The sequence below is a fragment of the Sphaeramia orbicularis genome, chromosome 5 (assembly GCF_902148855.1).
Source record: "Sphaeramia orbicularis chromosome 5, fSphaOr1.1, whole genome shotgun sequence".
NCBI classification, from domain to species: domain Eukaryota; kingdom Metazoa; phylum Chordata; class Actinopteri; order Kurtiformes; family Apogonidae; genus Sphaeramia; species Sphaeramia orbicularis.
The window spans coordinates 29,865,285-30,153,642 of NC_043961.1; the positions used below are offsets into that span (position 1 = coordinate 29,865,285).

The following is a 288,358-nucleotide window of genomic DNA, read 5'->3' on the forward strand; positions in this document are numbered from 1 at the left end:
ATGCAACAACACAAATGCATATAGGTAGATACTGTAGTTCAAATACAGTGGAGCCATGGATTCTTATTTCAACAACACAGACACTTAAAAACCCCCAACAGTACATCCAAGTAAGTACGTTGTTTTATCTACACAGGAGGAAAGTAATGATCACAGGGGCTTGCAGAGAAGCTCAGTCTAATGTTATTTCAGGTCAAGTTTGAAAAGACATCCATTATACTATCAATACATTGCTGATATTCATATAATCTACATTTAAGTGATTTTTTTGAGATGCCTTTAATTCACATCTATCAAATATTTGAATGTCTAACATGATTTTCTTGTATCTCCACAGGTTAATGGTTACAAGAAGTTGTGCTTATCAAATAAAAGTGCTATTGCTAACCATCAACATTTCACGATTGTTAAAGAAACCGTATTCCCTCGTGTAGCATTGTCATTAGGGATTAGGCTTGTGCTGGACACGATACATAAACACACCAAACTATTACTAACCACTTTGTGAAGTCGACCCTGTTTTATACATGTTTTGGTTATCTCTGATTACTTCCAGAAACAACACAACAGATCTTTCGGGGGAAAAATCATCTGTGCTCAATGACAAGGAACACTGAGCGGTAACTTCCTTCTTCTCATTTCCTTGATCATATCGACGTGTACAATACAACTGATGAGGTCTTCGGTACCATTTGTCACAGCTGTGTACATTTCATACAGTATGATTCCTTACATATATAGTGATCTGGACAGTCAAATCACATCTAGTAACACTGATCTGAAACCTGTCTCTCTGATATTCATGGCCTCATTAAGACCAATTTTTTCAGTCCATTCTGCATCTTCTGAGGTTTACGTCAAGTACAGATTACTAATAAAAATATACATCTAGCTCATATTATCTAGGAATGTTACGATAAATGTTTTCACAATACTGTAACCACATTCATTGTGTGGTTTTGCACCCTGCTCTGGAAGAGGTGAGAATGTTAACACCTCTGAGCCTTAAAATAAACGGCAGCAGCACAAGTTAGTGAAGTAGGAGATAAAGGCTTTGCACCTTTTAATGTATTTTTCTGTCTGTGCAATAGCGAAGATGTAGTTTTATTCAAATAACTTATATAGATAGATAATAACAGATCTAAAAGCATAAAAGAATCATTCAGTCGATTTCTGTCATCCAAACAGTTAAAAGGGAGTTGCTTCGGATTAAGTTTTATAATCTGAGTTTGCAGTTGGCAGATAAAACCTCATCTTAGGACAACACAGGGATAAGACAAGATGGCAGAAATCCACAACTATATAACTCATATCAGAGCAGGTGTATAAAAACAGTGGGTTCCTACATCTTTCCCCATTTTTTTTTACATCCACCTCACAAGGCACAGCCTCTAAATGTCAAAGTCGATATTCATGCACCTGACCTATTCTAGAAATTTACGATGAACTTTCCAAGAAAGACTACTGGCCTGTATGTTGTCACTATTTGGCAGGATGTACTGTACAACAAAACAACATCAGAGTGAGAGCATTTGTGAAGAAACAGAGCGCCTTACTGAACTCTGGACTCCTCCTCTGTGGCCAATATTCTCAACTGGAAAGGATGGGGCTTCTTCAACATCAAACACAATCCAAACTGAAGACGATAGCATCACAACACAGATCTAAATAACCAATAATAAAAAAAAACCTGAAGAAATAGATGTGGCCTAGTGACCACTGCTGGCTTTGCTTGTCCCCGATGTCCAGTCAATGATGATAAAGCTGAGACTCATGATCATGAACAGGAAGCCTATCCCAGCAAAACACACAGCCTTAAAAAGAGACAAAGTAGATGAGGATGTTAACTGGATGCAGTTGTTCATACATGTATTTATGTTGTCAAGTATTATGATGTCTAAACTGAGTTACTGCCACAGAAAACCATCAAATATTTCACTGAATGCATTTGTTAAATTTAGTTTAGTCCATAATATGCAATAAGATGATACAAAAATGTAAAAGTTAGCACACTGAGCAAAAGAGGTTAGAGGCCGAAAGTGTATGTATGTAGTACATAAATACTGCCTTAAAAATTAAATAATCACGTAAAAATCACAGAAACAAATCCAAATACTGGCATCAATATAACTAAAGATAGAAAAAATAGTGCAACTTACGCTGATAGGATTGTATATTTATATAAAAACTGAGATATGATGCGAAGACAATGTACATGACACTATACATGTTCAGTAATTTAAAGGGGTCATATTTTGCTAAACCCACTTTTATTAGTCTTTGGTACATTTATTTGTGTATTTGGGGACCCTAATAGTTCAAAAAGTTTGAATTTGAACCCTCCAGGTGCTGCAAAGTTATCTTTATATTCATTTTGGCAAAAATCAAGTGGATTTCTACAACCCGTTTTAATTCCTGCTTACTTTGTTACATTTATAACTAGTTATGTCATGACATTTGCACATATAAGGTCAAGACTTCCAACGAAATTTCTCCGAGTACAACATAATTGTTTGGCAGCAGCAGCGGTTGTAGTCCATACTGAAAATATGTCCAAACTTCGAGCCAATTACCTAAAATGTTCAGTTGTTGGTTGTATTAACAAACACAAGTGGCTGAACGGGACAGAGCAATACAGTCAACAACCTGGAGGGGGTGGGGCGTGAAGTGGCTCATTTGCATTTAAAGGGCCAGCACTAAAAACAACCTTTCTCCTGTCATTACTCTGAAATAGGGTTGAAGATGGACCTGTGGAGTTTAATCATTGAAGAATTCAGACCCAAGCATAGCATTTATAGTTTATGTAGACCACAGGGAAATGTTTTAAAATGCTGAATTCCATTTAAAAAAAAAAGCAAAATATCACTCCTTTAAGTCAACTTCATATGTTTTGTAAATAAGGCGAATCTATATGTTGATCACAGCGAGCGGCATATTTCAGTGAATATTGATTAACAGAAGTCTAGCCGTCACTATTAGTCAAATCTGTCAGCACTACCTTTAAGTAAAAAGCATAAATATATGAGAGATGTGAAATATGGTCTAATACATTAACATGGTGCCACCATCTTTCTAAGGACAAGTCAGAACATTAGTTTAACTTGTGAAGGATTTTTTTTTCCTGTTTATAATACTCTACTTCTTCTGCAGACAAAGCAGCTGTCATGCCTCTTAGTCCTGTAGTTATTAGATAACACTGCACAATAGCACACTAGCCTTACAGTCAGTATTGGCTTGGATTTCATTAGACTAGTAAAAATATCCTTCCATATTGATATTTTGATGACAGCATGAATATCCATCACACATGCACAAACCACTGGCAACAGAAGCTACATGCTACCTATTTTTACAAATGTTGACACAGGCATATTTTCCCCGTGTCATACCCTGTTATAGCATTTTATGAATAGATGGTTATGGACATATGGTTAATTCACTTTGACATTAATGTCAAAATACAGCTGTTAAGATTCTGTGACTGCGCAAGTTAATCCTTGCCTGATCTGGACCTACAGGCTATGATCCGTATATTGGCTGAATGTGTGGATTATGAAGTTAGATGTTAACATCTTTGCATGAATCTGAATTCAATTTGCAAAAAAAACAAAACAACTTCTGACAGTCTGAAAATCCTTACAATAATGACCACTCTGATACCTGCGATGTTTCTGTGTATTTTCCACCATTTTCTTTGCATCAACTATGTCTCAATATGATATCAGACTTTGTGTATGTACAGTTAAAACTTTTTCCCTATCACTTGTCAGATTGTTCCTGTTCTTCCACCTAGTCTGATTGTTGGTTTGATTTTCCAACAAGTTTCCCTTTTGCAAATAAATTATTTAACTCTAAGACTTTTACTTTACTTCCTCTGATGTCTGCTCTTAAGTCACTAACTTGAATTCTGGTTGTTACAGTTATTTCTATGGAATAATACAGACACACTACACGGCTGAAAAATGAACCTGTTAGTGCACTCTGGTGGACAAACATTGCAATTATGACAGTGTTTCTCAAAAACATTTACTGAACAAAATTTTCTGTTGTGATGTGATGCCTACCAGGATTTTAGGGAAAGAGCGCAGTGGCTCCTCTTCTTTGGGTACAATACGAATATAGAAGACAGCAGGGAAGATAAAGATGAGACAAGGGGCGGACGTGGCACCTGCAAAAACAGAAGTGTTCATGAAATTCTCTCTGAATTTTTAGCACCTTTGGCTCTCATTAATTGCCACTCATCTGACAACACCAAAATTAATATTTTTTTTCCACAACCAATAAGGACTTTTTATTATACGAAGACCACCCTAATAATTATTTCCTCATATACAGTATTTACTTTGGCTGCAGAGGCCTTAGCTTCACTTTGCAGCCCTACATGTTTGAGTACAACATTAGATCATATACTCCTGTTGGTTTTTAATATGACCAAATTTACATCTGAAATTAAGCACTCACTATGAAAATACAGTTAATATAGTCTGTAATGATGACATCACATGTAGAATTGCTTCTTTTTTACTTCTTGTAAACTAAGTGTGAGCACAATGTGATGAAATTACAACAGTAAAACTATAAAACAGTGATCCTGAATCAGTAATTTAAAAGTATACTAATATATACAGGGTATCTATATAATCTGTATAAGAGTCTATCTCAGTGTTGATGCTTTTACAAAATCTAACTTACCAATGACTCCAAAGATACCCAGGATGTTAGGGGCAAAGATGACCAGCAGGTTAATAAAAGTGAGCAGAATAAAGGCAATGGCAATATGGCGAGGCCAGTAAAAGGTCTTGTTGGGAAACATCATCTGCTGGATAGCTCTCCGCACCTGATGACGACAAAAAGTATTTTTAAAACATTACAGAATCACTAGACAATGATATCTTTTGTTATGTGGGTACATTTCCAGAGTGAGCTAATGTGTAATCTGTAGGTGCTAAAATGATACTCACAGGGAAGAGGACGATGGGTACAGTGAGCGTGACGGCAATGAGCACAGCCACCCGAACACACAAAATTAAAGTGTCATATGGGTCAATACGACTATAGGTGTGAAGGAGCTCTGCTTCCACTTCACCTGAAAGAAAAGGAACAGTAAAACAGAGAGTGGATTAAAGAAATAGGATTATCTAGGAAGAAAGACACACTCAGATTGAAATAACAGATTACTTATAATGATAATGTGATTAATACTAATATCAATATTAAAAATATAGTGAAACCAATAGAGAAATTTAAGTAAAAACACCTGCATGACAGTAGAACTTACTAAAACTAACAAAAGCTACATGAATCACCATCATCACATTAAAGTATACTTCAAATAGTAACTGTAGGTCTACAGTGTGACCACTAGAGGGGGTAAATGCATCATGATACTCTTCAGACATCAGGATTAAGACAGACAGACAGATTGATACATAGATGGATAGATAGAGACAGGTAAAGAGAGAGGAGCTGAGAGACAGAATATTCTGCCACAGGAGGAGGACCAGGCCTCACCATAGAAAGTTAGGTATCCAAAAAGAGCTGCCAGGAAGTACATGACGTACATGACTGTAATGGAGATGTTGGCCACATGCTGCATCTTTTTCTTGGTGGCACTGAAATCAGAAGATATTGCCATGTGATGTAACACACAAACACAAACAAGCACACATACACACATAACATCAGGGCATCGACTGTCAATTCGCTGCACAGGTCCATATCAACATAACGAAGCCCAGTTCCACTGAAATACCATCTTGAGCTGTGGGGCTGCTTTTGTTGCAGTTGGTGCATAAACAAATATGCCTCAAAGAATCAGAAACATAATATCAACATTAGTATTAGAGAAACAAGCAAAGTGGTTCAAAGCAGGATGATAAATTTAAACTAACAACATGCTACATCGTACAAGCAGTGGCAATGCATTTCAAAATAAAGCCAAAGCAGTGCATGTGCCTAGGTTATGATCAGCCAAGCACAAAGCAAAAATACCAGCTTTTCCTAATTTCTTGGCCAAAAGTTAGCAGGAGTTTTCCATCATAAGAACATACTTGCGCAGCTCTGTGTAGATGGGCAGGACCTCAGGGTGGCACACAAAGGCGAACGCCAGGATGGGGATGGTGTAGGCCGTCTGTAAATGAACCCCAACAAGTCACCATAGATACAGCAGCGCCGTCCCAGACGTCTTACCACCAACCTCGCGCTTTACTGCCCATTACTCCCTCAGACACATCACAGAGAGCTAATTGTTTCTCTGTGATTAACTTGGGCCTGGCCGCAGACCAGCTTTAGCCTATTTAAGAATGCCTTACTTGTCAGCTGCTAAGCAGCAGGCAGTGGTCTTGGTAGCCTGGGTTAGGAAAGTCTACTACAATTTGAACAATATGGAATGGATAGAATTTCTAAAAAAAAATGCAGGATCTGGTCAATATCTTTTTATTATTATTCTCTCGGAAATAAAGAAAACTGCTTATTTTAAAATTAAGTCATGTTAAAACATAACAGGTGAAGGCTTTGATTAGAAATGTCAGGACCTTCCCATTTTCCTATCATTATTCTTTAGGACCAAAAAGGAGATCTTGTTGAACTTACTGTATAAGTAAGAGAATGCCAAAGCAGACAGGAATAGATAGCTCCAGGGTCACTGTCCATCACTGAGCTTTCATGAGTCATGGCATATTGTTTATCATTAACAGCCTGATAAAAGCCCTAATCTCTTCTTGAGTGCATCTGAGTGCATCAAAAAAAGTGTGATTTCCATGCTAGGGTTGTGAACTGTCACTGGCAACATGCTGAAAATGATTATGACATACAGTAAGTGGGTGGGTGTCAGTGGCAATGGCAGAAGAGGTGGATTTGCATATTCAGGTTTTAAGTGACATGCGTAAACCTACTTGTGAGTTGAGGTTAGCCATTTTGGGAATACAGGCAGGGTCTTCCTCCCCACCAGGATCTGTAGCACTGACATTCAGCCCACTGGCAGTGCCATTTAATGCAAAGTCCACAAATGGACAAGGGACGTTGAATTTCTTATAGATGACCTGTACAGAGGAGAAAGGCAGATAAAGAGCTGTAGGACACTGTTTGCTTACAGACAGGAAGCAAATACAGTCCTCAGAGAGCCAAAAAAAGAGACCACAATATGTGGATTACAGCTCACAGAGGCAAAACTAGGTCAGAGAAAGACGGAAAACCAACACAACCTACATCTGCAGTGTACAAACATGGCAATGAGTAGCTAGAGTAGAGAATACTAAACAGGTGGTGGGAAGGTTACAAGCGGTTCCCAGTGCATCATGGTATGCTACCTATATGTTTCAATCAGCACATAAGAAAGATACTGTACACACCTACTGCAGCTGAACAATTCATCAAAACATTATTGAGCCACCAACATGGCTGAGTGCAAAAGCCAAATTGCAGAAGCTGCAATATCTTGATAGAAATGTCACAACATATTATAAATGACGCACTGTGGTGCAATAGAGTTGGCCTTCAGCACACAAGTCACATTCTCCACATGTAAGAGAACACACACAGCTCTGGAAAAAAATAAGAAACCACTGCAAAATTACCACTTTCTCTGATTTTACCATTTATGTATGTGTTTGAGTAAAATAAACATTTTTACTTTATTCTCTAAACTGCCAACATTCCTCCCAAATTCCAAATAAAAATAATTTTATTTGGAGCATGTATTTGCCGAACATGACACATGGTCAAAATAACAGAAAGATGCAGTGTTGTCAGACCTCAAATAATGCAAAGAAAACCAGTTCATACTCATTTCTAAACAACACAATACTAATGTTGTAACTTGGGAAAAGTTCAGACATCAGTATTTGGTGGAATAACCTTGATTTTCAATGACAGCTTTCACATGTCTTGGCTCTCCACCGTTGCTGCTGGATGACTTAATGAAGCTCCTGGCATAGAAATTCAAGAAGCTCAGCAATATTCCATGGCTTGTGACCATCCATCTTCCTCCAGAAGTTTTCAAAGTGGGTTCAGGTCTGGAGATTGGGCTGGCCATGACAGGGTCTTCATCTGGTGGTCTGTCATCCACACCTTTATTGACCTAGCTGAGGCCAGGAGCATTGTCCTGATAGAAGAACCAGTCCTCAGAGTTTGGGAACATTGTCAGAGCAGAAGTCCAGCAGTTTTCAATAGTTATGTTTTGATTCCAATTACTTTTGCAGTACGAATAGCACTGTTTTTGCCTCTTGTAAGAAGATAATGATGGCCCCAGTAGTGGTTTTTATACTTCTCCTTCTTAAATAAGACATGGATCAGGTGTTTATTCAGTAGAATAAGGTGTGTTTGTGTTGGAATTCAACAGACTCAGAATAGGAATGGATGTCATACATGCAGATATGCTGATTTCACAGGAAATTGCAGTGGTCTCTTAATTTTTTCCAGAGCTGTATGTTTGGCACAGAGCTTAGCTAAAATCACTTCATCATTTTTTTATGCTTGTATAGAATTTTCTTTTTCTTTTCTTTTCTTTTTTTTTTTTACATTTTTTATCATTCAGCTCTGATGCACAGTACGAATAAGTCAGAGAACTTACTGAAATGAGGAAGAAAACCATGCAGCTCAGGGAGAAGCCACTAGTGTATCCCAGGTACCCTGAAAGACAAACATTTCATTAGCCATGGGATCACATTCAGAACTTGCATTAATACGCATCCTGAGCGATCTGATCACAGCTGTAGGCACATCTGTTCAGATGCATTAAAATGAGTCTCCACATGTGTCCTGAGTGTTCACTTGTGATCAGATCTCACTTCCCCACTCTACATGCTAGTGAACAAACTCATCTATCGTAAAATATAGTACCCGTTATTCATTCTACATTGAGCAGACTGGGTTTGTGGTATTTATTTGCCAATTTAATTCATTGTTTGCCTCAAAAACAAACAGCAGCTTTTAAGGTGGATTGCTTTGTTGCTTGTTATTCAGTGCATGAGGTAAATTTGTGAATCTATCAGTACACCTTAAATGTGAATGTTGACTTTGACCATTCCATTAGTTTTATTAATTGTCTTGCATGATATAGGCTACATTTTAGTGATGATTGACTCTTTTAACACTTAAAATATGTCATCATAAAAATATTTAGATCATAAACAACTAAATATGGTCTGAATGATCAGATGTATGCTTAAGAATGTTTATATCTTGCATTAGGTCTGTTCACTTGTAATCAGATTACTCAAAGTAGAATATGCAAAGATACATGTAATATCTCCCCTTTTTGTCTTCTAAGTACGTAGAACCACGTGTTTTCTTTCATGCTTTTGTGTATTTTTTAAAATAAGAAAGTCACTAAACCCTACCTGGCTCTAGGTCTGCACTTGGGTCCTTTCCATTAAGACCGTGACAGTAGCAACATTAAGCAGCATTTTGATCTTAACTACATCTTGAGTAGTAGTTTCTTCAAGCTGTGTGGTGGATTAAATGGATTTGATGTATTTACTGAAAGTCAGAGCTCATTAGACTCTGATCACACTTATTGGCTCAGTTGTCCTTGATGCCGCAGCAGGATGCAGACTTTTAACAAGGTCAACCACTCCATGGCACTTTCTCAATTCCAAACTGCTTCCCTATGGTTTTCACTTCCCTCTGTCTGCTTTAGTGCTGTAGTGCAGAAATATTACTTGACACTATGCCTAACAAAGCTCCACAGCTTCAGTACTATACAATGATAAAATTTGTATCTATCAAGTAATATTGATTGTTGTGAGATATGACTACACAGATAGGAAGCAGAACATGCTGCAGATGCAAAATGTGTACTTTTAAATTCAATTCAATTTTTTCTCCCTGATTTTGGCTTCTGTAGCTTTAAGTAAGGAGTGTGGTAAAGTTTGGGTTTCTACAATTTTCTTCTCAATATCCTCAGGTGGAAAGTGAATCTGCTTTTCAAAGCTTTAGTATCGAGGCATGGAGTTCAATCTGACAGAATCTAATTAGTGATTGGTAATTGCAGCTGTCAATCTCACATTCAGCCTCTGATGTTAAAAAACACATGCTAAAAAGTATCAAGCATTACAACTTTGAACATTTTATTTTGATTTATGTAACAAAAGGTGCAAAAGTAACCCCAGATTATACGCGAATGGAACAGGTACACTTCTTCATAAACTCACCAAGCTGTTTCATGAGAGCCAGTGGTAATATTACTGCAATGGACACAATGACCACGAGGTAGTTCCCATTCAGGTACCATTCACTGCAAAGGGGCAGAAAGACAGAATTAAAAGTATTGATTTAGATATACTGGTCTTAAACACTGCCATCAATATCAATTCTGTTAAGCTTCTGCTCTGTGTCAAATATCGATCAGGAGGAGACAAGACAAAACACGGTATGTGAACTGTTAAAAATGCACCCGTGGTGCTTTCCTCTGCTGACCAAGACCGAGCATAAATGAAACTGCATCTACTAAGAAATTAAACATTTAAAAATGGGAGAAAAGCCTCTTAGTATAAGCCTCCGGTGCCACTAGAAACTAAGGACTGTAGCCCTAACCCTTAGGATGTGGAGGTTATGGCCTGGTTTATATTACACAAATTAAAATAGCTTTTTTTTAACTGACCAATAAATGTCAACAACTGGACAAGTAACCTTTAAATTTGGGAGGTTTAGGCCAAAAAAACATTCAAATTACAGAACTGTATGGTTTGTCCATAAATGTATAATCCTGGTAATGTGAAAACAGCTTTGAAACATCTGAGAAATTGGTAGAAATAATAAGTTATAAAGAAAACTTACTGGTTGACAAGCAGTACTGGGGAGCAATACATATCCCAAAATAGAAAATTTTATTATCTTTGATTATTAGATCAAGAGAAAAAAAATAACTATATATATTTTTTTTACCATCAAATAGCAAAATACAATTGCTTTTTCGGTATCTGCAGCAAAACCTGTCTGTATACCATTTTTATTGACTATAAAGAATATAAAAAGCTAAAAGTCTCTCACAACTTGTAATTTACAGATTGCACATTATAGAAATGATATAGATTTGATTCATTATCATTTTCATTATTTGAACTTAGTGAGTTTTATGTGTTGTATTTAGAGATGCAACACTCATTCAGTTGATAAAATATCAACTATTTTGATCAATGAATCTGTACGAGTAATGTTTTTTAAAGAAAAGCATCAGCATTTTTGATCCCAGCTACTGCACTTTGAATATTTTCTGGATATTTAATGAATGCAAACTGAATACATTTAGACTCTCAACCAAACAAGACATTTGAAGGCATAGTGTTGGACTGATGAACAATTTTCACCATTTTCTGATATTTTATACATTGAGCAACTAATTAATTAATCAAGTAAATAAAGACAGATTAACTGACAATGAAAATGATCATTGCCTGTTGTATCCACTTCTTCATGTAGACCAAAGTGGAAACTGACATTAAAAAGGTGAAGTGTTGTGAAAACATCCTGTGCATGCTGTATGGTTACATTCCACAACAACCTGAAAAATGTACCCTTTCGTCTGAATGGAAAAAATGAATAAGAGAAGTTTATCAAAACATTTGGCCACAGTGACACAACCAACCCCATGGTACTGCCTCATGCACAGCCATGCGCAGGAAACAGCCCTGTGTGAGTGCCACAGCATAGGGATGATTAATGTCATGTCTATCAGGAGGGAGACACTGCAAACATCTGTCGGTCACACACACACACACACACACACACATCTTGAAAAGTAAAAGGATACTGGACATGAACCACACAAACATACAAAGATACAGCATACAAACACAGAGATGCACAGTTACACATGTGCATAAACCTGATAAGCAAACGCAAACAAAGCAATATCCACATCAGTAACTCTCTGATAAGTTGACCAACATGTACACAAACGCAGACAGAGCCTCGGGTGTCCATTGATTGAGCATGTGAACCATCCAGGGTCAGATTTGTTTAGTTTAATAAACACAGACACAAATAGGTACACACTAGAACAACTATCTACATAATATGAGTTGTATGAGTGGTAAATTGTTACACTGTTTGTTTTTGCAAATGCAATTTTCTACTTTGAGATTACTTTCAGTCTCAGATTTTTTTAAAACTAGAAATTGAAATTATTTACAAATAGTCATGAAAACACATACTTTGTAGTTCAATGTCACAGACATATCTTCTATTATTGCAATATACTCTGTTTTTAGGATACTTAGGATTCTTGTAACTGAGCTATTGATATGAGGTGCCTGTTATTTTGTTCACCCCTGTACAGTTTATCTGCACAAACACACTCCCACGGACACGATGAAATGCCACTGGGACAATCTCATCTGTCATTTCAAATAAACAATGACTGTTGACCATGGCCTACAGCATCAACCGCTGCTACACACAGAAAACAGAACTGACACGAGAAAACAGCGTAGACATGTTGTCACAGTATATCACTTCTATAGCGCGAACATGTCAGTCTTAATATTTATGAGCAGTGGGGTGAAACTACTGCTTTTTGAATATACACATTTCTCCAGCTGCCTTTGTTGTAATATCTGGTAGAAGCTGTGAAATGGCATCAATTGTACAAACATTTTGCCTCCAAGCCAATGACTACTTCTGGGCAGGTGGGACAGCGATCTAAATGGGCTAAGGGTTAAGGAGTAAAGGGGTAACATCCCACTCGAATCCCATCCATGTAATTGTTGTTTGTTTCTGAGGCCACCTGCATTAGCCAGTGATAGCCCATGGTTTACATTTACAGCCGTGGAGTCTGGCTGTGTTTTGATGTGAGCGTTTCTCGGTGCTGCTCCCCTCCTTCGGGGTCACTATCACAGCTGTTCTCACACCAGCTGCTCGGCTCATCCACAGCAGCACTGAGTTAGCCAACTGGCACAGCCTGACAGGACTCTTCTGCAGAGGCTAAAAACTCAAAAATACCAAAGGGATGCTATGTTACATGAGTAGATTATGTTTTAATCTCTGAGGCACTGTGTGCAAATGCTACTCTGGATGTGCAAATGAGTTCAACTTTTCATAATCTGTTGCTTTTAGGAGGATTTTCTTCGGTATCGATAGAGAGAACAGTATTCCTGCATTTCACATGTGTCAGTGTTTGTTTCCTGGATTTGATGCAACTGTGCACCGTGCATCTGTAAATAGAGAAGTTCATGTGTGAATGTGAGAATTAGATTTTTAATTATTTTAACCAGATGTTTCAGGATATTACAGGGTTTTTTAATATGTTTTGAGCAAGACAAGTTAAATGAGAAATAATAAGTGATAATAATTATAAGTTATACGCATTCCACAACATAGATGGCAAACGTATGCAGTTAATTAACTCAGCTGCCAGTATGATGAATTTACAGGATCTTGCACATTTCTTCCACATGTATTAAATAACAATAATATTCAGATTTGGTTATAAAATTACACCATCATACTGAAAAACATGTCTGTTTAACCTTTAAAATACTGCATTGTCTAATTACATCATGATGTAGTATGTTTTTTATTTTGTAGGGTTTTTTCTTTTGTTTGTTTGGGTTTTTTTTTCTCTTTTTTTGTGCCTTTAACTATGCTGCTCTCTATGCTTGGCATCAATTACAAAATGACCTGAAACTTAAGAAGGTGGTAACCCTAACTGCTTTAATATTTAAAATATTCTGTTTGTACTTTATATTATTAAATTTTGCACTTTTTTTTTTTACTTGTCTTGTATTTCATATGATGTTTGTATATATATATATATGCTTGGTTTCTCCCGTCTGTAACCTGGTTAATTGTATAACGAGTCTTTCCTGATTAAATAATGGTCAAAGAAAGAAAGAATGAATGAAAAAAAGAAAGAAAGGGAGAGAGAGGGAACGATGGATTTTTCCACTTACCCAGCAGGCTTATCAACCCTCAGAAAGGCCTGGATGACCAGAGGAAACTCATACTTGACAATATACATGTAACTGGACATGGCTGTGGACAGAGATGAAATCAATAAGTTAGATCAGAAATAAATTGTTCAACTGTACAGTATAACCATAAAAACAGCTTCACACATAAAAACACACAGACACTTACACAGACACAGAGCACATGTTAATCCAGAGCAGCAAGTAACAGGATCACTACCCCAGAACCTCACAGGAAATTAAAACAAATTGTGTGCATGTGTAAGTGTGAGGACAGATGGCAGTGTGACCTTACCTCCAATATTCTGCAACGTAATAGCAATACCTGCCGCCATCTTCCCCGGGGTCCCAAAGGCTCTATACCCGAGCTGCTCGTACGCACGGATACCTGCGTAAGGAACCACATTAAAATTAAATTCAAGATTCAGAATCGAGGGACAGTTATGCAGATTACTGGAAACACAGACAGTAACTGCAGTAAGTGCAACAACAAGTTTGTACGCAAGACAACATGTTCTGTGGCGGGACATAGAGATGAAGGTACACATGTGGTCAGCTCATCATCTGTAGTCATGTATCACTGGAGACTAATATTCAGATGTGATAATCATGTAGAAAATATTCAGGTCACATACCTACAATCCCAGATGACTTGAGCAGTAAATGGATAGAATATGATGATAGGACTGCAACCACTGTCAGGAGTACCCTAAAAAATACAACAACAGCATACACATCTTTAAGCACTTCAACAACTTTAATTATTATATGAAGTCTTTATGTTGAGTGGGTGTACATGTTTTTTACCCTCTAAATTACCCTGAAGGTTATTGACACAGGTGCAGCACATATACAGTATGTGTTTCCTAGACGCTGGGACATATACAGAGACCCTGTGGATTACTCCAGCTGAGCCAAAGAGGCTGCCCTGCTGGCCTTTCATACACCAGATGGACTGCTTTAGAAGAATCATGTAGGACGCAATGCTGAGATTGACGTGAGGAAGAAAATCCTTAAACAATAATCTCGTTCCTCTTTGTTCCACAGTGGCGGAATAACCCACTCCTGTCACAATAACAGTCACCACCCCCATCATCAGTAATATACCCTCTCAAGAAGCGCTGCACTTCTATTTTCCAGTGACTCATGCTCACCATTGTTAAGTGTTTTTCCCTCTCTTGAATTTTCCCTCAGAAGTAACATTTTATTTTTGGTGATTCTGTTTAGTTCCTGAAATAACTGCAATCCCCACTAAAATAATTTTCCAGTGTCAGTCAAGATGAAAAGATGCGAGAGGTCCTATTGCCTAAGCTAAGAAACCTTAAAAAATCTGCAAACATATTTAGTATTCTTTCATTGATACAGTCTTGACTTGATACTGCTCTCCACTTTTGATCTTTTGGATTTCAACTATATTTTTATCTGTGCACTGCATGGATATTGCTAAACTACAGATACAGATCAACTTTATTTATCCAAAGGGGAAATTCATTTTCCATTATCTCATGAAAATGAAAGAAAACCTAATGCAAATAAAACTAAACAAGTAACCCTTAGTCTCAGTCAAACATCTAAGTATAGTCTGATTTATTTAATATCATTACTGTTGTTACTCCAAATGTAATAATAACTTCAAATCACTTCTGTTTTGATTTTTTTGGACAAAAGCTGTTGTCACTTAAGTATGCATATATGTTTCAGGGCACTAGTTTCATTTTCTTAACAGCTACAGTATATGCCATCTAGTTAGGTGTACAGGCTACCTAATGTTATCTTAGCATTGACAAATGCAGCAGTGTTACATCTGCGAGAGGCTGAGGAGGACCTGGTATGTGGTGACGAATTGTTGTCCCTAAGTTAGTGGTTCCCAACCTTTTTTGGCTTGTGACCCCATTTTAACATCACAAATTCTGGCAACCCCAGACATTCAAAACAGAGACATTTTTTTTGCTAAAATTAATTTGTTTTTGAGCGTGTAATAGTTCGCTATACTATGTTGTAAATAAACGTTAATTTTAGTCAACATTTAGGCTATATAATGTACATTATTATGGACAGAGGCAGAAAAGCCAGGTGTAGATTACTGCACAAAGTGAGAATTTTATTTTCCTTGGTCAGGATATGTACAGTCAGTCCAGCTTGGATTTACAAGGCTGACAATTAATACAGAACAATAATTCAAACTATGAAATATGAAAGAGCTGCAGCATCTTAAACCGGCCACAATGAACATTTGAAAGATAAACAGTACCACAGCGCTTCAGTTTCAGCTTCAGAGTTTGTCACGTCTTTTATGTATTGTGATTGTCTCTCTCAACTCACCATATATTTTTTATTAGTAAGTTTTGTTTTTTATTTATATCAGTTACTAGAAATTTCAGGCAACCCCAATTGAATTCCAGGCGACCCTACATGGGGTCCTGACCCCAAGGTTGAAAAACATTGCCCTAAGTTAATGATTGGGTCATGATAAACAATAACAGGACAAATAGACAGTACATACCTAATATTTCTCAAGTTATCATCATTAGCAAAAAGTCAGTCGTGTCTCACTCGCTTGAACGTTTCACAGTGTCTTAGATATATTAAAGAAAAATACACATCTATCCCCTTTGAATCACCTTGAAGATGAGTGTTATTTCAGTGCAATGGAGAGAAAATCAGCTAGTTTGGTCATTTTGTACCATATTGTATTCTTGTGTAACTGTGAGAAACATAATGAGAATGCCCTTCCTGTGTGTTTTGTTGTGTCTTGATGCACTCTGGTTTGTAGAGCCCTTGAACAAAAATGGATAACTTTATTGCAGGATGCCATTTTATGCGTGGATTTAGTACATCTGTGTGTGGAGCTTATAGAGGTCCTACACACTGTTGCAATGTAACATCATAAATACCATTAGAGTGGACAGACCCCTGATCTACTGACTTGTACTGAACTCATTCCAACAATTATTTATTCTCTGCCTCTTTTCTTGCTTTTGTGACATTAATTTACTGTCTCTCTCCTACACACACAGTCTCTTTATTCCGGTTTCCTTTTGAAAAAGCCAGGCACCATGTCTTTCACCTCAACTTCAACTCTTGGCCCGTTAACAGGGCTTTTTTTTGTTTGTATGGTGACTTGCGGTGGAGGATTTAGTTAGTCAAGTGGCAGCGGGAGGACAGATCTGCTGACAGACTGACAGAATGACACACTTGGGTCACTGTAGCTCCATTCGCAGCTTTCCACCCCGCTGCATTCCTAGCCAAGCCAAGGCCAGTGACCTGCTGAAGCCTCTGCATTCGCCAACAAAAATCTGTGTGATATGAAACTTGGGGCCACAGAAGAAAACAGACACAAAGGGCAGCCCCAAACATGACAAATTATAGCAGGAATTCAGTGATTTTTAGAATGAGTCACACTGTGGTTTTCACTGTAGTCTTTCAACTCTTACTGGATGCATATGTGTAATATGGTGTGAATATACCATTATTAAATACAAACCTCATGCAAGAATCAATTGTCCTAACAGATTTGTTCTCAAATACCACATATGAGTGATTTAGGTTAACTTCCACTTTCATTCACCATTTCCTTGTGTACTGGATTTTCTGTACACAATTTACAAGCGGTGAGAGTTGTAGGAATTGTGTAATTGTTCTGCTCTGCAATTTTTTTCATTAGATGACTGTATATTTTATTACTTGGAAGTGACATAATTATTGACGGTTCACACTTTATGATTTGTTACTCAAACACAACATAATTTGTTGACTTTCTGTTTGCACAGGCCACATTCATCACATTTAACCAGGTTATTAACACTAATTGCATTAAGAGTATGAGGACGTTCAGATAACAATATTGAAGTGTCCAATTACTTGTAAATCAGAACTGTCAATTCAAGACATTAAGACAACTATAACACAACTGACTTCTTCATCTGAGGATTATATTTTCACTAAATCATTTTTATAGCTATATAGGTCTTAGTAATACAGTTAAACAAATCTTAAACAAAACATTTAATATTTTCAACCTACAGACCCCATTAAGGATTTGTGAGCACTGTACATAATGTGTCATTTTTGGTGTGTTAATGCTAAAGTAGATGATAGTAAATCTTCATAATCCTTCATGGTTCAATAGTCTGAATAGGTCTGCAGTCCTTTTAGAGGACAAGAACAATCTATACATACCTTATTTGGGTTTATCTGCTTTCCTGGCTTTACCAGAGTTCTAATCTCTCTGACATGTCATTAATGTCCTTTTATTTAATTTCATACAGCAGTTTTGTTTTTTTTTGTTAATTTTATGACTTGTCTGACTCATGTGGCTTATGAGAAGCATTTTGTATAAAAATCATACACAGCAAAAACTTCAACTTTCCCCTTTTCCATTGCTTTATTTTCCCTTTGTTTTCCTCCCTGTGTTTGAGCAGATGTGGTCAGGTACATTTCTGGTCTGTGTCCCCTGAAGGCTTAGTACACTAGTAGGAAAATGAAAAAACAGGAGTAGATAAGTGGCCAGCAGCCTAAACAAAATCCAGTGGTATATTTGGTCAGAATTTTTACTGACCCAACCTGCATTTCTTTGTTCATATTCACATGCAAATAGCCTTTCATTTATAACAACATAAACAAATATACATTATCTAATACTGATGTGATTAATGCATAGAGTGAAATGTGGACTAAAGAGTTTATTTCAGTTCATGTCTGGATAAGTGTCAATGACTTTCGCATTTGGCTACACTGGGTTCAGTCGGTCCAGACAGCTTGAAAAACTATAGTCACACAATTCAGCTCAAAATAAGAAGATTTCCCAAACACAAGGGAAAATCCTCCAGACATGACTTGGGGTGGAAACTCAAATAACCTTCTTGTGTAATATTGTAATGTGGATTAAGGTGTCTTAACTTCCCATTTCTCCTAGAATAATGTGGATGTTAACTGCATTTAATTTATTTTTTAAAAAGAATTTTGCTGTAGAATTTGTTGTGAAATGACCAGTAAAGTAAACACACCACAAGAGTCATTTTACTGTAGGATTCTTAGTTAAACAAATGGTACAAGCTGAGTTTTCAGCTGTGCTATTTAATCTTCCACAGAAGCACCAGCCACCTTACCATCTAGCACATCAGGAAAATGTGCTAAAACACCATGAGGGAGAGGAAGAGGAGGAGGTGAAAAAGCGTTGATGTTTCCAGTGCTATGTGGTGAGATAACCCTCTGGAAAGTCAAGTCTGATTATTCTGAGAAACATCCCTTTACAAACAACACCTAAATGACAGTGTTAAACCCCAATAGCCCAGTCCAACACCATATCACAGTCCTGGTTTTTACACTACAACATTTAACTTTTTTTTTGTTTGTTTGTTTGTTTGTTTGTTTTAATCACACCCCATTGCATTGGAATACAAGGGCACATGACATAGATCCTGCAGATTTGAGTGGATGATCAACAAACCCATGAAAATACAGCCAGTCTACAACCTTTAACCCTCCGGTATCTGGGTGCGCTTTTTAGGCGCACTTTGCACTTCGTGTTAAAAAACTTCATATTATTTTTCACAATTTAAATATGGTTAGAATTCAAAAGTTGTTCATTTGTGCATGATCTTTAAAATTCTGGCCACCAACTAAAATTTGCACATTGTAAACAAAAGAAAATTACAAGACTAGCATCTGTCTCCCAAGTGTGCCTAAAACGCACTATTTCTTCCATTATAACCACTGTTTTTGATCCGTAAGCCATTAAGGCATAAATCACGCTTTTACTGATATCTGGGCTTCATTTGAGAGGTGAGGGTCTAAATTAATTTATTAACATTGTTAATGTTGCTGTTAATCATTGACATATGCCAGACTGCAAAAATCAAATAATATGTGATCCAATTTTTATGTAGTATTTTGAAAAAACAAAGCAAAACATATTTTGTGTTTTTTGCATCAAAAAATGTAGTGACATCATGATGAAAAGAGATCATTTAAAGGGTTAAAAAAAATCTAAAATGAATGATTATTTGATATGTATGATTAGGGCTGACCTTGATTTACAAAAATAAAATCAAATTACAGCAAAAAAATAAATCAATATATAATATTTAATACTTTGATTTATAGGTGTGCCTTTTTGGCACACTTGGTGACAGATGCTAGTATTTTTGAACATTTGACCTAGTGCCGAAAATAATAATGCAAATTAACTAATGTTGGAGTTAATCATTGACATATGCCAGGCTGCAAAAATCAGATAATATGTGATCCACTTTTTATGTAGTATATTGAAAAAAAAAATTTTTTTTGTGTTTTTTGCATCCAAAAAAATGGTTTGTTTACATTACAAACACGGCATTTAAAAGGTTAAAAAATGTGACAATTATTGAGTATTTGGTATTTTTATTTATGGCTCAAGTTAATGAAATGGAACAAAATGTAAAAGAATTAAAAACAAACTGTATGAAATTTTTTTTGGCATTATTCCACAAGTGTGCCAAAAAGGCACACTTGGTGCTAAGTAAGGGCTTTGCTGGACGGGATACCAGAGGGTTAAACAATTACAATGTAATATTCTGTATTTCTCTTAACTTCAACTGATTCAGTAAAATTTCTCTTGCAAACAATAAAAAAATGACATGTGCAGATCTTTTCTTTAATCCCTATTTTATCCTGACTGGGTTAACATTGACCAAACTCCTGGGGAAAGAGAAGACCTTAGAAAATCATGTCAGAGAAGGGCAGGGGCTGAATCTAAGCCAGTATCTTCCCATCCTCACTGAGTTATTCTAATTGAACAAAGAGCAAACTACTTTACTACTTTACTATTCTGTTACTCACAAATCTTAACATCAAATCTGCAGATGAAAGGTCATAAAACACCCAGTGCATATAAATCAGGTGGAAAACATCTGACTCAAAAATAAATAATATACATCATTATTAGGCCAACAATAGTACTGTGGAGGCCTTTAAAGGTTAAACCCTTCATGTATCCAGCACATGCACCCACTGGTTTTTAAGTGCAGAAAATCAATCACATAGAAACAGTGTGGTTATTTTCTGCATCTCTGCACCTTGGAATTACTCCCATTTACTGCACATGTAAATTACTTCCAGTATGCTATTAATACACGCCTTTATTTATCAAATGAATATGCCCCGTGTTATCAGTTTCTGAGCTATAAACAGCGTCTGTTGCCTGGTTAAAACAAGCAATACAATTAAGTGCCATTTATGTGTGACGTAGGTTGTCAGCCAAGACCCTAACAGGAAGAAATTGAGTGAGACAACATCTGTGAGCAATCACTCAGCCATCATGTTTTCAATCTGCAGGTCTGAATATACAGATTACAGTTGCTGTATTGGATGTATATGAATTACTTACAAAAACAGGACGACTCCTGTGTTGGCCATGGCATATGCAAGTCCAAGTATTCCGCTTCCCATGATCGCATTCCCCAAGTTGAAGACGGACATGCCAAAAGAAGTTTTTCCCTCAAACTGTAGCCAACAAAAGACAAAAGACAACAAATAACTAGACACATATGATTATGTACAGGTATATATACAGTGTATAAGGTGGCACTAGTTTGTTGGCTTTGTGTAAACTTACATCTGTAAAGCGTGTTGTCTTCTTGTCGTCAATGCCTGATAAGAACTCTTGACTCTCTGGAAGATTGGCCTCTGTATTTTCAGTCCTGTGTGGACTAATGTGAAAAACACAGAAGAACATGAGCTACAAATGACAACAGTTAACAATTAATTTATCATGATTTATCACCAACAATTTCTTTTGCATTGCACATGATTTACAATGATGTGCATTTCTGCACTAAATCTTACTCAAGATGTACAAATAGGACTCTAAATGTAAAACACATTGATCTTTCATCATTGCAACATACGTACCTAGCATTCTGAGCACTATTGGCCACAGTTTCCCTACAAGCATTGTAGAGACAGGCCATCCATCACCCAGTGAGAGCACAAAGTAGAAAAACAACACCCTCAGTCATATTGTAATGAGACATCACTGTGAAGGGATGGCCTACAGTTTATTATCACTCGTCTGGGGAAAAGACATTTTAATTGGACTATTTATTAAAAAGGCTCCAAAATTGATAGCAAAAAGATCATTTAGCTTTTCTTAGAAATACACAACACAACTTATTGTGTAAACTAATGACTGAATAGGAAGGAGGTACACTGCCTTGCTCAGAGGCAATTTGCTGCAAAAAAAACCTAGCATTTCTGTGCAGCATATTCACATAATATTGCCATACCAGAGACTGTGTCTCTAGCCCTGCAGTTATGGGGCAGTGACTCTAGTGACTTGGCTGCACTGTCACAGGCAGCTTGGTGACATAGTCAGTAAAAGTCTTAAACAAAACAAAAACTATCTGCTTTACTGGGTCTGTTTATACTGTATGTTATCTTTCATATCATTTCATCACTAGGCAAAGAATTTCAGCCAATTACAGTGTACCTCAGTTCCATCAGTGCCAGATGGCTCGAATCCTGAGTCTGCATGGCCACATTTCATTTCATGCAAAAATAGCACTATTCCACTAGAAACATTGTCTATTTTCCATACATGAATCAATGACATCTTCCCATTTAATCTGGTGGTGTAATGATACCAGTGACATGCTATGGCAAGACTTTCTTCTCAAAACACAAGACTGTGACAGGTGACTAATCACCTGAATGTGGCCTTGTAAAAACTCCAAAACTTATACTGCTTAACAAATAATTTACATTTATCTAAAGAGCAGTATGTCTTAAAAAGTTATTACATTTTCTCTTTCTTCTCTCAATTTTTCAGCAATAAGGAACGCAGTTCAGTCTGTTAACTTGATTTAACTTGTGGTACACATAAATCTTAAAGATTTATTTGCTGTAATACACCCAGTGTATCATCCCAATGCATTAAACAGTTATTTCTACAAGGCTGTCACACTCTCATTAGTAGGAATAAACTCACTTTTCACCATCGTCTGCGGATGGTGTTTTGGCCAGTGCTGTGATCTCCTCTCCAGGTTCATGGCCTTTCCCATTAGGGATGGCGTTCATCTCAGCAGGGGCCGGTTCCACAGTGTCTGCTGGTTTATCCTCACTCATATCTGCTGTGCTGCTTTAGTGCAAGTTGAACAAATTTTCTGTTGAAGTGTGTTGTCGATGTATGAAAATTACTCTGAGGGTGACTTCTTTATTTTCCTCTGAGGATCTGTGGAAGAAATTATACAGGTAATTAGAATGTAGAAATAAAAAACGCATGGTATTAATGAAACTTGGACAAACATCCATGGCTTACATGCAGGTAATGCAATTTACTGTCACTGATGGAACCCACAATATTATCAAATCACATACACTAATTATGAGCATATGTTTTATTTTTCCCGGTTAGTAACACTAGGTAATTTGTTTGTTTTGTTACCCAAAAAATTCCAGCCTCCATGCCATTTTATGGAACTTCTCCAAAATGTGTTAGCTCAAAACCTTTGTCTTTGGCCCTTGCCCTACCCTCCCACTATTTTTCATCAAAATGTGACAATAATTTGCAGAATCCTGCTGAGAGACATGAGAATGATCACATAACCTCCTGGATGGAGGTGATGACGCCATGTAGGGCAGAACAATGTGAGGAGTCCGTTATGTGTGATAACAGTATTTTAATATTGTGATGGCAATAAGAATTGTGATAAATAAATTCCCTACCAATGTTCTGTATTTCACATGTATGCCAAATAAATAAAAAAAAATTGTAAAAATCGAAATAAATGTCATGCTTTTTATATTTTTTGTAATCATCATGATTCACAAAATCTTTTGTGACATGTTCATCCAACAGTTTCATATCACAAGGACAATAAGAATGTAATTTATTGGTCGGTGCTAGAGCACTGTGGTCCTACAGAGACTCTCTGGCCTGCAAATCATATCTTCTGTTTGACTGGTACTGACCACAAAAAATCACATCACATTTTCAGTTTTTCAGTGAAACTGAAATGAAAAAATTACAATAATTGTGACTCATATTGCAATTGCACTATTTGTTAAAATAATCAAAAATGACGGTACTACCATCATACATGTTGACTCTCTTTTCTGTACTTCCTGTTCATTTGATTGTACCTTAAGGACTGGACATAGTGCTGATCTCCAATGCATTCACTTTCATTTTATTTTACACAGACACCTTTATCATCAGTAACTATTCCTGGAGCCCTGTAATTCCTATAAGTCTAAGGAAAAACAGCCACAGCATCAGCAGAGGTCAAGTCAGCATGAATGAAAATACCTGTCATGGCAGCCCAAATCATCATTCTGTATTAAATCTTGTCATGCAAAAACATAGTTACATTTCATTAGGATAGGACTAAACTCTAAACCTAAACTCCAAATTATATTCAGGCAATACTGAATAATAAAAAACACCAGAACAGTACAAAACATGTCCCAGTTGTCGCTACTTGTCATATAAGCTGGGGGAATTAAAAATAAATCCTTTTTTGTTTATTTTTTTTTTGTTTTTAAACCCTGATTGTGACACTACTTCTAATGAGCTCAAAGGAAACCCTTACATTTTCATGTAACATTGCTATAAAAGCAGTAGCACCAACTCCCACTAAATTAAAGAGTTGATAATGAATAGATGTTTTGGCAGATCCCATGAATAATTGACACATCAAGTGACAGGTCTACGCACAGAGGAAATGCAGCTTTCAGTTAACTGTGACACACTGGGCTTTGCGTCAGGCCTCTGTTTCCTGGGTATCCTGTTGTGGTGTCCTAGCTCACCAGCTGGCATGTGAGGACCAGAAAGGCCCCTGTGACATGTCTCCTGGATGCTGTTGACCAAAGCCCCTATCTGGCTGGCCCTGAATGATCTCCATTGCTCTGCTGCATAAACAGTAGAGGACCCCATAAAGGAAAGCAAGTTGGGGGCCTTAGAGGAGGAACACACACAAATGACTGAACCCCTAGGACTGAGATAAAAAGAGAAGAACCAGCTAAGACCAGCTACAAACCAGTTCTAGCCATCTTTGTACCTCCATTTTTTCTGCTTGTCACTTTCCTGTTGGTTTCCTCTTTTATTGAGGAGCATTCAACAATGCTCAGGGTTTTCTGTACTACCATCCTGGCAACCACTCAGCTCTCCTTATAGCCTCAGGCCTCTTCCGCTTCACAGCCTGCCCTTGTAAATGTGCCTTTTTGTAATATTATTTTAAACACATCAAACACAGCGTGAGGAGAATAAACCCTGGTCTTCATGTAGCAGTCCTCTGAACCTGTCTTCCCAACTATGTTGCTGTGAGCTTCACTGCACAGCCAAGCCTCTCGGTGTCTCTGGCTAAAGCCAGGCAACGTGGTTGGGCAGCAAAGCACAGTGCACAATGGCACATGTTGTGCGGTTTCCTGGGAACGAGTTGGAGAACAGTGGTACTATTGTGCCAGGCATCATTATACTGCCGGGGCCCCCTTGGCTGTACTTCGCCAGGCCACTCGAGAGGCTGAAAAGGTATTTCACTGAGCTCTAATTGAAAAGACGCCACCTTGAATTCAGCAAATGCCAGTATCCTGAATTCATGCACAGTTGTAGCAGAGATGCTGACGGTAGCAATGGCAGAAGCAGGGTCCCTCTTGTGGGACAAATCACTGCACAGAAACACACTGCCACTCAGAAAGTCTACAAATCATGGGGAGCTCCTGGAGAACAATACATGGTAGAATGTACGGCTAGAGGGGCGCCTCTTCGATGGCCTCAAGCAGTGAAGCTAGAAACAGCAGACCTGACTGGTTTGACTTGTGGATTCTACAGTCACCATCTTCAGTAACTAAAGCTTTCAGAATCGGTTATATTTAGAACATTCATACTCCACTTTATCTGCATGGGATATGAAGAGTCAACTGAGTTTTTATAAGTAAACAGTGGTGCACATGTCACATGTTTCTCACATGTTAGAAAGAAATTGCTGACCACAAATGCTAAGAGACATAGGCTTTTCAACAAGGTGACGTGACAGTTCACCTGAAAAATTCCCTGTTTAGTTCATAACCTTTACAACAATGATTTCCAAACTTTTACAACCCAACATCCAAAAGAGAAATTCAGTGTCTCCTTAGGACCAAAACTGACAAATATGACAACAAAACATGAATTTTCATAAATCTAGGGCCTATATTTTGAATGATTGTCCGCTGTCAGTTTGACGTCCGCATTCTTTGTCATTTTAATCTTTTTTGTTTTTTACAACTCAGGTCTACATTTATCAGCTCTTCCAAAGAACACTTGTCTTCTGGTTTAATTAGGAAAATTCATTCACATATGGCAAGTGGTGACTCAATAATAACAGCTCTGTGGCCCATTTTAGGTCCTGACCCTTTGAGAAAACAGCTTTACAGCCTAACAAACATTGACTGTTATTGATCGGTGTCCATATTGCTAGTGAGATTATTAAATCTCCCAATTGGTGACACCTCTAAGAAATTCAGACAAAATTTTTTTAATGAAATAATATGTGTTTAGTAGGCCTTTATTTAAACAGGTTGAATGATTTATTAATGTAGGAGCAGCGTTGAATTGCAGTAATACCATAATGTAGATTAGTATGAAATGTACCAAATGACTGTCAGTTGCACAAAGGAAAATGAAATAAAAGATACAGCCCAGACACAACTGAGTTTGTGTCTCTAAGGCTTCATCAAGAATGTCTGTGGCACTGTTGTGACATAAAACAGGGGAAGAGTTGTTTGTAAGGAAATGTTCATGCAAGAAAACTGACACACTATGTAATCTGCAGACACGATGTCATCCAAAAACACAAGTGCAACTGTCTTCAGGAGCAAATGCTGATTTGTTTGTTTGTTTTTTTCTAAATGCACTATGCATCACTGAACAACATTGTGACAGAGGAATCTTGATCTTGGTATGCAAATGAATCCTTATAGTAGTGCCTTATAATGAAAATAAAATGACGCAATTATACCACATCTGTGTCAAACAGAAACACTCCTATAACCTATAGGTAAACTTCTATTAAAAAAAATAACCTATACAAAAAATGAAACTACAGAGAAAAATTATCTATATTGTAGAATTCTCTAAAATGCCCACATTAAGAATGCAAAGCAAGTGGTAATGTCGTATTGTAATGTTCTTTGTGGGAGTAAATGAGTCTTTTCACAGCAATGGCAGAGGCTATGTTTATTCTAGCCCTCATCCAAACATCACCTCAGTTTGCCAACACACAGTGAGTGCATTCGATTGCTCTGACGTAAGAGAGACGTCAGGCTACAAGGAGGCAAATCTGCCAGGCAGCTTCACTGATTATTATTCCTAAACTGATACCTAACTAAATAGCACTGTGCATGCTGATTCATCCTCACTTTCATTGCTATGCATGTGTGCATTTGTGTTAGTAGTTCACTGTGGGAATAATTAAATGTATGCCTTTCTGTGCGTGTATCTTATGTAATGAGTAATCTCAAACTGTATTACTGCCTCTTCTGCTACTTGATGATGTTCTCATGGCCTATGTTCATATAAGCTTCCTCAACTGAGTCTCCAGTGCAATTCTCAAAGACTCTTAATCTGCTAAAGTGCATGTGGGCAATCATTAACTGCTTTTCACTCTTTTTTCTGAAGTCTACATCACGTCTATGGATCCCGTAACAGCTAAGCAGAAGTTAATTAAATGTCTTTTTAAAAATTATAATTAATCTTATTGTCAATTGGACTTTCAATATTATTATACACATTTGAAATATTTAAAATACAACAAAGGTATCTCATTAATGCAATTATGTTAATTCTATCTCCCTAAGCCTTTGGCAATTTCTGTTATAATGTTATTACATTATAGCTGATATAACCACCTCATATTTCACCTTATTGAAAAATGATAAACAACAGCAGGAGAAATTCACCATCCTTCCTCTCACAAACAGGAAGAGATTTCCTGCAGATTAAGAGATTACACATGCCCACAATTTCACTGATGAGCAGCTAATAGATCTATTGGAGAGCATTTTATTGTGAAACTGTGAGTTGAGATTTGCAACCTCTGGCAGTCACGATGATAGAGTGGATCAGATTAGGAACCATCTCGCTCAAAGCAGGAAATCAGGATCAAACCTCTCAGGTCATTCAATACATTCACTCTTGTATAAAAATAGCTTCAGAGGAGTGAATAGCCTCACTGTAACCCCATGTCACACACAAAGCTGTGTTTAAGTGCTGCTGCATGTGCCACTGAACACAGCAGCTGACGGAGAATAAGCAGTTAGCATTTGGTGGACATGTCAAACAACCATCTGTCTGTATTCTGATTCTTCACACCAGGGTCACATTTCACACTGAAATGCACATGATGACACACCAGCCCTCACACACAAAGACATATGTACTGTAATTGCAGGAAAACATTACAGGGCTTTGGAAAGGAATAAAGGTCTTAAACAGATGCAGGGAGAAAACAAAGATGTAAAAAAAATAAATAAATTAAAAAAAAACAATACTAATATTTCACTGAAACACCTTTATTTTGAGTCACTGTGACATAATAATGAGCTCAATAAGATTACTTTTTCTCTGAGACATTGTTTTGATGATGGAGGTGGACCGCTGCATTAAGTCTTCTTCATCACATCCCAAAGATTCTAAATGGGGGTCAGTTCTGGACTCCGTGGTGGCCAATCCATGTGTGAAAATGAGGTCTCCTTTAATTGTCAGCTTGGAATATGTCGGTGTCATCAGGGAGGAAACAGCATAATTTTGGGGGCACGTAACTTTGCTGAACCTAGATCAGACTAACTGACTCAAACAACTTGTTTCCATCTGAAATGTCACCGTTACTATTATTATCCAAACTCTTAATAAATGGTTTTCGATAAATCCAGGTGAGCACTTTTTTTGGTCAGGCAGTGTATAATAACGCAGACCTAAGTTTAGAGTCTGACATTTAAAAGCCATGTCTTTCTCTATAAAATAAGATGATCAAGTCATCTGTTAGTAAACTTTTACATTTTTTTGTGTGTGTCCTAAAACAAGATACAGAATTATCGTTTAAATCAATTCATGTAATATAATGAATTTTTTGTAAACATAACAATTTTTTAGTATTAAAAACAAATACTCTTTGTCAAAGTCCAATGAGTCACCCCTCCAATGATAGACTTCAAAGTGGAAGGTTTTATTTTGGGTCAGAATACTCTCTGCAATTACTATTTTAGGTTATTTTAAATTGACAAACACAAAGCCACTGGTGTTTGTCAAAAAAGTCAAAGGTACAGGAGGACCAGACAACTATGACTCACAGAAACATCTATTACCAAGTTTATTATGGTTAAATGTGTGTGTGTGTGTGTGTGTGGGGGGGGGTAAAGGGGAGAGAGCAAGAAAGAAGAAGGTGGCGAAGACCTTCACAAGTATCAACAGTACAAACAGTAAGAACCACGATGATAATTATAATGGTAACAATAACTACAGCCAGAACTGAGTAAACTGGGCAGAAGAGACAGAAGAAAAAAGAAAAAACAAACAAACAAGCAAACAGATAAACAAACTACAATATAATAAAATAAAATAAAATACATAAGACCTATTAAAGCTATACCTACCGATGTGCCATTTCTCACACCACTTAGTAAAAGTTTGAACATGAACAACCCGCCTCCCTCCAAAGCCCCGCCCACTTCCCCTTGCCTGAGCTCTGATGCTCAGGCTCAGGCTCTGATGCTCCTCTCACCTGATGCGCGCGGAGGGGCAGGTCCGGTCCACTTCGGTGTGTCCGCGGACCCCTCCCTCAGTAATCAGATGCATCATCCACCTGCCGCGGGCCCGCGGCCCCTGTTCCATCAGTAGACCCTGTATTTCAGGGTCTGGTCTGTGCAGAGCTGGGTCAGTGTCTTCACTGCACCATGGAGATGAGATGCCCAGGCGACGGGCGCGCGCACGGTGAACGCGAGGCCTCCGCGAATTTTTCCGTGGACATTTGAGGTTTCATAGTCCATACAATTATCATCCTACATAATCCTACATTGTGTGACACTATGTACATGTACCTGTCTGAGTCCCACGGTCATAAAAGCTGAGCTTTATGCAGACCTGTTCAGTCCAGTACAGCTGACTTCCGGACTTTATCTTCATCCTTCATTCATCGGACTCCTGTTTGTTCTCCTTAGTAGTTGTTTCTGTTAATAAATCCGTTTTTTCCCTTCCACATGAGCATTTGAGTTCTATCCATACACATCCTAGAAAGGCTGTGGTCTGTGACAGGAGAAGCAGCGTGAGTGATGCGTCAGATTCAGAGGTACCCGTATAGGATGTGGAGACGGCGATAATGGATCGGATGTTGGACGGCCGTAATGGATGATTGACAGGAGGCTCAGCCAGGTTCGGCCAATTATTTTATTCGGACCGAATAAAATGATTGGTCAGACTTTAATCAGAAATATACGAGAATTAAACATTTTTGAGTTTCAATACCTGGTGGATTTCTTTTACATTTTAACACACGCTTATTAGGAGCATTTTAAGATGACAAAAGAAAAGTGTAAAAATGCCACATCATACGGTATAGCTTTAAATGATGAATAGAAGAAAAGAAAGCTTGAACAGAATATCACACACCCAAATAATACCAGTAACAAATCCACACCACATCAGTTGTTCACATTAATCTGCTGTGACAGAGTAACTGCATCAGAGTAAAGAAAGAGAAGAAGGAAAAGAGACTGAGGTGAAGAACACAGACATGCAACCACACCCCCTCCAAGGACCAGGGTCCAACAAAGAGGGCCCCAAGGCCCAGCCAACCAGCAGACACCACAGAGCCCCCTCTCTGTGGTGTCTGCTGGTTGGCCAATCCAGCCTGCCCCCCCGAGAGGCAACAGTGCGCCCGCCCCAAAGATGGTCAAGGGAGGCCCCAGCCAGAAACCCCACAGCAGCCGAGCATAGACCCCAGGGGGCCATGGACACCAGCCGCCACACCCCCGCCAGGGGCCGGCCACCCAGGGGCAAGCAAGGCACCGGTCCCCGAGCCCCACGAGCCCAGGAGCCACCCGTCCCGCCGGGCATGGGCAGGGGTCCCACCCAGCACACCGGGCGGCCAGGTTGGCCCAGACAGCCACCAGCCGTGGGCCAGTGCACACCTCGATGCCACGGCCAAGCGCCCCAGGGGCCCGGAGGTGTACCCCACCATCCCTGCCCCCTGTCCCACCAAGCCCAACCCCCAAACCCCACACACCCTCCAGTCCCCCACTCATCCACACAAGCATATGCACACACATCCACTGACACCCAGACACACACACCACCCATCCCACATGTTCGGCCATTCACACGCACCCAATCGCACAAACACCTCCACCCATGCCCATACACCCACCTACTCACCTGCACGCCCACACGCACACACCTACATGTACCCACACCCATCCACAGCCCCTCACACCCACCTACACACACCTGCACGTACCAGGCATGCGTATCTGGAGCGCCGCCACTCCCCCCAGCAGCGAGCAGCACCACCGCGAGTACCCCCAAGGCACTGCACCCGAGCGCAGCCCCAGCACCAACCGGAGCCCAGAGAGGCAACACCAGCCGCCAGGAAACCCACCGCGGCCCACCACCCCACCAGCAACTGCTATATTTGCCAGTTTCTATTCCAAAGTGACTTAAATTAATTGGCTACAAATACATTTTGTAGAGTAATTGTGTGCAATAAAAAACTGAAGAAACATTTACTGACTGATTTTTTTTTTTAATTTAGAGTCACACCAATAACAATAAAGTCAAAAAAATAAAACTATGTCAGTAGGTGGATTTTCAGGATTTATTTCTACTAAGTGGAAGATTGGAGACATTGTTAGAGACCCAATATGCTCACAGGCATTTTCAATTACTCCTGTCGACTGAACGTCTGCTCAGGTTGACAAAGGGATGCTGGGAATATTGTGAGGCCACTAAAGCCAGAAAAGTTAATTTGTCCAAACCAAACATGACCAAACAGGTTATGAGAAAGTCAAAGAGATACCAATCAATTATTGAAAAAATCATCCAAAGGGAGAATGTCAGATCTGCTCTGAATCACAAATCTGAGTCCGTCCATGAAACACCATGTGAAGTCTCTCTTTAATTGCATGGTTGAAAGAAAAGAGAAAAGAAAAAGGAACAGAGAAAAGAAAACTAACTGCCTATGTATTGAAGGATATATCAAAGACAGCGTTGTACAAACAGGTCTGTTCCAAGTAAAACTTTCAAGTCAGTGAATACAAAAGTGTGACATGACACAAAAACACCCTCTGGTCCGCTGTTTGTGGGGCTGGTAATGAGAAGGTTGATGCATTAAATATTTCAGACATAAGCCTCAGATCAGTAGGACACTTGTTCCTAGAAAATCACCCTCAGTGCTGTCAACGTGTTTTTATCATCCATATCAAAAGGCATATTAGACAGGATTTATGACTCATTTGTGAAAAGCTTTGGGAAAGCCTTCTTCATGTGATACAAGAGAGAAAGATTACATTAACCTCCTGAGACCCACGAAATGTCAGCAAAGTACAAGCTTTTTTTGTTTTTTATTAAATAAGTCACTATTTTGGAAACATCATGATGCAACAGTTTTTTCAGATGCAGTTTTTAAAATTTTTATGGAATGTCTTTTGTGGCGGACAGTTTTCTTTTCTTTTTTTGTGGATAAAGTTGTGTAACTCTTGTCCACAAATATGGACAGAAAACCCATAGCTGGGTCTTAGGCGGTTAAACTGCACTGATGGCCATCTTGTTATTACAAGAGGCAACAAATCATCACTGTTCCCACATATATTCATGGAAAAAAACACTAGGATTGAATGACATGGAGAAATTGCCATTACAGTGGACAGTGTTGCGGTTTGCAATTTGAGTCTGTTTGCTCATTTTGCATGTTTAGTACAATACCAATCTCTACTCACTGTCATTGAAACCCAATATCACCACAGACACTGCAATCTTTTGTGATTATAGTGCACAGGCTGACATTGTAATTGTCACCAATTGTGAATACAGTTTAAATTAATTATGCAGCTCTAGTTAAAATACTGAGTGATGCCTATGTTAATACATATGAGGGGCCTTCCACTGATTCCATAAGTACAAATATTTTCTGACGATATGTGGGATATGCAAATATTAACCAAATTTTGGACAAGTATACAGAGCACTTGAAAGGAATATCTCATGTTTTGATGCAATAAATGTAATGAATATTGTCATTCTAGAAATAAGAACCAAACATCTACATGTACAGTATATGTAAACATCATACAGTCCAGCTATTCCTCTCTCTCTCTTAGCTGGAGGCTCTGAGTACCACTGTGATTAGCCAGCAGGCAGAAGAGGGGATTAACTTCTGACTAAGAGATTTGTATGTCAGCTTCTGAGATGCTCCTCATCACCATGGTTTCTAAACCCCTATGAGATACATACGTCTGAGACTAAAAATGATGCTGGATGTGACATCTGCCTGACAGTGCATTTAAATATCAGGTGGAAGGTATTATCTCCCACAGCAAAGTGTTTCAGGCAGAGTCTCTAATTATGACTAGTCCACGAATATAGAATACTGCACAGACTACACTGTAGTTCAACCAGTTTCTGTTTCCAGTGACCCTCCTTTCTTTTAAACAAAAATTATTGTATTTGTTTTGTGAAGTCTGTGACTTCATGTATTTGAGTGAGAATGAAAAAATATCTGACTGAAAGAAGTGAAGAAGTGAACACTTTTCCGGTCTGACTGTTGTGCTATAGCTGGAAATTGGCAGGTGTCTGTAATACAACACAGACATGAAGCAGTGGGAATTGTCTTTAGTGTCCTGTGACATTCGTGCGTGGATGAACCAGCCTGATGACTCACTGAAAATGTGTTTTATTTATAGAATCACAGAGTACTTTCTGTCACTGTGGCTCAACTTTAACACTGGGCACCCCACACACAGAAAGAGACAGAAAAGCAGCGACAAGATGTGCTTGAATGAGCTTTATAGAAATGTAGGCAGGAGAGTGGAGAGTTACTCACTGCTTCATAACTCTACTCAAGGACTTATAGGGACTGTCCAGTGAAATATAAGGCTAAGTAAATGGTAAAATAAAATGCTGACACAATCAAGACAATATTTAGGTCATGGAAAATGAACATGGCAGTGCTGAACTTTACTTAAAAATATACTCAAGTATAAATAGGATCTGATTGATGAAATAACTCTCTAAATTACTCAGGCAGGGCCAGGTTATTTTTATAGAGGGCTTCTTCATTCTCATGCAACAGGAGTCATTTAATTATGTTCCCAGCAAATAAAAATGACCTTCCAAAAAAATAGGACACAGTAACAAACTCAGCCAAATTCAGAAGTGGTCAAGTCACAACTCAAAGAAATCCATCACATTCTTTGTGTAATTGCTCAGTGAGATTTAGGTCTCTGTAGATAACAGCAAGTTAAAGATGGTGAAGTAGGCTATGTAACCTCCTTTTTTGTTTGTTACCCAACAAATAAGACAAATAAGACTTTTCATATGTCACCCACTTTCATATGAAGATAGTAAGGATAGCAGCTGTAACCTAATGTATGATAAAGCTATTCTCAGAAATATTTGGCCTGAACTCCTAAGAAAATATTTTCATCAAAACTGTGCTTATGTAAACCAAATAGCTCTGGCAATTATGTGATCAAATGATTCTGTTGACACACTTCAGGTGAGGGCATATTGATGGTGACACATCTGTGCAAACGTTTCATTAAGTTCATCTTGACAGCATGTCCTTTGAGCAAATCAAAGCCACATACCTCTTCTTGCTTGTAAATCACTGTCGTTATCCTGCATGCACACTTTAGGATAACATATAACTCCAGGCAACACAAGAGTGAGTATAATTTTACACAGTTAGTCTTATTAGATAAAGGTAGGTTAAGAAGTTGAACAAGTCTTTATATGGATGATTTTTTCAGTAACATAAAAGGCCTCTTAACTGGTTTTCTCCACAAAAGAAGTATATCACAGGGTTGACACGAGTCATCAACCACTCCACATATCCTACATACATGCAGCCATTTTATATTTGACATGTCCTGTCTTGGGCTATCAGCAAATATTCTAAATATGATGATATATTCAAATGTAAAGAAAAATTATCATCTGAATATGAAAATTAATATTTCATTGTACATTTGCACTCTTTGCATTTGGGGTTTGCACTCTGAGCAACCTAAAAAGCCCTGTTTAGAAATACTTCAAATGCAAATTACAAACTAGGGATGCACCGATTCCGATACCAGTATCAGGCATCGGTTCCGATACTCAGTGTGTGTACTTGTACTCGTACTCGTACTCGTAAAAGTAATACAACTGCACCGATACCACTTACGGCAGCATGACATTCACAGTTAAGTGTAGCAGGTACGAGGCGGTGGAATAAAGTGTGGGGAGTGTGAAGAGTGTGGAGATTTTTCAAAATAAATGAAGGTGATAAAAGTAACGCTGACTGCAAGTAATGTTAAAGACACCGACGGATACAGACGGAGCGTTCTGTCCGTCCTCTGCGTACATTCCATCCGTTTTCCAGGTGCTCGTAGATGCGTACCCAGACGGAAAATACCACCAGGAACCATGGAGGTAGAGGATCTGTTCAAAGAGCGACTGAGTGAGTTAGTGAAAAACTACTGACATATTTATGACAACTACCCAGGGCTGGGCCGGTTCCATTCTACTTATAATACTATGGGGGGTACGTTGCAGTGTGGACCACCGCCACAGTTGGCCCTTTCCTATACGGTCGTTATGTTCCAGATCTCATCTGTGCATGCGCATTGTAATCTGTCAGACTCTGTCTCATCTACACATGTGCACTGCATATCTGTCAAAATATGTCAGACTGGCGGCTATTACAAAGTGGAAGAAACGAACAGGTCAGTCAGAGTAAGCCAGAAATCCCATATATTCTACAGAGAGGGTAAGGTAATTTCTGGCTTACTCTGACTACATTTTAATGAACGTAAAGTAAAAGACCTGTTTCACCAATCCCGTGCTGCAGTTACAGGTCCTGATTGAATTGGGAGAGCCCAGGGAATTCCCTGACTGACAACTGCCCCACCCCCGACTTGCGCTGAATGCTTATATGACAGGCTGTATGGTTGCTTGCTTCAAAATATTTCAATTAATAAAAGTTATAATGTGAAAGAATACAATGAATGTGCACTTATCGTTACTGTTCGCATGAATATACTCCTGCCTGTTTGTTTCTTCCGCTTCGTACTAGCCGCCATTCTGACATATTCTGACAGATATGCAGTGCACATGCATTGATGAGACAAATTGTGACAGAATACAATGCGCATGCATAGATGAGATCTGGAACATAATGACCGTATACAAAAGGGCCAACCGCACCGCCGCCGGCGGAAGTGAAAATGAAACTTATCGCTCATTTATCTTTTCCCTATCTGCTAAAGCTAAGCTTTTAAACCTTACCTGTGAAAAAGCTGCAGCATTAGTATCCACATTAGTGTTACCTCTGTCATCTCCATGTTTGTTATTATTACTGACTTTCTTCTTCTCAAAAAACTTTACTTTTCTTTGTGGTATTTGTCCAGTATGGTTAATTCAGAGCGGTGCCCTCTGGAGGATTGATTGACAAATGTTCATTCCAGCACAATAAATGTCAGTAGCAGCAATTTGTTCCAGTCAGACTAATGACAACGACAATAAAGCACATTTACAAAAGGACCTAAGAACTGGAATGGGATTATTACGTACTCGTATTGGTACTCGGTATCAGCAAGTACTCAAATGTAAGAACTTGTGCTTGTACTCGTTCTGGAAAAAAGTGGTATCGGTGCACCCCTACAACAAACCATTGTTTCTAGCAGACTTTACACTGCAGATCCTCGGATAAACAATGGATTGCAATTGTATACGTATATACACTCACAGGTATGACAAGCAAGCTTTATTGGAGCATCCGCTCTATAATGTTGTAACGTGTAATGTAATGGTCTTTTAAAAGGCTATGTTTAAATATGCATATTTATGTCAGTATTTATGACTGGTATTATATTGATTTTCTCTCTTGTGGATAAAGTGAGCAAAAAATACTAAGTATGCATATAGTTCTCATTCATTTGTTTTGTTTTTATTGTTGTTTTTTACAAAGGAATCATTTCATGCCATGTCTGGCCAATTTGGTCAGAACTTGTCCTATCTTAAATTGTATTTCAAAGCTTGTATTATTTATGGGTTTTGCCCTAGTGACTAGTGATTGTTATCATGATAATTATCTGCATTAAATAACAGTTTGAGGCAGCTACTTGACAGGAGAGTGGTGATGTCACACATATTCACCCTCATGGAAATGGTAGAGGCACAGCATTAAGAGGAGTTTCCCAGTCCAAAAGAAGCTTCAGCTGTGGACTATGTTTATACCATAATTTTCTAAATATGGCAAATACAAGGCTTTGGATTGACATGTACACCTAGTTAAAAAAATTTACTGTTCATATCAGGTGGTCTGAAAGTGCGAGCATATGGCTTTTTGTGTCATTTAGCTGTGGTTCATTTGCACTGCGGCTCTAAAAGCAGTTTGTCAAGGGACAGAGCATAAAAGGCAGCAGTGACACAGCCAAGGACAAGGCCTGAGGAAACCATATGCATGTTGTGTATAAGTTAGAACAAAAGAAAAGGATCAATCAGCTAACAGGCGTCTCATCCCCTCAGTTTGTCCTCATCACCACCCATTGAATGCCAGCTCTGTCTGGTCTGTCATGTGGCTCAAAACAAAGTACCAGTCTCTCCTGGCATCTGCCACCCATCTCTCTCCTGTTTCCTCCTCATCACATGGGGGAAGAGAAAAAGAAAGAAAGAGCATGGTGGGGGCGAATGCATTCATTCAGCTGGAAGTACAACTCTCACAGTGTGTGACCACCATGGTGGATGTCGTACTGCTGACTCTGTCACATGCCACAGCACCATGGAAGTCCAAATCCCAATCCACTGACAGAGAACTCCTGAGCACAGCAGGCAGCCACTGTAAGCAGATCAATGTAAGGCTTAAGTATCAAATCCCTTACAGAACTAAGAACTGCGCTCAGTACAATAGCTGAACGATGGATAATGAGAAAACTTGCAGCTCTAGCTGAAGCTACGGAGTAATGTATTCAGACTTAGAAGTGTGTGAGGTGGCCGGATGGTAAGTCTCATCTATCTGTTCATTAAAGCTCCATGAGCACCAAGAGACACTTGGACCAACTCATCCCACATTCTGGCATCCTGATGAGGAGGTGAATAAAGAAAAAATATACCAACAAGAGATCTGCAATATGAAAAACCCTAAATCCTGCTACATAACTTTGGTCTACTGGGGCTTTCTAATAAATTGCAGTATTTCAAAAGCTATATAAGTTATGCAATAGCCATTCAGGCCTTTAAAACTTATGATTTGGGATGGTAAGGTGTGATATTACTGTACATGAAGTCCCTCCCAGATAAAAGGCATGTATTTCACTCAACATTAATTTAATTTAATTTAATTTAATTTAAAGCAGTAGTTGATCAAGTAAATTATGACTCTGACTTTCTTCAATCTACTGTCGATTAGAGTTTGTCAGACCAAGAGACTGACTCCTATCTTAATTGACTGACACTTTGAAAACTGCATTTCATCAAGGATGTCCCTCACTTTGCTCTCAGATACTACCAACCTTTATTAAATAGATTTATACTCATAAGAATTTGAAATTCTGTGCAGTGAAAAGCTGGCCCACCTTCAATCAGATAACCTCATGTCCAAAGTACCTGACTGAGGCCAGTAATAAACACAAACTGATGGTCTTCACTGTGGTGTGTATTCTTTTTTAATCAAGTCATCCTCACTGAGTTTGACAGTATTCACAGCAGCCAGACTGAGCAACAAACATAAAGCATGTACAAAAATGTTGAAATATATTTTTATTCAAGCAGCTTTGGCTTTTATGTTTCATAACCACAGAGGGGAAAGGGTTACACAGATACTTTAATGTACTTTTCTAAGAGCAAATTAAATCCCTGTAAAATCTCAAGATCAGATTGATGCCAGTGTTCTTTCACAATGTAATACCATCAACAAAGTCACAGTAGGGTGTTCCTTTGTTCTCACAGTGAACTCCATTGGACTGTAAGACTGAGCAATCTTTCTATTCCTTGCTGCGGAGGTAAACTAATACAGCTGCAGGATAATAATATATTTCACATGGAGACAGAGCTTTGATCAAATCAAAAGTTCAGTGCACAAAACCTTTTTGGCAACACTGGGCTAAATTTCCATAATTATTTTATCATTTAAGTGGTCTGAGTGGAAACAAGACTTCTGCAACTCCACCTGCCTCTGTTTACTGGCTGTAGATGGAAAATTTTGAGAGGATTTGGATAATCCCTAATGTTTCATGGAGGTAAGAGAGCTTCATTAACAGCAGCTTTAATTAGCAATCACTGTTTCAATTATCCACACGTCTTATATTTTTGACTCATTTATGGCTCTAGGTTATATACAGTATAAATACACCTTTATATTTAGTCATTTGATTTGGACAAAGAGGAGAACTGCAGAAAGACCATGTGTATTGTATGTATTTAGGTGTACTTTGGTGTTTTTTTCCCTCACTGTCCACCACCAGTGGCTGTCAAAAAAGAATTTAATGAATCTGTCCCTATGCATAACAAAATAATGAAGTAAAAGGTAAGACAACAAATCTTGATTTATCATTCTATAACCTGAGGTTAAAAGCAGAGACAAGATACTGTAAAGACCTACTAAGCTGTCACTTAGTTGCTTACTTTATGGCAGGCCATCAACTGGTGTAACTGTTAAAAATTAGTTTGAAAGCTTAACAGTTTCTGTTTTTACAAATGTTAGACTATTCCCATACAATGTTCTGGTCATTTTTCTACAGAATGGTTTTGTTTCTTCCAGGCACTTTCTGCTTCAGATTAAGCTAAAGTTCTTGAAAAAACAACCTATTAGCAATATGATGGACATTTTAAATTAATTTTCAAGTCAAATAATGAAGCAAATTTAAGTAGATCAGTCGTGACATCTCATCAACATGTGCCCTCCACTGACGTAAAAACCTGACCATCCAAGAGGATTGGTTAAAGCACAAGTATATCATTTAATTTCAACACCTTTTCAGACTTTCCTTAGCATGTGGGTAGAAAAACAGTAACATAAACACAAGTTCTGCATCACTATGAAATAAAATATAAATCTTCTCACATCCCCACCCCAAATAAAAAATTAGGCTAGATGTTTGAAGTAAAAGATTTTGGTATTTTGAATAATCAACTGATAAATTATTCAAGCACATCCATAGTAATAATCTTCTTAAAATGTTAACACTGAACACTATGCGCCACTTAAATCCTAAAGCATTGTCAGTAACTATTTGTTTGTTCCCAAATGTGCCTTTAAAATATTTTGCGCTAACATTTAATTAAAATACTTCAGCATCCCTAAAGTATACACAGTTAAGTAGAAGGACTTCAATCCTGGGATTCAAACCCAAAACACAAAAAACTGTATGCTAGTTTCATCCTCTTGGTATTGGTTTAGATCTGCAGTTGGTCCCTGGGTGCTTTCAGTGGCAGCCCACTCCGTCTAGTGTAGAGGGATGGGTGAAATGCAGAACTTGAATTTTTGGGAAATGTAAGAAAAAAAAAAAGAAAAATGTAATGGGGTTGTGCCTTGCCTTTATTTCCCACAAAACTCAGTGCAGCAGTTTTTGCACAATCTTGCTGACAGACAAATACACCAACAGATATGAATGTAGGCATAACTTCTATTTCGGAGATGAAGGGCCAAACTGCACCAAAAATAATTTTTAAGGATATAAAGAAACAACAAAGAATAAGGTTCTTATTTTTTATGGAGATAATGGTTAGTGGTCTTGATGTTTATTGTACAGAGATAAAATTGCAGTAAAATGCTGTAGTTCAAGGTCCATGCAGGGCTTTAAAATCAAACAATGTAAGTTTGAAAGAGATTTGAGAACAGGGAGAGTGAACAGAGACACAGGTGTAAAATGTTCGTTTTTTAGCTTTAGGCTCTACAGTAGTCTGGCCTTGGTGTTTTGTACTAGTTAAAAGTGATGAATGGGTGGGTGCCTGGCCGACTCCAAAATATGGGAGTTAAAATAATCAAGTGTTTCAGATAAAACAGTTAGACTTACTTTTTCTAAATCTTTACATTTTAGAAAGATCGTGATCTTGGATATATTTCTTGGGTGGTGAAAATCTACAAAACTGTATGTGGTGTTAAATATTGTTCCAAAGTTTTCTACTCAAGGCTTTAAAGCAGTGTTTCTCAATGGGGGCGGTACCACTCCCCAGGGGGCACTGGGACACCGTGGGGGGGTGTTTGGAATGAGAAAGTTTGAAACAAGAGAGGGGGGGGTGTTAGTCTGTATAAGTATCCATATCAAGCAGTACGTTATGTCAATGGCAAATTTCTGAATTTCCCAATGTTACAGAAAGAAAGCGTTCCTTTGTTAACATAGGAGCATTTCATGAAATGATTAAAAATTCTGAAAATGTTCTTTGACCATTATTATTCAGTCTTATAGTAAAGTTGCCCACTCCTTTAGAAATCTCCAAATTAGAGTACAGTTTCTACATCTGAAAGTGAGTTATTATCCTGACATTTGCAGCTTTTTGTCACATTTATTTTCAGTTCACTCATCGTGCAATAAACCTAGAAGGAAGTCACTTTCATATAACTCCTTCAGTCTTCACTCCAGTGTTCAATATTGTAGAAACATATTCCTGCATGACAAGGCAAATGTGCTCCTGCTTTTAGTGTTATAAAAGAATGCAATCTGTAAGCATTAATCACACACCAAATCAAAAGCTTAACTCACACAACGCCGCTGAAGCTGGACCAGTCTGTTCACACTCTGATTTCACTCTAGGACGGAGCAGGACAGACTGAGCACATGGGCTCCTGACACGCCAGAGAGAGGAGTCAGTCAGTTATAACAGCAGAGGCCAAGAGGGCCAGACAGAAACTCTTTCCTGCTCCAGCCTGTCAAGTCCAGCAGTCATAGTCTCACCTGCTGCACAAGCCCTTAAGGTGGCTCATCAGGGAGGACTGTCACACTGGGGACCTTGCTTTCTGCAGGTGTCCCCAAAAAACATCACGCTGCTGCCAGATTTTTATGTAATATAAGGATATGTTTTAATTTTCAGCTGACTAGATAAATACTTTCAAAGCATGTGCAGTGGATGCAGTAATAGGATACTGTTGAGCAGTTTTGTTTTTAAACTGTAGTACAAATACAGATTATTTAGGAGGTAGTGAAATGAATTTTGTTTAGATTCTCAATATTCCAAATAAAAAATCAATGTACATGAAACTCCCTGCCCTCAGTATACTTCCAAATACAATATAAGATACAGATATAGATGCTGTATAACATGTTGCTCATACACTGAGCATGTAGACATTACACTGTATTGTCTTAAACAAAGGCAAGATGTCAGACTGTCAGATAAACAACATCAATTTCTAATGTGCAATCTCTATATCATGTTAATATGTCTTAAAAGCTCATTGGCCCTCGTCCTAGTCACCATCAGCCATGGTGTGTCAGAATACGCAAGACCATAAACATGAGGTCTGGATGGGACCTGTAGCCATCTGTGCACGGTGACATCACAAATGAATTTCATCTAAAAATTCAATCTTGCCTGTGCAGGGATGTTTTCAGGAAGCATGCTTGGTAGTAGGTACTTACTACTTACCTACTGAATGACTTAAACAAGTGTAATCCTGACCCCGGGAGCTACACATGCAGTAGAATGTTTAAGTATTCATTGTGGAGTTTATGTGACCCTTTAAGCTGAATCAAAAAGCCTAAGAAATGCATGGAGGACAGTGGCTGGTCCCTTTAACGCTTGATTTTAACCTCACTGGTTTCATCTAGCAGTGAGAGGTTGACACTGGTAAGGACTGGTAATGAGAGGTTTCTGTGTCAGTAGTTATCTCCTGGGTTACACTGTAAATACTACACTTCCGTATCAAATCATTCCTACTGATGACATTTATAAGACAAAGTACTAAAGAGGTCTATGCAGTCCAAAGGAGGACAGTAAATCCGAATAGTTTGTGTTTCCAGCTATAAAGGCCAGGTGCCACATGTTAGTAATGTCACCTCTCCTGGCTGCTGGTTATCTGAGAGTTTTTCTTGGTATTTAACTCCAGTGTATGAGTCACTCGGTGTAATTGATGCTACATGGAAGAATGATGATGGTCGGTTTATTGCTTATTTCTATCATTCTAAATTTGAAAATACAGAGTAATTCTTCAGTTTAAATGGCTAAGAATGTACATGAAATGTCCAGCAGCCTTACCAGAGTAGTGCCAGTGTCCTCAAACTCCAAATATCTCCACAAAGCTCCGGTCTCCGCTGGCTGCTCGGCTCTGCCTCGACCCACGGTGCGTCGTCCTGCCTCTGTCCCACTACGTCCGTCCGCCTTCCCTTCAAATTGCGTTACTGTCATGTGTTTCCCAATGAATTGTTCTAGTAATCTTCTCAAAAGTGGGATGTGAAGAGCGTCCAGGGTCCGCCTACCGCGTGCGAAACGACTCCGATCAAATGATTTGTCGTGTGTGTGTTCCGAAGCCAGTGCGCGCGGGGACACAAGAGAGAGAGAGAGAGAGAGAGCCCCCTATTTGGCACGCGCCTTTTTAATCGTTTATCACTGGTGACCAGCGCGAGACTGTTATCGTCTGGGGGTGTAAAAAAGGTCGCGTCCCGAAACCGCAGATATGTAGCCTAGCTGTCTGTCAGTTCACGCGCTGGTGGTGTTTGGGTTAATTTTATACGTTTTTTTTTCCCGTCGTGCCTGAGCGCGCACAATGAGACAATAAGACAGTGAATGAGCGCGAGGGCACAACATACCATGCATTCATGTCATTCATGTAATTTATTCGATGATTTCTCCTTTAATTATTAGTTCTAAAAATAAAACTCACGTGGCTCTTTACGGAAAATCGATCCAATTGCAATGTGTGTTTTTTGACACGCAATCAGCAACGTAAACAGCTGCCTGGGCCATGTGCCACCAAAACCCACCGATGCTTACGCACGTAAGATGCGCAGGCTCCTTTTCTAGGTCATCAGCGGCAGCGCGTTTTGATGTCACACCGCTCCGGGGATCGTCTCTTTTCTCTCTCCTCCAGATCGTGTTCACTGAGGAGGACAACACACCTGCAGTAAAATTAGACCAGGTTACCTCTTCCTGTGAACACATCTGTATGCATGGAGCGTTAAACCACATTCTCCATGGCAAAAAAAAATTAGATCATTTATTTAGTAAATTACACAGCCTACATACAATCAGGCACTGACTTGTCTTTTACCCTAATATTTTGATGGAATGAGATGAGAAAAAAAGTAGTTTCCTTTGAAGCTGTCACAGAAAACGTGACCTTGTGGAAAACAGAGGACATTTAACCTCTGGGGTACAATAGCTCAGCATCTGCTCTAAGGGTGACCCAGTGGGGAATGGCTACCCATAGGGCAAAGGGACAGAGATGCTGAGAAAGTGGCCTGTATGGTCTAGAGGTCACCAAAGGCACTCTGCAGATGTATGTTATAGTTCAAAGAAACAAACTGATGCGGTTACTTCTGGTTTAATCTGGTGCACTGTCCTCTTCCTTTCTATTTCTACTCACAAATAACACACTGGTATGTTAATTTAGGAGCTGTCAGCTAATGAGGAGGACAGGGCGAACGCCAAGGACATCTGGCAACTGGTTCTGAGGGCACAGCATTTTCATTCAGCTTTGAACCGCTCCTGTTTTTTCCTCCTGTAATGGTCATAGGAGTCTCACCTTGCCTCACATCCCTGTCAGCTTAAAGGATATGCATATGTAGTACTCTCTGGCTGCCAAGTGCAGGCAAGTGTAACCATAGAAACTGGGTGTAGCTAAGATCTGCATCACAACTTGAGTATAACAACAACTGACCACCGAGTTTACTCAGTGACTAATAAAGTCACTGATTATGTCTCTCTTCACAAAATGCATTACTCTCTTGTTTTCCTTCACTTACCCAAAATGATCATTTCTGGCTGTGCACTGTAAAAAATAACTGTAGAATTAACATCAAAATGTTGTAAAATTGCAACATGAAAAAACTGTATGTGACAATACAGTGCAAAGTTGTTTATTTGAAAAGATTTTTGTGTTAACGATTAAATCAAATTTAGCTGTAGTTTTTACAGGAAGAGTGTGTGAACAAAACCAGATTTCTATGTAGAAATTATGCATTTCTATTGTTTTTAGAAAATAAAACTGTAAATTGAAATACAAGACCATAATGTTGAAATAACAGCATATTTGCTTTTTTTTTTATATTTATTTATTTATTTATTTATTTATTTATTTATTAAAAAGTAAACATTTAACAATTTAACATTTTAAATTTGTAAATTAATTGGGTTGGTAGAGTTGGTAGAGTGGCTCTTCCAGTAACCAAAGGGTTGGTGGTTCAAATCCTGGCTCCGACTGTCCATATGTCCAATTGTCTATGGAAGACACTGAACCCTGAATTGCTCCCAGTTGGACCTGATGCAAAGTTTGTAAAGCACTTTGGACACCATGAAGGTGTAGAAAATGTGCTAAATAAGAGCAATCCATTTACCATTTAAATCTACATGTTTAAAATGTTAAATCTACTTGTTACTCCGTAAATATGTTTACAGTTGGATGTGTTTTTTACAGTATTGTTCTGGAAACCACAGCTGCCAGTTTTTTTCCGTAAAAACAACAGGATTTTTTTTAACAGTGTACTCATTCTGTCTGGTCTTAAGACTTTTCAGAATACCTTTCCTGCAATTGTGCTTAACATTGCAGCACTGTGTCACTGGTGCCTGTTTGCTGGGGTCGGCGGCTGCCTCCTGGTGCGGATGGCTCCCTGAGATAGTGCCTCCTCTTTTACTTTTACTTTTTCCTTCTGGTCCTCCTGTGCTCAGTTAGTCTTTTTAAGTATGTGTGAGCTTGTGGGTTTGCATATGTGTGTGTGTGTGTGTGTGTGTGTGTGTGTGTGTGTGTGTGTGTGTGGGTGGGTGGGTGGGTGGGTGGGTGGGGGAGGGGGTGAGTGGGTGGGTGGGGGGTGGTACTGATTTTTGAACTTATATGTAAAGCACTTTGTGCTACAGCTTTAATGTATGAAAAGTGCTATATAAATAAAGATTGATTGACTGATTGATTGATTGATTGGTAGAGGAATATTTACCACAGAATGAAAACTTTGCATCAGTATACCATTCATCACATGTAAACATTCACCAATAATTAATCCATACTGCACTATAGTGCCACAGTTACTACACTGATTATCTGAATGTTTCAGAAGTTTCACATTATTTTAAAACATAATTAGATTTGAATAATTCTAACATTATTTACCCAGTGTTATGCACTGAATTGGACCAGAATATAACTCATTGCATGAAATGAAAGATTTTCAAATGAAAGGGTTTGTTTCCATAAGTCAGTCATGCATTATCTTTGTGCAAAGAGCTGCGTGGACACATGTTTATGATCAAAAATAATATGTTCTTGTGTGTTTTATTAGACATTATTTCAATGACAGCTTGAAAGACTTTAAAACAGTTCATTTAATCTATTAAATGAACTCTTAATTGGCAAATAATAAAACTAAACCAATATGGGTCCAGAGTAAACCTTTGCTGTATTTCACTCAAAATAATTGCTATTGAAAGAAAAGTAAGTAGATGTGTTTTAAGTCTTGCTTTGAGGAAACAAAACTTTTCAAAAACTCTATCTTTTTTTTTTATAATTCATTCATGAAAGGGTTATGCACAGTTTGTGAAATACTCTGTCATAATACCACAGCTGTTTCCGTCAAAAGCATTTTACTTTTGACTCACTATTACTAAGAGAACATGGTCATTACAGAAAAAGTGTCTTTGTAAAACTGTAACACAAACACTACTTAACATTCTGTCTTACATCAACAAAGCCTTTCTGAAGCTTTTCTAAAGAGCTTTGATGGGATTTCTACAAACAATGAGAGTCTGTGACTTCTGGGAGGTCAAGCAAACCTGCTGAAGGGTAGAAATGAATGCCTTGTGATTGTGCCAAATATATAAGTAGCTTTAGGCTTTTCACAGACATTAAATTACACTAACATGTTATTAGTTTGGGCTTTCTTTTGTTTGTTGCTTATGAAATTCAACAAAAAACACATCTTCACTGTTACCCCCTATGAGTTTGACTTATAAGTTGTTTATTTATTGTTTTTTTTATTTTCCAAGATGTCTTCCTCACAAGTTGATTCGTGGCCTCCTGTTCATCCTCCACAGACCCACAGCTCCAGCCACATATGTAATTAGGAGAAACAGGAAGAAAAGATCTCATCACAGACCACTAAACCTATTCAATTTCACTGAGCCCTGCTCAAAGTTTGGTGCAATCAAACTCAATTAAGGTCAATCTTGTAGTGCCTTCATCATTTGCAGAAAAGATGTCAGCCACTGTGATTATCCAAAGTAATATAGCCCACTCATGGATGAGCAAGAAACACTACATCATGTTGGAGAAATTATGTGGTTATGCAATTACCTGAAAAACAGTTTCAATGAGATGATTCTTCATGTACTGGCCATTTGGTGGAAGTTTATTAAGGTTTGTGAATTGACTGTGGTGGTGACTCACATTCATGCTGTGTGAACATCAGTTAACACTGACAACACTTGACATGGTGCCTTGGGGAAAACAGACATGAGTCAGTCTGTTGGTGTTGAAGAAATATACATGCCTGTTCTCCTGATTGGGTTTGTTTACTTGGATAAATGAGTAACACAATAAAGAGGTGAAGAACATGATCTATCAAATAATGCCTGAGTCAACACTGATACAGTCCAGTTTTATAACTGTTTTTTTTTTTTTAACTCTACAACCTCGTCACTAGTGACATCATAGAAAAAATTACTCAAAAAAATCCTCCCCCATCAGCACTATTTTGATTCCAAAATTAATTTCTTATTTGTATTTTGTTTAACTAAAGTGTTTTTGTTTTTCCCCTTTTTAAATTTTTTTTGTGTAGCTTTAACCTATGCATATATGGCTATATGACTATATGACTATATATAACTATATGACTATATATATATATATATATATATATATATATATATATATATATATATATATGTATGTATATATATATATATATATATATATATATATATATATATATATATATATATATATATATATATGTGTGTGTGTGTGTATGTATGTATGTATGTATATATATATATATATATATATATATATATATATATATATATATATATATATATATATATATGTGTGTGTGTGTGTGTGTGTGTGTGTGTGTGTGTGTGTGTATGTACAACTCTGGAAAAAAATAAAAGAGACCACTGCAAAATTGTCACTTTCTCTGATTTTACTATTTATAGGTATGTGTTTGATTAAAACAAAGATTTTAGTTTCATTATCGAAACTACTGACAACATTTCTCTCAAATTCCAAATAAAAATATAGTTATTTAGAGCGTGTATTTGCAGAACATGACACATGGTCAAAATAACAAAAAGATGCAGTGTTTTCAGACCTCAAATAATGCAAAGAAAACCAGTTCATATTCATTTCTAAACAACACAATACTAATGTTGTAACTTGGGAAAAGTTCAGACATCAGTATTTGGTGGAATAACCCTGATTTTCAATGACAGCTTTCACATGTCTTGGCTCTCCACCGTTGCCGTTGGATGATTTTATGCAGCTCCTGGCAGAGAAATTCAAGAAGCTCAGCGATGTCAACAATGGCTTGTGACCATCCATCTTCCTCCAGAAGTTTTCAAAGTGAGTTCAGGTCTGCAGATTGGACTGGCCATGACAGGGTCTTCATCTGGTGGTCCATCATCCACACCTTTATTGACCTAGCTGAGGCCAGGAGCATTGTCCTGATAGAAGAACCAGTCCTCAGTTTGGGAGCATTGTCAGAGCAGAAGTCCAGTAGTTTTCAATAGTTATGTTTTGATTCCACTTACTTTTGCAGTTCTAATAGCACTGTTTTTGCCTCTTGTAAGAAGATAATGATGGCCCCAGTAGTGGTTTTTATATTTCTCCTTCTTAAATAAGACATGGATCAGGTGTTTATTCAGTAGAATAAGGTGTGTTTGGGTTGGAATTCAACAGACACAGGAATGGAATGGCTGTCATACATGCAGACAGGCTGCTTTCAGAGGAAATTTTAGTGGTCTCTTAATTTTTTCCAGAGCTATATATATTACGAGACAGTGTAAGGAAAAAATCTATGTTGACTTTATGTTAGCACAAAACTCCACTCATTTCCTTGATAATACTATTTTGATGAAGCAATCTGAAATTATGCTAACTACTAAGGAAATTATTGAAATTAATGACATTTGAGTGTCAATATTATTATTACAGTTGTCAGCAACTGTAAATGATACATAATGCCATAGCCAGCTAAAGCAACCAGGGAATTTCTGAAGCATTTACCAAGAGGAGACATCTGTCACACCCGGGGAATGCTATTTGTTTTTCTTCCAGACTTCAATCATCTGAGAAAGTTTTTACAGAAAGTTCACAAAGTGTCCGCTCTCCTGCACATAAACACACATTCGGGGCCACCTGCCCATCCTCCTCTTCTGCCATCAAAGAGCTTGCACTGTAGTGTACATACAAACATGCACAAGAACACATCGCTCTGCAGGAGAGAGATAAGTCCTAAGCATTATTCTTCTCTGCGGGAGGAATTCCCTGAAGGAGCAGTCTTGGAGTTCTGGGAGAGAACAGGGGCCCAAAGAAGGTAGAAGATCAAGTATGAGGAACACCTCATCTCAACCAACGATCAGGTTAACTGGTGGTCAGAGAAGCTCAAAAGATCATGAGGGATCATTCACATATCTTACCATTAATACAAACTATTACCCTCAGGTAAATGTTTTAAAGCCAATAAATGCAAAAAAACCCCAAAAACTATCGGCTGAATTTTCCCTTTTTCCCCACTTCCATAACTCGACTCTTGTGTTCTGCATGTATATCTATGTGTATTTATGGTACATGACTGTTTATTCTATGCATACAACCAGTATTGCATATACGTTTGTGATTTTGTATATTCCTGTGATTTCATGATATCATCTGAGTTTACTGCCTGCTGACATTGTGATCAGATTAATGTTGTATTATAATTGTATTATTTGTATTAACCATTGCAGCTGTAACACGGCATGATTACCCAAGACATATGTCCCTGTTGGGATGATGAAGGATATCCTAATCTTAATCTTAAACTGCAGGTTTTAGTTTTTTAACTATGACCAGGCATCTATGTAATCAGATTATAATCACTTATTTATACCCAAATATCTGCTTTTTACTCAAATACATCCCAAATTGGATTCCACTCAATGAAAGACTAATTTAAAACAACTCAGATGGTGTTCCAAGTCAGCCAGTTACTCTTCAAGTTCATCAAGTTCTTACTTATCTATGGAACATCAGCTTTTGTGTTGCTCTATGCAGAGCAGCTAAAGGAACATTGGGTAGTACCACAGTCTTGTCCAACCAGGAAGAAAAATAAAGAAGCTCATTCAAAACAAAATTAAGTATAAAGTTTTAGTGTCATTTATTTATAAAATATAGTAAAACATAAGATGGAAAGTTGTGATTATTTTACTGTTATTCTCATTGCCTTTATCAGGGACTGATGAATGAATGAGTCTCTCCACATCTGATTTTAACACAACCTGTGTTCTTTTATTTTGCACCATGACAATGGACTGCGTGACTGAGAGTTTTTTGTTTTTTTGTTTTTTGTATTGTCATTGTTGATTGTGAATGATCATACAACAACATGTAGTACTATGGTCCAACACAAATTTCCTATGTGGGACAATAAAGGTTATTCATAATAAAGGTTATTTATTATTTTCTATTGTCATAAAGTTCAGGGTTTAAAAGAGGATACTTTATACAGTAATGAGCTGTAAATGAATGAAATGAAACATATAATTTCCAAAGTTTAAATGTGAGGACAGATACAGCAGCACTAAAAATAATTAAATGAGTCCGTATGTTTGCACATATTCTTTTTTGACTCTGAAGGGATCAAACTAAATGTGCAAACAAATATTATCACATTATTTCAAGGGTCTGAAAGAAACATTTAAACCATTTTTAGTATAAATAACAAAATAATAAGTACAAATGCCTCTATTTATGAACGCTAAGATGTAATAATACATCCAAATATGTTTGGAATGAATCTGGGGATCTTAAGTTCTTCACTTATTGAATTCCATTTTCTTCTGTTTGGACAGCTGGCCAAAGTTTTTAAAGACTTAACCGCACGAGACAAGTGTATTACCAGTGTGGGAGCCTCTGTTTGTTAAGCTTTTTTTTCTCAGTATAGTCTTAGATGTATGCCCTTTAAGATCTCTGAGGAAAGGAAGACAAACATCTCAGACGGGGTAAGACACAACAGTGTACAGAATGTCCTTTGGATGGTGGGGCTTTACCACAATCCATCTGACAACACACAATGATTCCCTTGTATGTGTACAAATATGAACTCCATTAATGGTAATTGTGTATGGAAACAGCTCATATACTGTCGTTTTTCCATTGAGTATGAGTAAATCTATTTACTTAACAACACAACAGAGTCATGCCACTGTTGTATCTGGTGAAGGCACCTTATTATAGACTGAGTGAGGCCAGTGGGTCGAAACAGCTCTACATCATGGCAAAATTAATAGCAAAGCTTGGATGGCGGTCTTAGTTAATAGGATGAAATGTGCACATGGAAGAACAACTGCATTATCTTTTTCATTATCTTTCTTTCCTTCCTTTTCCCACATCCTGTCTTCAGATGTAGCTCAGTTCTTGCTTTTTAATGTTGTTAAAAATACCGTTTATTTTGTTCATCTAAACCAACTGTACCGTGTGTTCCATCTTGGCTGCTGCTTATGAAAAACAAGGTGTTTTGGGACATAATCTGAGGATGCAGTTCAGCTTGGTTTTACAAGCATTAAAATGTTGTGTTCTAGTTTTAATGATACTTTTTCTGTGGCTGCACAAAAAAGTATTAATGTGAGGTATTGTGCTCCAATTATATGCATCATGCATTCATTTTAGATCTCTAAGCACAGGAAGGATCTGAAAATAGCCTCATGTCGTTTCAGGTAGTACAAAATATATGTATGTTCATATATAGCGTTTAATTTTATATATTGCATAAGTAGCTGAATGAATATGATGCATGGTGTCATGTTCTTTTCTTAATTTATTTTAATTGCAGTTTGTCACAGTCGCATTTTTATTTAAGCACCAGAATAAGTTGATTAGGTGTTCAGGCACCAAAGCTACTTGTGTAGGATTTTGTATGTGTGTTTTTTTTTTTTGTTTTTTTTTTTTTTTTTGAGGGACGACTTTATGCTGTGGGCAGTAAAGGGGCCAGCTGCTCTGGTTAGTACTAGTGTAATTTCAGCCTTCACATTTTCTGCATGATACAGGGGTGAATCTAAACACACAGCTGCATTTGATGAGGCAAAAAAATTGGTTTACAGGTCATGTAGCCTGCCTCAAACTGTCAAAAACAAACAACAAAAAAAAAAACAGTAGTTTCCTAATATCATCTCCATAATATATTTGAGTACCTTGTACATCTTCACCAATCCAAACTGAATTTAAGAAGTTTATAAGAGTCAGATATGTGAGTACGAAGCCCTTCTGCAATAAAACAAGACCACTTTTTGTCTTATTCTGTATGATGTATCTATGTCAACCTCATCTACTGTTGCATTCAGCACCAGTGTGGCTTCTGACTCCGTTATGTAAAACGGCTTAGTCAACTGACACAGATTCTGGTAAGCTGAGCTAGTGCCATGGTGAAAACTGAGTAGGCATTCTCAAGTGTCCCTGAGAGACTGCGAACACAGTTCATCTTGTGCTGTTGTATTAATCAACAGGGAGATCAAAGGTGTCACTCAGCTGCTATAGCATTAGTTAATGTACAGTACTCAGCTGGTCCACTACTGGAGACCTGGGTCAGATCTGGCATCATCTGTATCAAACCAATGATGGTGGTTGTACAGGAGGTTTCCATCAGAGACAATAACAAACTCAGATGCTCCAAATTAACAGCAGAGCTCATTGTTACGTATATAGCCTAACATTCAGCTGATGTTAATCCCCCCTTCCCTACCCCACTTGGTTGCCAGTGGTGGGGAGGACATCATCCATGTCAGTGTGGGATAGGCTGCTGATGTAAGCACTAGCACAGATATAAAGAAACAATCACAGCAGGACAGGACAAAGATTTAATCTGACAAGCAATTAAACATGAAAGATCTGCAAAAGAATGAAGATAAAATAACAGTGTAAGAATATTTACATTCATTTACTACATCCTGGCAGGACTTAATCTCATATTTTACAACTTTAATATCTGAAATATTCTTTACATTTTAAGAAAGTTGTACTTATTTGATCATGTAAACAGTGATTGGTTTAAACAGCTCCTACAACATATGATACTGCCCCCTGTTGATGAGAAAGGAAAGTGAAGTATTCCCTTAAAACATGGCATAAATCTACTTAAGTCTTTCACAAACCTGACATAGGAAACTAACAGTGGGGCATTTCATCTATTTATCTGCTCATAACCAGTGATTGGTCCAAAGGAAATGAATACTTATGTATTCAGTCCACTGTGGACACCAATCCAGTCAGAATTAAGGGTTTCATAACACACAGTAAGCTACTGTATTCAGGGTTCCCACACATTTTTAGAGACAGTACTAAAATGTAATTCCATTACCATTCACAGCCTTTAAATGCCATTACAGAAGCATACCTGAGTTAATGATTATAGAAACATTAACATCAACCATTTCATTCTCTAAGTGCCAGTTAGTTTCACATTCTCTCCAAAAGCACTTAATCAGGTATTTTACAATATTTGATTGGTGTGACAGTGTGTGTGTGTATGTGTGCATGCACAACTTTTCTCCTCTCAGGAAATAACATTAACTTTTACTAAAGGAACTCCTTGACAACTACAGAAAATAAGAAAGTGTCAGTTTCAACAAACTTCTAGCTTCACAACATGATACAATGCATATATCATGTGACAGTATGTTTCAGTTTTAGATGGTCTGAAATGATCATGAACGTAATAAAACATACTGCATTCACAGTATCATTGCATTATGATGCTTTCTACATTCAGCAATCACAGTTTGGACAACAGGCCTTGTCCCTCATGTTATTTTCATTTTCTTCAATTCGACACACTTGCTCTCTTGTTCTGCAGATTTCATTACAGGCAAAATTCGGGGAAGCAAACTCATCAGGGGTATTGAGGCTTAAACCAGTCTATCCTTCAGTTTTCCAAGAAATAGATGAGAGGGATTAAATAACCCCAAGCAAACACAGCGAAGAATCTGTGGGGCATCTTCGAAAACATTGGCATTCCCACTGAAGAGACAGCGGGTGAAACATGCCAGCCATTAAGCCCCAGGAAATAGGATATGAAAGCAGCCAAGGGGCCTCTGAACAAAAGGACAACATGTCTAGTGGTTACTGAAAATAGAGATTTAGCAGCAACATTTTCTATATGCATACTGATAGTGTAGATATCCCATAACTGTTTAACGGCCCAAAATATTGTAAACTAAAATTGTTACTGCTGTCAACTGTGAAATTTCCAAATGGAGAGATAAATAAAATTTAATCTTATCTGTATGATTGTCACTTGTGATGAATAAAATCAGCAAATTGTGGATCATGAGTCAACAGTGATAGAACTGTGTATAGACCAAGCAGAGATCAATTTGTACTTACTTACCATGATTATCTTACAGGAAACACAAATGAGTAGCACATGATTAAACAAAATGGTATATATATATATATATATATATATATATATATATATATATATATATATACACATACACACACACACGGAGTTGTTTGTTTTTTGTTTGTTTTTTTTTACATAATTGTGTTTTTTCTAGTATCTTTTATCTGACTCCCTGAAAGACCACACAAGAGTTCCTATTTGTTCCTATATGTATGCACTAATGTCAAATAAAATTTTGAATCTTGAAATTCAGTGATGCTGAGACATAATCATTCTCACAGCATGGACGTACACAGATTGAATAAACATGTAGTGTGAGACACTGACAAGAAAACTAGGTACTGTCAGATAACTTGAATGACAGAATGCCATCTACGTCTCACATTCACAGACCACTTGGACCTTCTCATATTAATCTAAGAGGTCATTAATGTCCATCATGGCTGTGTGCTGTCGGAGCACTTTACACTTCCACGTTCACCCCCTGCATAGAACTGTTGCTTGGTAGCACGGTAAGCTACTGCTTCCAACATAAGATCAGTATGCAGCTCTTCATGACTGGAAATTGTGTCAAGAAGGAGAACATATTTCACAGACATGTATTTATGTACGCAAGGACCAAATTTAATCATATTTTTTGGACTCACACAGAATTTCCATATTTGCAGGTCCACAGAATATAATGTATGAAGACTGTACAAGATGTACATTTTCATTAACTAAAAACATCCCTTATGAATGACAAAATACCTAGCTATATTGAAGAAACTATATTTTATATACATGAAAAAGGGAAAAAAACTATCATGGTTCTTCATCACAATAAAAATGTTTGGCCCCATTTTTTTTTTACTTTAGATTTCAGCATGAATTCTTTTCTTCATCTGTATTACTCAATCTCAGTGAAGCGTGCAAACATTGCCTTCCGAACAGCATCCTTGTATGTGTCAGATGCAGAGAGTTCGTAAGAGCTTCCTTTGATACCCAAGCCTGTGCCCTTTGTCCTTAATGAAGCCTATGGGGAGAAACAAAAGACACTTATTAGTTTAGACAGATTGGACACAGGTACCCCTCAGGTAATGGTGCTAATTGCTTTGCCAGTGAAGACGAGCACATTGGCACATATATTCCATCTGTTAGGAGCTGTTAGGCAAATAAGAGAGTTATTCTAATGTGTGTGAAATGCTGATTACCGAGATAGGGGTTGTGATGCCTTGTTGGTGGCGCCCTAGACCTTTGCCTTCCTGCCAGCCCATCGCTTGCAACATTTTGTTTCCAATGTTATCACTTGTCAGACCATCTTTCGTGGGTTGTTCGTAGCTTCTGTTGTGAAAGATCCCAGTTGAAATGTGGCATTACAAAAACACTGACAGAGGTTGCACTTGATTTGCACTGATTTGAAAATTCACACACTGCAGTGTAAGGTTCACACTCACACTGTCGGAGTTGGAGGCTGATAGAATTTCTTCTTAGGGGCAGGAGGTTCAGGAACACCATACTTTTCTCTCCTCTCTGCAGCTCTGTCTCTGTATTTTAGCTAAAAAATAATGTCAATCTTTATTCAGTATGGTTTCACCTCAAATGTATATACAGTGTGAAAATTTCTGCCCTGTGGTTGCATGCATTCATTAACCAGTCAAGTTTCAGTTTATGTCAGTGCATACTTGTTTATTATATGCAGATAAAAATTTCAAAGGAAGTTAATACATTTAAATCTGCAAATAATTTCCACTGTGAAATATAACATCTTTTCTTGGAGACTAATTTTACAGAGGAGTATGATGTTTAACAGTGGCTAGAAAAGTTTTTTTCACACATATTATTATCTCACTGTGAACTTTTCGATATAAAACAGTTTCATTTCATCATTTTAACCTATAGCACACTGGTGTGAAATCTTGTGTGACTGGTGTATAAATTGAGTTGTGGAGGAAAAGGTACTTTTAAAGGAGTGATATTTTGCTTTTTTTTAAAAATGGAATTATGCATTTTCAAACACTTCCCTGTAGTCTACATAAACTGTAAATGCTATGCTTGAGTCTGAATTCTTCATTAATTCAACTCCACAGGTCCATCTTCAACCCTATTTCTGAGTAATGACACCAGAAAGGTCGTTTTGAGCACTGGCCCTTTAAATGCACATGAGCCACTTCCCGCCCCACCCCCTCCAGGTTGTTGGCTGTGCTGCTCTGTCCCGTTCAACCAACAACTGAACATTTTAGGTAATCTGCTCAAAGTCTGGACATATTTTCAGTATGGACTACAATCGCTGCTGCTGACAAACAATTATGGCGTACACAGAGAAATGTTTGTCAGAAGTCTTGACCTTATATGTGCAAATGTCGTGATATAACTAGTTATAGATGTAACAAATGAATATAAAAAAAAAAAAAAATAATATAAAGATATCTTTGCAGCACCTGGAGGGTTCAAATTCAAATTTTTTGAACTATTAGGGTCCAAATACACAAATAAATGTACCAAAAACTAATAAAGTGGGTTTAGCAAAATATGACCCCTTTAAGCCATTATGACCTTGACCAGTCACCACCAAAATCTCATCACTTCATCCTTGAGTCACCCAACATTTGTATATCAGACAGACAGCCTAAAACCATAATGCATATATACATATATAACTTCTTGAACTACATACCTCAGTTTCTTTCCTCTCAAGCTCTTCCAGCTCAGCTTCTGAAAGCTTAGATCTTCTATGAATTTCCATGTTTTGCTGAAAAATGTGAGAGTCATAAATTACCATATAACAAGCAAACAAAATATCACATTCACATACACACTGAAGACCATATATGATCTATAATATCCTATCTATGTTCCACTGAAGCTTCATACATGGACCAGATGGCAGAGCTCAGAATATTCATAGGGGCAGATTAAACACATGCTGTTTTATCACATTCACCTTGTGCAGGTCAGAGAGCTGCTGGTGGCGCAGCAGAGCCTCTTTGGTGGGGAACTGCCGCCGACAGAGAAGACACACCATCCTAATCCAGTCTGTTATTTTTCCCTCGTCATCAGCTGCTCGTTCTGAACTGCCCTCCTCTGGGTCACTGTCTCCATTGTAAGCAGCAGCTAAACCACTCTGTGATATGACGGTTGATAAACATCATGTTATTATGGATCTTATTTGTTTTAATGATTGTGTAGAATATAAGAACAAAGTTAAAAACCTTAGCTGAAATTTCCTGCTCTGTGATCCTAAATTGTTCAGCCATGAGAGACGGCATCTCAAAACTTCCCATTTGCTGAAAGGAAGAAAAGAAATCAAGATCATCTGTAAAAACACCACTACTGCTCTGTATTAGCAGTTTCTTACACTCACTCCCATAAGTACATGAAAATGGTACAAATTTTAAGCCTAATAGTGAGCCGTACACTACCTTTTTCTCAAAAAGGGAAAATCCAGCATCAGCAGCAGCAGACTCTTTCCTTTCTTCCTCTCTGGATGGTCCTAAGGCTTGGAAACTACTCTTAAAGTTCTCTTTTTGCTTGTTTAAGCTTTTTGCCCAACGTTCCATATCCTTGGCAATCTGAAATTAGATTAATAATGATTGCAGATATACATTTCAAACATAAGAGAAAAGCTTTATACATTAAAAAAGGAGATATTTGAGTATGATTTACCTGTTGTGCGGACTTGCTCTTAGGTTTGTCTTTTTTCTCTTTCGGCTCTTTACTGCTTGTGGTGGCTGTAGCTGAGGAAGTTCCTGTGGAGGCCTGTTCTGTGTTGGTGTCAGACGCAGATGGTGCAGGGACATAGGTCTGCTTCTCACTGTCCCAGTAGAGATACTGTTGAGTCTCTGAGTTATAGTAGTACTGGTGATGAAATGTGAAAAAGAAAAAAAAAAAAAAGATTTAGAAATACATAATGTTTGACACCATACATGCATACATTTTTTTAACAGGATAAATCCATCTTGTTATTGTGAGTGTCCCACCACATATCACAAATGCAACATTACAAGAGAGGAGTGACAACATATACTGTGTAACATATAATTACGTAGTGGTAAAAAGACCTAAGATACATACTTGGCTGTTGGGATCATAGTACAGGCCAGTCTGAGGATCGTAATAGTAACCTGAAGACTCATCGTACTGGTATGTTGAGGTGTCGGGAACTGCTGCAGATAAAAAAAAAAAGAGGTATATTTTATAAAAGGTACTTCCTAGACAGCAGACCCAAACACACACACAGATGATTTCCTCTAACTATTCATCTCACCAGTTGTGGGAGCAGTGGGGGCAGCACACACTGTAGTTGCAATGCTTGAAGCTGCTGATGTTACCAGTGATGAAGTGCAAACACTGACAGCCTGTTGTGCTGCATCGACTGGCCTCGCTAACTGATGGGACTGAGAGAGGGAAAAAAATCATTCTGATTTAATGTTTGCATTCAATCTACAATATCCACATTCTAAATCATTATTCAGTAGAGGCTGTTACAGAACAGAGATGTCATGTTGCTACACTATACCTGTATGGCAGGTTGGCCGATAATAACAGGTTGGTAAACTTGTGCTGTCTGGGATATAACCACCCCTGTGGCTGCGGGGATCAGTGTCTTCATTCCAGGAGCAGCTACAAACAGTAACAAAGAAAGCTGAAACTGTAGCCTTAATATGGAAATGAGAGAAAATATCTGATGGACACATCTTATTACCTCCCAGTAATCCATCTCCAATGACAGGAGCCAGCCCTCCCAGCTGATAACTTTGTCCCTGGTAAAAAAGATAACCCTGTATGTCCATACTTGTTCTTTCTGGTTACACTCACTGTCATCAACGTAAACCTTATGGTCTTACTTGTGTTTGCTGTGCATAGGCCTCTGGAAGAGTGATGAAGTCAGAGGTGGCACCTGTACTTTGTTGTGCCTAAAGGACAAAAAAACAGGTGTGAGAACAATTAACCCAAAATTATCCAATTTAAACACCTTTTACATTGTTATTCACACAAACAAGAGGGAAACATTAGCTCTAAGGAGTATACTTTTAATACTGTTCTTATTTCAGGAGAAATTTTATTGGAAACAAAGGGAAAATTAGTGCAAATAACTCCCTGATACCTGGGTGGATGACCACTGAGCAGCAGCAATGGCTGTGCTGGCAACAGACAAAGCACTGGCTCTGATCCCATCAGGCTGCACTGAGTCCCTGTAATGAACATCAAATAGAGTTAATCTTGCATTTAGTTACAATGAAAATAAATGCCTTCTATGCTTGTCATGCTTGCATCTGACTACCACAAATGGTGAGACCCATTAAAATGTGGCATTAGTGAACAGATTTGATTTCATTCTTGATGGAAAACTGACATAGATTTACAAAAAAAAGAGAAAGAGAGAGAAAAGCATGTGGGAATATTGAATGTCACATGGGGTTGTTCATGCTATGTATATCTCTGCATTATATTCTCTACATAGAAAGGCTGAGATGGTACTGTTTGTAAATGTGTTTTGATGACTCACTTCCTGGCACTTTTGGCATAATCCACACCAATTGTTTTTCCATCCAGTTTTAGCGGCGGCTGAAGGCCCTGAAGGATGGTGAGCAACTGAGATGCCTCCTGAACAAGAAGCACAGATGAAAGATTGTAACATGTGCACACATACTGACCTATGTCATGAGTCCTTACTGGCTACAGAAATAACATACCAGTGGAGATGAGAGCTGAACGAAGGCAAAGCCTCTATTCTGTCCTGTTTGTTTGTCTTTGATGAGGCGGATGTTGCCCACAGACAGGTTGGCATACGGAGCCAAGATATTCAAAATACCATCAATGGTTGAAAGAGGGGCAATGTTCCTCAAAATGATTGCTGAGATTAAAATCCATAGTTATTAATTATGTAGAACACAACGTACACATCAATAGTGAGACAATAATACAAAATTTGACTATGATGTGGGGAAAGCACTTACTGTCTCCATTGTAATCTGTCTGCTGTGATTCCACATTTACACCATTTACTCCAGTAGGTTCCCCTTCTGGACTCAGCAATGAGAAAGTTGAGTGAAACAGAGATTATTATTCTGCAAAATCCATCAATATAGCTCTATCAAAATGGCCATACAAAGAGGGATTAAAATAACTTAAAAAAAACAAACTCTTTTATTCTGTTTAAGAGTATGTGCAAAAAGTAACTTACCAACTTTGGCTGCTCCGCACCTGAAACACTTCTGCCTTTTCCGGAAATTGTAAAGACCACACTGTAATACCCAGTGACATTGTTTTATTAATTATTTAATAACAACAACAATGCTGACCATAAAGTATGTAAGGAATTACACTCACAGCATTGCACAGCCAATTTTCAAACTTTTGTCGCCTGTTGCTGTAGTGGACGGCAATGCTTTTCCCCTGGATCACCAACTTGTTCTGTGAAATCAAAAGTAAAAAATTAGTTCCAAATCCCATCATGTGGGTGCCCCACCCCATAAGTGAGCACAGCTGGATCGGGAAAGAGTGGCTAGGTTCGCTTAGGGTAGAGTGTGTCAGAATGTAAAGGGAACAGAAGTAGAAAGAGAGATTCAGACAGAGAGCTGCAGTTCTGTGCTGAGGGAGTGAGTTTTCCAATAATGATACTAAGTGTTTGGGACCGGAGTGCTGCCAGCTCATCCCTGTCTCACTCCAGTCTTCGGATTTTAAATGGAGGTGAGATGTGAATATCCGAGTGACTGAGCTGGAGCAGAATGTGCTATGAAACCACAGAGCAGCCAGGACTAAACAGGACCAGAGGGGCCACTCTGTTAACAGGAAGTCTATTCTTCACAAGCAATGGGAAAAGGTGTATTTAGCTTAAGATATCGAATCACTTTCTGCACTTGTACTGAATGTAATAAAACCAAAAAAATGTTCCCTACATTTCAAAAAGCAGAAACCTAAATACAATGAATACACGACACAGACTAAAAGCTGCTGTATATTTCATTAAAATGTATCTATCCAAATGTGTGACATTTTAATATCTACCACTAATATTCCTCCTATATATTACCCTCCGACTAAATGCCAACACATTTTATCTCAATAAATTGCAGTTACTGCAAAACTTTCAATTACTCATTGTGTCAGTAAACTGGGGCTCTAATCGCCAAGAATAATTCTAAACTTGGTGATTGTTGAGGCAACCTGATTGGTCTCCATCCATCGGGTAGAATCTTGCAAGTGATAAAACTCCACGAAGGCGAAACCTCGGCTTATACCTAGAGACAGCATTCAAATATAGACGGGAGGTGTGTTAGTGAGAATGCTTTGGTGCAACATTAAAACTCACAATCGGCTTGTACAGTCCAGTTTTAAGTACAACGGAGGTGGGGAGGGTGCTTATAAAGGCATAAGGGGAAGTGGTGGCTTTTCTAAAGCTTGGAATGTTTGTACAAAAAACGAAGAAGAATAATAGATACAGTTACCTTCTTACCTGTCATCATCATCATCATCATCATCATCATGAAACTATAGAAACTACGCTGACAAAAGAATCCTCTGACAGTTCTATTACAGAATACCATGTTCAGGGATGGAGTTAAAGGAGGCAAAGAAGATTGTAAGACACAGCACGGATGTGAATACGATACACTCCTCTAACCAAGAATGCTCACCTGTTCTTTTCTTCATCAAACGGATATCCACAGGCTGAGGTCCCTGCAGCTGCTCAAGTGCTGTACGGATCTGGAAAATGGCGGGAGAGGAAGATGTAATGTCCATTCCAAAATGAATTAGCTACTTCAGTATTAAGCATGTCTTCAATGTAGCTAAACACTTCAAAGGCATGCATGAGATTTGGAAGCATACATCATCCTCTGTCACATGAAGAGAGAGACCCCTCAGCATAATGGTTTTGCTCTCCTCCTCCTGCTCCATTTTGTAATCTTGTTCTAGATAATCCCCATCGTATTCATCCTCAGATCGGTCACTGTTGCGTCGTTTCCTGCCCCTCTGTGGAAGAATGAACACCATTTAAAAAAAACAAACAAAAAAACACTTAATCAAACATGTTAAGTTTTTTGTGACAAATTACTTCCTTTTGCCTTACCTCTGGACTGTCTCGGCGGTCATCAAAGCGCTCCCTGTGTCTGTCATCAGCCCAACGTCGATCATAATCTCTCTCTGTATCTCTGTTTCTTCTTTCCAGCCACTCTGGATCATCTCTACGACCATCTGACCCATACCTTCCACTGCGTTCACCACGACTGAGCCTGAGATAGACAAAAACATATTAATATCAACAACATAAATATACCTTACCTTGTATGTGTATATATATATATATATATATATATATATATATATATATATGATATGAGTCTTCCACTACTGGAAAGGATAATATTAAACTTACCTTTTATCAGCTCCCATCTTTTAGAGTAAAAACTCTCAAGGAACTCTAAAGATAAATAAAACTGTTTTAGGAAGAGAATCATCACAAATGTGTATACCTTGACTTGTTTATTTATTTATGCAGTGGCACTTTTTATCATTATTTTTAATAACCAATATAACACAAACAATGACCTTCGTTTAAACACGGTGTCACTGAAAAGGACTCTACAGCGTTTTTTTTTTTTTTTTTCAAACGTAGGAATAATCACATATACAATTAGGTTTCACTGCATCTGAACAGTCCAATCAATCCAACACGCATTACACATTTCACCTACTTATTTTTATTTTTAGATTGGTGAAATAACGCTGATAATCTGGCGGTCGGGTGTGTCTATTTAATGGACGAGTACCCTGCTGAGACAAATCCACTGGTACTGCTAGCACAGAAGCAAAAAGGCCACTTTAAATTGACGATGATAACGTTTACACATATCTCTTGGCAATATGTAAAATACCTTCGCTTCCGTTGTTTCAAACACGATGTATAATCCCGTTTTTCGTCCCGTTTTAAAAAAAGCAGTTTACAAAAAAAGATTCTACGCTGCCTCTGATGTTTTCCAAGGTTTTGTCGCAGCTTTTTCTCCCCTCTCAACTTCCGGTCTGCCTGCGTATGAATCTTCTTCTTTTTAATTTGCTAGTACGTGAACAGAAGACATGCGCAGTACCGCCAACTAGTGGTGATAAAAATCCACACTCTGACAATAACGTTGAAAGAGAGATTACTGACTACTGTGAAATGAATGTAAAGTTGTACGTTCTGATCAGTTGTCAGTGTTATCAAAAATATGAGATGTTTAAAACCTTTAATTATATAATCTTATAGTAATTTACATTTGCCACTTTCAGTTTTATTAAGACTGTGGTTATCCTCCTGACAAATGATCCTTATTTAAAGGATGTGTCCCTTTGTTACATATTTTAAGGAATTTGGGTCAACTTTTACTTTTTTAAGTGAACTATTGCTATATCTCCGGTTATCTCTTAAAAGTCTGCATTTTATTTTAATAATCTAATTTTGGTTTAAATATTAACTTATATGCTAAAGGATAAATATTGGTTGTTAAATCCGTGCATTTAAATCATTTTCTACTCTGTCCATCCATCGGTAATTTTCTTTACTTCTTGTTGACATAATTAAAATGCAAGTGGCTCACACATCACTGGCAGAAGAACATCGTACCCAGGGGTGATGCCAGGGATTTGGGGCTCCATGAAAACAACATCATTTAAGGCCCCACCATGTCAATGCTGCAAATTCATGCAAACCCTAAAAATATACCACTGTGCAGGCATGGATCAATATTCTGCTCACAATAGATTTTATGATTTTATGCAAGACTGATTGGAAAGGTGCAATACATCTTTTACATTTTAATAATATTTTTTTTTATGATAACAGCATTCGATTTTTAATTTAAAAAAAAAAAAAAAATTATTATTGTTTTGTATTGATATACAAATTAAATATAGTTTTACTTTTTGGATGGAAGTATATTCACTTAAATCAGTCAGCAGGACTGACACCTGCACCAAACCATGTCATGAAATACATGGGGAGGCAGGGGCTCACAAAGGCTGAGTTTATTTTATTCTGACTAAAGAAAACTAATGCACAGAAAAAATATGTTTATTAGCTCAAACATTTTTTTTTGGCGATAGATGAATTCTAATCTACTATTTTCTAGGGCCCCTTCAGCAGCCCCCCCTTACCATGCACGGTCACGGCGCTTCCTCCATCACCACCAGGGGGCGCTGCAGCTCCGATGCGAATGAGATGCGACTGGGCTGCAGAAGCAGAAATCTGCGCTCATCCCGGGAGTCTATACCACACGGACTCAACAGCATCAGAGCGGCAGATGGAACTGGAAAATATCGTTAAATATATGTAACTGCCTCTGTTAGCACATGTTCTGTGTCTTTTCCGGCCGAGGAAAAGGTTGTTAGTGGAGGTCGCTGCGCCACAACGACTGTCCGGCTTCACCAACTGTGACCCGAGCATCAGGAAGAAGGTAGCCAACGGGCTAATGTTAACGCTAGCGTATTAACACTGGCGACGGCTTTGTTCAGCAGTAAATATGATCCTCACGCCTGGTCTCTGTTATAGTAAATGGTCATTTTGACTGTGAGACGAGAAAGTAGGATATGTTATTACTGTTTGTTTGCTTCGTACGGTTCGTTACCTAAATGGCTTGCTAGCTTAACGCCAGCCCATCCCAGTGTTGTGGAGTCAGGAAAAGCTCCACACACGAGTTCCATAAACCAAATGATCCAAGTCAGAGCTGATCAAGTTCTTCATCCAGCAGCTTCATATAACTGACCGCCTTTCTTAAACACATCGCAGACGCCTTATTTACCATTATGATAGTATCTTTTTAATCTCATGTTCGCTCCGTTTGTCTTTCAGGAATATCCTCCCAGGCTTCATGGCTGAACCGGAGCTGCTGCTGGACTCCAACATTCGGCTCTGGGTGGTGTTGCCCATTGTTTTCATCACCTTTCTTGTTGGAGTCATCAGGCATTATGTATCCATTCTGCTTCAAAGTGACAAAAAGTTGACATTAGAGCAGGTGTCTGACAGGTAAGTCCTCTGAAACCGTAAACTGGGTCATTCTGGGAATAACACCTTTTACATGTGTTTGTCTGTTTCCTAATCTAGTCAGGTCCTTATTCGAAGCAGAATTCTAAGAGAAAATGGAAAATACATTCCTAAACAGGTAGGTCTCTACAACTTTGAATTATTTATGTAGTTCATTTCTGGATAAGATATTGGCTACATATATGTAAATATATCATTGTAAGACATTTGGTGAAATGTGTAAAAAGGTATCTTCTTTATTGCAGTCTTTTTTAATGAGGAAGTTCTACTTCAATAATCAAGAAGATGGATTTTTTAAGAAGACCAAAAGAAAGGTGGTTCCACCTTCCCCGATGACAGGTATTTTTATTTTTTTTCAAATAAGGAAGACTAATAATAGTAATTTTATAATAATTTTATATTTGTATGTGATTATATCCTCTCGAGACCCAGTAAGTAAAAGCTTTGGCTTTTTTTCCGTTAAATAATTGCCTTGATTGGAAACAGCACAATGTCTTAAATATACATCCAGCTCTTTCATTATTTTGTGTAGTGAAACAGGAGTGTGTTAAAGGTGACATATTTATGTTTTTATTATGCAGTAGGTTTACTGTACAGATTTTACAGTGTAATAAAGATGCACTATAATATGCTCATACCTGCATTTACTCTCTCCACAGATCCCAGCATGCTGACAGATATGATGAAAGGCAACGTGACTAATGTTCTTCCCATGATCCTCATCGGAGGCTGGATCAACTGGACCTTTTCAGGATTCGTAACAAGTACATATTGCCCTTATATACACATAATGTGCACATACTCAAACTGACATTAAATTTGGCTTGCTTTTGATATGCCCTTGAGTTTAAGGGAACATCACATTAAATTCTTTGTGTATTATTCTTCTCACACAGCCAAAGTTCCTTTCCCTCTTACGCTGCGCTTCAAACCCATGTTGCAGCAAGGAATAGAACTGCTCTCCCTGGATGCTTCCTGGTAAACTGATAAACAATAGCATTTGATATACATTGTTACTATCTGTTTATCTGAATGCTTAGCATAGTTTGTGACATTCTTGTCATTTGTTCTTTTTGTTTGTGTTTGTTAGGGTGAGTTCAGCATCATGGTACTTCCTGAATGTCTTTGGACTTCGCAGCATGTACTCATTAATCCTTGGCCAGGATAATGGTAATTTTATCTGACCTTACTATTTGAATTTCACATTTTATATTTAAATGGGAAAACATGCAAATCTTTACATCTATACAACTTCAAAGAGTGGACATGTTTTATCTCTACATAGCAGAAAGATTCAAGGAGTTAAACAACATAACTTAAAGATATTTGAGTTCCCATGCCAAGTACTTGTGATCAACTGCATATGTAAAGTAGGAGCTTGGTGAGAGTTCTTTAAAATTAACCATAAAAAGTATTTGATTCATTGTTAATATTCCTCAGCTAATTAAAGTCCTCTTCATAGTTCACAGTAAATATTTTTTAGAGGACCAAGGTGGGACTTTTCCCTTTACATTTGTATTTGAAAGTTGGGAATCAGTCCTCAAATCATGTCTGTAAATTTACATTCAGATAAATCTTTGTCTCAGATACAAACTGTTTGGCTTTGCACTGCTTGTACAGGTGCAGATCAGTCGAGGATCATGCAGGAGCAGATGAGTGGTGCAGCTATGGCCATGCCGGCAGACACAAATAAAGCCTTCAAGGTATACAGTGTCTGCAGGATTACTGAATGAGGAGGGGCTTAGGTCATTTCTTCATCTAATGTTTGTCCTTGTTTCTAGGCCGAGTGGGAGGCATTGGAGCTGACTGACCATCAGTGGGCGCTAGAGAGCGTTGAGGAAGAACTGATGAGCAGGGAGCTGGACTTTGATGGCTTGTTCAGCAAGGAACTGCCAAGTGGTATCTTCTGAGAACTGAGAGACTTCAGCTTCAGTTTTTATTACTGCAGGGATTTGGTTTTGGTTAAAACTACAGAAACAGGACAAATCCCTTCATGTTATGCAAAGTTTACATTCCTTTATTTTGAGGTCCTTGTCCCTTCACATGTATAACTTTTCCATCCCTGTCTGTTTTACATGAGATATCTGAAATAACTTAATATACACTGGTTTGGTTCTTGCGTATAAGAAATCATTGCTTTGTTTTTTTCATCTTTTGACAAGATGTCTGAGAGAGATTCAGTGATTGTTTGCTAATTGAAATGCAGTGATATTAGTTTGCAGCTGTATGCCATAATGCCATTTGCTGAAGAATGTGAACTATCTAGTACTTATTTTTCCATGTCTTGCACAGCTGTGTTCTTTTCATCATCACTATTATCACAGTTGATAACATACACCATTTTACAAGTGTGAATGATTATTTAATTCCTTAATTCTTTATTAGATCGTAGTTCATGTCTGTTGGAAATAGACCCACAACAAATTAGGTGTTTGCTGAGAATGTGTGGTTGAAATATTATGTAGATGGTTTATTTTGTAATGTAACTCTCCTTTGTTTTGTACAGTATAAAGCCTGTTTTGACTAAATGCCTGGTGCTTTTTTCCATTTTGTCATGTGTCCTTTTTTAGTTTCATTTCTATTAACAGTAATTCATAAGGTATTTTATACGGTCCTGTCAGAGCTATTGATTAGATAGAATGAAATCAGATAATGCCAGTGGTGTTTGTCCGGACGCACACAGGTGAACTGTAGTAACTACCGTGGAGGAGGATCATTTCCCCTCAGCTGAGGTGAAGCTCGCACAAGTGCGTCTTTTTCATCTGCGCGTTCACGGTACCGGCACACTCACTGCATGATGGCCGAGGGAGGCGGACCCGAGTCGGGTGGCGCGGCAGACTCAGACTCGGAGCCGGTAGCCGCACAAATGCCAACCCCTTCAACCGAAAGTCAAAAACAGGCTATCGGGTCACTATTAAAAACAACTCTGAGGAAGGGTGACGAATGGTAAGAATCAGAAACGACCAGGGTTAGCTATGTGCTAGAGCTAGCGTTAGCCAACTAGCTAGTAGGAAACAGGAAATGCTAATATGCTAAGTTAGCATGCTAACGATATTCGCTGGAATCGGAGGGTGTTGTGCTACTGATATTTTGGCTGGCTAATGTGTAACAAGTTAGCTATCACGCTAATTGCTACCTAGCCCGCCCTTATATTTTTAGTATTAAAGAATAGTTTCTGAATTCACAGTCGTTATCGTGGTCCATAAGCGACAAAACTAACGTATCTGGCTGACTGTCTGCTTTTTGCAACATTTAAACGTTTGTTTCACGAGAAGTTAGCTGACACTGGCTGATGTAGTGGCAGTCGAGTGATAGATGAGGCCTTGGCATCACATAGAGTTCTCCTGCTAGTCAGACCGGTTATGTGTAAGAGAAATACTGATCCAGAAATGGGCCCATTGACAGGAATTTTACGGGATGTCATTAACCCCTTGTACTGACATGTCAGTTTTAACTTGTCTGACATGTTTGCCTGGTCATTCACTAGTTCGAGCTAACATTGTTTGAGACTATGAAGACCAGGCCCAGTCAAAATGAAACCAAATGTATTGAAGTGTAGTAACTCATTAGATGATCTAAGATAAATGTCAGTTGAACGAACAAGTCTTTTGGTTTATGTGCTGCTGGAAACCAAGGGAAGAAAGAACAGGCCACACTTAAGTTATCAGCTACTAGCTCTACAGCTAACCAGTTAAACATTGATTGTAGCTGTACGTCTCAAGCATTTGCTGAAATAAGTTATCCGATGTTTTCGGATAATGTTGCATGATACTGTACATTAACATGTTCATTCTGAAATGTGTGGATGATGTAGAGGCATATTATCACTTGTACAGCTTTCCGACATAACACTCTAGTTTGAGATCATAGATTTTACATTTGTCTTCCAAGTATTATGTGCCATTTTAGGGCAAACAGAAATTCCAACAGCAATCATAGAATTTTTCCAGTGACCCCAAAGTAACATGCGGAATTCTTTCTAACAAGCCTATTAACTAAAGCAGATTCTCAGTTGGGATGGGATTAAGTCAAATTAGTTTGCTGTTACTATATCTGCAAATGCTATGGGATTGTATTGTTACATAATGATCCAAGTTGGTAGAAGGTGCTGTCTCTCCTCTAACCATTTTCCTCATCGCTTGACCCCTGTGTGTTATTGTTTTGCAAAACATAACATGAATTTTTTATGAAGAGTAAGAGTTGCTGTCTAAGGAGACATTGTGTGTTTCTAGCTTGTCACGTGTGTCATTGACTGTTTGCACTGTTTTTGTTCAGGTATCTGATTGACAGCCGGTGGTTTAAACAGTGGAAGAAATATGTGGGCTTTGACAGCTGGGATATGTACAATGTTGGAGAACATAGCCTTTACCCAGGACCAATTGATAACTCTGGACTTTTCTCAGGTAAAACAAGAATCTTGAAAAACCAACTATGCAATGTGCTCATCTGATTTACACTGAAGAACAACATAGCTTTTACTTATAATTTAAGAGCTATTTATCTCTTCATGTAGTCATCATTTTATTTATTTCTTTGAAGACCAGGAGACTCAGACCCTGAAAGAGCACCTTATAGATGAGCTGGACTATGTCCTGGTACCCACTGAGGCATGGAATAAGCTTGTCAGCTGGTATGGCTGCCTTGAGGGCCAGAGACCCATTGTCAGGAAGGTAATACTGTTAAACACAATTTTTGGTCCGTAGAGTACTCACTTAGAAAATGGGGACCTGAATGTTTTTTCCTTTTTGGTAGGTTGTTGAACATGGCATGTTTGTCAAGCACTGCAAGGTTGAGGTCTATTTGCTGGAGCTAAATTTGTGTGAGAATGACAACATGGACAATGTGGTCACACGGCATTTCAGCAAAGCTGATACTATAGGTGGGTGTAGGCATGCTTGTTCTACAGATTTAACACAGTAACCTTCAGCTCAGTGGACAGAAAAAGAACAGATTTCTGTCTATTCTTATTCATCAGATGTTGTTTTCCTGTTTCTCTAGACACTATAGAGAAGGAGATGAGGACACTGTTTGACATCCCATCTGAGAAGGAGACGCGTCTCTGGAACAAATACATGAGCAACACTTATGAGCAGTTGAACAAGCCAGACAGCACTGTACAGGATGCTGGCCTCTTCCAGGGACAGGTAAGACAGGGCTATCTCTTTCAAATAACATCACTGATTTTCCTAATTTTTTGTCATGTGCAATACTGTTCCATAATATAGTGTACATTTAGCAGATCTACAACATCCAAAGTGACACTACATAACCTTCCTTAAATTGTACATTAAGATAATAATTATTAAATTTACACTGAGGAAGTCTGGTTGTGTTTCAGCTGTACAGGCATTGATGAGTCTAAAGGTTGTGGTGATGCTACAGCAAATTATTTGTACTAACACTGGTGTTCCCTCCTAAAAATTTGTACAACACTTGCTACATACTGATAGCAATCCAAAAACAGCTTAAAGTCACTTGTCAGAATAGTTTGTTAAAAAACAATAAATATGTCAAGACTTATGGAAAAGACTAGTTACACATCCAATTAAGAGTAGGTGATATATCTGTCTGAAGCTCGATGGCATTGGGCACACGAAGAGTATTAAATTTAAGCTTGGGACGTGATAGCTTTGACATGAAGGTCAGTTGTTTCAGCTAGTCTCTCATCCAGCTCATTTTCCCACAGGTACTTGTGATTGAACGCAAGAATGAGGATGGCACATGGCCCAGACAAGCCTCCCATCCCAAGTAAGCAACTGTCTCATGTTTTAAATCATTGAGGAAAAGAAATGTTCTGTCTAAAGCATAAAATTAAAAGAAGATTGGGATGGATGTATCTGTATAGGTACAACATATTCTACATTTCTCTGAAACATGGTTCTGCTTTTACCTGCTAGATCTAGTACAACCCCATCCAGGAACTTCACTACCTCCCCAAAACTTTCCTCCAACTCGTCAGCCAGCATCTCCTCAACAGTAACCAATGGAGACAGCAGCTGTAGTACTGGCTACGCACTCAACAACAGCACCTCCTCTGGCAACAGGCAAGAATTCTTTTTCTAACACTACATTCAGACAGCACAATTTGGATTTTTTTGTGAAATCTGATTTTTTTGTTCTCGTTCATATTACACATTAAGTGTGACTTCTATCAGTGTTGAGTATGAACTGAATGCGACCCTAAAGTGTCCGCCATGCTCATAAGAGGTGTGTGACCACACAGACATGCACTGAGTTTACTGAAGTAAACACAATGCCATAGCTGTTGTTGTTTTTCCCGCCGCCTCTCCTCCTGGGATGCAGAATTGTGATGTTTGTCGCATTTCAATGATGTAAAGGTCGGATAAATGCGACCTGGCCATTCAGACTGAAGTTGCATTGCAAAATAGCAGATATGTATTGGATTTAGGACCACATATGGAAGTGGCCTGGGTTGTATTTAAAAAAAATCTGATTTGTGCTGTTCAAACTGTCTTTAACAGATCAGATACAGGTCACATATGGGCAAAAAAATGGATTTGGGTCACATTTGCCTGCAGTCTGAACGTAGCCTAAGTCAAACCTCTCTTCGCAGTGGTGGTTTGGTGAAATATGGGTTACTATCCTTTGTTCCACTTTTTTCACTTCTGATCATTTAGGACCCCTGGATGTTGTTATTTACTGGTATTTCCCTTGTGAATGAAGTTTTCAACTATCTGTGTAGAGTGATACTTGAACAACACATTGCATATTTGTAATATGTAAAAAAAAAAAAAAGGATACTTCTGTATTTAGGATGTTTATTGAATAAGTACAGACAGACTATTCAAGATCAGTCCCTGAGTTAATTTCTTAAATTACTACAAAAAACAAATACTTCTTTGCACGTGTCACACTTGAGGGAGAAGAATATATGCACTACTACCTATAATGATATTAGTTTGTATCCCTCAGCTTTCTATCATTTTAGGGTTTTTACCCCCTTTTCTGTATTTTTTTTTCCCCCTCTGTTTTGTTTACTTCTAAATGAAGGGGAGGTGCCAGAAAAAACAGTGCAACACCCATTTAAGAGCTGGTCTGTCTAAGATAACACTGGTGACTACATCAGTAAAAGTGTAATTTTATCACATAGAGAAGTACATATGAGGAAAAAAAACGTAGCTGTTCTGCAACGGCTCATGTTCAGTACAGGTCTTATTGGAAGAAGCATTAAAACCATGAGGTGCATTTGATCCTGATAAAATCCACTGTTACTTGGGGCTTAGTCTGAGTACTGAGGTGATAAACTGTGAAATAAATATAAAGACGTACATCCTAGTTCTAATTTGCTTGGTTTGCAAAGCCTTAAAGTTTATTTATCTACACTGCTTCACAATACATTATTGCTAGGATCTCAATATCTATGTGCTCTTCCCTCAGATTGGGGGGCTACAATTCCTACAGCTCCTCCTACAACTACAGAGAGTCTCAGTCGCAGCCTGGCCTGTGTGGTCTCAGTAATCTGGGCAACACATGCTTCATGAACTCTGCCCTCCAGGTAAAAACTTGCTCTTTTCAATACATACTTATTTTAATACAATACTTATTTTAATACAGGAGTAGTTGTCATCATGAGGAAAATAATAAACTTTTTTTTCTTTCTTCTTTAGTGCCTGAGCAATGCATCTCCACTAACGGAGTACTTCCTTAATGACCAATACGAGGCAGAGATTAACAGAGAGAACCCCCTTGGAATGAGGGGTGAGATTGCAGAGGCCTATGCTGATTTAGTAAAGCAGATGTGGCTTAGCCGTAGCAGCTATGTGGCTCCACGTACTTTCAAAGTGAGTCGCATGAACATATGTTTTAAATTCACACATCCAGTTATAATCTTCAAGCAGTTATAATCTGAAGTTTTGTTTCCAGACCCAGGTTGGACGCTTCGCTCCCCAGTTTTCAGGCTACCAGCAGCAGGACTCTCAGGAGCTGCTGGCCTTTCTTCTGGATGGGCTCCACGAAGATCTGAACCGGGTCAAGAAGAAGCCTTATCTTGCTCTGAGGGATGCAGAGGGTCGTCCAGATGAGGTACTACAAACACACAGATATAATGTTAATACGGTTTGCAAAAATAGCATCTAATGTTTTTTTTGTTTGTTCATCTAATTGTAGATCGTCGCCAAGGAAGCTTGGACAAACCACCGCTTGCGCAATGACTCAATTATAGTTGATATTTTCCACGGTCTCTTCAAATCCACTTTGGTGTGCCCAGAGTGCTCCAAAGTGTCTGTAACCTTTGACCCATTCTGCTACCTCACGCTGCCTCTGCCCATGAAGAAAGACCGGACTATGGAGGTTTTCCTGGTCCGATCAGACCCGCAGTCCAGACCTACACAGGTGAGATGTAGCTCTGCTCCAGGGTTGTTCATCTACAATAAAACCTGCAAATAAACCGATAGTTTGCATGCTGACATTTCATCTCTTGGATTTCTGCACAGCTATGCATTTAGTAAAGCATATTGCCTCAGATTGGACACTTAATTTTTTGTCCTGTTTGTCTTGCAGTATCGGGTGGTGGTCCCCAAACTGGGTACAGTCACAGACCTGTGCAGCGCCTTGTCCAGACTCTGTGGAATCCTTCCAGAAAATGTTAGAATCTTTTTATATATGAAGAATAAAGTGCTGTATACTCTTAGTCCAATCTTTATATTTTTAAAGTGGAAATTAAAATCTGTATAATCACATTCACTTCTGTCTTCCTAGATGGTGGTTGCTGACGTTTATAATCACAGGTTCCATAAAATTTACAGGCGGGATGATGGTCTTAACCAAATCATGGAAAAAGATGACATCTTTGTGTAAGCCTCGTTGTAGATATATAGCATAGTGTATCTGTATCATTTAGTTTTATTGCATTTTTAATGTCTGATTTATGTTGACAACCTTTGCAGATATGAGGTACAGGAGGAGGACAGTGAAAAGATGAACCTACCAGTGTATTTCAGGGAGCGACACTCCAAACATGCCGGAAGCTCCACAAGCACCATGCTGTTTGGTCAGCCTTTACTCATCACCGTGCCCAGACACAACCTCATAGCTGATGTTCTCTATGATAAGATCCTGGAGAGGATTGGGTAAGAACTGTGTGAATACCAAGGAGGGCAAAGTGCAGTCTAGATAGAACAATGAAGGGAAAAATATAGAAGTAGATTTAAAAGGAAGTAATAATACAGGATTTCTACAGGTTCTGAAATCAAAGCAATTAAAGTAAATACAGTAATGTACATAAATGTGATTCTATGATGCCTAAATAATGCATTCTGTCAATACTTGGCTGTGGTCTATTGAAAATAAGAATGTTAAAACATTTGCGTCTTGTGCAATAAAACAGTTACATCAGGAACTTTCATTATAGAGTCATTAGAGTTGAATTGGAAGTCATCTATATCATAATACTGGACGGTCTCAGAGCATCTGTGTGTGTGGGTATCTACACAGTTCTGAGGAATTGGGATGTTTTTAACTGGCAAATTTGGTGCCTACAGTTGAGGAAAAGTCCCATCTCCACATGAAATATCTCGGCAAGTTGATAGGACCAATATTTTGGGAGATTTCAGTCATTTTGGAATACAGTAGCCTTACATTCATATTGCTCAGTTTACCAGAAGCGCAGTACAATGCTACATGACGTGAAATGAAGTTAAAAACAGGAACGATGCATTTACTGACTTCAGTCCCTAGATATGGGTATTAATATATGGGTAGGTAGCTAACATACAATAATATGTTAGCTACCTACGAGCCAGCACGTAGCCTTAGATCCTCGGGCAGAGGGCTCCTGGCTGTTCCAAAGTCGAGGCTTAAATCTAAGGGTGACCGGGCCTTTTCCATCAGGGCCCCTCGACTTTGGAACGGCCTGCCCGAGGAAATAAGGCTTGCGGAATCAGTGGCATCTTTTAAGTCACTTCTTAAAGCACATTTTTATAGACTTGCTTTTATGTGATGTTTGTCCCTTTTAATTTTTAAATTTTTTAATTTGAATCTTATCCTGTTTGATTGTTGGTTTATATTCTCATACATGATGTTGTTTTATCTCACGCCTCTACTTCTGCATTGATTTAACAGCATCATGTTACATTACCCCTGCCCTCTTTATTCTGATTCATTTAATCTATTTGAAGTGTTTTGTTTCTGCATTGTTGTACACATCTCTCCTATTATGTTGCTTCTATTTTAGTGTTTTTAGTGTTTTTATTTACATCTTGTATCCTGCTGTTGTGCCCTTTTATTTTATTTGTTTGTCAAAGCACTTTGTAAACTTTGTTTTAAAAGGTGCTATATAAATAAAGTTATTATTATTATTATTAATATGACCTGTGGTATCCCATGGGTCAGTGCACTAGTAAAAACATAAAGCTATTGTAAAAATCCAACAAATGGCTGCCATCACAAAATTTATTCACATCAGTATTATCATTGAAGTTCATCTGAAGTGAGATGGAACATGAAGTTTGATCTTAGATAACTTAAAGTCTTAAGTTTGACTCCTGCAGAAACCCTCTAGTGCAAGCTGTGCACTGTAACAATTGTGGGGTCGCACATGTGTTCCCTAAACAGGAGATGATGAGTCATTCTAAAGTGTGGTGAATTTGAGATACTTACTGAGTTTACTTATCACTGTTTTTGATTTATGTTGCTATGTATTCATTTATTATCTGTTTCCTGTTGCAGACGCTATGTGAAACCCTCCCCGAGCCCAAGTAGCGAAAACAGGGCATCAGCCTCAGCCACCTTTGCCAGCTGCAGCCAGGCTCCTGAATGTTCTACATCATCTACTCTCAACGCCAGCCTGGGTGGCTGCGGCAGCCCCCTGTCGGATGGGGCCTCATGCAGCGCCAGCTCCAGTAATGGCAGCAACCACTCAGGGACCTGCAATGAAACTAATGGGCTATATGACGGTAAGTGGCTAATGTGAAGTCAGCAGTGTAGCACATCAGAGCAAATGTGAAGGGAAGGTCGGTATCAAGATATCAGAGAGAATGCCTTTACCCTTCAGAATATGTATTTCTTCCAATGTTATCCAAGAAAACTTGAAGAGATTTAATGATTGTGTGTTCAGGAGAGGAGGAGGCAATGGACCACCAGGTGAGTCCAGAGCCAGAGAATGGTCAGTCTGAAGAGGAGGAGGAGGAGACATCTGACTTGGAAAATGGGCCTAAAGGAGAAGCGGGCAAGCTTTGCTCTTCACCAGCTAAGCTCTTCACTTTCAGCATAGTCAACTCTTATGGAACAGCCAACATTAGCCCGCTGCCTTGTGATGGAAATGTCCTTAAACTTAACCGTAAGTGTCTGTCTGTGAAGTGAAAAAAACACTGGTCCGTAACTTTTTCAAAGCCGCTTTGTGTTCACACAGCTCTTCCCATCTCCTCTCTTTACAGCACATTCCACAGTGGCGATCGACTGGGACACTGACTCTAAAAAACAGTGCTATGATGAACAGGAAGCAGAGGTCAGTGGAATGATATTTATCCATGTCTAACTTCTTAAATTCCTGGGAGTTCATCCTGTGGAAGGATATGTAAACAGTCTAAGTGTAATTAAATACTGTTTGTATGTAGGCCTATGAGAAGCACGAGAGCATGCTCCAGCCACAGAAGAAGAAGGCCACTGTGGCGCTGAGGGAATGCATTGAGCTCTTTACAACCATGGAGACACTTGGGGAACATGATCCATGGTAAGGGTTCACCACCTCAGCCTAATTCACTGTCAGACAGGCAGCGTTTTCCACTGCCATTCTCATAGAAACCTGATCATTTTTACGCAGGTACTGTCCCACATGCAAGAAACATCAACAGGCCACAAAGAAGTTTGACTTGTGGTCACTGCCGCGCATTCTGGTAGTTCATCTAAAGCGTTTCTCCTACAATCGATGTTGGAGGGACAAACTGGACACAGTCGTGGACTTTCCCATCAGGTAGGGGACACAATTTATCACTTGCACCATAGTCACAGAGTTTAAGGACAGATCTGGAGGAGAAAAAAAACTCAGTGTTGTGGTTAAACATCTCTGTAACTATCTTTCTTATTGATTTTAAAACGTAGTTATTTTAAAGTTTTATTTTTTTAAAAGGCTTAAAATTGTCCAAAGATTTTGGAGATCTGTAAATCTCAAAAGTCATTTTACTTAAATTAGTGTTTTAAATATTCCCAAACATATACTTGTACACCCCCAAATTATAGTTGAGACATTACAGTAGCAGGAGTCTTAAACAGAAAACATGAGTTATTTTGAAGAAAAACAGTCAATATTGCATAACATGTGACATCATCATACACTTGAATGATGTGTAAATACAATACAGTATTGTAACAAAACAAGCTGCTAAAGTACATTTTTTTCTAGCTCCTTGTCATCCAAGGTATGTGTGTCCAAAAAGCCTAGGAACGCCTCAGTACATATGAGACTCTAACACTAGAGGGAGCTGTGCTCTGAACCTCACAAACCTCACTTCGTGTCCCAATGAGGAAGTGCAAAGTTTATTGCAATTCTGAACAACTGAGGATTGTCTCTGGTGAACGTCATGTTTCAAAGAACAACTAACTTATGTTGTAACCCTCCTTATCTGTCTGATAAAATGTAAACTGACAAGGAGCCTTTTAATTCTGAATGAGTCATCCATGTTTTTTGACTCCCTGTAAACCTTTTCCTGCTGTTTAAAAAAGAGTTACCTGAAAGTATTATGTCCTAACAGTCTTTGTTTGGGCAGCGCGTGGTGACCTCTATTGAGGAACTGGATCTACTAGAAACCAGGAAGCAGAGAAAACATTACTGAAGTTCAGCTACAGGAAAAGCTGAGTCATGCTTACTAAGGCTGGCTTAAACATTGACTCAGCTGCAGAACGTCTTATTAGGAGTCTTGTTTTCATTTGTACCTTTTTTTTAGAAAAAAAGTGTATTTTAAATGTTGTAACTTAAACTGTACAACTCGCTGATTACTTTTCTTTCCTCAGGGATCTAAACATGTCTGAGTTTGTGTGTGACCCCAAGGCCGGCCCCTACACATACGACCTCATTGCAGTGTCAAACCACTATGGAGGAATGGGAGGAGGGCACTGTAAGTCATTATCATAGTCCTCTGTCATTTTCAATAGTTAAATTCTACCCTCTCTTGCAGAATGGAAGACAAGCCAGTGCTGATCCACAGTAGTGTACCATTAACAGCTTTAGTTTTATTCCACTCTAACCTTTGTGCAAACACCATTTTTCAGACATGTCTGCAACATGTGTCAGCAAATGGTTTGCTAAACAACAATTGTGTCTCCATGGACACTGTAATCGGTTGCAGTTGAATATGATGAAGTGCCTTGTTCACTATTGTTGAGGACTTGTGTTTGCATTGTGTATGCATAGTGGACCTGTCAGATAAGACCGACCTCTCTGCTTGGACAAACACAGTCTGTTCATTAACTCTGCCTTCTCTTGCTCAACAGATACTGCTTATGGCAAGAACAAAGTGGATGGAAAATGGTATTACTTTGATGACAGCAGTGTTTCATCTGCCTCGGAGGACCAGATTGTGGTGAGCCTCACTTTTTAATATATTTATATATAAATAGACCCTGTGACTGAACAAGTTTACACAGTGAACCTTGGATTTGATGATGAAGAGTCCTCAGCCTCGTTGGCCTTCTGTTCTTGGTGTCAGGTGTTTTTGTTGTTTTTGTGGTGTAACCTTATCCTTGTCCTTCCTGTGCAGACTAAAGCAGCCTATGTGCTGTTCTATCAACGCAGAGATGGGGACGCTCCCTCCAAACCTCAACCTTCAGCCTCTCTGGGAGGAGCCCCCGAAGCATCAGATGACCACATGGACACAAACTGAGCAGCCCAGTGCAAAGCGACACACACTCAAGTGCATATGGCAAATAGAGACACTTGGACACACACACAAAGCTTCTTTAGTGACAGAGGACTCCACAGACTTAACATTATTAAAACACCTTCTCCGTATTTTATTTGGTTTTTGTCTCATTTGCTGTCAACTAGAGCCACAGCCTTGTCAGAAGAGTGACCTGAGAGACTTCCTTCCTGCAGCATCGGGCCCGCTCAATTCTCAAATTAGTTTTGTCTGAACTATGAGGAACATAAATGGATATAGATCCTCACACTGGATGAACAGAATGTCAAATACCCACTAAGCATAACTAAACAAATGAGTCAGAAATATTAAAATAAGCCAAATGCACATGTTGTTTCAACCAAAGCGTTCCAAGATATTTATACATACCAACTGTTAAGACAAAAGCAGGATACTGGCACTGTGCCTAGATTTCTCTCTGATATTAATGCCGTGCTGAAGTAAATGCAAATAACTAACAGTGTGATGTGCACACAGAACAACATGTCATGTGTGGGTCTGTTATTGTCAGGGATTTTTCAGTTGCAGACTAGCTGTGGCGCCCGTCCTGCTGCCTCTGTGTTGCATTGGAACACAGCAGGGATGTCTCATCATGACTTGTGACAGAAGCTGTTTCACAGCCTTGCTCCTGTTCTCCAACATTTTTATTTTTTACTTTTTTTTTTCGGTTTTCTGTCACTCAGCATGGACTCTGCTGTCTCTCGGACCCTAAACTATGAGAAGAGTCTTACCATGCTGCCCCCACCCCTTTTTTTTTTTTTTTTGTATAAATCCTGATGCGAAAGCGGCCTTTTGATTCCTGCAACCTGATAAAGAAAGGAGGCACTTTGAATTCTCCATGAATACATTATCTACCTGCTTCTGGTGTATTTAGACAATATAGAATTGTATGGTTTGGCCTAACCATTATGGATTATGGTCAGTCATACATTTCCAGATCATTTTAATGTGTCTTTTAAGCATATTTTGCTGCCTGATTGGACCCCTTAGCTCACCTGCAATGGCTTGCCCTTATTAGTCTTGTACATTAATGCAGCTCTGTATTGAAATGGCTATGTTATTTGATATCTTCAAAGCACACAGAGTGAAGCAAAATAAACTAGTATACAAGTGGTGCTTTATTCATGAAACTTGAACTTGCTCCTACTCATTCTGAACAGTCTTCATGTGATTGGATGGGGGCAGGACAGCAGTACCTTAACAGCATTATCACTGAATGCAGGCATTTGGATCACGTTCCTTTCATTGGCTTTAGCAACTACTCAGCATTCAAATCACACACGGATAAACTCTTAAAGCTCATAATATGTCCATAAACCGAACGTTGTCCCAGTACGCACAGCTGTAATACTTGTAGTACTGGCTGTGTATACAAGATATGATATATGAACTTCAGTCTCAAGGATCTTCTTGTGAAATCAGATGGTATTTATTACTTCATGAATCTGATTCTGTGGCATAATTTCTGCACTTTGTTGCATAAGAGCATGTTAATATGTAGGGCATCCATGTGCCCGTCTGCTAGTTTGTCCTGCCACCATTATGTTGGTGATAGAGAACTACCAAAATAGAATCATTTATGCCTATATAGAAAAGCTTTACATCATATCTGTAATCCTTGATTCTAAGTTGAAAACAAAATTCTGCTTTGAAATGCACTGAATCTTGTTTTCTTCCCCTGAAATCACGACGGCAGTTGGAACAGAACAGATGTAAATAATGGCTATTTTAAACAGGTGTATAAATTCTTGTCCTCGTATTTATCTTATTGCCGATATCTACAGGAATTGTTTCTAACTGAAAGATATTTGAATCAAAGTACAATAAAGACTGGACGCCAAAATGAGCTGGTTTGTTTGGACTAATTCCACACCCAAAAGTAGATGAATCAGTGTGTACCTGAAATGACTTCAAATCTAGAGCTGTCATCCTGACAATAGCTGGCTTTACTTCAGTGGTTATGAAATACAGTATTTCTTGATATAGTACAGATGTGGCGCAACCTTAATTATGTGGCTTTCAGACGCTGAAGGGTTACGAAATCCACTGATCTGTTATCAGGAGTCGGCATTGAAAAAGCACAGGTCAAAAGGACGCCTGCTCTGCAGACTATGAATGGATTATGGCTGTTATGACATTTTATCTTTCATTGACCATAAAGTTTTCATTTGCAAAGTACATGCAATAAATAAATTACAGGATTTTCAGATAAAGTTTAGATTTAGACTAGATTTAAGAGGATTCTTGACCTCTTCCGAGACCTTCTAAGGCCCAACAGTGCCTTTTTGTTTCACAGCTTTACTTAAAAAAATTAAAGAGCTGTCCATTGCAAAAAAAAAAAGTATCTGAAAAAACTCTGACGATGTTAGCAGTTATTTAATGCTTTTACTTTCCTGGGTCTCAGGAGGTTATGATTGAACAAATATATAAGACTTTATCAAAAATGTTTGATTATTTGTATTAAAAGGAAGAAAAAAAGAGGCAGTTGAAAAGTTAAAAAACCTTTATTGGTCCTCTTGACACATGAAACCACATCTGTGCTTCACATGCATCCAATGAAACTGCAAACTTCTGCCTTTTACATTTCATCTGTCACCCTCCTCCCAACTAGTTGGTTTGAGAGGATGTCGTCATTAAGTAAAACAGCAGAACAGTCATTGTATACAGGAGAGCACAGGCAGTTCCAGACAGTGTTCAACATCTGCAGAAGCTCAATGCCTGACCAGTGTTGGACGGAGTGCAGGCTGGTGCAGGTGGACGCAGCAGGACAGATACGTTTAGGAGGACGGGTCATTATTGAGCCTGGCTGAGGAGCTTCTTGATGTCTCCCTCGATGTCGCTGGTGAGGAACCTCCTGCTGTAACGCTTGAACGGCATTCCGTCCGGTCCGACCAGGAACTTCTCGAAGTTCCAGGCCACGTCGTTCCTGGACACCGGGCTCCAGATGATTAACTTGGGATCGGTCATGAAGGCGGACGGCTCGTCGCTGGGGAACGGAAGCTTTTCCCTCAGGAAGGAAAACAGAGGATGGGCATCTTTTCCATTCACATCCACTTTCTCTAGCAACTGAAACTTTGGCTCAAAGCCGTTTCCAGGACGGACATACTTCAAGGACATGAGGATTTCCTCATTCTTGCAGTTCTCCTGTAGGTGATGAGGATATTATACATGTTAGGTTCTGCAGTAAACTAATTCTGCATTTTCATATACAACACTATCACATTGGATAAGTAAATGTAATTTGTGACCAGAAGAAATATTTTAGTTTAGTGCTCATCTTAGAAATTAATAGTTTAGAAGTTGTGTTGCTGGGAAGCACAAGAGAACTAAGAATCTGCTTGAAATATCCCATAAGAGCTCAAAATGTTTTTTTGAAATGTCAGAAGTAACTACAACATAATATTTCATTTGGATATACTAATGAGTCACCTCTACTTGGTGTCTATGGAAGTAGGTTGCTATGGTCACCAAAGACAAGCTTAACAAGCAGCAAAAGTTCAAGCAGTCAGTCATTATGTCCACTATACTTGCATCATAATCCATTAATGCATTTCTGTCAATTATTATCAATAATCACATTTGCAGAGTTAGTTAATGTTTTTAAAGGCGATATACTGACACGCAGACTTTGTTGTAGAGATGTGTGGTGGATGCATTGAACAAAATTCTCCAGCACAAAAATACTATTGGGGAAAATTGGGCATCATCCAGCTCCAGACAGTTAGTTTGTTCAGTATGATATGTGTACTTGCTTAAAGTTACAGAAAACATAGGGTCTGTGTGAGCTGGATAAGCCACAGACTGGTGTATACAGTAGGTGGTAACTGGTAGTTCTGGTCTGGGTCAGCAGGTTTGTACTGAGGAAAAGGACTCCTATTCATCACATGGAGCTGGGTGACATTTGTATAAGAGCTGAAGATGAAGGTGATGACGATGGCAGGTCATAGTTTTTATATTTGCAGACAAGCTCAGCAAAGAGAAAAAGGACAACAGGACAGTGTAGCAGAGGTGAATTAGTGACAAAAGTGCGTCTGATGTTGTAGATTATATAATATTATACATCATCTACCTGGACTATTATTTGGACCTAAACTGTCTGTGGTTTATGCCCACTGTAACAGACATTCACTGTATTATCTTTAGTTCTAGTGTTGATTGAACGGGACCAAACCTCATTCTGCTAAAGGTCAATAAAGAGCCATCTCTGTGTCTTAAGTCATTCAAGAAAGTTATGGCCTCATTGTTTGTGTTCCTGAAAATCCTGTTTACAACTATTTTGTTCTGGGCCTGGCCAAGTGAAAGTTAACATCAGATCAGGGTCAATTTCTTTTTTCTCTAAAACAATATTTTTGATTACTCAGCATGAAAGTCCGATATCTCTAGTTTCTAAAACTGTGTTTATTTAATTTGTACCTGAATTAAAACTGGATATATAAGAAAATATATGAGAATACAGTGTAAATTAAGAACAGTAAAGGTTGTAAATCAATGTATACAACATAAATTCAGAATAAAATAGCAATGTTTAACTAAATATGTTCAAAATATATGCCTATGCCCAATCTTATATTTTATAATAATCAAATACTATAATGATTTTGAATGTTATTTATCATAAAAAACAGCCGAAAGCTGTGTATTAAATATGGTAATGAAACATATATGGCCAAAGACTGATAATTTTATCAGTATGTTAATAAAATCTTTGATTATTATTACAGTGTATCACACTGAATAAACACCTCACTTTGTTACTTTATTGGATTTTCACTCCGTTACTATGAATTAATGTCTTTTAAAACTAAAATAAAAATGATAGTTTCATTTTTGAATATAGTGTACTCTCATATAAAAAAAGTGTGGTATGCTAAATATTTCCTTGAGGAACAACACGTTTTGGCATTTTTCCAAACCTTGAATAACTGCTGTATATTTTTCCTCACTCTGTTATTTTGCCAATGATAATATATTCATGTTGTTATTAAATATTTGGTTATTATTCCTTAGTGGTATGTTAAAGTTCTTGCTTAGACCTACAATTTGAGCTATTATGGATGCTGTTAAATTAATTTTTAAAAACATATATGGAATGAGTAGTGTTGCTGCACAGTGCTTTCTCACTCCGTTACTCTCTTGGCCAGACCCTCCTGTGTCCTGATGGTTTTCATGTGTCCACCACATATTCAGAGCTGTGTGGTCGTGAGATAAGCCTGTCTGAATCATACCAACTGCCAAAAGTCTCCATTTTGATGCCTCCTAATCATTGCTCTGCCTCTGACATTAAAGTTTTCTCTTCTTTCTTGTTCCTCAGTAAGATGTCAGATGACATCAAAAGTTGTGGTTCATTGTTTTCTTTGCCAAATTTTACGCAGAAAGGGAAGTGAAATATGAGTCAGTCTCAGTAGTAGCTTTGTTTTATCAAACACGTGGCTCAAAAATGAAGACTTCCATGCTTCAGTGAATTATGTGTCAGAATAGCAACAAAACAAAACAAAACAAAACTAATACATTTAATTAACTTTTGTGAGATCATCAAAATAACCAGATCATAGACATAACAGCTGCCAAAGCATTCAATGTCTGGAATGATCAAGTCATTAGAAACAACTTGGAAATATTTTAACCCAGAACTATTTTTGTGGTGACTTCCTTTCTCTACATTTAATCATTACTAAGTGATTTATCACCATTTATGATAATATTATCCTTTGCATTTTTTCAGTGAATATCAAGTATATTCCTATATTTAATTATATATATCATAAGTAACATTCTGACAATGTAAGTGGTAATAAAAGCTCAGTAAATTTAAAGGTTATTAAATCAAAACACAAAGTTAAAGGAAACATGACTTTTTCAGTGAAAAATATTAATTCTACATAAAAACAAGCATCTCCAACCATTGTCAATTGTCAAACTATGTGAACCAATGTTGCAGAGGACAATGGTGTTTCCATGTTCACCAGAGACTATTGCAAGTGATTAAAAATCTGATTTGGCAGAAAAGCTGACAAACTGCATTTTACCTGAATTATTTCATTGTACTGATAGGATTAGTGGTTCAACAATTCTTAAACATTTTAGATCAGTAGATGCTTTTGGGTCTTTAATGGTTAAGAATGTCAGGCTCTTATGTGTAACTGTGCGTAACTATGTGCAACACTGCCAAAATTGCAATTTCCTGTTTATTGAAAGTATTCAGTCTATGTTGAAACAGCTGAAACAACTTAAGGAAATAAAATACTTCCTCTTTCTGATTTGGGCATAGTTAGATTCTCTGAAAAGCACTTTGTTACTGATCATTACACAAAATAACATTTGAGGTATCAGGTATGAATTCAGCAGAAATAAAACTATAACAAAGCCCTTCATGTGAGTTCACGCAAATGACTTTTACAGATTTACAATGTTACTTCACATAAACAAAGTACTGTTTAAATCAGTGGGTTGTTTTCAGAAAATTAAAAGATAAGAAGCATTAAAATATGATAAAAAGTCATCCTAATATTGGTAATAGTGTTATTTCTTTACCTGGTGGCCAAACTGGTTACAGTGAACTCACTATACTAGTGTGTCCCCTTTAAAGTTAAACTAGTCACTATTAAACTAAAAATATGTAAACTTATGTGAGCAAAATAATACTTGATAACAGGATCAAGCCCCATAACAGTGTGTAAGTAAATGCTTTCCCAGTGAAGTCTAGCATCATGCTTTCCTACACATTTATTTATTTATTTACATGTCCAGAGAAGTTGCTCTAAATTGGAGTAGGATTCAATAACTGAATACAGAAGCATTACTAAAATATAAAACAGAATAGAACAAAAAAGTGTAGAATAGAATAGAACAGATCCTTCTTGTCACTGAGGAACAATGACATTCAGTTTAGCAGCAGATTCTTCAAGTGCAAAATGAAAGACTGTATAAAACTATCTCGTGAAATTATACTGAAAATATACAAAAAATTAAAAATAAAAAAAATACTGAAAAGATATGGTATACAAGTAATAATAAAACAGCTTCCAACACAAAGTCCCTATATATAACAAACCCCTTCATGTGAGTTTACATAAATGACAGATTTACAAAGTTACTTTACAGCAGGTCACAGTACAGTTCAAGTCACTGGGTTGTTTTCAGGGAAATTAAAGAAACAGTAGTATCAAAACCCGATATAAAGCACAGAAGTCCTTCTAATAGCAGTAACTGTGAATACTGTTTTACCTGGTGGCCGAACTGGTTGCAGGGAACTCCCAGGATCACGAGCCCCTTGCCGCCGTAGCGCTCGTGGAGCTCGTTCATTTGGGTGTAATCCCTGGTGGTCGTACCTCAGAGGGACGCCACATTTTCAATAAGGACCACTTTGCCCTGCAGCGACGAGAAGTTAAACACTTCTCCGGTTAGGAGTCGGGCCGTGAGGCTGTAGAACTTGGAGGCCATTGTGAACCGCTTTGTTTAGAGTTCAGATACGTTCAGAGTGATACGTGACCCTCTGCCACCTCCGGTCTGCACGAGCACAGTTTAACACCGCACTCAGAGATGTGTTCATGGACAAGAGAGTTCACACCCTGCAGACACGGGGACTCACTGGAAGGGTTTGGTTACACTGTTATTTCGGCTTCACTTAAAACTATTTTTGTTGCGACTTCTACATTGATTTTTCTTCTACTCTTAAGCTTTCCTAAGTGACTTATCACCATGTATTATAATATCATCCTCTGTATTTTGCATTTTTTGCGGATATGTGATATTTTCCTATATTTAATTTAAGTTTATTTACAGTATTGTACAGGAAGCTCTTTTAGAGGTAGTTCTTTAGTAAGTGTCTTTTAGAGTATATATACTAACCCTAATACCAACCTGGCTACTAACCCCCTGTTGTGTTGTGTTTTGGTCTGTCTGTTTTTTTGTCTCATGCTGTATGTAAAGCTGCTGAATACTTGAATTTCCCTCGGGATTAATAAAGTATCTATCTATCTATCTATCTATCTATCTATCTATCTATCTATCTATCTATCTATCTATCTATCTATCTATCTATCTATCTATCTATCTATCTATCTATCTATCTATCTATCTATCTATCTATCTATCTATCTATCTATCTATCTATCTATCTATCGATATTAGTGGTTTAATAGTTATTAAACATTTTATATCAGTAAATGCTTTCAGTTGCTGGCAGTCATTGCCTTGGGGGTGCAGTGATTTAGTGTTATAATCTTTATTTACAGAGCACTTGTCACACAAAGTGTGGTATAAAAAAAAAAAAAAAAAGATAAAACACAAAATGATAAAACATACAAGGACGTAAATGAAAGTGCATAACAAAGTAAACTAGCAGCTCAGATAAAAATGGGATATACCCCTTGGTAAAAGTATGTAATTTAATAAAACTACAATTAAAACACACAGTGCAATCACTTCATTGAGAAATAAAATAAATAAATAACAAAATAAATCATGGTTTCAGATAGGGTAAACCCAAACCCATGAAGTAAATTAAGTGTAGAATTCTATGTGTATAACAATTCAGAGTTTTTTGTTTTTTGTTTTTTTTTAAATTCATACAATTCCCAATAATATTCCACTTACTTTAAGATTAATTTAAAATATGGGCTTTTATTAAGTACTTCAGATGTATGAATCTAAAATTCTCCTGGTTATATAAAAACATTTATGTATTTTATGTTTTATAATATGAAATACCTGCACTGCTGTGTTCTGCAAATATACGAGTCTCTATTTCCTTATGCTTTGGTCAAAATTTTTCTTATTTTTTAATTTCTTGATGCTTCATGAAATAAAATAGTGAATGCAAGGCGAAGACGACGAAAGAGCAGTGATTTATCTAATCCACTGTATAGTCTTTGGGGTTATTGCGCATTTACAGACGCTTTGTGGATGTACTTGTTTAGATTACCGGCATACACCGGAAACACTCTCCTTGTATAAACAAATTGAAGGTCGGGCCAACCCCGCCCGACAAGAGCAAGAGGTTGTATAAAACACGGAACTTCATACTTAGCCGATAAGAAACTGTAAAGGTAATGCTGAGCCGCACAGCTTTTAACACCGTTCCAGAGACTTCGAGTTCGAGTGTTACTCACAAAACACCGCACAACAAATATAAAGTTTAACTATTTAACTCTTCTCTGATATATACACCCGAATTATTGCTGTCACCACTGGTTTGTTAAACCTGTGGATGTGTTATTCGTTTACCGTTAAACTCCTCGAACATGAAAATGAAAACGATCCCTGGCATCAGCTGATCACGTGTTCACGACATTGGCGCGGAATTTTGTTTAGTAACACTGTGGACAAGCTAGGAAATTAACAGTGTGCTTCATTTTTATTACTTTTTTAAGGTTTTGACAGCCAAAAACATAAATTAGTTACAACTTAACATACACAACCTGGTGTGTAGTCGGTTTTATTTCTACTGAATTATTGCACTAGAGATATTTTCGTCAGACTAACTACAGTAGGTGATGGTTTTGACTCGTTAATGATGCTTAGTTATGCTAGGTTTTTGCTTCGGCTACAAAATGTTAGGTTTAGCTTTTCAAAATCTAATGACTTTTATTTTTCCGTAGATGATGCGCAAAAAACGACGCTCCTCTGTGGAAAAAGCAGAAGGAACTACTACTACGACGAGTAGTAAGTTAATGAAGTCAAAAGTACACGTCGATCCTGTCATACTGTGACTTTTGTGTCCCTATAGTTTATTTTACTCAACTTTTTTTTTTTTTTTTCGAAAAGGAGCCACATATTTATAACAGAAAAGAAAGTAACCTGTACTGATGTCAATGTGTAAACGTGGTGTGTTTTAAATGTGTATTCTTGATATAATATTTTACTGTATTCATTTCAATCCATATTCAGGTCATGCTTAATTTTTGTCTTTTTGACACTTTAAAATCCCTACAAACATTATACTGGCACGAGATTTCTGTTTTCAGTTAATCTATTAGCATGTATTTGTCACTCATAAACATTATTAGTCTAAAAAGCCTATATCACTTCAAACAAATGATAAACATAAAGTATATAATATTGTTTTACATGCTAGAGGCTGAGCTTGAACAGTGTGTTTTCTTAAAAGTTACACATGTCACACAAAAAATATGCAAACTTATCGGACCAAAATAATACCCAATAAAAGGATCAACCATCATAACTGTGTGCTAGTAAAAGCTTTCCCAGTGAAGTCTACCATCATGCTTTCCAACAGATTAAAATGTTCAGAATGCATCAAATTATATTTTTTGCTTTTACAGAAATGTTGTGCCAAATTGGAGTATGACAGTAATGTAATACGCAATAACTTAAAACAAAAGTGTACCTAAAATATAACAGCTTTCAAATGCTTGATCAGCTGTCTATATAAGACTTCTTTTAGTGCTGTAACCGTTCAAGAAAAATTCTGTATGATAAATGTGTTATCGTCTCCTCATAGAAGCAAAGAAGAGTCGCAGTAGTAGTCGCCAGTCGAAGGAAGCTGTTCCAGAGGAGACAAATGAAAGTGTTTTTGGCATCTTTCTACGAGAAGCAGGTGTTACCTTGAAACATGGTGGCACACCTAATGAGATTGGTAATGACATTTAATCCCCTTTTAAAAATTAACCAGATTAATGAATGATATCATGTATTCATCATCTGATATTTCCCCTTCCAGCTGTTGACCAAGTCATTTTCCAAAAAAGGGTACAGAAACAACTCCAGAAGAGCCCCAGATACCCTGGAGTGAGTATACACAGTACACCAAATAAGTAGAAAATAGAAAAAAAAAATTACACATATGTAATTGAGTGACTCACTGTTGTTTGTTTGTTCAGATTGTACAGGAATTCATTGCTGGATTAGAGTCTCATATTGAGGATGCTGATAGGTTTAGGAACAGCCTCCTTCCATGTGTTCCACGACTGCCTGATGGAGACTCCAGGTATTGATGAGTCCAAATCCACTTTAATTTGTGGTGAATGCTAAGCTCATGTCAGGAGGCCTGCATGTTGTAACATAACTAAAACTCTTGGTTTGTGATTTAGTTGTGCCAGCTCATTCCAGGAAAGTCTGCTGCGTATGCTGTTGGGGATTGAGATGCTGCAGGTAGAAATGTCTGCGTGAAACATACTACATGCAGCAAAACAAACACAGAGTGACTTTCACTGTTGAGAGAAATCTATAGTCTATATCTGCACCTCAGCGCTTCATTTGTCTCTTTCTCTTCTCTACATTACAGACTTTGATCATTAACACCTTGCTTGAAAAACTCCCTGAATTTATGCTCGACGGGTCAGTATATTTAGTGGCCGTCTTCTTTTTGTTTGTGTGTGTATTTCTTTTTATAGCTTAAGTTTTTCTAAATGTGATTGTGCTCTATTCCTCTTAGAACTAGTGATGGAGGACTCAGTATCCCTCGCATAATAATTAACCAGCTCAAATGGCTGGACAGGATTGTAGACAGCAAGGTAATCATTCCTGAGATGATGGGTTTTGTTGCACAGGTAGTGGTTAAAGCTCTGAAGTTATTAAAGCTGTTTTGGTGTTTAATGATGTATTACATTATCTGTGGTAGCTTTTACATGGGAACGTGCTTATTAATTTCTACCATTCTTGTCATTTTTAGGAGTTGGCTACTAAGCTCATGGAGCTGGTGTCTGTGGCACCAGTAGATGTTCAGCGTGACATTATCACCAGTTTACCAGAGATACTGGAAGACTCCCAGCACAATGACATAGCCCAGGAGCTCAAGTAAGTCCAGTAAATCTCCACTCTTTATCATTATCTGCAGTTATATGTGGATCAGAGCTCAGATTATCCATCTTACTGTTTTCACCTGTGGTCTCTTTAGCTCTTTACTTCAACAGAACACTCAGTTGACCGTACCCATCCTGGACGTCCTCTCCAGTCTGAACCTCAGCTCCTCCATACTGGCTGAGGTACTACACCTGCTCTTTTTATAGTTGAAATTTAAAACATATCTTTTCGTAACTCATGTTACATATTGCTCCACAAACACATAAAAACAAGCGAAACAAACATAAAGAGAAAAGTTGCATTGTATGATACCATAGCATGCAAGTATTTAGGTATTAAGAGAAAATTTAGTTGTGATATGGGAATTAAAAACTTTGAATATCAGTAGGATTTCTCCTAGTTTTTTTGGGTGTGAGGGGAAAAAAGTAATATTAGGAATACTAATGTTATTATTAATAGTGTTGTTATTGTTTGTTTTTTTCTTTCTTTTTTCCTCTTTGCCTGATGGGATGATCATTGCTCTGTTGAAGCTATGATTAACTATATACTTGCAGCTTAAATTAATGCAAGGAGGTTGAAAAATTGTCATGTATGATTTAGGGGAGAGGGGTGGGATTAAAAAAGTGTTTACTTCTTTCCACTCCTTTTTGGATGTATAAATAACACTGAAACTGTAGTATTTCTTTTGTACTTTTTTGTCTTTTGTTGATAATTTGCTTCAGGACTTGGCTTTTGTTGGTGGGTATATAGTGTTTTTTTATGTCTGAAATAACACATCCATTCATTTATTTACACAAAGGAGTAAAAACACACCTGTTAACATCAGGGAAGTCTCTCAGGAATGATCAAATTACCGGTAGAACCTGTTGTGATGTTAACTCCTGGTTCTGTGTGCTGCTTCAGGTTCGTTCCGCTGTCATGTCCACGTTGGCTGCCGTCCAGTTGGAGGACCTGCCTGTGGTGGTCAAGTTCATCCTGCACTCTGTCTCAGCCTCTGATGCATACGAGGTCAGAGCTCTACAGCATTTTGGGTTTAAACAACACCTCAATCTTCTTTTTGTTTTGAAATCCTTAAGTGTGTTGTATCTTTTTTGCTTCTCTGGGATAGGTGGTGTCCAACCTTCGTAAGAAGCTGGAGCTGGAGCTGTGTGTTCTCCCTCCAGGGCTCCAGGCCTCCCAGAGCCACATCATGAGCAAAGGGAAGACAGTGTAAGACAACACAGTTCAGTTCACTCACACTACACCAAATAGGCTTTTGCTTTGGGTATTTCTCACTGTATAATATCTACAGATCCACGAACTCACCAGCAACTGGAAGACAGGACAGCGTTACTCTGACATTAGATGGCATTAAGACAGCGGTGCGATTCCAGAAAACCATATCTGAAGCTTGGATTAAGGTGAATGATGATATTTTTTAAGCTTCTAAATGTTTCTCTGGTGAAAGAAATCTTAAAAGACACACTTTTAATGAGAAAAGGCTATGATAAAACTTCAACAATTACGGTGTAACTTATTCATCTCTGTTTTAGTGATACTAATGGTCTGTTTTTCTGTGTTGTTTTTTATTAGGCAATTGAGTCAGTGGAAGAAGTAGAGGATCACAAGGTGAATATCATCTCATTGTTTTTTTACCCCGCCTCCCAAAAGGGAGGCAAGGGGTAGTGTATTTGGTTCAGTTTGTTTGTTTGTTAACACTCTAGCAGCAAAACTATTGGTTGAACTCATACCAAATTGGGTTTATAGATTGCCAGTGACCCAGAATAGATCTGATTACATTTTAGGGAAAGTAGGCGAAAGTTCAAATTTTTAATGAATTTTTAAATTTTTTTTTTCTCCCATTCACTTATAATAGGTGACATTTCAAATGTCTATAAAAACATCAATTTTGTTTCAATTTACTTCAGACTTGGCACATATGTAGAGGCAATTGATATGCTGACATCACATACATAGACATGATGACATCAGCTGGATCGATGCCAAAATAAGCTACAGTACGTGCAAGGGGTGAGGTGTGTTGTGCCTGCCACCACTTTTTTAGGCATTAATTCAAAGATCAGGTTTTTATTAATGGGTGTTAGTGAGTTTCTGTGTTCAAAACAAAATCAAACTACTCATTTTGGAAAGTAATTATAAATTTACTCCTAAGGGATAGAGGCTAGCATGTCATTTGCATCTAGTTAGATTTTTTTTTTTTTATTGCTGAAAAGGGTCATTATATAGAAATCCAGCCTTAAACAGTCAAAAAAAACAGCTGCTCTTGGCCCAAATAACACAGTTACCTGTTATTGAATGATAAGTGTTGGGGCTTGGTTGTGTGTCTGTCACTATGTGTGATTGTTTGGTGTACTCTATGTACTATGCCAGGTTATAGATCTACTGGTGCTGTTCATCCTCCACACAACAAATGCAAACCAGAGCCGTCGGGCGGCAGAGAGGGTCCTGAAGGCCAAAGTGAGGAATGGACAGATCCAAGAGTCACTGCTTCAGAAAACGTTCAGGGACTATGCTCAGGTGGGTCAGTCTGCAGGTATACAAGCTCAAATATATAATTGCTACCACAGTTGTATAGTTTATAACGGAGGTGACTGTGATTACATCTGTGACCAAGTTGTGATAATTTAAGTAATAAAGCTGTTTGTTTCTGCATGTAATTTGTTACTGTGCGATTTATATGCACCCTTTCACTCATGATTCTGCAGGTCATGCGTGGGTATTTTCCCTCCATTCTGGCCCTGGCTCAGTGTTTGTTGCGTTCCCCTGATCCCAGTGTGGTGCCTTTTGGTGGACATATGTATCGACACTCATTCACTGTTTTTGACTCTTACTGCCAGCAGGTGGGTTGAAGGTTTGTTTCTATAATAGTCATGAACATGTTTGTGATTTTTTTTAATTAAAAAAATCTTTTGAAAAGTGTAAATACAATTGCATTTACATTTTCAAGCATTTTTCCTTTTTAACCCCCCCCCCCCCCCAAAAAAAAAAAAACATTACAAATTCCAGAGGGAAAATGAAAAAAAAAAAAAACCCCAAAAAACAGCCAGAAAGTTAAAGAGAAACGTACATACAAAGTGAGCTAAGAAAGGTTGCCAGGTATGAGAGAACTTCTGAACGGACCCTTTAACAGTATAGTGAATCTTTTCCAGTTTGACATAGTACATGACCTCTTTCACCCAGTGACCATTACAGAGGTGGCTCTGGTTCCTTCCATTTTAGTAATATCATCTTTCTAGCTATGAGAGTACAGAAAGCCATCATGTTGGCTTGTCGTTTAGTCAGGCTGACTTTTCTTGGGTCACTGCAAACAGGGCCATAAAGAGACATGGCTTTAATGAGGTGTTACAGGATTTAGTCAAATAATCAAAAATAGCTTCCCTATGTCGTAAGTTAAATGTGTTTTGGAGGGAGGTTTTCAATGCCCTGAAGGAGGTTTTTAAAATGAACATCTCACAAAACTTCACAGTTGCAGTACTGGGAGTAATACCTGAAGGTCTGGATAGAAAGGCAGATGAATACCTCTTGAATATACAGGGTGGGGAAGCAAAATTTACAATATTTTGAGGCAGGGATTGAAAGACAGTGTATGACCAGTTAGTTTATTGAAAGTCATGAGAATTTATTTGCCACAAGAAAATTGACATAATAGAAAATGTTTTTATTCTATGTGTCCTCCTTCTTTCTCAATAACTGCCTTCACACGCTTCCTGAAACTTGCGCAAGTGTTCCTCAAATATTTGGGTGACAACTTCTCCCATTCTTCTTTAATAGTATTTTCCAGACTTTCTCCTAATAGTTTTGCTCATAGTCATTCTCTTCTTTACATTATAAACAGTCTTTATGGACACTCCAACTATTTTTGAAATCTCCTTTGGTGTGACGAGTGCATTCAGCAAATCACACACTCTTTGACGTTTGCTTTCCTGATTACTCATATGGGCAAAAGTTTCTGAAAAGGTATGGATAATAGTGTTAGGTATGATTATGACATCAATATATGTTTGGTTTCAAAACAATTGACGTAGTGCCTGCTGAGAAAAAACAACTAAATGTTCATTGTAAATTTTGCTTCCCCACCCTGTATTATTCGTAATTCACTGCTGCCTTAAAGTCGATAACCATTAGATGGATGAAGCTAGAATCTCCCTCATACAATACATGGATTCAAAAAGTTTGGGATATTTATCAAATGGAGCAGATTAAATTCTCACTAAGGCTTCAGAAAACTGCCTTTACTGAAAGATGGGAACCTATGTTAGATTTATTACTGCAGTAAAACTTATTGGTGATGCATAACCTCATGTTGTATATTAATATGCTATCATCCTGCTTCTGACTGGGATGTGCACCTGTGGCCTTGTGTTCTGGAGTGGACATTATTTATTTGCTGTGATTGTTGTTGTTTTCTTTGGTTTCTATCCTGTATTGCATGTGGAGGTTTGTGTAGGTACACGTGCAGCTGGGAGGGAGGAAGGAAAACTTGTTAAACTGTATCTGTATGTGTACATTGTATTGTACTGATTAAAAAGAAAATCTAATAAAATCTAAGTTTAAAAAAAAAATGTCCAGAACATGTGTACCAGGGTAGCAAGTCCTCGTCGATATCTGTCACATGTCGGGTCAAGATCCATTTTAACTTTACACAGTCTTGTTTTAGTCCAATGAAGACAATATACGATTTTTAATTGAGTTACAACATATCTGAGACATAGAAGACGAATATATTCTGTTGATGAGTTTTTGCCACTATTCCTCTGAGAACTGTTGGCCCAAATCCTCCCATGTTTGTGATTTTTATGAGGAAATTCTTTGTTTTGTTATGTGTTACAGGAAGTAGTGGGCTCTTTAGTAACTCACGTGTGCAGTGGAGTGGGTGGGGAGGTGGACATGGCTCTGGAGCTGCTCTGTGGCCTGGTTACAGAAAAACCGTCAGAAATGGCCCTTTATGCTGTTTTTGTGAAGGTAGGGAGATGCTAATCTGCTGATGTAAAAGTAGACAAGAGATTAATAATGTAGATATATTTGCAGCTTGTAAACAGGTATAGAATGTGTAATGGTGTAAAGTAAAATGCCCACAGTATTAATTGTTTACTTTTGAACTGATTGTGATGTTTGATGCAGGGTGTCTTGGATTACATGGACAACCTGACACCTCAGCAGATCCGTAAACTCTTTAACCTTCTGAGCACACTGGCGTTTGGGCAGCAGCAAGGATCTCACATCCAGGTGAAAAACCATGCTTCGACCATTTCCCACTTCTCTAATACTGACTGAATACAATGAAAAGTAATATGTATTGCAATTTAAAAAAAAAAAAGAAAAAAAAAATGTTTGAACCATACCCAGCTGTCTTCTTGAAGATAAAGACACAAAACAGCCCAGTCTGTTTTTCAACATATTTTCTGGCTTTTCATTGTTGTCCGGCGTCCTCTTAAGACTCCAACAAACTGTTAGATTTCAGTCATTTCATGAGTTTATCAGTTGTCACACTGTGCAGCAAGACTGTGATCATAACAAACTGAATTACTGACTTTCAGGTTACGATGTAGATAAATGTAAAAAAAAAAAAAAAGTTTTACCTTTTTATTTTAGCTGCTTTTATTTATATATTTATAGTAGATATTATATATGATGTACAGATTGGATGGCACTTTTAAATTTCATTGTACTTATTACAATGACAATAAAACTATTCTGTTCTATTCTATTCTACAAATACAAAATATAACCAGCGCACATTATCTATTTGTGCTTCCGGAGTTGTTAACAATGAAGCTAAGCTAATGAGCCCACTGTTACATAAGGGGTATTTATATGTACGGTAAAACCTCCAAGCTGAGAGGTAAGAGAACAATGACTCTCCCATTGTGACTCAGGGAAAACAGGTCAACGTGGTGTAGACTGTAGTATATATTTTTAGCTACATAAACTGATCAATGACTCAGTTCATCCTGACTTGATACTGGTTGTTAAATAAGTCATAAGCTGTAATCACACTATGGGACTGTCAGAGTACATTTTTGACACTGAATTTTGTCCCAGTCTGCGAACCTCTCTCACTTTGCAACATAAGGCCACTGTTTTTATAGCCACAACTAAAGATATCGCACATTTTGTCATCGAAATTGCACAGTGTACTTGAGTTTACATACCTTTATTTCTGTCTCTCCTCAGGATGACATGCACATCGTTGTCCGCAAACAGCTCTCCAGCACCGTGCCCAAATACAAGAGGATCGGTATTATCGGTGCTGTTATGATTATTGGCAGCATGGGGGCTTTGAGGTGAGGGGGTGTTTCTCACTGGTGGTGATGGGATGGTGATGTTTACATGTTGACGCTCAGTTGGTCTGTTTGTGTCTTCTGTACCTGTTCCAGGTCTAAGGGGAAGGATTCACAGAACAGCTCTATACCTCAGGAGATGTACAGACAGGTACTCAGTCTAATGAAACAGTGTGTTTGTAGCGAGCTGAGACATTTCTTTTGGTTTACCTTTTTGTTTTTTTTGGTTTTCAGTTCAGGTTTAAAATAATTGATCAATTTTATGACTATGTCAATATTCTCTTATCTTTGGGATGTTTAAAGTACACTAAATGCTTAATTATAGGTTGACTCAGCACTAGTTTTGTGGTTTTATAGTGTGCGAAACACTGGGTTTGTACGGGTGCTTGAAATCCTTGAAAATGCTTGAATTTCAATGTTGTGTTTTCAAGGTCTGAAAAGAGCTTGAATTTTAGTTTAAGTGCTTGCAATTATAACTCTGTGATTGATTGATTTATTTTTAATATTAACTCTGCCAGGTTAGATGCCAAGCCAAAGCTACTTACAAAGAGGCGATACACTTTGAAAAATAAAACTTTATGTCAGAAAAGAAAATTAGCGGGTGCTCTCAGGTCGACTCCAGGTACATTTTTATCTTAATCTTTGGCTCGATGCGAATGTGTCTGAAGAACGCCAAGTGGCTTCATTTTTTTTTTTTTTTTTTTTTTGGATGAAACTTTGTGTTCTTTAATTTCTTAACTTTTTGCTATTATGAAACATAATTTTAAGTATTTTTAGTATAATACAATGTACATAATTATGATAGAAAGTGAAAAAATAATCATGAGTTTATATATTGCTGTAGATATAGTGCAATAAGGTGCTTTGCTGGAAAAAAATGAAAATGACCCTTAAAAGTGCTTGAAAAGTGCTTGAATTTGACCTTGAAAAATGTGTACCACCCCTAAAAACAAGTAACATATATTTTATTAAGTTTGATGCAAGTAATCATATGGGAAGTGCTCTTATGAAACTGATACATAAACTATTAGACTGTATTATATTATAGGTTATTCAGCTGTGTGAAGAAAACCAGGCAAAAATTGAAAGGGTAGAAATGTATAATGTTTGGTTTGACTTAGTATGGACTTGGTTTTTTAATTGTAACAGAACAGTTGTCAGGTTTGTGGTCTGTACAAATGTTCATGTGTTTCGTTGCAGTTGACTGCCCTGTTGGAGCTGGTGCAGTCGAGCAGCCAAAGCTCAGCTGAAGCTACAGCTCTGTACTATGATGAACTGGCCAACTTGGTCCTCACGTCCACCCTGGACCCACAGGTTCAGGTGCGTCTCAAACAAACACTGATGTCATTTTTATTTTATCCTCAAGTTATTTTTACATCAGCCAGAACTGTGAATGCTTTGAAATTCAAGAAAAAAAGATTGAGTGAAATCTACTCTGCTTATTTTCATATTTCTGTCAATAGGAGAAGATTGGAAGTAGTGTCTTAAATGACTTCCAGGATGACTTTGTGGTGGATCTAGGCCCTGACATAACAGGGTGAGTGAAAGAGAGGTGGCTTTTTTTTTTGGTTTGGATATTACATATTTGGTGTCATTAATGCTTCGATGTCTGTCGGTCTCAGTTCCTTCCCCTTGTCTGCCAAAGTGATGTACAACCTGGATGAGGATGAGAGTCAGGGAGGCATCGCCATCAACCTGTTGCCTCTGCTGGCCAGTGACTTCCAGAACAAAGGGGAGCAGCAGAGTCAAACCACGAAGTCAGTCACCACATTATACCTCAGATTTTCTCATTGGTAACAACAAATATGTTGTAAAATCTATAATCAGTGAGGATCTACATTTGTTCCGTTTTGAATTTTGTAGGAGCAGGAGAGCGTCCCCACTCTGTTTGTCTCCATTTTTTCGTCTGCTGAGATTGTGTGAAGAGAAACAGCATCAGGGAGACCTAGAGGAGATCGATGCCCTCCTGGGTGAGGAACTTAACACTTCTGCTTGATAAACAGTTAGTTCTTACTTCTGTGGCTGTAAATTAACTGCTTATTTTGTCCACATTCTGGACGACAGGTTGCCCTCTGGTGTTAACAGACATGGATGTAGGAGAGAAAGTGGAGGCTCTTTCCAAAGCTGAGAGGGAGTTCTTCTGTACTTTGCTCTTTCACTCCATCAACTGGTTTCGAGAGGTAACTGCATGCTGATATTACCCAAGTATCATTTACAATATTTGGGAAATGAACTGCACCTCTGATTCCTCTGTGTTGTGATAGGTTGTAAATGCATTCTGTCGTCAAAAAGACACTGAGATGAAGATGAAAGTGATGACTCGTCTGCAGAACATCACCTATCTTCAGACACAGTTGGAGAAAGCTTTGGCAGGTGTGTATTTAATCCACGTCCCTAAAATCTGTTCATTATGTTCATTATTTTTTATTACCTTTAATAAAAGTTCTGATGTTGTTTTTAACATTTGTGTTCCAGCAACACCTGGCTATGTTCTACCTGTTGCTAACTTTGATGGAGAAAACACTGAAGGAGTCACACTGAGTTCTGCTGCTCCTGTGAACAAAACTAAGAAAGGTCAGTGCACAACAAAAAAAGTGTGGCATGAGCAAAACTTCATACCTCAGTAAAGGAAATGACTTATTACATAATTCACAAATATACGATTCTTATTAGGGCTGCACAATTAATCCAATGGCAGGTTCTTTAATAAAGATTAAAAAAGGATGTAATGTAAAGGACCAATGTGAGTCTGGTGATGTTTTGGATTCAGTGAAACTGGCCAGAGAGACATATTGTGTAAAATATGTAAAAGAAAGAGTGATCTATGAATGGGAACAAGACAAAAAACCTCAAGCCACAACTGTTCACTGCAAAATATTGTAATATTTATCACAGTATGTCTTTAACCAAATTGTAATTACCAGTATTTTTTGTTTTTTAATGTTTTCAGGTTTCCTCTTTATAACTACCAATATCCTTCTCCTAATAGATGTATTACATTAATTTTTACTCCGTCATTATATAGAAACCACTGATTATGTACTAGGGTTGTCAAATTGAGCATGTCAATTTTATGATCAATTGAAAAATAATTTATGGATTTTAAATAAAATTAATAAAATGAACTCAATTTGTGCCATGATGAAGGCCAGACAACATTTCCTGCATCTTTTACTAAGGTGTGGGTGTGTTTGTTTATATTTTAGAACCGGAAAAACAGAAACAATCATAAAATGATATTTTATTTCTCTGCCTTATATTCACTCTCACTCACTTTCCTCTTTGCATCTTGCTCAACCATCCGTGCATGCTCTTTCTCAGTGTGGCTTTTCTGCTTCAGTGAAAAACACACCTTTTACAGTCCGTCTGAAATAAATTAAATTATAAGGAACTTCTGTGATTCCACAGCCATACACTGACAGATGAGCAGCAGAAAAGCAGCTGAGAGTAACATCTGTTGAAGCATCTGTGTGATGGTCACATGATGTACTACTGATGGCCCTTAGCTGATCATGTGACAGACTGTTTCTATAACTGATTGAAAATACTTTGTATGAAGTCAGATAGAATGAAAGACATTCAGCCTTTTGAAACCTCAGCTGAATGTTTTGTATTTTCCACATTTATTGGACTATTATGGAAATCCATTTGAACCTTGAACTTGGAATATACTTAATGTTGTCATTTAGAATTTACAAGAGTGAATAAATGAAATTATTACTGATTCAGAACAACTTTACTTATCTCTAAGGTGAAATTCTTTGGTTTTGTTCCCTCCTTTAATTTTAACTGCTTTCTAAGCTGATGTTTCATAATGATTAACTTGATGGTTTTGAAATTAACCTTGTACTTTACATACAGGTATGGATTTTGTTCTTCATAAACGTAGATCTGAAATAGGCCTGTTGAGCTGACCATCAGTTTCAATGGTTTTAGTTAAAACTGTAATTTACAATGTGTGTATAAAGGTGAAAACATTCTAAAAAATTACAAATTAAGGCTCAAAATAAATAAAAAATTACAAGTAAACAAAATACTGCATGCATCTGTGACGCATAAGAACTCAAAGTGGTGTCCAAATGATAAAAGTGTTTCAGGTGAATATGAAACAATGGGTGTTTTTCTGTCATCACATAATATATATCAATATTGTACAGCCTTAGTATGAATAAGTCTGTATGATCTAAACATGGGAATAAACACCTCAATATATTTTTCAGATGGGACTGGGAAGAAGAGGAAGGCTCCAGGTAAAAACTCGTCTGAAAGCAGTTCTCAGCTTGAGGAGGCGACTGAAGCAGATGAAACTCAGCAGGTAAAACAGTTTTTCCCCAATGAATCTGAAGTCAGTGTACAAAGTGTCAAAGTTAAAAATGTGATTGTACTTGTGCTTCAGGATCTGCCTGAGAAGGAGAAGGAGAAGGAGAAGGAAAAGGAAAAGGAGACCAGGCCGGGAATCAGCCTTACGTCCTACAGACAGTTTTTCAGGGAGTTGGACATGGAGGTGCTCAGTGTGCTCCAGTGTGGTTTAATCTCCTGCTCTCTTTTAGACTCTGAGCTCCATACAAAGGTAAGAAATCTGGATTTATTTTTTTAATTTCAGGACATTACTGGTTAATCATCAGTCACTAAAACGCACAGGATTAGCCAGTGAACAATGATCATAACTTCATTTTAACCCTACCTGTGCAGCGCATACTGTAAATACTCCTGTGACAATTTTACATGATTAAGGTGCGAGAAGAAGTTCTGCTGGGTCCTGCTGAGCTGGTGTTCCTGTTGGAGGATATGTTTCGGAAAGTGGAGTTCAGTCTCATTGCTGCCCCTGCCAAGAGAACTCCGTTCCTTAAGGTATGTAACTAATGATGCATTTGCAGTGATGATAGGTGCAAGTGTGAAAAGTTAAATATTGTCAATCAGTGTCTTAAAAAGTCTTAAAAGTCTTGAATGTACAAATCTGCATTTAATACCTTTGAAAAGTCTGTAAAGGGAATTAAGTTATGTTGCCATAAACTTGTTTGCTGTGTTATGCTAATGTGTAAATGTGTCTGGGAAATGTCCAAGCTGCAAAGAATGTACTCAGTTCCATACATTCCAACCCGACAATCTATATTGAAATTAGGAACTAATTATTGCTAACTTTGCAGGCCCCGGTAAGGAATGATCATAGAAGTGAAAAGTGAGCATGGGGAAGTGCAAATTTAATAATGCCTGGTTGGAGTAAATAAATATATTTTCCTAAATTCTAAGATTCACAAATTTTTGTCAGTATTGCTGTGAAATGGGCTTTGAATTCTGTTCTAAGTAGTCTTAAAAAGTCTTAAATTTAACTTGTAGAAACTTGTAGGAACCCTGTACAATGTTTTGACAATGAATTCTGTTCATTATTTACACATTTATAAAGTCTGAGGTTGTTAAAAATTTGGCTCCTACACTGTGAAAAAATAAATTATAGTAATTTCCAGGTTTGGGGGGGGGGGGGGGTGGAAAAATATATGTTATATAATCATAGAAAAAGCAAATATTTTTCTTGCACAGGGGAAGATGGATAGGAGTGCAGGCTTCTCCCACCTTCAACAGAGGAGTCCCAAGGATATCGCTTCTTGCAGTGTCCAGCTGCTGCCGGCCCTCTGCTCACACCTAGAGAACTGCCACAACCACTTCCAGGTACGAACTCACACATTGTCTTTAGTTATAACTGCAGACAGTGGCTCTTTTCTAGAACAGTAAAATTCTCCTGTGGATACTGGTGCATTTTACAGACCGTGCTCTCTGAGAATAATGGCGTTGTGGATGGACCAGCCACTGATGTCCAGGAGCATCAGCTTATGACAACGGCCTATCAGCTTCTCCTGCAGGTCCTGAACACAACCTTCAGCTGGTGAGGAGCAAAAGCACTGACTTTACCGTCTGATGGGATAGGATGTTTTTTTTTTTTTAAATACTTTATTTTTGACAGATTTTTACATTTTTTAACAAACAAATGATAAAACAAAAATGCAAAGACACAAGAAGAGCATCAACAAGCACAGACAGGGAAGTATCAAGACTTAAAGTACAACAGTAACGAAGTGGGTCAATGAGTCACAATATTGTCCCATCATGGTAATAGGGTTGAGTTAGCTTAGGTGTTGTCCTGTTTCAGTCCATGTCATATCATTCTGATATATTCTCATGTTGCGTCAGATCATGTTCACGTGTGCAGAATGGTTCCTGTGTGACATCACTTTGCAAGCATTGAAATAGCATAGAATGGGCACCTGTACCTGTCTACTAGAACTGGCTACTGTATTTCAACATTCATTAAGGGGTTTTATATGTTTTGCTTTTACATGTATTTGAGGACATACATCCACCTTCAAGTCTACAAATACAAGCATAGGTACAGATTGTTGTTGCACACAGACAACTACATATTGGTATCCCAACAGATACACATACACCTACTGATATGATTATACTTCCACCATTTTCATAGACATTTGTGCACATTTTCCTGATGTGCATACTTACATATGTTGATAATGAAGCACACAGATATTGAGATACATGTGTATTTTTCAGGAGAAGAATAAGGTGTTTTCCTATTGGGGTGTCTCATCTTCTAGGAGAGTTGTCCTTTTTTGCCAATAATTAGTACATTTGTGGGATAGGATGTTTATTAAATTGAATTTTCCTTTAGATCAACTGTTTTTTTTTTCCTTTTAGTGTGTGAATGTGTATGGTAGATATGAATAGGCTTTTATGTTGTTTGTTTATACTGTTGTTTGTATTGTTTTTCTGTATGATTGTTGTTTATCATGTAAATGTTTTTCTCTGTTGAAAAGCCCAACCAAGGACTGGAGTTGCAAATTAGCTAAATGCTTTATCCTCTATATGCAAAACATCAGATGTGTCCACAGTGTTTCACTGCATTGTCCCTGATAAATGAATGAATTAAAAAATGTCAGTAGAAATATACAAAGTACAAGATTTTAAAGCAGTTTTACAGTTCAGTGTCCAATCTATCATCTGGATTATCACCTTATTCAGAGTCCAGCTGCATCCCCAATAGACCACCACCAGCTGGTGAAAGATGTGTGGTATCTTAGAGCAGAGGTCTGAGGACCCGAGTCTGTTTGGGAATAAATGGTCCGCTCTTATCCTGTTTGTTTGAGCGAATCTATATTCAGTGAACGGTCCATCTTGTCATTCGCTTCTTCTTGAGTATTCAGTGGCTGAAGAGGGGACTTTTGAGAATCCACTACCATATGAAATGTTCAGATTGTGTGAACTGTGGGTCTCTGTCTGCCAGGTCTGGATTCAGCCAGCCGGGTCAGCGGAGCTTACTGAAGAAAGCTCTTGGAGTTTTGGCAGGGCGACTTAAAGAAGGAGGTGCTGAGCTGTCGATGGAAGAACTTGTGAAGTGAGTATTAAAGGTTAAGAGCACAGAGGTCAGCCGTAGTTGGTAATTACATATCCTAAGGTATGGTTATTATTCAGCTTTTGTTCTGTAAAGGGGGACAAATGAGAAAAACAGCCTTTCAAAGAGCCTTTGCCAGACGATTAAAGATGGGTAGGTTATGTAATTGTTATATCTTCCCTTTTGTTTACTTGTTTCAGACACAGCTTTGAGTATTTGCTGAACTTTCGCAGCACGATGCCGAGTCTCAGCACAGCATTGTGTCTGTCCCAGCTTCTGTCCACTGTGTCAGAGAAAGGAGGATACTCCTCTGCCTACAGGGAGCAAACTGGTCAGTGTATTTTACCACATTTATGCATCTAAAGTACTGTCAACAGAACTATGTCAATAACTGCCATTGTTTGTGTTAGCATCCCTCGCACGACGTTTCCTGAGCCAAGAATGGGTGACACCCAGCGGAGAGAAGGAGCGAGGGACCAAGTTTAATGAGACCCTTCACACTGTACTGAGGTGTTTACATGAGTCTTTCCCTCATTAAAAGACAGCGTTGCCTGTTGTGTCAACTTTATACAAACTTCAATACGGTTCCTTTGCAGCATTTACCTGGAGCATGTTGATGATGTTCTGAAGGCTGTGGAGGAAATAGCTGGAGAAGGAATCCCTGAGCTTCTGAATGCAGCCAAAGATGAGAGCTCCACATCCTGGCCCACCCTTAACAGGTACCCTCGTCTCATCAGAACCATTCTTATTTTTCAAACAAAATGAAAATGAGGCCTTTGAAGTTGCTGTTACATAAAAATAGTTCAAGGGCACTCTCACACCTGCCTCTACTGGTCTGGACTTTCAGAGGTTTTGGTTTGATCCAGTCCACAATTGCAGGTGTGAAATCTCTCAGACCAAAGTGTGACCACACAGCTGGTTTTTGGTCTGCCCAAAAGAGGAGAGTTTGATCTGGAACAAACTAACCCATGATTGGGTTCATATACAGTATGAAAATACTTTTGGATGCTTCTAACTTTCTGAAAATTGACAGCAGGGGTACCCCATGCCTCGATTCATCAGTAGATTGCAAAAGTAGTGCTAGTAGATCGGTTGCTAGTAAAAAAAAATATGCTGTAGATGTCAGACTATCATCTATCCTCCCTATGGCATTTGACACTTGTATCCGGTCTGAGATGTTTTCTCTTCTAACACGGGGTCACCACATTTATGTGGTCAAAGTCCAGTGAGCTCAGTGAACTACTTCCAATTTATATCTACTAAAGAAGTGCTATAAAAATGAGCGGGATAGCGGGACTACATAAGAAATCAAATGCCGCATTTCCACTATGTGGAAACGGCTCGGCTCGGGTACCAGATACTATTCCTGGAGACCGTTTCCATTACAGGATACTACCGACTTTACAGTTCCTGGACGTCATAGTGATGCAGCGCGTTACTTCCGTGTCATCTGCTCAGAGAATTGCTGATAAACTCGCTTGTTGCGTGTTGTCTTGTCAAACTCATGCCGAATTTTTACGTCAGCCACCGAAGACTGAATCTCCTGACTGAATGGTATAGTTTTTTGGGCTGTCATCATGTGGATTAACCTACCGCTATATTTACTGTAAACTTCCGCATCTGCTTTTTGTAAAACGGCGGGTCACAGAGACAACTCTCTGACCAATCAGTGGTCTGCAGTGTTTACACGTCACGTTTTAGTATCTGGTCCCCAGTCCTGGAACCTCAGCGGAGGTGATACCAAAAAACTAGTACCGGATACCATATTCCAGGTCCTTTTTCGTAATGGAAACGCAAAAAGACCGAGTTGAGCCGAGCTGAGCTGGTACCACATAGTGAAAACGCGGCAAAAAACTACATGCTTACATTACATCTGCCATTGCTATTCCAAAGAGGGAAAATGTGGAGAAGCACTATGGAACTGTTCATAAAAGTTACGACACTGGCTTCTCTCTGAAAAGCAAACTGATAAAGATAAAAGTGAAGGAACTAAAAATCACAGTTAATGGAACAGTAGTCATTTAATCATTAAGTCCAACTGCCATCCCACTATGACTGATCATTTGTTGGTCTGCTTGATGCTGGTTCCAGTAACTACTGTCCAGACTATGAAACCCTGGTTGACTCCATTCAGTCGTCAGAGTACAGTAATGAGCAGACATGTATTGAATTATGTTGTGCCATAAGAGTTCATGCAGTTATGCAAGGTACAGCTAATGTATACATAAAGTATATTCATTAAACAGGAAATCACACAAGTCTGTTGTCCCCAGTAAGAAGAAGAAAAAACAAATGGAAGGTGGATGAAGTAGAAAAAACATCTGAATTAACAATATGACAACATCAGACTCAAGGACATATATAAACTAGTCAGTATCAGCACCCAAAAAAAAAGTGTGACCCTTGGTGCAGACTTTTAAGTGCCGTTTATTTCCCTGCCATCTTAGCTTGGGAGAAGCTAGAATCACCATGTAATGACAATAAAACAACTGTAGTCATTAATCACTGTACTAATCCATATAAATATCTTTAGTAATTACTCTCACTTTGTTTTCTGTGCAGGCAAACATTCTTGGTTTTCTATAAAGTCCTAATGGCAGAGTTAGAAAAATCTGTCCGGAAGATTCCTGCTGCCAGAACTGGTGACAACGCTGAGGTGAGCCACCAGGTGTCCCAGTTGACACTGTGTTCTATTACCTGGGCTGTTCAGCTCATGTACATCTCTAACTGCTATTACCAAGTGTGTTGTTAAATGAGTGTTACAGTTGTTTTTTTAATGTCTCACTTTGTACTTTGCACTTTGATTTTATATCTGTACAGCACTTTGATTGAAAGCGCTTTACAAATAAATCATTATTATTATTATTATTATTATTATTATTATTATTATTACTTTTATTTTTCTTCCTTTTAGGTTCAGAGTGAGAAGCTGCTGACATGGAACCTGGCTGTCAGAGACTTTCACATCCTGGTCAACTTGGTTAAGGTGTGTCATCTCTTTGCTTTAAAATCTGTTAATTTTCAATCAAAAATTAGTTCTGCTTTGGTTAACAGGCTGTTAAATAAATGGGGTCTTATTCTTTTTATGTCAGTCCCACACAGCAATCTATATTAACAGATTCCTGGGCTTCAGTGAGGTTCATCCCTTTATTTCTTTGTCCTATTTTTTCCTGCAGGTGTTCGACTCCAGGCTGGTGGTCAATGTGTGCCTAAAGGTGAGTTGGTTTGGTTTGCTGGAAATTTCCTCTTCAGTTGTTGCTCAGTTTCTATTAATATTAACTGCAATGGTGCTGTTGTAGTATGGCCGCCTTTTCCTGGAGTCTTTCTTGAAGTTGGGGATGCCACTGCTGGACTACAGTTTCAAGAGGCATAAGGTAGTCATGAAATGTCTTGTTACTCATGGTAAATAAGTGCAGTACAAAACTGAAGATAATTGTAGGATGAAGATAAATGTAAAGAACTTTGGTTAAACTGGTTAAATTTTGGTTAAACGGAAAATTTTGATGCTTAGAGGTTTGAATTTACATCGGCTTCACAATAACATTCAGTTACTATTCACAGGTCAAAAATTCTGAAGCACAACAGTGATTGGTGAACCACAGTTTGTTATATCCTTAGTTTTCTATATTAAGACTAGTTTGTCAACTGTAAATACAAGCAGTCACATAGTTCTGAACTCCCCTTTGCTTAGAAAGAGCTTGCAAATATCAGAGTACAACTAGAAGTACTACACTAGTATCTACAATTGTAATATAAATATATTTGGAGGATTACAACTTCTCAGTACCAGTGTCTGTGTGACCCACTGCAGTGCATAAATATTACATAAACTACAGAAATCTTGCAGTACATTACAAGTAGAGGTGTGGACATTCACTGGCTTCATGATTAAAATTCCATTCCACAGCTCTTACTGCTGCACACATCATTTGTGGGAAATTGCCCTGGTCCTGCTTTGAAATGATATAAAATCAATCAACTATATTAATCACATGAATAACATACAGTTGGTTAATGCTGTTACTTATTTGGTTCATCTCTAATTAGCAGTATATAATGCATCCCTCTTGGGTTAATATAATAATGTGACTGTTTACACTCAGAGAATTGACTAGCATGGCAACCAAAGTTCTTTTTGTTGAATAACCATATGTTTCAATGTTTGATTAAGGAGGATGTCCAGAGTTTGCTGAAGACCTTCCAGCTCAGCACCCGGCAGCTCCATCACATGTGTGGACACTCCAAGGTAGCTACAGAACGTCATGCTTCTTATCACTGTCTTAATGTTTTATTTTCTTGGATAACACATCTACACTGATGTTCTCAATATTCTTGAGACATTCTGGGTCAAACATTTGGTAGTAGCTGATGGATAAACACACTGCCTGTACAGTGTCTTTTTGACTCCTGTAAATTTTTACAAATACAATGTCAGTTTGCAGCCCAGGATAGAAAGGTCAAACCATGCACACATTAATCCTCATCTGATTTATAATCTTATGTTAATGTGTCTGTGCTCAGATTAATCAGGACACAAGCCTGACCAATCACGTTCCAGCCTTGAAGAAGAGTCTCGAGCTGTTTATTTACAGAGTGAAGGCCATGCTGACACTCAACAACTGTCAGGAGGCATTTTGGATGGGCAACCTCAAGAATCGCAACCTAAAGGTTAGACAGTACTGAACCTATATTGATATAACTTCTATTTGTTTTTGAGCTGGGTACTCAGAAGGATGTTCTCCGCTGCAGGGAGAAGAAATTCTATCTCAGAGGTCGCAAGGAAGTGAGAATGAGGAAGATGAGGAGGAGGAGGAGGAGCAACATGTATCGCACCTTCAGGACCAGTCAGAGGATGAGGTACTAAAGCTCTGCTTCCAGGCCAATTTAATCACTTATGGTTTTTGTTGCCGATGCAAACGCATTTCAGGAATAATCACTAGAATGCATTTTTGATGAGATGAATTGGAAAATAAAGGACAAAAGTGCTGGTTGGATAGAGTTTTCAAGAAATATGATAAAGCAGTCCAGCAGTCACCACCAAAGCATTCTGGCCATAGCAACGTGATTGTAAGGCCATTGTATTCCATAATTACTAATATCTCCCAAAATATTGGTCCTATCAACTTGCCGTTTTTGCTACTGCCTTCCTTGACCAAAAATACATAAATATGCCAAACTGCAGCAGTAAGTTCTTTACAGATTTTGTGTGATTCCCAAGATGCACACACACACACACAAAGGCCACTTGTCTTTTACAATACAGATGTGCAGACAGTGTTTAGAAGTAGAACTGGAGCTCAGAGACAAACATTCTTCTGGAATAATACCCATTCTCTCATTAATTCATTGAATTTCACATTTTGACCCAATACTGTATCTTGAAAACTACAGCCAACAAGCACTGTGGACTTAATTTGCTTTGTTAGTGACTCAAATTTGGTTTCACCACTTCAATTTTCAGTGGTTTAGGTTCACTTTAAGATAGAAAATAAACCAGTTTAATTTTTTTTATTTTAACACTTATCCTTTTTATAAAATACAACCGTAACTTCATCAGGGTCAACAGCAGGTATCTGTTAAATGTCTCACCTGTTATTAAGTAACAGCAGTTTACTGTGATACACAGACGGTAAAACTGAGGTTCTGTGGGTGGGGACAGATTCAGTGACTGTAACAAGGGAGTGAAATAATCTCACCAAAAATTAATACACTAATTTTTCTACATCTGAACCAAAGTTGTCAAAGAATGACTGAACTAAAGTAGTGGGCCTTTTAGTGTGAATGAACATAAAATGACTGAGGAGTAGAGTGTTAAGTAAGTAAGTAAGTAAGTAAATTTTATTTATAGAGCACTTTTCACAGACAGTCACAAAGTGCTTTATCAAGTCAAATCAGAATCAAATCAAGTTTACAGAGACCCAACAGAATCCTCCAGGAGCAAACACTTGTGATTGGTGACAGTGGCGAGGAAAAACTTCCCATTAACAGGCAGAAACCTCGAGCAGACCCAGACTCCTGAAGGATGGCTGTCTGCCTTGACCAGTTGGGGTTAAAGAGAGAGAGAAAAGGAGACGAAAAGAGAGAGTGATGGGGATAGGGGGAGGGTTAGGGTAGGGTAGGGGAACACATGGAGTACTTTATGATGAATACATAAGGTGTAATCAGTTTGTGGTGGCCCTGGGTCAGGTGGGAAACTAAAAAGCCTTTTTGAACAGGAGGGTTTTGAGGTGTTTTTTAAAGCTCTCTACAGAGTCCATGGACCGTAGGTGTAGAGGCAGGTCATTCCATAGACGTGGTGCCACAGCTTTAAAAAAAACCTGTCACCACGTGTGCTAAAACAGGTGCGTGGAACCATCAGCAGGTGCTGTCCTGAAGACCTCAAGCTACGAGTCGAGCTGTAGGGCTGGATCAGGGAAGCAATGTATGCAGGGGCCTGGCCATGTAGAGCCCGGGAAGTTAGCACCAGAATTTTGAAATGAAAACGATATAAAACAGGGAGCCAGAGTGTTAAAATAGAATTTTTATTTAAGTAATTACCACCACACAAGTGATAGTGTCAGGACAAACAGCCTGTAAACACAGCTGCTGTTGGTCATTGCTTTGAGAAGTTTTAGCCGTTAAAGTTCAGTAAGAGGCAGTTGAAACTGTGAAGACTGTTGGGTTGATAAGATAACTGTTGTAGTTCAGCAGCAGGCTAATGATTATAAGCTGACACAGTTAACATAGTGAAATCTGAAAAGTTCTGTTTGAATGAACTTTCTCCCCTCTGCTGCTTCATGCAAGTAGGTTAATAACTTTAATTTTCCATGTTCATCAAATGTTTCTTTTGTGCTCTCCTTTAGGTCCAAAATAGCGACTCTGAAGGAAGAAGAAAAGTTAACAGAGGGGAAGAGGAGGATCAAGATAATATGACAGATGACTCTGACTGATACTGTAATTAACAGGATGGTAAATCAGTTTGCTTTGATTTTAAACTTCTGCAACATGTTAATACCTAATTTCACCTTTAAGAGTTTTAGATGTTTTTATGCAACACTTTAATTAAATACTGCTGCTTACTAACAAATGTGGTCCACAATGACGGTATACTCTATAACAGGGGTGTCAAACTCATTTTAGTTCAGGGGCCACATACAGCCTAATATGATATAAAGTGGGCTGGACAGGTAAAATAGTACAAATAATAGGATAAGAACCTATAAATAAAGTCAACTCAAAAGTTTTCTGTATGTTTTTGAATGAAAAAAGTAAAAATCTGTAATGAAAATGTTTACATCTATGAACTGTACTTGAACATAATATGAACAAATATGAACATCCTGAAAATTCTTACGAAAAATAAGGGCAATGTTAAAAATATTACACCTTAATTTATCATTTAGATATGTGCATCACAACTTACAGATCACAGTGGATCTACAAATACACAAAACATTTAGTAACAGACAGAATATTTTCAAAATTCCACATTTCAGACATTTTTGTAAAAGGCCAATCTGTAAATGTAACCATTTTTGTGTAATTTTCCTTTTTTTTTTTCTCACTAAAGCCTGAGGAATATTTGCAGTTTTCATTATTTATAGGTTATTATAATAGTATTTTACTGATCTGAACCACTTACAAATTGAACTGACCTAAAAGGATTTTAACACCATTGATTGTTTATATCTTTAGTGTAATTTTTGCTTTTTACAAATTCATCTCAAGGGCCAGATTGGACCCTTTGGCGGGCTGGTTTTGGCCCCCGGGCCGCATGTTTGACACCTGTGCTCTATAAACACGATGGTTGTTTGTAAGTGTACAAAAACACAACTGCGAGCACATATTTCTTGAGATTATGAACCATTTACTTATGTATGTTTATATCTGGTGAAAACCTACCTAATAATAGGGAGTTTTCCCAGTGAAGTTAGGTTCCATAAAATATGTTATGTTTTATTCTGTTTGTTAACAAAATTAAAAGTGTAAAGTTTCAATTTAATTTTTCATGTGGTATTAAATCTAATTTTCTTACAAGCAGATATGCTTTAAATCTGTTACAATGAAAATGACTCAGTTCTTTTGAATGTTATGTAATGAATTATTTAATACACATAAAATATATTTTAAAAGCTTTAGGTTACAAATGAAAGGTGAGTGTGAGTTAATGTACTGATCATACAAAGGTTTTCTTTGAGCAATCGATTAAAAATAAACATGAAAAAAGACTTTAACAGCTGGTGCTCATGATTTTGAATCATTCATACAAGGACATTGAATGAAGTGTAATGATGCTTTTCAGGGCGCTGAATATTTATTTATTTATTTTTTACATTCTTTGTTTATTCTGAGAAGCAAATCATACAAAACGCCTCTTTTGTGTACAATTCAATGTCCACACCTCAAATGTGAATGAAAGAGTGAGTTGCTAATCCAAGTGTTTTAGGAGAATATAGAACAAATATAACAAGTGGGTGGTAGGAGAGGGCTTGCTGCACTTTTTCATCAACAAGATGAATATTTTTATAAGTATTTTCTCAAATAGACAAAAATTAGTGAAGCCTGGGAAAAGAACACCATCGTGTGCAGACTAAACACTGACATCCTTGTTCTTTGTTTAGGGGCAGCACTGATCAGCGTAAGCTTCAAATGATGGCGAGAAATTTCAGATACGCGAACTGTTGTGTCACTTGTGAACGTGTACTAACAAGACTAGAGAGATCAGACACAAAAGTTGGATTTACAAACTAAAAAGTAATCAGACAAACCATTTCTATAAATCTGTTACCCTCACATCGAGGTTGGCGCCCTCAACAAATCAACTTGTAAAAGCTGTCAAATTCAAAATAAATATTTAGTCCACACACTGTTTACAGTTTTTGGTGAAGTTCTGACCTCGACTGGGATATTGTCAGATGGTGGAAGGAATACTTCGAGGATCTCTTAAATCCTGCCTTGACATCTTCTGTAGCAGAACCAGAGCCTTGGGACTTGCGCGTCACCGTGGCTGAGGTACCTGGGAAACCCCTTTGTGACCAGGCCCTGGGGGTGGATGAGATCCAGACCAAGATCCTTAAGGCTCTAGTTGTGGGGTTGTCTTAGTTGGGGACAGTGCTGCTGGATCACCAGACCAGGGAGGTGGTTCCCCTTTGAAGAAGGGGGACCAGAGGGTGTATTCCAACTACGGGAGATCACACTCACCAGCCTGTGTGAAGATGTATGCCAGGGTTCTGCAGAGGAGAATCCAGCTGATAATTGAACCTCAGATTCAGAACGACTACTGTGGTTTTTGTCCTGGTTGTGGAACAGTGGACTAACTCTCTCCCCTCTACAGAGTCATGGAGGGTTCATGGGACTTTGCCCATCCAGTCCATATGTGGTTTGTGGATTTGGAGGAGTCATTCAACCATGTCCCTAGGGTGTCCTTTGGAGGGTGCTTCAGGAGTATGAGGTTCCATGATCTCTGCTGGGGCTGCCTTTTGTTACTGATTCTGTTCATAAATTTGATGGACTGAATTTCTAGGTGCAGCCAGGGAGTGGGGGTGTCCAGGAGGGGGCCCTCAGGGTCACATCTCTGGTTTTTGCAGATGATGTCCTGTTGGTTTCATGAAACTGGCCTCCAGCTTGCACTGGGGTGGTTTGTGTGAAGCAGTGGGGATGAAAAGTCTGGGTTTCTCTGCTTAGCCTGCTGCCATAGATGGACAGATGGATGGACGGTTGGTCCAGCAAACTTAGAAAAAAGGAATCCAAACTTTAGGGGTAGGATAATCTATTTATTATAGTCAAGACATCATCTGATGTAAAATAGTTAACACAAAACCTGCATTTACTTTAATTTAAGAGTTTGAAATCATTCTATACACATAATTTTCAATCATTGAAGTTGTTTCTGGCCGTTTCAGTGGTCACAGAATTACTGTGCCACAATAGAAAGTCTTGGTAAGTGAATGAAAAAGTGTAACCACATCTGACCCTCAAAGCCTCATGCACTATTTCAGGACTTGGACTCTTAACACTTACGAACCACTGTTTTCCTAAAATGGAAATTCATGATGAAGAAAAAGGATTCTTGTCGCTATTTGGCGGTGACGAATTTAATGATGAGTTTTAAATAACAAACTGAAACGGGATTGTCAAGTATCAATTATACAGCACAAGAATCTGATTTATTTTAATGCTTGAGGCAGCCTTCAAGTGTGAGACAGTTTGAATTTACAAGCAGCAATAAAAATCTGCGAATCTAAAGATTACAGGCCCATTTATTATATGTTTAGAGGAATATCTCACAGCATACTCAATTCTTAAGTCTTTTCTAAATCGCTTCATATTTTGACCTTTATGGTGCTCCATACAGCGTTGGATTCACGTCAGCTGGTCTGCAATGCTGCTTGAACAAACCTCTATAAATGATTTAATGCCTATATTCTCTACTATCTGCACTTGAAACTGTCCGAATACTACGACAACGTTTAGATTAGTCCTTCAGATCGCTTTCAGAGTTTAGGACTTTATGAAAGAACGAATAATTCAATTGTAAGTCATCGTTTTTGTTACAGCACTCAATCTCTGTGGGTTAAACCATAATCACGAATACGAGGGGGGAGCGTCTACTATAAATGAGCATATGGCGCTAAAATACATCAGGTTATAGTATCTGAGAGAATTAATATTGGTTTTTAGTTACGGATTATTTGTATGTGACGCAATTTATTTCGTAATATATGAAAATAAGAAACCTTTCATACACACGTATACACACGTCACCTCCATTGTAGATGTGAATGGTATATTCAGGAAGCATGTTCAACTGTTTGGGAAAATACCGTAAACAAACGGTCTCCTCTGTCAACTTGAGCAGTGTTTCCTCTTTCGTTTCACGCTGTTGCGACAGCAAAAATACGTGTATTACCGTCTACTAAACCTCCACGTTGTTTCCGTTGTCGTTGGACCACAGTGTCGGTTCCCATAGCCCGGAGGAGGAGGAGGACGTTTGGGTTTGTCAGATTTTGCATCGGCTGCTGCTGTACCGCTTTGTAAGACAGGACAATGTCTGATTTAATTCTCCTGCTCCTCATTGTCGTCCTCCTGGTGTGTTTAATTGTGACAGTGGGGGGTTTCCTGCTGTATTCGGGGCTTTTGTCCGACGTGGTTATAAAGACCGGGCCACCTCCGATCAGAAATGTTACCATTGCATATAAGTTCAAAGAGGGATCATACAAAGACTGCGGTGCAGCCTACACAGAAACCTGCAGCATTGGACCAAAACTAAGCTCCATTGGTGTCTTCTACGATGACCCAAAGCAGGTGAGCACACTGTAATCGACCGTCTTTACAGCCACTAGTCTGTATTTGCACTTGACCTCATGACATAACCACAAAGCCCACTGTACTTCGTTATCAGATAACATGTTACAGGTGGTGAGATATGTTTTATTTGACCTGGTTAGAGTCCTAAAGGTCACTCAAAAGTTGCCGTTATACAGCAAAAATGTAGGACAGCAGCTAAGAATTATTTGTCACAGCACTGTTATCTTTTCTTTTTTTTTATTAACTAATTAAAACATGTAGGATTGAATAGGTAATATATTGGAAATTAAAGGCCAGCACAAAATCCTTGAGTACATCATAACATATATTACTAGTGTCTATAACAGTCAAAACCTCAAGGATAATCTTTAAATTGCATTTAATATATGACTTAGTTTATTTATTTTGTTTATTCAGTGTGTTTCCTCTTGTCTGACTGTCACATAGATATATTACACCTCCCAGCACTCAGGTGTACAGTGAGTATGCAAAGTCACAGTCATTATGCACATGGTCCAGTGGGTTAATTACACATCCAGCCTTTTGAAAGAACTGAGCCCGAATGATGAAACCAGTCAGCTGGTTAATGCCACGTTGCACTGTTGATATTTTCCCCTCATCTGTGGCTCAGGGTTGCTTCAACATTTGTCTGCCAGTGACTCAGACATGGCAAACTTCACACTGAAAAGGCAAACACAGCATGTTTACATGGATTTAACACAAAATGATTAAGTATTTATGCTCAGGAAAGCTTATGGTGATTAAAGTTCTGTTGCAAGGAGCTTTAAATCTCATTTGTCATATTGTTCCTCATCTGTAAATCAAATTATGCATAAATAGGTCATTGCTCAGCTGAGCTCTGCGGTTGTGTTTTGCTTTTATTACACATACCACTGTTCATCACGGGTTGTGTTTTTAGTCAACAAATAGTGTCTGCACAACAGCTGCTTGTTAAACAGGAATTTCTATTAAGTTCCCAGAGAATGGTAGGAGTACACACAAATGCTGTGTGTAGTGTGATGAATTTAACCACAAGCAGAAGTTAGCCCATTTAAAGTGTACAGAGTATTAGGAAAAAACAACTCAATGTGAATTATTTTGTTTTCAGGTCATGACTTTTAATGTATTAATGTACTGTGTTATGTTAGTTCTAGTACCATGAGTACTAATTTTCATACTGGGGGTAAGCTATCCATTGACAGTTTTGCAAAACAGATGCCTCTGATGTGGAAGACAAAGCTGCGCTGTAACCTGCTGTGTAACTTAAAGCAGCTTTGATTAGACACATAGTGTTCTACATGATTACATTTGTTGTCTATCAGTCATTACATGACATAATATCTGAAAATAATTTCCAGCATTCAGTCTGAGGCTAAGCTGTGAAATGATTTCATGATCCTTTGTGGAATAAGGATTATGGCACACTGCACAACATTATCTTTCTGCTTACTCCTGCCAGTTTCTATGTAGCACTGTCTTTTTTAAGCGAAGACTTTTTGTGGAAAACCTCACCGTGAATCATACCAGTGGAAACTTGTGGCAAGACGCTAATTTAAGCAGCTTATAAAACTTTTCTGCTGGTTCTGCTGAGTTTATGGAGACTCTGGTATCTAAGAATCTGTTACAGGACATTCAGAAATCGTTATAACCACCAGGAAAAAGGGATTTTATATGGACCTGATGACTCTGTCCTAGTTTCCTTCTGTGTCTTGGTATATTCTGAAGAGACGAGGCACAAACTTTCCCATGTAAATATCTGGCTTCAGAGAAATACACTTGATCCAACATTATCATTATAATTAAGTAACACTGTACAGTTCAGGAACACAAATCTCCTATGCTTAATCACCCTTAGTGACCCTTTTTATTGAAATCACAGGGTCTGAAAATATTAGTCTTTGTTTTAAAAGACCTAGACATTTACCCAAGTCTATTGAAGATGCTCTTTGACAGGGAACAAAAAATTTTCAAACAGGAAAAAAAGATCCAAGGCATCTAATTTCACGGCTTCTAACAAAAACTTCCTTCAAGTGGGTTTTTTTACACTGACCTTTGCTGTTTGTGATAAGCTGCAAAGGTAGAATTTCCACTAAATCTTACATGACTGAAGGCTTTATGTTGAAGGCAGTCATTTAGGTTTCTGTGTTTTCCCCTGATAAAAAGCATTCTTTGGATTTTCATTGCACATTCTGCTTTTTTTCTCTACGTAGTATCGACCTTATTTTGTAAATAGTGTCATCTATAGTATTGATATTCTACAGCCACATGCCAGAACACAAATATGGCTACAAATATCACCAACAAATCAATGCTATGTATCCACAGACTGTATCACTCACTGAATTAAGTACAAATATACAGATGCTTACACACATCTATACTATGGTATCATCAATTTTCTTCCTCAAACAAAAATTCATATCCAGTTATTTTGACAATCTGGCAGTTACACTGTGTCTTATAATTTTCCAGCTCCACATCAGCTGATAGTTTTCATTATAGCTCTGTTAGTTTATCTCTGTTTTCAGAGACAAAACAGCCACAGTCAAACCATGTACAGTGTGTGATCCATTTGGAATCATCCAAACAAGGTCAGAATTCTCACACTTGATTCTGAACCGTGGATTAACAAACAGTGAATTTAACAAAGATAACATCACATAATAACTTTATTACATTCATAAGCCTCATAGTCAAAACATACTTGTGAGGAATAAACACTGTGATTTTAGCATCAAACTCCATTCTTTTAATTTAGAGCTGTGTCCACTGGTGAAAATAACACTGCCTATAGCTTTTATCATTTTCGTTGACTCAAAAAGTTGTTTCTTACCATCTTCTGCTTAACCTTAGTGTTCTTTAATATAAACACAAATGATAATTTTAGGTTATTTTTTAATATTTGTAGTAGAAGTAGAAATACTACATATAGTTTAAGGGGGGGCTTTGTGTCAGCACACTCACACCACTATGCTGTTGTACCCTTTAAAGTATGAAGTCTTCAAAGTGTTTTACAGTAATGCTAATAACTGAAGAAACCCGCCTAGAACACAAACCTAATTGTTGCTGTTAGACTTGAGGAACTGTATAGGCTACAACATTAAACCCCATGATATTGTTGTTTCTTTGTGTATTTGTACTCTTTATAGAATACATTAGTTTCAGTGCTAAGGTGATTTTGTAAGTAACCCATAAAGACCCAAACATCCACCATTGAACAACATCATCTACTGATCAAAAATGTTTAACACCTGTCAATTCACTTATCTTATCAATACGTGTCAATAATTGGTGTAAAATGCACTTCATCATATTTTCATGGTCATCAGATATGACCCATGTGGCCGTTCAGAGGCTACGTAGTGAACATGGAAATACCGTTATCTTCTACAGCAGGGGTGTTCAAATCCGGTCCTCGAGGGCCGGTATCCTCCATGTTTTAGATATTTCCCTCTTCCAGCACACCTGGTTCAATTAATGATCAGCTCATCATCAAGCTCTGCAGAAGTCTGATAACGATCTAATGGCTTCCAGGTGTGATGGAAGAGGGAAATATCTAAAATATGCAGGATACCGGCCCGCAAGGACCGGATTTGAATACCCCTGTTCGACAACATTGATTCACCAGTAAAACCCATGGAGTTGGATCAATGAAAGTGGATGGATGCATTTGATTTACGCTCAGTTAATGATAGATTTTGCTAAAAAAAATCATGTTTTCTTCAGTTTTTTCCATTTTGATATAATAACCCTCATTTTTAATCTGAGCTTTAATGAAAGTCTACATGATCAGTGAATTAAAAATAGGAAAATACCTGGTTTTCACTGAAAAAATGCAAAACACCTACAGGTACCCCTTGATACTAAGTAAAGTGAAAACCACATGACCTACGACACCAGTGAGCAACCCCCCCCCCCCCCCCCCCCTTTTTTAAAAGATTAACTTCTTCTTCTTCTTCTTCTTCTTCTTCTTCTTCTTCTTCTTCTTCTTCTTCTTCTTCTTCTTCTTATTATTATTATTATTATTATTATTATTAATAATAATAATAATAATAATAATAATAATAATAATAATAATAATAATAATAACGATAATAATGATAATAATAATAATAATTTATTTTTTCATTTATTTTTTCTCTTCTCCCTCCCCTTCTTTCCCCAAGTGTATATATTCGATAACCAATGACCTGTAACCCTATGAGTGGGTGGGTGTTAGGTGGGTTTTGGGTATGGAATGAGCCTTGGCCACTGAGTGGGTAGGTGGGTCGATAGGTTGGGATGGGAATGACTCAATGTGTCAATGCACCTGAGGGAAATGGACCTCTGTACTTTGGGGATGACTGTATACTGTACATGTAAAATGTCATGATGTACTGTATCCCTCCAAACTGAGGGACAATTCTTTCTTTTCTTTCTAAAATCAATAAAACATTTACAAAAAAAAAAAAAAAAAAAGCAAAACACAGAAATTAATTTTCTACCAGATGGTGATAAATCACTTAAGAAAGGTTAAATGCAGAGAAAAATTCATTTGGGAACTGACATTAAAGTAGCACTGGGGGTTTAAGAGCTAACTCACTCGCAATTCTGTTTTTCACTCAATATCACTCTGTAGTTTACTGAGGTTCAGGCTGTCTTTTGCTGCATACTCATGACCACTAGATGGCAGTATTTGCATTGAGATTGAGTTTGGGTAAAAGGAGCATCCTCCATACTACATACATTTTTTTTAAGTGCCTAATATACCAGAATGGTGTAACTGGAGTGACCCAGCCCCTTATTGTTCATTTCTTTATATCATATTTCACCACTTTTATTTGTGTGCACCTTGAATTCAAGCTGTGATTATTTATTATGTAACAAGTGTTGACAAAGATAGAAGGACGAAGATCCAAAACTAACTTTACTGAATGATCAAATTCATGTGAATAGAAGGTTTCTAGTTTAGTGTGTAAAACATCTTAAGTCAGACAGCTTATTGGATGGTGTAAATCTGGGGTTGCTGTCACAGCCACTTCTGCAGTGAGGTTGCACAGAGAGGTTTGTTGAAACCCTCAGTTCTCTCTGTTGAGGCATTTAAGGCAGCATTTAAATAGCCAATTAGGACTAAGTCTAGCTGCCCCTCCTAATGCCTCCTGATTGTGTATGAGCGTTCATGCATGTGTGTGTTTGCATGTATGGCATGAGTAAGAGCTCTTACTTCTTAATTGCCATAACTTATTACCACATAGGCCCCGGGGACTGAGTTAAACAGTTTGGCTCCCAGTGGTAATGTAAAGGCAGCCAGCTGGACAGCAGACCCACAACTTTGGAGGTTACTGTTTAAATTCACCTAATCAATGGGAGACTTGCCTGGGGCTCTGCTTTTATGTTTGTCTTTTTTTTGGAAGTACTGAAGAAATCCGTGAGAGGATAACACAGAATAAATCACTGAATGTCTTGGTTTCAGCTCTTGTTGTTGTGAAGAATAAAGATGCTGCCAATCTGTCTGTAAGCTATACAACAATATTTATTCCAGACAGCCGGCCAAAGTGAATGTTGTAAAGGCCAGTGTCTGTCATGAGTGATGAAACAATAAACCACCTGATGGTCTGGAGCTCAAAGATAAATCATTTCATTTTCTAGGCAGAATTAGTGTGGGATTTCCTTAACCATTGGCATTCATATGGTCTTCAGTGAATTTGATTAAAGTCTTTGGAGCTGCAGCTGAGTCTAAAACTAAGAACATGCTGTGTTTGTAATGTGACTAAACCAAAGCTGCTGTTTGGTTCATTCTCTGATCCGCTGAATTCCCACTTTGTTTTAGGCTCTGAAGCACAACCCACTTATGGCTTCCCATGACAAGCAGGAGAAAATGAAATGTCATGTGTAGACACATATGGGAGTGGTGGTGAGAGATGAGGTGAGCTGTGCAACTGCCTCAGAAAAGGGGGATGAATTGGTAGGAGTGTGACGCACCTTGAGAGCCTTGCAGTGCTCCAATTCATCAATCGGAATTTCAGATCAGAGCGCCCAGCATCGCTTCACTCCCAGTCAAATTTATTAGCATTTTACTGCCGCTTGTCTGTCTGTCGACAGCAACAACATGAAAGGGGGGCTTCTGGCAAGGAGTTGCCGCTTTTAAAGGTGGATATAAAATGAGAAATAAATACGCTGATGCTCTGAAGTCTGGTCCCACAGGTCTTCAAGTCAATATTATGCAAGATTGTGGACATGCCTGCTTTCCCTATAGTAAAGTACCCCATCAATATTTATGGACAGTGAGTGAGATACAGCAAAATGAGAAGGCAGCAATCCAGACATAATCTATTAAATAGAAAAATGTTGACTGCTTTTTTTTTATAGTCTAACACAACTGCTGAGTGTATTTTTAGGACATTTTTTCACAAACTAAGACATTACTCTAAAAGTTGACACATTACAATAAGTCAGTGGAACAAGATGGTGAAGAATCTTTAAATGGACCATTAATCCAGTGACATGTATTGGCTTTTATCTTGTGTTATGATGCACAGATTGAGTTAAACAGCCTAATATTTATCAGAGCAGCTTACAGGGGTGTGGAGCTGGAGAAGAGAGAGGTGAACATTTATAGAGAAGGTAATAAGCTTATGCGGAGGGGGGGGTCATTCATATGTCCCATTAGAGAAGATTATGTCCCTGTTCTGTGACATCTGGCTGGAGGAGTTCCACACTGTGTCCTGTTGGCCAAGGAGTGCTGAACCCACTCCACAACTGTGGTGAAGGAAAACTGTGTCCTGCCTCCAGCAGGCTGCTCATCCTCGCCAGTAATTATACATGCCAGAACTCCCATGATGCCATGTGTAATTACCAGCTAAGTCTGAGCACAGCCTAAAGGGACAGAACTGCGCTCGGTGAAAGAGAGTAAGACAGAGAAAAAGATTTCCACTGGCTCCTGACTCAAGGGGCCACTGGGGCCAACGCCTCATCACTGCAGTGGATATATAATCTGATGTGCATGCTGTAGGCCCCGTCTTCCAAAGGAGGACAGTCTGATGTTTTGGATTTTGTAACCTGAATTTTATTTTTACATTACATGCGATGGCTTAATATGAAATGGGCCATTTTTAAATGCAGTTTTTACTCTAACACACTTCTACTTAGTAAAAGTGTTTCGTGCATTTGTTTGGGTTAGAATACTTGCTTCTCGTCAACTCCTGATCCATTAATTCAGCAGCAAACAGCCCATCGCACAGTTACCTGTGGTCCCCATGCTGTGCAGCCCTATTAGTTTCAATTTCCTTCCTGTGTCTGTCTATGTCTCTGCTGCCTCGTCTGCCTGTGGGGGGCGAATGGCTTCCAATCAGCTGAGACAGGTTAAAGCTCTGGCACACCGAGGCGAAAGACAGCGCGTGTTGAGAGATTGCATATCCCGTAGTCTTCTGTTTTTTCACTGCGTATGTGTCAGAGTCTTTGCTTGTTCAGAGAGGAGCCCTAAACACCATCTGTCTAAGTGTTAAAGATAAAGAAGACAATGACATTGAACCACTGAGCAGAAACGGAGAACTCTCCAAAGAGACAGCAGTGTGTGTTAGTACAACACATTGATCGGATCCATCTGAACATAAAAATGATGATATTTGAGTGTCAGAGTATGTGCTGCATGAATGCTGCATTTTCTGTTTGACATGATTGACTGCAGATGTTGGTGTGAAGATGGAATGGAGGTCCAGAGAGGTTCCAAATTTGCAAATTTACTCAGTGCAGTGCAGTGAAGGACCCTTGTACAATCACAACCTCTTAACTCCATTCTGACAAAGTGGAAAACACAGTTTGCCAACAGGAGCATAAGGGGCAAACATGTGATTTTTGGTCCTCAGCCTAAACATCTCTTAACCTCTAAATCCAAATGAACAGAAACACATTTATTCATTTGAAGCCCTTGTTTTGTGCATCACAGCAGTGATTTTCACTTCATCTTAACATCCTTCACAGTATGGCTCGGCTAAAGAGGGCGCTGATGTTATGCTCTTTCAATGTTAATCGGTCCCACTCTGCTAATTTAGCTTCACATTCAGTTGATTGGTCGCTTTGAAGTTGTGTTTTAATGAGTGCGGTGATGGTCCTTGGTCAGAGCATTGTGCGCTCATTATGATCCAGTCTTAAGCCTCAGAACAGCAGAGAGTTTGCTGCTCCCCTTGTTTGTCCCTGTCCTCCCCAACCCATCAGCAGTGACCAATTGTGAACGTGGACAGCACTCAAAAACAATGATTCCCAAGTGTGAGGAGCAGGAATGATGAAAAGTGTAAATCCTCATTATGTGCCTGCTAATAAAGAATTACCTCTGTCAGCCGTACCTTTTTATTGTTAGAGAGCCCTCATCTGTTACAAAAAGGTCCTTATAGCCTCAAGCAAAGAATTGCTACTGAAATTACTTTTTCTTCCAACAGGTCCTTTGAGATCTGGCTTAGGGGGAATCAGAGATGTGGGAATAGAATCAGTTTTAGAGGGGAGAATGTTAAAAACTTGGCTGTATGACTTTTTGTTTAGAGTTAATGAGCTTGCTGTTGCATAGGGGAAACGGAGAAAATAAAGGTTTATCACACATGAAACCATCAGAGACTTATTTAGATGCTTTTTTATGTAAATGTTTCAGGTGCAGTCGCCTCGATGTGAAGTTTGCCATTAACTGCACTGTATTTCTGCCAAGCTGTGTACAAAAACATAATGTGTCAGTATTCAGAGTCTGGGGTAAATGCTCCACACTTTTCCCATTTTCTGCACTTCTTCACTCTCAGGCCAATCAAACAGCCACACCGGGCTTTTCTCGCCTACCTGCGAAGATTGGAATCGCATGTCGTCTTTCAAAACTCTGTTGATTTTCGGAGCGCCCGCTGCTGCCCAGGGTGGACAGAATCTGAGAATTTCTACATTTCTGTGATGTTATAATTTCAGCCACAAACAAAACAACTGCGGTGGGGAAGACAAGACAAGTCAAGTACATGGAGCGGTGTTCCTCTCTTTCCTAATTGCCTGTAGTCTCTGGGGTGTGTTATCTGGATGGGAGCAGAGATGAGATGCAGTCAGGGCTGCTGTTTGTTCTTGCCACTGTGTGGGATGTGAATGATAGCTAGAGTCCTGAATGATATCATTAGTGAACTACTGCTTTGGCTAACACACTCTAGTCTACCACTGCAGAGAGCACGAGAGATAGCGAGATAGGAAGACACTGAAGCAAGACTGTGGGAGGACAGTTGTTATCCTTTGTGTTTGAATGGATATTGTTGTGTCTTATCATAGAACACCAGTGTTGACAGGGAGCATTCGTGCTGACAGCCCATACATTTGATGCGCTGTTGTAGAAAGGAAGGTGTTGTTAACCGAGTCTTGCACTTAAAGCTAGATACAAGAGGAATCACTGCATAAAATACAGTCAATTCATAAAAAAAAAAAAAAAAAAAAAAAAAATCTGTTGAACAGTGATCTTCATCTAATTGACTTGCATTATAAAATATATAAAACTGTGCTTAAACTTATATTTGTGGTATCATTTAAGAAAATTGTGTTGTCTAGACTAATACATCCAAGCTAATTATAATGTGCATGTGTGATTTTAAATACATGATTGAAAACGTTTAGTTGTGCAGCCTCACGACAGTATTTCCTCAATTTTTATGTTTAGGGTAGATGCAGTATTTCAGATTTAGATAAAACTAGCAGAATATAATCATGTGTGAGTAATGATATCTATGTTAAATGTCCACACAGTATGAAAACCATCTTTAAAACCACAAGCAAAGCAGAAAAGATGTTCCAGACAGTTTGACTAATAAGAAACTAAAATTATTGCATATAAAATCATGATTAAAAAAGGAATATTAGGTTGATGATTGGTATATTGATGATTGCTTATGTGTAATAACTATTCAAAATGTCTCTAGTTGTAGCATCTTGAGAGCTTTTGTCTTGTAGGTAATATGCAGTATAGCAAATTACACCATGACTTGTACCTGTGACCAGAAACTACTATGAAAACCTGGAGATACAAAAATTCCTGCAGTGGAAATTCCAATTTCTGATGTTATATATTATATGATATTAGGTCACTATCATGCTTGCAGTATACATTGTTAGTCTTAAAATAAATGGTAACACCGCTACAATAATTTATTACAACACTGCTATTGTTACAGTGTTTGCAGTGAGTCATGGCTTCATTGTAAATATATCTTGTGCTGCCTTGAATGAATAATTCCCTGTCAGAAGCAGGTGATCTGTGCTCTCTGACTCACCAGTGAACATGATAGCGAGGGTCTCTGTCAGGTGACAGTAAAGATTATCTGCTTGTACTGAACAGGCACTGTCAGTCATTATTATTACCCTCATGATGCAGACATAAGAGGCGTTGAGCGTTAGGGGTGGGGTGATCAAATAGACTTAACTCAACCAGGGAGTTTCACCGCCAGCCAGAGATTCTGAATTATGACACAAAAGCTGCAGTCTGAACAAAGTAGGACAGTGGGTTGCAGTGTAGAAACAGCACAATGCAGTCAAAAAATAGCCCTAAATCAAAGAAATGAGATAGAAATGAAGAGAAGGTTGTGGTGTTTAAATGTGATAATTATGCGATGATGCCAGGGACATGAAGATGAGTGTTGCTGGCTCCCATCTGTGCCCCCTCAGTGCCAGCCCTCCGCAGACGGCCACTTTTCACACAGCAGAAACAAGCAGCAGGTCTTAAAGGACCATAATAGGGCGTTTCCATGTTTTAGCTCATTTGACTAAAAATCAGAATCTTTTTAAATCAGCATTTTTTTCATGCTTGTTATTTCACCAGAGCATGATAGTCAGCCCTCAGAGCATTACTGTTTGAGTCAGTTAGTGCCTCTATGAATGTCACATCTGCTTAGGTCATGTTTTTTTCAGTTGGTTTTCATACTGTGAAAAGTTTCAAGGATAAAATGTAACACTCTTATTTTCTGAAGCCTTTCATTTTAATGATAATCTTGTGCCTCAAAGGTATACATTTATTATTCTAGTTTTACCTATATCAGACGCATTGCATTTACCTTGATCAATAAACATGAGACAAATACTGTTAGGATCTAAGACAAATATTTAACCCCATAACACCAAACGTATCATATTTGATACAGGAATTTTGAAGCCCTCTACATGATTTGTGTGATTTTTGTTTACTTGAAAAACCTGATTTATACAATTAGATACATGCAATACACAGATAATCCACCAGGAATTATGGAATTCATTCACCAGAGGCCTTTCCAGTGACACTACAAGATTGTCATTAATGAGGAAGGAGGCAGAATTTTGCCAATTTTGAAAAGAAATTACCAATTTGTTAGACATGTTTGTGTTAAACTATGTTTTTGTTTTTTTCAAAAAAGATAATATTTGAGCACTGAGACCCAGTATATCAAATATGCTACAAAACTGAAACTCATACATGGAAATTGACATTTGAAAAATCTTTTTTTTTTTTTTTTTTGGTTGTTCAGAAGGACCAATAAAGGCTCTAGTTTCAAAGAACTGGAGTTTTCTGTCACTGATTTAATGGTTCAGGCTTTACAGGGTTAACTGAAGATATCGTCCTTTAGGGGAAAATGTTTTATCCATTATCACCTTTTTCCTGAACTGTCACTTTATAATACTAGAAAAGCACTTGGACAGCACAGACCTCTGCCAAGGCAGATGAGTGCCCCCCCCACACCGATGTTTGTTTGTCTGTTTCTCTCTCTGTGTGCAAGATAACTCAAAAAGTTATGGACGGATTTGGATGAAAAACATTCATAAACAAACATCAACATTTCAGGAAATGTTGATACTGGCACAAGGAACAAATTATAAAAATTTGGAGGGGATCGGAGGTGGGGGTGGGGGGCACAGGGGCCCACTGATCTGCCTTGGCAGAGGTCTGCACTCTCTTTTCTAGAAAATCACTCAGAGAAGCACTTGTGCCAGTATCAACATTTCCTGAAATTTTCATCCACATCCGTCCATAACTTTTTGAGTTATCTTGCACACAGACAGACAGACAGACAGACAGACAGACAAACCAACGCCGGCAAAAACATAACCTCCTTGGTGGAGGTAATTAGGACACCTGTGCAGCTGATAGGGTTAAAACACAGTCCTGAATGACTTTTCCATGTATCCCAGTGTGCTTATGTAACAGCTTTAATAAATTTATTAAAGGTAAATAAGATGATCAAGACAAGCTGTGCACCTATGTAAATGACTGTGGTTTAACAAATTGAGAAAAACATGCAAAAGTGCAGGTTACTTCCTTAACAAACTGCACCCACACTCCATCTGAAGCAGTACAGACAGATTGCAGATTGTCTACAAACAGATGTGAGTGGGAGAGTTTCTGTCAGATCATCCTCTGACTGACAAGTTGCTCAGTGATATGTTTCTGTCTCTTTCATCTGCATGCAGACATGTGGGCACATTAAGAAGCGTTATGGTGGCAGCGAGGAGAGGCCTTGAAGGAAACCAAACCACTGCTTTCGTGCATGTCTCCTTCCCTAAAGTGTCATCAGCAATGACATCAGTCCCTGCCACCAGGAGCAAAAGTGCTTCTCCGCTGCAAAACATAAAGAATCCTTATGCGTTTCCAAAACATTCATATCACCATTGTAGTAACTCTTGCATTTTTATGGGACATTTCTTCAGAATCACAATCAGAATCCATTTTATTTGCCAAGTCTGTAGACACATACAAGGAATTCATTTCCAGCAGCTGTAGTCTGTCTAGATCAGAGGCGTCAAACTCATTTTAGTTTCGGGGCCACATTGAGCCTAATGTGATCTTAAGTGGGCCGAACCAATACAATAAAAGGCATAGTATCTTATAAATAATAATTCTAATGTTTCTCTTTGTTCTTTGTTTTAGCATGAAAGTTAAACTACTTTATGAAATTGTGAATTACCTGAACAATCACGTACACCCTGAAATATGTTTTTAAAAAGTATGTGCAATTTCAACAATATTGTGTCAGAGCTTATTATTTACACGATTTATAGGTCTACAAATGCAGAAAACATATAATAACAGGCAGAATATTGTTAAAATTGCACTTATTTTTCTTGAGAAATTTCAGATTTCTCAAATTTGTTCAGGTTATTCAGTTTTATTGTGACATGATAATTTGTAATTGTACACATTTTCATAATGTAATTTAACTTTTTTCACATTAGACTAAGGAAAAACATTAGGAGTTGTCATTATTTATAGGTTATGTTATTATTTTACTTGATATCACTTTGAGATTTATGTGACCCTGAATAGCCTTGACAATAAATATTTTCTGTGTAATTTTTGCACTTCTGAAATTCATGCTGTGGGCTGGATTAGACCCTTTGGTGGGGTGGTTTTGGCCCACGGGCCGCATGTTTGACACCCCTGGTCTTGATAAATACGTAATGTAAAAAAAGGTAGAATAAGAAAAAATCTATATGCATATAGTGAAATTGAAGACATTAGTTTTGATTTGCTTTTAACATCCACCAGGTCACACCATTTGGTAAATGTTATGGTTGATTTACTTCAGGTTATTTTCAGCAACAGGCTAAACACTGCAAATAGAAAATGTTGTCTTTCAAATGAGATCTGAAACGTTCATTACGCCTCTGTTACAAGCCGAACTCTAAACCATTAACCCCAAGCAAATGCTCATGGTACGTTCACTCAGGGTTAGGGGTCCGTGAAAAGGTGGATGCTGCAAAACAAAATGCCAAATGAGTAAATATTTCCCATACACTTCCAAAATCCTTTCAAATGTTATGTGCCGTGACAGCTCAGTGATTGTACGAGACGACTGTCACATTAGTCTTGACTCACATGCTTTTCAGCACAGATCCAATTTGAGCTTCCACATATGTGACCTGGCAGTTGGATATCTGGAGTGTGATGTTCTGCAGTGCTGGCAGCCCTCTGTCCAGTGACACTTCATACCATGTGAAGGTGCAACGTCTCCCCAAATCTGAATCAAACCGCTTCTGTTTTGTCTCTCACACATGCAGTTTTGAGGTGATTCAGCATTACACCACCCAAGATATTCCCTTCTTTGGGCATTTCTGTTTGTTTTTAAGACGTGCTGTCGTTACTAATGATGCAACATTAAATACACATCGATTATCCCATGAGTAAAAGGAAATTAGTGGTATCTGCAGGCTTCCAAAGTCAGATGTAGCTTTTAATTGTGTAGTGTTGGTGTGTAGTTATTGATATAACCATTATTACATCATTATTATATCAGTCAGTTTTCCTCTGCGCTCTAATGTTTCCTGGAGATGGAAAATGACAATAACAGTTTGTGAGGATTACAGTGCTGCCGTCAGTTTCATACCAAGGGATTCTCTTCTATGCTTTGCTTTGTTTTCAGCTCCCACCAATACATTTGATCTTTCAAGGGCAAACTTGGTAAATTTTGCTCACCGTCTAGATGAGTTTTGATCAAGATATAATGTTTTTGTGTAATTTCACCTCATATTATTGAATCTCTTTTTTCTTTTTTTTTTTGGCAATTTTGAGACTTCAGTCAGTGTCATCAGGAAGACGCAAGAAAATAATTAGGTTTATTTGATGAAAATTGTGTATGAGAGAAGTGCGGCTATATATCTCTAGACTGCTAAAAGATGTTAGAATTAATTTTCTTGAGTGTTAAAATAAGACCTGTTGTGTTTTTGTTGCCTTAGAATGAGCCCTTTATTAATATACTTCCATGGACCCAACATTACTGCTACATGCAATGTTTGAATTAATACTAGAGTTAATATCTCCTTAACCAAACAGACCAAAACAGAAAAAAGTAAATACTGACTCTTCCAAGGGTCTTAACCTACTTATTTCATGAATAGATATAACTATTGATAACACACTGAACCTTTTGTGAACTATGACTATGACAATACAACTTTTATTGAGGGTAATATATACTTATTAGCAGCAGAACATGTTGATTTACATGCTTTTTTTTCTTCTTTCAGAGGCCAGCTGAGAAATGCCGTTATGTTGTGGGCAGTGTCCTCAGTGAGGGGGAAGAAAAGCCAGATGAAGAACTGCAGAAGCTGTATGAGAAGTTTGGCTTCAAGGTGTTTTCTCTGCCTGAAGTGAGCCATGCCGTGACCACCAGCTTCCCCTGCACCACTCCTCTATCCCATGTGCTCGGACCATATAGAGTCTACCCCCGGCTTGCGTCCTACATTGAGGTAATGTCACTGACACTATTGTTCTATTGTTGTTGTTTTTTTATAACTTCCATCACAATTTGTAACATTTATAGAGGACAGAATAATGCCCTGGAGTATCGTGAAAAAGTTGTTAGGGCTTTTAAAACTGCAGTGGTGCAATCTAATATGTTTACTGTTAATTATGTTGAAAGGACGCAAAATTCATCTCTGTAAAATGACTTCTTTCATGCCCCGTTTCCTCAGAGTACAGTGAATGTAATCATTAAAAAGTAAGAAGAGACTTCTCTTTTTCCTTTTTTCCTCGTGTTCTTTTATTGCTATATATGGAAAGCATCCTGTGATCACAACTGTCCTCTTTTCTGCTTCCTACTTCTCAAAGCCCCTCATTCATGTGTTGTTTAATTCATCACATGAGCAGATGAGGTCTTTAAAGCAGATTAAGAATAGATGAAGTAGTAGGAAATGAAGGTACGTTTGAATCCTGTAGCCCATATGCTGGGCTCCATGTCCTTAGGACAGACCTCAGAAAGCTATTGACATTTACTGATGACATTTACACACATGGATTCATTTTGGGGCATCCCACTGCATGATTAATGTCCCTTCTCTGTGTGTGTGAATGCATGTGTATGTGCACATGCAGGTTCGTCCATCTGTTTATTTTAAGCTTTTGTTTTCTCATACAGTAGGAGGCATTAAGGATCCTCTTCATAATAACTAAAATGTTGGATTTTTATTACAATCACATTTTGTGGGTGGAAAAAGATTTCTAATTCTTCGGAGTAGAGGTTGTAGTTAACACCAAACTGTTTCATGGCAACAGGGTTCATGTTTGATTGCTGAAATGTATTGCTATTCCTCTCTTACTTGGTTGTCCTTTGAGTGTTTCATCAGAAAGGTGTGGTGTGCCTGCACAATCCCAATGACTCATCAGCATGCTGAAATTAGTAGAGTTCACAAGAAAGGCACCATTATGCCGTAGACTTTAATGTGGCAAGGCGTCCATCTGTTGTGTTAAGTAAAGGAAAAGTACGGAGGCAAGGACCCTGAACTGGCATTCTTCATTGGCTGTAGGTGTCTCTGTCAGCATATCAAAGCCATGCTAAAGATAGCCTTTTGGAAGAGGCAAACTGTTTTTAAAAGGTCTTGGTTGATTATATTGTTGACTTCTATTCTGGCTGTGTCCCAGAGTGCTCTGCATTTGGTGGATCCACTTCATGCCGTTATTGTGTTTTAGAATTGACACATTTTTAAAACACAACGAAAGGAGTATACAATACGTAATGTTACCATCCTGAATACAAAAATGAGCCATGTCCTTTGACCTTCAATGTGAATTGGCTGTGTCCCCAGTCCTTATCATTGGAGACTCCTGTGCTTTGTGGAAAACAGTCTCACCAGTTGCTTCTTTTCATCTGCCCCAGGGTTCTCAGACTGCGATCGCACCCATGGCAGGCAGCCTTACCAACCCACAGGAGTCGCTAGAACACTGACAAGGAATGATTCCTCACTGGCTTCCTATCAGGAACATTTATGTTTGGTGTTCACTAAGATGAAGCTAGTGGCAGTACAACAGCCATCAAGCTTATTTTATGTTGTTGGTATTTTTTAAAATTAATTAAGCAATTTATTTATTTTTTAATTACCACAGATTGCATGTTAAGATGGAAGACATAATGCTGCTTCCTGCTGCTGTGAGTCATAAGTGATGCCAAAATCCCAAGGTCACTGATGGGTCAGAGCCCATCTCTTGTGTTGTCTTTGGGCTCAGCCTCTGTCTCCCACGGGGTGATCTCTGTGCCGACCTCTGTCAGTCAAACACACACTTCTAATCACTGTCAAAACTTAGCACACATACCTTATACACATCACTATCACCAATATGACTCTTCTGAGAAAAGCTATTCTGAAGTTGCCTAGAGAGCCATTGCATTTTTAAGTTTCATTTCATACTAAAATAATTAAGTTAACATTGTCTGCACATCTGTGGATATACTGCAGAAACAGAAAAAAAATGACATGAGCTCCGCCTCTGTACTATTCCCAATTTATTTCATCAGACCTGACTTCCAAGGTCGAATCCTCAAAGAGCCTTACTGTAACTGTCTGGTCATTTTCTCATCTTTTTCATCCAATCTCATCTTTTTTACATTAGGAAGTGAGGCAAACTCTAACATATGCAGTGACACAGACTAAATGGTCTTAAGGCATGGGATCCCTGTGTTAAAATTTAGTAGTATTCCCTTTTACGCTATTGCTATTACATAATCATGGCAGGTGTCAGCATACAGGGCAGCTTGTCAAGGGAGCTGATGCCACCGTAGAGTAAGAATCAGTTTTTACATGCTCACACTTGTCTGCCATGAGGCAGAAATGTTGCATTCCCATCAGTCGATCCGAGTGCTGTGACAGGTTATTAAGGAGCTACTCCTGTACAGTGGATGGGCTAATAACTTACTAACATCCAGTGTGAGTTGTGGAGAGGTGAGTGCACTCTGCTACAGCTTCAGCGGAGCTAATCAATAATGGAGCATCATTTAGAGAGGCTTAGTTTAGTGAATGTGCCAGAAATACATGTGCACATATATAGTATGTATGATTAATTGAGTAGGTTTGTGCGGGAGACACTCTATGATGTAGCTTTTTATTCTACACAAGTGTGGATTCTGCTTTGTCTGCTGATGAGTTCCTGATTATTTCTGCAACTAAATAGAAACACACCTTAAATTCATGCAGGCCATTAAAACCAACAATATTAGTGAGTCTGGAGAGGCCAGACTGACACACTGGTCTCAGTGTCAGGCCCCATTCAGGCCTTTCAGTGTTAAAGTGTCTGTTTTCTCAGAGTCTCTGGCCTCCTATCATGGTTCACTTATCAAAGAGCAGTTTAAGTGCATAACTGCCTTTTGCACTTTAACGCTCTCTATTTGGTCCAGCAGCACCATCTACAACATCATACTGTACATACTGCCTCATGTCCCTCATGCACAACAGGCAAATACACACGTGGTATAATTGTAGTTGTCTTTTTACATTTTCTTATGAAATTTGTGGTGTCAGTGGAATGTTTAAGAAATATGGTATTTGTGGTGTGCAGCTCATGTCAGCACAAATGAAGGAAGGAGTGAGTGGGTATGAGCACAGGATGCTTGGGGTTGTATCATCTCACAGTTAAAAAGGCTGGCGGTAAAAGATGGTGGAAAAAAATGAACGGATAAAGAAGTAGCTGTCACACTATATTAAAAGGATTTAGACGAGCGCTGTTTGATCTTTGTGAAAGCACCTTTTCAGGGCCAAAAGAATGAAAGCGAACAATCACTGGTGTTATTTTGGTGGCTGCCTCAGACAAAACTCCCTGTGAACAGAAACAAGATGAGAAGCTGATAGCTCCGGTCCATTTAGTAATCGTTTTATCTGAATCAAGCTTAAAGCATCATAAAAACATTATTATTTTTTCCCCGTCATTTCCCTCTGCACTATATCATACCGCTTTTTTTTTTTTTTATTTGTTTGTTTGTTTTTTGCCTGCCAGGTCTTATAGCAATTAAAATAAACAGATTATCTTTGGTTTGTATCATCTAGAGTATCCCAATTTTGCACAATTTAAGCATATTCTACCGGTTGTTCTGTATCCTCCCTCACATTGTGTTCATACATAGAAGAAATGTGGTATGTGGGAAGGAGGAATCACAAGCAGTGCTGACAAAACAGTCACAGATTCTGCTCACAAAAATACAGTAAGCAGAGTTGCAAAACTTAACTCTGTATCAGCATTTAAGTGCAATTTTCAGTTTTTTCCATGTTTAGTTTCAGGAAATGTTGAGCAAGAATTTACTGCTAGTACAAGTATAAACAACAACAGTGTGAATTAGTAATGGGACTATGTGGAGCGTGTGCAGTGCACCCTGGGGGATTTCTTAAGTCTGTGTAGGGACTTCAACAGAAAAACACAGTGGGCCGCAATTATTAAAAACACCCTGCCTGATATGAACCTTAGCTTAGGTCACTGGACAGCACATTGTGGACCAGCAAACACCAGGACCAAAGTTACCCCGAGGGGAGGATAGGCAACTTTTTGAGCTTCAAAGTGAAGCAGCTTTTTTTTTATCATTATTATTATGTAACTGTCTAACATTCAGCTAAAAGTTTATAATCCTGTCTGCATGAAACTGCACAGTACATGCTCACAGTTGATCACCACCTATTTGTCGGTTGGATCCGATAATGCGAAAAGTCTGGTTGAATCTGGTTGAGGCACCTGTTTGTGAAACATTCAACTCCGATCGATAGAATAATATTTAACAGTAAAAAGCAGGTGATAGGAGTAAGTGTTTGTATTTTAAAGCTCTAGAAATGCTGTATTTTTCCCTTATTCATAGATAACATTGTGTTTTTAGTGATAGTTTATCTTAGAAAGGGTGTATGTGTCTGTTATTACTAAAAAATGTCTCTTCTGTTCAGTTAAGAGTGAGTTTTGTGTTAATTTTTGGTAACAGCCAGCTAACTCTTGTATCTGTTTTCACCTTTTTAGTAAGTGGCACCTTCATGTGCTACTGCTGCCTAGTGTTGATTCCTCACCTCCATTCGGCTCATGGTTTATTCACCAGCTTCTCTTCACCATCTTCTTTGATGTTATTATTTGTTGAATTAAATATAGAAAATTTGTTTTGCTTGTCCACAGCATCTATATTTCATGCAATGGTATGATTAGGGGCTAGTCAGTGGAACTGTGCTGATTTTAGTTGTATCCACAGAGTAAACAAGAACTGAGATGCCCTTCACTGTGGTTAGATGGTGAATGTAAATGTGTCTTTTCAGGTGCACTCAGACCTTCTACACTTTCACCAAACTGATTTAGTCTCATTAAATTTTCCTAATATTCTTTGTTTCGGGAAAGTTCTCTATTCCTGATGTATTTTATCTTCTCTCTCTGTCTGTCTGTCTGTCTTGGTGTCTTGTACCAACTGTTTGCAGCTGATAAATTATGCTGCTGGTTGACTGACAGTCGGTGAATGGAGAATTAGGACTCTCCTGTAAAACAGCTATAATTCTTACACCCTTTGCAGTTTAATTCTGCCTCTTATTGTCTCTTTCTTTGCTAAAGAGGCATCTACAGAATTACATACAGGCCATTTATTAATTATAATCCTAAATCATTTTAGATGGCTTTAAAGCCAATTATTTTTCAGTGTAAGCAGGTGAAAAGAAATCCTCCCACTCACCGCCTCACATCGCAGCATTTCTGAATATCATGCTTTATATTACAGCTCTTTCTTTGTCGTCGGGGTGGCAGAGCAGAGCTCAGGTACCAGTGTGAGGACTGAATTGTTATGCAGATAACAATTCATTTTTTGCTTTGTTCTATACCATGTTGACACCCTGCTCACGGATCCCTCTGATAGTATAGCTTCCTAAAAGCCTTCTAGTTTAAGCACAAGGATGTCTGATTATCTTTTCAGGATTATTTTGAGGTATTGTTCAGTCATTCTTTTTCCTCCCTCCTGTTTTTTCAACCTGCTTCATTGTCTGAACAATGTGATAATGCAGTATGTTAATAGGATTTCCCCATCTAATTATTTTGGATGGGTGCAGGTTGTTTTTTAGCAACTGAAGGGGGTTAACAAGAGCTAGCAAACAAGTAATATTTCAACATAAAGAAAAATGACAAAACATTTATGTGCGTAGACTTATAAGGCGAGTCTTCTAAAATAGATTTGAAGTAAATATTTTGTGCAGTGCTAAAGAGATGGGTTGTTATAGTTATTTATGTAGTAGAAGATGGTTTTAACAGTAAAGTTTCCTTACCTTAGATAACTTTAAGGATGTCTGTTGGATCAGAAGGAGCTGTTCAACATAAACATTAAGCATAGAAATGTATCTCAACTTGGGGAAATTAGAATTAGTACTCTATATTATATTAGTTTGTAGTTATTATTAAACATCCAGAAGAGTGTGTTGCTTTTAAATCACCCCTATGAAGTGCTGCTGCTTCCTACTGCCAGGCTACAGTAAAATGCGTGACTGTTTTGTATGCGTTATCGATGTCATTCATGGTGAGGTTTGACACAGTTCTCCACTGACCCTCCCAGCTCCTTTATAAGGCTCTGAGAACCAGCCCTGAGGGACATGGAAGCGGGGGGGGAGGAGGGTGTGGCAGGATCGCACCTGCTTTGATCCTCTTCAGTCCTTCTACATCTTTAAAGCCTCCAAGGCTCATGGAGCAGACTCCCTTAGCTGATCTGTGTTCAGCGATTTCTGCGTGGGATGGTGCAGAGTGGCAGGGGTTGTGGCTATGATGCCATCAAAGTGCAGAAAGCAAAGTGAGAGTCAATAAGTGATGTGTGAGTTTGTGAGCGAGCATGTGTCTCTCTGACTGATTGCTTGTGAGCTCGGTGAAAAATTGAGTCAGAGGATGCATGCCTGTCTGCTCTCCCTGTATATACGTGCTTGTGTGCTGTAAAATGTAGGCTGTGGTAAGAGCAAGTCTTCTTCATTATTAATGTTGTCATTCCACAGGATTGTTCCCTCCATTACATTTTTATTGGTTAACACAAGGTTCTTGCTTCTAGGGAGGCCTTAAAAATCATAACCTGAAGAACAGTAAAAGTAAAGGCCTGGTGGTATCTATTGGACTTTTGACCTGTACTTATGTGTTTACAGTCGATAGGTCTTGTTATTCCTTCAGTCTGCCATTTGACAGCTTATGGAGGGAACACGGCCCGTAGATGCACAGGGTTATATTTAGACTCCAGTGACGCTGATGACAGTTTCATCACTGTTTTTTTCTCTTTTCTTCTTTATAAGCAGAGGGTTATAGAGTGCAAAAGTGTTGTTTACACACTGTGATCTTCCAGGGATCTTATATAAATGTCCTACTTTTTTCAAGACATTCTACTTATTTTCTGTTTTTGATAATTAGCTTAATTTTATCAGGTTCATTTTCATGCATCTTACACAAGGGAGAAAGAGGTTCAGCACGTCACTCTGTCTGTTTTGTGATAGTAATAGTTTTGCAGTTTGACAGGTAGGGGGTAGGCGATCTGATGTTCCTCTCACTATCAATATTACAGTTAACCATATTCTGTCATTTCCTGTTTCCCTTCAAAAGATAATTTGTAAATCTGTGCTACATCAACAATCCAGTAGAACTGGAAAAATAACTGTTTGGGCTGTTGGCAGAAAGTTGCTAAGCAAATATTTGATTGAGTGTCACAAATTAAGAAGTACATACTGGGATGCCCTTTTAAACATTTAAACAACAGTTGATATTCTTATTGATATTTTAAGCAACTTTTCTAATCTATTGTTCATTGCAATTGAAAGTCATTATTTACTTAACAAACCTAGACACTGGTTTAAATGGTGTATGGTGAACATTATGGTTTTCATTTCTTTTAACAATTTACAACATGTCATAGTTGTTTGAGACAAAAAAAAAACCCTATCTAAATCTTTTCAAAAGCTTTCAGAGCTGTTTGGAAGCCTGTATGTTTGTGATGTACACCATACAGTCACAACACTTCAGTCCTCCATGACCTACCAAACCACCAGAACAACCTGACACCCTGGCATGATTTGCCAGGACTGATGAGTTTCATGGCAGTGGCAGAAAAAAGAAAGTAATAGCTAATTTGCATTAAAAGCTACAGACACTAACCGCATCTTTTTCTATCTGATCTTTTTCTTTGTCATTTTCAAAAAAGTGCTCTGTAAACATGGAGTCGTTTCAGGAAATATCTGCGTCCACATGAAACAATTGAAAACAACGTAGTACAAATGCCTTGCCTGTATGTGGCGTTGTAATGCTCTAGCAAAAAATGAAGAGGAAGATGTGGAGTATGTGCATAAAGCTTTCTTGGTTCTACAAGGTCTGATCCAATATTACCTCCTGGTTGCCCCTCTCCGTGGTAGATCCAAGAGCATGTAGTGAATATTGTTAGCTATGGTTGCTTGTTGCTCATTCTTTTCTTCATTTTCTTTATTGTAATGAAAGAGTAAGCGAAGATTTTGATTCAATATTTCCAATAAGCTCAATAGTTGTTGTAGGATGAGCACTACTCTGTAGTCCGCCGTTGTTGTTGTTCTTGTTGTTCTTGTTTTTGTTGTTGTGAAGTGGCGTCTTACATCCGGGCTGAAAGGTTAGAGAATTGAGGCTATGACATCATCATCTTAGAAAAGTTGCGGTTTGGTTGTACAGATGAAGACGCAAAACTGAAGTTTTCAAATTTATGCACTCTGGGACCTGGTTTAAAAAAGTTGCGGTTTCAGTGACTGAAAACGCCAGTTTCGTGTGGATGAAAGGCCTATCCGAAACAAAACTTTTACGGATATAATCCAAATCATTTTCATATGGACAGGGCCTCTATCAGTTTGACAGAGATATGCAAACATGGTAGAGTAAACTATGTGAAAGTTGCACATTCTGAGGACATTAAAGGTTGGATTAACTTGTTGAAAGGGCTACAATAGTAATTCCAGAAAAAAATAGTACTATTTTAAATGTAATATTGTTTTAATTTAGCAAGTAGAAAAATCCATTGGCTCTATCCTGTCTATGTTCTGCAGTGCATTTGAGTTGATAAGAAGGATCTCATTTCTGAGGATAAACAAAAAAACAAAACAAACAAAAACCCTCATATGGTCCACCCACCCCTTTTTGGCAGGAAAAGTTTTAAGCCTTTTAAATTCTCCCTGTGTCCAGTCTTCCTGCTAAGTTAGCCATTCTCTGTTTACTGTAGCGTACAGACAATGTGATTTACTTCTCCCTTTGAAGACCATGTTAAACATTTAAGCGCTCCTGGGCTGATATACTGCTGCTGGTTTTGTAGCACTGGCGTGAGCCTCCTATTCTTAGTGACCGTCCAGTCGATGCAATAAGTGAGGTTGACAGCAGGAGGAGGTGTGTGAGGTGTTATTGATTCCTGTTTCACTCTGGCTCTGGGATTCTCTTCCTTCTGAAACTCCAGCTGGGCATAACGCACCATGCTGCCAATTAGACTCTTCTGAGCACTCGGACATGTTTTTACTGTTGTGTTTGCGACATGTGGGTCTGTCTGTGCTTTGTACTGGGTGCACACTATTCCTTTTCGACATTGGGTAAAATCAGCCTCTCACATTTTTCTGACCCATTCTGTCTCACCTGTATTGATGCAGTAATGATGGTTGCTATAGCAATATTCATCTAAGGCATGAAGTATTTGTGTTGTTTAACACAAAATGGTAAATGCTTTGAACTGATGTTTTGTATTGATGAGGATGTGTGAAGATTTTGACATATTCTTGAAAATCTGTTATATTTTGTTGACAGAATTTAACTGCTGTTAATTGCTTTTTTTTTTATCTGTGGCTGTAATTAAATCCATGTGTAACACAGCTGGTTACACAATTCCCTTGATTTAGGATTTTAGTCTTTTTAAGTTATGAAACAGGTTGCAGAGGAGTTTTTTCTAGGTTACTAACTGTCAGAGAAAAATGCACAAGAATAGTATGACGTGTGAAAAAGAAAGTGTTTTCTTGAAAAGTTGATAAATGTTGACCATATCAAAGCCATGTGTTTCATGGAGAGGACATGTCTCCGTTGTAAAGGATGAAAAAAAAAAAAAAACAACCCACCAAAAATTATGTAAGTGATGCAACAACAAAACTATTATAAAGATGCAATGTTCAATATGATTTTGCAAGTATTGATCTGGGACACTGAATGTATTTTGAGCAGTGTCGTGGATAGCATTTGCACCTTACAACTAGAAGGTTCTGGGTTCCATTCTCACTCAAACCTGAGTTTTTCTGTGTTGAATTGACCTGTTCTTGCCATGCAAGTTCCCCCCAGGTCTTCCAGTTTTCCCCACTATTAAAAACAGGTACTAATGAAATATTTGTGGAAAAGTCTTTTTTGTGTCTCAAAAGGTGCAAACAAATGCAAATGCAATCAACAAATACAAAGGATTATTTTGTTTATTGTCAACAAAAAAATAACAAAACTAAATTCTTGAGAATTTCAACACGTCATGCAATAGATGTGTTTCAAGGGGCTAAAATATCCAGTTTTGACGTCGATGGAACAATGTACATGCAGAAGGACTTTTTTCCACCACTGCATTTGTTAATCCACTTGTCAGTTTTTACTGCCCCTAATGTGTGCTGTGTGCTAATGCTAATTGCTAATGCTAAAGTGTGTGTGTAGTAGGATGAGTAAAACACTGAGACCAAATTTGCCTATGAAGATAATGTAGCGAGTAAACATTTTAACCTTAACTTTTTGGGGTTTGAGCTAAAAAAAGATTGGGAACCACTGGTTCAAAGGGACCTGATGATAGCCTCAGTGTGTGTCAGGGCCTGTCTTCACTGTGATTGTAAGTGCGAGGGCTTAAGAGTGTTAGCGTGGAGGCTGGGCTTCAGAAGCTCTGTGCATCCACATGGTATCTGGTTATCGCCCATCTGGACGAGCAATCCCTTTTAGGAAGCACACACAAACACACGCACACAAAATCCCTTTTGTGTGTGTCGAGTACCTTGTTCATCAGATAGCTGTGTGAGGTTTATTGACTTGATTTCAGCTTATTACATCCAGCTAAGTCGGCAAGGACATCTTGGCCTTTAAACAGAAGTTCATGGCCTTTAAGAAGCAATTCACTGTAGGAACTTTGGGCTCAGTTTAAATTGTCTGTTTGAAGCAGCAGTCTGTGGAAGAGTGGGTTTGTGAAGATTAGGCCGATCTCAGTATCATCATCCTTGTAGGAGGTCCTTAATACAGTAAACTCAGGTTGAAAATGTGCAGACTTCTCAGTGGACATCTCAAAGGGCAGAGTGAGGAGACACAAAAGAGCATCACTAGCGGCATCTTTTGTGACCCAAGCTGAGTATCCAACTGTGTTTCCTAAAAATAATCGTGCCCGGTCTGGTTTTTTTGTTGGTCATGTATGAGCTCTACACTGTTACTCTGCCAAACGGAAGTAAGCGGAGCCAAGTTGGTAGAGCTGACTTGGAATTGTAATTCTTTTTCTGAGTTTGTAGCTGTTTAAAGTGTGACATACTACACAGAACTATGCAAATTCTTTCTGAACCAATATTCAAGGTGAAAGGTGTACTTTGACTCTCCGCTCTGTGTGGATTGGAGAAGTCCTTCACAGCTGTATATTCGCAGGTGTAATCAGCTGGAAAGCCTTCAGTATTTGAACCTGTCCTGAGTTTATATCACTCTCAAATTTTAAGATGAAAACCTCAAAAGGTCTAGCATTTATGATAAGTAACTATGGTTTCAGGTTGCATGCAGAGAATGAGTACTTGTGAGCTGTGTGTATAATTTCAGATTGTCACTTAAGTTGATGTTGTTGATGCGCATACTGTATGGATGTAAAAAGTAAAGCTATTTCTGACAGATGCTTATAGGAAAACATTTGCTCTATAAGAAAAGCAATGATATAAAAGAAATCTAATCCAACAGAGTTGAAATGCCGCTGGGTCTTCTTCTTGATGATTATCCACAGGTGCTCTTTGGAAACTTGTGGTGTGTCTGGCTATTTAGAGTAAAAAAAAAATCTGCATTAGCATGCTAGATTTCCAAAAATATTCCCAAGGCACACTGTAGGATTTGTGTAAAAAAAAAAAAAATAATAAAAAAAATTTATTTTTATTTTTACACAAATCCTACTGTGTGCCTTGGGAATATTTTTTTAAATCTAGCATGCTAATGCAGATTTTTTTTTTTTGACTCTAGATATAAAAGAAATTTATTGATTTATTATTAATATTTGTGATATCTATCACCTTTGTCCACTGATGTTCCAGTTGAGTATGTGTTTATTTTTCCACATTATTATTTTTTCAGGAGAATTTCACTAATTGAATGAGGAAAAAACAGCAGTGCTGTGGATGTTTTGAGATGCTAGCTGTTTGCTGTATTTCGTCCTTAGGCTCAGAGTTCATGGCAGCCTTACAGAATGACTCTTGTACATGTATGTGCGGTGCAGTATCATCCCATCATCTAACACAGCCCTTCTGGTGAGGAGAGGATGAAATCTAGCTCACCGGTGAATTGTATTTTCAACCCTCCTCAAGTCAGCTCCACCGTCCAGATTCACTTCAATCAAAGGTCCCTATATTTGTCCACAACTGATGGTCAAACCTTAATCTCCATCTCAGATGTAGCTCAGACCTCCGGGTCAAAGGGATCCGCTGCCTCTATCACGCTCCATGGCTGTTCTGCAGTGAAAAGGCCACATGGTCTTGCCACTGTGGGTGAACAAATATTAAACACATTCCAGATTACTGAAAAAGACCCCTTCAGGTGGAACATATGGCAACTAATCCACAACCCTCTGGCTGTGCAGATACAGGAGAGAAACAGGAGCAGAGGTGTCTAAACAGATCAGCTGTTGACATTTCCTAAAATGTATTACAGATTTAGCCTTTTCTGTCTCATGATTTTAAAGCTTGTGTCATGCTGCGTACATCTACTTCCGTGTGTTTGTGAGTTTGTTTTCCAGTGGATGCACACTAAGATGCTGGGCTTATGTAAAGTAGCCAGACATGCACTGGCCTTTGGGCACTTCCTCACCCAAACCAGGCCAAAAGAGTAATATGGAAGGAGACGGGGCATGCTGTGTTTATGCTGCAGAAGTGGTACTATTCTGGTAACGCTGTGCTGGATGCTGTGTAAATGATGCTCCCTCAGCACTGATAGTGTGGTTCATGCCTCCTTTTATACACATATGTCTGTCTGAGAAAGTGGTGAAAATATTGCATAATGACTGACCATTGTTTTAAAGCATTTAGCAAATCTGAATTCAGCATTGATTTACAGTGTTGTAAATATTATTTTTTAATGTATTTATTTTTTCCAGATTACTGAGCACTTTATAAAGATACATACATTTAGTTGAGTGTACAATTGTAGATATATAGTTATATATACAAATATATAGCTATATATCCACATATGAAAAAATTTCACTTGTGAAGGTTGCATTACTTGAAGCATTAAAGATTTTATGCACATTCAGGATTCCAAAGCTACTCTCAAGGGTTTACTGTTCAGTTCAGGTAGTGACCAGATACATAGATGATTGTTCTTTAAAAATAAGCAAAATGCACAAAGTCAGAAAGTAAATGTAATTTACACAACATACAAGCTGGGAAAGGCTCCAGCAACCCTTGTGAGGATAAAGCGGGTTCAGATAATGAATGAATGGATGAATGAATGAATGAACATCAACACACATTAAATGTCAACACTATTAGGCTTGCTAATTTAAAGTGTCCTTTATCTTTGTTTATACTGATGGGAATTTAACTCAAGAAAAACTGTTGGAACAAACATATCCAAACAACCATGGAATATTAAACTATAAGGTTAAACAGAAAGATAATATAAAGCTTTAAAGTTCTTTTTCCATTTTCTTACAAATGTTTTTTTCTTTTTGTTCTTGGTTTGTAACTTTAAAAAGGTCTTTAGTGGCGTATAGGGGTGAGGTTATATAATCTTGATGTGATTGAGAAGAGGTGTGGATCTGTGATTTGTCAGTATGCCTTATATCAAACATTTCCATCATTTTATATCAACCCTATCATTTTATCCAATGCTTCATTTGGTCTGTGTCATCATAACCTCTTTATTAGCATTAGCATTACAACTACACGATGTGAATGAAACTTAAAATATGTCTGCAAAGCTTGTCTTTAATCATAATTTCTCTTATGACGGAAAGATTTTCATTGGTGTCGAAAAGTCCCATAATCCTCCACCTCATCATCCACCGGTGCATCTTTTATTATCTTTTGGATGGTGCAATGCAATGAATATAACTGTACCATTTTTATTTAAATAACCACTGACTGAATAGTCAAATATGTACTCAGTAAAGTAAATTAAAAACAGAATATTCTTTACATAAATCTGTTCACAGTGTATCCGCAGACTATGATATATCTTGAGACTAACAGACTTTGAGCAGAGGATCCAGGCAGGTGTCTGCAACATACTGTCCAAACTGAATGGGAAACTACTGACATTATATCTTGAGTAATAATACAGTATAAATGTTGTTACTATTATACAAGACGTTGCCTTCCGTTGTATCTCATCTGTTTTGTCCTTATCAGTGCTGTGGCCCTTTCATCAGAGCCAGTGCTCATGCCCACTTGCTGCTTTGCTCTGGCATCTTAAAAGCAATAAAAGAGCATCAGAGGAAGGTCTTAATAGATGCTGTGTGGTCGTATGTGAAAGTAATTGTCAAATACCTTTCCTGTCGCTGTGTTCTGCCTCTCTATGTCCCAGATGGCTTCCCAATCCATTTTACTTTTGAGCTTGTGGTCCAGTCTTGTAACCTTTATAAGAAAGTAAATGTCATCATGCTTTCAGTGTGATTAATTGAAATCCTCAAGGAAATCACAACAAAATAAAACAAAGGGATATTAAAAAAGATCCCCCTGTTAGATTCATTGTAAAAGTATACACTTGTGAACTTGAAGTAGCAGTACGAGATGAGTTTTTTTTTTTTTTTTCTTGACTCATTATGGTATTTTTTTGAACTATCTGACCCACTTTGTGGCCTTGGACATCTCTGGTAGATTGGTTTCCAAAATTCTAGTCTTGCTGCCGCACACGTGACCTGAAACCTACAGCTATCTAAGTATTATTGATTTCTTCAGTGGGTTGGCAATTCACTGTGCGGCAGTAATTTTAGCTTTAAATGAACTCAGCGCGGGCCGTCTTTGGAAACCAATGCTGCAGAGTCTTTATGCTTGAGTGATCAGTATGTCCAATATAGTAGCTTTTAATCAAACAAGTGTTTAGTCTGTTTCTTGCATTTGTTTGCCTGAGTTCCCATATAAATGTGTGCAACTGTCTAAATGCTAATTCTTTAAGTTGGTTTAAGTAACATTTCTTCTGGTTTATCTGAAAATTATTGCTGAACATCATTATTGATCATTCATTCAAAGCCTACTGTATGCATCTGCTGTGGAACATCATGTGACCTACTACTGTTTTTAACATATTCATATCCAGAGGCAGAAATGTCATCTTGTCATTTTTGTCAGGTGCACATCACACAAACATGGTTACTTTTGTTGTGCACAGATGTATGTCTCACCAACTGTTGTGATCAGAGCTCATGCTACAAAATAAACTACGTTAAAAACATGATTGCAGGATTCCCAAACTTCACAACACCTGTTTTTGGGTTTATTTACTATAATCTCCCCACAACTTAATCCTAAAAAAAACATTAAAAAAATAAAAAAAATCAATTCTCAAATCAACTCAGTGTTCATTCTTGTTTTTTTTGTTTTTTTGTTTGTTTGTTTTAAACTACTCCTCCCTGTTGTTCACACAAATGTAATCAAATCACCTTCATCATTGGAAAGTCAAAAGAAAACATCTGGAGAAACTTTCTCATTTGTCACATTCAGTATACTCAAGGGTGGCTTAGAACTTTTTAAAAACTTTGCACACAGCCAGACCTTACCAACGTCTTCTCATTAAAATGGATTTGTTCCAAAACACCTGCAGAAAGTTTTAGGTAGAGTCACCACTAGCTTCCCTCATCTACATTAGTTTATAGTAAAAAAAAAAAAATGAATTGAGCAAAACAAAATTATAAGAGGCTCCTACTGTGAGAATGCTGCTTGAGTGACAGAATAACTGCGGGCAAAGTGTGATGAATAAGGAAATGTTCTGCATAAGGGAACGCTACAGTGCTAAACATGAAGGTGTGGGCCGCCACAAGTGAGACTGGATGCATCCGGTCTTGGAAACTAGTCAGTCACACAGTGTACGCACATTTGGACAAACACATCATATTTACACCCACTGATAATTTAGACTTTCCAGTTACCTAACTTACACCTTTTTCAGCTCAGGAGGAAACACAGATGCAGAGAGAACCTGCCAACTCCACACACAGCACAGCCAAGTAGCCCATGTTTCACTTTGGATTTAATCTTTAAGAAATGTGTATACACTGCCAAGTGTTCAAGAAACTGGTTACTGAAACTCATTTCATTTTCAGCAGCTAGGGAGAGACTGGCTGGTGTGATCACATTTGACTCAACTTGCATGAAAATGTGTGTTTACAGCTGAAATCGCCAGCTAAATTGTGCATCAGCAGTCAGTATGCGCTAGTACTGCTATGCTTAATGTGCATCCTATCATTTAGACACCATTGGTTCTGCAGCTAAAGCTCAGCATCTGAATTAGTCCACAGATTTTGTTGATAGTTCTCATATTTCCAATTTCAAATAGTTAATTTCTAACAGAAGGCAAAGCTAAATCTGCCTCATCTGATTAACATTAAGTGACAGTGAAGTTAAAAATAAATGTTGCATAATAAGATAATTTCAGAATGACCACTCTCTATGCATGTATCTGGTGTATTATCTACATGTGTGAAAGTAGTGTAATCCTATCAGCCTCTCACTGTGTCTCCCTGTGGACCGCATAGTTACTGTATGTCACATTTTAACTAGCCTCTGCCTGGAGCTGCAGTGGGAACAATCTTTGTATGCGTTAAAGATGCCTGGTGAGCAATCCCTCATTAAATGAGATGAGACATCAGTGGTTTGTACTGTGAAGCCTGAAGAAATGCTTCATGGGCGCAAATATTGATTCTGTTTATTCTCTCCCTGTGGGATGAATGTTGGAGATCTACGTATGTACTTGGATATTTGCTCTGATTAGTGATCAAAGACTAAAGTAATACTGATTTTGCACTGCATGAACATGTAAACAGCTGTCATAGGACTCATTATTTAAATTTTTTTCAAAAAGGTTGATTTTGAAAAGTGAAAAACATTATTTTGAATGAAAAAAATGGGTTGAATACATACTTTTATAATTTTACTCACTCACATATTAGAAACTCATGAGTGAATCTGTATTTTATGAAGAGAAACCAGTGAGGGTTTGACATTTTTGCTTGAAAAAATTATTTCTAATGATATCTATTTTTGGAAAATTAGTCATTGCAGCCTGAGAGTTGACACATTTTTGACTTTTTAAAAGATAAAATCACTTTTAATTGATTCGTCATAAGGAAAATGTGAACTTCAAGGATTCAGTTACTGTTGTTTGATCGAAAATAATCTGGTTGCCTTGTTCTGTCATGTAATAGTTTAAGACATGAGCTCAAATCATAACAGAAATGCGTCATCATAGTTTCATTTACCTGTTGGAATACATGCAGGGTGTAAAATAGTTGCACACAGCAGTTTTTTTTAAGTCCTTGTTATTCAGTGAATTTATTTTTCACAATGAGCAAGTTAGTTGTGTTATCCCTGCACGTGCCTCTGTGGAGTTCTACTTTCCTCTCACCTGTTTGTGGAGCTGCTAAAGGTATGTTTGGGAGATGAATGGTGTTGATTAAGAGACAGTGTCAACATCATTTCCTCCTGCTTTCTGCTCTACATCTTAACCAACTCCTAGCATAAATGCAGTCGGCTCCCGGGCAAGGGGGCAGGAAAATTTGTTTATTTGTGGATGTAGTGAAGCATGTCCATGTGGGGGTGTGTGTAGATGTGAATGTTGGGGAAAATGGTTTATATATGTGTGTACAAGCATTTGTTACTCTATGTAGGCGTGTGTATGCGCCTCTGGATGTGTGTATGTGTGAGTGATTGTTTAGCTGTAACGTGTTTTTCATGTCACCAAGTGTGCAAGAAATAAAACGGGACACAGAGCTGTGTGTGAGCTACTCAGTTAGATTAGGGTAGCAAATTGATTGTAAGCGTGTAGTTGTCTCCATCGGAAAGTGCCACTGATTGCGGAGGCGGGTAAGCGTGCTGACGCCTAATTTGATCACTCAGCCACTAATGCAATCTATGTTACGGCAGCCATTGCAGATTGGGATTAATGTGCCAATGGGCTGAGCGGGAGCAGAGAGGTGGAGGAAAGTTAGAAGGCTGGAGATCGCACACAGAACTGTGATCAATGCAAGTTTCAGTGTGACAGAGGTCTTAACACTGTTCATTTATCAGCTGTGGTTGACGTGGTCAGTGTGATGGGATGTCAGATACTCAACAAAACCTCACTCATGTCAGAACAGTGACAGAAAGCAACATGTACTATTACTTTTATAAAACAGTGACACAATTTTAAAATATGTTAATTTCCTTGTAAATTTCAATGAAAAGATATGTTTACATTTTATCATTTATTCGGTACCCGAAAGGAGCATATTGCTATAGATCAGGGGTGTCCAATCCTGGTCCTCGAGGGCCGGTATCCTACATGTTTTAGATGTATCCCTCTTCCAACACACCTGATTCAAATGATAAGCCTATCATCAAGCTCTGCAGAAGCCTGATAACAACCGTCAGGTGTGTGGAAGAGGGAAATATCTAAAACATGCAGGATACTGGCCCTCGAAGACCAGGATTGGACACCCCTGCAGCATAATCTATAGTATAGATTAATGGCAAAGTTGTATGTTACCAATCAATATATTGCAGTGACATTTATATGAATGTGCATTTATTCACATGTAGCAGAAACAAGGTTATAATAGTTTTGGATTTTTCATTATAGTTTAGTTTTATTTAGTTTTGACTTTTTTTTCCCTCTAATTCAGTTAGTTTTAATTAGTTTTTAGAGCAAGTTTGCTTGTTTTTATTAGTTTTCGTTATTTTCTAAATGCTTAGTTTTAATTTAGTTTTAGTTTTGTTGTATCTTTTATCTTCTTCTTCATTATATTCAAATAAATCCCAGACAGGACTCTGCTGCTTTCTCCTAAATTTAGTCTGCATGTTTCCAGGTAGAGTTGGGACGAGAAGACGACTATAAACCACAAGTGACGAGAAGTGACGGACTGTTAAATATCATATGGTGCCAGCAGCTAAAATTGCTTGAGGGAAATAAATCGATTTCGTATCAACCTGATTTTGACAAAGACGAAAACTAAGGGAATTTTATCCATAATTTTTACATGTTTTAGTTAGTTTTGTAAACACACAATACAGTTACAGTTAGTTATTGTTTTTTTCTTTTAATTATAGTTTTCATTTATTTCAGTTAACAAAAATGTTTTTACAATTCTAGTTTTTGTCATTTCGGTAGTTTTCATTAACGATAACAACCTTGAGCAGAATACAACTCCTGTTTTATAGCATTGTTCACTTTATTCTCCATTCAGGTATTTTAAAGGGTTATTCAAAAAGAATGAACTGATTTCATGACGCATTGCTTCAGTTCTCAAGCATCATCATGGAATGAGTCAGTGACCATTTGAAAGAGGAGTTTTCTAAGTTTTGAATGGCTGCCTCGATGAGCTTAAACATTGAATAACAACAGCGATCAACTCAGTGGATCGTGGTATGCTGATACGCATCTGGGAGGAATTCTCTTATGGCATTGATGTTGCCCATGCTGCATTGCCACATTGAACACTTGTGAGACAGGAAGTACAAGTTGATTGTGAGTAGAATACTTGTGACTTGGCTGGAGTTTTCTATTGCTTTTCCTTATTAAAATATTGCGTAATGAAATCAATTCATTCTTTTTGAATAACCCTTTATTTGTTAGTTGTTGTGCAAATTAAAAGTATAAAATTATGTGTGTTATATCTAAGATTCTAATGGTTAGATAAAATGTTCATCCACAGCATAAACCAATCCACAGCAGTTGAGGTTTAACTATTAACACTAAAAACATTATTAGTTTTGTTTTTGATTATATCCTTGCTTTTTAATGCAAAACACTCATTCAGTCTTTTGAAATACACTCTTTTACATTACCTCCTACCAAAAACTTGTGCTGACAGTTGCCCCCCCCCCCCATGCAGACTGAAATCAGGACTTTATATTGATTGTATTGATTTGAACTATGGTTGAATTCACACTGACCTTGTGTAAAATGGGTGAGGATAAGGAAGAGCAGGTTATCACAGTGATAATAAGGGCTCTGCCTGTCCTCTGTCCACTCCCATTATCTCCTGTCACATTCACTTCTGAACCCAAATGCCACATTAGCATGCCTGAAACTCAGTCCCATGGTGGGATCACACTGACAGTTCTCATACCTGCACTGCCTATAGATCTCCTATTCAGACAGAGCAGCAGCTACCATCATGGTTTATGCATTATCTTCACTCGTCATGGAAGTGAACATTATTCAGACTGGCAGTAAATGGCAAACTGGAGGAAATGTGTGCAGCGGAAGGACTGTCAGTTAAAAAGAAGAACACTGGTGCTGTTTAGTTTTTCCAGCTTCTATAAAATGGCCAAGGGCTATGTCATTTAAAAAAACAAAAAAACAAAACTATTTCACAGATACTAAAAGTTAATCTGTGGTCAGTGTTGGATAAATATACTGCTATTTTCAAATGCATAATATTTGAGAGATATGCATGATAGTCCAGAGGACTTTTGATGCAGAATCTTTTTGTAATGAGTCACAATGCATCGCAAGTGGCAAAAAAGGCCTTTGTTCCTGTGAGGATAATGAAAGCTGGGGTCCTTCCTTCACCTTTCACCATTACAGCTCAACTATCAAAGCTCGGGTATGTTGCGGTCAGCAGTATCATCCAGCTGGAGAATGGGTCTCGGCCTTAAGAGGGTTTAGAAGATCTATCAAACAGTGTTATATTATTGTTTCCTTTCACCGTCCTCTTACATACATTCACTTCTGCTGAGTTTCAGATACAAAATTAGAGGTTTTCATTATGGCTAATTGACTAATGGAAGGGTTTAGATTTTAGCTGGAAAATTGGTCTTGTTTGAGTGAGAGACCACACCCATCAGCGACATAGTAAAAATCCACTGTGCAAAAAGCAATTTTTCATCCTCACTGGGGCTTTACCTTCTAAAAATCAAAGCTCAAAGCTGCCAACTACTTTACAGTGCATTCTGCAACATGAGATATGGAAAATAGTACCTTCATTTTAACAGGGTTGAATGCAGTTCAAAACTCATGCCTCAGACAGCTGCTTTGGCTCAGTCTGACAAGATGGAATTGAATCACTCCAAATTCTTATTTTACATTTCCTAACAAAAACTAAACTGGAGCTGAATAAAGCAGCACCTACATTCCACTATACAGTGTCCTACACACTATGCTGTATTGGTTTTTGTTTGGTATACATATGGATTTGGCTTTGGGATGCTTCTTTGGCTTTGTATGGTTGTTAAGTAAATACCTTTTTTCTAGCTCATGCAGGTTTCATATTTCTGGCATGTGTGGCCACCTTAAATTATATTTTCTGTGCTATACTACTTTGGTGGTTTCTAGCAGCAGTAGTAGCTGTTTGGACTGTTTATACCTCTGTGTCTCCTTTTTGGCCTTGAAAACATGCTTATTGATCATTTTCAGACCTAGATTAAAGCTAGCATGTGCTGCAGTTAATTAACAATTCTGTGTTATGCAAAAAGGTAATGTTTTGTGGATGGCCTAGTAAGATGATGTATGCTAAATGTAGAAAACAGGAGTCGTTTTAGATGTACAATCATGATCATCATTAGCATTGTCTGAAACCATTTGGCAAAGAATAAATGGAAGCTCAATGACTTTTATTTTGTATGTTTTGTCCATTTGCAGCACATTAACCCATAAAGACCCAGTGCTACCTCTGTGGTAGTTTCCAAATGAATTTTTCTCTATTTCTACCTTTCTTAACTGATTTATCTCCAATTTTTTAAAATAATATTATCCTCTGCATTTAGCATTTTTTGGTGTAAATCATGTGTTTTCCTATGTTTAATTCACAGATCATGTAGATATTCGGGAAAACTTAGAGTAAATTTAAAGTTAATTATATCGAAACAGAAAAATGAAGAAAAAGTTGCTTTTTCACCAAAGATAATGCAAACTGAATGTAAAAACATATATCTCCATCCACTGTCATTGATCCAACTACATGGGTTTTACTGGTGAATCAATGTTGTAGAAGATGACAGCGTTTCCACGGTAACTGTGGAGCCTCCGAACATCCAAATGGGTCATATCTGATGACCATGAAAAGAAACTGTATTTTATACCAATTATTTACATGTATTGATAGAATTAGTGGATCAACAGGCATTAAACAGTTTATATTTGTAGATGGTTTGTGTCACAGGTGGCTGTTTGGATCTTTATGGGTTAATTATTTTTCATATGACTGAAATTTGTTTTTTTATTATATTTATGGCTGAAATACTGGTGCAAATATACAAAGATGCAACAGGAATGAAACTAAGGATAAATATATAAGAGGAAAAATGCTGCAATGTTCCTTTAAGTGGCACTCCTTCCCTGTATCCATGTTTAATCATTTAGAAGAGGGAAGGGGGCGGGCTTTCATTGAAGGGGGGTGGGGGGGCAGATGTGGTATTTTAACATGCAACATGCCACAGGTTATGGATCAGCAGTCTAAAGCACATCCCGCTTCACTTTCCTTGTGGATCTTCCAAGTGTCTCTGCATTGGCCTGTCCTCCCCTCCCCTGCCCTCTCTAATTTTCTTGTTTGTCCACAGGGGCTGGAAACATTAAGAACAGGAGAAAAGGTTAATGTTACACAGAAAGGATGTCAAAGTGTGAGGCTGAGCCAAACAGCCCTGTGAGCCCCCTGTGAGTCAAATGATTAAAATTGATGTTTTCTCATTGGGTGCACCACCTATAAAGTAAGTGCCCACTCACATACACACTGCAGGAATTGTATGTGGGAGTGCAATGAATATAAATTGACACAGTTTAAAGATGTCTGCCAGCAGTAGCCTTTTAGAAACATGGATGATCGACTGTTTGTAGTGTAGTAAAAGAAGAGTGAGTGAACTTCTAGAAACTTAGTGTGCACTGAGTCTGGTGCAGTTTCTAGGACATGGAAGATAAACTACTCAGACTCACCCTTAAAATCAGAGAAAAATTAAGATCTTGTGGCTGATTTCTTACAAAGCAGTTCAACCACCTTGAAGATTTTTTAAATTCACCAGTTTAAGAATAAAGCTGAAATGTTAAAAATTATATTAAAATGTGTTTTGGAGGTTAGAAAGAGAAGACTGGGATGCATCCACTGGGAAATTCTAGCCCATAAAGACCCAGTGTTACTTTTGTGGCAATTCCAAAATGATTTTTTCCTCAATTTTTAACCTTTAACTGATTTCTCACCATTTATTCTAATTTTATGCTCTGTATGTAGCATTTTTAAGTAAATGTCAAATATTGTCTTATATTTATTTCACTGATCATGTAGATGTTCATAAACACTCAGATTAAAGTTAAGGGTTATTTTAAAAACAGAGAAAACTGAAGAAAATGTGACTTTTTTAGTAAAATATATCTTTAACTGAACATAAAACAAGTGTTTCCATCCACTGTCATTTGTCAAACTCCATGGGTTTTACTGGTGAATCAATGTTGTAGAAGATGATGGTGTTTCCATAGTAACTATGGAGCCTCTTAACGTCCAAATGAGTCATATCTGATGGCCGTGAAAAGATGATAAACTGCATTTTACACCAATTATTTCCATGTATTGATAGATTTTGTGGGTCAGCAGTTATTAAGCATTTCAGATCAGTAGATGGTTTAGGTTGTCAGTGGTTGTTTGGGTCTTTATGGGCTAGGCTAACACAATACTGATTGTCTTTTGTTTCTTTGTTTTATTTTGATATTAACTCCCATTTATGTGCCAGGGATACAAAGAAATGTGTCTTATACTTATTATTAAAAAAAAATCTTTCTGCTTTTCAGTCAATTGAAATTATACTCAATGAGAGCAAATTCAATCAGACAAATGTGGGAAACAACCTTTTAAAATAACACAAGAGAAAAACAATAGGCACTGCTCTTGGTGAATGTTTTAATGTCTGATTTGCAGTGGCACCATTGTTAGTCAGCATGGCCGATATTGGTTGACACTGATGTTGGGCCGGTATATCAGTGCATAACTAACAGAAACAAGTATTCGTAAAAATATGAAAAACAACAGGAAAACGGCTGCAGCAGACAGTTCATTTCATTAAATGTATTTGTTGTTTCTGACCAAAAATCAATGAATAAAATGTGAACATCCCTAAAAATATTTGACTTGATTCTCAAAGCGGTATTATGCCTGTGTTCTTGAGATTTTGACATTATTCTTAACATTTTGAGTTTATTCTTGTAATGCAAAATAAAAAATAAACTAATATACCCCTAATGCTCCTTTATATTTTCTTCCTGTTGACCATTCAGTTATAATACAACTACAGCTCATCACACAACTGATGTAATACAACTGAATGCATTACTTATACGCCCCTCGGAACTGTTACTGCAGCAATGCAATAAACAGACTTGGGCTACACTGCAGTTATTTCCTAGTTGATGAAATGCTTCAGACAAACCTACCCTTCTGACCATTCTAAAATGCAGTTCCAGTGTGAAGTGAAGTGAAGACAGCTAACAGGGTTCCTCAATTTATTAATGGCATTCAGGAAGCTGTCGCTCAGAGGGATGAGGCAGAGCAGGGCAGGGTGTGAAATACCGTAAACATCTTCATGGCGCTGAGCGGTTTGCTGAGCAGGACAGCAGGAGGTGATGGGATGCACCCAAGTGCAATGAAGAGTGCAGGATGAGCAGGGGAGTGAAGAGCATGTATTGCCTTGTAGGCCACAAGCAATAGAAGGCCAGCTCCTCTCTGGGCTTCCTTGTGGATATTTATTTTAGACCTATGGCAAATAGTTCACCTACTGAGATCAAATCTGAAGGATCTGTAGATGAAACAGGGTGACAGCAAAGATGGATGTGAAACGAAGTGGATAAGATACAGATAGGTCCGGGTCTATGTGGTTCAGATCAGCTTGGTAAACAGTATAGCAACTAAAAGATAAGTTGGCATTTTTCTTACATAGCAAACTGTGGAATATCTTGTGTGATTCCAATTTATTCTCCCAAAGACAACTCCTAACGTAACTGCAACATAACAGAACAAAATCCTTTTTTGTTGAGAGTTCAGCAGAGGCAAAAGAGCCGTTAAGAGTCAGCTCAAGTGAGCATCTTCTGATGGTTAAGTCTTTCAGATAAAGAGAAGCACAAACAATTTTTGGAGCAAAGCCTGAAAGTTTGCAGTTTGCCCACTTGATTTGACTGAAGTTGTTTTTAGTGCGGTTGAGTTTGTTCCCCATTGTTGAGCACTGGAGTCACACCAGAGAGGGATCTCTTCATGTCCTCTATGGAAAAAAGAGTATTGTGACCAATTGCTCCTAACATAAATGTTTTTGCAGCCAGTGTTACTTCATGGTATATGAATATTGATCCGTCTGTGGTCTGTATATTTCCTGTACGTTATACAGTATATGGTCACAGGTCTGTTTTCCCACATTATACAGCTTGATGAGTCAGAAAATGGTGAAAAGATATTATCATAGAGGAATGAATTATACTTGTGTGTTTGTGTGCATATGTGTGGGTGGATTGCATTGCTTTTGCACGTGTCTGGTAATTGGAAGGACATTGCTATAAATAGGACTTTCTTTGTACACTTATACAAAGAATGTGAAGTCAAATTTCTAATATATTCACACATTGTAGCTGTGTGTGCAGCAGGTATACAGTTTGTATTTCCTGTCAACGCATCTGGCACTTTTAATCACGCGATGATTGCCAATCCAGGATGCTCCCTGTTTGCTGTACATTAATAACATGGCATAACGGCATTACTCTGCCACAGAAGAGAACAGAACAATCTAGTGCTCCTTCATTCATCTCTCTCCTGTCACAAGCACAGCCTCAGCTATGAGGAATACTTTCATATGGATCCACCGTCCCCTGAGACTCGTTGGCAGCTTATTGTTCTCCATATTTTCATGTCTGGGGAACTTTTCATATTCGGCTGAAAATGAAGATAAATTGCTTCTCTGTTTTATGTGGAGAACATGGAACAAATGTACATTTTCTCCTTTCCCCGACTTATTTGCATATATTCCCATTTTCTCTTTTCTCAGCCCATGGGAAACTGGACTCTGTGTTGTCCATTTAACTTGGCGCTGTGCCCTGTTGTAGAAATTCAAGTATTTTTGCTCATAGTTTACTTTAAGTACTTAAATTTAAGTACTTAAATAATACCTTGTGGCTTTGTAGCATTTTCTTGTATTTCTCTTAAGAGTTCCTCTGTATAACGATCCTAAATATTTTAAAAGACACACATAATTTTAACCTCTTCTGTACTGAAGGTCTGTAAGAATAGTGTGTCTGCAGTAGTTATATAGAGATGGTTTTACAACGAGAATGAGTTTGCTAAAGACATGAAAATGAAGAAGATGATGGAGGAAATATTTGTTCCTAAAGTATCACCATGGACAAGTCTCTTTTCAAGATGAATTATCTATAGAAAACCGATTGGTTTGGAACATGTACCCGCTTATGCGCTGGAGTTGCCTTGTTTAGTGTGCGTTTTTGATCTTAAAGAATCTGTTTTCCGTTGGCAGAAGTAAACCAGGCTGGTGAATCATCTTCGAAATGTTTCATCATCTCACTGACATATTTAAAATCTGTCACAAATCCTATTAACGTGATGCAGCTGACTCAAGGGCAAACCTTTTTTTGAGAGACTGAAGATGGAAACTATTAGAAATAAGAATATTTGTGTTTAATGGTTCGGTGAATAATGTAGAACAGACCACAGCCATTTCGTAACAGCATCCAAAAGAGGTATCTGCTCTTCACTTAAGGAACACAAAACACTTTGAGTTTAAAAAGAACAACCTAATCATCAAACATTTGGCATTCCGATGACACCAATCACCCCCTGAATCCACTTTTCACACTGCTCGCTTTGGCACAAGTTTCGTCCCATCTGCTGTTTCAGCTCTGAACAAAAATAATGATAGCGCTGATCATTTGTATTCATGCACACGGGTTGGAGTTGAGGATTTAATGTTATATGTTGTGATGTTTCTGTCTCAGTGGTGTGGAGAGACTTATGAAAACAAGTCTCCCTCTGGGGACTATTTTTCTATATAATGACCTTCAAAATTTATGATATTGATTGAATGGTTGACCCTGGTGTATTAACATTTCCTCAGAATCATTTATTAACCTGCGCCTGGGTTCTTCTTTTTCAACAAAGAAACCTTTTTCTAGTGTGTCAGGCAGGTCAAATAGATAAATGGAGATGACAAGAAGGTCAGTGTCAGTTTTCAGTGGCAATTTTCAAGTTTTTAAGAAATTAATTTTTTAATTTTATAAAGATGTCTTAAAAAGTGAGATCAGTAACATTATCTACGTACATACTGTCAGCTCCTACAACAATAGACAATTAAAGCATCTGAGATTTTTATTTAACAAGCTATCTTCCGTGTAGTGTGTTGTTAATTTTTATGTTTCTCTGGTCCTTACTTGAATATTTTTAGTTCAAATGAATAATTTGATGTCACAGTTTGCTTTCCAGATAACTGCACTGTGGTTTGCAACAATGGATAGATTACATCAATAACATTTAATGCATTATTAGTGTAGCTATAAAGCATTGTGAGCTTTAAACTAAGACATTTCTTCCAAAAAGCAAGTGACAGAAACGGACACCTCAAAAACACACAGTTTCACTGGTGGCATCTCTTCTTTATTTCTCATTTTGTTCTTTTGAGAAAACTCCTGTGCTTCAAAAGACATTTGGCAGCCACTCCGCACTCCCCCCACGTCTTCTGCAATCCCTCAGATTATCAAAGTATCCGGTCTCCATGGAAAAGAGAGAGGGGGATCTTTGGCAGAGACGGTTGCCCTAGCAACAAGCTCCGTTAAGTCAGCTGCCCAGAGCAGAGGTAAAACACAACTGACTCAACCACATCACTGGTAGTTGGCAGACAGATGACAGTACCTACCTGTCTCAGCCCAGCGAGAAGACCAGGTTCAGGATGGTTGAGGAAATCCTGCAGCTTAAGAACTGTTGTAATGGATAGACTAACACTGATAGATCTTTGTACCTCCCCAGCTCTAATAAGTTCCTGAAGTGTTGCACTACCTGAACTGTAGAAGTTTTCAATTCTCAACAGTTCTTGTTCCTCCAATTTTCCCTCCTTTTGTTTTTGACCTGGTCTGACATAGATTGCTGAGTACAATAGTGCTCCTGACAGCCTCCTCATTAACTGCACTGAGATCTCTTTGTGCTGATAGTGTACACAAGAACTTTTCATTCAAGAGACTTCAGTAGGGCTTTGTCTCATTTTGCGCTTGTAACTACTTATGTTTTTTAGTGAACATCTGCTCGTGACCTGCTGTCATTCACACCATACTGTGTTGCGGGTTGTCTGGGAGAGCTGCTGATCACTTCGGTTTTCTTTGCCACACTTTCTGTTAAAGAAGACTGTCAAGCTGAAGTCAACGTCTTGTGTTTTACTGAGAGAAGCAGTGAGCGTTGACATTTCCATCATCCATGTTCCCGTCATCCCTTGTGGAAAATCATAAAAACTGTACCTGACAGGCCCCTGCTTCTCTTGTGTTGCCATCCGTTTTCTGTCTTTCTTTCTGTAATGCTACAGTTAAACTGTGCAATGTTGTTGCTTATTTTATTTGAAATACTTTTCCATCCTATGGAGCAATAACTTCATGCACTTCATGGCTCAGCACACTTAGAATATTTATTGATTCACTCATATTTGGCTTCTATATCCAAAACCTTGAGGTCTAAATAAGATAATCCTCAGACATGCTTTTCACACTTATTCTAGTTTTGACCTGAGCAGTGTTATGTCAGTCCCTCAGGGCTAATACTGTTTGATCTGGACTGAAATCAATGTCGCTGCTGATCTAGACCTGCCAAGTTTCCTGAGGGACCCCATGATCCAATTAGTCATTAGTTGACAAGTTAGGAATGAGGAGTGTAGAAGATGTAAAATCGAAATGTCAGAGCAGAAACACAGTACTTTATGGACAAACACACACCTCTTCAGTGCAATAGTGACAATTAACTCTGTATTAAGTTTAATTAATGTTATTACAATTCAGCATCATCTGTATTTAGAGTAAATGTAATATTATGGAAATGTTTCGCCTTTGTGAAAGCTTAATTGTCAAAAATTACAAAGTAGTAATTTGTGTTTGATGTACGGCTTTAGTGTCACAAAAGCCAGTGCATAAAATAAGGAGTGCACTTTGTGAATTATTAGAGTGACCACGATTTGGTCAAATTCAAGTTAAAGTGTTCCTCCGAGGTAATGAGTACCTATCAGAGGTGGAGAGACTTTATGGACTGATGGACAGAAATAATGATGGAAGGTGGAGAAATAGACATGCTAATAGAGGAGTTTGCTTGAACATGGGGCTTTTTCTGCTGAGGATTTTCTTAGCTATTTAAATAGTAATTTAGGTTCAGTGAGGTGTGGCCAAATTGAATAGGCTTTGGGACGCAGATGGGGTCAAATTTAAGTGGCCTCATGGGCAAGGTGATAGGCTCTTAAATGGAAAGAGTTTGGAAAGTATAAATGACAAAAGTATGCAGCGGTAGATGGACTGAGACGTGTCTTCATTAGAGAGACCTTTGAACTCGGGGTGTGTCCATTCAGCTGCTGCTCAATAGTGTCTGATTATCACACAAAAATCATCTCCAGCATGATGGAGAGTCTGACGTGAGGAACTACTGAGCAGATCTCAAGGTGAAATTGTTTCTCTATCTCTAATATCAAGATTCTGAGTTTAATTGACAACTCAGCCTCTAGAGGGGCCTTTTGTTTTGTCTTAAAGTATTAAATCTGTTCTCTCTTGGAGCTTTGCATCAACTTGTAATTTGTTGCGTGTGCTTATCTTCTTTGTAAGATACATATTTCAGCATACATTTATTGGTGTATGATATGAAACGTATCTGTCAGTAAGTAAGAGTTCAAGACTGGTATTTGAATTGCTAATAGAAATTAAAATTCATTTAATGTAAGGTTTTTAATGTGTAAAAAAAAATTTGTATCTCACTGGGAAAAAAATATTAAATGAAGAAACTTCTCAAGGTTGGAGCACTGATTATTGAGCCCTTGGTTTTCAACACATAAACAGAAACATACTCCCCGTGTGCTCTATATGAGAGTATAAAAGTTGATTTTGTTATAATATTTGTTTAGTATTCTAGTCCACAATTGAGAAATCCTACGGCACCATTATAAATAAATAATCATAATGACTTCCAAGTTTATATTGTATCACCTTTATATCCGAGAGGCACCTGAAGGCAGAATAATGTTTTTAATTTGCTCAAATTAGGGACAGCACAACACGAAAAGTTTGTCGTTGTCAGATGGATGTCAGAGAGGTGGAATGAAATTGGCAGGAGAAGAAAGATGGACTCCTGAGCATTAAAATACTGCCAGGCTTACATCTGTATGGAGCCAGCAGTCGGCTTCATGAAGGATCAAACAACATCACACTTTTTTTTTTTTAAATGTTGTGCTGCTAGACTCATCACCAGCCCACTGGTGGACCGGCCTACCAGGAAAACTCCCACTCCTCCAGATGGCCTGTCTGCATCTAATTGCCAATATTAATGCAAGTGTTAAGCTGAATTACTAAATACTGGAGCAGAAGCATCAAAACGCATGCAAATTTTTCATGGATTTTTCCGGCAGAGCTTAAATAACCGGCTATTATCTAACAAAGAGAAATTTTTCAGATTTATTTTTACAAGATCTTGGTTACTTCTTTTCCTACATATTTTCACAGCACTTGTGGGAGTTTTCTCCTGTTTCATTCTCAAGTAACTATGTTTCTTAATGTAAGTTTGTGTGTTTCTGTGTGATATTTTCGTCTTTTGACATTTTTCAGCATCTTCTTTTCTGATAATATAATAAAAACTTTCCTTATTTTTTACAGTATGTACAGCATATTACATTTCCACACACAATTGCTTTTCTAAACTCAATAGTCAAGTCCTTTATTTTATCAGGAACTTAATTTTCTATATTCTCTACCTTCCTGCTTCACATTTTGGTTTTTCTTTCACTACACCAAAACACAGTCATTAGGACAGGATCGGCAGAGCAGAGTGCAGAGGGGGCATTCAGATCAGAGCTCTGTCAGCAGAAGGGATTGTTAATTGTAACCATTAGTCTGCCGTTGTGCCATGCTGACAGAGCTTTAATAGAAGGTGGCCTGTGGTTTAAACATGGCTCTCGGCCCCATGGACAGAACGAGCCTATAGCGACTTTAACCCTGACCCGACAGCCTCTGTCTTCGAGCTGACACCGCATCAGCCTTCCCTGTGTTTTTCGGCGGTCTCTGGGGAAGGAGGCGGGTTGCTAAAACAAATTGTTATCTTTGCAAACCTCTTTAAAACATGCCATTAGTCAGACACAAGCTCCACTTTCCTGGTTCCTTCTTTCTGTTCTTTTCACACTGACCAACGAGCACGTTCACCATCCTGATCTATTGGTTGTAAGTTTACGGAGGTCAATTGAAAACATCAAACAGAATTGAACTCCTTTTAGACTCTAAGCTTCAGTGTGATTAGTTATTGACAAGGTTATTGCTTTGAGAACTATATTTTGTGAAGTGTGTCACTTTGGTTTATTTCAGCCTCTTGGTCATGCTGTATTCCTCATCAACTGCACAGGAGAGGGAGGAGATTTTTGGAACATGTTTCCAACATGTCTTTGAAGGTTTTACCTCTAGCTTACATTATGAATGAATGAATGCATGTACAGTCACGGAAAAAAATTATTAGACCACCCTTGTTTTCTTCAGTTTCTTGTTCATTGTAATGCCTGGTACAACTAAAGGTACATTTGTTAGGACAAATGTAATGATAACAACAAAAATAGCTCATAAGAGTTTAAGAGCTGATATTTAGCCATTTTCCATATTTTCTTGATAATAACCAAAATCACTTCAGTTCTTACATCAGTAGCTCTGGCATTGTACTGCCTAAAACAGTGCTTTTAGGCATTCCATGTTTTCTTTTCTGTCTGTTTTAGTCACATGATACACACAGGAGTTAGTGGGTGGGTGGGTAGGTGGGTGGACGGACGGACAGACGGACAGACAGACAGACAGACAGACAGACAGACAGACAGACAGACAGACAGACAGACAGATAGATAGATAGATGTACTTTATTTATCCCAAACTGGGAAATTATAGTACTTGATTGCATAATCATTGTTTTTGATGACTTTTGATGGTCTAATAATTTTATCCACGACTGTATTTTTGGTTTGTACATAAATCATTGCACTCAGTACAATAATTATGATAAATATAAAAGCAAAAAAGGAATATGCTAGAAGCAAAAGCTTATTTTTTGCCTATCCTTTTCACCTGATATACTGCTTACATTAAATTAAATGTGTACAGCATCAGGCATTCTCATTTTAACAAAAAAAAAATCTGCAACAACAAAAGAATATCTACCATCTCAACTTAATATTCCTAAATGATTTTATACTTACAGCATTTTTTAAACTTTGTCAAAGAAGTGAACAACTTAAATTCATCATCAAGTCCATTCCATAATTTCACACCCACAACCCAAATACATCTACACTTCACATTTGTCCTCAATTTATTCCACTGAAAAATATAAAACATAAACCTCTGAAATTATAATTACTCGCTCCAAGTTTAAAGAAATCTTGAATGGTATTTGGTACAATATTATTACCTCCGCGTGGGTTCTCTCCGGGTACTCCGGCTTCCTCCCACAATCCAAAAACATGTACTAATAGGTTAATTGGTTAATCTAAATTGCCCATAGGTGTGAATGTGAGAGTGATTGTTTGTCTCTATATGTTCAGCCCTGCGATGAACTGGCGACTTGTCCAGGGTGTACCCCGCCTTCGCCCCTATGTAGCTGGGATAGGCTCCAAGCGACCCCCGTGACCTTAGTGAGGATAAAGCGGGTTCAGAAAATGAATGAATTATTACCTCCGCCAGGAGGTATTGTGATCACTTTGCTTAATGTGTTTGTTCGTTTGCGTGTTTGTTTGTTAGCAACTTTATGGGAAAACTATTACAACCATCTTTACCAAATTTTACCCACAGATAGGCCTAGGCCCTGGGACGAACCCAATAAATTTTGGGCCAAGTAGGCCAAAGTTCAAGGTCACAGCAAGGTCACAAAATCTCAAATTTTCCTATCTCTCATTGAGCAATTTTCGAAAAATTCATAAAAATTTCAAAACGACTCCGATTAGCCTCCAATTTAATACACCTGTAGCTTATAACAATATCTTGTTTCTGGCACAAAATTGTCCACATCCACTGTGGAATGTGGACTCTGTGGACATTTCAATTTAACATTGAACATCCCATTTACGACACATTTTTAATTATAACTCAACAAACATTGATTGGAATTTAATATAATTTGACATATACATGACTGGTACCAAGCTTAAACTTTTTCTGCTGTATGGAACAACCTTGAAACTGTTTAATTTAAAAAGAAATAGTCAATCCACACATGCACACATGCACGGGGTACTTGCGGAGGTTTGTATTCTCTGTACACGTGTTTATATTATGAGTCAGTTTTCTTTTAGATTTGGGGCAGAGTTATTAAGTGCTTTTTGTATGTGCTGTTTTCTATTTTTACGCTCATTCATGTCCACTCTGCTTACAAGTGTGATCCTTTTTTTTTTGGCAATAGCTATTCATATTTGTTAAAGCACTGACTGTTGATTAAGATAATTTTTAATGTCTTTATCACTGAATAGATCACTGAAGAACATTGTTTTTTTTAAGTGTTGTGCTTAATTGTTCGAGGAATTTTAAGGAAATATAACTTGTCCTGAAATCGTCATCTAACACCTCCTGATCTCTGCTGTTGTTTCATGTGTTGGTTACAGGACGACTGAAATTTTTCTTCTTTGATGCCAACACAAATATTCAAGTCTGTACTGAGCTATTTGATGAAAAGCATGACCTGGTGGGGCTTCAGAAAGGCTTTATAAGTCCAGTCCATAATTCAGCTCTATAGGCTGTCTAGTTAAAGAGATGCCATGTGGAGCTTAAGGCATGAGAGGGATTTTAAGGTCTTAGTGCTCTACTCAGGAGTTCTTCAATATGGATTGGAGTGGAAGAATAAGTAAAAGCAGAAATACAGACCCTTCCCTATGTCAGAGCAAGAGCTGAGACCACTGTGTGTGACAGGGCTTTTAGAGGAGATGTATGCCGTCTTGTTCAAACCCACATGACTTTATTTTAAATTAGGCTGTAGAAGCCAGGATTTCTAAAGATACCACATATGTCAGACTGTATCATGGAGAAATGTGTGTGGGCATCAAATGATACACAAGATGTTCAGAAAATTCTGTTTGATGTCATTGTGCTTTGAAAAGAAACGAGCAAATTGAATACTACAACAAGCAGATATTGTATACAGTAAATTTGAAAGCAGTGGACATTTGGGGTGAGATAAGGGCTGAAAAGGGGTCACTAACACTGCTTTGTCCTTTTCCTGTTAGTTGCATTTAATTCTGTTTATGTGCGATGGCCATGTGTGTGCTTTGTGCTCCCGTGTGAATGCCAAGGATGGGTTCCTATGGTTTATTCATAGAGAGCTGGTAGAATGCCTGATGGCTCATTTCTGGGGCTACAAGGCCAGGCTGGCTGAAGGACAATAGATGAAGTGAAACCCGGTCAAAAAATTCAGTTTTTCTCAGCTGATTATGGCTTTTGATGGATGTGTGGAATGGTTTTCATCTCCCTTTATTTTACCTATTTGACACAGGGCTCTTTTACTAGCCTATGTGTCATTTCATTTTTTGGTCAAATCCACCAAAACAGTAGACAGATCTCATTACTGCTACATTAATCACATCACCGCTGCATTAATCACAACCTTTTCTATCTCAGGACTTATTCTGCTGCTGCCTTTCATAACTTTTAATTATGTCTGTAAATTGATTGGCTGCGCCTGACAGGGACACAACTCTAATGATCTGCTCTGGGTTCTGTGTTTTTGTGGAGCTTCATTAAACTGCTGAAACTTAACAAAATGCCACTTCCGTAGAATTAAGCCCTCTTCACTTGACAGGTCAGAAATGATTCACTAATAATTTCTTGGCTACACTTGCCTCCAGCTTTGCTAGCACAAAAAGACTGCAGGGGTGTGTTGAGATTTATTATGCGGTATATATTTAAGATACTCTGTACATGAGAAGCCTGCAGGAGAGAAGAATGGATAGTCCAGTCTGTCTCATCTTCCAGCCACTGTCCACATCTCCTCCTCCTAATTGTATCTCATTACAATACAGATGTGAATATCTCTAACATTAGACTCTCAGATTAAGATCTCAATTAGAGAGGGGAATCTGTCTCCCTGTTTAAAATAAATCATGATTCATATTCACGTATTTCCATATCCTCCTCGCCGTGTAGTGGTTCCCCGAATTTGCAAGTTTTAATGGGCTGGACTAATTGACTGCAAACTTCTCCAAAGGCTTTCCTAATGGCCATGTGCTTTCTCTGTAAACAGTTTTCAGAGATAAATCTCAAAGCTAATGTCAAGCTACCTTTTTTTTTTTTTTTTTTTTAACTATTTTCTAGTGCTTTACTGGCAATTTTAATTAGCGTATGTAGAGCTCTGCAGAAACTCTTCACAAAGCATCCTTTTGTCTTTAGTTGCCTAATTTATTAAATATGATGTAAATGATCATCCATCCATCTGAAATCCCATACTATGTACTACATACACAATATCCATACATTCACCATGCGTTTGCGTAAATAGAACATTAGAATGCATGCTTTTTGATGCACTCCTGAGGGTGGGAATACATGTCACTTCCTCAAAGCATCCTTGCCTTTTGGGGGCAGGTAACCTTGGTAACTGGCCTATCTCATGTCTACTGGCATCTGTGTGAAACTACTGATTGTACTGGCATCTGTAATACTCTCCGCTTTATTTGCCTTGCAATATCTTCCATTTAGATGTTTCTGCTTTCGTGACTACATTGCATTGTGGGATATTTATAGTGAAGTGTTTGTGTTCTGTACTGTTTATCTAGAAATAGTATGTGATTTTCATGCTCATGGTGAATTATGGCTGAACCACCAGAATATCTATTAATAAAGGATCCAAATCAATTGATTGAGACCTGACGATATGAAAAAAAGAATTAACATATTCATTTTTGAGAGAAGTTAAATGCTAGTCCTTGGGCACCAGGCCATTTTGGAGCTAGTGTTTGTGCTGTCAGTTCTGCATTGGCTTCACATTGAAGCCTCCGTTGATTCCCACTGTGACATGGTTGTTCTCAAGCAAAGGTTCATCCTCAAGGCTTTCTAGCAGAAAGACTTAAGGGAGTCAGGTGAGGAAGCATAGAAAATGACATGTGGAGGAGGTTGTTGTGGATGAATGAGTTGTACACAGGACTGTCTCCCAGGAGATTTAAGATTTACACCAGTGAAACTACAATTTTCTGACTTTGATTCATTATTTTTCATTGTCTGTCACTATCTGGTGAGGTAAGACACCAAAACTATGCAGTTACATTTTATAAAAGATTACAGTTTAGGATAGACCCTTTCACCACAGAATTATGCTATTGATTTGGATTATGGATGGTAGACTTAAATTCAGGAATTCAAGATATGTCACCTAGGGCTGTGCAATTAATCGAAATTCAATTACGATTTCGATTATTACACGCAACGATTACAAAAATCATGTAATCGAGAAAAAACGATTATTAATTTTGAGTTGTTTTAATTCACGCGCACGCAAGCTACCATGAGCTGCTCTGCCCCACCCCCCTCTAAGCTACTGCTGCCTGCTAGCCGGCAGGTCCACCCCAAGAGGAAAGTTGTACCTAGCAGTCTGGACAAATGGTAGGAGAATCACAGCAGAAGTGCTTGGTAAACAAAAAAGGCAAGTCCAATTCAATTGTATGGAATCACTTTGGGTTTGATGAAGAAGACGAAGAGCAAAAACACATCACGTGCAAAAAGTGTTTCGTAGTTGTTTCCGCACCGACCGGTAACACAACAAACCTTTTTAACCATCTAAAGTTTAACCACCGCCACCTTTATCATAATCTTATGAAAAACTAAAACACATAAAAACAACTTCGTCCGCAATGCAGTCTTCAGGTTCCGAATCTCTTTATGCTGTAACTCCCGTATTAACCTAACCCTAACCCGTATAACCTTAACGTACGTATTCTTGATGGCTGATGTAAACAGAAGGCCTGAACTGAAACCTCACGGCACGCCACTGAATTTATTATGTTTCATACTACATTGAACATACTTGAATTTATAATTTGCACTTTTCGTGAGTTTTTTTTTTTTAATTGCTACAGTTCTATGGCAAGTCTATAGCAGTTTAATTCCAGTGCACTATTTATTTACAAAAGGAAACATACTTGAATTTACAGTACACTTATTTGCATTCAAAGATTTTTTTGTTTCATACAAAAGTGAACATACTTTGTTTTAGTGGTTAAAAGCTTCATTTATGTTTAAAGAGTATATTTTACATTGCTTTGCAAGAAAAAAATAAACAACTTTAAGGTTAAAAAAATAATCATTTTTAATAATCGTGATTTCAATTATTGCTAAAATAATCGTGATTATTTTTTTTTCCTATAATCGAGCAGCCCTAATGTCACCTACTCTTTTTAGATGTGTCCATGGTGTATTGCTATAGAAAGGTGTGGCAGTATGTTCATCCCTGTTATGGTTGGTTAAAAGTACAGTATCTCAGGAATGGCTTGAGAGAATGTGTTGAAGGATGACTTGAAGAAATTTTGGAGGCAAAGTCCAAAGTCAATGTTGCTTTGCTCTCATATTTGTTCACTGTGCTAAACATGCACCACAACTCCTAAATGAAATAACCACATGAACAGACTGTTATACAAAGATAGAGGATGGATGTGATTCAAGTTCTCATTTTTAATGCATCTCTATTGTAATCAAAGGGTAAAAATTTTGACAACAAAATGAACCTAGCACAGAAGCATCCTGAAGTACTAATACCCTTTGTAGAATTAAAGACTGTTTTTGGCTGTCATCCTCCACCCTGCTCTGCTCAGACCATCATCTCATGTATAAATATTTATCAGGTTAACAAAGGGATCATGATGAACCCTGCAGCCTACTTTACTCATGGTGTTAGAGGGCATGGGTTTAGCCCCACCCACAGACCTCTTTAACACTGCAGGAGTTTACTCAAATCACTGCTCATCAATTCTACACTGGAATATTAACACTGTGTGTGGGTGCCTGGGTAGATCTTTGTTTAATAAATTCTCTGTAGAGTTGGGTTAACACTGGCATTTTTAATTTAGTCAAACTCCAACACTGAAACTCAGATTGGATTAAAATGACTCTTAAGGAAATGTTCAGCTCTCATATGTCAACACTCCAATTTTGGCTGTGTGTTTATTTAATAAAACTAATTTCTTCTGACAGGCAGCTCCACTGTAGTTGTAGTTAACAACATTATAGTTTTATAGAATCAATAAAGTAGCATTTTGCTTTAGGGTGAGGTCAAGGGCGTCACAGATGGACACCCCACTATTTTTTGATTCATAACTTTTGAACCAGACAAGTTTAAGACAAATATTACACATAATTGGAAAGGCTAAACACCATTTTAAACATACTCAAAGGGCACAATTTAGTTTCAAATATTTTTAAACGAAAAATATCAAAAACTACTGCATCACAGATGGACAAAAAATTAATGTCTATTTTTTAAAATTTATTCAGTGTATATCTTAAACCCTCTATTTTACAGCCTAGTAATTGGTTAGAAGAAAAAAATATTTTATCATACCTAAATGGAAGGAGTTTTGAAAAATGGCAGTGTCACAAATGGACAAAGCCAAAAACATTACATTTTTTATGACAATTATCAATATCATACACATTTTTACGAAGTTTACAACATACAAATAATATTAACATTATATTCAAATGTATTTGCATAGATATATGCGTTTATTAATTTTAAAAACTGTGTTAGAATATGACATAAATAATGTAATAATCAAATATCAATGTATTTGGAATAAATTTAGTTTATTTATGACAGTTTATAAAATGAACCCAGAATGACGGTTGTCACTTTCCAAACATTCACACTCATAAAACTCCTCAAATTTTTTCTCATTTCAAAATACCTTTTCCTAAAAATATAAGTAATTACCTACCCAAAAATATAAGTTTGGTGTCGATTATTGTAATTAAATTTTTTTGAACAGATGTTAACCTTCCCTTGACTTCACCTATTAGCTCACCCATCACCTCGAGCTCCCACAGCCCCGTCCCTTTTGTCTAAATACGGTCATTTCCAGTTCTAAAGAATCAACAAGGTAATGGCAGAATCACAAATTACTAGATTCAAAAAGACCAACATCATAGTTTTTCCATGCAACAATAATATTTTAACACACTAACACCATTTTAATCTCAACACAGACTCTGTACTGAGTATGGTATAGTCTGTGAAAGGAGTACCACTTCACTGTGTAATTTCTACACTTACTTTTTTCTTCCACTAAAAGTTCCCAGGTGATGAAAAAGGAGAAGCAAGTGGAGATTATAATCCAGAGTTGGGAGATTATCTGCTCTTATTGCCTCTCACCTCTACTCAACTCAGAGGATCAATTTGTGGAGGACCTCTGGAGACCACGGCAGCTGCTGACAGAGTCACTATACTTGTAGCTCATCAAGTGTTTCTGCTTATTGATTGCTTGGGTGCATCGAGAGGTTGCAGCAAACCCATTGCCCTGCCTTCCACTCTTACAGCTTCACAGCCCATCAGTAGATAGCAAAGCCATTTTCAGTCTTCAGATCTCTCCTACTTCCACCAGGGTATGGAGGAAGAAGGGGAAGGAGGATACGTGGGCCTGCTGAGACGGATGCAGAAAATAGCCCCTTTGCTGGCAGAATCAAAAATACTGTGCTCCGGGGAAGTATGTGACCATGAGGGACATTCTGATTGAAACCTCTGTAGAAGTGTGAAGCAGAGTGTTTGTCTCTTTCTGCAGATTTGAAAGGGAGGAGAAGGTTATGGTGGTGTGGAGGGGGTGGACTGTGTCGCTGTAATAGTGCAGTGGGAGTAAACAGTAAGTAGGGGATGGAGAGAACTCAGGGGACTGTCACCAATTGTCACCATGAGTCGACCAGCTTTTGTATTAATTTTCCTCTTTGTGTGCCTGGGGATCAGGGTGAGAAATCACCCACCTATAAATAGACGTGTGTGTGTGTCCATATGTCTGTGAGGGTCCTTGTATGTGTGTGTGTTCTGTATATAACCCAATGCAATGAAGTTGTATACACCCTTAGCTACTGGCCTCAGTCTTTGTCCATCTTGCCGTGGGGCTTAAGCTTGTTGTAGGCTGTTACTGTGAACACAGGATTGAATGGTCATTCAATAGTTCAATCATTCCTGTCATTATTCTCCACTACTGTTCCTCAGCAAAATCTCAGCCCTGAGCCATCATGGACACTTTCTTGTTGGCAAGACAACAGGCTTTTCCATTGAAGGATCAGTAGTTTCTCAGCAACCTTCTAAATGAAAAAAAAAACACACACACTTGGATAGGCCTTTACTGAAATAATGCACAATTCAGTAACCCAGTTTTGCATTGAACTGTAAGAATTATAAGTATTAAGGTTATTAAGTATTAAGGTTATTACTCTGCAAAAACAGATACATTTATTCTCTCTTTCCAGGCTGTCTGTTTTTTTTTAATTTCTTGCAGCCCTCTTGAGAAAAAAATAACGTTCTCGACACATCATCCAGGCAGAACTTTTTCTCATGTGATGCCCAACAACTAATTTGTCATTGGTCAGAAATTTGAAGTGGGCGTGGTTAATGCGGAAAAGTGTATGACCTCCCAGAAATTTTGTACTTGAGTTTCTCATGAATTATGAAATGTCCTGGCCAGTACTAACTTTCTTTTTTTTCTTTTCACCTCTAGAAAATAAACATATTTGTCTGTTCTTGCAGAGTATGTACAAGCCTTTAGTCAATAAATAAATGTTCTTTTCTCATTTTAGTATTGGGTGGCTGTTCCTCATGATCAGATAGTTCTGTAAAAAGTGTAGACAGAAGTGGCTGCATCAGAGCCATTTTAAATACTTTTACTTCATTGGATATAATAATACTGATACTCTGTAAAAAATAAAAAAAAACCCAAAACATCCAATTATTGGTCATAGCCAGTAATTTAGTCTGTCAGTAGTGTCTACTTTGTTTTAAACTCTCATTGACTTCTGCTTCAGGGAAGTATTTCCAGCATGAGAAGTACAAAAGAATTGTCAACTATTGCTTTCAATCATATCTGCTTGTGTTGACACCTGTCCTCCTGTGTCCCAACCTCTTTTCTGATGGCTGTGTCCTAGATTGACAAATGATTTGTCATGTGTTGAAAAATCTGTTTTGTTCTTTTATTTCAAGGACTTTTTCCAGAACCTGATATTTGTAAAGGTTTAGTACTAGTATCTTTTCTGAATGGCCAGTTTCAAAGAGTGAAAAACCAGTTTTTACAGATAACATTACCTGTGCAAACGGGAATAACCATGCTCATTTCAGCAGAGTGTCTCCTAAAAGTCATTCATTGTGTAGCACTTGCTTGTTTGAGAGAAAATCATGGCTGAGTATCTCACCTTCACAGACCTGCACAATTCATGCATGACATGTGCTCATATGATATTAAACTCATGAAAGTTAAAAATTGTCTTCTGTGAAGGGGAGGGTATTTCAAGTGCTTAACAATCAACCAAATACTTTACATGAAGCATAGTGACACTAGTGTTTATTGTTGCTGCATTTTTATAGATACTTTTACAGGCTTTTCACATGTGCAATCACAATAAGCACTATTCTAACAAATATACCAGCAATACAATTAAGCAGAAATATTATCACAAATTCAAGCTGTTAAACCATTTTTATTGTAGGAGTAAGGAAGTGTTTTCTTACTCTTCTGTCATCTGTCATCAGAGGCTACTGTGAGTCACAAATTGGGTTTAGTCATGTATGTGACAGTCATTTATTGGCTTTTCTAGTTCAAGTCACTCACTTATAGAAGCTATGGGTTCCATTTTACCTGTGCTCCCTGGAAAAAACCAGTGTTGACCATGATATTCTAGGACCGCAGAGCATGACTTTATCTGTTTTCACAAAAAGTAAAAGTTATTTGTCATTTGATGTGCAAGAACACAAGGACTTTCATGCCTTTTCACAATTACTCATGTGGTTGAGAGTATCTAATGACTTAAATTCTGAGTTAATGAACCAGAGAGTAAATGTTCACAAATAGTATGTAAATATGTGTTTAATGTTGAATCCATTTATTGTAAAGTCCGAAACAGAAGGTTTCCCATGTGAACCAACATGGGAGTGACCTCTTTGTGTCGGAGCAGTTACTCAGTTTCCTGATCAATTTATAACCCCCGACCTTGAGTTAAAGAATGAATGCAGGCTCGCTTTAGAGTCAGCAGAGAGATACAGTATATGGGTTGAAGACATTTAGTGGAAGGAGGGGATAATCACCACAGTTATACTTTATTATTGACCATGGTCACTGACAGACATGGATGTTTCTGGACGCACATTGTGACAATCAAATCTATGATTACATAAATGTAAGCCAGGGTTTGTAATTACAGTCTTGTCCTGCACTCTTGTCTTTAAATAAAAGTCCAGTCTCACATCCACATTATTTTTCATTTAAAGCTCTTCTTGTAAATGTCAACTCCATCACCAGGAAAGTGATGAAGTGTCATAATTTCCCTTCATCTACCTGACAAAGTAACTGCCTGGATTTCTCACAGTAGTCTCTTTGGGAAAGTCCTTTGATTTTGCTGCGTCCAGCTGTGTTTTATGTCTTGACCGAGAGACACAACAGAACAAGACTGAGGGACGTAAAAGCTTCTACTTATTTTTTTTTATAATGTGAAATTTGAGCTTTGTGTTAGAGGCATGAATCCCTCTGTGTGGTTGATAATAGTGAAGAAAAAGGTGAAAAAGAAATTTCTTGTTATGACAGAGAAAGGGTAAAACTTGAATAATTAGAATAGATCACTGGAAATATTTCTCCAGTTAAATACCAGTGTGTACTGGAAATATCTCTGTTTGATGCCGAAGTAAATCTAGTGTTTTTGGCTACTGCTTCTCAGGAGCAACAAAAAGAAACGAGAGAATGAATGACCTTTTGGAAAGTAAAGGGTACATGGTGGAAATCTGCACCTCAGCATAAAAAGTTTAATCCATTCCCCTGACCAACCCGGCGTGTTTTCAGTGCACCTCTGAAAACACAGAACACAAGGATGTAAAAATGTCCCCTCGGTCTGGGTCGATCTCCAGACAGACCTCTTCTCATTTGCACCTTGCCATTGTGAGAAAGCTGGCTTCTTCAGAGTGAGATTCTCCAGGAGAGTCTCCTTTTCTGGCCAACAGCCAGAACAGACAGTGAGATGAGGCATGAAAAGAAAAAAACAATCTTATCTAGAGTGTGATAAGCAAACAAATGGGTGTTCTGGAGGTGTAATTTTGTTTCTGTCAGTATTATCCATGTAGTAGCTGAAACATTCTTACTGTTTTAGATCCAGATATGAAGTGGCCATGTTTCTGTGTCAAAGTTAGTTAAGTGACGCAGTAACACCGAGCTCCAGGAGTACTGTTATATATGTTTACTTTCTTTTTATTGGTGTTTCTATTGGAGGAGAGATGCTCTGTACTCACATAGCAGCTTTCATAGAGGTCAAAGATACCACTAAGTCCCATGAGAACCTCTACTATATTTGTCTGTTTCTGCATCCCTCTGTACATCCTTCAAACACACACTCACATGAACCACTGCATTCAGGTCATAAAGTCATCCTAATGATTCCTTATTTAGCTCAACACCAGTTACATCACAGTTGAACTTAGCAATTATGGATGAAAAGGGTGCCTTTAGCTGCTTGAATTTCTTCCTTAAACAGAAACTAGTAATAGGCTGAGAAAGAGTGGAACAGTTCTTCCTCCATACGATACAGTTTATCCTAGTCAGCTTGTGCTACTCATTCTTTTCCTTTGCCTTTTCTGTCCAGTTTACGTATTGTACTTGGCTTTTACAATACACTGACTGAGTTTTGACTCCTGAAAAGGGTTATGATTGTTCAGACTCATCGAAATTGGTGCAATTACATCTACATTATTCCTCTGAAGCTTTGTGGATAATAGTTGTAATACTGCTTTTAGCGGGAAATAAGTGCATGTTTTTCCAACAGAGGTAAGATGTCAATTTCTGGTGCAGCTTGAGGTTTACAGTCTTGTTCATTAGTAACCTCTGACCTTTCCATTACACAAACAGAGACAAAATAATGCTTCAACTCTAATAAAAAAAAACATAGGAAGTATTCTTATGTTGGAATACAGTGGAGAACTATGAGGAAAACGATACCTTTTATATCCATCTTGAACTTTACATATGCTGATAGAGACTGATGCAGACTCTTGGAAAATCTTAACTCAGATATATATTTGTGGGGTGGGTCAAACCACTATGCCCATCAGAATATTTAATATCTTATGTAACCATATGTAACCACAGATCTGCACCAAAGTCCATCATTTTTATTTCCAATACATCACATGTACAGTTCAAAGACTTTGCTCCAGAAATCGTTGATCCTCATTGCAAATGTAAGTTTTTTTTGGTTCATATATCTTGGTTGAGAAGGCTGCATGTACAAATCAAGACGCTGAACAAAAATAACTGGCCCAAGTTGTAGAGCACAGATATGCTCCATCACATGATACCAACAGAAACATGGAGCCGAGCTGCAAACCTGAGATTAAAAGGGTTGAAATTCCATCCTGCTACAAGCGCCTATTAATATTCTTATTTGACCACTACTCTTCAGATCTTGGAAGAAATGGCCTGATTTTGAGATAGTAAGTTTCCTCCTGTGGGCCTTATCTAAGAAATACTGACTCTTAAATAATGTTTTACCACAAAGCTCAAGAGAATTCATATTTCAATTCAATTTCATGGACTCTATTCTCTGGAGGATTGAATGGGCCTTTATTTTGTCTGTGTTTTGTGAGAGTTTTCTGATTACACATGATTAAAAGATGAAAGTTTAGTATATATTCCGATTTCTTCCATCTTTTTGCCAATAAAATCATTAAATGTTCATTAAATCTGGGAATATTCATAGTGTTATTTGCTCAGTCAGACTAAATGAACAATGTTTGTGTGGTTAGGATGTTTTTCTTTTTTATTCCCCAACCCTACATGCATTTAAATACACTATATAGCATTTGATAGACAAACCCCTCAGAGCTACCAGGTCATTTATTATTAAAAATGAGGTTACATAACACAGAAAGAGGGGCCAAGTGCTGAAAGTGACCCAATTTGTAGAACCATTAAGGCGGTTATAGAAGGTAATGGTCTGTAGATATTGTTGTAACCAACTGGTTGTTCACTTGCTTGCTGTGCTTTTTTGCCCGGGATGATGGTTCAGACTTGAGGGAATAAGTTCGATTCTGAAAAATCATGAAAATGTCCAGTCTGGTCCAAGGGAGAAAGAAAGACTGACCTGTTTTTACTCTCATCTGCCTCTGTATCCTGCAGGAGAGCACATTTTACTCCCAGCAGCTCCCAGACACGAACACAGGTTAAGTGGATGCATGTTGACTCCGTGATAGGCTAGGGGGAAATAGATGGCACCCAATCAGACGGCAGGCATGAACACTGAGACCAGAAAAGGGCACGCAGAGGAAATAGAACATCTTGCTTGTCGTTATAATTAAAACATTCGAGCCAAGAGCGAAGTTTGATGATGATGGGACAGTTAATCTATGTCCTATTTCTTTATTCATTTCCCCGGTGAGAGGAAATATGGATCACTGGTCAGTTAAATTAACCTTTCAGAGACAAGGCCCACATTGATCTGCATTTAATTCGTTATTAATAACAGTATTAAAGATATGAGCAGATCTCAGGTCAAAATATTCCTAAATCTAAAGAATAACATAGTTACCACACGCAAAGATGACAAGAGTGCTGACTGCGCTTGAAGGATAAAAACATGATCAACATGCATTTAGATGTTGATTCTAAAACCTTAAACATCTAAAAATGGTACATGTATACAAGCATTCTATGAATTGTGCTGTGATTGTTGGATTGCACCTTTGAATATGTAAAATGTATGTTAAATCAGTTTCTCACAACATCCAACCGGTATCTAAGAACAGTATTTATATGTTAATATGGGCACAATTTGAATATTTTATGAATAAATATCATCTGACATAGATTTATCCATCAGAGTCAACCTAAAGGGAAGGAACATATCCTGCAGCAGAACGGTTTGTTTGTAACATTGACACTATTTACAGACACATGCAGAGTCGGGGTTAAGTATGTTTAAATTATCATTTGATTTGCATCAAGTCTTCAGTTTAACAGTAGAGGGTGTGATAAAGAAAACGTATTATTCACACATCAAGCCAGAAAGTTCTTTGAAATACATGAAAAGGCAACACTGAGGATCTCAAAAGTACCTCTGAACTGAAGACGATATTGGAATCACAGACTAAACACTGGGAAATACCTGTAGGGACGCACACTATTTAATAAACACCTCAGTTTAGGGAGAGTTTGAATACAGGATGAGAATGACATTTGTTAAAACTCGGCTTGATATCGCAAAATACCTTAACAGCTCCCTTCCCAAGTCAGTGTCTCTGCTGGCAAAACTGTGACTCAGTGGAGAACATGCAAACACTTTATTGGGCCATGGAAAGAATACAATATGAGCAGATTTAAGATTAAAAAAAAATTATTGGAGAAGCTTTGCTGCTGGCACTGGTCTCTAATGAGTACAGGCAATGTAAAAAATTATAAAGGCTTTTATTTCTGCCAAAGATAACAGGAGGTGATTGCATAATGAGTTTCTCCTTTACTGGCTGATGGGGTGCTAATCAGTAAAATCACCGGATGCAGTCTTGAGAAGAAATAAAAACCCACAGCCCCTCCTGGCACCAGGGTTTACACCTTTTACACACACAGATACACCATGAAATGAACAAGTTACTGTTTTAACAAGGTAAATGTGGCTGTCAGTAATGTACTTTATTTTCATACACATCTTTCTCACTTTGTCTTTCCTATATCTGTGACACTATCCCTTGGAGATGGATGTGTGTGTGTGTGTGTGTGTGTGTGTGTGTGTGTGTGTGTGTGTGTGTGTGTGTGTGTGTGTGTGTGCGTGTGTGTGTGTGTCTACAGTATAGTGAACTGTCTTTGTCTCGATTCGCCTGCTCATTATCGGAGTAGGTTCAAGGAGATGGGTACTCATTTGCATAGGGAGCCCTGGGGCTGGAGCTCCTCTGTGTAGCAGCCAGGTGATTCATACCAGCTCCTACAGTCTTATTTTATAGATAGAGGATAAGATTAAAACCAATCAATCAGCCCAGATCACCCTGACCCAGAGGAAAATGAGTCAGGTGACTGCTGCAGGACCATCCAACATGTTTCTTGTCCTCTCCACAAAGCTCAGAATGGGTCTTTTTATAGCACAACCATGGCAACATGCAAACTCTGAACATCTCACTTATTAAATTCTGAGAACGTACACACAGCTAGTGTCTAACCGGTATGTGAGCAGAAAAATTCAAATTAAGGGACTTGTATTGTGTAGTTTAAAGGCTGTGATCCATCATGTGGGGCACTGTATGAAAGTAAGACCACAAGAGAGCCCAAACAAGAAAGCACAAAAGTACTATTTATCCCGAAGCAGCTTTATTTAAATTAGGTTATGTTTTTGCCAGGGTTTGTTTGTCTGTCTGTCTGTCTGTCTGTTTGTCTGTCCGTTAGTGTGCAACATAACTCAAAAAGTTATGGACAGATTTTGATGAAATTTTCTGGTCTGCGCCCCCCCCCCCCCCCCCCCGATCACCACCAAAATTTAATCATTTCTTCCTTATCCCATTTCCAACAAACCCTGAAAATTTCATCAAAATCTGTCCATAACTTTTTGAGTTATGTTGCACACTAACGGACAGACAAACAGACAGACAGACAGACAGACAAACAAACCCTGGCAAAAACATAACCTCCTTGGCGGAGGTAATCAAATGTCAAATAAGAAAAGCACTCAGAGAGCGCAGACCTCCACCAAGACAGATCTGCCCCCCCCGATCACCACCAAAATTTAATCATTTCTTCTTTGTGCCAGTATCAACATTTCCTGAAAATTTCCTGAAAATCTGTCCATAACTTTTTGAGTTATCTTGCTAACAAACAAGCAAACACGCACGCACGCAAACACACAAAGCAAAGTGATCACAACACCTCCTGGCAGAGGTAATGAAGCTGTGTTACTATGGACATGGAAGCAGTGTTAGGCTCATAAGACTGGATGTTGTTTGGAAAACAAACAAAGACTTATTATGGATTTCTGCAGGATTTGACACTTTGAAGATTTCCTCATATTCATCTGCTGTGGGAGCTCACCAAGTGATTATGATCTGATGGACTGTATGATTATTGGGATCCAGCAGGATTTACAGTGTGTATCATTGACCCGTTCACACAAAGACAGGCTTCAGTGTCTTGTCCCCAGACTCTTTGACATGTGGACAGGAGCCAGAGATCGAACCACACTCTTCTGCTTTGTGTACAACCTACTGCTCTGGCTCCTGAGCCAAAGCCACCCCAAAGTCTGAAGTAGTCAGTGCACAAAGACTGATAATGTGTCTAGCAGTTAACTTTAGAAATTAACAATACTTACATGTTAAGAGAGTCCACATGTTTGATTGATGAAGGAGAATAAGATGTCATAGTTAACCATTTGTGATTATGAATGAAGAATATCTTATCTATGTCATATAACATTACTGAATGGAGTCCCTAATGTTTTCTATGATGTTTGCTGTTGATGTGTTTTAAAGAAAACTTATTTATGACATGATTTGAATGGTCAAGAAACTGCCTTTAAAGAAAATGGAATAAAGCCCAAATACCACCCTGAATCCATTCTAAAAATAAACGCATTAGAGTAGGGGTGCCAAACATATGGCCCGTGGCCCTAACCGGGACGGCCAAAGGGTCCAATCCGACCAATGGGATAAATGTGAGAAGTGCAGAAATTACACTGAAAACATTAAACGTCAAGGGCATTGAATTAATTTTAGTTCAGGGACCACATACAGACCAATGTGATCTCAAGTGACATAATAGCATAATAGCCTATAGCTAATGACAACTCCAAATGTTCCTCCTGGTTTAATGTGAAAAAAGTACAATTACATTATGAAAATATTTACATTTACTAAGAAATATGAACAACCTGCAATATCATAAGAAATGTCTTAAGTGTGATTTTAACAATGTAAGATATCCAGTGTGATCTGTAAATTGTGTTAATAATAAGCTGACAAGTAATATTGTTGAAGTTGCACTTGATTTGATTGATTTGATTATTATTACCTTGCCCCCCAAAGGGGAGGTTAGGGGTATTATTTTTGGTTTGTTTCTTTTTTTGTTAACACTCTAGCTGAAAAAGTATAGGTTGAATTCATACCAAATTGGGTTTATAGATTGCCAGTGACCCAGAATAGGTCTTATTACATTTTGGGAACAGTAGGTCAAAGATTACATTTTTTTTGAATTTTTAAAACATTTTTTCCCCATTTACTTATAATGGGCAAAATTTCAAATGTCTGTAGCAGCTAAACTATTTGTTGAATTCATACCAAATTTGGTTTCTAGATTGCCAGTGACCCTGGATAGATGACATTACATTTTGGGAAAAATAGGTCAAAGATTAAAGTTCATGAATCTTTTAAATCTTTTTTTTCCCCCCATTTACTTATAATGAGCAACATTTCACGTGTCTGTAGCAGCAAAACTATTGGCTGAATTCATACCAAATTGGGTTTATAGATTGCCAGTGACCCAGAATAGATGTGATTGGGAAAAGTAGGTCATAGTTATATTTTTTATTAATTTTTTATATCTTTTATTTCTCCCATTTTCTTATAATGAGCGAAATTTCACATGTTTATAAAAACATAAATTTTGTTTCAATTTACTTCAAACTTGGCACATATATAGAGGCAATTGATACTCTGACATCAGCACACGCATAGACATGATAACATCAGCTGGAATAAGCCAAAATAAGATACAATACATGCGAGGGGCGGGGTTTGTTGTGCCTGGCACCACTTGTTATTTATGAATTATTATACCTATTATTTTACTGGTTCGGCCCACTTGAGGTCACATTGGGCTGTATATGGCCCCTGAACTAAAATGAGGTTGACAAGGGACGCATCGTGCTTACCTTTAATCCATCGTCTAACACATTTTGCAACGTATTCCAGCATAGGCTCTTACACTAAAGCGTTAATGTGTCACTTTGAGCTGATCAGAGTGGAGCTTGGCCTGTACTGCCCACCCAGGCCTCCTCCAGCTGTATTCTGATGGCCCATTGGAGAGCTTACTTCTCTGCAGTCCCCTGAGAACTATATGAAAGCATAAAGCAAAATTATGCAAGGCTAATGTCCTCTTTAGAGAAAATATGGTATAATATTTATAAACTCTGCTGTTTCTACACACACCACTATAGAGCGCGAGTGTAGACACATAGATGTGGGTGTTAATGCAACTTTAATGGACTCACTTGGGAGGGCTTATATTCATATTCATGTGTCAAAGACATAGTGTTATGTCAGCAAAGTGAAGACATTTTACAGTTACATACAGCATCTCTGATATTTTTATATTTTTTCTGCTAATTTACCAGCCTGAAAACTTACATCGACATTTATCACATTATCTTGTGAGGTCTTAACACACGATGGTCGAAGATGTGTCACGGAGCAGTTATCAGGTCTGTCACTGCTGTCTGCTCTGATGCTTTTATGCTATTTATTGTGGTCTTTTACACCAAGTTTTATGTGAAAGCTGTCAGTGCGATAGCTGTTTCAGTGTGCAAGGAGCAGTAAGTTATGTTGATGAGCCTCGATGGATTCTTTTTCATTCTTTCTCAGGAGAGATTACCTGTTTGTGAGTGATCATCATAAAGATAGATGTACTGAAATCTCAGGTGTTTGTTTAATTCATTTTAGCAGAAGTTCTGATGAATCAAATACATGTGAAATGAAATAAAACCCAAGAATTACATTATACATTATTTCCAGTAGTAGCACTGTCATGTTGTATGTTGTGGTAGTCATTTTTCACTTTTAAACCTTGGTGTTATTTCTATATTATGGTGTTATTTCTATATCTATTTTTATATCTGTCCTTAGAAAAATAGATTAACAGCCTATCGTCTTTAATCACCCTAAAATACCTTGACTACTATATTCACTGATCAGCCATAACATTATCATCGCTGACAGGAGAAGTAGTAAGTTTAATAATTTGGATTATTTCATTTTAAATGGTACCTTTCACTGGGTTGGATGTATTAGTCAGCAAATGAACATTTAGTTGTTGAAGCGGACGTGTTGGACACATCAAAATGAGCAAGGTAAGGAACTGTGTGACTTCAACAAGGTCCATGTTGTAACAGTGATGACTGGGTCAGAGCATCTCCACAACTGCAGGTCTTGTTGAATGTTACTGGTCCGACCTGGTCTGTACCGACCAAAAATGGACTAAGGAAGGACATCCCAGTCTCAGGTCTATTGATCATCTTTGGGAGTTGTTTGATAAATAAATCTGATCCATGGAGGTCCACCTCTCTACTTCCAGGACTTCAGGGATCCGCTGCTAACATCTTGGTCCAGATACAACAGCACATCTTCAGAGGTCTGGTGGGGTCTAGGCCTCAGGTCAGAGCTGGTTTTGTGGAAAAAGGGAACCTACACCATATTAGACAGGTGGTAATAACGTTCTGCTCCCATAGACACTGGATTGGTTGAGATGTGGTTGCTGGTTTTTAGACCACTTTTGGTAGGAACTAGCCTGGCCAGCCATCCAGTTTTCTCAGTGTATTCGGTACTGAGAAAACAGTCTGGAATTGGGCCAGTCACTGTGAAATATGCCGGATCTATTTTATACCAGACCAATTGCAAGTCTGGGGTGTGTGTGGGGGGGTGGGGGTTGTGTCATGCACCCAGGGGCACCGCTACCAATTGTGGGCCCCATGAAAGGTAAACGTTGTGGACCCTTCATAAAATTCTGTATCTTTTGGGGGGGGCAGCATGTAGGTGGGGATGGGGTCCATTCATGCCGTCACTTATGGTAGCATAAAACGAAACTGAAACTTAACATACTTTCAACGTCCAACTCCCGACTTCTGTGTCTCTGTTATACAGCAGATCTTACACAAATTTTCACAACTTCTAGCCTGTATCTACTGGACCCCCTCCATTGCTCTATGGGCCCCCCACAAATGCTGGGCCGCATAAATTTGTCAGTTTACCCCCCCTTATCGGCGCCCCAGTATGCACCCACTTCTTTTTGTCACAAGTCTTTTTGTCACAAGTCCACAAATCTCCTCACAACTGTTGTTGGTTGTTTGATTCAAAAATAAGGATTGAATTACAGATTACCCCCTATATTCTTAAGTTTCTCTGACAAAGGTGTCACGTCCGTCTTATCTGTGATTGGCTTACTCGAAGCCTGTTAGTCCCGCCTTCATATTTGGATTTATGCCCCGCGATTCCAGATGGATTTCTCATTCAGAAAGACAGATGATTGGCCATACTAGGTAGGAACCACTTTACACTGGGAATGAACAACAAGACCTGGAGGTGCTCTGACCCAGTGATTTGACCGCTGACAGGTGTATGTGTCTTATAATTCTAGTATTTTATCATCATGTCATCGATATCAACTGGAAACAGTGGTTTCCAGGAACATGGTTAGTAGGTATCTGAAATAATGATTCTCTGCATTTATCAAATGTCTGAGAAATCCCTTATGCTTTAAATGACACAGAGCAAAGAAAATCCTTAAATGGGTCTGTTTTTGATTTATTTTCCATCTTAAAGTTTATTATAACACTTTCTTCTTCAGAACCACATGAATAAATATCTGCTTATATCCACTCACCTTTTTCCCCATAAAGGTTTCTGTCCACCACTGTTATGAGACATGTTTAGTATCTGCTGTTCTTTAACTGTCCACTTTGTCTTTTTTTTCTTTCCTTCTCTGTTCACAGGAGAGGAAGCTTTGTGCATTCCCCACTATTGAGATCTGTAGCTCAGAAGTCATCAACTACATGGTTCCTCTCTCTCGTCAGACAGACTTCTTCGTACCAGAGATGAAAGATGAAGTTAAAGCAGATGTAAAAGAGGAGGACTCTGATGAAGATAGAGGAACGGACATTACAGGTAACAGTTGATTTATTTCTACCCAAAATTTACTGTTACAGTTGAGTCCTCACCAGGAAATAACTGATAGCATCAGCTGACAATCTTTACAAAACACTTTAATCAAATACACTAAAAGCATGCGATTACATCACTGAAAAGACATTTTCATCATCTCGCTTGTAAAAGTTTTCCACCATGTTGAGCCTGAATCATGTGTCAGTTTGGAGCAAAAAGAAAAAGGAGGAAATATGTGGCAGCTTTTGTTGTGTCGGACACCGCTCTAACTCGGCTCCTGCCCCTGATCACTTTGGACATGTGATATATGAGACTCAGTAATTGTTCTGTCACTGCAAGTATGTGTCTTCAAGCGCAATGCCTTCTCTGTTGCTATTAGTCTTACAAAGTTTCCGGACCGGTGGCATTGGATGCATGTGGGTATTGACTTTACCATTATACAAATCATTAGAAAAGAGAATAGTACTGGGTTCATGTGATAGAGTAGGCGGAGAAGGGCTGATTTACATTAGCTACTTCACTAACTGCTCTGAGCTTTAATGATGTGACCCCAGCGCCTCATCATCTATCAGAAAACAGATTTTGTTTACATGTGTACATATATCTGTTTAGACTGGGTCACTGTCAAGGCAGAGTGTTGCTGCCCAAGACAAAAAAAGGCCAATCCTGTGATAGAAATAGCAAGATTGTTGACTGTGGAGTCACTGACACTGTGTTGAACTGAGTGTCAAGGCTATTCACAAGTTTAAATTAGTTTGTCGGCACTGCCGGACCGTGACAAAGTTTTGATTTTTACTTGCCTTTCTGACAAATGAGAAAGTTAATAAGGAAGAACTGAAGTGGTACAACTTCAGTACAATAATTGTGATAAAATTAAGTTTCTCTTTGCGTGTATTAAATCCACAAAAGGAAAGAGTCCGTTTGTAATTATTTCTTCATTCCTCAGTGTTTACGCGTACTCTCATACATTATTAATCCAGCCACACAATAAATGAGGCACCTAACACTGAATTTTTGACAGTATAGAATCTGAAATCTTTTCAAATTATAATTTTGAATTGGATGAATTAAACCTGCAGTTAATACTGAATAAAGTAGTAAATTGCTGTCACCGTCTACAAAAGCGCCTTTCCGGGAAAGATAGGACATTTTCTAAAATGCTATTAAAGCTAAAAAGTAAGCTGAAAAAATGCTTGGAAAAGATTTTCACGGTTTTCACAGACCTACTTAATTATATTTTATAAATATAAACAAACATCTATTTTGAATCCTGCATTGTACTCAAATAAGTATGGCTAGAGACAAAAAGTATATAGAATATAGAGGTGACATTGTTCTGTGAGAGTCTACCATTAGCAGGTTCAGATGAGGCAGTCATCATTGTCCACACTTTTTCTGACCATCCAAATGTAAATGGTGGATTGATTTTTTTAAAGCATCTTCTGAAGTGAAGATTTTTTTATAATCTGAGTTATGTGGAGACAACAAGAGATTAGAAGAGATTACAAAAGAATGGCATCCCACACCAACTCTTATATGTCTGTTGTTGCTTTGTTTAATGAACATGTACCTAAAACATTGAATATGGGGTACGTAGAAGTTATTATACTTCCTGCAGTAGATCACAGTCAGTAAAGCCACATTATAGAGATGAATACATGAACTGGTGCTGTGGTGAAATATGTATAAAATACAAAGAATGCACTTTGAAAACTTGAACCAACATTTTTAGGTTAACTTAAGGTTATAACATAACTTGTCCTTGGTGGTCCACTTCATGACAGACAAAAGCCTCCAGGTTTGCTATGTACAATATTATCTGAAGGTCCGAAGTGTCCAAACCAGACATGATGGTTTGTCTGAGCATTTGTAGTCATTCTTGTGTGTCCAGAGATATTTTGTAAAACAAAGGATGTGTGTGGACAGGAAAAAAAAAGAAATTGGATGGGGAAACTACCTGTTAAGAAAAATATGTGCATTAGTTTGCACAAAACATTAGCCTTTACAAGGATGGGCCATAGCTCAACACTTTGTGCCAAACTGCATCAAAAAAAAAAAAAAAAAAATTCTCACTGCAATTTCGTAAATGATTTAGGTCTGTGACCATATATGTTACATAACATTGTGAAAAGATCCAGGGAGTCTGGGTAAATCACAGTGTGTAAAGGCCAGTGTGTGTGACCTTTGACCCTCAGACAGCATTTCATGAATATCTGTCATGTTACGGTGGTGACTGTTGCCGCAGGAGCGCAGGAGTACTGTAGAAATCTGTTATTTGAGACAATAGAAACTGTGTTACACAAAGAGGAAGCCTTATATCAGTTCAGTGACAAGATGGTGCAGATTTTTCTGGGTCTGAGCTCTTCTCAGATGGACCAAAAGATAATAGAAATATGTGCTGGGGTCAGACAAATCAACATTTCATATTGTTTTCTGGGAACACACTGGAATCTACATTCCAAAATGGCAAAATACCATCTACAACATGCAAAAGTAGCATCTGTGATGGTTTGGGGGTGCAGTAGCGCCCATGGGATGGCTAAAACACATTTTGAAGGTGCCATCAATGTGAAACCATATATTGGAATCATAGAGATACATGTGCTGCAATGAAGTCCCAAGAAGAACAGCTATATCAGTGTGACTTCATTGTTATTCCATGTGTGACTGTGTGTGTTGGATTGTCCTGCCTGCAGTCCACATACAGTATGTTTCCTACAGAAAATATGGACATCACCAAAAGGAGAATTATACAACAGTCATCATGAATGGTTCAGCTCCTGAAGTCCAAACACCGAGAATGGGCATAAATTCCATCAACGACAAGTCAGATCCATGTAACAGTAAAAATGCCACAGGTTCAATTTAAAGTAAGTTTAGTCTAACTAATGCTATAAAGCAATCCATTTACCACCCAGACAAATCCATGAAGTATTACCCAAACTTTAAAAAAGGATCATAGGTGTTCTGACGAAGGGAAGTCAAATATTTCTTGTTGTAGATTAGGTGTTTTGGATCGCGCTGTAGCTAAATCACTTAAGAGGAGCTTTAGGGGCTGTTTAGAGGAATGTAATGCAACCACTGAAACATTTGACACCCAGGCTTCCTTTATCGTTCATGAGGGGAAACTAATGTAGAATTAAATGGAGTTAGAGGAGTGATAGAATGTCATTTGGAAGTTAAGTGTAACTTTCATGAGACTACTGTCTATATAGCTACAGATGTTATTGTGTTTTTGCAGTTGTCTTTGAGAAACAGTAAATGAACTAAATTTGGTCTTTTTATTTTGTTTTATGTATGAAATCGTGTCTGACGTGTGTTTTTGGATTTGGGTCGGTGTGGCATGTGTTTTAAGTCTCTGGGAAGCAGAGCTGGATACTGATTCAAAAAAAGTGTGTGTGTTTTCGTGTATGTGTGTGTTCATGTTCCCCATCGCAGACAGAGCTCAGCTTTCTTAATGAGAGACAGATCAATCAGTGGAGCTAAGCTTTGTCTGACAAGCCAGCTGTGGAAATCCTGCTCTGTCACCTGGGAGATTGCCTTCGACTTTTCATCCCTCCAACTCCTCTGTTCATGTTATAGACCAACTTGGCCATAAACTCTGACTGTGTCCTAAACATTTGTCCTGATTCTACCGGTGCTGCACACTGAGCGCGTTAAACACTCAAAAGAAAATGAGAGCAGTGTTATGATAATCTGGTGATTATGACGCACAGTTTGAGCAGTGAGAAGCATGTTAATCTTTTGAGGAAACAAACCAGCTCGAGTGTAAAACAGGCCGATAAGTTTCTTTTCTGAACTTTTTTTTTTTTGTTAGTGATTTTCACTTCAAATTGTGTCACTTGAAATTCTGTACACTTCAGTCAGGGAAGCCCATATTTGATTGTAAGCACTGTATAAGTAAACACTGAAAGAAAGAAAAAAACATTTGATAACCATAGATGCAGTTTCACTTTGAATATGGAAAAAAGGCTGCACCAAAATGACAAAACGAGACATTGCAGATAAGCATGCACACATGAATATTTAAAGAATAACTTCTTGTTCTCTACGTACATTATGAGGCACTAGTCTTGCACGTGTACAAGGCTAGAGTAAGATTACTGCCTTTTTGATGTATTTATTGCTTTCCGACTGATTTTACATTATTTACTTTGACATTCTAACTGTTTATTGTGACATTCTGGATATTATGTGAACACAACAGGTCTGTGTTATGCTAGAATCTCTAATTATGGAAAGAACCATCATTAAAACTAATATGCATTCCTATGTAGAGCATCTTAAACTGCCCTCATTGTAAACAACATCCACCTTCTCTGTGTTGTCACACGTTTCTCACCATGTCCTCTGATTCTCCAAACTCTCAGCATGCCTTAGCTCTGTCTGTGTCTAATTACCTCCTTAAAAAAAACTCTCCTCTGTTCCAAACAGTTTGTAGAAGAAGACCTTGATTCTGTGCTAATAATCCCAGTGGGCCCAATTTAGCAACTAATTTAGGCTAATGTTATCTAAAAGACTTTCAGAGACACAGCTGGCTTCAACCAGGGTACCAATTTCAGGACTTGCATGCAGTTAAAGAGGGGGTGAAAGTTGTTCAGTATGTTGAGGCTCTTCCTTAGGGGCTGTCCACCCAATTACCCTAAATAGACCCGTTATTTCCTGTAAAATTCCCTTGTATTGTTAAATTTGTCTCTCTGGAAAACTCTCATGCAGATGAAAAATAAATGACTACACAAACACCATCTGCATGTGTCCGAAAGTGATAGTTCTGTGTCACACCGGACCTGTTTCACTAAAAAAAAAACTGGTCCCGGCAGTTTTGTTTGGACCTGCCAGCTAATCAACAGGATGTTTTTCTGACCATAAATAGAAATTATCAATATCCTAAATGGACTTCCCATATATGATGCTCCACACTGCAGACAGGATCAGATCTGCTGGATGTGATAATTAGATTGCGGAGTGATGTTGAGATTCGAATGACTGAAAACAGAAGACTGCCCTCAGTGAGGAGCTCAGAGACTCCCTGTTTATTGTATTTCAGTCCCCGATGACACATTTAGTGCAAACACACTTTGATGCGAGGATGAGATTTATTTGAAGTGTGAAAGCAGCAGGAAAATGGCCTGGACAATAGTGTTTTAGCATCTCACGGGATTGTCAAGTCAAGTCAAGTCAGATTTTATTTGTGCGGCACATTTTCTTTTATAGCTTTGCTGAAACAAAAAAGACATATGGAGACGACAATGAAAAGTAGCGCAGAAGTAAAAAGCATCATTGTATTGGTCGAGCAAAACCATGCAGAGATATACAAAGAAAAAACAGTAACTGTGCTGCATTAACAAAACTTTGTCACAGTATTAATTTTGAGTCTGTATTTCACTGTTGCCTCTTTTGCAAAGTTATCCATCATAACTTGTTCCCTTGCGGAAAATAACACAACGGAAAAGATTCAACCATTTGTATTTATTTATACATGAATTTTGCTTGTCTGTTCCTTCTTCCGGACCAACTGTGCTCAAAGACCGAGTAATATTAGTTGTGTGGGTGGCAGGTGTGGTGTGCTTGTTACATTTATCACTCCTGGTGCTTATTTTCATTTGCAATTTTAGCGATGCAAGGCAACCAAAGCCTCCTATCTGTCATTTGTCTCTTACAGCTTATTTGAGGCAGTGTATGCTCTTTTGCCACATCTGGTACTTATCGCTTTACTTTTCATGAACCTTTAATAATCAATTTTATTCGCACCACTCTGAAAGATGTTCAGATTACTGGGTTTTTTCTGTGGTTAATATTACATTCATCTCCTTGATTCTATCTCATCATCACTGACACACAAACAGCCAGGAATAATATTAGTCAGAGATAATGAAGGGCTACTTGGTCACAGGGAATCATAGATCAGAGGCCAATTAGAATCAGTTTTAGTCTGGAAGCATTAGTAGTCTGATCATGTTGGTGAGAAAATCTCCATTAAAAATTGAACTAATGGACATTTTTCATGATGATTTCAGCTATTTATTATGCACTCCAGACACTAATATGAAAGTTCCCCTTATGGTAAAAGAAATATAGTTTGCTTTACACAGTCTTATAAGATGGGAAAGCTGGTGATGGCACATTAAAAGATGTATGTATGTTTATTTAGAAGTATAAATGAGTTGTTTTAGAACATATACTGTATCATTAATAAAATATTTATCTAAAGCGATTTTGTAAAAGTCAGTGGAACTTGTTAAATGCCACAATCTGAAAATGCCAAACATGATTTTACTCATTTGTGGTCCAAGTACAATGTGAAGGTATGTCACATCATCAGTCTAATGTATTAACCTCTCTCGCTATATACAAATATATACTAAAGCTGTTTAAATAAGCTCAGGTGTCTTCCCTCAGAACTGTAATGAATAAATACCAAATGATGAAGTGAAATGATGGAAACAATGTGCTGGTCATCAATTGTTTCTAAAAGGGCCTCAAAAATAATTACAAACAAGTGGTTCCAGGCACAACTAACCCCGCCCCTCATATGTACTGTAGCTTATTTTAGCGTCAATCCAGTGGATATCATCATGTCTATCCATGTGCTGATGTCAGCATATCAATTGCCTCTATGTCTGTGCCAAGTTTGAAGTAAATTCAAACAAAATTGATGTTTTTATAGATATGTGAAATTTCACCCATTAAAATGAGAGGGAAAAAAAGATTGTAAAACTTCATAAAAAATTTGACCAATTTTCCCCAAAATATGATGACATCTTTTCTGGGTCACCAGCAATCTATAAACCCAACTTGGTATGAGTTCAACCAATAGTTTTGCTGCTAAAGTGTTAACAAGCAAACAAACCAAACCATCAGGGTAATAAGCAACATTAAAACTAGATTAACTGGCTGATGGCGAGCCCCTTTGGTTATTAGAAAAGTGTGTGGTTACTGGAGGAATATGTACTATAAGAGAAGAGAAGAATCTGTATTTGTCAGTATATTATCCATTTGGACATGAAACACACACTGAAATTGAAACTCTATTTCACTGGGTGAAAATACAGGAACACACCACATACTAGGAGCCAATGGAGGGGTTAAGTGCTTTGCTCAAGGGCACATCAGCCAACAATTTCTCTGCTGGCCCAGGGAATTGACCCAGCAACACTCTAGGCCACTGCTGCGACTAGTGTTACAGTTATAAGTTATTTACACTCTGAATATCTCAAACAAGGCCTACATTCTATCTTTTTCTTAACTTTAACTTAATCATTTGGAAGGTTTTCAGTTTTCAGTTTCAGAGATATACTGTGTGTGATTTTTCTCAGAATTTTAGTCTTTTTAGCAACACATGATTTATTAGAATGACATGGCATGATGTGGAAACTAATAATAAACAATTGCACATATTTTTGAGCTGAATTCTAACACTTAATCAGGATGAAACACAGCAGTACTAGTGACAATACTCAACATATAAATTGACAATGTATTTTTTTTTTTTAAATCTGCGTTAAAAGTGAAACCCACTCAAGCCACCACTGAGCTGAAAATTTCATCAACTAGTACGTTATGACACTTATTAAATTCACATTAAAAACGAATGTGACCACCTCTAATCATAGGTATTCAGTCAGTCCTTCAGTCAGATTCTGCCAAAACTCATTAATTTTCTGACAGCTTGAACTGAATACACTTAACGTTTTATTCTGAACCAATGGACTCACACAAAGGTAGCAATTCTTTTTCTTGTAAAAACTGCTGCTTCAAACAGTTCATGTGTATGTTGGTTTGAATCTGAAACAAGTGGTGCCAGGCACAACAAACCCCAGCCCTCGCATGTATTTCATCCATTATAAGTAAACTAGCGCACTGATCCGTGGGAATCCATGGGTTCTAGAAGCGGTAGAGTTGATAAAATAAGGAGCTGAGCTAAGCTTACTGGTGTAATACAGAGAAGAGGAAAAAATATAATAGCCCTCATTTTGGTTTGTTTTGAAATCCAAAGTAACAGAAAAGAATGCATTCGTAGTGATGTTAAGCATTTATTTGAAAGGATTTTACAGTAATGTTACTGTATGACTTTATCACATTCACATTACCTGATGACTTGACTAAGCTTAGTGGTGTAACACACAGATTAGGAAGAAATACAATGACCATAGACTTTTACACAGGACTGAGGATGACAGTTTATTGTGACTCACTCCAATTTGTGATCTGAGCTCCGGTCCGTATGATCGGAGTCTGCGCAGTCTATCACCGGGCCGGGGACCGGCGAAGTGGAACCGAACCACAGTAAAAACCAGACCGACCTTGTTAGTGTGTGATGACAGCTGGATCCATTTCTCCCGTCGTGTCCCGGTGTTTCCATTGATCCAGATCCAGCCCCCCCTCCAATAGCAGTTGGGAATGGACTCGTATGCAGGCCGCCTGTAAGCCCATTGTATTTTTAAAAACTAATAACTCCAAAAGTATTAGTCATATCAATAAGCTGTTTTCACCTGTTTGATCCTTGACCCAAAATATCTAAGTACTCCAAAAGGCACAGGCTAGTTCTGTCCAGTTTTTTAGTTATAAAGCTGATACACATACAGGCACGCACCCACACAGAGGTCACTTGGCTTTTATAATATAGATGGGAAGATTTTAAAAAAAATCATAAAAAGATTTGAACTTTGACCTACCTTTTCCAAAATGTATTGACATCTATTCTGGGTCACTGGCAATCTATGAACCCAGTTTAGTATGAATTGAACCAATAGTTTTGCTGCTAAAGTGTTAACAAACAAACAAAGAAATAAACCAAACCAAAAACAATACCCTTGCCTCCCTCTTCGGGGGGTGGGGTAATAACATATTAAAAGTCTAGTGACACAACAATACAGGCTGTTAGGCTGGATTAGAAGTATTCAGGCCCTCAGGTCCTTGTGGTAAAAGACTGTATGTCAACAAGAAAAGGCAGCAAAAATATTCTAAATATAGCACACACAGTTATTGATTTTTAGGCAAACCTTTCTCATAAGGCAGGGGTGTCAAACTCATTTTAGTTCAGGGGCCACATACAGCCTAATACGGTATAAAGTGGGCCGGACCAGTAAAATTCTATCATAATAACATATAAATAATGACAACTCCTAATTTTTCTGTTTGTAAATGCAAATATTTTCATGTATTTACACTAAAATAGTATAATTTTGCAAAAAAAAAAAAAAAAAGTGAATAATAGGATAAGAACTTAGAAATAATATCAACTCCAAAGTTTTCTCTGTTTTTGAGTGAAAAAAGTAAAGTTTCGTGATTAAAATGTTTATATCTACAAAATGTACTTGAACATAACACAAACAAATATGAACAACCTTAACATTCTTCAGAAAAATAAGTGCAATTTTAGCAATATTACACTTTAGTTTATCATTTATACCTGTGCATCACAACTTACAGATCACAGTGGATCTACAAATACACAAAACATGTGATAATAGACAGAATATTGTTAAAATACTACATACTTCTCTTAAGACATTTCAGGTTGTTCATATTTTTTGTGAAAAGCCAGTCTGTAAATGTAAACATTTTTGTGTAATTTTACTTTTTGACACTAAAAAATAAAGAAAAAAATAGCTTTTTTTCATTATTTATAGGTTATTATTATAGTATTTTACTGGTCTGACCCACTTTAGATTGAACATCCTTGATTGTTAATATCTTCAGTGTAATTTTTGTATTTTACAAATTCATCCCAGGGGCCAGATTGGAGCCTTTGGCGGGCCTGATTTGGCCCCCAGGCCGCATGTTTGACACCTGTGTCATAAGGTAAAACCAGAACAAACACTAAAACTAACCCTTTCAGAGCCTCATATAGATGTGCATTTTTTGTGACTTTCTGTTGTACGGATGTCCCTGAACTATTCCTTTCAAACATCCACCGATCAGACACTGATCTCCACACTCAGCCTGTTTCCACCTTTTTAACAAATTTCAGAATCATGCACTGGGTGAAGTTACATGTTATATATAATGTGAATAAATTTTACCTCACCTGTAGACACAATTTCTCTATGAGTCATGACAGGTAGATTGCCATCCGCATTGGTGGTGAAACTCCCATGATCCCACACAACTTCACCGCATCATCTACTACTATTTGTTGTTATTATTGCACATGAGGGGTCACCCTCACAGCTCCCTGGCAGAAAGACATCCAATATGCTGCTGTAATTGGTCTGTTTAACTCAATCCATGACATTTTCCTAAACCTATCCAAAAATGTTGCTGTTTAAAGGGGTTCTGTGTAGAGTTGATATTCTAACCTTTCAACAGCAGGGTGAAGTCAAGTACCAGAACACACTTAGTTCTACCAAAACCAGGAATGAATGAACGCTATGTATTCCATGACTGTGTGACTCACTGAATAAAATAAAGAACTCATTGTTCACACACATCTGCATTAATGGTATCATCATGTTTTCTTCATACAAGAGCTCGTAATTGGTCAGTCAAAATAACATTGTGTTTTATGATCTTCACGTGTTGTGTCAGCCGATAGTTTACATTATAGCTTTGTTTTTAGCTGGAAAGCCGCTACAGTAAAACTACAAATCACCTCTGTTTTCTGCACAGTTTTGTGTTGTCAACAGTGTAACTAAGGATTTGTTTGGAATCGTCCAAACAAGGTCAAAACTGTCACAGTTTAGTCTGAACAGTGGATCAACAAATGGCAACTTCGCTAATATAATAACATCACAGAATAACGTTACATCTTCACAAGCCTCATAATCTAACTCACCTGAGTAGAAGAAACACTGGTATTTCATCATCAAACTCCATTCTTTTCATACAGAGCTGTGTCCAGGGGTGACCTTTATCGCTTTATTGCTTGACTTTGACCCTAAAAGCTGTTTCTAAACAGTACTCATCCTATGTCATCTTTCTGACAATTTAGTCAAAGGCCCTGTGGTGTCAAGTTCTGTCTCTACATCCCAATACTTTACACATGTTCATTACTCTTCATTCTCAACACTAATGATATTTTAGGTAATTTTTAAATACTTGAAAGTAGAAATGCTTCATAGAGACCATTTATACCTAATAAAGTGCCCAAATTTTAACACAGAGGCTAAAAATCCCTCAAGATACAAACCTCTGTCCAGACAGTGATGGTCCAGTCCATGTCAACCTGCCTTTTCTGCTGGAAAGTCTTTGTGCCTTAAAGCCTCAAAGGGGCTAAATTTTCCCTGTCCCTTTTTTGGTTTGATTGAGACTGCCAGTGGCAGAAATTACATACTTTGCACTTTTACATGCAAGCAGTCCAAACGCCATGAGGGCATTGAACTTTGGATTATGCTGACATTTATGAAGTTAGTCATTTTTACTAAGTCTCTAGTCATTTGAGGTTGTTTGGTTTGTTCTGCACCAGGGTCTTTCATGCAGCCTATTGAAGCTGTTTCTCTGTGCCCCCATGTTGCTGCAGGTGCAGACTCCCACAGTGACGTGAGCTCGGTGAGCGGCGGTTTGCCCTGGGACAGCAGGGAGACATCCCTGGCCGCCTCCACAGCCGCCTCTCTGGCCCTCTTCCCTGCATCTAGGGATGTACTGGATGCAAAATGAAGACATTAAGCACAGAGACCACAGCGACAGAGGCTCCAACGAGTCAATGGGCAGCGGCTCGTCCTTTGAAGAGCTCGACATGGATCAGGAGGAGCAGGAGGAGGAGGAAGAGAGGAATGAGAAGGAAGACGGAGAGAAGGAGGAGGAGCGGCGGATGATGACGGAGCTAAAGAAACGGTTGAACTGGCGGCCTGAAAAGAAGGAATCCTTGGGGGCGAAGAGGAGTAGGGAAGAATTGTTGAAGAGATAAGGGATGTAGCCATGTTAACACTGGCATGCTAGAGAGTTTCTCAGTTGTTGCTGTTGGTGGTTATCTGTTGTGTAATCTTGTTGGTGGATCTAAAGATGTTAATGCCATGACCAACGCGCCATATTCTCCGCCTTGTAATTCTCTTTATGAAGCCTTTTCTTTTTGTTATTATATAATCCGGTTTTTAAAATAACTCTATAATCCAACACTGTCAGGATAGAACAACAGACAACCTCACATGGTTAATCTTATGTCGCATTTCCACTACGTGGTACCGGCTCGACTTGACTCAACTCGGTCTTTTTGCATTTCCATTACGTAAAAGAACCTGGAATCTGGTACCTGGTACTACTTTTTTAGTCCTTGCTCGGCCGAGGTTCCAAAATGGGTGAAGAGATACTAAAATGTGACTAAAATGGTCAGAGACTCGTTTCTGTGTCATTGCGTCATTAATACATGACATGCTATTAAAAAAAACAGATTTGGAAGTTTACAGTAAATATACCGGTAGGCTAATCCAAAATGAACGCCTGCAAAATGGCACCATGGTTCGGGTACTCTAAAGTCGGTAGTGCCCTGTAATGGGAACAGTCTCCAGGAATAGTACCTTTTACCCGAGTTGAGTCGAGTCAAGCCAGTTCCACATAGTGGAAACACGGCATTACTGAGTAAACCTAACTTACTCTGAGCTTCAACTCAGAGTCAAGATTTGTCGGATTCCATACTTTATTTGTGAATAACCAAGCAACATTTGCTTTAAAGAAAAAGTAAAAACAGTGACACTTGATGTTGTTCCCACTTTCTAAGACTGTGTCCTGAGGAAATGTTTGTAACGTGTTTGTGAGTATTACCTGACTGTCGTGTCTTGATATACAGTAACAGTTGTTTGGAAAATGTGCAGGAGCCAAAGCTGCAGAAATATTCGAGGACCTAAATTGTTTTATTCATTTTGATTGTAACAGAAGAGGGTTTTTCACACGTGGGGAATTCCACCAAAGTCAAGAACAAATCTTCAACACCAGTGAGAACTTTAGGATTTATAATGCAATTCAGAAATGAAAACCTCTTCCCTTTTTTTCTGTACAGAACATTTTATCGTCGATCTTCTCTCAGATAATTGCTTTACTTTTACTTTGCTCTTCCTATAGTCGGATTGTTATTCACTCTGCAGTTCTGTTCTGTTCTGTTCTGTTCTGTTCTATCATATTGTAGCCGAAAGTCACTCACTTCTACAACTAGTTGTGAAATGTTCCTAATTGAATTTATTGATACTGTGAGACATTAGACACAATGCACAGTGAGCTGCAATGTTTGTCTTTCAGTCTATAATAAAATTTTCAAATGAAGTCTTAAGGTGACACAAATTTATTGTTACACAAAACGGATGTAACCCTCATGATGTAAAAATGTCTGCTGAAGTCTTATTATTATTGCTCTACTCTGAGGAGGGCCTTATACATTTTTATCTCAATGTTTCCCAAAAGAGACAGAGAGATGTAACAAAGTGTGGGTGGCAGTGGGACACTTGTTGTTTGGAAGTTATTGATGAGGCTGTAAACGCCTCATGATTTATTAAGCTGTCTCTAAGATGTAGCTCACTGTTTCACATTGTAATAGCTTTTGGAACAGGATTTTAAAAAACTCAATAAAAGAGAAGCACTCAAGAAAGAGACAATAGTAGCATAAATCAGTGCAATTTGAGAAAAATAGGCCAAGCAGTGTTAGCACAGGTGTTGAATTCCCCCTAGATAATCTTCACTTTTGAATTAATGTGCACAAGACAATAGGAAGTGTTAAAAAAAGCATGTATGCACATTCGGTCACCTTAGTCTTAGCTGCACTGATCTGGCCAACATTTGACTGAGCAGTGTGACATTTGTGTCACAATTTATTTAATCAGCTATTTGGGTAGCAGAGGAGCAAGAATAGGCTCCAGCAGGCATCTGATGTTTGAAGGACATACGTGTTCTTTAGCCAGCAGTCTAACGAGTGTGATGACCTATAAGAATAAATATTTTCATTCCAATCCAGCAACATGGTAGTGCAGCAATTTGGCTGATTAACACCATCAGCCTGGGAGAAAAGGAGCCTTTCACACTCCTGTCCAGACAGGTTTAAGGAATCATATCGCCTCAAACCACAAATATTAAGGTTGTGACAAAACATCAATACAGGGATATATTGTATTTTATCAAATATACACTGTATCATAGAGTGCTGATGCAAAATAGCAATACTTTTTATGAAAATATCCCGGCGCACTATGTGAATTCACCTGCCAATTTCAGCCACCAGAGCCTCTGCCTCTTGAAATGATGACAGACATGGACATATTGCAGTCAGCAGTCAGTGTTTATGTTAAAGAGCCACTAAACTGCATTTTTTTGTCATCGTTTCCGTCCAAGTTGTCACTTTCTCTGAAATTACCAAAATACAGTGAATCATACATAATAACAGCCGCCTTCCTTTAGAGGTATTTCTCTCCTTTTCGGCTGCACAGACATCATGATGTATCATGGGTGATTCTTGTCAAATCTATCAGGTAGAACTACAGGATCATGATGCCATCATTATTGTGGACAGCATATTTTGACAGCACATACTGAGTGGTTCCCACCTCTAAAGTATACACTGTGTCTCAACTATTCAGTTCAGTGTTAATTTGTCCATCTTTTATGGGGTATTATTGCAGGTCACAGTTAAAATTATAAACTAGCTTGGTGTTTGCAGGATGCAGATATGTCTATATATCAAGCTTAAAGTCCACTAAATAGTTGGGGAAAATAACTATGAAAAGCATTAGTCAGTGTGCAGTCTCCTTAAACACCTATATTAAGTGTATTCAGAGAATATATGACCACGTGATCTGTGATTTATGATCTGTTAGCCCAACACCTCCAGCTTCTGTCGCTGAGCCATAATTGTTTCTTCAAGTACATTCATCTGTCTGTATATAAAAAATGAGTAATTGTGAATTATTCCGTCCGTTTAGACAAACAATTAACAGGAAATTTACCAACACATTGTCCTGGTTGTTCTTTCTCAGAGCCCAGAGCTTTGTAAAAATGGCAGATACTCTTACATCAAACTTACTGTAAAATGTCACATAACCCAGTGCTGTAACCTTTTGTTATCGGCTTTGACTATGAGATTGGTGGCTAAACTGCCTACAGAGGTGTGATCCGTCTGCAGGGACAGATGCCCTCGCCACATGTCTGATGCACTTGCAGTTTTAATCCTGGCACCGCAACCTTTGTCCAAAGGCAAAAAAAAAAAAAAAAAAACAGTCAGAAGAGACTGAGATGACACACTGGGTCAACAACTGATTTAATTAATTGTGAAACCCACAGGGGTGTCATGAAGCTTTGGGGGCACAGAGATTATTGCCTTCCCATGATGTTAATTATTAATCTCATTACATTACACGTAGCGAGAAAGAAAGAGAGTGCGGGAGATGTCTCAACATACAAATTTAGCAGCCGACCATTGCGTGTCTGAAGCTGCTTTTGGCAGAAGGAGGGAAGGGTCTGAGCGCATCCCTCCCAGAGCGCATGTCCCTTGCCCGCATCCTGTGCCATCTGGGACTGACCTCACACTCCTCCGCCGTGTCACAACTTGTTTGCGGATATCAAATAAAATCTCAACCGGTGAAGATAAGCAGTCTCTAAAGAATCCTTATTTTATTAAACCCCCTCCTGACTGAGTGAACAGATATATGGGAGCCCCAGAGTGTCCCCGCTGCCATCTACGTTCCACCCGGAGACAAAAGCAGCGTTAAACGGCGTCTTTTCTACTCATTTGTGTTTTACTCAGACTTACATAATGTTCATCTACAATGAGCCAGACGATTTCCAGGACTGCCCCTGCGTGGAGCAACTGCACCTTTGTTAAAAGGCAAAGTGTTCAGATCTTCTGAGAGTTGAGGCTCTCCGAGGTTGGTGTGCCTAACCGCAGCCAGCGTCGATTTTAGATTTATGACAATATTGTTAATAAGTAACTTTTGCATAACCTGCTCGAGTAACAGGTAGAATATAAACTAGTATCCGGAGTTGTTGCGCCTAACAGTGGCTCAAATGCCATCCTCTGAGACACATAAACATCGCATTTTTATATAAATGTACTTTATATTCGATCTCTCTCCTTTTTTTTTTTTTTTTTTTTTTAAATGTGGATTCTAGAAAGGTGAACCCGCTTCCCACACGAGGAATGAAGTGGGCGTCAGTTCCGTTTGTTGAAAGCGCATTTAGGAGATGTGACTTTTGAACCGCTGTCAGTCTCAGACCTCCAGGAATCCAGCGGCTCTTCGTGTGGCTGTGTTTTCAGCACCACGGACGGCTCCTGGCGCGCGGCTCAGCTCCACGCGCGGCTCAAACTTCAGGCAGCTCCACTCGCCTCTTACATCCATCCGTCCATCCATCTATTCTTCCATTCATCTTTACAGCGACTCTGCTTTTCAGCGTTAAAAAAACAAACAAACAAAAAAAAAACAAACCTGAGTGCTGCAGCAGAAGAAATGCGTTGGTTTAACAAAGTCCATTCATCGCACGTCGGCTTTGGAAACTGAAAGACCCTCCTCAGGTAAGGACTGTGCGTTTTTGTCTGCTTTCAACACCTTGACTAAAGCCTTAAATGCATTTTTGTGAACTTATGCTACCGGATTTGGGGGTCTGAATTTCTTTAGGAACAGTTCACACCTTTTTATCATGCTGAGAGCATCTTTGCAGCCAATTGTCATATTTGTGTAACTTATTAATGCAACGGGCTGGTGCGTAAAATTTGGATAAATCTACTGTTCTTTGTATTTTTGTTATAAATTGTTTTCCATTTGATGCCACCTTTCCCTCTTTTTTTTTTTTTTTTGGTTTACCTCCACATTACTGGCTCCAGTCTTCCTTCCCGCACAGCCTTCCACATGTGAGGCTGTTGATCAAACTACTGAACAGACGATGCAACGGGTTATACAGCAATCCGCCGCCATTCTCATCCTCTTTGAGAAATCACTTTGTGTGGTGTTTAAAAGTGCGAAACGTCGAGATTCAAAAGTGAAAAACCCCAGGTCAGTAGTTTGTGCTTGAAGGTGTTGGAGAAAAAATGATGCTCTACACAAATACCGTTTGGTTTCCGTTGGATTTTATTTCCTCGGCAAGTAATTTCTACAGAGTTTCATATCTTGAGCTTATTTTTTTCCTGCCTCAAACATCTGATGATTTTTTATCCTAAGTGAACATTTTAATGTCACTACACGTGTGAATTAGGGTGGATCAATTTGGATAAACATGACTATTTTGCAGATTACAATGAGGGAATGTGTGAAACCCTGCAAATATTATCAGGAGTTTAAGATACATTTTTAAACACACGAAGATTATGAAACAGTTCCTTCAGGCGTGAATATTTGGAGGCAGCATCGTCAGTATTACTGGACTAAGTCATTAAGGGAAGCACAGCCTGCTGTGGATGCTTCCTCCAGTCCCAGGGGCATCTCTGCTGCATGTTCAGCAGATAGCAAACAATAGATAACCCTCACGGTGCAGAGCAATCAGTTCATTTAACACAGAAATGTATGCACTTGCACAATATAATCACTGCTGCAATGTTTGACTTACTCTCAGTAAATAAGATGTGTTTTTAGAATTTTGTCATCAATAGACTGTGAATAGTGATTTAAGGATGATAATTTAAAGTATTCGGGTCATTGCTGAGGAAGAATATGCTCCTGTGCCATTGTATGAATCCAGAAACCTTAAGTGTCAGGAGGAGGAGGTAAAGATATCTATGGAGGCTCTTCCACCTGGTATTTTTGACTTTATCTATTAACACTGACCGTTATAAAAGTCTAAGATATTCTTTTCATTACTGTTAGTGTAATAGACATTTTAGGGTCAAGCATTTAAAAAAAAAACATCATTTAAAAGAAATCACTCTTTAAAAAAATAAAAATAAAAATCTGATTTCTTCATTAAAATCTGAGGCAAAATGTTTTAAAATTTGTCATTAAATAGTGAACATATTACAGAGCATAAATACAGTAAACTCAGTCCAACATGTTTACTGAAAGAGAAAGAGACGTCCACCTTGTTGCTTCATTCTCACTCTGACATCTTAGTATTAACTACCACCTAAGAGTGATTAAACTGGTGAATGATGAATCACCACAGTCCAATCAAAAAAAGACAACTTAATCGGTTCCTCATGGTTAACTCTCTCACACACGTACACATACAACAGACACACATGTGTATGTGTATGTGAGGTAAATCTGTTGGGTTTTGTCTCTTGTAATCCACACAACACTCTGTCTCTTCTGTGCACATAATGCTCATAACATCTGTCAAATTAAGTATTTATTGTCAGTTCACTGTTGTAAATAGTAGGTACCTATGCGTTGATTTGTAAACTAAAATCTGCAGTGTTATATGTATTTTGTGTACAAAGAAATGGTAGTGTATATGTTTTAAGAATGTAGATATTTCACCAAATTTAAATATAACATTCACTTATATACTGATAACTTATACCGATAACAATAAAATACCATATTCATGTAAACAAATGCTTTACCTCTTCTAGATTTCTACTCAAGTAGAAACAATTTAGCCTGGACTTACTCAACTGTGAGCAGAGGGAATTAATTAATGATGTGTGCATGACTCTTAGATAAAAATTAACTGCCACATTGACTGCAAAAGATTTATTTCTATTATGCATTATTAATGACAGAAGGTGAGTCCTGGGTCAGCTACTGTTGTTGACTCTTTGAAACATGAAACTGTTGCAAAAATAAAGTCTCGCCTCGGTAATGCTTAGGGAATTCATAAAGGGAGTTCATGTTGCCAGATACTCAACACTAACAAGCAAAAATCTGCCACATGCCCACATTTATTTAGATAATTAAGATGTACATTACTGTGCATTTGGGCAGAGAAAAAAATTTGACAGGTTATTTTAATAAATGTCTGTTGAACCATTAAAGAGAAGGTTCAGGAAAGATGAGCAGCTTAACTAAAGTGTCTCGAAACATCAAAAGTGGTGACAGTTGAGCTACTGCTGAAGCGAATCTCTGTAAATTAGGATCTAATGGAAGTGTTAAAACTCAAGCTCCTTCCTTTTCTTCTGCCTTTCCTGGAAAATGTCCTGTATATGCAGTAATTGTATTTAATGGGCTTTTTGTTGACTCTTAACCTATATCATTGCAATGGAAATACACAATAGATTAAGAAACAATGGAACATGATAAACACCCTCTGAGAAAACTAAGAAAACATTATTGCATACTTCATGAAATTCTGCATTACATTATCCTGCCCAAAATAGCACAATTCAATCTGAGTGCAGTGTTTATTATGAAGACAGCAGAATTAAGAGAAATTAATGCAGCTATATAAACAACAGAAGGTCTGAAAAAAGAATGTTTTAACTTACAAAAACAGAAAAAACTTCAAGTTGCTTTCACTTTTAAAATAAGTCACATTTCCTTTCTAATGTCTTTTGTTAACTCCTGGAACTGCTCTTCTAATGACCCCTCCACCCCCCACCCCCAAAAAAGTGATGTTTTAAGTCTCCCCATTTTAACAATGTGGTTGTGTGACGATGAATAATGTAAAAGTTACAATAAAAAAAACCCATGCAGTTCTCTGAAAGAAAAGCAGCGTGCATCCATCACTGGATTCGGGCCAATCATATGGCCTGGCAGTAATGATCTCTAAGAGACAAAGAGAGGATGAATGTTTGATGAGGTAGGTGGAATGGGACTCCTAGGAGGTGAAGGGACAGCCGAACACATGCAAGAAATTCCCTCTTTACAGGTGGAGATGTGGGAAATGATGGATGATGGTGAATGCAGTAAAAATGCTGTTGGTAAAACACAACAGTATCCTCTGAGCGTACATAGAATTAGGTGTAATCAGGAAATGAAAATGAGATTATTTTCCATTTACATCTCATCTAAATGTAAACTGGGTTTAATGACAGTAAACCTTTACAGTGATGCAGTGAGCCTCTGAATTGATTCATGTCTTCTTAATCACAGTCTGCTACTCAAAAGCACTTCTAAATGACCTCAGCATGTATCACTGAGACTTAAAGGTGTTGTCAATCCTTAATTTTTAATTATACAAAAAACAGAAAAAAGAAAAACAAAACAAAACAAAACAGAAAAATAGTATCTGAACTGTTGGAAATCTCTGTCAGTTATGTGAACTTGAGATGGATTCAAGTCCATAGCTGCTGCAAATATAAATATAATCCATGTGGGATTTCCGGTAAACATTGGCTTCCGATGAAATCAGATGAAACAAAGCACAACCTCTGTGCTGTGGCTTTAAGTAACTGTGTTTGCTACTGTCGGAATGAGTCATTATGACTAATACCACTGAGTTTAAGAGAGAAAATCCTATAAATGACTCAATAATTACTGAAAATACATCCCATGAAAACAGCCTCTGAATTGCTAATAAAAGAATTCTCAGAAACTGATACAACTGTAAAAATTTGACCACAACTTTAACCCATAAAGACCTGAACAGCCATTGGTAACCGAATCATCTACTAATCTAAAGTGTTTAATAACTTCTGAACCACTAAAACTATCAATACGTTGCAATAATTGATGTTTAATACAGTTTGTCATCTTTTCATGGTCATCAGATATGACCCATTTGGACGTTCAGAGGCTCCATAGTGAATGTGGAAACACCGTCATCTTCTACAACATTGATTCACCAGTAAAACCTATGGAGTTGGATCAATGACAGCGGATGGAGACACTTGTTTCTATGTTCTGTTATTGATATCTTTACTGAAAAAGTCACTTTTTCCTCAGTTTTCTCTGTTTCTGAAATAATAACCTTTGAATTTACTGTGAGTTTTAATGAACATCTATATGATCTGTGAATTAAAGATAGGAAAGTACATGATTTACACTAAAAAATGCAAAAATACAGGTGATAATATTACAGTAAATGGTGATAAATCACTTAAAAAAAGGTCAAATATAGAGAAAGATTTTGTTGAGAACTGCTGCAAAAGTATCACTGGGTCTTTATGGGTTAAAGTCTGAAACCAGGCATTGCTGAGAATGCAGACAGTGGTGCAGGTATTTTTCTAGAAGGTGCATATACATTAGTCAAAGTGGAAATTAATAATTCTTTGTCGGCAAAAACATTTTTGTTTTAAATATGTTTTCCATAAACACAAGATCATTTCAAGAAATGCGCGTGTCCACACAAAACCACTGAAAAGGCTGTCATATATAAGCCAGGCCTGTAAGTGACACTGTAGCACTGCCACAGTACTACACCAAAAACAGAGAAGAAACAGAGCATGAGCACAAAACCTATCAATGTAAACAGATACAAGAAGAGCTTGCCAACCACCATTGAACAAGAACAAGATACAAGAAGATGCCAGCACATGCAGGTTAAGGGAGGTGTGGGGCTATGACATCATCTTTTCAGAAAAGAAACGTGTGGGTTGTACACATGGAAATGCAAAGGTGACGTTTTGAGATTTGTTCAGTCTGGGACCTGGCCCCAAAAATGAGCATATTCAGGCTCCCAAAACTGCAGTTCAGTGTCGATGAAACATCCATACAATAAACAAAAACTTTTATGGATTTCCAAAACTTATCTAAAGCTGGATGAGCTGAAATCACCAGAATTTGAGATCACACACCATCCTTTGGCAGGTCTCTCCTCTCAGTCCAAATCAGAAAATCAATACTAGAAGCACTCGGAGAGCGCAGACCTCCACCAAGGCAGATCAGTGCCCCGGATTTGGATGAAAATTTCAGGAAATGTTGATACTGGCACAAGGAACAAATGATTAAATTTTGGTGGTGATTGGGGGTGGGGGAGGGTGGGGGTGCCACGGGGCCCACTGATCTGCCTTGGCGGAGGTCTGCGCTGTCTTTTCAAGAAAAGCACTTGGAGAGCGCTCTTCTTGAAAAGACAGCGCAGACCTCTGCCAAGGCAGATCAGTGCCCCCCCCTCATCACCACCAAAATTTAATCATTTGTTCCTTGTGCCAGATTCAACATTTCCTGAAATTTTCATCCAAATCTGTCCATAACTTTTTGAGTTATCTTGCACCCAGACAGACAGACAGACAGACAGACAGACAAACAGACAAACCAACGCAGACAAAAACATAACCTCCTTGGTGGAGGTAATAAATACAAATGACCGGACCCTGTTTTAAAAAAGAACATACTTTTCTGAGCTTCTTTGTCAATTTACAGAGTGGTGTAGCAGAGTCGCATCTTAGAAAACTTTAACATTTTTGTAATTATAGCTGTTGGTCTGGTATTTACTCTTCTTACCTGTTTGAAAACACCTGTGGTCTGCATCAAAGGGCAGATTACACACAAAAATAGACTCTACAAAAGTGGACAGAATTCCAATTTCTTCTCAGATCATGTCAAGTACAACATGCTGAAAGGTAATTCTGGAATTGACACCCAATGATGCCACAAACTAACAAGCACTGCAGCTTTAAGACCTGGATGTGTTAGTCATCCCTAGAACATAGCCTGTGTACTCTGGTTGCAGCCCTTTTCTTTTCTAAATACATCAAACGTTACAGATCATTTACAGAAATAGTTTTATACTAGCAAAAAGGCTTTTTAAAATTTTTTTTTACATTACATACAATTTGGTTCAACATTTGCCACAACAGGTTGGTACATGATATGATGATTTCAAAGTAAAGAGTTGATTTGTGACTGTGATCACTGGTGGAAGAATAAGCTGTAACTAGAATTTCACAGCCATAGTTTGTTAGTATTTGATACTTTGATGGTTTTTGTTTTTTCATGGTTGGGGATCATATGAAAAACACAGAACATTACCAATCTTATGGTTTAATACAAGTCAAAAATACCAGTAAACATCAGTTAGATATGAATTATTCAAGTTCAAACTGTGGCAAATTGTATTTTGTCACAGGTGCTTCCAGGATTTAGGCTTCATACATTGTTTGTGCTCTGTAATATGTGTGGGAGCACTCTTGAGCCTCCTTTTCCATTAGGAGACCATCTTCGGTCCGTCCTCCACCCAGAGCCATTCCTTTTGTCAGCTGGAAATGTGATTTTAGGGAAGCCTAACTCCCATTACCTTTGCTTCCTCTTAGCCAGCCTCCGAGTCATTCCACTGGGGATCTCCAGCCTGCTCCTCCAGGCTCACGGCTGCACATACATGAGATGACCTCCACTCCTCAACACTTGCTATTGCCTAGGGGGATATTACCATATTAATGCTGCACTCCACTCCAGGGGCAAATGAGTGCCATAAAAAAATCAGCCTGGATAGCATCTTTGTCAGACCCCACCCTGGATCCCCCCTTTCTCTGCTGTCACTAACACGCATTCCTTTCTCCTGCCATCATGCACCTGCTATCTTTTCTTATATTTTCTCAGCTCATGTTCCACTCCTCCCATGCCTTCATGCTGTCTGATTTGAAGTGTGTAAGAGGCTGGCAGGCTTTACGCTCTTGAATTAAAAAGGCCATCTGGTGAAGAGGGAAACATAGATGGCTGCAGAGGAGGAGAGAAGAAAATGAGAGGCTTGGGTTTTTCTTTGAAGTTAACATGTAGACAGAATCCTGGGTGAGATATTACATCTAAAGAGTAAATATTTGTCTTAGCATCTGTCATTTATATATAATATACTCACACCCATAATTTTCAAATGGTATTACGTGGATATAGCCTCCAAAGAGAGAAACACCTTAACTGCTGTCTGAAGGTGTGACGTGAATTTTCATGGAGTGGCGCTAACACAGCATCACAAATCTACATTTTGATGTCTTTGTTGAGCATTTACAGCTGTAAAAATCAAATGCATCTAATAGTAAGGATATGATTTGTAGTTTCGATCAAATGAAAGTGTAAGCCATTGTAATAGCCTGGATAGTGGAGCTAGATAGAGTCCACTAGTGAGATGGAGGCCTCCGGTGGGAATGCAGGATTGGGGAGGAGACTGACAATGTGTCAGCCAGAAATCCTTTTGTCACCATTTTCTCTTGAGGCTGTGCTTAAGTGCTCCACCACTGTTACATTTTTACTGCAGATTTCTATTCAAAATAAACAGTCTTTGTAGCTCTATTCACCGTATGGGCATTCATCTTTTGACTTCAGCTGTAAGGTTTGACATGCTGCAGAGCTACATGCTCTCACCAAACATTACAACAGTCTTGTTTTACATAATCATAATTCTGCGTGCGACTGCCTTTGTATGCACGGGAAGTACTTGTGAATGGCTCATATGCGCAGCCTGTTGCAACTGACTTTCACTTGTTGACAGGCTGCTAAGGGAGCAAATGGAAAGGCTGATATCCACACGCTTCTTTTTGGTGGAAGGAAAAAAAAAAGGCTTTCAAGTTTCACTGACGCTTCATCAAAAATAATGCAATATGTCACAGCTTTTTTAGTATTAAAAGACTGCAGTGATTGCACCAGAATCATCTCTAAGGCAGTGATTCTTTATGAAAACAACTACTGATGAAGAACAGCTGATCTAAGATAAGATACTAAAGGAATATCTATCGTTTCTGGACAATAACAAAGACTTTAATCAGTGAGCCTTTTTTTTTTTTTTTTTTTTTTTTTAATTTGTTTGGTCCATGTCGTTTAAGAGGCAGAACATGAAACGCTCAGGCTGGAGTCTGATCAGTTTGGTCAGTTCACAGTACAGGCTTCCCAGTTCTCCCATGGGGCCGAGCACCATGCATGGTCAGACTGGCCCACTTGTCCTGGTCTGTCTTCCACTTCCTCTTCACCCTCTCCATCTACTGGCAAGTTTCCATGGAAACAACAGGGTGAGAAAGAGAGAGAGAAAGAGAGAGGGGGACGGAGAAAAATCCGAAAAAATGCGGACTGCAGTCTGACTACTGTTGAGAGCTTTCTGTCGGTTTAATGGACAAATAACTGTTTTGAAATTGATGGAAAGAAATATGAGTAACAATATCCCCTTGTTCTATTTCCATAATCTCTCATCAATTGAGTTAATTACAGCTTGTCAACCTACTTGACTTGTTGAAACAACAGATATGAGACAGATCGTTCCAGCTCAATAATTTATTCTGATAAACTTCACCCTCCCTCACAACTTTGCATAATTAAGCCTTTGGGATTTGAAGGGACTAACAGCAGGCCTGAACAATAACTCTGCATCTTTTCTGTTGCCAATCCATACTTGAACTGGATCAGCTTTGGCTCTTTCTGTGGAAGAGTCACATTATTGAGATGTGGTTCAGTGCAGTATTGATGGTGTTTATTCATCACATTGATCTTTTACTTCACTGTTTCAGACATATTATTACACCTATGTCAAACCAAGTTTTAGCAAATTAAGGATAAGATTAGTTTTTAAAAGTGTGAAGTGATCTAACTAAACAAACTGAATTTACTGAAGAAGACATTTGCTGTGGTATTGCTTTTCCAATAAAATTCACAGTCTAAATATCATGTTCTTTCTCAGCATGAGTCACTTTTTTTACAAGCAGGAAGAACAAGAAGTTTTTTTGTTATATTTTTAGAGTTATGTTTCAATTTGTGCAGAAAGAAATAATTTACCACATTAGTTAATATTACTGTGATTTATATCACACTCATTCAGTCTGTTGATGCAATAAAAGTTGTATTTGTCAAGTAGATTTCATTAGTTCTGGGTTTTGTTTTTGAGGCACATAGATTGTGTTTCGTAAGCTCGTATAAGTAGTTAATGTGACTAGACAAAATGTTCCTCTGAGGCATGATTCGTTATCTCTGTGGACTCTCTGTATATACTGGCATGGGTACATGTGACATAAGAGAGCTGTACAATTATCTTCCCAAGAAAGGAAGTAATATGAGGTCAGACAAACAATAAAATGCAAGGAGAGGAGAAGAGGCAAGGAGTTTAAGATAAAACCAACACACTGTAAATAAAGGCTCTCACAATGAGGTTTTGACTCTGTGTTCCTTGAAAACACGAGAACACAATTTGGAGGATGTTTGAATCATCCTCAGTGAACTCTGCCCTTATAGTGGATGCTCTCTTTAAGCTACAGCTCATGTTTTATTAGTTGAACACTGAGTAAGTTCCTATACTTCTTGTTCTTGCCAGTGCTTGTTGTGCATAGATGGATAAAATTTGACACAAAACAAATAAATGAAAGAAAGGTCTAATCTGGTTGGTGAATATACTCCTGTTGACTAGCAGCAAATCAATTTTCATGTTTTCAGTCCTTATCAGCTCCATCATCGATAAGGCTTATTGATATTTACTCTCTTGTGCTCATGATGTCAAATATTTTCATGGGACTAGTCGGTCCCTGGCAGACACTGTGTGTGTGAGACAAAGGGTTTATTGTTCTCCAGCTCAAAGGCTGTGACTGAATTTCTCTCTGTTTGATCTGCAGGCTGTAATCTACGAAATCTCTGAAGAAGAGAAGGACGAAGAGGATGGCACTGATGTTCTAAATGGCCTCTGTCAGAATAAAAACACTGGTGCTTTGAGATCTGGTGCTGCTGCGCCTTACAGTTCTTTTCCACAGAGCAGCTGTCATCAAAAGCTGACCAGAAGCTGACCGGAAAACCACAGACAGAACAGTGACCTTGTTTTGCCCAGGGATATGTCATTGGGGAAATCCCCTGTGTCGGGGGTTCGCCCTCTGCCCCGACCCCTCTGGCTGTCCCACCTCAGCCTGCTGTGCATATGTGTGTCTCTCTTTGCCCATGCTCCCCAGGGTTTGCCTGTGGTGGGCTATAACACAGACTCTAAGAGGGAGATCACACTTGACGGAGATTTGATGATTGGCGGACTGTTCCCTGTGCACCAGAAAGGTGAGGGAGCAGAGGACTGTGGGAAGATCAATGCACAGAGAGGGATCCAGAGACTGGAGGCCATGCTGCTGGCATTAGATGAAATCAACAGGGATGAACGGATCCTGCCTGGGATCAGACTAGGAGCTCATATACTGGACACATGCTCTAAGGACACATATGCTCTGGAGCAATCTCTGGAGTTTGTCAGGGCCTCGCTCACCAAAGTTGATGACAGTGAGTACACCTGTCCTGATGGCTCCTATGCCATCCATGATGACGTCCCTTTGGCTATATCTGGGGTAATCGGAGGCTCCTACAGTGATGTCTCCATTCAGGTAGGAACCGACGAACACACTAACAAGGTCTACAGTATCTGTAAATTAATATGCACTGTGCATATAACTATAACACTTAGTTAAGTATGGAGAAGTTAGTCAAAAGAAATTTTAACACCCTGTCATTTCTGTAACCAGGGGTCTCTGTGAGTCTCTGCATTTTAGATTACTTTTCCCTCAGGTTTTTTTTTTTTTGGCAGGATGACATTTTTTGGCTTTCGTTCTGCCATTGTCAGTCATATAGTTTAACAAAAACTGTCAAAATTGTGGTGCCTAACCCAAACTGCAAAAAAAAAAACTGTGACAGAATGCTGAAAATAGCAATGTAAAAACTGAAAATATAAATTCAAAGGCTAAAAAGTGTAGTTTTTCTCCCCTAACCCACAGGTGTATAGTAAGAGCTGGATTCTGGATGCAAAATATGGCAGGTGTTGTTTGAATGGAAAGCTGCTCATTTGCACTTAAGCCAAAATAGTTTCTGGCTTCCATGCAACATAGCCCATTGCACATGCTGACTAGGACTGTACATGTGTACCAGTGCTTCACCAGAGATTATACATTTGGAATAACACCTCACCTGCTGTCACGACCTGCAGCTTCCCTCTCAGACCGGTTATAGTGGAACTGTACAGCACACTGATGTCATCAGATTTAAAATAATTGTTTTGAGGCATTTATATGAAAAACTCCATGTTATAAAAACTGTTGATAGAAAAATGATTTCCATCCTTTTTTGTAGTTGTAGTTGTCCTATCAGCAGTTTTACAGACATATGTTTAATCATTGTAGTCTAAGATGATAAAGCTTTATTGCCTGCAGGGGATTTTTGCTTTGCAGTACCCCAAGTGACCACTGGGGGATCTGACATCATCTGGCATTTGGTCTTGTGTCCAGCTTTCATTATACATGACAGCCCTATGAACAACTTCCTCATCTGTGTATTTTTCAAAACTGTCTCATCTGGATTCTGAAAGCTTTTCTGCCAAACAACCCCAAAGATTGTTCTCTGCCAGTCTCATGGTCCCAGTAAAAAAAGAATAAAATAGGTAATTTGTTGACATTGCGAGGTAGCGTTGGATCATGGCAGTTTCCCCACCATCATTGATGAATATTTACCTGACATGACTCAGGTAGAAATCCACAAATGCAATGATGTAGTAAAGTTTTATTCACATGTTTAGATTACACCCTTCTGTCCCTTTCTTCTGACGTTAACGATGACATCATTGACAGACACTATATAATTATTTATTTCTCTGAATACAGTTAGATCCATTCATATTTGAACAGTAACACAAATTATTTTGTTTCTAATCTGTACACTGCCACAGTGGATTAGAAATGAAGCACGCAAGATTTGAACGAGCTGTTGAATTTCAGCTTGAATTCGAGGGGTTTAACAAAAAATATTGCACAAACCATTTAGGAATATTCAAAGACTTAAAGTAATTTGTTTAAAAAAGACCACAAAAAAAAAACAAAACAAAACATATTGCTTTTAATACTTGGATGAAAATCCTTTTCAGTCAAAAACTGCCTGAAGTCTGGATCCCATGGACGTCACCATACATTGTTTCCTCCTGGAGATGCTTTTCCAGGCCTTTACTACAGCCGCCTTCAGTTGCTGCTTGTTTGTGGATCTGTCTGCCTTTAGTTAAGATTCAGAAAGTGAAACGCTGCTCTGTTGGGATCAGGTGACTAACTGGGTCACTGAAAAACATCCCATTTCTTTACCTACAAAAGCTCTTGGGTTACTTTTGCAGTTTTGTGTCATTATCCAAGTGCAATATGAAGCATTGTCCTTTCAGTTTCTTAGTATTTGGTTGAATCTGAGCAGAGAAGATAGTCCTGTATACTGCAGAATTCATCCTGTTTTTTCAATCAGCTTCACCAATAAACTAATAAACACCAGTGACCTGGTTCCCTGGAAGCTGTACATTCCCATGCCATAACACTGCCTCTACCATGTTTGACATGATATGTGATCTGATGTAGATGATGAGCTGTTCCTTTCCCTCTCTAGACTTTTCTCTGCTCATCATTTTGGTACAACTTGGTTTTATCTGTCCAGAGAAACCTATTCCAGAACTGCACAGGCTTTTTAAAAATGTATTTATTTATTTTTTTTATATTTTTGAGGTCAAATTCTAATTTCTCCTTCCTGTTGTTGAGTGTTACCAGTGGTTTGCACCTTGTTAGCCACTCCTAAGGTTTTCATTATCTCTATGACAGATTTATTTTGTTTTTTCTTTGTTGAATGATGGTCTCCGTCACTTTTACTCTTTGGACCTCGTATTGAGAATTCCAGTAAACATCTACCAAATGCAAATTTGTCATTTGGAATCAAATCCAGACCTTTCATCTGGTGAATCTGGCAATGAAAAACCAGGGAACAGGACATATCTAGACATGAAGCTTCTTATCAGGTAGTTTTCCAGTTACTTTTGAGACTCTCTTTTCACTGTTAAAGTTGTATGTAACTCCTAACTAGTTAGTACAATATTTGTGTTAAACCCACTGAATCCAAACTGAAAGCCCATACTTCAATCACATCTCGGGCTCTTCATTTCCAATCCTCTGTGGTGGTGTACAGAGGCAAAATTACACAATTTATGTCACTGTCTGAACACTTATGGACCTGACTGTAAGTGCACGAGTTAACAAATTATACAACATAGACCTACTTAATTAATGTGGACATTTTACATATTATACATTTAATTTTGTCAGACACTGTAATTACAAACCATGTGTTGAACTACCTGGATCTACTAGGGCTGTGGGGGAGCAGGGAGTAAAGGCCAAGGAGATAGCGTGATTGATGGACATATAACTGTCCATTTAGACTTAAGTACCATGTGCAATTCCCCTTTGTGAAATGTTAACATAGGAACTTAATGAGTATCAGTTCCGCAAGGAAGATCTGTTTACCTGTATCCCCATATGCTTGGTTGATCTAATTTAGAGGAGCTCTTTCTCTTCCCTGGTAATTCACACTTCAGCAGCAGCCCTGTCAGAGGCAGACATGCTACAGATGTTGTGCTCAGGACGGGCTGACAGGATGACTAGTGACGGCATGATTACTCTGAGCAGCAGTGCTCCTTTTTGCTCACTCAAGCTGATGTAATGAAAGCTCTGCTAATTGGAGCTCCAAATCTTTAGCTATAATAAAGCTGCCACATCAATGTAATTTCAAATAATTGTGAGTCACGTGGACCAGAGATTTTTAAATATCCGCAAATATACAGTCCTTCAAGCGTTAACTTTAACTCGTGATTGTGGCTCAGTCAACCAGAGGGCTGTGTCTGCTGCCTCCACTGAAGATTACGGTTCACCACACTTGAAACGTGCAGCCTTGTGGTCCAGACATCTTATTGTCTCAAGAAAGGGAAGCATTTCTGCCAATCTGGGAAGTCATAATTGGCTTCAGACCATTGACACTGTAGTAACTACTGCCAATGTAAGTCTGCTATTAGCTGCCTTCCTCAGCAGACACTTTGGGACAATAGACTGGTAGTGGCATCCGTCCATAGTTTTATCCACATGATTTGTAGACGACAGTGGCCAGCAGAAGGCTTGTCAGCTAAACACGCCAACAGTAAACTGATCACTCTGAGTTTGTTACAGTTAAGAGCTACTCCTGTATCCATCTGTTGTCTTACCGAACAAATGTTTCCTCAACCAAACATGGAGTTGCAGACTTAAAATATATGTGCAAATTTGCTAAAACTGTTATATGATTAAGGTTTTCCTACCACACTGGATCTTTGCAAACATCATTGCTGTTTCATAACAATATTTTCTGTTTATGTGTTTCCAAAACAGTATACCAAGCATACCTTATGGTCAGAGGAGGATTAAGGTGGTCATGGGCCCCTAGGCTACTCTTTGTGCCTCCCCCCTTACTCATCATGCTTTACTGGAAAATTAATTTATTGCAATAAATGGCCCACATACAAATAGTAAGGTGAAGTGGCATACACAAACATAGATACAGCCAAAACTGAAGTGTTTCCTCTATATTCATTCAACTTGTTGGACCGCTGCAAAATGACCACATCATGAGAAATTCAACAATGCAAACAAAACACAAATACAAAACAAGCAGAGGGTCCAGTGCATAGAAGTAGCTTTTTAAATCATGATAAAATTATATTTACAGTATTACCATCTGGCCTGTGATACCACAGCCACAAAGCCATTAACAGTAAAGCAACATACTTCCCTACTTTCACAGTTCAACTGCAAGCTACCACTTTTCTAAACCAACACTTAGGCTATTACGTCTGTATCAGTCCAGAACACCCTCTAGACTAAATCACAACATCCTTACTGAAACACAAACCACTGTGCAATACATCAAACTCTGTATAAAACAAAGCCATAATAAACACAGCAGCAGCTGCAACAGCAGCATCTTATAACCACAATAATGAAAGAGCAGCAGAACAATAAATATGTACATATTCAGATGTCAGATTTTTCAGATTTCAGATTCCTACCTGAACATTTTTTTCTTTCTCGACTTTCATACCTTAAACCTTATAAAACGCCCACCACGGCAAAACACCCCCCCCCCCCCCCAACACACACACACACAAACACACACACACACACACACACCCTACCCCACCCCCTGTTGGATATGTTGCTGTCATTCTGTCAAAGGCAGCAACGTCATATCAAAACTAACTGATATGTCACATGACGTGACCAGTCCAACAAATAGGATAGATTTGACATGTGGATCACATCTATCCAATCAACTGTTTATTTGTTTTATTGGCCAATAGAGCTTGTTCTTCTCATTTGTGTCTAGGAAAATTTAAAATAGTATGGCAAATCCGGGGCCCCTGCACACATGGGGCCCCTAGACTGCAGCCTAGGCCAGCCTGTGCATTAATCCGCACCCGCTTATGGTGATACAATATGCAGATAAAGACCCCCTGGGAAATGATGTAACCAAGAGAAGGATTTAGAACACCTATAAAGGTATTCCTAGTGAAAAGGACGGTTTGGAAATAAAGGATTTGATAAACGAGCAGTAATTTTAGAGGAACCCTGCATCTGGGGCTCCTTAGAGAATGCCCTTGTCTTGTGGTAATTTATGGATGTACTATTACAAGCCCGAGGTCTGAGGTCTGCCCTAGCTTCTCCAAGACTCTTCCTCAGCAGTAGGAGTGCACCAAAGGACACAGTCTCTGTTCTCACCATGAATAACCCTCTGTTTAAATTAAATTCTGTTACAAGGTGTACTTGCTCTTGGTCTTTGCCTTGGCTACTTGGTGTGATTTTTTTTTTTTTTTTTACAAAAGATAATGCTCATCATTACTTTGATATGTTTTGATAATTTATTGCTTTATATGTGTGAAAGATTTCTGTTTACACATCACCCATTACATTGTGTGTGTGTGAGGGGGGTTCCCTTAGTCCAGGGGTGCCCAACCCTGGTCCTCGAGAGCTACTATCCTGCATGTTTTAGATGGATCCCTCTTCCAACACACCTGATTCAAATGATAAGCCTATCATCAAGCTCTGCAGAAGCCTGATAACGACCATCAGGTGTGTTGGAAGAGGGAAACATCTAAAACATGTAGGATAGTAGCTCTTGAGGACCAGGGTTGGGCACCCCTGCCTTAGTCGAAGTAAGTGTCTTAGGATACAGGGTGTTGTATAATGTACAGATAGGCAAATTTGTGATTTGTGGTATTGGACTATATAAATAAAATTGACTTGACTATCCTTAGAGATGCCCTAGAGTTGTATTTACACCTAGTTCTGCCCCATTCTATTAGGGGATAGTATTCTGTACAAAGATATGTATTTGGGGCATGTGTATATGAGGCATTTTTGTGGTGCAGTTGGTTTTTATTCTGCAGACAGCATATCTTTATAATGTTGCTATCATTTCTAGCTGTCTTGTCTCTGCAAACCCTTAACCTGACTAGCTGTGTAAAAGCCTACCAAGTCCACCCCTTTGTGCGAACAGCAGGTGGCCAATCTCATGTGTGTAGTTCACCCTGACGAAAAGGCAGTTGCAGGAGAACTAACAATATTCCTTTAAAGACCCTTATTGCCATGGAGACATGATAGAACATGGCGAACTGACAGGTGGCAAGAACGCTGAGTGCTGTCTAAATCTGTCACAATGAATGAAGGAGCGTGTTGCGGTGCCTCTGGTGTTGTGGTGTGACAATCACAGATATGTGGGTGGATCTGGCTGCAGGCCTAGCCATGCTGGCGTTATACAGGCACAGATTGAGTTAAGTGTGGAGGCGAAGTTCTATGACGCTATCACAAGCTAGGTCCAGTCTTCTCCATCTGTGGTTGCAGCCGGGCTGTCTGGTGGGTTGGCAGGGGTGTGCCGGTGCACAGAGGATGTAGAGGGATCGAATAAGAGATCATGTTTCACAGAAACACTGAGACACTGACGGGCAGATATGATTGTGGGAAAGACATAGAGTGAGTCACATTGCTTCATATGGCATCCAACCGTTTGACAATTAAAGCCTGTATGTTAAACAGTCACAGGCAGGACTGGGATACCATCTGGCCAGTTTGAGTGACTCTAACTTGTGGAAATATTTATGTGAGTTTCTAGCCTTGGATATCGTTCCTGTGGTTTATGAACAGCAGGTTATCAATTCAAAGTGAGTAATGACCTTGTAATGCCATATTCACTACACTCAGCATTATTATTCATGTGTGAAGAACTGGAAACCCGACAAGATACATATTTATCTACATAACCCTGAATAACATCATAGCATACACGTACTGAAAGTTAAAACGATTTCAATATAAACCAGAAGGATGTTCGGAGGTTGCAGACCTCCACCAGTGCCACTAGTCCACTCTTCCTCTTGCATGGCAATATTATTAAACCACAAATTAACCACAAATTATGAGAATGTTTTCCTCCTTTTTATCAGTTGGCATCACCGGTTGATTCAACCAAACATAATCTAAAGGGCGGATATTCCAGACTGTATCACTGTGAGTCATTGGTGTTTGATCTCTGCTGTCACCCAACATTTGTTTATAGTTACCCTGCCCCCCCAAAGGGGAGGCAAGGCTTGGTTCAGTTTGTTTCTTTGTTTGCTTGTTAACACTTTAGCAGCAAAACTATTGGTTGAATTCATACCCAATTGGGTTTATAGATTACCAGTGAGTGACCCATAGTAGATGTGATAACATTTTGGGGAAAGTAGGTCACAGTTCATAGATATGATGACATCAGCTGGATCGATGCCAAAATAAGCTACAGTACATGCAAGGGGCGGGGTTTGTTGTGCCTGGCACCACTTGTTCATAATGTTTTGTGGTATAACAGAGTAGACGTATTAAAGAAAGGGCAAGGATCACAGCTCTGAAATGAAGTCAATTAGGGATGCACCGATCCGATACTAGTATCGGGTATCGGCTCCAATACTCAGTGTGTGTATTCGTACTCGTACTCGTAAAAGTAATCCAATACAACTCTACCGATACCACTTACGGCCGTGTGACATTCACAGTTCAGTGCAGCAGGTACGAGGAGGAGGAATAATGTGTGGGGAGTGTGAAGAGTGTGGAGATTTTTCAAAATAAATGACGGTGATAAAAGTAACGCTGACTGCAAGTAACGTTAAAGACACAGACAGATATGGTCGGAGTGTTCTGTCCATCCTCTGCGTACATTCCATCCGTTTTCCAGGTGCTCGTGGATGCGTACCCAGATGGAGAATACCAGCGGGAACCGTGGAGGTAGAGGATCTGTTCAAAGAGCGACTGAGTGAGTTAGTGAAAAACTACTGACATATTTATGACAAGTACCCAGGGCTGAGCCGGGGGTACAGAGCGGTGCAGACCGCCACCAGCGGAAGTGAAAACGAAACTTATCGCTCATTTATCTTTTCCCTACCTGCTGAAGCTTCACTTTTAAACCTTACTAGCGAAAATGCTGCTATATTACTATCACATTAGTGTTGCCTCTGTCATCTCCATGTTTGTTATTACTGACTTTCTTCTTCTTCTGAAAAACTTTACTCTTCTTCGTGGTATTTGTCCAGTATGGTTAATTAAGAGCCCCCTGGTGGATTAATTGAGAAACGCTCATTCCAACACATTAAATGTCAGTAGCAGCACTTTGTTCCGTCAGACTAATGACAACGACAATAAAGCACATTTACAAAAGGAACTGAGAACTGGAATGGGATTATTAAGTACTCGTATTAAGTACTTGGTATCGGCAAGTACTCAAATGTAAGTACTCGTACTCGGTCTGGAAAAAAGTGGTGTCGGTGGATCCCTAAAGCCAATGCATGAGTATGCTACAGTTGTAGTACCAATGACTGTTTCTGGAGGCGTCTCCAAAAAACCCTGGCTCCTAGATGTATTTTGGACTTCTCTGTAAAAATATTTCATCAGTAATTTCTTTTCTGCCTCACCCTTTTCATTTGGACCTTCTAATAAGTTTTTTGGTGGTCTGTCTTTGGTTTTGATGTCTGCCGTGTCAGAAAGTGATCGACAGGTATGACAACTCACTTAACCACTGAGGTGAACCTTTGGAGTTTTGGTTTGTTTAATACAACCTGACAGACACCTCCACTGTTGTGGCTAAAAGGTTTCACTAATAGGATTGTGAAGTTATGAATTTATTTTACTGAGTCAGTAAGCTAGCGTTTAGCATTAGCTCACCTTTGATCCCTCAGGCTGCTATAGTTCCATCCCTGTTGTCTAAATATAGTCATTTCTGGTTCCAACAAGCCAAACTGCAAAGCTTCAAACTGACAAATCAGAACCAATGGTTGCTGTCACAGTTTGTCCATTCACTGATTATATACAGTTCATGGTTTAACCAAATAGTAGAGATTCGGGATAAGTGGTGAATTTGGCTGATTTGTAATGTTTATATTGTCCACTGCCTGACACACTGAAACCTATACCTGTCTATGCCTCTTTTGCTGGTGTTAGCAAGTTTTATGTCTAATCTAACAGTATCTAATGTTGTGTGTTTCTGCCATAGAGTAGCAGAAAGGAAGCGCTGAAGATACTCAAGAGGTAGAATAAGGATTCTCATGGAAAATGTAAACTCTACATTAAAAAAACAAAACAAAAAACAGTGCACAGGCTGTTATCATGGGTGTGAGGCAATTGTAACAGCCATTTAATTTAGAATGAAGGATGATTGAATATAGTTACGTCATGTAAATAAATGACCAGATCCCACCAGAAAATGGATGCCAACACAAACTTAATATATGCACACACAAATCTTACATTTTCAGGGTGAAAATTATTTAGTAACAAAACTAGTCTGCATACACTACATGAATTCCTCTGGGTATAGTAACTTTATAGGAGGGAACATTAGCGTCATTACTTTTCATCGTCCTAGCTGCATGGGTTAATCAGATATGTATTATATTTTACACAATTACAGTCCGGGAACATCTAGCCTCAGGGCTGGCTTGTGATTAATACATGGATGGGACTCCTCTTTTGTTACCCGACAGCAGTCTATGTTGCTAAATACGTCTCACCCCCCCAGGCAAAACATCATAATCACCAGGGTGCATTAGAAGAACTACACCTATGGAATGTCAGATACTCAGTGAAGATCTATTCTCAGGCATGAAAATGTACAAAAAAGGGGAACCAATCTGAACACAATGATAAATAACCTTAGATTTTTCAGAAGACTGCATAAAATTGTGTGAATGTAGCTGCACTGTTTGTTCCAGTGTATTTGGATGAGAGCGCAGCTTCTTCTGTAATCGTACCTTTGTAATTTTGCTGCTGGAATATCTGAATATTTTAGCACTCTGTGAGACATGATAATTTTTACTGTATAATTAGACAGAAGAAGAAGACACAGTCAAGGGTGAATGCAGGAATTTAAAGATATAGATCCTGATAGGAACACACTATTTGACATTTGCAGGCTAAAATGTGTGAGCAGAATAATAAGGTAAATTTATGAGCTTTGAGCAAGCTCGAGAATCTCATTTCCTACCATTCCACGATGACTATTCCTGTTTATAGAATTGTCTTTCTCTGCAGGTAGACATTCTTAGTCTCCAGAGCATACATGAGTCATACAAAGGATTTAAACATGAGTACACACATGACAGAATCCATGCCACAAAGAACAATAATGATGAAACGTATCAGTAAAGCCGTGCAGTGAAGATGCATTATTCATGGTTCAAAGTAAAGAACGTGCTCCTGAAATCGTAAATAATTCACATGTGATTGGATTATTCAGTGGCTCGGCAAAACCCACTATTTGTGCAGTTGCAATACATAATATGTCTTTTGCGCAAACTCAGTGGATGATCCCAAACTCAGATATGAAGGAGGTCTTTACAGCTATGTCTGGGTGACATAGGTAATTGATCTCCATTTTGGCTTGTTGTATATGTGGTTTTATCAGAGGCAACCTGGGAAACCTGACTGGGGCCTCTGACAGAACAGATTGTTAAGCGATGACTTTTCCCTGAGTAGTAAAGAGAGGAAATGAATGGAAGTAACTACATGTTAAAGTTGATTTCTGGCATTGTACATGAACTAAAGCACAGCCATAGCTTAACATGTAATCTGAATGCCCGCATAACTCTGGGGCTTTGAATGCCTCCTGCAGCAGCATAAAGGAGACTCACATTATCCAGCAGGATGAGGGGGCAGGACCTGATCAAAAAACATCCTTGCTCTAGGTACCTAACAGTTCTTATTTCCACCTTGTTAAAGCTGTTGCCAAGCAACTAAATCTTTACAAATAAACTTAGGATGATCTGTTGTGTGCTCTGTCTGTACGTTTCGGGTGCACTGTATGCATATGTAGCTGCCCCTCATGTATGTGTTTCCATGTGTTTTTCAGAGCTGGCAGTGGGCTGTATATGTGTGATACTGAGTAAAGCTAAGGACTGCTGCTCTGGGAATACAGTGTTATTGGTGTAAAAGCAAACTGAGACAGTCTTCTGGGAAGAACAGATGGGCTTTTCATGTAGAAAAAATCATGACAACTCTACAAAGTAGGCCTGATATTTGCTGGACTAGGGCACTCTCTCTGCCTCTTATTTTGGTGCTCCTCTATCTCTACACCTGATATTTTTCTGTTGTCATGACACCTTTTCACCTTTCATCAGTCTTTGCCTTCAATCAAACCAAAATTCATAACATTTGATCCCAAAATGGCTCTGAATTAGTTATAAAACTATTATATATATATATATATAAAACGTACTTGCATCACCAAAGTATTTTTAAAAGCATAGAATAGAATAGAATAGAATAGAGACACAAGATACAAGATACAAATCTATTGGGAGAGAACTAATGGTAATATATGTTCAGTACAAAGACGAATATGAAATAGAAATATATGTATAATTATTACTAAATACTGAAATATAGCTATGAATAGAAGTATGTACAATGTGGTGCAAATAATAAGTCTTTGTAAATGTGTTTTATTCATCAGAATATCTCTAAACAACATCAAACTGGTAATTTTGCTGGGATGCACAAGATAAGAGGACTTTTTCATGCATTAGTGGCTTTTTGCTCTGTTAAACAACTTTATTTTGACATTTCACATGGACAGTCTGTATTATTTTAGCTCATAGTATTCATTGCAGCCTTAGGGGTATCTCTACAGAAACAGTTTATGACAGCTGAAAAGAACAATCCTGTTACACGGTGCCTCTGTGTCAAATGCAGCTACCAGGTCCTGTATGCTCTCATAGCATGAGAGGAAACTATTTTCACAATAATCTACTCAGCACCAGACCCAGCAGTGAAAAGCCACTGGGTCACTTCTTAATTTTTGTAATTAAATAAAGTGCTGTCATCTGCAGGGTGATACTTACAGCAATGTGTCTCAGCCTGGAAGAAATACAGTGTGGCTAACATCTCAGGCAATTCATAAATTATAGAAGACATCAATAGTTTTAAGAGTTACATTTAGAAAACAAAAAAAGGCCATTTTTACATGGAAGCAGCCAATTCTGACACTATACAGAATCCTGAGGGGCGTCAATGTGTGCTAAATTTGTAACCCTCATCCTACATTTCCATTTACGTACAGCTTGGGGAATAATTATCAGACCACCTGTGATTGTATGTAACAATCCAATGCAACAGCCCTTCAACATGACCTATATTCTGTTCTTGGAATGCTAATTGTTTCCATTTTTTTTTTTTTCAGCAGCACGTCAACAGCATGTTAATGTGTACAGGAGTCGTAACTGAGAACACTGTGTATTTGTCATCATTAATATAGGTGCATATTTATGGATCTTTTGACATATTTGTGCCAACCAGTGTTGACTTTTTGCTACTTTGTTACTATGGTTTGTTAATTACTTCCAAAACCGTACATAAAAAAGGCCAGATAGATTAGTATCTCGTAAACGTTCAGTCTTTTTTTCTTCATTAATTTCCTGAACTGCTTACTCCTCTAGAGCACAGATGTCAAACATACGGCCTGCAGGCCAAAACCAGCCCGCCAAAGGGTCTAATCCAGCCCATGGGATGAATTTGCGAAATGTGAAAATTTCACTTGAGATAGTAACAACTGTTTAAGTTCAGGAGCCCAATTCAGCCCAATTCAGTCTCAAATGGGTCAGATCAGTTAACACTATCATAATAACCTCTAATCTCTTTGTTTTAATCCATAAAGACCCAAACGTCCACCATCAACCAAAATTATCTACTGATCTAAACTGTTTAATATATGTTGATCCAGTAATCTTATCAATATGTTGAAATAATTGGTGTAAAATAAAGTTTGTCATCTTTTCATGGTCATCAGATATGACCCATTTGGATGTTCAGAGACTCCGTAGTGAATGTGGAAACACCGTCATCTTCTACAACATTGATTCACCAGTAAAACTCATAGAGTTGGATCAATGATAGTAGATGGAGACACTGGGTTTATGTTCAGTTAATGATAGATTGGACTGAAAAATTCACTTTTTCTTCAATTTTGCATGTTTCTGATATAATAATCGTCAACTTTAATCTGAGCTTTTAAAAACATCTGCATGATCAGTGAATTAAATAGAGAAAATGCATAATTTTTAGTATAATATTAAAATAAATGGTGATGAATCATTTAAGAAATGTTAAATCTATGGAGAAATTAATTTGGGAATTGACACAAAAATAGCACTGCGTCTTTATGGGTTAATGTAAAAAAAAGTAATAATAATAATAATAATAATAATAATAATAATAATAATAATAATAATAATAATAATGGATTAGATTTATATAGCACTTTTCTATGAACGCATACTCAAAGCGTGTACAGTGGATCCATTATTCATTCGCTCTCACATTCCCCCTCTGGTGGTTGTAAACTACATTTGTAGCCACAGCTGCCCTGGGGCAGACTGACGGAAGCGTGGCTGCCAGTTCGCGCCTACGGCCCCTCTGACCACCACCAAACATTCATACGCATTCATACACCAGTTTGAGTAGCAGCAAGTATCCTATTTACAAACTACCCTTTCACAAAAAAGGTGAATAATCTGAACACATATAAACAACCTGGAATGTCCTAAGAGAAGAGCATTTTTATAATATTCTGCCTGTTACTAAATGCTTTGTGTATTTGTAGATCCACTCTGATCTGTAAATTGTAATGTACATGTGTACATGAGAAGCTGAGATATAATATTGTTAAAATTGCAATTACATTTTCTTGATGTAATTTTACTTTTTTCACTCTAAAACAGTGAAACGTTTATAGTTGACATGTTTTATGTAGTGTTATGTGATTATTTTACTGGCCTGACCCACTTCAAATCATATTGTGCTAAATGTGGTCCCTGAACTAAAATGAGTTTGACACCTCTGCTCTAGAGGGTCATGGGGGTGCTGAAGCCCATCCTGGTTACTGATTTGTCCTGCAGTGTTATAAAAAAAATGTCCACCTATGATCTGGCCCTTATTATGGATCTGCTCCAGAATTTATTAGGACCCATCCAACACTTTCACAAAGCTTCAAGAAAATCAGTGCAGTAGTTTCTATGTAATCATGCCGACAGACAGAGAAAACAGCATATCCTACTCAGTGAAGGTAAACGTAAAAAATGAAATGAACATCAACAAACCTGAATATACAGTATAATACATGTCCTATTTTACCTACATATACTATAATACTCAAACATTGGCTCCAAATAGGTCATGACATAAAACACAATAAGGACTTTTACTTACTTAGATAATCACATTTATCCATGAGCAGCAGTAGCAGCAGTGGAGATGAAGGTCTGTCGGTATGTTGAAGTTGGTGTTATGCAGTCCACTTGTGTTTTGTTGCATTCAAGGAGACTTGAAAATAGGGCAACACATTCTCACATCCTCTTGAATCTGTTGAGCTGAAAGCAAAGAAACAAAAGAGTGCACACTGAGAGATTTACCCTCGTCCTTGTCCCTTAATGCATTGCACATTTCTTCTGTTGGCTCAGCTTTTACTCCTGTTATGTACTTTATTTTTCAAACTCTTCTGTTACCCTTGGCCCATAAGGGTATAGCAATCAGGTCAGTCTGTCTGTCTGTCTGCCCACACCTGGAACTCAAAAACTACAGCACATTTGAAAATTTTACACCAAGTAGGTCCATGTCCTCCTCCTAGAAGACAGTCCAGAACAGGATGCAAATCTGGATTTTAGAGTTTATTTTAAAGGATTCTTCATTACTGTGAGATTATGACATTTTTGTGTTATTTCCTGAAATGAAAGCAGTCGTTTCCCTTAAAAACACATGCACACACGCGTGCACGTACACACACATGCACACACACGTGACATAACAAAATCTGTCAATATGGTGAGCTATATCGCTGTATGATCCAGACAACAATTGAGAGTATATTTTAATTTCCTCCCTAAATTTGTCATATTTGATTACTGTTCTGGAACAGTTAAACAGATATGTATTTCACATTCAGTGTCATTTTTCACATAAATATATGGTGGCCCAGAGGTGCAACAGTCCAAAAAATTATCCACTTGCTCAAAAAATTATCTACTATAAGGAAAAAAAAGAGAACAGCCCAAAAAATTAACCACTGTAAGAAAAAAAAAAAGAGACAGGCCCAAAAAATTATCCACTATAAGAAAAAAAAAGAGACTGGCCCAAAAAATTATTCACTATAAGAAAAAAAAAAAAAGAGACTGGCCCAAAAAATTATCCACTATAAGAAAAAAAGAGAACAGCCTAAAAAATTATCCACTATAAGAAAAAAAAAAAAAGAGACTGGCCCAAAAAATTATCCACTATAAGAAAAAAAAAGAGAACAGCCCAAAAAATTATCTACTATAAGAAAAAAAAGAGAGTGGCCCAAAAAATGATCTGCTATATATTTTTTTAAAATAAAAATAATAAAAATTTTCAGCCCATGCTTTTATTATTTGTGGTGGCCTTAATTTTAAAGCAAGAGACCTTTTGGGTAAACAGCGCCCCGTAATTGAAAAGGTAGATGATGGGTTTCTTTTTCCGATAGTGGATAATTTTTTGGGCCGTTCTCTTTTTTTTTCTCATAGTGGATCATTTTTTGGGGCTGTTCTCTTTTTTCTTATAGTGGATAATTTTTTGGGGCTGTTCTCTTTTTTCTTATAGTGGATAATTTTTTGGGCTGTTCTCTTTTTTTTATAGTGGATAATTTTTTTGGGCTGTTGCACATCTGGGCCACTGCATAAATATCAATATCAATATACATATTCAGTCTGATGACAGAACAGACAGTACTCACACTGAAATCACATTTACTCCACCCCAAGGAAAACAATGATAAAACATGATTCCAAATCATTGGGGTACGTTTTTAAGGGCCAAAGAACTCATTTTTAACATACACAGCCTGACCAAAAAAAGTCCCACACTGCAATACTTGGCCTTGGCCTTATTTAGCCTATAGTTTTGATTTTGGCGTGTATTCACCATGGAATGATTTTAATAAACATATGTACTATCACAACATTTATTTGCATCATTTTTTGGACACATAGTATTACTGAACGTAGACCTGACCAACCGAATCACCCCCAGATCATAACCCTGCCCCCACAGGCTTGTACAGTAGGCACTAGACATGATGGGTAATCACTTCATCCACCTCTCCTCTCACCCTCATGCATCTATCACTCTGGAACAGGGTCAGTCTGCACTCATCAGACCACATTTCCATTAAAACACAGTCCAGTTTTTTTACTCTCTATCAATTTACATTAGCAACATTTAACATTTAACAATGAATAAAAGAACTTCTGCTCAGTTGAAAGTATTCATTACTGCAAACCTTAACCCTTCCTTGGTCAGGTTCTTTCTATTTTTTTATTTTTATTTTTATTTATTTATTTTTACTTTTTTGGAGTTTTGGAGCAGTATACACAGTATGTCCCTTTAATTCACAACAGAATAATTATTCAGCCTGGTGGATATGGGGGCTGATGGTCTAGTCTGGTTCTTTTATTATATGTCATCTTAAATTCCACTCCTGTGCTCTTCTGAACCCATCAAAGTTCTATTTCTTGACTGGAAAGACTCATGCAGTTTTAACAAGTTGGCAGCACAGATTGAACTGAGTATGGAAAAATGATCAAAATGACAACGATCATAAATCTTCGTCATGGCTTCTATATGGTCCGTATCTGCTTTCTGACATTCACAATAGCTCTCTCCACATCAGAGACTAATACATGTTAAAATGTGTCAGCCTACGGTTGTCATAGGTGAAAGAGTCTTGGCTTTTGAACACATGCTCTACAATGACTCTCAATAAGCCTTTTGTATCAGTGACACATTTGGCACCCTGCTTATAACCTTCCCTAAGCCACATGTAAGTGGATTATAAAACTGGCATTGAGCTCCTTATAATACCCTGCAGAGAAAATCATGCATTCAGTGTCACAACTATAGATTACAACAAAAAGAGTGAATGAAAGCTCCTTTTGGCCTTGCATTGCACACCTTTGTAGAGAAAATAATATCCACATGAAGCAGTCAATACAAGTGTGTATTCATATTAATGGGTTCAAGTTTGTTGTATCTATTATATAATTTGTCATTGTATAGTTTGAGGCTGCACAATGCAGAGGATGACTGTAGTGATTCAATATTGTGTTGGTTTTAGTCAGCAGGTAAATGTTAAAGTAAATAAATATATGTTAGTATTTAGACTTTTGCAGTTTATCTTCAGCTTCATGCCTGAAAAAACACATCACACTTTTCATTTAGCAGTAGTACTCCCATCACAGCAAGGAAATAAACACCACTGCAAACATATAGTATGAAGAGTCACCATTAAAAGTAATTTGTGATATCTACTACCAAACTAGGTAGAGTCCACATGCTTTATTTGCTTAAATAAAAGCATTTTTCAACATTATAACCTCACCTTTTGACATGAATAAGATATGACACAAGAAAAAAATAGAATTATTGCCCAAAGCATCGCAGCTATGTTATAATTACAGAGGAAACACTGCTCTTGTACTTGTGCACATATGTTATTTCACCTGCAGATGCTCTGAGCCCGCTTTATCAAGGAAGACCGTCATATCCTCATATATGTACGGTTAAGAACCTCGCCTCAGCATACTGGCCTAGATTTAAATCCCACCAGAACCCCCAGTATCCTCCCTAAAGGAGCCCTCTCAGCCTTCTGACTGCCTTTGTGTTTAATATACCGAGGGGAACCAGAAGTGCCACACTAGTTAAAGTGAACAAAAATGTCTATCGCAGCAATTTTTCAGGTGTTAACTTATTGAAAACAAATAAATACATTTAAAAAAAAATTTAACCCTTATGCCATCCTCAAATTTACTATACTCTGGTGACCGTTGTGGACAAAAATGTACACGCACACGAAAACTACTATAAAATCATTATACGTCAACATTTTTTCTTGTTTACTTATTTTTAGTTTTAGTTTTTTTTTTAGAAATTTCTTAAACAACTTCCGCTCTGCATAAAACTACCAAAATTTCAACACTTTACAGGATTTTAACATTTTAAATGCAATAATTAATAATAATAATTAATAATTTGAATTGTAAGTGATTTATTACAAAATAACACAAAAAATGTAATATTTTCCATAAAATAAATAGTAGGTAGATGAAACATTAGAGCCTTGGTTAGGTCAAAGATTAGCAACAAAACTGATTTGACTGCATTAGTATTTTTTCTGTAGTGTCAGATATTCCCTCTGGTCACCCTCGTGGACAAAAATATCCCACTGACTTTCATTATAACCACATTTATTAATCTCACTGCTGTTACACTTTAAAACCATACTTTCACTAATGTACACATTTTATTCAGAAGAAAACTTGTGATATTAGACATCTTTACTGTATTTTATCAGTGTCAACCATTTTCCCATTGTAGGCTGATACATGAAATTCTTGATTTTTTTCTGTTATATTATGGGGCCGTATGACCACGGGGGGCAAATGTGATTTGTTAGTGTGTGGGTGTGCACAAAATCATTTTTAAATCAACATTTGATTCATTAGTGTGAACATTTATTGTGCAAACTGTAACATCTTTAAAAACTTCAACAACAAAAGAGAAAATGCCAAAGGAGGACCTAAGAGTTAATTCTGTCTCTCTATTTATATAAATATTTATCTAAATACCAAACTTCTCATTTTCTTTTATATTTCATTTCTCTGCACTTGTGTGTTGTATGTTGTTGTATGCTGCTGCTGTTAACGGAAATTTCCCCAAAGTGGGATCAATAAAGTCTTATCTTATCTTATCTTATCTTATCTTATCTTATCTTATCTTATCTTATCTTATCTTATCTTATCTTATCTTATCTTATCTTAAAACACCCACTCTGTTTAGTCAACATCCAACTACTCATCCCTAAGTCACTGGTAGTTGATGCATTGTGTGTTTTTTGGGCTACTTTCTTAAAAAAACTGCATGAATAGCTTCCTGGAAGATTTACATCAGGATTGCTAATTTCTGTGTGCTTTATGTAAATGTTTTCATTCTTGCCATGATAAAAGAGATTTAGGAAAAGTCTAAGTTAGAGTGAATTTACATGGTGATTTAAAGATCTAGTAAAGAGATTTCTCATTTCTATTTCTGTGTCTTGTTAAATGATACATATCTGGACACATCAGGAAGTGGACTGCGCATAATATATAAAAGCCAATCAGTGGTACGGATGAACATAGCATAATAAATAATAAAATAATATGTAATTCTTATTAAGAGATGAATGTTCCAAAAAGTCATGCCTCTTCATATCATACTCTCATTTCTTCCCCAAGAGAGCAAGCACACTGCTGCCAGCTGTTTCACCACATGTTGAGAAAGTCTGTCACAGCAGCTTAAGGAGATAGATGATTTTATGTAAAAATGTGATTATTAGTCTGTCTGAATAATCAGGGATTCTAGAGCTGACCTGAAAATCTCAGGGGTAACCAACCTTTGAACTGATATGAAATGCTCGCTCATGTGTTTCCCCACTCTGAATATTCATTTCATTTATCTGTTCCTACATCACACAGGAGTCAGAAATAGCTCAAATGTTGAACTGTTAAATTAGTTTAATACTGCCTTCATATGACATATGGCAGAAAAAAAACATTTTCATTCGCTCATGATAGTCTGTTGCATTTTATGTTTTGAAACATTCCCTCATTAATTCCAATAAATCTAGTGGTCTGGAAATCACTGCCATTTCCTCATTTAATATTCATCTCCCTGATCCTGTAGAATAACAAAGATCCCTTGATTAAAATCCGACAGGGCTCGTCATACTAGATTTGCACTCCTGCTTTCATAAACAATACATTCTAAATGAAAAGGTTATTGTTATTATTATTATTATTATTTTGTTTTTTTGTATTTTTTTAATTTATCTAGCTCGTTTAAATTTAACATGACCTTTCTTTTACCCTGTGATGTTGGAGTTTGTTTGGTGTACTGTCATCCTGTCATTTTGCAACATCTGCTGGGTGTTAAAAAATGCCTCATGTGTTCAGTTTCTGGATGTGTGAGTCATTTTAGTTTGTAAAAGGGCAAAATTTGATGCAGTTTTTGATGGTTATTAGTAGTGATATTGGATTAGGTGTTGAATTTGTGTTTATGAATTTGGCTACACTATTTGTATGACATACTGCAGTGCATTAAGGGATGATAACTGAAATGCGAATTATTATGTTCACTAACAGATGGAGCAAAAGAATGTCATTTGAAGAAACTTATATGTCCACTGAAGGATTTATTAACCAAAACAAATGAAATATGCAACTTTTGAATACCTCTCTGGCATACTGTAGATATGAAAACACCCTTCACAGGTTCATTTGTCATGTAAAATGGGTTTAGCATTAACTATCACCACAATATGATGGCACTAAGAGGAATAAATTTAACTGGATCCTACTAAAATTGATTTTCTCTCAAATGGTTCATTGGCATTCAAGATGTTGTGCAAGTAGAGTGTTGGTGTGAGAGCCAGCATTAAAGTCAACCAGATTTAGGATTTTTTTTTTTTTTTTGACTGGCTCAGACTAGCTCCCCTTAGGCCTTCACAGAAGCGCCTGAAGCAAAAGCTAGTCAGTAGTTACTTGTAGAAACCCGCATGGTGTCATGACACTGACAAAACCTATTACACAGAAAACGTAAAGTTTCAAGATTCTTTGATACTTTGACTCCCTTTCACTTCCCAAACCCTGCCCTCAGCCTCTCTCTGTGTCTGTCTGTCTACTTTATTCTTTCCAAAGAAGAGCAACCACTTTCTTAAAATAGATTCATCTTGCACATCGCTAAATTCAATCCACTGGGAAAGACACCTGTACAGACCCAGTCCTCTGTATGTAATCTTTTGTTAGGAACGAGGACATTATTATATGGCAGAAAACATTAATTAGACAGGCTTTTCCCACGATTTTTAAAGCTGTATCTTGTCACTCAGTCAGAGGAGACTGAAGTTGTGAAATGCTCAGCAGGGATCCAGCAAAGAAATCAGAGACTGAATGGAGTGAGACTAATTGCATCTGCAGGGAAAAAGCATGGAGTTCTGCCAATTTTATTGATTTAAAGCTGTAATGCGTAACATTTGTACATTACAAAATCAAAAAATGACTAGAAATTTGTACATTGTTGACTTAATGTGTACACGATATTTCATGTTTTCAACAATGTTCAAATTGAAAGAAAGCCATAAGATTAGCAGAGCATTTCATTTAGTCGACTGTCTATGGCAAGGATGTCAAACTCCGTTCCTCGAGGGCTGGAATCTTACATCTTTTAGATCAGGGGTGTCTAATCCTGGTCCTCCAGAGCTACTATCCTGCATGTTTTAGATCAGGGGTGTCAAACTCATTTTAGTTCAGGGGCCACATTCTGCCCAATTTGATCTCAAGTGGGCCAGAGCAGTAAAATAATAGCAGTGAAAAAAGTCAAATTATATTCTGATCAGGTTTACATCTACAAAGTTTCCTTAAAAATCTGAATAACATGAACAACTTGAACTGTCTTAAGAAAAACAAGTGCAATTTTAACAATATTCTGCCTCGGTTTATCAGTTTATCATTTACACATGTGCATTACAATCACAAAAACATTCAGTAACAGGCAGAATATTGGTAAAACTGCATTAACTTTTCTAAAACATTTCCGTTTGTTCATATTTGTTCAGATTATTCACATTTTTTGTAAAAGTATAGTTTGGTAATGTAAACATTTTCATGTAATTTTACTTTTTTTACACCAAAAAAACAAAGAGAAAATTTGGGGTTGTCATTATTTATAGGTTATTATGATAATATATTACTGGCCTGACCCACTTGAAATCTGATTAGACTGTATGTGTCTGTTTGTGAAACCTGAATAAAAATGATTTTGACACCATTGATTGTTAATATCTTCAGTGTAATTGTTGCGTTTCACAAATTCATCCTGCGGGCCGGATTGGACCCTTTGGCGGGTCGGATTTGGGCCCCGGGGCGCATGTTTCACACCTGTGTTTTAGATGTTTCCCTCTTCCAACACACCTGATGGTCGTTACCAGGCTTCTGCAGAGCTTGATGATAGGCTTATCATTTGAATCAGGTGTGTTGGAAGGAGGATACATCTAAAACATGTAGGATTGTAGATCTCGAGGACCAGGATTGGACACCCCTGTTTTAGATATTTCCCTCTTCCAGCACACCTGGTTCAATTAATGATCAGCTCATCATCATGCTCTACAGAAGCCTGATAATGATGTGCTGGCTTCCAGGTGTGATGGAAGAGGGAAATATCTAACGGCTAAAATTTGCTTAGAGGTCTTATTTATGTCTTTGTGCATAAGAAATCAATATAAGTGAATCCCCAAAGGAACTTTGTGTTGGTAAATGCAAGTTATGCAAATTTACAGGATTTCAGTTCTGCTGCAACATGTTGATGGTCATATGAGCTATGTTTTCAGGTCAAAAATGTCCAATTTCATCACAATTAATGCTACATTTTCATGTCACAAATGGCCAAGTTATATTTTAACTGAATTTACCTGGAAAAACAAATATTCTATTCTTTTAGATTCCCCAGTTTTTCTTACAAGATTCTATCCTACATATCACATGTTTTATTTTTATAGGTTGCAATATGGAGTATGGTGCTGATCCATCCTGCTTATGTTACGCCAATACATACATTAAGAATGTCACATGTCACTTTTTAAATCAACAGTTTTCTAATAATAAACATTTTTATAAAGAAATAACAATTCTATATTGTTATTTACTCTTTAGTATGATGATAAACTATACAGTAAATAATTCTGATACTAGTTTTTGCACAGGGATCATTTGTGGAAACGGTGACATGGCTGCCGAGCATCAGTATGATGGGATCCGTAACAAAAATGTCACATCCGTCCACTGCCACATCTTGTGTTTTTGTGTCAGCTGTTATTGTTTTAGATCCACAACACTAACATTTAGGAATAAGAGGAGAATTAGCAATAGTAAGTCTATAAGTTTATTACTAATAAAGTACTGGTACTGACCAGATCATCATGGGTAATGTCACATCCGTCCACCAGCAAAAGTTTTCACATACACGTGCAAAATCCAGTATTTCTGAAAATATAGCTTCCATTGTCAAATAATATCAGTAGTCTGTGCACAAATGTATTAGCATTATTTCAACACAGTTCTATGTATTTCTTACAACTTTTTTTTTGACAAAATTGACCACTCATTTGACCCCCTAAGTAAATTTTAGCCACTAAAACATGCAGGATTCCAGCCCTTGAGGACCAGAGTTTGACACCCCTGGTCTATAGTGTCATATCATTACTTCATTTGAAAATGCACCTTTAAATGTACCGAAACACAGTCCCACATCTGTAAACATTATTTCGGCAGATAGATTTTCTCTTGCAATAATGGTGAAAGAACTGCCATGATCCTGCAGTAAATCATGATATGGTCAAGGTGTGTTTTTTGTTTTGATTGAGAGGCTCTAAGCAGCAGAAATGATTACTGTTTTTATAGAACTTTGCCGTTTTTCATTTACTATTTGAATTTGTAGACACTTCCACACATCAAATGAAGGTTGGTTGGTTGGTCTCCACACTCTGAGACAAACCTGATATTTTTATGACAACAGTTTTCAGTATTACAGCTGTATCTCTGCTGCTTCGAGGGAACTTCAAAAAGTTTGTGGAAAAAGGACAGTTGGAAAAAACAGTTTAAGTTATGAAGTTTATTTTCAACATATGCTCCATCTAGGTCAATACATTTCTGCAAGCGTTGATACCAGCCTTTAAATCCATCTGTGTGAAATTGAGGGCCATGCGATTTAAAGCATGTCAAAGCTATGTTCTTTTTCCATGAACTTTTTGAAGCCCCCATGTACACAGTGTTTTTTTGGACCAAACAATTAGCTGTAACTTTAAAGCTATAAAAGTTTCTAGATAGCAAAGACATAGACAAAAGCCACTTTCACACAGTGATCCTGGAAAAAAAGGTAAAATGGTGATCCTACCTTTTTGCCACCATTGAACGATTTCTACAGCCAAGCCAAAGGAGGAACAGAGGTGAGGCAGGCTGAACTTTTACATAACGGACCTGTGTTCCGGAATCAAAAGGGCGGTGACGCAGCGCAGCATATAGTGTGATGTATAATTTGCACGTTGGAAATACCCCGAGCATAGCGGTGTTGCTAACCTCTCTGGAGTCAGCCCATCTTTCACCGTTCCACAAATGTTAGCATGGATAGAGTCCTCCACCCTTAGTGACAACAACCCGCGGATTTCAGCGTCTCCCCAGTTCAGCATCTTTTTGGTTACATTGATATGCTTGTTTTCTGTACACGGCCCACGCTCATTTTTAAATTTGTCATCAAAATGTCACACCTTGGTTGCGGAACAAGAGGTGTTCCTTTTACATAGCGTTCCGGAATCATGATTCCACCTTTATCATGGCTCTGTTACTTCCTCCAGAGGCCTTACAGAGCCATGACAGAGGTGGGATCAAATGACCCCACCATTTCGTCTACACAGACATTGTTCTGGAATAAAGGTGAAACATTCCTGGAAAAGAAGTGCTGTGTAAAAGGGGCTAAAGATATAAGAAAAAAACAACCAACCTGTGGTGCGTTTTGATAATTGCTTTCAGACCACAATATGGGAGAAGCAGCTCTGTTGCTGATGCAACTGGATCACACTTACCCCAGAGAAATATTGCTACACCTGACAAATTAACATAAAAGCAGGGTTAATGGGGACTTAGTGTTGTGTCCGTGGTGGTTTATGTAACGCTTATGTTTTCCCATTATTATTCCAGGTGGCCAATCTGCTGCGACTTTTCCAGATTCCTCAGATCAGCTATGCTTCTACCAGTGCTAAACTCAGTGACAAGACCCGCTATGACTACTTTGCCCGAACGGTGCCCCCTGACTTCTACCAGGCAAAAGCCATGGCAGAGATCCTGCGTTACTTCAACTGGACGTATGTCTCGACAGTAGCATCAGAAGGTGATTATGGTGAGACTGGTATTGATGCTTTCCAGCAGGAGGCCCGCGCCCGCCAGATCTGCATCGCCACCTCAGCTAAGGTGAGCCGCTCCATGAGTCGCTGGAGTTATGAGAATGTGATTCGTTCCTTGCAGCAGAAGTCCAACGCCAAGGTGGTCATCCTGTTTACACGCAGTGAAGACGCTCGTGAGCTTCTGGTGGCGGCTAACAGGATGAACGTGACCTTTACGTGGGTGGCTAGTGACGGATGGGGAGCTCAGGAGAGTGTGGTGAGAGGGAGTGAGGCTGTGGCTGATGGAGCCTTCACCATCGAGCTGGCCTCATATCAAATCCCACAGTTTAATGACTACTTCACTGCCCTGCACCCGTACAACAACACCAGGAATCCCTGGTTCAGAGAGTTTTGGGAAAACCAGTTCCAGTGCAGCCTCCATGATCTGGGCTGTGGAAAGCATTCACTCCGAGAGGCTCCTTTTCAACCAGAATCCAAGATCATGTTTGTAGTGAATGCTGTCTATGCAATGGCTGCTGCCTTACATAACATGAGACAGGCCTTATGTCCGAACTCCACCAAGGTGTGTGAAGCTCTTAAACCTGGAAACGGAAGGAAGTTTTACCGGGACTACATTCTTAAAGTCAAGTTTGATGGTGAGTAAAGTCTTGATGAACTAATGATTTTATTGCATTAGAATAGGAAAAAAAAAGACATTTAAAGCAATTTCTTCTTTCTCATCTCTTCCTCATTTGTGTAAAACTCATTTTAGTATTCAAAGAGCACGTATATCATGCTGCTGCATCAGGTTACATGAATTATCAACATCTATTATTCCAATTCATATAAAATGTTGAATTAGCCCAAGAGTAATTTTACATTTCACATTTACACTGTAGCTGTAGATAAGCTCTGTAATGATTCAATTTGGAGAGATGAAACTATTTCCACACCCTCATGCTTAGAGGCTCCTTTTTTCACACTTCTTGACTCAAGTGTGAGTAGAGAGAGGCTTCTGTGTGTGCACACTGCAGACACAGATCACACAAACACCGCTTTTTATCGGCTTGTAGTTAAATTTTTTTTGTGCCTTTCTGCAGCACAAAATGTGTAGTATTTACATAGAACCATCTCAAACCAAACACAATTCACTTTTTAAATGTTCTGTTAGATGTTTTCAATTTATGGAAATACTGACATTTTTTTTTAGCAGTCTGTAATACAAGTGTATCAGTGTACACTCATCCAGTTGCTGCTCTTCACTCCTTATGCCTTGTAAATAATACCCAAAGGAGTTCATTATCTGGAGACTAAAAATGGGATTAGAGGAATTAGATGAATCACAACTTACAGGCATTACATTATTGTTGGTGGAAAAGACATAATTCAACATGCAACTCATGGTAGTTACAGATGTTTATAATTTTGTGGTATTTAGACCAATGTTTACAAGTGTTTAAAACATCTGATGCAATATAAATGTCGACGATTAAAAATTTGTTTTTAGGGTAATGGTGTGACTGTTTCCGTAAAACATTAAAAAATACCAAACACTTTGAACTGACTGTTATATCTTTCATTTATATAATATAACAATAAGGCAAATATATAATAAAGTATAATATATAATTAGCACCAGAAAATACCTTTATTTTTTAATTTAACATTTAATTAGGAACAAGTGTACATGTAATATAACAATACACCTTGCCATCATGATTCATTTTGTCACATTGTGGTAAAAAGATCATCATTATCATCATCATCATCATCATCATCATCATTATCATCATCATCATCATTAAATTCTTGAGTTAATTTAATTGGTTAATTTACAGTAAGCCCAGTTCTAATAAAGATATATATTCAATCCAAGATTTCCAGCCGTTTTGAACTCTATTTGTTCCAGTTTTAGAATAAATGTTAGTTTCTCCATAACAAAAAGAAACATATTTTAATGACAAATTCAAAGAAACCTGTGACCCTAGTGAGGATAAAGCAGGTTCAGAAGATAAATGAATGAATGAATGAATTCAAAGAAACATTTGCAATTAAACTGTAATTTTCATTTAGTTAAATTGCAAAATTCCACCTCATTGCATTATTTCCATCCAAAGCATTCATAAATCTTGCAGCGTTTCCATAAACTAACAAACCAACCAGCCAACCTAAATAACAAGTTAATAATAATGGATTTAAAATAATGTGAAAAAGAAACTCATTTCAGTTTTGATCATCCATCTGATATTGTCAGGAATATTCAGTCAAAGTAAACAGAGTCAAACTGTGACTTCCATCATGTAAACAGATCATTTGCACCTGTGTCCCTCCACAGTCTCCGTTCAGTCTATACAGTAGAATACTGCATTGAATGTTACCAGAGACATGGAAATAAGCAGAAAGGGAAATTTGCTGTTGGACTGTCTAAGCAGTCAAATATATTCCATAGGAAATGGATTCATTATGCCAAGTCCACAATCATGATGGTCTGAAACTAAGGTGTAATCTAATTTTCATTGTCTCTTTTTTCACCTTTAGCTCCGTTTCGTCCGCCAGACACAGAGAATGTAGTCCGCTTTGATGCCTTTGGAGACAGCCTCGGCCGTTATAACATATTCCACTACCACAAAGAGGGAGAACGTTACGTCTATCAGAAGGTTGGTTACTGGGCCCAGAGCCTGATCCTGAACACCAGCCTGATCCCCTGGCCTGGCCAAGTCGCACCCACCTCCCAGTGTAGTGACCCCTGCAGGAAGAATGAGGTGAAGAACATGCAGCCTGGAGATGTGTGCTGCTGGATCTGTATCCCCTGCCAGCCCTACCAGTACCTGCAGGATGAGTTCACCTGTGCTGACTGCAGCTTTGGACAGTGGCCTCTCGCCAACCTGACAGGCTGTTACGACCTGCCAGAGGAGTACATCCGCTGGGAAGACGCCTGGGCCATCGGACCAGTCACCATTTCCTGTCTAGGGATGATGTGCACTCTCTTCGTTATCGGCCTCTTCCTTAAACACAATGAGACGCCTGTGGTGAAGGCCAGTGGACGCGAGCTCTGCTACATTCTCCTTCTGGGTGTGCTGATGTGTTACAGTATGACCTTCATTTACATCGCCAAACCTTCCACAGCAGTTTGCACACTGCGTCGCCTGGGCTTGGGCACCTCCTTCGCTGTGTGTTACTCAGCCCTGTTAACCAAGACCAATCGCATCGCCCGTATCTTCAGTGGGGTTAAGGATGGTGCTCAGCGACCCCGGTTTATCAGCCCAGCTTCCCAGGTTGCCATCTGCGGCGCTCTGATCTCCTGCCAGCTGGTAGTAGTGGTGGTGTGGCTGGTGGTGGAGGCTCCAGGGGTGAGAAAAGAAGTGAGCCCAGAGAAGAGAGATGTGGTCACCCTCAAGTGTAACAGCAAGGACTCCAGCATGCTCATGTCTCTCACCTACAATTGCATTCTCATTATACTCTGCACGTTCTACGCCTTCAAGACCCGCAAATGCCCTGAGAACTTCAATGAGGCCAAGTTCATCGGGTTCACCATGTACACCACCTGCATCATCTGGCTTGCTTTCCAGCCAATTTTCTATGTTACTGCCAGTGACTACAGGGTGAGTTGCTAAGACCTTTCTCCTGATGAGACACGTGGTAGAATAATTAATTCACATATTTCTCTCAATAAGTTATGTTTTCTTTGATCTTTTATAAATTACACATGTGTGCTCACTGTGTCGTGTAATAATTTAGGTGAAATTGTTTCTTCCATTGGCTTTAGGTTGTTCATTTTAAACAGAATTCATTCTAGAGATAATGACTTCTACCAGGGTCAAATTGGGGTGAAATAACAAACTAAAGTCAGCAGAGCCTGTGTTGCCTTTGGCGGTAAAGGACATATATAGTTTATTACTGCTTGTGCAAGACTTGTCGTGTGCTGGCAAAGATAATGACTTTGACTGCTTTATTTTACCTGAAATTTAAATATTGATGCACTTCGAGTAAGTTATAAAATATGGATGTAAGCCTCAGAAAAATGTAACAGGTGGTCCAATATATTTCAACAACAAAACTCCAGATCAAGTGGCAGTGTAATACTAAAGTGCTGTTTTGTCAAGATGTACTAGGTTAGGTTTTCTGTGAACAAAAAGCCCAAGCTGTCAGATCTGGGTAAAAAGGTTCAAAAGTAAAAAGTCAAGCATCGCCTGAGTTTTGTCTTAGTAACACATTTATTACATATTTTATTGAGTAAAATACATATTCTTAAATTTCTCCATCACTGATGATGCATTATTAACACAGTCAATGTATTCCATAATAAATATATAGATAAATATACTGTTCAGCCAAGACAAAAAATACACATATCACAACATTTTGTTTGACCAGTTCTAGCTTTACCTTTGATTAAAGGATGCGTTCTCTGTGGCATTGTTTGTCACAACACTTATTTCAGTCAGAGTTACATACATTTTTTGCCAAGATCTTGTATTGATGATGGGAGAGTCACTCTTCTGCATAAAGTCTTCTCCAGCTGATCCTAAAGATTCTCAATGAGGTTCAGGTCTGAACTCTGTGGTGGTTGATCCATGTATGAAAATGATGTCAAATGCTCCCTGAACCACTCTCCATAATCTGAGCCTGATGAATCCTGGTATTATCCTTTAGGAATATGTCTGTGTCATCAAGGAAGAAAAAAATCCACTGATGTTCAGACCTGCTCATTGAATATGTTCAGGTTCAATTTATCTCACTTTATGGACACATAACATTGTTGAAACTAGACTTGACCAACTGAATCAACCCCGGATCATAACACTGCCCCCACAGGCCTGTACTGTAGGCACTAGGCATGATTGGTAATCACTTCATTAGCTTCTCTTATCACCCTCTGGAACAGAGTCAGTCTGGACTCATTAGACCCCATGACCTTTTTCCACTGAAACACAGCCCAATGTTTATGCTCAATGAGAAGCCACTCACTGCATCATTTAGGGTCAAACAACTTGTTTCCAGCTGAAACATGTTAATCTCTGCAGAAATCATCCAGTGGAAGGAGCTGATTCCTGATCTGAAACTAGATAGTGACTTTTTTTTGGCCACGAAATATAAATGGATGGATGGATGGGTGTAGTGATTGAACTGAGTAAACACACAAACATACCCAGAATTGATAGAATTTCAGAGAAAACGTTGGCCTCAGTCTTGAGGTTTCATCCCTCTGGGACTAGAACAGTGTAGCAAGAGAGAGGCAGGAGGTAGAAATAGAAAGAGGAATCCCCTGACACTGCTGCCTCTACAGAAACACGGTGTAGGCAGGCAAGACCATGAGGCCTGAAAAGGAACTGAACGTCCCTCTGTGTCCCTGTGCGTAGCTGTGTGGAATGGAGTGTGAAAGACTAGGATGCAGAGTCCCAGCTGTGCCCTCTGTCCTGGGACTCCAGTTGGGCTCAGAGGAACCCTTCCTCCAGGCCCTCCAGGCAAAGCGAGCAATTCACAGCTAGAACGGACTCATCAGATAGACACAAAACTCCCCTTTGTCCAATGAATAATTACTGAAGCAACTCAGTTGGCTCTGTGTTTGTAGTATATACAGGCAGGGACATATTACTAGTGTTCTCTTGGTTTTTACGCTACTTCTCACATTGTCGGTATCGCCTGATGCAAATCTGAAATTGAATAAGAAATACATTTTTGATCATGGCCTGTCATGAAAAGTTAAAGCAAACTAAATACAATCCACTCAGCCATGAATAACACGTTTAATTATAATATAAAATATTGAAATTGTTCCCTGCGTCCTGAGGGAGAAGCCTCTCCTCATATGCTGGTTCAGGTCATCTCATATCAGCTGCAAACATAACTGATTAAACACACACTGCAGTCAAAAAAAAATACAGCACTGCTATCAAAACCCTGACGGGAGACAGAACTGGAAGAAAGAAGGTAATATCTGTCTTTACTCTAGCTCCTCTCACAGAAACAGACACAAAACAGATCAACCACATGGTAGTTTTGGTTTAAGAATTCTATAGATGAGGAAGTTAAATCTGATGGTACCAGGTTAAAACATGTTGAGCTTTAAGGGAAATAAAGGACAAATCTAGCACAGTATTTTTTTAATATCTTTTTTTATTTAGACATTATGAATATGAGGATTTATGAAATCTGAACAAACCACACATCAGTCTCCATCAGGGCATAAGTTTTTCAGTTGGAGGTCCATGCCAGCCTACCTCGGCTGGCTTCTGGTGCATCCAATAAAGCTTTTCAATAAATGTACAGCACGAAGCCCAATAAAAGGAAAGCTTTCATCTCCTCTGCAGGGTTCTCTGGAGGAATAAAGTTACCTGAATACAACAGGCATTATTTATCTCTGAAGCGGCATCGCATTTTTTGTGAAATGGAATAATACTCTCAGCGACCCAACACATTTAAACAAAAGAAAAGTAGAAAATGTAGTAGTGGCCATGCTCTACATCCTGTTTTTAAACCTTCGGACACAAAAATATTACTGCAAAGGCTGATTTCTTGTCCTCTGCTCTTCCTTAGAAACATCTTTTTAATTATTAAAACCACTTACCAGGTCATTCCTCTGCATTACTGTGCCTGGTTTTATTCCAAACTATTGTTGAATTTTATCACTTAAGTGGAGGACGTTTAGCCATTGTAAATTGTTGTATTGCTCCGATTATTTAGTATTAACTGTTACTTCTCCTTTGACTCTTTCACTGTTTTTCTTTAAAGTGCTTTAGTATGGTCTATTATTATGTCTTCTTTGCAGCAGAACAGTGTGTGCACAGCATACAGTAATACTTGGCGGCCACATTATTTTCATGCTAGCATTAGCATTCAGGTTGAACACAGACACCTGATGTGCCAAGTGCATGAGGGATGTACCTGCCTCACACCATGCAGCGCTGCGCTGTATCCTGTTATCCAGGAAAAACAAAAAGAAAAACCTGAAAGTAGACTGAATATGAAGGAGCAGGCGGATGACACATAGCAAGATGTGGGTGGAGTGAGAAGGAAAAGGAACAGGGGTTGATTGACAAGGAAATAAACAACCTCTCTTCAGCAACTTTCTAATGCGTTTTTGCTGTTTTACTGCAATAAATATTATAAATGGTCTTCAAAGCCAAACCCATGCTTGTGGTATGATTCTACAAAAACACAATTAACTTCAGACTTTTTTATTGCTTGTTAGTTGTTTAACAAGAAAATAAAAAAAGAAAAACACAGACACGTTAGTGAAATTATGATTGGGAATTTAGAATAGTTTTAATGATTCTCAGCAGACCTAGAAAATACTGAGTATTTGATAAGGGGTGGGAATCATAGAACTATCAGTGTCATTAGCAGCCATTGTGATTTGTTTTAGAGAGTTTTCCATGTGTTTTTGCTGCTCCAGGTGCAGACCACCACCATGTGCATCTCTGTCAGTCTGAGTGGGTCAGTGGTGCTTGGTTGCCTCTTCGCTCCCAAGGTTCACATCATCCTGTTCCAGCCGCAAAAGAATGTCTGCACCCTCAGAGTGGCCACCACCCGCTTCAGCGTCACCACCGGCCCAGGCTCTAGTTTTTCTCAAGGTACATTATACAGCATGACTGTCCTGTTACAAAGTAATTTATTTTGTTATAGTACATTAAATTCACTGGTCATTATACTGGATAACAAAAAAAACTTTTCATCTGAAAACATTGGAAAACATCTGATCTTGACTAAATTAGACATGCTGATTTCAAATCTGAAATTTTCTCCAGCACAGCAGGATTTGCATTTATTAGTATTTGTAAAAATCACACAAATTTTTGAATCTTGGCCAAAGTAGAATGTGCTAAATTGGTCAAATTTGCTAATTGATGTGATATCAATTCCAGCGCAAATGAACCTAAGTAGCAGAGCCCATCTGCTTGGAGTGAAATGGTTCCAGGGTGTTTTAGACAGCGTCTCTTGTGCTTGTGGGTTCTGACAGTTTCCTAACTGATGTGACGTGATTTTCATTTCAGAAGTATCTTCATCATCCATGTCACATAACCAAAACTGGGTAGGAAAGTGCAGATGGAGGAAATGGAGTTTGAGCCAATCAATCAACCAATCAATCAACCAATCAACCAATCAATCAATCAATCAATCATATTTTACTGACCCCAAGGGGAAAGTTGTTTGGTACTACGTGCTGAACAACAGCACAACAATACGCACAAACAGTACAGTTCTACACATACATAAAACCAGACAGTGAACCACACATAAAAGCAAATGCAGCATATTGCACTAGATTATTGCACCTGTCCCGGCAATATAAAATAAATTATGATGAGTGACTAGAACCCATCCAGTCATATGGTTTTTGCATGTCTTCTATTGATCAGTTATACTTTGGGGGCCTATGGTTGCACCACCCAAGCTGATTCTAATGATCAGTGGAGATTTAAGGGGAATGTGGGATCACCAGTGACTTCCACAATCGGGGGTCATGTGACATTTCCAGCGTTCAGCTTTGCATCACTTAAGACTGCACACAATTTTTCTTGAGAAGTTCCTGTTTCAGATTTGGAATCGGTACACTTGATTTATGTAAATCAGGTATTTTTCTCCTGGCAGCTAAATCATTGTTTACCAGTGGCTAGTTGTTGATGGTTGGATGGCTGTTATATAACTTTCTCAAAACCCTTAAAATCTTCCAATCACAAAACATTACTCTTGATAAAATGAAACATTTAGTGTCTCAAATTCTGACGAAATATGTACCTGGAGAAGGCCAGTTCATATACATGTTTACTAATAAGGGATGGGAACTGGGTGGACTTTATTGACACCAGTCTCGTTATTGTTTCTGCTTATCAGTCTTTGCTTTCCTAAAGATTTACTGAAAAAGCAAGAACTAGCTGTGCTACGTTTCTTTGTTAATTTAAATAAGACTTCTTCAGTTTGACATGTCTCCTCCTTATTGCACATTTAAACCATCTTAGACCAATTAATTTTTTCCAGAGTGCAACTGTCTGAAAAACATGCTTGCATTTAAAAAGAGACTTAGCAACTTCAGAGAAATATGATTGTGATGGATTGGACAATTTGGAAGTAATTCTCAACTGGTACCATTTATTAAATAATCAGATTGTCCTATATTGGATACATACTGTGGTCATTACTTTATTATCACACTGCTGTACAGCTGTTATCATGTTGGATGCAGGAGTTGGATCACCAGCATTAAAAAAAAGCTCTTCATATTTTTATGTTTTTGCAGCATCAGCCTCCAATGTTGTTCCAACAGTGTGTAATGGACGAGAGGTGGTGGACTCTACAACGTCCTCCTTGTGAAGATCAACTGAGTTCCTCTGCAAAGCATTGTATACAGAGTTATATAATCACTAGTCCTGAATCAGGTGTCTCAGATATTAAAGAGGTCACACAGATGATCGTCCTGACTTTGTTGTCCTCAAAGTGCTGTGAGTACAATGTCCCAATTATTTCATTTTGTTCTTTGACTGGTAGCGATTTTAAAAGAGATGCCAATAAAGTCGCATATAGACCTTGTTTTTATGGAAGATTCTACTTGCAACAATGGAGTAAATTATAGTAAATCTGTTAAATGTAATATATACAAAACATTTTTAATGTAGATTTTGGTGAACCGTTTTGTGCTTTCTTGTAATTTATGTAAATAAAATGTGTTTTTTATTAATACTACAATGACTTTTTGTCTGCCTCTTTCTTACATCATGAGATGCAAAGTGTTGAAAATCTGTGTTTAATTTAATTTACTGTAACGGCAGATAATACAACTATGCGGAGTTAAATAATAGTAGCAAAGACTGCAAATATGGTACTTAACAAATGGTCTCCTATTCAGCCAGTGGCAGTGAGGTCGTCATACAGAGGGCAAGTATTTCATCTTAAGTGTTAATCTTGGCAACACTTGAATGAAAGCTGTTGAAGGCGGAATTGAGCTATCAGCCATCTAATTGATGTGCAACCTGTTCTTTTTCCTGAGCTTAATGCAATCTGTGAACGGATGACTTCTGTGAAAGAACTGCAGTTCACTTAGCCATGTTGCATCACTATTTAAATGATATGATGAGGTTAGTTCAAATTAAAAGCAGATTTAGTAAGGCTTTGAAAATCAGCTTCCATCGACACCATCTGCCAAGACCAAACAGCCTCTACATGAAAATTACCCGCACAAATATCATCATCTGGTAAATTGGGATAAAATCCACCAGAGCTGTCTTAGGAATACACATTTAGTACTCCTGTATGCATAAGGTGGATGTTTGAAAAAAAGACAAAACCCAAAACGATATAGTGGGTCTAGCTGTGATTTAACACTGCCATCTTGTGTCCAGAGTGTTTGCTCTAATTTTGAAGTTTGCATACTGTAGGATGCTGAGGACTACTTTAAGTAATATTTGCATATGGAGGAAATGGAAAATACCCTCTTGAGACCCAGTAACATAAACATTTTCACCATTTTACATTAAATAGTTGCCTTAATTGGAAACAGCGTGATGCAAAAGTTTTTTCAGATACATTAAAAAAATGTATGTAATGTCCTTTTCAGTGGACTTTTTTTTTTCCTAAGTAAAGCTGTGAAATTCTTGTCCACTACAGAGGACAAAAATGCACTGCTGGGTCTCAGGAGGATATTAGATCATCATTGTTAGTGGAAATACACAGATGCATTTGTCGAAGTATTTCTAGTGGTGTATATACTCTGTTTAACAGAGTATATACACCACTAACAGAGTCTGTTATGCATAAATGTCCTGTATTTAAACCCATACTTAGGTGAAAGAGTAAAAGGATTAACAAATACCAAAAGCAAGGGCAGAATTTTAGAACAATCTACAATATTTGAATAAAATTAATGATGCATGCACATGTGCACCTTTCACTCTTTAAAACCTGACATGTCATCGCTGACACACCCTGCACATATGCAGTTTGGATGGCTGTAACTCTTTCACTGTTTGTGTAATTGAAAAAATTCCAATGGTTTGTGAAACCTGAGACATTGCACTTTATAGGCTTTATTGGGTCATTACGGTAATTTCACTCACGCCTGTACTAGAAGCTGGAGAATAAGCCCTTTAGCAGTATTATAACATGCAGTAAATTGTAAATGACTGCTAGATTTTGAAAGATCTGGAAGAAAAAAGTGCTCCCAAAAAATGGGGAAATGGACTTACAGCATGTTTTATAACCTTTTATTTAGTCAAAATAAGAAAAAAAGTCCAGTCAGACCATTTTAGTCTTAAAGGGTAAATGTTGTTGTTAGTAATGAGGGGACTCATTTAGATTCACTATGTATTGGTACACATCATAAGTTATTCAGTGATTTTCTTAAATTATGTTAATATTAATCTGCAAAATAAATTACAACTAAAGCTGTCACACAAATGTGGTGGTATAATAAGTACAATATTTGCTTTCAAAATTTAATGAAGGAGGGATATAAAGATGCAGATAATGGGAAAATTGAAGTAAAATGTAAATATTTCAGAGCAGCACCTGCTTAAATATATTTAGATCCATCCCGTCACTGCTCAGTAACCATCCTAAACCCACTGATCGTAGAACTGAGGTACAGCATCGCCTGCAACAGCAAAAACTTGTTGTCATAGTAAAAGCAAGGACTTACAGGCTGACATATGTGCAAAGATAACCCCCTTATATCAAATTAATCAGTTATTAAGGATATTAAGGATATTTTACAGAACTGAAAACAGGTGATTGTTTAATGATGTGTCTGTAGAGATTTTTAATTATCATTACTTAATCATATCATATTGCATGACTCTTAGCACATAATAATCTTACTTATTTGCACTAATCAATATTGTGCATAACTTACATGCTTGTTTGGAGACAGATTTCACAGCACCAGTCCTTGTAAGCATTTGTTTTTAATCCTCATCTGCCACCTCTAAAGTCTAATTAATTGCTTGATTCTTGCCAAATCACACAACCTGTCCATAGAGAACTGTTTTTCTTTTTTTTTTTCTTTTTTTCTGGGGTGTAATCTAGGCAAATACCTTTAACCAAATCTAGACACTTTGAGTATTTACTCTTTCTGTTACTCTATGTTTCTAGACACAAACAAATTATCGCAGACAAATATCAGATGTTTTACTCCACTACATTTGTCTGACAGCTTGTGCTCCGAATGAATTAATTTTCAGTTTATGCGAAGTTTATGTATTCAGGAAATTCTCGCTCAACTCTTCAAAAACTGCCTTGGATTAGTGAGACGATGCATTTTCATAAAGCTGAATTCAGGGTTCAACCTTGAAAATCTACCACAATAAACCATTGCACAAACATTAATACAGCAGTAAAATGACTCCAAAAGGAGCATGCATGATCATACACAAAGTTACTGTGACCTCTCACACTCCAGGTACATTTACTGACAACACTGTTGGGAGGTGGGAGGGAAATGCCCCCTGAATATTTACATAACATGTTTGTTTTCCTCAATAAAACCATGAATGAAGCAGAGGATTTTAGTTTTGTCCATAACAATCAAATACTAATGAACATTCATACTGTTTATCTACTGTCAGTGAAAAAGAAATATGTTCAGTGGGTGCACATTATTCATCCACTTTGTCTATGAGTCATATCAGATGATGGTATGTTGGAAACCCCTAAACAGTGTATCATTAGCCTCATAGAATAAGACTGTAGGATTTGATGAATTGAGAAATAAAACACTTTTCACAGAACTTTAGGTTAATTTATTGTTTATTTCAGTTTTTGTGTTCATAGTGTTGGTTTGTGTTTACAAATACAGCTTTGAGGATTTATTTATTTATCTATTTGTTTATTTATGTATACCAGTTCATATTTATTTATTAATGTAGACATTATGCAAATCTTTGGACGTCAGCAAATGTATTCAGTTTTGTTTGTAAATCCCCACTTTTCATACATGAATCCATTTCCATGATAAACCGACACAAATGTTTCTTCCCTTTCATCTGTATTTCTGGTAGTGGTTCTGTCCTTCAGTTCTTCCTCCACTTTCACACTTCTATCTGGAATAACAGTGTCACCTACACATGGTCCTGGCTCAGTAGGATGTAATGGTATATTTCATCATATATCACATACGTTGTTTTGGTTTATCAGTGGATCATTATGTGGAATATAGTAATACTGTAATATCCTTGTCAGACTCAGGAAAGTAAAAGATTTAGCTTTTTTTTTTTTTTTTTACATTAAATAATTGTCTTGATTGAAACAGCATAATGCAACAGTTTTTTAAGATACACGTGTTATTTGGTTTTTATAATGAAATGTACTTTGCAGTGGAAAATGTGTTTAGTGAAGCTGTGGACAAAAGCTAAATCAGTGGTTCCCAGCCTTTTTTGGCTTGTTACCCCATTTTAACATCACTAATTTATGGTGGCCTCAGACATTCAAAACAGGGGCCTTTTTTTTTTTTTTTTTTTTTTTTTTTTTTGCTAAAATAATTTGTTTTTGATCATGAAATAGTTTGCCATACTATGCTGCAAATAAACATTAATTTTAGATGACATTAAGGCCATATAATGTATATTATTATGGACAGAGGCAGAAAAGCCAGGTGTAGATTACTGCACAAATGGAGAATTCTATTTTTCTTGGTCAGGATATGAACAGTAAATCCAGCTTGTATTTACAAGGCTGCAAATTAATACTGAACAAACAATAACTCAAACTATGAATTATGAAAGAGCTGCAGCATCTGAAACCGACCACAATGAACATTTGAAAGATAAACACTACCACAGTGCCAGTGGCGGTTGCTCGTCTTTCAGAGAGGGAAAGCTCATTGTTGGCTTACATCAAAAAAAAAAAAAAAGTCAAGTTATTTAAACATAAATTCGGCCCTCCTTTCCTTTTTAAGAGAATGGTCATATCATACCAAGTAAACAAGAAAACGCTGAAATTATGTTAAATTGAAACAAGGAAGTACAATGAGTGTGTTTTATTTACAGTGCAAGAAATGAACAAGTTATTTCGTAGTGGTTTCTTTCTTGATTTCACAGCAGAATGCGCAACAGTATTAAACTGAACTCTGTCAAGTGAAAGAGCAGATCTCAAACTAGCTGTCAATCAAATGGGATTCAGCCTTTCGACTGATCCTCCAATCAGCACGTGGAAGCCCAGCGTCCTGCCCAGCCAAGCTCTGCCCACAGCTCCAATCACCCCCAGAGATGCCCGGCATCTGGGGGCGGGACAACATTGTGGCATTTATCCAATTACCGTCCAGTTTTGTGGCAATGAAAAAAACTGCTCCACTCAGTCCCATAGAAGTCCATTGACGCCGAGTGTCTACGGGCAAATGCACTGAGCAGAGACTGAATGAGAAAACAGTGCAACGGGAATGTATGAGAAGTGAACATCGAGTCTATTGATTTGTGATAGCGCTGATTCTAAATGAACTCGTCTGTGAGATGAACGTGTTCTAACACATTTGTAGTCAATGAAATGTCAACAGAACTGTACATATTTAACCATTTCATTTTTGTAATTTTAGGGGAAGCTGAGCTTCCCTTGCAGTCTATGAGAAATCGCCACCGCACAGTGCTTCAGTTTCAGCTTCAGTTTGTCATGTCTTCTGTGTATTGTGTTTGTCTCTCTCAACTCACCATATATTTTTTATTAGTAAGTTCTTATTTTTTGTCAATTGCTAGAAATGTTAGGCAACCCCATTTGAATTCCAGGTGACCCCATGTGGGGTCCTGAACCCAAGGTTGAGAAACACTGAGCTAAATAGTATGCAGATGAATACATTTCTTACTGCATTTTATTATTGTCTGCCAAAAATAATTAAAAATCAATGCATATAAATAACTGTTTAGTAGCACCTTTTGATGAACATAATCTCTTATGGTGATGGGTTAATAACTTTCTAGGGCCCCTGTCAGTCATGGGCCTTTAGAATCATCATCACTTTTCTCCCTCTTACAGCGCCCCCTGCTGGGATATGCATGTAAACTATGAAACGGCTCCTTCAGGTTGGAATAAGGACAAAATACAGGTCCTCAGAGCTCCAGTCTACAGTTAGAAAACACACACAGGGGGTTAAAATAAACAAATAATCACTGTGACTTGGGGGTGTTGTTGTTGTGTCCACAGTCCTGCTCCTGTAGGGGGCAGTGTGGGTCTGATGCAGATCCACTGAGGAAGTCCTGCACAGCTCCTCCTCTTCCCTTCACTGTAAACTGGATGTAAACTTACTGAAAACCTGAGTCAGACAGCTGATCTGGGACAACACGGTGACAGCTCCTGCAGAGAGGACTCAGTGTGTGTCTGCTTCCAGCCCATAAAGCTCGGATCACCTCCTGTCTGCTTTTATTTGCACAGTTAAAGGTGAGTTGTATTTCCAGTGGAGGTAATTTCAGGTCATCTGCCCAACTAAGGGTGGAGGCTTCCTGGTTTCCTGGATCCCAAACCTATTACATTTACTAGTGCAATAATAAGTTGACTTGTTCTCATGGTAGGATCTAGTTGACTTAGAGGTTATTACCATGTACTTGCAGCACCGAGGGGTTTGTTTGTTTTGATGGACAGTCTGGATCAGCTGTTATAAGCAGGCATGTCTGAGCTTGTCCAGGCACAAACCCACATGACCAACATGGCAGGTGTCTGTGCAGGATCCCATCATGCCCCCTAAGAGACGTGCTGCTACTGCTGCTGCCTCTGCCAGTGTGGGTGGAAAAAAGGGCAAAAAGGAGACACCAAAGGCCAAGGATGCCTTCACTTCTGCAAAAGAAGCCCTCCTGGCTGCAGGGCCACAGCAGAAAGGCAAGAGGAAGGTGGATGAGCACGCCTCACTGGGAGGCTCTGGGGAGGTAGGAGAAGATGCTCTATGACACCAGTCACAGTAAGAGAACATAATCAGAATTGATGACAATGTAATGTGTAATAACACATGTTCTGTGGTGTGTTTTGCAGGTGTATGAGGACTACGACTGTATGCTCAATCAGACTAACATTGGTCATAACAATAACAAGTTTTACGTCATTCAAGTTCTAAAAGATGGAAATCAGTTCTATGCATGGAACAGATGGGGCAGAGTGGTACGTGTCATCACATAAGATCTCTGATAGACGGCCTAGGCTGCTTTCTTTTATTCTTTAACATCTTATTTATTAACCCTTTCATGCATACCGGTCACTTTAGTGGACAGCTATTCTACAGCTGTTCTCTTGTATGTTCATGGATTTTGTTATTTTACTTCCATATCAGCCAACACAGTGGACACTCATGCATCATCACATACACACTGACATTCATACCATTACTGTCACTTTGCTGTTGTTGACAGACCTGATCTGGAGTAACATGTTTGAGTGTAAAAATTTTCTAACTGTTATTAGACTGTAATTAATAGTTTTGTTTTTTTTTTCTTTTTTACAAAACAGTCTTTTTTTTTTTTTTTTTGCATATTATCTCCATGAAGTGAGTAATGACAAGTATTAGAGTATGTTAAAATGTGAGAAAACATCAGATTAGCAGCACGACAAATGTTTTTATTTCATAGTTTTCACACAGTGTATCAGTAAATACATGTTTCTTTGCTTTAAAAATCAAATGCATGATGTCCAGCTGAGTGAACATTTTTTCAAGTCCATGAAAAATAGCTTCAAAAAAAAAATTTCAATCGCATTGTTTTTTTCATGCCTAAAGAGGAATAAAAGCACTCAGGAACAAAATCTTAAGGCTCTCATATTTCATGCATGAAAGGGTTAAAAGAATTGAACAGATTTCCTGTAAAGCTGTTCGGATAATGATATTTTACTCGACAACTACAGTATTCGCCTAATATTAATTATACGAATAATTATATGAATGAAACTTGCAGTTTTATTTTTTATGTTTTGGAAAATAAAATGCGCAGACTAGATTTGATATAAAAGATGATGATGATGATGATAATTACAGATGAATAACAGATTATGAGTTGGCTTCAGCTAAATATTGCCAGTCAGATCTTGAAATACAGAAGATGATGTGGAAATTGTGACTGAAATATGATATTTCTGTTAGCTTTCCTCAACTATATTAATGCAGTTTTAGTGCAGTTGAATGGGAAGGATTATCATTATCACAAGAAATATGGTAATTATGACCCAGTTTTCAGATTTAATGTTAGAAACAAAATGATCAATTAAAGAAGTTCTGAAGTGGCAGGAAATAGCTGAATTACTTTCATGTGTTATTTATTACTCATATATGATGTAAATGTATATCATTTTAGTAAAGCTGCTTATATACAATGGTGATGTTGCTTTGTAGCTTCAACAGTTCATGTATTTAATTTATGATCCACACCAAATTTCTTATTTCGTATTTCTTATTTTTTAAGGGAGAGGTCGGTCAGTCTAAACTCAGCCCCTTTCCTAACCCTGAGAGTGCTATCAAGGACTTTGAAAAAAAGTTTAAGGACAAGACAAAGAACAACTGGAGCGATAGGTTGAATTTTGTTTCTCACCCTGGGAAGTATACGCTCATAGAGGTGGATGGAGAACAGGACGCTGAGGTCAAGGTATTATAAATATACAGTATATAGAAATAAATATATGCTAAACACACCTCATCTGGTAAATCTTCTCAGAATGCTGTGATAAATACAATTGCCTTCATTGCAGGTGGACACAGTTGATGGCAAGACCGTCAAAGTGGGCAAAAACATCCTGCCTTGTACCCTGGACAACGCTACAAAGAGCCTCATTGAGCTCATTTTCAGCAACGACATGTTCAACGAGGCCATGGAATGTATGAACCTGGGTGAGTTGTTCTGAGTTCATCATCCACCTTTTATTCCAGAAGGTTCATAATGCCTGCAGCTTTGTGTGCATGTAGACCTGTTCTGTGACATGCCTGATGGGCGTGTACGTACTTGCATTTGCACTGAATGAGCAGAAGTGATCACACATTCTTTAGTAAATGTTCGGCTCAATTTTTAGTGGTGCTTAGATTCGTAGTAAGTGTGGAGATAACGTAAATAGTGGGGCAGATTGTGACTTGTGTAAATAATTGACCACTGAGACAGAGGGTAAAGTCGGCATTTACTCAGCATGCCCTCCTCTTATAACACTAAAATGCCTTAATGTGATTTGTTCTTGTCTTTGTGGATTTTGTACAGACATCAAGAAAATGCCTTTGGGCAAGCTCAGTAAGATGCAGATTGCAAAAGGCTTTGAGGTGCTGGAGGAGATTGAAAGTGCCATGAACCAGAGAGGTGGAAAATCACGACTGGAAGAGTTGTCTTCCAAGTTCTTCACCACAATCCCACACAACTTTGGGCGAAACAGACCACCAACCATTGACAACAAAGAGATTGTAGAGCAGAAGAAGGAGATGCTGATGGTGAGCTGTTTCTATGTAATATGTATGATCAAATATATATATATATATATATATATATATATATATATATATATATATATATATATATACACATACATACAAACTGTAAGCTCATCCTCTGCTCATCTGATGTATGAAGGTGCTGGCTGACATCGAGCTTGCCCAGACTCTGAAATCAGAGACTGAAAAGGCCCAGGAAGAGATGATCGAGACAGTTCCTCACCCTCTCGACCAGGACTATAGTTCTCTGAAATGCAAGCTCAGTCTAATGGACAAAGATACAGAAACATTCAAGGTACTGTGTCATAAGTATACTGTGAAGTACACAGCTGAACTAGTCTGGTCATGACCACAGTTATTAGAGTTAATGAAAAGTAACACTAATGCCCTGTCCACACTTAAGCAGATGTTTTTATAAATGGGTATTTTTCCCTTCCATTACAAAAATAAACTGAACATATCCACACAAACTGTTTCATAAAACATCTTTGTCATCATCAAACATCAGATGCTGGGACAAACCAGTGTTTCTGTTGGACTAAACACTGTGGGCACTGCAGACCTTCAGATACTATTGGATGCAGCAGTTTAGTTTTTTTTGTGTCACCACAGACTCATGTGTCTGTCTCCAAAATGTGTCTCTGCTGACCTCAGTCTACTGCAGATAATACATGAGTTAAACACTGATATAAGCTACAGTTAATGTATTACGAGCATACTCATTACACAAATCAACAACAAACATCTGTGTATTGGGGAGTGATGCTATTGTTTGCTCTGTTCATTTTCCCTGACCACGTGGATATGCATACATGAGTTTTTCAAAACTCTTCACCCTTGAAAGCATCTTAAAGTGATCTCAGTTTTGTGACATAAAATGCTTTGTACATGTGAGTGAGAGAAAAATACCCATTTTGCAAAATATCTGCATTAGTTTGGACAGGGCGTAAAACCTGCAGTCTAGAAATACTGTAGTTAACTGAATTGAATGAAAAAAGGACAATTTTATAAGAAACATACACCTAACAAAAACCACAACCAACAATACAAGAATTAAAAATAAAATTTATTTTCCACCAATAGTTGATAGTTCACAAGAATAAACTGACTTTGCACCTTTAGAAACAATTAACCTGTCTTTTTCAGCCTCCATAAATAATAATTGAGCGACTAAACCTCTAAATAAAAATAAAAACTAAGAAAAATCTTATGAAAAAATTTAATGATTCTTGTGACTGAGACATTGTCTTTTATACCACTATTAACCCATTTTTTCCACATTTGTAGATAATAGAGAAATACTTGAATGCGACTTCAAATGGCTATTGTAAACCCAAAATTATTGACGTTTGGGTGGTTGATCGAGAGACAGAGGTAGGAGATGTAACAAATCTTGCTAAATGTTATCCAAGACACCAATGTCCTGTCTAATCGGTGTGTTCTACACTTCAGGGACTGCGGTTTAGTGAGAATGATCATCTGGAAAACCGGCGTCTGCTGTGGCACGGTACAAATATAGCTGTGGTGGCAGCGATCCTGAAGAGTGGTCTGCGCATAATGCCTCATTCAGGAGGCCGTGTTGGTCGTGGTATTTATTTTGCATCTGAAAATGGAGTGTCTGCAGGTTATGGTGAGGCTTTACATCAGGATGATGATTTCAGATTATTGCTGCAGGCAAATCAGACATAATATTTTATATATTTCTTTTTGCAGTGCGCAAAAGTAAAAATACTGGAGTGATGTTTTTGAACGAGGTAGCTCTTGGCAAAGAGTATACAATCACCAAAGATAACAGCTCGTTGAAGAAGGCTCCTCAAGGCTTTGACTGTGTCGTAGCACGAGGAACTGTGGAACCAGGTACAGTGTTTAAGACATTTCATCAGAGAATAAACCCAAGTCTGTCTTTACCCCATCTTCAATGGGAATGTTGTGAAAATGTATCTAGATTTTAACCCTTAAAGATCTAGAGCTATTTTTGTGCCAACGTTCCAATGAAATTTTCTCTACATTTTACTTTTCCTAAGGGATTTATCATTATCATTATTATTAGGGACGGCCACGGCTCAGGAGGTAGAGTGGGTCGTCCAATAACTGAACGGCTGGCTGTTCGAATACCGCTCCTTGTCCCGCCCCTAGTCATGTGCCGTTGTGTCCTTGGGCAAAACACTTCACTCACCTTGTGTCCAGTGTCACTCACACTGGAGTATGAATGCATTATGAATGTTTGGTGGTGGTCGGGGGGGCCATTTGGCGTGAATTGGCAGCCATGCTTCTGTCAGCCTGCCCCAGGGCAGCTGTGGCTACAAAGGTAGTTTACCACCACCAGAGAGTGAATGAATAATGGATCAATAATGTAAAGCACTTTGGGTGCCTTGAAAAGCGCTATAGAACTCTAATCCATTATTATTATTATTATTATTATTATTATTTTATCCTTTACATTTTTCAATGAGTAACAAGTGTTTTCCTGTATTTAATTTACTGACCATGTAGATGTTCAAAAACTCTTGATCAAATCAAATCAGAGAAAACTGAAAAAAAGGACTTACTCAGAAAAATATGTAATTAAATGAACATGAAAACAAGTGTCAACAACCACTATCGTTTGTCAGACTACATGGGTTTTATTGGTGAATCAGTGTTGCAGAAGATGCCAGTGTTTCCATGTTCACTACGGAGCCTCTGAACATTGACATGGGTCATTTCTGATGCCGCTGAAAGGCTGAGAAACTGTATTTTACCTTAATTATTTAAAGTATTGATAGAATTAGTTATGCAAAAGTTATTAAACACTTTACATCAGTTGTGAGTGGCTGTTTAGGTCTTTGAGGGTTAAAGGTTGGAACTAATGAGTGTTAATTGAATATAGTTTAATTAACCATCACTAACCTTGTCAGTCACTGATTTAAAGTGTGTGGAGTGAGCTGATGTGGTTCCCTCCTGTGTTTTCAGATCCCTCCAAGGACATCTTTATCACCCTGGAGGGGAAGCAGGTGGCTGTGCCTCAGGGTCCGCCCAAAAAACAACCCCAGTACTCAGACAGCCACTTCAGCAACAGTGAATATCTCATCTACAAAGAGAGCCAGTGCCGCCTGCGCTACCTGCTGGCACTCAACATGTAGTTTAAAGACAGGTTTCCTCTCATTCTGTTTTTATAAGGGGCTTCCTACTAGGCTTGTCGAGGATGTTTTCTGAGGTTCTGATTCCTGTTTTTATTTTACGGTTATTGTGTGTATGTTGCTATCATGACCTCTTTAATGTGCCTTATATTTTAATAATACTAATAATTTCATTTATATGGTACCTTTCAAAACTTACTGCTCCACAAACAAGGACTGACACAAAAATTAAAACCAAGTAGCAAATTAAACCAGTAAAGGTCAAGATGAAAAATATGAATGAAAGTAGCGCTTAAAATAATAAATTACTTCAAATCTTGAACGTGAATTGAAAGAGGAGAGGTCACTTTGCACTTTTCAGAATATGAATGTAACAAATAAATAAGACAAAAAAAAATCTTCATTTAGTTTTTCTATTAACCATGAAAAACACAGCATCCTTTAGCATCTCTAACACTGGTGTATTGCATTTCATTCAGGTTGTAAATGTCCAGGCCTTCAGATATTTGCACTGTAAGGAAATGCTGTAGAATGTTTTGCAGTTTAGATTCAGTTTGCTGTACCTTGTTTACATATTGCACTAAGCATTGAAAGAAAATCACTTGGAAAGATGAAGGATCTTTTTAGGAGGAGGGAAATTTCCAAATGCCTTGTAATTACATAAAACTTTAATCTGAGTTTTGACACTAATTGGAGCAGAGGTGAAAGTGGTCTCCTATGCACAGAAAAGTTTACAGGTTGGGAGTGTAAAAATGCAGTTTTGTGTATGACTTTCAAGCGTTGTTATCATGCTAATATGTGTTGAACTATGGAATGTGCAAGGAATGAAAGTCTTGGACATGTCTTGCTCTGCAGGTCTTATAGCTAAATAACACATTCCACCATGTGGTGTCAGTAGAAAGCAATGTTCATGAAATGCAACAGCCTTAGCATTTTTGCACTTAAATAACTGACTATCTAATAAAATGAAATTTCCCTCCAACTTGCTTTTTTGGATATTGTACTTTCTGTTTTAGAGAGTAACAGTTTGCAAGAGTCTTTTTGCAATACAGCTTAATGAAGAGGGAGGAGGAAAAATTAAAATATGCAGTGTTTTTCAAAGAAATGTGGAAAACCAGTTTGGTCTGAACTTTTTCAACTGAGACTGGACTCTGACGGTAATGTTTCACATCTTCATTTCTTACATTTGATAAATTTTTGTTATGGCTTTTACTGCAAAGAAAATCCATTGAAATAGTGGTGTATGAACGGTAAAAACATGAAGATCACTGTTTCTGGAAGTGGAGACTGCTATAATGTTTGAAGACATAGGAATTATTGTTGACACATTCTCTGAAATGTGCAGTTTTGGAGTTCGTTATGCTTTAACTTTACTGGGGAGGACAGTAAAACACAAGAAGACTGATGATATTAAAGCCACTGTTAGAAAAAATTCCAATGGTTTGTGAAACCTGAGACGTTTAATTTTATAGACTTTATTGGGTCATTATGGTAATTTCACTCACGCCTGTACTAGAAGCTGAAGAATAAGCCCTTTAGCAGTGTTATAACATGCAGTAAATTGTAAATGACTGCTAGATTTTGAAAGGTCTGGAAGACAAAAGTGCTCCCAAAAAATGGGGAAATGGACTTACAGCATATTTTGTAACCTTTTATTTAGTCAAAATAAGAAAAAAGTCCAGTCAGACCATTTTAGGTTTAGGGTTTAAAGGGTAAATGTTATTGTTGGTAATGAGGGGACTCATTTAGAATCACTATGTATAGGTACACATCATAAGTTATTCAGTGATTTTCTTAAATTATATTAATATTAATCTGCAAAATAAATTACAACTAAAGCTGTCACACAAATATGGTGGTATAATAAGTACAATATTTGCCTTCAAATATAATGAAGTAGGAGTATAAAGGTGCAGATAATGGGAAAATTGAAGTAAAATGTAAATATTTCAGAACAGTACCTGCTTAAATATATTTAGATCCATTCCGTCACTGCTCAGTAACCATCCTAAACCTACTGATCATGGAACTGAGGTACAGCATCGCCTACTTCAGCAACAACTTGTTCCATCCATCCATCCATTATCTGCCACTTATCCGGGGCCAGGTCACGGGGGCAACAGTCTAAGCAGGGATGCCCAGACTTCCCTCTCCCCGGACAACTCCTCCAGCTCTTCTGGGGGGACCAAAAAGCGTTCCCAGGCAAGCTGAGAGACATAGTCTCTCCAATGTGACCTAGGTCTTCCCCAAGGTCTTCTCCAGGTGGGACATGCCCAGAACACCTCTCCAGGGAGGCGTCCAGGAGGCATCCGAAACAGATGCCCGAGCTACCTCAGCTGGCAACAACTTGTTGTCATAGTAAAAGCAAGGACTTACAGGCTGACATATGTGCAAAGACAACCCCCTTATATCAAATTAATCAGTTATTAAGGATATTAAGGATATTTTACAGAACTGAAAACAGGTGATTGTTTAATGATGTGTCTGTAGAGATTTTTAATTATCATTACTTAATCATATCATATTACATGACTCTTAGCACATAATAATCTTACTTATTTGCACTAATCAATATTGTGCATAACTTACATGCTGGTTTGGAGACAGATTTCATAGCACCAGTCCTTGTAAGCATTTGTTATTAATCCTCATCTGCCACCTCTCAAGTCTAATTAATTGCTTGATTCTTGCCAAATCACACAACCTGTCCACAGAGAACTGTTTTTCTTTTTTTTTCTTTTTTTCTGGGGTGTAATCTAGGTAAATACCTTTAATCAAATCTAGACACTGAGTATTTACTCTTTCTGTTACTCTATGTTTCTAGACACAAACAAATTATTGCAGACTAATATCAGATGTTTTACTCCACTACATTTGTCTGACAGCTTGTGTTCCAAATGAATTAATTTTCAGTTTATGTGAAGTTTATATATTCAGGAAATTCTCGCTCATATTAACTCTTCAAAAACTGCCTTGGATTAGTGAGACGATGCATTTTCATAAAGCTGAATTCAGGGCTCAACCTTGAAAATCTACCACAATAAACTATCGTACAACCATTAATACAGCTGTCACACCTGCAGCCAGACGTTAGTCTGGTTTTGTCTGTCTTTTATGTTTTGTTTGTCACTTCCTGGTGTTTTTTTGTTAAGTTTCCCCTCATGTGTCTTGTCTGTCGTCTTTACTTCCTGTTCCCTGATCATTCTCACCTCTGACCTGATTACCTGTCTCCGCCCTGATTTGCTCCACCTGTGTCTAGTTGTCTTCCCTCCCTTTTGTGTATTTAAACCCTGTCTCTTCCCCTTGTCAGATGCCAGTTTGTAACTCTAGTAGTTCTTACCAGCGTTTTGACCTCGTTTGTTCGTTTGCCTGCCTGTTTTTTGACCTGTTTTTGGATTCCTCGGTTTCTCGTCTTCTGCCTGCTCCCTGTCTGGTTTTGTCTGCCTCTCCTGATACCTGGTTTTGACCTTCTCGCCCTGACTACCGGTACGTGAGTTTTGCCTAGTCCTTATGTCCTGTTGCCCGAGTATTTGCCTGCCTGTGTATGACCTGTTTCCGTCCCTGACCTCCCTTTGCTTTTCCTTAGTCGGGAAAAACACCCCAAACACCGCTCGGGGAGACGGGCTGTCGCCCTCAATCCGGAGAACGAATCAGAGGAGGATATCACCAACCATTATCCTCAAGATTCTGTCACTGATCATTATTTTTCACCTGCGTGTGATAAATAAACCTTTTGAACTATATTTTTGGCGTTTGAGTTCTGCATTTGGATTCTGTGTTTGTACTAGCACCATTACAACAGCAGTAAAATGAATCCAAAAAGAGCATGCATGATCGTAAATGAAATTACTGTGACCTCTCACACTCCAGGTACATTTACTGACAACACTGTTGGGAGGTGGGAGGGAAATGCCCCCTGAATATTTACATGTTTGTTTTCCTCAATAAAACCCTGAATGAAGCAGAGGATTTTAGTTTCGTTCTTTACCATCAAATACTAACAAACATCCATACTGTTTATCTACTGTCAGTAAAAAAGAAATATGTTCAGTGGGTGCACTTTATTCATCCACTTTGTCTATGAGTCATATCAGATGATGGTATGTTGGAAACCCCTAAACAGTGTATCATTAGCCTCATAGAATAAGACTATAGGATTTGGTGGAATTGAGAAATAAAACACTTTTCACAGAACTTTAGGTTAATTTATTGTTTATTTCAGTTTTTGTGGTCATAGTGTTGGTTTGTGTTTACAAATACAGCTTTGAGGATTTATTTATCTATTTGTTTATTTATGTGTACCAGTTCATATTTATTTATTAATGTAGACATGATGCAAATCTTTGGACGTCAGCAAATGTATTCAGTTTTGTTTGTAAATCCCCGCTCTTCATACATGAATCCATTTCCATGGTAAACTGACACAAATGTTTCTTCCCTTTCATCTGTGTTTCTGTTAGTGGTTCTGTCCTTCAGTTCTCCCTCCACTTTCACACTCTGTCTGGAATAACAGTGTCACCTACACATGGTCCTGGCTCGGTAGGATGTAATGGTATATTTCATCATATATCACATACGTTGTTTTGGTTTATCAGTGGATCATTATGTGGAATATAGTAATACTGTAATATCCTTGTCAGACTCAGGAAAGCAAAAGATTTAGCTTTTTGTTTTTTTACATTAAACAATAGTCTTGATTGGAACAGTACAAACAGCATAATGCAACAGTTTTTAAGCATTTCATTTGGTTTTTATAATGAAATGTACTTTGCAGTGGACACTGTGTTTAGTGAAGCTGTGGACAAAAGCTAAATCAGTGGTTCCCAGCCTTTTTTGGCTTGTGACCCCATTTTAACATCACAGATTTCTGGTGACCCCAGACATTCAAAGAGGAGACTTTTTTTTTTTGCTAAAATAATTCGTTTTTGATCATGAAATAGTTTGCTATACTATGTTGCAAAAACCCCCGTTAATTTTAGATGACATTTAGGCTATATAATGTATATTATTATGGACGGAGGCAGAAAAGCCAGGTGTAGATTACTGCACAAAGTGAGAATTTAATTTTTCTTGGTCAGGATATGTACAGTCAGTCCAGCTTGTATTTATAAAGTTGCAAATTAATACTGAACAAACACTCACTCAAACTATGAATTATGAGAGTGCTGCAGCATCTGAAACTGGCCACAACGAACATTTAAAAGATAAACAGTACCACAGTGCTTCAGTTTCAGCTTCAGAGTTTGTCATATCTTTTATGGATTGTCTCTCTCAACTCACCATATATTTTTTATTAGTAAGTTTTTATTTTTAATGATATTGCCCAGGGGGAGGATGTAGAAGATGAAAAGCAGGGGGCCAAGTACTGAACCTTGGGGGACACCCTGTGACAGGGGAGCAGTGGAGGAGGAGTGGTTATTTATGTGGATGAATTGTTGTCAGTTTTAGAGGTAGGATTTGATCCAGGTGAGTGCTGAGCCAGTGATGTGAAATGTGTTTTATAGACGTGAGAGGAGGATGGAGTGGTGGATGGTGTCAAAGGCAGCGGTGAGGTCCAGGAGGATAAGAATGGTGATATGGCCAGAGTCTGCGGAGAGGAGGGGGTTGTTTGAAATTTTGAGGAGGGCTGTTTCAGTGCTGTTTGGAATGAAAACTGGATTGAAATGTTTCAAAGAGATTATTGGAGGTGAGGTGGGTTTGGAGCTGGGAAGAGACGGCACGCTCGAGTAGTTTGGAGAGAAAGGGGAGGTTGGAGATGGGGTGGAAGTTGGAAGGGTTGTCAGGGTCGAGTCCAGGTTTCTTAAGAAGGGGAGTGATGGCAGCTAGTTTGAGGATGTCAGGGACTGATCCGGACAAGAGGGAGGAGTTGATTATGGTAGTGATGAGTGGGGAGAGGACAGGAAGGCAGGTTTTAACAAGCTTGGATGGGATGGGGTCCAGGAGATGGGAATGAACTGAGATAGTGGCTGAGCAGTGGGGGGGCACAGGTGTGGAGGCTGTTGTAGATAGTGTCGATTTTAGATTGAAAAAATGACAGGAAAGTCTGGCATTTGTGGGATGTGAATGTTGAAGTAATATTGTCATGGGGATTCAGCAGAGAGTTGTGGTTGTTGTGCCGAATTCTACTCCCTGCCAAAAACTGCTCCCCCTTCTTAAATCAAATTAACTGTGAATTATTCAACCTCTTAACACCATCATAGCTGTGTAGCAATTAAGTAATGAATAATATTGTAAGATATTGCAGTTATGTTTTTTATCTGGTTAATATTAAAGAATGTGCAAATTGTAAGGCATATAAAACTTTCTAAAGTTAATCTTAGATAAGATAATCTTAGATTACACAACACACAAAATATATAATAAAAACAGATACTGCTGAAAACTACATCACCTGCGGCTGGGGATGCAGTTTTCGTCAGGGAGCAGAATTCGGCACCAGATATTGCCGAAAACTGCATCCACCATTACAATTAGCTTGCGAAGCTACAGAAGTGAAATGACTTCAGCTGCTCACATTTGGAGCTGTACTGGTGTGACAGGGTGAATTTGGTGTACTTTGTCCTCTTCATGGCTGATTTAGGAAGGGGGAGCTGCTGTGTGATGCCGTTTTTAGCCGGGAGTAGAATTTGGCACAACAGTGGTTGCGTTTGCTGGGCTAGTAGGCATTCACGGCAGGGACCATCAGGTGGAAGGTGTGGCGATGAGGTGGCCTCAGGTACAGGTGGCCTCCGGTACAGGTGGCCTCAGGTACAGGTGGCCTCAGGTACAGGTGGTCTCAGGTACAGGTGGTCTCAGGTACAGGTGGTCTCAGGTACAGGTGGCCTCAGGTACAGGTGGCCTCAGGTACAGGTGGTCTCAGGTACAGGTGGCCTCAGGTACAGGTGGACAGAGGCTGCCATCACGAAGCGATGCAGAGGCAGTGGGCCCTGCAGAGTTTCTGCGGACTGCCTCTCTCAGTAGTCTCCTGCAGGAGGCTGAGGACAATGTTCGGGATGTGGATGTAGAGAGGTGGTCAGGATGTTTTCCAGGATGACTCCATGCGCCGCCGCAAATTTCCGTCTCGTAAATGGTCGTCACCTTTCAGAACGGTCGTCGCCATTTCCGAATGCCCGTGGCATGTTCGTGACATCTCAGAATTCTTAGAATTGTGGGTAATCCCATTTCCCGAAGACAACATGGTGACCAAAGACAGGCTACAACTTGCTCCTCTGGCTGAAGAAGCACAGCCAGGACCTTCTAAATCAGTGAAAAAAAACATCTGGATGGAATACTTTTTTCACCTCAGTTGCGGTGAGTTTATCTTGCACTTTGTTGTTGTTCTTTTGCTAGATGTGGTCTCTTGGTGCTGGGTTTCACTTTCAGATGTTTCCCCAAATGCTCTAGCAAAGTAAACATTTATACTGGAGACAATATAAATATAGGCTACATATATTTGTCAATGACCAGTCCTTGATTTGACCTTGAAATATAGTGTCTATGTTAGATTCGGGTATACTTTTGCGTCAGCGCCAGGCAGCTCCACATAGGCGTCGGGCGGTGCCCAGATACTAGTTGAGACCAGAGGGGAAGCCACTTGATCCACGGTTTGGGAGGCCCTAGAAGTTCCGGTGATACGCGGGGGGGGGGGACCACGGGGCAACTGGTGTGGAGGAGGAGGCGACAGTGTCACCGCCGCCGATCATGGTCTGGCTCGGAATGGTGGTTGGGGGTTGGCCCAGGTGTGACAGGGCCTCGAAGCGACTGGAGAGGGCGAGACAAACAAAGAAGATATTGCTGTCAGTGTCCTTTTTCCTGCCATGGACCACAACTTTGGACCAAAGCGGCTGTCTGTTAGGTGTAGACCTAGACGTGGGCCGAGGGCTGGCGTGGTCCCAGACGACCATGTCTGAGGTCTGCCTTGAGCGAAGCCATATACAAAGATTGTTCATGGGCAATGTCCATACAGGAGGACAGCAACTCCGACACTGACTTCAGTTCCTCGGTGAGTCTGTGGATGTCCTCTCTGAGGTGAGTAATGATTTTTGTTTGTTTGTTTGCTGAGCTCTGGGTTCTTTCCCTCGTCAGTTAGCTGCTCCTCACAATCCACAGTCTTGGTCCCCCCGTTTTCCTCGGTCAGGATATGTACAGTCAGTCCAGCTTGTATTTACAATGCTGCAAATTAATATTGAGCAAACAGTAACTCAAACTATTAATTATGAAAGAGCTGCAGCATCTGAAACCGACCACAACGAACATTTGAAAGCTAAACAGTACCACAGTGCTTCAGTTTCAGCTTCAGAGTTTGTCATGTCTTTTGTGTATTGTGTTTGTCTCTCTCAACTCCCCATATATTTTTTATTAGTAAGTTTTATTTTTATTTCTATCAATTACTAGAAATTTCAGGCAACCCCATTTCCCCATTTCATCCCAAGGTTGAAAAACACTGAGCTAAATAGTGTGCAGATTGAGACATTTCTTACTGCATTTTATTATTTTCTGCCAAAAATAATTAAAAATCAGTGCAAATAAATAATTGTTTAGTAGCACCCTTTGATGCAAATATTCTTTTATGGTGATAGGTTAATAACTTTCTAGGGCCCCTGTCAGTCTCTTACAGCGCCCCCTGCTGGGATATGCATGTAAACGGCTCCTTCAGGTTGGAATAAGGACAAAATACAGGTCCTCAGAGCTCCAGTCTATAGTTAGAAAACACACACAGGGGGTTAAAATAAACAAATAATCACTGTGACTTGGGGGTGTTGTTGTGTCCACAGTCCTGCTCCTGTAGGGGGCAGTGTGGGTCTGATGCAGATCCACTGAGGAAGTCCTGCACAGCTCCTCCTCTTCCCTTCACTGTAAACTGGATGTAAACTTACCGAAAACCTGAGTCAGACAGCTGATCTGGGACAACACGGTGACAGCTCCTGCAGAGAGGACTCAGTGTGTGTCTGCTTCCAGCCCATAAAGCTCGGATCACCTCCTGTCTGCTTTTATTTGCACAGTTAAAGGTGAGTTGTATTTCCAGTGGAGGTAATTTCAGGTCATCTGCCCAACTAAGGGCGGAGGCTTCCTGGTTTCCTGGATCCCAAACCTATTACATTTACTAGTGCAATAATAAGTTGACTTGTTCTCATGGTAGGATCTAGTTGACTTAGAGGTTATTACCATGTACTTACAGCACTGAAGGGTTTGTTTGTTTTGATGGACAGTCTGGATCAGCTGTTATAAGCAGGCATGTCTGAGCTTGTCCAGGCACAAACCCACATGACCAACATGGCAGGTGTCTGTGCAGGATCCCATCATGCCCCCTAAGAGACGTGCTGCTACTGCTGCTGCCTCTGCCAGTGTGGGTGGAAAAAAGGGCAAAAAGGAGACACCAAAGGCCAAGGATGCCTTCACTTCTGCAAAAGAAGCCCTCCTGGCTGCAGGGCCACAGCAGAAAGGCAAGAGGAAGGTGGATGAGCACGCCTCACTGGGAGGCTCTGGGGAGGTAGGAGAAGATGCTCTATGACACCAGTCACAGTAAGAGAACATAATCAGAATTGATGACAATGTAATGTGTAATAGCACATGTTCTGTGGTGTGTTTTGCAGGTGTATGAGGACTACGACTGTATGCTCAATCAGACTAACATTGGTCATAACAATAACAAGTTTTACGTCATTCAAGTTCTAAAAGATGGAAATCAGTTCTATGCATGGAACAGATGGGGCAGAGTGGTACGTGTCATCACATAAGATCTCTGATAGACGGCCTAGGCTGCTTTCTTTTACTCTTTAACATCTTATTTATTAGAAGAATTGAACAGATTTCCTGTAAAGCTGTTAGGATAATGACATTTTACTTGACAACTACAGTATTAGCCTAATATTAATTATACACAAATGAGGTAGAAGAGACATTTTTTGGAATTGAATAGTAGAACACATGAATGACACTTGATGTTTTATTTTTTTATGTTTTGGAAAATAAAATGCGCAGACTAGATTTGATATAAAAGATGATGATGATGATAATTACAGATGAATAACAGATTATGAGTTGGCTTCAGCTAAATATTGCCAGTCAGATCTTGAAATACAGAAGATGTGGAAATTGTGACTGAAATATGATATTTCTGTTAGTTTCCCTCAACCATATTAATACAGTTTTAGTGCAGATGAATGGGAAGGATTATCATTATCACAAGAAATATGGTAATCATGACCTAATTTTCAGATTTAATGTTAGAAACAAAATGATCAATTAAAGAAGTTCTGAAGTGGCAGGAAATAGCTGAATTACTTTCATGCATTATCTATTACTCATATATGATGTAAATGTGTATCATTTTAGTAAAACAGCTTATATACAATGGTGATGTTGCTTTGTAGCTTCAACAGTTCATGTATTTAATTTATGATCCACACCAAATTTATTATTTCTTGTTTTTTACTTCTTATTTTTTAAGGGAGAGGTCGGTCAGTCTAAACTCAGCCCCTTTCCTAACCCTGAGAGTGCTATCAAGGACTTTGAGAAAAAGTTTAAGGACAAGACAAAGAACAACTGGAGCGATCGGTTGAATTTTGTTTCTCACCCTGGGAAGTATACGCTCATAGAGGTGGATGGAGAAGAGGACGCTGAGGTCAAGGTATTATAAATATACAGTATATAGAAATAAATATATGCTAAACACACCTCATCTGGTAAATCTTCTCAGAATGCTGTGATAAATACAGTTGCCTTCATTGCAGGTGGACACAGTTGATGGCAAGACCGTCAAAGTGGGCAAAAACATCCTGCCTTGTACCTTGGACAATGCTACAAAGAGCCTCATTGAGCTCATTTTCAGCAACGACATGTTCAAAGAGGCCATGGAATGTATGAACCTGGGTGAGTTGTTCTGAGTTCATCATCCACCTTTTATTCCAGAAGGTTCATAATGCCTGCAGCTTTGTGTGCATGTAGACCTGTTCTGTGACATGCCTGATGGGCGTGTACGTACTTGCATTTGCACTGAATGAGCAGAAGTGATCACAGTCTTTTGTAAATGTTCGGCTCAATTTTTAGTGGTGCTTAGATTCGTAGTAAGTGTGGAGATAACGTAAACAGTGGGACTGATTGTGACTTGTGTAAATAATTGACCACTGAGACAGACAGACAGAGGGTAAAGTCTGCATTTACTCAGCATGCCCTCCTCTTATAACACTTCGATAACGTCTTAACCAGAGTCTCACTCACAAGACTGTTGCTATCACATGTTTTGGAAAAAGTCAGCAAAAATAGACCAAAAAAAAAAAAAGACCCACATTAGAATGTCTCTGTAAGCCAAAGAAATCATGACCAAAAAATACATGAAAATGCCTTAATGTGATTTGTTCTTGTCTTTGTGGATTTTGTACAGACATCAAGAAAATGCCTTTGGGCAAGCTCAGTAAGATGCAGATTGCAAAAGGCTTTGAGGTGCTGGAGGAGATTGAAAGTGCCATGAATCAAAGAGGTGGAAAATCACGACTGGAAGAGTTGTCTTCCAAGTTCTTCACCACAATCCCACACAACTTTGGGCGAAACAGACCACCAACCATTGACAACAAAGAGATTGTAGAGCAGAAGAAGGAGATGCTGATGGTGAGCTATATCTATGTAATATGTATGATCAAACATATATATATATATATATATATATATATATATATATATATATATATATATATATATATATATATATATGTCACAGTAGAGATTGAAATCCAGTAGGATTAGTAATCCTACTAGGACAGATAGGAATTTTAGTTTGTCCTAGGACAAACTGAAATCCTACAAGAAATTAGGAGCTAGGACAGATTGTAATTCTATTTGGAAGTGGGATCTGAAGATTGGAATTTCAGTCTGTCCTACGGCAAAATGTCACTTAACTAGTGAGTAGTATGCAGCACGTTTAAGTCTTAGAAAAAGTCTTTGAAGCTTAGCTATAGAATATTAGATTCAAAGTCTGTGTAAATTCTGAATAAAATAATGGTTTGTAAGAATATTGTTGTTTCTTTTACTTTTAACCCTACCATCTAGACCAGGGGGCAGCAAAATGCCAATGCCAACTTTAACATCGTACATTTTCTGAATGGCTTGGCAACAATTAGATAATAATAAAATTGTATGTTGCCATGGCAACGGGTTGTTTACAGGTACGTTTTTCAAATTCTACCGATTTCTGAATACAAATGTGTCTCATTTACATACCAATGACAGTTACAAACGGCCATTGAATAAGGTTGGACCAGATAGGACGGCTGGCATCCTGGTTACAATGTGTATTGACCTGAGGGCCATATACTGTATCTAAGATATGAAAATAATTCAGCTGGAATAGTGATGACGAAATCATAGGACTGACTGAAATTCCAATCTTCAGATCCCACTTCCAAATAGAATTACAATCTGTCCTAGTAGGATTGTAAATTCTCCTAGGACAGATTGGAATTCCAATCTTCAGATCCTAATTTCTTGTAGGATTTCAGTTTGTCCTAGGACAAACTAAAATTTCAATCTGTCCTAGTAGGATTTGTAATCCTACAAGGACAGATAGGAATTTTAGTTTGTCCTAGGACAAACTAAAATTCCTATCTGTCCTAGTAGGATTACTAATCCTACTGGATTTCAATTTCTACTGTGACACACACACACATATATATATATATATATATATATTTTTTTTTGTGCTGGGCAGTGATTAAAATTTTTAAGCGCGATTAATCACGATTAATCACATAGTTGGGGGGGGGCAGCATCAACAGCATGTATTTCCTTTCAGTGATATTTCAGACTTGAAGTACTCCGGTGATAAAAAATAATTCCACATTGCAGTGCTTCCAAACAACTTTGTCCTTCTCAACCCCACCATCTGAAGACATTTAAAATGAAAATATCCATGGAAAAGACCGGTTCTTTTCTCCATGTTTATGTCCACACCAGTTTATTTCCGCTTGTGAGTGACTGACAGGAGTCTTAAGCCCACTAATAAGTACTAATACTAATAAGCCCAATAATATGTGATGTTCAGTTGTTAAAAGCAAGCAAAGGGGGCCCTCTAGTGGTCACAATAAGTTGACTAAAGTATGTTTTGTCCTTGCGGTGTTCCCGTAGTCAGTTCGGACATAAGAAGGAACTAACAGACACGTTTCTTTCACTGTGTTTGCATGGCCCCAAAAACGTTTGCCTGTGAGTATTTTATGTTCAGATGTTGTAAGAATGAATAGTATTACATACCCCTGATGTGAACCTTTGTTGCTGGATAAAAAGACGCTGTAAATCTTAAATTAATCTGTAAATGCTAATTGTTAGTGTGTCTATGGATTTTCCCATTCAAGTTAGCATCGAGCTAGCAATCTTTTTCCCACTCATTTAAATGTATAATGCCATGTAAATGTACTAAGGCGATGAACCGAACTGAGACATATTTTGTTTGTATGTTGCAGTTTTTCAGTGAGTCTCAAGTAAAAGATTTGGACAGAAGTTTTGGGTGTTGTTCTAGGGAAACCTGTCGTCTATCTGCTGAGCTAATCACTACACGCACACAAGCAGAGGCAGAAGAGTAGGAGTTAGAATTGTACTGGCCTCGCTAAGACGTCTGTACTTAGTCTGAGCTAGACAGCGAGCTAAACTCTGAATTGACGATGTAAGATGTGTCGTTTTTGAAGTTTGCAGCTTTAATGTACATACTTGACATCATGCAGATTGACAGAGTGAAACTAAAATAAAGACAAAATAAATCAATTAGTTATGTCTATTAATGATAAGCATATTCACGGAGAATGCCTAGATGTAATTATTGTAAACTTAAATTGACTGCTAATACAACAATCACATCATAAATAAGTAAAGGTTAGTTCAAAGGCTGGCATTTTATACCTAAACACAACTAATGAATTTACATAAACTTAACATGAGCCTGCATAAAGAATTAGCAACCCATCTGTGACTGCTAGCATAAACGAATTAGCTTAAACATGTTAATAACACATTGTAATAAACACATCCAAAATAACGTCATAAACATGTTTCTAATGGCACGTTTGCATGCGAAATTATTTAGCAAACAACAGAATGATTGATACATACAGGCATTGCTTCTGCAGGAGTTAAACAAAGTTTGATTCAGCATTACTTGGAAAGTTTGTTCACTTTTCTCCTCTCAGCTACACCGGCACCAGCGCTTGGAGCGTGGAGCGCCAAAATAAAAGCACGAGTTTCAAAATAAGAGTCCGTATGTATAAATGAACAAAGACTTGCTTGAAAGGCAGAACGGCATTAACGGGAGATTTAAAAAAAATTGTCGGCGTTATTTAATGAATGCGTTAACGCGGTAATAACGTGTTAACTTGCCCAGCCCTAATATATATATATATGTATATATATATATATATATATATATATATATATATATATATATATATATACATACACACACACACATATATATATATATATATATATATATATATATATATATATATATGTACACACACATACAAACTGTAAGCTCATCCTCTGCTCATCTGATGTATGAAGGTGCTGGCTGACATCGAGCTTGCCCAGACTCTGAAATCAGAGACTGAAAAGGCCCAGGAAGAGATGATCGAGACAGTTCCTCACCCTGCAGACCAGGACTATAGTTCTCTGAAATGCAAGCTCAGTCTAATGGATAAAGATACAGAAACATTCAAGGTACTGTGTCATAAGTATACTGTGAAGTACACAGCTGAACTAGTCTGGTCATGACCACAGTTATTAGAGTTAATGAAAAGTAACACTAATGCCCTGTCCACACTTAAACAGATGTTTTTATAAATGGGTATTTTCCCCTTCCATTACAAAAATAAACAAAACATATCCACACAAACTGTTACATAAAACATCTTTGTCATTATCAAACATCAGATGCTGGGACAAACCAGTGTTTCTGTTGGACTTTACACTGTGGGCGCTGCAGACCTGAAAAAATGAAATAATAATAAATGAAAAAAGGACAATTTTATAACATACATCTAACAAAAACCACAAACAACAATACAACAAGAATTAAAAATAAAATTTATTTTCCACCAATAGTTGATAGTTCACAAGAACAAAATGACTTTGCACCTTTAGAAACAATTAACCTGCCTTTTTCAGCCTCCATGAATAATAACTGAACAACTAAACCTCGTGTGACTGAGACATTTTCTTTTATACCACTATTAACCCATTTTTTCCACATTTGTAGATAATAGAGAAATACTTGAAGGCTACTTCAAATGGCTATCGTAAACCCAAAATTATTGATGTTTGGACGGTTGATCGAGAGACAGAGGTAGGGGATGTAACAAATCTTGCTAAATGTTATCCAAGACACCAATGTCCTGTCTAATCGGTGTGTTCTACACTTCAGGGACTGCGGTTTAGTGAGAATGATCATCTGGAAAACCGGTGTCTGCTGTGGCACGGTACAAATATAGCTGTGGTGGCAGCAATCCTAAAGAGTGGTCTGCGCATAATGCCTCATTCAGGAGGCCGTGTTGGTCGTGGTATTTATTTTGCATCTGAAAACAGCAAGTCTGCATGTTATGGTGAGGCTTTACATCAGGATGATGATTTCACATTGTTGCTGCAAGCAAATCAGACATAATATTTTATATATTTCTTTTTGCAGTGCGCACCAGTAAAAATACTGGAGTGATGTTTTTGAACGAGGTAGCTCTTGGCAAAGAGTATACAATCACCAGAGATAACAGCTCGTTGAAGAAGGCTCCTCAAGGCTTTGACTGTGTCATAGCACGAGGAACTGTGGAACCAGGTACAGTGTTTAAGACATTTCATCAGAGAATAAACCCAAGTCTGTCTTTACCCCATCTTCAATGGGAATGTTGTGAAAATGTATCTCGATTTTAACCCTTAAAGACCTAGAGCTATTTTTGTGCCAACGTTCCAATGAAATTTTCTCTTCATTTTACTTTTCCTAAGGGATTTATCATTATTATTATTATTATTATTAGGGACGGCCACGAATACCGCTCCTAGTCCCACCCCTAGTCATGTGACGTTGTGTCCTTGGGCAAGACACTTCACTCACCCTGAGTCCAGTGTCCCTCACACTGGTGTATGAATGCATATGAATGTTTGGTGGTGGTCGGGGGGGCCATTTGCCAGGAATTGGCAGCCATGCTTCTGTCAGCCTGCCCCAGGGCAGCTGTGGCTACAAAGGTAGTTTACCACCACCAGAGAGTGAATGAATAATGGATCAATAATGTAAAGTACTTTGGGTGCCTTGAAAAGCGCTATAGAAATCTAATCCATTATAATTATTATTATTGTTATTATTTTATCCTTTACATTTTTCAGTGAATAACAAGTATTTTCCTGTATTTAATTTACTGACCATGTAGATGTTCAAAAACTCTTGATCAAATCAGAGAAAACTGAAAAAGGGACTTACCCAGAAAAATATGTAATTAAATGAACGTGAAAACAAGTGTCAACAACCACTATCATTTGTCAGACTACATCGGTTTTATTGGTGAATCAGTGTTACAGAAGATGACAGTGTTTCCATGTTCACTACAGAGCATGTGAACTTCCACATGGGTCATTTCTGATGCTGCTGAAAGGCTGAGAAACTGGATTTTACCTGAATTATTTAAAGTATTGATAGGATTAGTTATTCATTCATTCATTATCTGAACCCGCTTTATCCTCACTAGAGTCACGGGGGTCGCTTGGAGCCTATCCCAGCTACATAGGGGCTAAGGCGGGGTACACCCTGAACAAGTCGCCAGTTCATCGCAGGGCTGAACATATAGAGACAAACAATCACTCTCACATTCACTCCTATGGGCAATTTAGATTAACCAATTAACCTATTAGTGCATGTCTTTGGATGGTGGGAGGAAGCCGGAGTGCCCGGAGAGAACCCACACAGACACGGGGAGAACATGCAAACTCCACACAGAAAGGTCCCACTCCCCGTCGACTGGTGTTGGAATCGAACCCAGGACCTTCTTGCTGTGAGGCACGAGTGCTAACCACTGCACCACCGTGTCGCCCCAGGATTAGTTATGCAAAAGTTATTAAACACTTTACATCAGTACATGCCCGTTGGTTATGAGTGGCTGTTTAGGTCTTTGGGGGTTAAAGGCTGGAACTAATGAGTGTCAACAGCCTGATCACAATCAAAGGTAACAGGAAGGGTACACATATAGATAAAAAAATAATAATGCTCTATCAAAAAATCAGACTGGCCATTTTATTTGTCTGATATTTCTCTTTTAACGTCCAAAATATTTTTGTATTATGGTGTCTACTAAAAATTTCACAGGCTTGCCCTTGTCAAATCAGAAATTATTCAGTGTACAGACACTACAGCCTAATAGCCTCCATATTTAATTCCTACAAAGATATACAAAAGTTTCAGCACTCAGGCTAATCATGCATTGTTTATTGCATAGATGTCGTGTTCAAAGCATGTGTGCTGAAAAATTTCATATATTGACAGAAACAATAAAATTAGACCCACATATTTTGATATGGTGTATGGACGCTACAACATTGGAACAGAAATCTGGCTTACCACATGGTCGCATCTCTGTTAGATCTGTAACTAAGTCTTCCTGGTACAGGAGTAAATAAACATTTGTGAACAAGTTATAACAATATGTCTATAAGGCATATACGCCATATTATTGATGGAAGTATATTGGTGTATGGACACTACATGAATTTTGGTGAACAATGTGCCATTGAAAACATGTGGTTCGACGTAAACATCCGTTTGCCACATTGTTACCAAATTTTCTGCAGCCAGGGAGCATACCAAAATCTGTCTAGTTGTGCATATTTAGTCATAATAATACTTAAATAACAGGTTCCCATTCTATTATTACAATTAAAGGGATGTAAAAGAAGGGTTTTCATAACAAAATGGTTGATTGTCTAAATACTGAAAATAAGAATTGATAATCAAACAACTGTTCAACAAAAATGATCAATAAATGAAAAGCAATGTGATGTGTGTATTTTGTAATAAAAAAGACACAGGAGTTGAGTAGTAATTATTTATTGTGTTACAAAACATTATGTACAATAATTTTGCTCTCTTATAACAATAAAATTGTGCACGTTTTCACGCTCATTGGGTCGCCATTTTATCAGTTTTTTCCGATTTTCTTCAAATTTGGAGGATTGCAAGATCTAGTAATAAGATGGCCAAAGAAACATTTTGGGAATGGTTTTGGGGGTATCTTTTTGTAATACTGACTAATAACTTCTACAAATATAATTGTACACCTTGATTGTGATCAGGCCGTTAATTGAATATAGTTTAAATAAGCATCATTAACCTTGTCAGTCACTGATTAAGTGTGTGGAGTGAGCTGATGTGGTTCCCTCCTGTGTTTTCAGATCCCTCCAAGGACATCTTTATCACTCTGGAGGGGAAGCAGGTGGCTGTGCCTCAGGGTCCGCCCAAAAAACAACCCCAGTACTCAGACAGCCACTTCAGCAGCAGTGAATATCTCATCTACAAAGAGAGCCAGTGCCGCCTGCGCTACCTGCTGGCACTCAACATGTAGTTTAAAGACGGATTTCCTCTCATTCTGTCTTTATAAGTAGGGCTGGGTAAAAAAAATCGATTTAATCGATCTTCGATCGATTTCGTCTTAATTTTGCATAATCGATTAATAGTGGATGAGATCGATTTTTCAGAGCAGGACCGGGACTACGCGGAAGCGCGACCGGCTCCGTCTTGTGAACCCCTGGGGAAGACTTGGTCTCACTCACAACGGCTCTGGCGTGGAAAAGACGCGGAGGAAGGGTGGAGAAAACCCTTCTGCTGGAGGTCCTCCCGGCCTCAAACTCGAACCCGAAGTGTGAAGGAACTGGCCGCCTGGAGGTTCTCCAAGGCGAGTCACGGAAGCCGGTCGTTCTTGGAATGATAACTTGGATCCATACTATCTCCTATGGCTGAGTATGGAACTGGAGGAATAGGAAAGGGACAATGTCCGACCGCTACACTACCCCACCCTCACACCCACCCACTCCCTGACCAGCAATCACAAAGCTCAATCCCATTCCCGCTCCAATCACAGAGCGCCCCCCGCCCCCCCAGTGAGTAGAAGCCACCAGCCATAAAACACAATAAAGATGATGAAGAAGTCTGTTCTGAGCCACTGTAGAAACATGGCAAAGTTTCTGTCCCATTCATTATTTCAGAGCAGATTCATGTACTTCCTGCTGAAATGTCCTTTTTATTTCCTTTCTAATATCAATATTAATACCAGTATTGATGTGTTGCATGCCTGCAGTAGTCAAATAATCAGGTTACAACTCAAAATTGTACTTTGGTATCACTAAATTAATCTGAATCAATCAATTAATACTGAATCGAATCAATATTGGATTGAATCAAATCGTGATTAATTGATTCAGAACCTTATGAATCAAAATCGAATCGATTATGGAAATTGGCCATGATACCCAGCCCTCTTTATAAGGGGCTTCCTACTAGGCTTCTCGAGGATGTTTTCTGAGGTTCTGATCCCTGTCTTTATTTTACGGTTATTGTGTGTATGTTGCTATCATGACCTCTTTAATGTGCCTTATATTTTAATAATACTAATAATTTCATTTATATGGTACCTTTCAAAACATACTGCTTCACAAACAAGGACTGACACAAAAATTAAAACCAAGTAGCAAATTAAACCAGTAAAGGTCGAGATGAAAAAATATGAATGAAAGTAGCGCTTAAATAATAAATTACTTCAAATCTTGAATGTGAATTGAAAGAGGAGAGGTGATTTTGCACTTTTCAGAATATGAATGTAACAAATAAGACAAAAAAAAAAAAAATCTTCATTTAGTTTTTTTATTAACCGTGAAAAACACGGCATCCTTTAGCATCTCTAACACTGGTGTATTGCATTTCATTCAGGTTGTAAATGTCCAGGCCTTCAGATATTTGCACTGTAAGGAAATGCTGTAGAATGTTTTGCAGTTTAGATTCAGTTTGCTGTACCTTGTTTACATATTGCACTAAGCATTGAAAGAAAATCACTTGGAAAGATGAAGGATCTTTTTAGGAGGAGGGAAATTTCCAAATGCCTTGTAATTACATAAACCTTTAATCTGAGTTTTGACACTAATTGGAGCAGAAGTGAAAGTGGTCTCCTGTGCACAGAAAAGTTTACAGGTTGGGAGTGTAAAAATGCAGTTTTGTGTATGACTTTCAAGTGTTGTTATCATGCTAATATGTGTTGAACTATGGAATGTGTAAGGAATGAAAATCTTGGACATGTCTTGCTCTACAGGTCTTATAGCTAAATAACACATTCCACCATGTGGTGTCAGTAGAAAGCAACGTTCATGAAATGCAACAGCCTCAGCATTTTTGCACTTAAATAACTGACTATCTAATAAAATGAAATTTCCCTCCAACTTGCTTTTTTGGATATTGTACTTTCTGTTTTGGAGAGTAATAGTTTGCAACAGTCTTTATGAAGTACAGCTTAATGTTATTTGTTAAAAGCTGGATGTTCGTGTGCTGGTGATGCATGCGGAGAAAAGAAAAAGTACTGAAAGAAAAAGAAAAAGATTGTGAACAGTTAAAAGGTGAAAATGCAAATAAAGTGTTTCAACTGGTAGGAAAGATGGTTATAATGCTTCAGGTCCATGATTTTTAATTTATGGACCTGGAAATGATTAATGTTTTCAAGGGAGGGAGGAGGAAAAATTAAAATATATGGTGTTTTTAAAAGCAGCTTTGTCAAAGAAATGTCATCTGAACTTTTTCAGCTGAGACTGGATTCTGACGGTAATGTTTCACATCCTCATTTTTTACATTTGATAAATTTTTGTTATGGCTTTTACTGCAAAGAAAATCCATTGAAATAGTGGTGTATGAACAGTAAAAACATGAAGATCACTGTTTCTGGAAGTAGAGACTGCTATAATGTTTGAAGACATAAAAATTATTGTTGACACATTCTCTGAAATGTGCAGTTTTGGAGTTTGTGAAGCTTTAACTTTACTGGGGAGGACAGTAAAACACAAGAAGACTGGTGATATTAAAGCCACTGTTAGAAAAAATTCCAACGGTTTGTGAAACCTGAGACGTTGCACTTTATAGGCTTTATTGGGTCATTACGGTAATTTCACTCACGCCTGTACTAGAAGCTGGAGAATAAGCCCTTTAGCAGTGTTATAACATGCAGTAAATTGTAAATGACTGCTAGATTTTGAAAGGTCTAGAAGAAAAAAGAGCTCTCAAAAAATAGGGAAATGGACTTACAGCATATTTTGTAACCTTTTATTTAGTCAAAATAAGAAAAAAGTCCAGTCAGACTATTTTAGGCTTAGGGTTTAAAGGGTAAATGTTGTTGTTGGTAATGAGGGGACTCATTTAGATTCCCTATGTATAGGTACACATAAATTATTCAGTGATTTTCTTAAATCATATTAATCTGCAAAATAAATTACAACTAAAGCTGTCACACAAATATGGTGGTATAATAAGTACAATATTTGCCTTCAAAATATAATGAAGTAGGAATATAAAGATGCAGATAATGGGAAAATTGAAGTAAAATGTAAATATTTCAGAGCAGCACTTGCTTAAATATATTTAGATCCATCCCGTCACTGCTCAGTAACCATCCTAAACCTACTGATCGTGGAACTGAGGTACAGCATCGCCTGCTACAGCAACAACTTGTTGTCATAGTAAAAGCAAGGAGTTATAGGTTGACATATGTGCAAAGATAACCCCCTTATATCAAATTAATCAATTATTAAGGATATTTTACAGAACTGAAAACAGGTGATTGTTTAATGATGTGTCTGTAGAGATTTTTAATTATCATTACTTAATCATATCATATTGCATGACTCTTAGCACATAATAATCTTACTTATTTGCACTAATCAATATTTTGCATAACTTATATGCTTGTTTGGAGACAGATTTCACAGCACCAGTCCTTGTAAGCATTTGTTTTTAATCCTCATCTGCCACCTCTAAAGTCTAATTAATTGCTTGATTCTTGCCAAATCACACAACCTGTCCATAGAGAACTTTTTTCTTTTTTTTTTTTTTTTTTCTGGGGTGTAATCTAGGCAAATTCCTTCAACCAAATCTAGACACTTTGAGTATTTACTCTTTCTGTTACTCTATGTTTCTGGACACAAACAAATTATCGCAGACAAATATCAGATGTTTTACTCCACTACATTTGTCTGACAGCTTGTGTTCCAAATGAATTAATTTTCAGTTTATGTGAAGTTTATGTATTCAGGAAATTCTCGCTCATATTAACTCTTCAAAAACTGCCTTGGATTAGTGAGACGATGCATTTTCATAAAGCTGAATTCAGGGCTCAACCTTGAAAATCTACCACAATAAACTATCGTACAACCATTAATACAGCAGTAAAATGAATCCAAAAGGAGCATGCATGATCGTAAACAAAGTTACTGTGACCTCTCACACTTCAAGTACATTTACTGACAACACTGTTGGGTGGTGGGAGGGAAATGCCCCCTGAATATTTACATAACATGTTTGTTTTCCTCAATAAAACCCTGAATGAAGCAGAGGATTTTAGTTTCGTTCTTTACCATCAAATACTAACAAACATTCATACTGTTTATCTACTGTCAGTAAAAAAGAAATATGTTCAGTGGGTGCACATTATTCATCCACTTTGTCTATGAGTCATATCAGATGATGGTATGTTGGAAACCCCTAAACAGTGTATCATTAGCCTCATAGAATAAGACTGTAGGATTTGGTGGAATTGAGAAATAAAACACTTTTTACAGAACTTTAGGTTAATTTATTGTTTATTTCAGTTTTTGTGGTCATAGTGTTGGTTTGTGTTTACAAATACAGCTTTGAGGATTTATTTATTTATCTATTTGTTTATTTATGTATACCAGTTCATATTTATTTATTAATGTAGACATTATGCAAATCTTTGGACGTCAGCAAATTTATTACATTTTGTTTGTAAATTCCCGCTCTTCATACATGAATCCATTTCTAAGATAAACCGACACAAATGTTTCTTCCCTTTCATCTGTGTTTCTGGTAGTGGTTCTGTCCTTCAGTTCTTCCTCCACTTTCACACTTCTATCTGGAATAACAGTGTCACCTACACATGGTCCTGGCTCAGTAGGATGTAATGGTATATTTAATCATATATCACATACGTTGTTTTGGTTTATCAGTGGATCATTATGTGGAATATAGTAATACTGTAATATCCTTGTCAGACTCAGGAAAGCAAAAGATTTAGCTTTTTTTTTTTTTTACATTAAATAATAGTCTTGATTGAAACATCATAAACAGCATAATGCAACAGTTTTTTTAAGTGTTTTATTTGGTTTTTGTAATGAAATGTACTTTGCAGTGGACACTGTGTTTAGTGAAGCTGTGGACAAAAGTGAAATCAGTGGTTCCCAGCCTTTTTTGGCTCGTTACCCCATTTTAGCATCACTAATTTATGGTGAACCCAGACATTCAAAGAGGAGACTTTTTTTTTACTAAAATAATTTGTTTTTGATCATGAAATAGTTTGCTATAGTATGTTGCAAATAAACATTAATTTTAGATGACATTTAGGCTATATAATGTATATTATTATGGACGGAGGCAGAAAAGCCAGGTTGAGATTACGGCACAAAGTGAGAATTCTATTTTTCTTGGTCAGGATATGAACAGTAAATCCAGCTTGTATTTACATTGCTGCAAATTAATACTGAACAAACAATAACTCAAACTATGAATTATGAAAGAGCTGCAGCATCTGAAACCAACCACAATGAACATTTGAAAGCTAAACAGTACCACAGTGCTTCAGTTTCAGCTTCAGTTTGTCATGTCTTCTGTGTATTGTGTTTGTCTCTCTCAACTCACCATATATTTTTTATTAGTAAGTTTTATTTTTATTTCTATCAATTACTAGAAATTTCAGGTGACCCCATTTGAATTCCAGGTGACCCCATGTGGGGTCCTGAACCCAAGGTTGAGAAACACTGAGCTAAATAGTATGCAGATGAATACATTTCTTACTGCATTTTATTATTGTCTGCCAAAAATAATTAAAAATCAATGCATATAAATAACTGTTTAGTAGCACCTTTTGATGAACATAATCTCTTATGGTGATGGGTTAATAACTTTCTAGGGCCCCTGTCAGTCATGGGCCTTTAGAATCATCATCACTTTTCTCCCTCTTACAGCGCCCCCTGCTGGGATATGCATGTAAACTGTGAAACGGCTCCTTCAGGTTGGAATAAGGACAAAATACAGGTCCTCAGAGCTCCAGTCTACAGTTAGAAAACACACACAGGGGGTTAAAATAAACAAATAATCACTGTGACTTGGGGGTGTTGTTGTTGTGTCCACAGTCCTGCTCCTGTAGGGGGCAGTGTGGGTCTGATGCAGATCCACTGAGGAAGTCCTGCACAGCTCCTCCTCTTCCCTTCACTGTAAACTGGATGTAAACTTACTGAAAACCTGAGTCAGACAGCTGATCTGGGACAACACGGTGACAGCTCCTGCAGAGAGGACTCAGTGTGTGTCTGCTTCCAGCCCATAAAGCTCGGATCACCTCCTGTCTGCTTTTATTTGCACAGTTAAAGGTGAGTTGTATTTCCAGTGGAGGTAATTTCAGGTCATCTGCCCAACTAAGGGTGGAGGCTTCCTGGTTTCCTGGATCCCAAACCTATTACATTTACTAGTGCAATAATAAGTTGACTTGTTCTCATGGTAGGATCTAGTTGACTTAGAGGTTATTACCATGTACTTGCAGCACCGAGGGGTTTGTTTGTTTTGATGGACAGTCTGGATCAGCTGTTATAAGCAGGCATGTCTGAGCTTGTCCAGGCACAAACCCACATGACCAACATGGCAGGTGTCTGTGCAGGATCCCATCATGCCCCCTAAGAGACGTGCTGCTACTGCTGCTGCCTCTGCCAGTGTGGGTGGAAAAAAGGGCAAAAAGGAGACACCAAAGGCCAAGGATGCCTTCACTTCTGCAAAAGAAGCCCTCCTGGCTGCAGGGCCACAGCAGAAAGGCAAGAGGAAGGTGGATGAGCACGCCTCACTGGGAGGCTCTGGGGAGGTAGGAGAAGATGCTCTATGACACCAGTCACAGTAAGAGAACATAATCAGAATTGATGACAATGTAATGTGTAATAACACATGTTCTGTGGTGTGTTTTGCAGGTGTATGAGGACTACGACTGTATGCTCAATCAGACTAACATTGGTCATAACAATAACAAGTTTTACGTCATTCAAGTTCTAAAAGATGGAAATCAGTTCTATGCATGGAACAGATGGGGCAGAGTGGTACGTGTCATCACATAAGATCTCTGATAGACGGCCTAGGCTGCTTTCTTTTATTCTTTAACATCTTATTTATTAACCCTTTCATGCATACCGGTCACTTTAGTGGACAGCTATTCTACAGCTGTTCTCTTGTATGTTCATGGATTTTGTTATTTTACTTCCATATCAGCCAACACAGTGGACACTCATGCATCATCACATACACACTGACATTCATACCATTACTGTCACTTTGCTGTTGTTGACAGACCTGATCTGGAGTAACATGTTTGAGTGTAAAAATTTTCTAACTGTTATTAGACTGTAATTAATAGTTTTGTTTTTTTTTTCTTTTTTACAAAACAGTCTTTTTTTTTTTTTTTTGCATATTATCTCCATGAAGTGAGTAATGACAAGTATTAGAGTATGTTAAAATGTGAGAAAACATCAGATTAGCAGCACGACAAATGTTTTTATTTCATAGTTTTCACACAGTGTATCAGTAAATACATGTTTCTTTGCTTTAAAAATCAAATGCATGATGTCCAGCTGAGTGAACATTTTTTCAAGTCCATGAAAAATAGCTTCAAAAAAAAAATTTCAATCGCATTGTTTTTTTCATGCCTAAAGAGGAATAAAAGCACTCAGGAACAAAATCTTAAGGCTCTCATATTTCATGCATGAAAGGGTTAAAAGAATTGAACAGATTTCCTGTAAAGCTGTTCGGATAATGATATTTTACTCGACAACTACAGTATTCGCCTAATATTAATTATACGAATAATTATATGAATGAAACTTGCAGTTTTATTTTTTATGTTTTGGAAAATAAAATGCGCAGACTAGATTTGATATAAAAGATGATGATGATGATGATAATTACAGATGAATAACAGATTATGAGTTGGCTTCAGCTAAATATTGCCAGTCAGATCTTGAAATACAGAAGATGATGTGGAAATTGTGACTGAAATATGATATTTCTGTTAGCTTTCCTCAACTATATTAATGCAGTTTTAGTGCAGTTGAATGGGAAGGATTATCATTATCACAAGAAATATGGTAATTATGACCCAGTTTTCAGATTTAATGTTAGAAACAAAATGATCAATTAAAGAAGTTCTGAAGTGGCAGGAAATAGCTGAATTACTTTCATGTGTTATTTATTACTCATATATGATGTAAATGTATATCATTTTAGTAAAGCTGCTTATATACAATGGTGATGTTGCTTTGTAGCTTCAACAGTTCATGTATTTAATTTATGATCCACACCAAATTTCTTATTTCGTATTTCTTATTTTTTAAGGGAGAGGTCGGTCAGTCTAAACTCAGCCCCTTTCCTAACCCTGAGAGTGCTATCAAGGACTTTGAAAAAAAGTTTAAGGACAAGACAAAGAACAACTGGAGCGATAGGTTGAATTTTGTTTCTCACCCTGGGAAGTATACGCTCATAGAGGTGGATGGAGAACAGGACGCTGAGGTCAAGGTATTATAAATATACAGTATATAGAAATAAATATATGCTAAACACACCTCATCTGGTAAATCTTCTCAGAATGCTGTGATAAATACAATTGCCTTCATTGCAGGTGGACACAGTTGATGGCAAGACCGTCAAAGTGGGCAAAAACATCCTGCCTTGTACCCTGGACAACGCTACAAAGAGCCTCATTGAGCTCATTTTCAGCAACGACATGTTCAACGAGGCCATGGAATGTATGAACCTGGGTGAGTTGTTCTGAGTTCATCATCCACCTTTTATTCCAGAAGGTTCATAATGCCTGCAGCTTTGTGTGCATGTAGACCTGTTCTGTGACATGCCTGATGGGCGTGTACGTACTTGCATTTGCACTGAATGAGCAGAAGTGATCACACATTCTTTAGTAAATGTTCGGCTCAATTTTTAGTGGTGCTTAGATTCGTAGTAAGTGTGGAGATAACGTAAATAGTGGGGCAGATTGTGACTTGTGTAAATAATTGACCACTGAGACAGAGGGTAAAGTCGGCATTTACTCAGCATGCCCTCCTCTTATAACACTTAAAATGCCTTAATGTGATTTGTTCTTGTCTTTGTGGATTTTGTACAGACATCAAGAAAATGCCTTTGGGCAAGCTCAGTAAGATGCAGATTGCAAAAGGCTTTGAGGTGCTGGAGGAGATTGAAAGTGCCATGAACCAGAGAGGTGGAAAATCACGACTGGAAGAGTTGTCTTCCAAGTTCTTCACCACAATCCCACACAACTTTGGGCGAAACAGACCACCAACCATTGACAACAAAGAGATTGTAGAGCAGAAGAAGGAGATGCTGATGGTGAGCTGTTTCTATGTAATATGTATGATCAAATATATATATATATATATATATATATATATATATATATATATATATATATATATATATACACATACATACAAACTGTAAGCTCATCCTCTGCTCATCTGATGTATGAAGGTGCTGGCTGACATCGAGCTTGCCCAGACTCTGAAATCAGAGACTGAAAAGGCCCAGGAAGAGATGATCGAGACAGTTCCTCACCCTCTCGACCAGGACTATAGTTCTCTGAAATGCAAGCTCAGTCTAATGGACAAAGATACAGAAACATTCAAGGTACTGTGTCATAAGTATACTGTGAAGTACACAGCTGAACTAGTCTGGTCATGACCACAGTTATTAGAGTTAATGAAAAGTAACACTAATGCCCTGTCCACACTTAAGCAGATGTTTTTATAAATGGGTATTTTTCCCTTCCATTACAAAAATAAACTGAACATATCCACACAAACTGTTTCATAAAACATCTTTGTCATCATCAAACATCAGATGCTGGGACAAACCAGTGTTTCTGTTGGACTAAACACTGTGGGCACTGCAGACCTTCAGATACTATTGGATGCAGCAGTTTAGTTTTTTTTGTGTCACCACAGACTCATGTGTCTGTCTCCAAAATGTGTCTCTGCTGACCTCAGTCTACTGCAGATAATACATGAGTTAAACACTGATATAAGCTACAGTTAATGTATTACGAGCATACTCATTACACAAATCAACAACAAACATCTGTGTATTGGGGAGTGATGCTATTGTTTGCTCTGTTCATTTTCCCTGACCACGTGGATATGCATACATGAGTTTTTCAAAACTCTTCACCCTTGAAAGCATCTTAAAGTGATCTCAGTTTTGTGACATAAAATGCTTTGTACATGTGAGTGAGAGAAAAATACCCATTTTGCAAAATATCTGCATTAGTTTGGACAGGGCGTAAAACCTGCAGTCTAGAAATACTGTAGTTAACTGAATTGAATGAAAAAAGGACAATTTTATAAGAAACATACACCTAACAAAAACCACAACCAACAATACAAGAATTAAAAATAAAATTTATTTTCCACCAATAGTTGATAGTTCACAAGAATAAACTGACTTTGCACCTTTAGAAACAATTAACCTGTCTTTTTCAGCCTCCATAAATAATAATTGAGCGACTAAACCTCTAAATAAAAATAAAAACTAAGAAAAATCTTATGAAAAAATTTAATGATTCTTGTGACTGAGACATTGTCTTTTATACCACTATTAACCCATTTTTTCCACATTTGTAGATAATAGAGAAATACTTGAATGCGACTTCAAATGGCTATTGTAAACCCAAAATTATTGACGTTTGGGTGGTTGATCGAGAGACAGAGGTAGGAGATGTAACAAATCTTGCTAAATGTTATCCAAGACACCAATGTCCTGTCTAATCGGTGTGTTCTACACTTCAGGGACTGCGGTTTAGTGAGAATGATCATCTGGAAAACCGGCGTCTGCTGTGGCACGGTACAAATATAGCTGTGGTGGCAGCGATCCTGAAGAGTGGTCTGCGCATAATGCCTCATTCAGGAGGCCGTGTTGGTCGTGGTATTTATTTTGCATCTGAAAATGGAGTGTCTGCAGGTTATGGTGAGGCTTTACATCAGGATGATGATTTCAGATTATTGCTGCAGGCAAATCAGACATAATATTTTATATATTTCTTTTTGCAGTGCGCAAAAGTAAAAATACTGGAGTGATGTTTTTGAACGAGGTAGCTCTTGGCAAAGAGTATACAATCACCAAAGATAACAGCTCGTTGAAGAAGGCTCCTCAAGGCTTTGACTGTGTCGTAGCACGAGGAACTGTGGAACCAGGTACAGTGTTTAAGACATTTCATCAGAGAATAAACCCAAGTCTGTCTTTACCCCATCTTCAATGGGAATGTTGTGAAAATGTATCTAGATTTTAACCCTTAAAGATCTAGAGCTATTTTTATGCCAACGTACCAATGAAATTTTCTCTACATTTTACTTTTCCTAAGGGATTTATCATTATCATTATTATTAGGGACGGCCACAGCTCAGGAGGTAGAGTGGGTCGTCCAATAACTGAACGGCTGGCTGTTCGAATACCGCTCCTAGTCCCGCCCCTAGTCATGTGCCGTTGTGTCCTTGGGCAAAACACTTCATTCACCTTGAGTCCAGTGTCACTCACACTGGAGTATGAATGCATTATGAATGTTTGGTGGTGGTCGGGGGGGCCATTTGGCGTGAATTGGCAGCCATGCTTCTGTCAGCCTGCCCCAGGGCAGCTGTGGCTACAAAGGTAGTTTACCACCACCAGAGAGTGAATGAATAATGGATCAATAATGTAAAGCACTTTGGGTGCCTTGAAAAGCGCTATAGAAATCTAATCCATTATTATTAGGGACCGAGCCCTGACGGGGAGAGGCCCTCTCTCTCACACAGTGAGGGAGAGGGCCTTTGCCCG

General features: G+C 38.2%; 11 protein-coding genes across 21 annotated transcripts in view; 8 read left to right on the forward strand and 3 right to left on the reverse strand.

Moving 5' to 3' along the window:
• Nucleotides 1-228: 228 nt before the first annotated feature.
• LOC115419055 (sodium-coupled neutral amino acid transporter 3-like) lies at nucleotides 229-44,022 on the reverse strand. 3 transcript variants are annotated; one of them, XM_030133663.1, is made up of 17 exons: nucleotides 43,306-44,022; nucleotides 22,873-23,115; nucleotides 21,798-21,830; nucleotides 21,502-21,595; nucleotides 21,274-21,389; nucleotides 14,543-14,616; nucleotides 14,203-14,295; nucleotides 13,890-13,971; nucleotides 10,152-10,234; nucleotides 8,570-8,628; nucleotides 6,894-7,040; nucleotides 6,051-6,130; nucleotides 5,512-5,612; nucleotides 4,962-5,086; nucleotides 4,693-4,837; nucleotides 4,065-4,168; nucleotides 229-1,814 (listed from the first exon to the last, which is right to left on the reverse strand). In XM_030133663.1, exons 2-17 carry the CDS (start codon nucleotides 23,007-23,009, stop codon nucleotides 1,710-1,712), a joined length of 1,578 nt encoding a protein of 525 aa, XP_029989523.1. In that variant the 5' UTR covers nucleotides 23,010-23,115; nucleotides 43,306-44,022; the 3' UTR covers nucleotides 229-1,709. The 3 variants fall into 3 exon arrangements, with proteins under 3 accessions (XP_029989523.1, XP_029989522.1, XP_029989524.1); XM_030133662.1 differs by having other exon boundaries at nucleotides 21,798-21,839; XM_030133664.1 differs by lacking the exon at nucleotides 21,798-21,830 and having other exon boundaries at nucleotides 43,306-44,021.
• An 11,434-nt stretch (nucleotides 44,023-55,456) lies between these two features.
• LOC115419622 (RNA-binding protein 5-like) lies at nucleotides 55,457-63,867 on the reverse strand. Of its 3 annotated transcripts, none has more exons than XM_030134506.1 (25): nucleotides 63,713-63,867; nucleotides 63,214-63,258; nucleotides 62,908-63,070; nucleotides 62,667-62,810; nucleotides 62,474-62,543; nucleotides 62,004-62,077; nucleotides 61,167-61,250; nucleotides 61,021-61,081; nucleotides 60,794-60,859; nucleotides 60,530-60,690; nucleotides 60,343-60,440; nucleotides 59,941-60,028; nucleotides 59,681-59,749; nucleotides 59,539-59,596; nucleotides 59,353-59,456; nucleotides 59,101-59,230; nucleotides 58,908-58,999; nucleotides 58,500-58,691; nucleotides 58,256-58,405; nucleotides 58,046-58,120; nucleotides 57,778-57,957; nucleotides 57,511-57,585; nucleotides 56,291-56,391; nucleotides 56,048-56,177; nucleotides 55,457-55,869 (listed from the first exon to the last, which is right to left on the reverse strand). In XM_030134506.1, the coding sequence occupies exons 2-25, from the start codon at nucleotides 63,228-63,230 to the stop codon at nucleotides 55,744-55,746; spliced, it is 2,508 nt and encodes an 835-aa protein (XP_029990366.1). In that variant the 5' UTR covers nucleotides 63,231-63,258; nucleotides 63,713-63,867; the 3' UTR covers nucleotides 55,457-55,743. The 3 variants fall into 3 exon arrangements, with proteins under 3 accessions (XP_029990366.1, XP_029990368.1, XP_029990367.1); XM_030134508.1 differs by having other exon boundaries at nucleotides 55,728-55,869; nucleotides 59,101-59,221; XM_030134507.1 differs by having other exon boundaries at nucleotides 55,728-55,869; nucleotides 58,908-58,996.
• A 1,155-nt stretch (nucleotides 63,868-65,022) lies between these two features.
• On the forward strand, nucleotides 65,023-68,381 carry emc3 (ER membrane protein complex subunit 3). Of its 2 annotated transcripts, none has more exons than XM_030135091.1 (9): nucleotides 65,023-65,282; nucleotides 65,660-65,835; nucleotides 65,914-65,971; nucleotides 66,099-66,192; nucleotides 66,513-66,617; nucleotides 66,750-66,831; nucleotides 66,944-67,023; nucleotides 67,474-67,556; nucleotides 67,635-68,381. In XM_030135091.1, the coding sequence occupies exons 2-9, from the start codon at nucleotides 65,681-65,683 to the stop codon at nucleotides 67,761-67,763; spliced, it is 786 nt and encodes a 261-aa protein (XP_029990951.1). In that variant the 5' UTR covers nucleotides 65,023-65,282; nucleotides 65,660-65,680; the 3' UTR covers nucleotides 67,764-68,381. The 2 variants fall into 2 exon arrangements, with proteins under 2 accessions (XP_029990951.1, XP_029990950.1); XM_030135090.1 differs by having other exon boundaries at nucleotides 65,024-65,266; nucleotides 65,662-65,835.
• A 244-nt stretch (nucleotides 68,382-68,625) lies between these two features.
• usp4 (ubiquitin specific peptidase 4 (proto-oncogene)) lies at nucleotides 68,626-80,845 on the forward strand. The gene is made up of 22 exons (XM_030134224.1): nucleotides 68,626-68,799; nucleotides 70,129-70,256; nucleotides 70,393-70,523; nucleotides 70,606-70,732; nucleotides 70,852-70,997; nucleotides 71,540-71,601; nucleotides 71,751-71,897; nucleotides 73,252-73,369; nucleotides 73,482-73,655; nucleotides 73,738-73,896; nucleotides 73,981-74,205; nucleotides 74,374-74,457; nucleotides 74,572-74,666; nucleotides 74,760-74,942; nucleotides 76,540-76,766; nucleotides 76,928-77,149; nucleotides 77,247-77,317; nucleotides 77,427-77,542; nucleotides 77,633-77,782; nucleotides 78,820-78,923; nucleotides 79,300-79,388; nucleotides 79,566-80,845. The coding sequence occupies exons 1-22, from the start codon at nucleotides 68,648-68,650 to the stop codon at nucleotides 79,686-79,688; spliced, it is 3,033 nt and encodes a 1,010-aa protein (XP_029990084.1). The 5' UTR covers nucleotides 68,626-68,647; the 3' UTR covers nucleotides 79,689-80,845.
• A 1,364-nt stretch (nucleotides 80,846-82,209) lies between these two features.
• On the reverse strand, nucleotides 82,210-87,240 carry gpx1b (glutathione peroxidase 1b). The gene is made up of 2 exons (XM_030134225.1): nucleotides 86,949-87,240; nucleotides 82,210-82,868 (listed from the first exon to the last, which is right to left on the reverse strand). The coding sequence occupies exons 1-2, from the start codon at nucleotides 87,162-87,164 to the stop codon at nucleotides 82,518-82,520; spliced, it is 567 nt and encodes a 188-aa protein (XP_029990085.1). The 5' UTR covers nucleotides 87,165-87,240; the 3' UTR covers nucleotides 82,210-82,517.
• A 1,807-nt stretch (nucleotides 87,241-89,047) lies between these two features.
• On the forward strand, nucleotides 89,048-113,972 carry fancd2 (FA complementation group D2). Of its 3 annotated transcripts, none has more exons than XM_030134609.1 (44): nucleotides 89,048-89,066; nucleotides 89,324-89,387; nucleotides 90,187-90,321; nucleotides 90,406-90,473; nucleotides 90,566-90,672; nucleotides 90,776-90,836; nucleotides 90,970-91,022; nucleotides 91,120-91,198; nucleotides 91,357-91,481; nucleotides 91,582-91,669; nucleotides 92,391-92,495; nucleotides 92,596-92,696; nucleotides 92,779-92,887; nucleotides 93,060-93,095; nucleotides 93,858-94,004; nucleotides 94,193-94,327; nucleotides 96,318-96,449; nucleotides 96,609-96,713; nucleotides 97,662-97,771; nucleotides 97,865-97,919; nucleotides 98,969-99,088; nucleotides 99,232-99,305; nucleotides 99,391-99,525; nucleotides 99,632-99,738; nucleotides 99,833-99,948; nucleotides 100,033-100,141; nucleotides 100,244-100,342; nucleotides 101,989-102,083; nucleotides 102,165-102,338; nucleotides 102,503-102,619; nucleotides 103,307-103,435; nucleotides 103,531-103,649; nucleotides 105,063-105,173; nucleotides 105,371-105,501; nucleotides 105,581-105,680; nucleotides 105,767-105,889; nucleotides 107,733-107,826; nucleotides 108,085-108,156; nucleotides 108,347-108,385; nucleotides 108,470-108,544; nucleotides 109,342-109,416; nucleotides 109,692-109,838; nucleotides 109,920-110,027; nucleotides 112,013-112,350. In XM_030134609.1, exons 2-44 carry the CDS (start codon nucleotides 89,324-89,326, stop codon nucleotides 112,097-112,099), a joined length of 4,371 nt encoding a protein of 1,456 aa, XP_029990469.1. In that variant the 5' UTR covers nucleotides 89,048-89,066; the 3' UTR covers nucleotides 112,100-112,350. The 3 variants fall into 3 exon arrangements, with proteins under 3 accessions (XP_029990469.1, XP_029990468.1, XP_029990470.1); XM_030134608.1 differs by having other exon boundaries at nucleotides 89,049-89,211; XM_030134610.1 differs by lacking the exon at nucleotides 89,048-89,066 and adding an exon at nucleotides 113,771-113,972 and having other exon boundaries at nucleotides 112,013-112,118.
• Nucleotides 113,973-115,935: 1,963 nt separating this feature from the next.
• tex264a (testis expressed 264, ER-phagy receptor a) lies at nucleotides 115,936-198,004 on the forward strand. Its single transcript, XM_030134611.1, is given in 6 exon segments — nucleotides 115,936-116,453; nucleotides 131,433-131,654; nucleotides 184,642-184,813; nucleotides 196,272-196,402; nucleotides 196,404-196,556; nucleotides 196,559-198,004. Coding segments are annotated over 6 exon segments (981 nt in total). The 5' UTR covers nucleotides 115,936-116,195; the 3' UTR covers nucleotides 196,604-198,004.
• A 2,284-nt stretch (nucleotides 198,005-200,288) lies between these two features.
• Nucleotides 200,289-246,456, forward strand: grm2a (glutamate receptor, metabotropic 2a). 2 transcript variants are annotated; one of them, XM_030135092.1, is made up of 6 exons: nucleotides 200,289-201,236; nucleotides 211,056-211,796; nucleotides 236,594-237,431; nucleotides 239,314-240,377; nucleotides 244,172-244,349; nucleotides 246,014-246,456. In XM_030135092.1, exons 2-6 carry the CDS (start codon nucleotides 211,269-211,271, stop codon nucleotides 246,085-246,087), a joined length of 2,682 nt encoding a protein of 893 aa, XP_029990952.1. In that variant the 5' UTR covers nucleotides 200,289-201,236; nucleotides 211,056-211,268; the 3' UTR covers nucleotides 246,088-246,456. The 2 variants fall into 2 exon arrangements, with proteins under 2 accessions (XP_029990952.1, XP_029990953.1); XM_030135093.1 differs by lacking the exon at nucleotides 200,289-201,236 and adding an exon at nucleotides 201,546-201,714.
• A 5,530-nt stretch (nucleotides 246,457-251,986) lies between these two features.
• LOC115420022 (protein mono-ADP-ribosyltransferase PARP3-like) lies at nucleotides 251,987-259,234 on the forward strand. 2 transcript variants are annotated; one of them, XM_030135169.1, is made up of 11 exons: nucleotides 251,987-252,129; nucleotides 252,300-252,611; nucleotides 252,715-252,840; nucleotides 254,130-254,309; nucleotides 254,413-254,551; nucleotides 254,910-255,133; nucleotides 255,273-255,428; nucleotides 256,421-256,507; nucleotides 256,586-256,763; nucleotides 256,847-256,990; nucleotides 258,086-259,234. In XM_030135169.1, exons 2-11 carry the CDS (start codon nucleotides 252,423-252,425, stop codon nucleotides 258,253-258,255), a joined length of 1,593 nt encoding a protein of 530 aa, XP_029991029.1. In that variant the 5' UTR covers nucleotides 251,987-252,129; nucleotides 252,300-252,422; the 3' UTR covers nucleotides 258,256-259,234. The 2 variants fall into 2 exon arrangements, with proteins under 2 accessions (XP_029991029.1, XP_029991028.1); XM_030135168.1 differs by having other exon boundaries at nucleotides 252,414-252,611.
• A 7,841-nt stretch (nucleotides 259,235-267,075) lies between these two features.
• On the forward strand, nucleotides 267,076-277,448 carry LOC115420023 (protein mono-ADP-ribosyltransferase PARP3-like). Its single transcript, XM_030135170.1, has 11 exons — nucleotides 267,076-267,239; nucleotides 267,524-267,721; nucleotides 267,825-267,950; nucleotides 268,682-268,861; nucleotides 268,965-269,103; nucleotides 269,615-269,838; nucleotides 272,776-272,931; nucleotides 273,470-273,556; nucleotides 273,635-273,812; nucleotides 273,896-274,039; nucleotides 276,640-277,448. The coding sequence occupies exons 2-11, from the start codon at nucleotides 267,533-267,535 to the stop codon at nucleotides 276,807-276,809; spliced, it is 1,593 nt and encodes a 530-aa protein (XP_029991030.1). The 5' UTR covers nucleotides 267,076-267,239; nucleotides 267,524-267,532; the 3' UTR covers nucleotides 276,810-277,448.
• A 5,288-nt stretch (nucleotides 277,449-282,736) lies between these two features.
• Nucleotides 282,737-288,358, forward strand: part of LOC115420249 (protein mono-ADP-ribosyltransferase PARP3-like) — a 9,279-nt gene continuing 3,657 nt past the window's right edge. The window contains exons 1-10 of one of the 2 annotated variants that reach the window (XM_030135530.1): nucleotides 282,737-282,879; nucleotides 283,050-283,361; nucleotides 283,465-283,590; nucleotides 284,879-285,058; nucleotides 285,162-285,300; nucleotides 285,660-285,883; nucleotides 286,025-286,180; nucleotides 287,173-287,259; nucleotides 287,338-287,515; nucleotides 287,599-287,742. In XM_030135530.1, coding sequence (XP_029991390.1) covers nucleotides 283,173-283,361; nucleotides 283,465-283,590; nucleotides 284,879-285,058; nucleotides 285,162-285,300; nucleotides 285,660-285,883; nucleotides 286,025-286,180; nucleotides 287,173-287,259; nucleotides 287,338-287,515; nucleotides 287,599-287,742 — 1,423 coding nt within the window. In that variant the 5' untranslated portion in view covers nucleotides 282,737-282,879; nucleotides 283,050-283,172. The remainder of the gene's footprint in view (nucleotides 282,880-283,049; nucleotides 283,362-283,464; nucleotides 283,591-284,878; nucleotides 285,059-285,161; nucleotides 285,301-285,659; nucleotides 285,884-286,024; nucleotides 286,181-287,172; nucleotides 287,260-287,337; nucleotides 287,516-287,598; nucleotides 287,743-288,358) is intronic. The other variant, XM_030135529.1, reaches the window with a different exon arrangement.

Coding starts and splice junctions, on each gene's coding strand:
- LOC115420022 (XM_030135169.1), top strand. CDS start 252,423: ATGCCCCCTAAGAGACGTGCTGCTACTGCTGCTGCCTCTGCCAGTGTG. Junction 254,310..254,412: donor AACAGGACGCTGAGGTCAAG/GTATTATAAATA, acceptor CCTTCATTGCAG/GTGGACACAGTTGATGGCAA. Junction 255,134..255,272: donor AGAAGAAGGAGATGCTGATG/GTGAGCTGTTTC, acceptor TGATGTATGAAG/GTGCTGGCTGACATCGAGCT.
- emc3 (XM_030135091.1), top strand. CDS start 65,681: ATGGCTGAACCGGAGCTGCTGCTGGACTCCAACATTCGGCTCTGGGTG. Junction 66,618..66,749: donor CTTTTCAGGATTCGTAACAA/GTACATATTGCC, acceptor CTTCTCACACAG/CCAAAGTTCCTTTCCCTCTT. Junction 66,832..66,943: donor CTCTCCCTGGATGCTTCCTG/GTAAACTGATAA, acceptor TGTGTTTGTTAG/GGTGAGTTCAGCATCATGGT.
- LOC115419622 (XM_030134506.1), bottom strand. Junction 62,544..62,666: donor TTCATGTGACAGAGGATGAT/GTATGCTTCCAA, acceptor GCCATTTTCCAG/ATCCGTACAGCACTTGAGCA. Junction 59,750..59,940: donor CTCAGTGGTCATCCACCCAG/GTATCAGGGAGT, acceptor TTTGTCCTTTAG/GCACAACAAAGTACAGGTGC.
- LOC115420023 (XM_030135170.1), top strand. CDS start 267,533: ATGCCCCCTAAGAGACGTGCTGCTACTGCTGCTGCCTCTGCCAGTGTG. Junction 267,951..268,681: donor GGAACAGATGGGGCAGAGTG/GTACGTGTCATC, acceptor TTATTTTTTAAG/GGAGAGGTCGGTCAGTCTAA. Junction 273,813..273,895: donor CAGCAAGTCTGCATGTTATG/GTGAGGCTTTAC, acceptor TTCTTTTTGCAG/TGCGCACCAGTAAAAATACT.
- fancd2 (XM_030134609.1), top strand. CDS start 89,324: ATGATGCGCAAAAAACGACGCTCCTCTGTGGAAAAAGCAGAAGGAACT. Junction 92,697..92,778: donor ATGAGCAAAGGGAAGACAGT/GTAAGACAACAC, acceptor TAATATCTACAG/ATCCACGAACTCACCAGCAA. Junction 93,096..93,857: donor AAGAAGTAGAGGATCACAAG/GTGAATATCATC, acceptor GTACTATGCCAG/GTTATAGATCTACTGGTGCT.
- grm2a (XM_030135092.1), top strand. CDS start 211,269: ATGTCATTGGGGAAATCCCCTGTGTCGGGGGTTCGCCCTCTGCCCCGA. Junction 237,432..239,313: donor TCTTAAAGTCAAGTTTGATG/GTGAGTAAAGTC, acceptor TTTCACCTTTAG/CTCCGTTTCGTCCGCCAGAC. Junction 240,378..244,171: donor TTACTGCCAGTGACTACAGG/GTGAGTTGCTAA, acceptor TTGCTGCTCCAG/GTGCAGACCACCACCATGTG.
- usp4 (XM_030134224.1), top strand. CDS start 68,648: ATGATGGCCGAGGGAGGCGGACCCGAGTCGGGTGGCGCGGCAGACTCA. Junction 76,767..76,927: donor AACTAATGGGCTATATGACG/GTAAGTGGCTAA, acceptor TTGTGTGTTCAG/GAGAGGAGGAGGCAATGGAC. Junction 78,924..79,299: donor AGGAATGGGAGGAGGGCACT/GTAAGTCATTAT, acceptor CTTGCTCAACAG/ATACTGCTTATGGCAAGAAC.
- LOC115419055 (XM_030133662.1), bottom strand. CDS start 23,009: ATGAGTGAGGATAAACCAGCAGACACTGTGGAACCGGCCCCTGCTGAG. Junction 7,041..8,569: donor TGGTTTTCTTCCTCATTTCA/GTAAGTTCTCTG, acceptor TCCTCTGTACAG/GTCATCTATAAGAAATTCAA. Junction 4,169..4,692: donor GGGTATCTTTGGAGTCATTG/GTAAGTTAGATT, acceptor CTGTTTTTGCAG/GTGCCACGTCCGCCCCTTGT.